We start from the raw sequence: 273,675 nt of genomic DNA, 5'->3' as shown, positions 1-273,675 counted from the left end.
CGTGCCATGAAGACCATAAAGACCATGTGTCTTTGAAGGAAGATGGGTTACAATGTATACAGCGGATGTCACAGTTCCTTATAAGCCAAGTAAAGACGCCATTAACCTTCTTCTATTCTTTACCCCTGTAGGGTGACAGCGGAGGGCCACTGATGTGCATGAACCCCAAGAGCTCCACGTACCATGTAATCGGAGTGACAAGCTGGGGCCAGGGCTGCGCCAAGTCAAAAAGGCCAGGGATATATTCAAACACACAGCATTACCTGGAGTGGATCCTGACTCACATTGGAACCTCGACTCCCATGCAGACCAAAGCAGCCGTCACCCCAAGCTTCGTCCGTGTTTCTGCACCTACACCACTGCCAGCCACCGCTGCCTCTTTATTGCCTCCACTGCCCCGCCAAACACCACAGCTGGAGAAGCCGACATCCAAGGGGCAGCCGCCAAAGAAGGGGAGTAAGCTCAAAAATGTCATCTTTAAGCTTAAGGGACTCTTTGCCAAGAAGACCTCCACCCAACAGCAGCCCACCAAAGCTCTCCGCAAGATATTTGGCAGCAAATGCCTTTCTTCTTAAGATGGAAGCGCATGTTGAACTGATTGTTCGACAGCCAATAAGTTAGAAGATAGTTGTTAGTTATAAGATAGTAGTTAGATAAGTTACCAGGGTGACGCATCTACCAAAACCGTAATCCATCTCGGTAAATCATTGCGGCTCCTGTTCAATTAAATGGAATTAAACATCTTTCCGTTCACATTTTGCGTGGTCGGTGTGATTTTTGTAAAAAAAAAAAAAAGAAGGCAAATGGCATCAAAAAGTTCTCCAGGGAGCATGGATATGTGTGTGAGTGTGAGTGTTAGTGGGAGAGCGAATGTGTAAGTGTGTGTGATAACATCAGTGTGTATGTGTGTGTATATGTGTAAGTGTGTGATAACATGCGTGTGTATGTGTAAGTGTTTGGGAGGGCAAGATGCCAGGGGGGGTGAAAAATGTCCTCCCCACCTTTCCGCTCTCCCTTTGTTGGCTCAGGAGAGGGGTTTCCTGGCAGTGGCGTCGGTCGGGGGGGGCAGAGGGGGCCCCCCTACATCATGCTGTGCCCCCAATTGAAAAGCCGTCTTTTCAGAAACCGTTGAGCACCTCTCACTCTTCTCGGTGAGGCCTCTGCCTTGGTCGCGGTCATATTCTGGCGCTCAGCAGTGAAGCCGCGCACACTGCGGCAGAACAGGGAGACAGAGGCCTCACGATACCACCACTGGACTTCTACAAGGTAAGTGAACTTCAAAGGGGGGAGAGGGTAGAAAGTGAGGAGGGTGTGCATAGGGAGGAAGAGGGGGTAGAGATAAGGAGGGAGAGGGGGTAGATAGGGTAGATAGGGAAGAAGAGGGGGTAGATAGGGTAGATAGGGTGGGAGAGGGGATAGATAGGGTAGAAGGGATGGAGAGGGGGGTAGATAAGGAGAAAGGAGGGTGGCAAGAATATTGAACTAAAGAGTCAGATTGAGAGAGAGAATGAATGGATTAATGTGTGGATGCATTATTGAATATGTGTAAATGATTTGTGTGAAAGAATAAATGATTGTGTGAATGAAAGTGAATTAGTGAGTGACTGTAAAAGTGTTTGTGAATCATAGGTGTATTTTTGTCAAAAAAGCAAAGATGGTATAAGCAGGGTGTTTAAGCAGTGGGGACAATGATGGCACAGGTAGCGTGTTTATGGGACAAAGATGGCGTATGCTTAGCTCTTTGGGGACAATGTTGACTCATGCTGGGCTGTTTGGCGACAAAGATGGCATGTCCTATGTATGGTGCTGGTCAGGTTCTATGTGTGCAATGTGGATGCCAGGGTTGGCTTTGGGGTATGTGACCTGTGATCTATTCCTGCAATTGGGGGGGTTATCTATACCTTTAATGGAGAGTTTATATGTAATTTCCAATTAATATATACATACAAAGCTGGGTTTTGTGTTATTCTGTTGATCTGTATCTGCTATGTTTCCATACATTATTTATGTTTACCTGCAAATATAGGATTTGTATGTCTTATTCAGTTGATCAATACCTGGAGTGCTTTTTTCATGTGTTGTTGATTTGATCTATACCTTCAGTGCTGAGTTTACATGTGATTTCCAGTTGATCTATACCTGCAATGCTGGGTTTGTGTGTTCTGTTGGTTTATACCTGCAATGCTATGTTTCCATACATTATTTATGTACACCTGCAAATACAAGGTTATTTTGTCTTATTCAGTTGCATGTGCTGTTTCCATGTGTTGTTTATTTGATCTATACCTGAACTACAGGGTGTAAGTAAGAGTGGTATGATTTAGTGAATGGGGGGACAAAGGGACTCTGGGGATGATTACAGGGGAGAGGACCTCTCAATGTCACGGTGCAGTCAGAAGGAGGGAAGACTGACTGTCTTCCCCTGATCTGCAATCAGTGTGGCAAATATATATTTTTTGGTGTGGTAGCGGAGGGAGTGATTCCATGCAAGGGAGCGTTGAGCGGGGCCCAAGGAAATGCTTGGATAGGGTCCAATTTTTTCACTATAAAATATATTGGCAGCAGGGTCTAATATTTATTTATATATTGACAGCAGGGTTTAATATTTATATATATTGGCAGCAGGGTCTAATATTTATATATATTGGCTGCAGGGGCTATTATCAATAAATATTGGCTGCAGGGGCTAATATTTATATATATTGGCTGCAGGGGCTACTAATATATATATCGGCAGTAGGCGCTAATATTAATATATATCCACAGCAGGGTCAAATATTAATATATATCCGCAGCAGGGTATAATTTTTTTGTATATCGGCAGCAGGGTATAATATAAGTATATATCCGCAGCAGGGACTAATATTAATATATTTTGGCTGCAGGGACTATTATCAATAAACATTGGCTGCAGGGGCTAATATTAATATATATCCGGAGCAGGGTCAAATATTAATATATATCCGCAGCAAGGTTTAATTTTTATGTATATCGGCAGCAGGGTATAGTATAAGTATATATCCGCAGCAGGGGCTAATATCAATATATATTGGCTGCAGGGGCTATTATCAATAAATATTGGCTGCGGGGCTAATATTTATATATATTGTCAGCAGGGGCTAATATTAAAGAATGAAAAATAACTGCCAGTTCAGCTGTTATTTTGAAATTATATATATAGTGTATATGTACAGTTTTATAATTGGCCCCCCTACTTTGGTCCCTGGCCCCCCATGTGCCCCTCCTAAATATGAAAGATGGAGACGCCACTGAGTAGATGAATCATACATATTGTGTTATATTGTATTTTATGCGTTATAGTGTAATGGTGTGTAGTTATTACATATTCACCCTATCAAAAATATATTTTTAGATTGCATCTGGAGAACTTTCTTTGTTACTTGGTTTAACCATTTGTGATTTGTATTAACACTTTTGTATTTGGTGGCGGTGTGTGCACTTTAGCCCTGTGTTTATATTGATATTTTTTTCATGTGTACATGTATGTTACAGTAAGTGTGTATGTTTGTGTATGTGTTAGCATGTGTAAGTTTGTGTTTGATGAAGTGCATGTGAGTGTGTCTGAAAGCATGAGTGTGTCTAAGTTCCCCTGAAGTTGTGAGCACATTACACTATGACTTCAGTAGGTTTTGATTGGTTGGTGTGATCAGACGTAATATAAAAAAAAATAAGAGTGCTCCCCCAGGTATTACAAATTGGGGATATCTTCTCCTGGAATCAAATAGCATAGACAGAGCCAAGGGTTGGTACACAGGAATCAAACTACCAGAAGCAGGACAAATGAAGGACATTTCCAGTTTAAAATATAATAAATGTACCTTATTTTATTCATGTAAATAGCGTCAAGCTCAAGTAATTATAAGTGTGTGTGTGTTATATTTCTTTACTATTATTATAAACACTGCACTCGAGGGTGGCTAGCGGTGATGCTGTGTGGCTATGAGCAGACGCATAACAATGTAACAGGTAATATGCTTGTCTTGACAGGTTACATCTATTGTACAGCTTCTGTTGAAGAATGTCTGCCAGACAGTTTGTGTGTTTGTTGCTGTCTAGAGACTCTGGCTAAGCTAATGAGTAAAAAAGGTCATTGAACTATTAAAATTGACTCAAACTTTCTTTTAGAATAATATAAAATATATTAAAGATGAAAAATGTCATTTTAGTGTGTTCACTTAACTGTCTCCAACTGTCTTACAATCAATAACGCGTATGGCCTACAGGGCCGGACTGGGACTGAAAAGCAGCCCTGGAAAAATTTGGAGACCAGCCCCATATAGTTTATCTCACGGTGAAGCTCTTATACCCACACGCACCCCTTATACACACCCGAGTCACACTATGTGCCATTCTTTTTATCTCATTATTTGTATTAAAATGTCAGAAAGCAAAAGTGTTAAAAGGCCCTAATAAATGAAATACATTACACAGAATGGGATCAAAACATTTACTACTGCGAACATTTTTAGATGAAAGAGTTCCATTTTATTCAGTGGAACAAAACACTGATCACATTATTCTTCACGATATTCTGGTAAGAAACTTTTATTTCTTTATTAATTCATGTAGACTATTTTTTTCCATATTTAATAAAAGCTATGATTGAGACATGTTTGGTTTTTATTTCCTTTTATTTGACAACCTACCCCCGAGTTATGCACCTCTGCCCCCAGGCTTGCCACTCTGCCCCCTGATATGCCTTCTAACCCCCTATATGCCACTCTGCCTCCAGAAATGCCTTATACCCCCTATATGCCACTCTGTCCCATGATATGCCTTCTAACCCCCTATATGCCACTCTGCCATATAGGGGGGTTAAAAGGCATATCATGGGACAGAGTGGCATATAGGGGGGTATAAGGCATTTCTGGAGGCAGAGTGGCATAAAGGGGGTTAAAAGGCATATCATGGGGCACTCTGCCTACAGAAAAGCCTTATGCCCCCTATATGCCACTCTGCCTCCCCAATATGCTTTATACCCTCCTATATGCCCCTCTGCCCCATGACATCCCTTTTAACTCCCTTTATGCCACTCTGCCTCCAGATATGCCGTTGACCCCCTATATGTCACTCTGCATCCAGAAATGCCTTATACCCCTATATGTCACTCTGGCATATAGGGGTTAAAAGGGATATCATGGGACAGAGTGGCATATAGGGGGGTATAAGGCATTTCTGGAGGCAGAGTGGCATAAAGGGGGTGAAAAGGCATATCATGGGGCACTCTGCCTCCAGAAAAGCCTTATACCCCCCTATATGCCACTCTGCCTCCCTGATATGCCTCAACTCTCCTATATGCCACTCTGCCCCATGATATGCCTTCTAACCCCCTATATGCCACTCTGCCATATAGGAGGTTAAAAGGCATATCATGGGACATTTTTGTTTACTTTATATGGCAAGCCGATCCATTTTGCCATATTAAATAAAAAATAATATATGCCACTCTGTCCCATGATATGCCTTCTAACCCCCTATATGCCACTCTGCCATATAGGGGGTTAAAAGGCATATCATGGGACAGAGTGGCATTTAGGGGGTATAAGGCATTTCTGGAGGCAGAGTGGCATGAAGGGGGTTAAAAGGCATATCATGGGGCACTCTGCCTCCAGAAAAGCCTTATGCCCCCTATGCTTTATACCCTCCTATATGCTCCTCTGCCCCATGATATAACTTTTAACCCCCTTTATGCCACTCTGCCTCCAGATATGCCTTTTGACCCCCTATATGACCACTCTGCATCCAGAAATGCCTTATACCCCTATATGCAACTCTGGCATATAGGGGGTTAAAAGGCATATCATGGGACAGAGTGGCATATAGGGGGGTATAAGGCATTTCTGGAGGCAGAGTGGCATATAGGGGGACACACTTACATACACACACATGCCGATTTTTTTGTTAACAAATACAAAAAACATACAGTACAAAAAATACATTATTTTACTCACCTTCTACTTCTCTTGACTTCCTGGTAGCTGCACACTGTTCTCCTCTATGCTGACAGCCAGGATGCCACTGACCTGACATCCGGTGCTGCAGCAGTGCGAGGGGGCGGAGCTTCCACCTCACGCTGCTCCCATCACTATGCAGCAATCAGACTGCCGAGAATGTAATCTAAACGGCCGGTGCGTGCTGATGCCGCCGGCCGGAGCTACTTTAACACTTTTTTTTATTATTTATATGGTAAGCTGGATCGGCTTGCCATATAAAGTAAAAAAAAAAGTATTAAAGCAGAGCCGGCCGGCGGCATCAGCACGCATCGGCCGTTCAGATTACATTCCCAGCAATCTGATGGCCGCATAGTGATGGGAGCAGCGTGAGGGGTGAAAGGTCAGTGCGAGGGGGCGGAGTTTTCACCCCTCACACTGCTCCCATCACTAGACGGCCATCGCACACGGCTGCTGGGTGGTGATGCCGGCCGGGCGGCCGGCCGCATTAGCACCCAGCGGCTGCTTTGATTAGTTTTCGGGCAGCCTGGGGGGCAGCTCAGCGGCTGTCTTCATGGCCGCCCAGCCCACGGACCTTCCGGCCCACCGGGAAATTTCCCGGTATCCCGGTGGGCCAGTCCGGCCCTGATGGCCTAATAGACCACAGCTCCATGGTGAAAGCTGGCCTACTGTAAAGGGAACTGTTTCCATCAACTCTTGTAGCATTACTAAATACTAAATATAATAATATAATTAATTGTGCGTCTTATCCAGTGGTGGTAGATTTTTTATTTTTTTTTAACTAAAAAGGGGACCTGCTGCTTACCTTGATCCGCCAGGGCTGCACAGAAACCTAGTGGAGTCACGTGAATGCACATCGCATCACATGACTACGCTCAGTTCCTGGTCCTGCTTGAGCAACGCAGGCGGAAACAGCGGCCCCCACGGAAATTGGCGAGCGGCAGCAGAAGATCTACAGTTCAGCTAAGGTGGGGGAGTAAATGTATGTATGTATGTATGTGTGTGTTAGTATGGATCAGTGTGTAGGGGGCACAGGGGGCGGGACAGGGAGGCTGAAAGTGATGTGGATGTACTGGCTGCCTGAGCATGATAGGAGTGCAATTGCTAACAGTTGCTAGCAGCCAACATCAATCACACTCATATCATGCCCAGGCAGCCAGTACAATAACTTTATGTAATTTTTTTTTATTTCGGCCCCCAAAAATATGGGTGCGTCTTATACAAGGAAGCGTCTTATATTTGGGGAAATACGGTATGTTTTTATATATTAAAAGTTCACTTTAAAACTGAGATCGGAAGCTATCAGATCTAATTAATTTCCTATTGTGAGATTGTCTCCCTTCTCCTCAACAAAGCCTGTCTGAACTAATCAACAGGAATCAACAGTATAGAATATTTGATACTGTCCTAACCTCAATGTGTGAGGAAAGGGATTTAGGGGTAATTACTTCAGAGGATTTAAAGGTAGGAAGACAATGCAGTAGAGCAGCAGGTAATGCTAGCAGAATGCTTGGTTGTATAGGGAGAGGTATTAGCAGTAGAAAGAGGGAAGAGCTCATGCCGTTGTACAGATCACTGGTGAGACCTCACTTGGAGTATTGTGTACAGTACTGCAGACCGTATCTCCAGAAGGATATAGATATGTTGGAGAAAGTTCAGAGATGGGCTACTAAAATAGTTCATGGATTACAGGCCAAAACTTATCAGGAAAAGTTAAAGGATCTTAGCATATATATAGCCTGGAAGAAAGATATGATTCGGGATATGATAGAAACATTTAATTACTTAGAGGGAATCAACATAATAACGGAAGAGAGTTTATTTAAAAGAAGGCATACTACCACAGCAAGACGACACAACCTTAAGCTAGAAGGGGCAGGTTTAAAAGTAGCATCAGAAAATTTTACTTTATTGAAAGGGTAGTGGATGCATGAAATAGCCTTCCTACAGTGAAGCCCGTAAGGCTAAGATAGTTATAGGATAAGGCCAGGGACTATCCTATATTCAGAAGTTGGGCAGACTGGATGGGCTGTCACTTTCCATGTTTCTCTGCATTCACTGAATACTGCCAATCACAGACTTGCAGGCTACTATAAATCTTGTTAACATTTGCTCACGATACATTGTTATTGTCTCTGTAATTACAGGTTAATAAGATACATCTTAAATCCTGAGGGACAGCTGTCTCCTAACATTGCATCCATTACTATGAGGTCTATTGCATTAAAGTAAAAGATAACCAGAAACAAAAATACACAAAAATAGGTATTGTACAGATGGCAGGAGTAATAACAAAAAAATATTTTTTGGTTTTTAAACCTTTGTCTTCAAAATCAGTATGATCTGGTGTAATAAACCAGTAAGAAAATAGATTCTTCAATTGCTCTAGAACCTGTCAGGCTTGTATGTCCATAAAAAACAGAAGCCACTTATTTTTCTCAGGGATTTAAATTTAGCTTTTTTAATCAAATTTAAAAAATCACCTCCGCCACATATCAAATAAAGAATCATTGTTTTACTATCTGTGCTGTTATTTTAAGATATATTATTTGGTGACTGCAATGTGTATTTTTACCGCTGGCCGGAGGATTAGTAAGAGGCGTCTATTACGTTAGAACTATAGCAAACTATTCTGAAAACAAGGGGCATTTTTTAATATCTGGGATTTGGCTGAAGTGCCGGATAGCCATGTACTATAATCTAATAGACCACAAGATGCGTTGTTTACATGTTTGTTGAATATTTTGCCGATTGAGTTTGGAGAGTAAACCCTGATATAAAGATTAAGATGTAAATGAAAAAAGAAAACAAATGAGATGATCATTTATTCTAAACACCCGGAATTGTGTTGTGAATAATGGTTTGCTTTTACTGTAAAACGTTGGTCACTAGACTTGCGCAAAATGACCAAAACGATTCACAGATATTTTTGCTTTTGGTCCATTCATTTACGGACAACACATTTTTCAATTCGGAAATAAAATTTGCCGTCGCTCGCGATCTTACACTCTTATTTACTCTCTCTCACGCTGTGTCGCAATGTCTCCTAACCTTCTCCGCCAACCGCTTCTGTGTCCCTGTCTCCTTTTCCACAGTTTCCGCTTCTTCTCTTAATTAACGGATGGGAGGCGGACTGTCGAGGTTTGTAATGTAAGGCACTGCGATTCCTTGGAAAAGATCCAGGATGAATGGGTCACCATGTAGACAGGGAAGGAAGGAAACCAGTTAGGATACACCTGGACGCTGTTTGTGTGCAAATAATATTTTTTTTTTAAATCTCCCAGACTTAGAAAAAAATAAATGTAATAGTTGTAGGAAGCCAGGCTTTACTTCTAATTTAACATTTCATACGTTTTCCATATCGAGCCAAATATTGTCACCGGTTACAAGGTAGATAAAACTTTTATAAATAAACAAGGCATAGAAAGCAATAGAATAATCAAATTATTTCTCATAACCCATTGGAAATGCAAGGAGGAACTGACTCGAAATACTAACAAACCTTTTTACATGCGAGATCTTGCATTTCTTATCAGTGGCAATTTTTAGTCTGCAGCCCTTAAAATTTAAGTCTACAAGGTTAGCATGTTTAGTAGGTGATTGTGGCAAATGGCAGTGGATAGAATGGCCAGTAGTGCAGCCAGGACCAGACTTTGGCTGCTTAAAAATTATATATATATAAACTATAAAAATTAATATATATAGATACACAAACTCTCTGCATTTACCTTCACTAACATGCTTATAAGTACACATACTGCTACACATGGCCAAATACACAGATTAACACGCATGTAATAACATAATCGCATGAATACATAACCACACACCGAGTGACCATCATACCTGGGAACTTTCTGGCTTCACCCACCTGGAGCCTCCCTTGCAGGATACAGGTAGACAGTCCTGATGTCAGTGGGTGGTCCTGCTGATGTCAGTGGGCGGTCCTGCTAATGTCAGTGGGTGGTCCTGATGATGTCGGTGGGCGGCCCTGCTGAGATCAGTGGGCAGTCCTACTGACATTGTTGACAGAGCTAGCCACACATGCCATTGTTGGGGGGGGTCTGGAGAGGTATTGCTCTATATGTATACATATACCTGTTGATACCTAATGCTGACTGCTGCAGTATCAAATAGGTGTTTGAAGAACACTTGTGGACGAGCTCATTTAACTGAGTCATGTCAGACATAACTACAGTATATTGTGGAAGGCCACACAATTAAAACATTTTGATGTGCTAAATCCATGTAATCGGACCATAGTACCATATAATCGTATAATCAGAATTCCAAATATTGGATTATATCACTTTACTGTATACAACATAAATTATAATGTAGAGTAAGTGGGATTGTAAAGGCAATCTATTCATTAAATATTTTAGCTTGGTTTAAGATCGCTCGGGTCATACACATCTGGCATTCTGCCAAGTATAATTTCTAATAAATTGCTTCCTGTGGTGTTTTTTTACTATTCTATAATGAGTTCATTCATTACGGCTTCCCTAGCTGGTATGTTGGAAACATTCCCACAATATATCCAGTTTTAATTGGGCTTATTAAAACCTTATTTAATAAAGTAAAGAGGAAATGAGACAAAAGAGGCAACAAAGTACTTGTGGTGCCCCTTACAGTGGATCAATCAGACTCAATGGGCCAGAATGAACCAGGGAGCAAATCTGTAGAAGAGATGGGAATTTATACCGATGAAGGAGCAGCAAAAGGTCACATTATCGAACATATATTGTGACCTCATCAAACATCACTGGTTCTGTATATAGTGTTGTCAAAAGTAGGTTTATTCAACATGACATCCGCAGGATGGTCTTGATGGTTCTTGTATTGGATCTGCCATTCAGGCCTGAATTGAATATTGGTCACAGAGGGCATATCTATATATATCAGACTTGTGCATTCAGATTCATACAAGTTGTAAATTTACAGAATTTTGGAGAATTTGACGATTCATACAAAGCCACGAAAACGAGGCTAGACCCCTCCACAAAGCAGATGAACAGTTGGATTTACGTTTATTAACCCATATTATTATTATGTTTTATTTGTTAAGCATCAACAAATTATGCAGCGCTGTACAAATTAAACGGAGTGGTTCACACGTACGTAACAAATATACATTAATACACAAAGAGAATGCATAAATGTTTTTAATATACACTATTCTGTCATTGTGTGCCCAGTGATGACGACATAACACACCCTTGATTTTAGGGTGGAGGCATCAGCACATATGTAAATAATTCAATAATGATCAAAGAAGTACACCTTACAGTTTAAATTGCATAATAACACAAGGTCCTTTGATTTATATAATGTTGCAAGGTTTGGTTTTATAATGATTTGAAATTGTTTACAGTACAGGACACCTATATTGTGAAGCGTATTGTTCATTTATCTGCCATTTACGCTAAACTTTGCCTGGCTGTCAAACTCTGACACCAGGAACTGCCTCGTCAGCCTGGTCTGTTTCCTCAACTTAGATCCTGTGATGAGTAGCTGTAGAAGAATAGTAGAAGAATAGTATACTTGGTAGATACTTGGTAACAGATTTTCAAATGGTCTCCCAACCTATATTGTTTTATTAACCAATCTGTGTGGAAAAGACCCTAATATACTTTATATTGCAGTGATTCTGTTTCTTCAGTCTTTAGAAGCATGGAATAATATAGAACCCTTTAATTTGCCTTTCTGATCGAGTAAAGGCCGCCATGTCCTCTTCCATACGCCAATTAATAGGGACACAGGAGTATTTATATACTTGACAGTAGTCACTGCATGGTGGTTACACACAACGTGTCTTTGCACCATGAGTCTTTGCACCTTGCACTCTTCTCTATGAGTCCGATATGCAGAACAAAACAATTACCAACATAGCCTGGGCAAATAGGAAGGTCTTCAAGAGATATGATATAAAATAAAAGATGATCTACATTTTTCTGTGTGTACAGATGTCTTTTAAAGCCATCAACAGTCATTTTTGTATGTGAAAGCTAGGAAAACAGCAAAAAAATACAGACCAATTAGCCAAAACCCAATTAGCTATGGTGTTGGCCTCCCGAAGATTCTATAAAATGATTTGTTGCTATATTTCTAGCTGAATGTTTTTTTTTTTTACTTAAATGCTCCAAACACTGTTTAACTGAGAGATATTTTTCTTATTTTTGGATCTCTCAAAAATGACAAAAGTTTATATGTCCTCTAAACATCTGAGGGCTAATGAGTTAATCTAATAGCTCGGTGCCAGTATACTTGAGATGGGTTTGTGTGACAGGATAGTGCGTACTATGTGACAATCTGGTTATGTTAAGGTCAACTGCTGGCTTCTAGATAGAAGGGAAAACGTGAGTCGTAATTTCCCTGGGGGGAGCCTATGGTTAGTGATTCCCCGGTGCAGTGCTAGCGTCATACACTAACACACACTCTTACATCATAAAGTAACACATACATACACATGCTAACATCATACACTTACATTAACACTCTACCGCCATACAGTAACACGCACTCACTTTAGCACTATATACTTACACATACATACATACACACACCCTAACACCATACAATTAGACATACACACATGATCTAACACAGTAAACTTACACATACATACACAGACTGTAATACAATACGCTTACACATAGATACACACACACTAACACTATATACTTACACATGGATACATACATGTATTTATACACAAACAAACACACAGCCACTCTCTTTCTGTCCTTACCTCCCCTCCCCCTTACCATGCTCTAAGCCCTGTCTCCACTACAAGCTGCCATCCAACTACCCTGGTGCCTGGGGCACATTTTCCCATATGTGGTATTTCCAGATTCTGTCAATATTAATGCAGTCCTCTCCAGGCACACACTGATTAGTCCTTCCATTGCAGTTATTATTATTGATAGATTACCAGCTGATTGCATAGTGCTAGTAAAAAGACGGGAGAATATTAAATTATTAACAATAAGCAAATTAACAATAACATAAAAATAACACATGCTAGTATAGAACGAGATAAGTGCCTCATATGAGCTTGCAGTCTGCTCTAAAGGGCTCCCCCGTAAATGATAGTAATTTCTATTTTTCCCAATCATGTTGTGTCACCGACACTTGTCCTCCACACATATAGATAGAGTTTCACCTAGAAACACCGAGGACCTTCTGACAGTAAATATCTGATATCAGATCGCTATTATCGCAGGTGTCTATGAATGCGTTCACTTCATCCTATCACTTTTATTCATAGCAAACAAACTGGTGGCTGCTTCTTGTGTTGACACCGTGCTGGCCTATTAGAAAAAAGAGATGCTTATCAGCTCTGATTATGGTAATATTCTGATTAACCCTTTCATACTCTAATTAACCCTTTTGTTTAAACTCCAGAGTTGACTCGATTCTCTGTGCATGACACAGCTGTTGGCCCCTGTTTCTCAAGCTGTTTGCCTCCAGGCAGTGGTTGAGGCATTTCCTTGAGATATTAGTGAATTAATTGAATTAAGAATTGAAAACAAGGAGTAAGCTAAGACATTCCATCAAAACCATAGGAAGACTACCAAAAGTTACCGTATGTCATTGCAAAATGACTAGTCCAGTGTCTTCTCCAACCCTTCCAGTAAGTGTTGGGGACTTTTTGCTATGGTGCATTTGTCTGCACATCAGCAGATATTCGGCGCGTGATTATAATGATGTTGCTAACGGAAACTGACTTAAATTGAACTGATTGCATCTGTAACCACTGAAAACTTACTTCTTCCCCTGTCCAAACCACTGATCCAAAACATAAAAAGAAAACAATGGTAAACATCATTTTCTAAGTTAGTTCGCTAACTAAACTTGTTAAGTAAAATTACGTACAGTTTGCACTGTTTTGTTTGTAATTGGGTGTGATTGTTTTGGAGACATCGGGTGTAAAAGTTACCCTTATGGAGGACGGTGACAGACTCTTGCATAGGCAGCATTGTCTAATGAATTTCCTGCCCTCTTCTTCACCCACCTTAACAAGTCTGCCTCGACCAATAAACAACAATCCGCAATGGCACAATAACATAATAAAATAAATAATCATATCTAGAAATATATCACCCTCCCTCCCAACATTCAAGAAACATCTCAAAACTCACTTCTTCAGACAAGCCGCACCATCTTAGCTGCTAGAACTTCCTTGTCATTGATACGACCATCACACTACCTCTCACCCTTTCACTGTGTCTTATACCCCCCACACTACCTCTCACCCATTCTCTGTGCCTTATACCCCCCACACTACCTCTCACCCTTTCTCTGTGCCTTATACCCCCCACACTACCTCTCACCCTTTCTCTGTGCCTTATACCCCACACTACAGGGCGCCGGAACACCTAAGGCCGGCTCTGTCTGTGCCTTATACCCCCCCCACACTACCTCTCACCCTTTCTCTGTGCCTAATACCCCCCACACTACCTCTCACCCTTTCTCTGTGCCTAATACCCCCCACACTACCTCTCACCCTTTCTCTGTGCCTTATACCCCCGCACACTACCTCTCACCCTTTCTCTGTGCCTTATACCCCCCACACTACCTCTCACCCTTTCTATGTGCCTTATACCCACCACACTGCCTCTCACCCTTTCTCTGTGCCTTATGTTTGTCACCCCATTCCCTCAAGATTGTAAGCTTGCGAGCAGGGCTCTCTCCACCGAATGTATCGGTTTGTCTTAGTCTGTCAATTCTCTGAATATATGTATTGTATTAAGTGCTGCATAAATTGTTGGCGTTATATAAATAAAATATAATAAAAAGGAAAATGCCTCAACCAGTGGTATGCACGTAAGGTGGCTTTAACCCATTGTACAGTGCTATGGAATGTGATGGCGCTATATAAAACAATAAATATAATAATAAAAGTAAAACTATTAAATATAATCATAAAAGTACAAATAATTTATTTTTAATCTGTAAACAGCAATTTAGCGAAATGAAGTATTTGAGAACCAACATGATCACTTGCTGGTTGTGCACCTCCTGCTATTAGACGGTGAGGAGCGCTGTTTATCTATGCATACCCCCGCAGGAGGGCATATTCACTAAAGAATAGACACACTCCTAGTCTCTCCCCTGTAACAATATGTCGGTACAGCAATGTGGTACAACTACCAGTGATGCAATAAGCATGGTGCACGCTAGTTGTCCTCATGGCCAACGGATACCCTTGTTCCTGCAATATAGTGCTCTTTAACCAGATCCAGATGTGCAAGAGACCCTTTGGCTGGATCTAGAGGTTTGCCAGTGTCATACCAGTAGGCCCTCTTCTAGGTTCATATGTAATCTGTTACCGTTAACTGAATGGACTAATGTAAGGACCTGAGAGAACACTGCTGTAGGGTTAGATTAGGATGAGTTAGGGAGATTGTGTGTGCGTACATGCAGAGACGTATCTAGGGTATGGCAGCTATGGCTCATGCCATAGGCGCCATTTGAAAGGGGGCGCCAGTGAGCGGCTTTTAAACGCTGTCTTTTTTTTTTTTTTGATGCGGAGGAGAGAGAGGGGCGCCTAGCAACGGCTCGGCACCCCTCATTCTCCTCCACAGGGCCTCTACCTCCGTCCCGGTGCCGACATTTCATGCTGAGCGCCGTAATATGACGTTATGTTTCGGCGCTCAGCAGTGAAGCAGCGGGCACCAGCGAGCGGCCTAGCAACGGCTCGGCGCCCCTCGTTCTCCACCGCATCCAAAAAAAGACAACGTTTAAAAGCCGCTGGCTTGTGCCCGCTGCTTCACTGCTGAGCGCCGAAATATGACATCATATTACGGCGCTCAGCAGTGAAGCAGCGGGCACCGCAGCAGTGCAGGAAGACAGAAGACTCCCGTCGCTGGACCTCAAGGTGAGAGAACTACAAAGGGGGAGAGGACGAGGGTAGTATGGAAAGGGGTTAGAAAGTGACAAGTGAGGGAGAGGGGGTAGTAAAGAGTGTGAATTAATGTGTGGAAGTTTAGACAGGGGCGCAATTTCAGTGCTTGCCATAGGCGCTATTTTCACTAAATACGCCTCTGCGTACATGTGTATGGTGTTAGAGTGTGCAGGTGTTGGAGTAAGCGCGTGTGTTAGAACAACTAAGGTCACAAAACCGTTGGGGCATATTTCCCAGAACACATCAAAGACACACCAACACCCGAGTACTCCTGCAGGCTGCCCGTGTGGCGCTGCTTACATACTAGGAGAGAATCCACAAGTATGTCGAAAAGCAGCTGGGGATAAAGATAAATCTTCTGCTTTTATTTTAGCAAACTTCATTTTACATGAAAAATACAATATGTATTAAATAATATATACCATAACATGTATGTGTGAGTATGATATATATATATAGATATATATATATATATATATATGTATAGATATATATATCTATATATATGTATAGATATATATCTATATATATATCTATATATATATATCTATATATAGGTATATATATAGAGATATATATATATAGATATATATATATATATATATAGATATATATATAGATATATATATATATATATATATATATATATATATATATATATATATATATATATATATATATATATTCATATTCACAAAGACCCACTCAGTCTATACAGTAATAGGGTTTGGAGGATAGAAAAACTTTCCTGAATTCCCCCAAACACACAAGCACAACACACCAAGGGGCGGAGTTACAACTTGTGGGCGTGTATAATTCGCTTGTATCATTGGAAAAGGCGGGCACTAACGTGATGAAAATCATTTTCTAGCGTGCTTGGGGGACGGTGCGGCGTCATTCCGGAGGTGTGGTCTGGTGAGCTGGTTGACTGATCACTGCGCATGCGCTGTGAGTTCCGTTGTGCTAGTCGGATAAAAGATGGCGGATGAGCTACGTTACCGATAGAAGGAAAAGAGAAAGGAAGGTAAGTTCTTTTAAAACCAGTGCAAAGAAAGGCACAGTGTGAAAGCTCTTGGTGGAATGAAGGCGTTTATCTAAGAATGGCGGAAACGGCGGAAGCACACTAAGACATAAGCAAAGCAACTTGTGGCTCCGCTGGTACACCGGAAAGGATGAACTTGCCATAGTCCACCTCAAACATGGGGTCTCAGGTTGGCAACCTGGTGCAGACCTCAGCCTGGCAGGCACATGGAGCTGTAAGCTGGCTGCCCAGGCAGGGACCTCGGGTTGCCAGGCTGGCTGCCCAGACAGGGACCTCGGGTTGCCAGGCTGGCTGCCCAGACAGGGACCTCGGGTTGCCAGGCTGGCTGCCCAGACAGGGACCTCGGGTTGCCAGGCTGGCTGCCCAGACAGGGACCTCGGGTTGCCAGGCTGGCTGCCCAGGCAGGGACCTCGGGTTGCCAGGCTGGCTGCCCAGGCAGGGACCTCGGGTTGCCAGGCTGGCTGCCCAGGCAGGGACCTCGGGTTGCCAGGCTGGCTGCCCAGGCAGGGACCTCGGGTTGCCAGGCTGGCTGCCCAGGCAGGGTTCTGTGGTTACTGTTGAGCAGTTGTTATACTTGTAACTACAAAAGATTGTAAGCTTGTGGGCAGGGCCCTCTCTACCTACTGTATTGCTGTGTGTCAGTCCTAGTCCCGTCATTCCCTTTGAATGTATGTATTGTAAGAAGCATTACGTAAATTGTTGGCGCTGTATAAATAAAAGTTGCTGCGGGACTCGCTGCCATGTAATATAACACATTACCTTTTGTGCTAAGGGGACGGCCCAAATCCATTATTGTTATTGTGTGTATGTGGGAATAGAGCACATCGGCTGCCAATTACACCTTTATACGACTAGGCCAGGGGTGTCCAACCTGCGCTGAAAGAGCATTATGGGAGATGTAGACCTGCAGCAGCTGGAGGGCCGCAGGTTGGACACCCCTGGACTAGGCAAAGGCTGACAGATGTTTGGAGGTCCATACGGTATTACGTGTGGAGAAGGGACCCTTTAGGTGTTGGGTATGGTAGTGACCACATGGCCCTTTTAACTGGGGGCACTAAATCAAACCATGGCTAAAGGAGCCATAAACCACTTAATGATATATATTCCCCAGCACCATTAATACAAATATGTTACTGATTAATTATGGATCATTATGATAATAAGTAATATTTAAGCCCATATAACACGTTGGGTACCTCTGTTTTTATTTTATTTTTTTGTGTAAAGTATTTGGATGTTATGTATCTGTAAGCCGGACATGGATTGTGAATAAATAGTTTGTCGGAATCACAGAATGTGATATACTGACGTTTAAATACAGCAGAGGGTTTGGTTACGGCGGATGGAGTAGTGTCTCTCGATAAAAGCAGCTCATTTGGCGGTTCCGGCTGCTCCGGTGATGGCGATTTGGGTGGCTGGTTTGCCGAGTACTATAAGTGATGTTTGCTTATAGCTAGTGCTGAATTTCCAGAATGATTTTATTTAGTGACGTGACTTTGTTCATCTGTTACTACGGGGTGTAGACATAGCGTTGGTCTAATGTAGGAAAGGCAGTGAATACTTGTGCTGTATGGAGAGACAGTTGTTTGTATGTCAATCACATTTTACAGCAATTAATTGGCTAAATTCAGCTGTCTTTGTGTAGGATGCGATGTAATTGCTGTACGTAATGAGGTTAAAGTGTACCAATTACACGCCCTTGGGTACACATTAACTACAATGTAAACTTTGGCCCCCTTTCCTTTTTCTTTTTTTTGTATCTTATAATGTTTTATTATATTCAATTACTTCAGCTGGGAACCTTTGTGCGTTTGAAAAACATAAATGTTTAGAGCAGGAATGTGTCAGACATTGTTATGATGTTGTATATTTTGTCGGTTTACTTTACACACACACACACTATTGAGATATGAACGAGCTGGCAAATGGCGCAGAGGAAACTTTGTGCTGTTTTTTAAAAAAAAAATGATATATATATTTTCATTGGGCTTCGCTGTTTTTATGTTGTATAAACTGGGAAGATGTTGTTGTGTAAACCTGCATCTGCAAACAATAAACATAATTTAATGTCCTTTCTGTGGATTTTAGACTACGGCTTCCATCTATTAAGTCTATAAATAGCTTAATATATACATTATGTATATGAACAGCAAAGTACAATATGGATTGATTGAATTAGTACTGTCCCATTAGGCTTTAGCCCTCCTCTTCATTCCTTGTTTCCTTTTCTATTCTTTTGTAAATGTGAACTTATTGACCCAAAAAGTCGAGAATGGAGGTAACTGCTTCAGCATCCAATGTGAAAAAATCTCAGAAGAAAAAAAAGAATGTCATAAGCGTTATTTTTTCACCCAAATTTTTATTTTGTTTGTATATATTTGTGTGTGTGTCCAAAAGTTTGGGGTAAATTAGAAAAGTCTTTGTTGTGGAAGAAAATAAAATGTTGTCTATGCAAATATGAAATAGATCAGAAATACAGTGTAGGGATTGTTAATGACTGTTGTAGCTGTAAATGCTGACTTTTAATGGAATATCTTCATAGGCGTACAGAGACCCTTTATCACTCCCATCGCTCCTGTGCTCCAGAAACCCCTTTTGCAAATTATGTTACCGCTTGAAATGTCCTTGTTGAAAACAGCTAAGTAATCTAAAATTTTGCGTGGTGTGTGTATAATAATCCATACATGCCCCCCCCATCATAGATATTGAAACTAATGATAGTTTCAATATCTATCTTCGGCCAGCATTTCTTTTCCCAGACATGTTACCCGGCGTAACCCCTGGCTCATCCTCCCATCATTTTCGCCAATAAATAACATGTCCCCTTCGGCACGTTTTATATGTAACTCTTTAAGCTTTCAATGTGAGAATCAAAGGGAATGGTGTAATTAAGCCTATTAGTTCTAATTTCCTACAATATATAGGTAGCCACTTTTACATTTCATTTTTATTAAAGTATGCCACTCGCTTTTATAAGAACCATTCGGCCCATTTTCCCCGATGTAAGGACCTAATCAGTCCCTGGTATCGTATTAGATTCCCGATGGCTTTCTGTCCATCCCATATTAAATTCCTTCTCTGTGTTCGCCTCTACCGCTTCCGCTGGGTACGTACCAATTGTTATCGTTTGATACGTTGAATAATATTTTAAGTGTTATCGTCTGTGTGTGATGTGTGGTGCATTTCTGCCACCCGGGAGCTGTAAGGCACGAGCTCGTTCCGTGCGGCGTGTTGGAATGTTTTATTACGCTTCAGCAATTTATCCTAACACGGTACAGAGTCCACTGCTTTGTCACAGTTATATTCTTATACACGCTTCTAGCTATAAACAATACTATTTTTTATTATTATTCCAAGTAACTGCCTGGGAAGATTTATAAAAGAACACAAAATAATTTGTTAACCAACCACTTCAACCCAAGAAATAAGCGAAGACGCGTTACACACACATTAGATCCAAGAGGGGTCGGGATCAGATGGGGTATCGTTAATATTTTAACAAATGTTTTTAAAGCTTCTTGTTGACTCTTCATTGTTACTTAGTCTGAACGCGTATATTTCATGAGCGTTATTTAACGTGACTGCGTTGTAAATATTAATTGCTGTATTCTCGGTGACCTAGATAGCCTCCAAGTCAAAGGGAGAAAAGCAAGAACAGCAACCATCTTCTAGAAAAGCCGGGAAGCGGTTGTTTTTCCAGACTGTAAATTCTGTATTAAAGGGGTGGGTCGTGTCCCGTCCAGCGCCACCAATGGAGAAAACTTTAGTCCTTTTGTAAGTGATATAAATTCATTATCTGTAAGAAAAAAAAAAAAAAAAATATATATATATATATACTGCATCTCCAGAGCAGCAGTCTACCAGCGCTCTGCGCTTCACTTGTACGTTTGAGGACTGGGGCGTTCCTTTTGAAATAGTTGCTTGGGACTCTTAGATACAGTCTAATAAACACATGGAGGATCATAAGCAAAACATTAAAGAAAGCAGCGTTTCACAATAACCTGCTCATTTTTCCAACATTTGTGTGCATGTATACATGCGAGCAGGGCTCTCTCCACCTAATGTATCGGTTTGTCTGTCTATTCTCGTCTTGTCATACCTCTTGAATATATGTATTGCATTAAGCGCTGCGTAAACTGTTGGCGCTATATAAATAAAAGAATAATAATATAGACTGCAATGTTATCCTGTAAATAATGGGTTTCTAGCGCATGCATTACAGAGGGTCATGTTGGAGGTCACAGTCCACCGAGTCACATGACACCCAAATAGCTACCTTTTATAGTTATCTAGCAGATCAATTGGATTATGGATGGCAGGTCCGCTCTAAATAGTTTTGTGTTTTTCTTAGCCTTGCACTTCCTGTTTATCTCATGCCCCGGCGGGACCTATGAGGTCATCTAACCATTCATCAGTTCGTAAACTTGGCAAAGCCTGTGCAAACTTCAAGGCTGCTAAAGATTGACAGATTTTTTTTCTTTTCTTGCGCATGTATTTATGATACTTACCGCGATATTTTTCCTCAGTATCATAGATAATGTAAGCATAGTATGACGGATCTGAGGTTTCATTTGTGACAATAGATATACTTGATTGGAAGACATTTTACATACATCATAAAATGGTTACTTATGAAATGTAATGAACCGTCTTCCGGGATAGATGGGTACTATGGTGGTATTGCTGAGACGTCGCTGAAGATAAATCTGGTACCTTTGTAGAGTCTTCTCTTCCCCTTGTAGCCGTCCCGTAAGCTTCTCTGGATTTGGATGGAAGAAGCTGCGGCAGGGGAAGCGTTAGAAGGTAGCTAAAGTGACAGCTTGCTAATTAAACGTCTAAAGTGCATTGTTGGGACCTTGAGAACTGGGCTGCGTTCGTAAGGCCTCCTTCCAAATACGTTGGAAGTGCCAGAAAGTGAAAAGGAGAAAGTGAAAGAGGAGAAAAGGCCTCTTGTGTTTCCCTTGAAGTAACCAGCTTGTGTTCTCTGTTATTTGCATGAAAAAAGTATTCCTGTACATGTCATTACACCGAGCCAAATCACTGTACAGCGTTACGAGATGTGTAGGCTTTTTATACTGTGTTGAATTGGGCCACGGATCTAAAGCATGAGAACCAATCTAGCGTGCCATCGTGACCTGATTTAAAATGTATTCGTATATAAATGCGGAGCTCCAGCTCGCTCTACTCTTAAGTCAGGCCTAGCTACAGACAAGCCTGCCTATCTATAATCCGACACTAAAAGGTAAAGAAATAAACACCAGATAGTGAACGTGAAAATGAAATAAAAAAAAAAAATGTACTTCCTCACAGTACTGCAGCAGCCCGGAACAACACTCCTCCCGGTGTTCAACAGAAAGCAACACAAGTATAGGGGCGCATGTACATGTGTGGGAAAGAAAAATAAAGAATAATAGTGCAATAATGTTGAAAATAAAAATTATAATATGTATGTGTAGTGGGTGCACTCACAAAAGTACAGATGGTAAAGGCTCTTCAGAATAAATTTTTTTCTTTATTTCTTATTTCTAAAAGATCAATATAAAAATTGAAAAGGCCAATGGTGCAGTATTTTCCTGTAGTTCTTATAGGAAAGTTAGATTGCACTTACAGGATGGTTGATTGTATCAGGCACTTCAACTCAAAGTCCGGGGTTAAAAGCAAAAATCCAAAGGGAAACTGCTAAGGTAAGTAGTCCTCAACGCGTTTCGCCTCTCGGCTTCCTCAGGAGAACAATAATCGTTTCAGCTTTTTGTCAGCACCCACTACACATGCATATTATAATTTTTATTTTCAACATTATTGCACTATTATTCTTTATTTTTCTTTCCCACACATGTACATGCGCCCCTATACTTGTGTTGCTATCTATAATCCGGACAGGAACCCGCTGCTTCAGCTGCCTTCGCTTCCAAATATTGGCATTACATAAAGTAGATCCTTGCTTTAAGCCTGATATTGGTGTTGAGTTTGTCAGGGATTTTATGTAGACTAAAATTTGCTTTAGATATCGATATTTTTTATATGCCTTTTTATTAATATAGATTGTAGTTTTACGAACACACGCGTTTAATCCTATATTATATATATTTTCCTATTTCCGTTTTTCAGTATATTGATTATGTAGTTAAAAATGTATTCAAATCATGAACATTCTAGAAATTTATTTTTTTTGCATCGCTTTTCAATGCACCATTACTGAGAAATGTGATTCTAGAGCTTAGAATTATGTCTCTGTTTTCCAGGTTCTGCCTAATAATTACTGAGCAGCACTTATGTCAGACGTTCCTTATTCTGGTAATTATAATAGTGACTTCTTCATTAATATGTTGGTATTGGAAATGTCCATTTGATTTTACCAGATATCCATTATTTGGGTGTAGTATAATTTTAAGATGCCAAATAGAGATACAATTTTTTTTTTTTATGAAAGAGCAGAGTAAGCGGAATAGAAAAGCTGAATCTCATAACTCTTGGGATATTCACATGATTTAATTTTCGCTGGCACTTGGCCTAATGCACCGTAACAGAAACTGTCTATTAAACTGACAATTTAAAAGAAAACTTTTCTAAAACGCTTCTGATTAATCCTTTACCTGATTATCCTACGACGAGTGCTGGGGATTGCCGTCCCTCCATAACAAGAAGGGAGCCGGACTGGCCGCAAAGCAGTTACTGATGAGGAACCTGTATATCGGAGTGATACGGTATCACCTCACCTTCCTTCAGAGTCTGTGATGAGTTGGCAGGGATTGCGAGAGAAGTAGTTTGTTGGCCTGCCGGGTCTGAATTTCCATCTCCTCTGATTCCACTAGCCGGCCCTTTGGGTTCTGCATCGAGCCGCAACGTGCTGCATCCTTGCTTACTTGTCAAGGATTGCGGTAAACTACATAACAATATTGGCCGTATTGTGCATTATTTATTTGGGTCCTAACTCAAGTAACCAAAGTCGTTATTCACTATAGATAAATGAACACATCATTAAAATGACATTGATATTTTATTGCTATATTTAAGTGTCCAGCGTGTGTATTATGTTTGTTGTTTTTGATATTGTTTTGCTTATCTAGATTTCAGCGTTCTGTGATTTGTGCTTTTGATAAGTTGCTTTCTTTCTGTAACAGTGAATTGTTCAGGGCTATACCTTTAAATCTATACATGTAAAATAATTTTGTTCATAATCAAAGGTTATACAGATTACCAAAACCCCACTAATTATAGGTACCGGTAGCTTTAATACATTTGCTTTTGTTAAATCTTTTACACTTCCCCTTAAAGATAAAAAGAAAACTCGTCAAATGTCCTAAATTCCGGTGTTCATGTGATGGTTTTTTTAACACATCTGCTTATGTTGGGGTTGAACAAGTAAGCGGCGCATGTCCAAAGACCATCCTGCCGTGCCGTTTTACAAGAGTGTTTAGAAATAAAGTGAAGTATATTGGCTTTGTGCCATTCCTGAATACCTCCCAACTACTCCCAGCAGTGAATTGCGGCTCCTGAGGAGAATGAAACCAGGACCCCTGGATTGCAGTCCTGAATCCCCCCGCTCCACCTCTGTCCCACATTTCAGGAAAGCGTGGCTAAATCCGGACTGTCCTGCACACAGCGGGACAGTTAGGAGGCTTTGATCTAGATAATATTAAACACTACCTGCGATGACTAGCGTTGCCCTCACATGATTATCATTTTAGATTTATGGCTATAATAGACCGTGATGCTGACCTGAACAGCACTGCATCATCTGCGTGTTTTCTGAACAATGAAGCATTGTGTTTGGAGAAGAAACTATTCTTTATTCCTGAGTGTATCGTTACTCAGAATTATTCCTTGTGTACGGCAGGGATTCCAGAGTGGAAAGCCCATCATGTGGCGTTGAGTCTGTGAAGCTCCATGTGAAGCTCCATGTGAAGCTCCATGTGAAGCTCCATGTGAAGCTCCATGTGAAGCTCCATGTGAAGCTCCATGTGAAGCGTGTTGTGTGTTCATACAGCAGATGGGGATGTGAGGTCACTTCCTTCCCGATGGCTTGAGGAAGCCAGCCGGTTTCCTGGGAGTTACCTATATTTCATCCTTATTTTTTTTGCTCTCTTTCATTGTAATCTTGCTGAATGTCTGAAAAAAAATTGTAGGCCTATATTTCTCTTTTATTGCTCCGTGCTTCAAAGGTTACTCCTGCAATCGTTTGTTAGGAGCGGCCCGATGAGCGCAGCCGTGCCTTTTTCATGCGGTATAACGACATTAAACACAGGAAGGAACCGCAGAGACATTATATTCGGGGTCAGATTCTTTGTTCTACGGCTCAAACGACAATTATATTTTTTGGTAAAGCTACGAGTGGTATCGGCGCTTATAAAATGTAGAAAGTAAATTGCGTATTCTACGGAAAAGTTTTTTATAAATGAATGTTGTGTGCTTCCCTTAAAGGGAAAGCCTGTGGGAGATATAGCTTTTACAGAAATATAATTTAATATTGACAAATACCTGCTTCATGTCTCTAATAAACCTCCTTTATCTGCAGATCTGGAGGCTGCCATTGCTATCTTTCATGTGATATTTTGGGTAACTACATATCCAAATATCTCGATTAAGTCTTCTATGAATCCGTCTTCCTGTAGATTCCAGAGAGATATTAATGAATCTGTTGTGCTGTGCGGGACGCTTACCTCTGTTTGTGTTCTCCGATCAGCTACTGTGTGTTTGTCCAGACGCTCAACATTTCAAATGGCCAACAAGGAACTCCTTGGGTTTAGCGGGCATGGTTGGAGCCGAGGCTAAGAAGCAGGGCGATAACGCGTCTTTTTATGTCACTGGGATAGATTGATGGCTATTAATGTAACTAAGATACTTTCGTCCATATAGTGTATTGGGGCACCTGACCATTACACCAACAGGGACTCTGACATTGCATTCTAGACATACATAGACACTAATATGATGTTGGTCCCTCCTTTGGAGCTATAACATTAATGTCTATGTATTTAGAATGCAATGTCATCAAAGTCCATGTTGGTGTAATGGTCAGGTGTCCCAATACTTTTGTCCGTATAGTGTATAATGTTATAGTTTAGTTTAGGAACGCACCTTTCCTGGTTTAGTACACATTATGGTGATTTATTAGGACAGTAGGATTCAGATATACAATGAAACACCTGAGCTGATGAGTAACACTTGGCAGATGCGATGTAGCAGTTTAGTTGCTGCGTGGCAGATATTGTAAACCAGTAGTAAGTGCATGGAGCGGCTTTAAATCTGCCGTGGGTGTTGTGAAATACCAGCTTTGTTTTAAATGTTGTATAGTATTTTTGGGGTATCTAGGGGTCCTGGATATACCTCTTGTAATTAATAAAGGAACATTCTGACTTTGCTTTTTACTGTTTTCTTTAGGCCGATGCTCAAACCATTAATATGGTGATTCCATCCTAACAGTTGAAAGCCGGCGGACTGCTTTGTCTGGAACAGAGCGCTTAGGGTGTGATGAACACCTTGCTTAGGATTTGCGTAGACAGAGACAAAGGGAGGCTGTTTCAGTAAGTATGATTTTATTTGTAACTGTTAAAAGGCAAAAGTATTTGAAATTTAAATTAAAATGAAGACTGCAAAAAAAAAAAAAGACAACCTCACTGAACCCAGGATCCATGTTTCCACTACAACTAGGAATTGCATCCTGGAATCTAGGGTTTCGCTTACTGATTACAAGCCGGCCCGGCACAGCGATTTCCTTCCTATGAATCTCTGAAGGGTCGTGTGACCCCCAAAGTAGTAGCAATGCCGTTCCTGGCTTCTGTGAGTTGTGTAAAATATATCCTAATGGCAAATGTGATCTGTGCACAAGAACCCCCACCCCGTCACCCTCCCTTGAAAAATGCTGTTGCCTTTTCTTTATTAGCTATATGTATGAGTCCCTCAACTCCTAGGTTTAATATCTATAAAAATAGGGAGATAAATCTTCTACTCACCACATCTACAAAACCTTTTTTGTGCTGTGTAAAGAATTGAGCCACTGTTCATAGACTGAGGAAATGGCTAAAGGGAAGCCAATGTCGTTAAATATTGAATCCCCATAGAACGGCAAACCAGCCAAGCATCTTGTTTTGAGTGCGTGTAGCCGCACCGCTAGGCATCCTTGGTCTTCTGATCCAGATGGGTCTTGGCATGGTTGGTTCTGTTAAGTCTCCTAGAATGTTACTGCTGCTGCTTCAATTCTTTTGAATGTTTAATATACCAGTCTACATGTCTCTTTTCTTGCTCCTAAAAATAACTTGTGTGTATCCGCATTATTCCTACGTTCTTTACAGATTTTTTGTTCTTATACTTCCTCCTTAGTGTGGTCAGTATAAGTGTGTGCCGGTAGGGCTTAGGCTAAGTAACGGATTTGCTCTGAAAAATACCCCTAATCTTATGTTCGAGGTCATCTTATATTCAGACATCAAATGGAGATCTGACTATGAGACTAAGATCCAGATCCCCCACAGCGCTGCAGGGGACCCAGATTCTCCTCTCTGGCAACCCCCGTTGCTGCCGGGGCTTCTATGACGGGGCACCAGCGTGACATGACCCTCGGTAGCAGCGGAGGTTGCCTACACACCGCGCAGACGTCCAACAGCTGCCCCGCTAAATACCAGGGAGTCTAAAGCACGGGGGACAAGTCTGGGGATGCATTGGTAAGTTGGGAGGGGGCAAATAAATGGAAATTAAAAACAAAAATGCATTTTTCTCAATCATAGTTTTTATTAAATATGAAAAATAGTTTACATGTGAATTATTTACTAGTAAAGCATTTTTCTTATAGGATAGTCTTATATTCAGGTATTTTTTCCCTCTAAATTAAAATTCTAATTTTGGGGGTCGTCTTACAATTGAACAGCAGTTGGTTTGACAGTTTTCGTGACTTTGGCTTGTGTGTTTGTGTATAATAGGTGTGCACAACTGCAGTCCTCGAGCCAAGACAGGCGACCTTTTTGTTTGTGGACCTCAAGAACTGAAATTGTACAGCTCTTGGCTCATAGTCATCCCCAATTGAACAGAAGGCTGCCAGATGATTGGTGAAATATGATCTTTTATGGACTATACCTCCCAGGTTCATTGGTCAAAAATAATGGTCATGGGAGTTGTAGTTCATACAAGCTGGGGCACAAATTATATTTATTGTTTTATATAGCGCCATCAAATTCCGTAGCGCTGTACAATGGGTGGACAGGAATAAACAAGTAGTATGTAACATACCAAATTGACTTGGAGACAACATCATACTTGTGTAAAAATTAATTTTAGCCCTTGATTGTGTTTATTAAGCAAATGTTGTTTTTGTCTACCCATCAATATGTTGTACTGTGTCGTATACTGGCTGTTCCCATTCCGGATGGGTAACTAGTAGGAGATCTCCTACTCCAGAGTGCGAGGGACTTATCTTCTGCCTGCTGGCAAGATGTCCAGGTGTTCTGACCAGACATCCCCTCTTGCGTTGGCGTTTGCTGCTACCGTTCATTTTTATTGAGAACGCTTTCCTGCCTAGTGCAACAAAACTGGTGGTTGTCGCTGAGCTTTTTAAACCCGGTACCAGGTGTCGGGAAGCTAGGAGGGCAGCGCCAACACTGGCTTCCTATCTCTGGCACTGGGTCCTCCAGACGGATTTACAACCGGCTCGCCTTATGCAGGCCCGGTGATCAGTGTCTGGGGTCTGGCTCTGCCTTTGTCACCATAAGGGTGCCCACAGTGTGTTTAGCTGTGGTATGATAAATGTTTTCTTTATATACATTGTAATGCTTATATCGCAGAGTACTAATTCAAGACTGAAGCCTCATGTTTTTTTCTTGTTAACCATCACATTGCTGTATACTATATTACAGGATAACCTGATTTTGTCAATTTTTGTTCAAATACACTTTATCTGCCATTATTTTGGGTGACTTTCCTGCTCGCGTTACCCTTCCCTAGACTTCCGTTAGACTGCGTACGTCCGGGTGGTTGAGGCTGGGCCATTGTATGGTAGGATTTACCGCGCTATTAGGTTGTGCGAGGAGCTAAAACACATACGGCTGATACGTGGCTGCCTGAAAACATTATCAAAATCCAGAAATGTTTTAAAAAAGAAGGCATAATATTGTTGGGGAGTTACGTTCCCCTATACCAAAATGTTCTCTGGCTACATGGCTGTGAATGGTCCGATAGTGTAATAGGCATTAATTATTACTCAGGTGTACTTTTTTGAGGCTTAGCTCCGATTAAGATGATTTTGTAATAAAATTGAACTCGGCTAACACGATGTCAAGCTAGAGGCTCCGGCATTCCGTTACTGCCGTGTCTCGGAAGTATTTCATAGAAACATAGAATTTGACGGCCGATAAGAACAATTTGGCCCGTCTAGTCTGCCCATTTTCACTGATGTGAGGGCTCAGACCCTAATCGGTCCTCTGCATTATTTTACATTACGGTAGCTTTATCCATTGCATGTTTGAATTCCATTACTGTATTAGACTCTACCACGTCTGATGGGAAGCTGTTCCATTTATCTACCACCCTCTATATAACATTATAATAATGTCACAAAATGTATACGTTTTCCAAAAAGCTTTAAGGCCCCTCATTTTATATAGTACTTAAATCACCTATGCGGCCTCCTCCGAGTAATTTAACTCCTGTATAACAGACGGAGGAAAATGCATTTAGGCGAGACAGGCAGGAACAATACAACAATAAATACGGCTTTATGGCTGGCTGTGTGTGTGTGTGTGTGTATATAATGTATTGCTATTGCATAAACGCAGACAATGCAGTCAATAGGTTATCCTGTGATTGATTCCTGGAAAACGTTTTTTTTTTTTCTACAATTTGTTTAAAAATCTAATATTACCGTACATTTAGTGCGAATGTTGGTGTGTGTTGTCGTTTAATTGTAATTGGCATAAAACCCTGCATGTATATAAATATATGTATAAGCCATCGGTGCTGGTTGTGGGAATGGAAAGGCTTGTGTGTGCCGCTGGGATCACAGGCCGTGTCGCCATTAATGTCACCTCTCCCGTGTCTTTTTGGGGGAGGTGATGGCGTTCGTGTGCCGGTCCTGCCCCCTTTGGAGCTGCCGTCATTGAGTTGCAGACAGCAGCCCCCCCGATCTGTGCAGCGGCAGCATACTGTATGTTGGAAGCCCGTGCGCGCCCCCGCGTCCGGCGCTCCAGTTCCGAAGCGGCTGGGTGTGATAGATCACGTGATCGCCTGGCGCTGGGAGCGCGCCTGCTGTGCAGCAGCCCGGGCAGGATGGAGAGCTCGGAAGTGATGGTCGTGAGGATGGGGTAGGTGCGCTATGGCCCTTGTAATGTAGCTCGTGCGCCCGGTGTGTGAACCGGAATACTAACCGTGAGGACATTGTAACGCGCATACGGGTGATCCGTGCACACACACACGAGCAGGTGCTCGCATCCAGCCTGTCGCATTCTGAGCATCTCTTGGTGCAAATAAGATGGGCGAGGCGTGCTCGGTGTGATCCGGTGTTCGCGGACCGTGCCGTTAATGCGGCGGATTGACATGTCGGGGGTCGCTTCATACAATGTTATATGTTCATGTACGTTCTGATCTGGACAACAAAGGGGATGCTGTATTGCATTGAATGCCGCTGTCAGAACAAAAGGGGCTGTCTCACGGTGTGTGGGAGATGCGGAGAGCTGTCACCGAGCGCACATTCCCTTCCTGCTCAAATGTTTGATGGAAAGACATTGAAGGGGCGGTTTGACCCATGTCACTGCTTGGGCTGTATAAGGGGGACGCCTTCTGCACTGCAGCCGTCTGACAGCTTTAATGCTCGCTAAATGCAGGCGACGGGAGAAGTGTCTGCGTTCGGCAGCAGGTCGCCGACCCTTCCCATGTATTTCTCAGCCTGGTCTGCAGCGCGTTCTGCCGCCATTCGGTAAAGCGGAGGTTTGCTGTAAATGGGTTTTTGTCTTCTATTTATTTTGCTCTGCTGGCGTAGCGTTGCATCTTACACAGCACGGTGAAGGTGACTGAATGCGAGACGTTTAGAATCGCTGAGCGGTGGGAACACCCATTGGAACATTGTGCCAGTGCTGTGTGTGTGTATGTATGTATGTAAGTAAGTTGCCGGGGGGGGGGGGTGTATATGTAAGTCGCCAGTGCTGGGTGTGTAAATATAAGTCGCCAGTGCTGTGTGTGTGTGTGTGTGTGTGTGTGTATGTATGTATGTATGTATGTAAGTAAGTTGCCGGGGGGGGGGTATATGTAAGTCGCCAGTGCTGTGTGTGTATGTAAGTCGCCAGTGCTGGGTGTGTGTGTGTTATAAGGGCCTTATTTATTAAGGTAATCCGGTGCAGAGACTATCAAACATAGTTAGAACGCTGCATGTTGGGCAAAGTAATCGTTTGGCCTTCCTTCAGTCCTATGTTCATTATTTCTTGGTTTATACAGTGCCATCATATTCCACAGCTAAACAAGAGCTTAATGTATGAAAGATAAATGTAGAATCATATATGTATCGTTGCACATGCTTTTCCCCACATATGCGTGCGCAGAAGCTGCTCCCATAGATTTCAGTGCTTTAATATGCTTTCTTTAAACCTTTTAAATAACACTTTAATATGCGTTTTGGGGAGGATTCCACAATGCTTTGTACATAACAAACATTTTCTAATTCATCTTTTTTTTTTTTACTTTTTGGTAAATCTTTAAAAAGAATGCAAGAAATTGTCAGGATCTCGCCTAGGATTCCACTAAAATTGTCTACAGACAGATTGAATCCACTCGACAGCGTCCTCATATTCGTTTGTAGTTTGAGGGAAATTAGTATACTTCCCAGATACCCAACAAAATAATTGGGCATGACTTCCCCATAACTCCTATGACACGCTTACGCTTATATCCCACCTCTTTCTAGTAATATGCCTGAAAAATTTTATTCATCATTGCAGCAAATAATAAATTCTGAAATTCTCAATCCACAAATATTACAAAAATGTGCTTTAAATACAGTTATGGTAGTAAAATGTCCTATTTACCCGTAGTAAAAAAAGTGGTGAATTTAATAAATAAAATATCGATCTGATTTAAAAGTACTCGTAAAGTACACGTGAGATCCTCCGTTTGACGCCGCCGTTACTTTCATGTAATCCATTCTCTGTTATAACACGCCCGGTTCTTTCAAGTTAAAATTCTGCCTGTAATTTTCTGCAAATGTCCCTTTTATCTTTCTCTATACTTTCCTAGTTGTTTTGTTAATGTCAACTTTTTGATGCTTTGCACGGAAAATGCTGTTGTGAGATCTCACCCGCTTGTTTTGAAGCAATACGGTATTCTTGGCCCTGGTCCTATGTGAAATGGAACGTCTAAGATGCAAAAAGCTTCTAATCATTGAAATAAAATGTGGTCGATCGCAAACTGAAATTGATGAATTGTCTAGAAAGAAAAGGAAATGATCTAAGGCTGGCCTTCTCAGCACTGCCTGCTCATAGAGGAGACTGGCGTTCTTATGCGCTTATCTGACCCTTGCCTTACTATCTAGTTTCTGTGACTCATTGTGTGGCCATTCTGGCCCTTAATGAGCTTCGTTTGAACTGGCTTTAGTGTATTGGTAATCGAGAATTGTTAACCTGTGACTGTATTTTCTTCTGAAGAAGGTTATTGGCGGTATGCACTTGGTCCTATGCTATCCTATTGTTAAATATTGACAATATCTTTTATCAATATTATTGAAGCATATTTTATAAGAACTCTTCACGCTTCCTGAAAATGATCTATATATAACGACAACAATTTATGCAGCGCTTCTTACAATACATATATTTGGGGTGTATGACACTACGACAAACATGCATTTGGTAGAGAGGACCCGGCCCGTAAGCGTACAATCGTGAGAATTGTGTTGATTGAATACTTCGTGGATGTTGGGAGCAGTGTCTTATCTAGTGCACCTTGCCTACCGAATCCTGCTGTGGAAGCTGCTATGAAGCTGGGGTTGTGGGATTCACCGTGCCCAATTGGCTTCACGTTCTTGGGTTTTTCGTTGTAACTGCATTATCCCAACTGACGTTGACTTGGGGAAACTGTGGGTTTAATGCCTCGACCCCTTTGTGTTATTTCTGTAGATAACACAATTGTTTCCCGAGGCGTTTAGGTTTTCCTGGCAGAATTTGGTGATCATATTGGCTGCATTGTACTTTTGTTCCCACTCAACACCAATGACCATATTTTAACTGTATAAAATGTAATATTTGCTTATTTTTTCTCGAGATTAAAATTAATTGCCCCATATGGGTGCAGTCAGTTCAATAGTAAAAAATGAATTAAATTTGAGGAAAAAAATCAGGGGGTGGTGTTGCTTACTCTTAACCCCCCCCTCCACCCCAGTTATGTGAGTTGAAATTCAACCGAGTGAGTGGAAGAGCACCGTTTTAATAGGAATGGTTCTAATCACGGCTTGAATCGGTTATTTTGGAAGGATCCCCGTTTGCAATCAGCAGCCGGTATGTTTGGAAGACTTGGTGACAAATCATTCGGTCCGCTGAGTCATGAATTGTACATCCTGTGCAAAAATAGAAACGTGCATTAGTGTACCTTTTATGTCCCGCACAATTTGTCATTACGGGATCAGTGACTCTAGGTGTATAAGAACTAAAAGTTAAAATAAATACATACAAATTTGTAGCATGAGTTTTGAGCAAAGCAAGGGGGTTAAGTGGTCAGGAGGAAAGGTTGGTTACTGTGTTGTGACCCCTGTGAGGTGGTATTTGAATCCAAAGCAAGATATTAATTGACCACGTGAGTTAGGTGCCAGTGGAGAGGAGCCAAGTCATGAAGAGCACCATGGGAGACGAATAAGGGCCATAGTAGAGATAGTCAGAGAGGTAAGATGAGCTGAGAAGGAGCTGTGCCACAACTAACATAGGAATGAAGGGTTTGCAGCACAATGGGCTTCGCCGCACTGGTGAAGGATGAGTAACGCAAAGTGATCTTTTAGTTTGCAGCGTGGAGATTGTTTGTAACTCCTGTAAGGGCTTCCTCGGTGGAGATAACAGCATTAAAATCGCCATTTACAGCATTCTTGCAGTTACCGGTTGTGTGCTGTGTGGCTACCTCTCTGTGCAGTAACCCTTGTGATAAGTTGTGCATGCTGATGTACTTAACATGTTCACCGTATCCTATAGAGGTGTCGATTCCATGACCTCATGATTTTTATTTGCCCACATGGGGTAATTCACCAACCTAGGCAGGTTTTTATGGGAAAACAAATTCAGAGCTGTGTGTGTATATGTATGTGTGTGTGTGTGTGTATGTATATATATTATAATATACTTTAGAAGGTTTGATGCCACAGATTATGAGACTCGTTTCCCTCCCCTTTTATGATTTGTAGGCGTCTTGAAACCCACACTGTGTAACTACTTCATATTGCCAGTGAGACAGGAGGGAAAATGATTAGAACACGTATGAGGAATTCTAGTATGAATGTGTTTGGGGGTGGTGGGAATACAGTGAGTAGAAGTAGGAAGTACTCTGTGGTAGGGAAATGGACATGATGTCAGAACAAGCCTCTGATGTTTATTATCCACTTCTTTGTGCCAAATCCAAGCACTTGTTGAATTTAAAATCTACCCTTCATGTTTCGGATCACAACTAAACCATATCATTTGCTCGATAATAGTCACAAAGACCTGTGTTATGTCCTTTATTTTTTGAGGTTAGGCTTCCTCTGGCACTCTTCAGCATGCTGGACTTTAAACCTAGGCTTTGGGGTTGTCACAGTAGGTCCAAAGCAGGGCAGCAAGCGGTGCTGCAGAGAGGACATGTTCCCTGGGGACAGAATGGGGATGCAAGTGGACGGTAATTTATTAAATAACACAAAAACTACACAGTAATCTCATCATGGTTTTGTCTGAATGTCTTTCATGCTCAAGTTTTAATCTATTGCTTTAATTTCCTCTGTTGTCTAGATGAAAAGACTCCACTTTCTCAACAGAGGAGACAGGAATTATAGCTTCACAGATATTGATAGCATCTCTGTCATGTGTTAAAACAATATAACACAATTTATAGGCTTCTTCACATGGTTTTGTTTAATATATGGTATTTTGTGTAAAACAGAGAGCCTTTTTTCTCTCCTATCTCTCCCCAGTGGAAGTTCCTTGTGGTTATTACTTGGCCCCAAGTAATATGAATTCCCTTTTTTAAGTTTATTAGTCACTTAGTTTCTTGTAACAAAAGGGTTTTCTCTTGAAATGTGTGTGTTAAAACACACAAAAGGATCTTGTCATGTTGAACACAGGAAGACTGTTCCCATCTCTATAAAATAGTGCTGCTGATTATTGAGGGTCACTGGTTTTGCTCTTCCAGCTAACTGGGCGGCAATATGTGGTTTGTTTTTAAGGGGGTTGAGTACTTGATACAGCCATGGCCATTTCATGGTAACCATTTTCAGGTCAACAATCCCATGACGCCACAAATAGAAATTTGACGTTTTATTGTTCTATGGGTAAGAGATTTTGTTGGTAGTGATGGTCACCACTTACTGATCTTTCAAGGCACCGTAATGTACAATGTTTGTTCCCTAAAATAATAGGAAAATATTGATATACAAAATTTGTGAGGTCACGCTTTAAATATAGACACGTTTACACCCTCCCCTCTTAGTAAATATGGGTGCATTTGACCCAAGCTGAAAATTCTGCTGCTCTAAGAAACATGCTATTATATATTACAGGCTTAGTTTTCTCTTTTTTAATATATAGAAAAATCTGTATATTTATATTAAACGACGATGAAGTGTGGGAGGTCCTGGCTCTATGTATTTATTGCCTGATATGGCGTCATCCTCCAATACTGGACAATGGGTCAGCGGGGAAAGTGCAGATGCTTGAGGTGGACCAATCACATACATGTATACTACTGTGAAGGTTAAATATTGCTTGACTGATAGGAGTCATGTGACAGCAAAAGTAAGGAATGGTGAAGTAGTGGGGGGAGCGCTGTCAAGGGTTGTGTTTTATAAGAACAGGTAGAGCATTCCAAAGGATGGGAAAGCCCTTGAGAAGACTTTGTAAATGAGCAATGGTGGTAGAGATTAGAGCAGAGGACGGGTAAAGGTCATCAGCTGAGCAGATAGATTAAGTTATTGTGTATAAGACGATAATTAAGAGTGCAGGTAGTGGAACGACTATGAAGAGCTTTGTACGCTTTAGGGTTCAATTAGAAAGACCAGTAAAGAGAGTGACAGAGGGGAGACGTGTTAGTAGAGTAGCGCAATGATTGAATTGCAGTAGTCCAGAAGGGTGGTAAGTGCATGAACATGAGCTTTAGCTGCATCTTGAAAAGGTGCCAATGTGAGGTCAGAGTCAGTGCTGACATACATGGGGCAGTGTGTTAGGAATAATGAGTACACCATAATTAATGCAAACGTGCCCTTACCTGCTCACCCCAGGTGTGTCTGTCTGTCTGTCTCTCTCGCGCTCTCTCTCCTGTGTTGACCTTTATGAATGGATTTAGTTTCACCTCTATATTAACAGCCCATTGTCATCTCTATACAGTTACTTATTTTACAGTGTTTGCTACCAAAATCCAAGGGTATGATTTGCCGTTACCATTATGGATTTTCTCTAAGCTGTTTACATCCTTTGTTCTTTTTTTATCACTTGTAATGTAGTTCAGAATTTGGTTACTTCATCTATGATATCTGTACTTCATTACTAGATGATGTGAGCTGCAAGACCTATCCTCGAGACTCGGTTAACATATGAGTTAAAACAAAATCCACTGGTATTAATCGTGGCATTTTGCTGAATGCGTTCCCCGTGCGGAATAAAGTGTTCGGCTAAGACGTAAATCAGGCAGAGGAAGCCTCGCACGCAGACGTGAGTAATGATTTCTGGCAGTGATGCGTTGGGCTGAGGCTGGGCTTTCTATTTTAGCCCCAGGCTCTCGGGAGCTCTGTCTAGCATTGCTCTGCTGGATCGGAGGAGGGGATCTCGTGATAAAATACAGAATTTGAGCGTCCTGCAGTATGCACAGCACTCCCTTGTGTCACAATCCTTTGCTTGTGGCGGGCTAACATTGTTGGAGAGCTTCAAATATACGAAGAGGACTGGTTAACATTTTTGGCGCATGTATGGATAATGTCTTGTTTGAAATACTTAAGATGTTTGAAAGGATATACATACATAGAGTGGAAAACATTTTATATAGTTCCATGTAATGGCTAAGGCATTTCAGATTAGATCACTTAATCATTTATGGAGGGTTGCCCATTAATACAATTTATGAAGTAAGAGGGTAAGGAGATGGTTATAGCCATATTGGTCCTAGAGAAGAGAAATCATTGGTTAAAAAAAAACAAACAAACCTTTTTATTGGATCAGCATAGGAAAGGATTCTGAAGAGGAGACATCCAGGGTCCTGAAAGCTTATGAGATGTTCCTTTTTTTTTTTTCTTCTTCTAACTTTGCTCAATTCATCACCTTCGACTAAAGGCATCGTCTTGTATTCTGCTATAAGAGACGAGAGCGGAAACGTTACCCAGACTACTAAACTATCCATAAAAGATGATACAGCTTTTATTTTTTTTACTACACATACATTGAGTAATTATTTAGGCTGCTTACTGTAGTTTGTGTAGCTTTCTCTGATCTCAGTATTATACATTGAATGCTCTCTGCCCTCGTCTTGACATCATGTGCTTTATTGATCATTTCTAGTATTTTGCCTCCAATGCTTATTTTGCTTCAGCCAGATCATGTCATGGGCATCTGCCAACATGACTTTACATGGGAAGAGCAGGGGCCTGTGAGCGTACCTGTGAAAATAAGCAGTCGATTACCCTCAATGCTTCCTAAATGATCTTTCATTGGATAAGTCTTTCTGTATAGGATTATGTGCAGATTATAGGTTCGCTTCGACGATCTCCTTACAATGGCGGCCGATGGAGATATTGTAGCGTATCCATTGTTCTGTTGACTCCATGTTTCCTTCAGCAGAGGCAATGTGGTTAATGTAAAGCTGCTCTGCTGTAATGCTCAATACATTTTGCTAAATCCCCCGAGATCCTGTACTTCACTCTGCCCTAATTTTTGAGAGGATTGTGAGATGCAGATAAAGCTAGGATTTAGGGATTATTTCTCACAGTGCCTCCAAATTACAATATTTAATACCGGACTTGAAGCAGGTAATTTTCAGTGACGTGCCGGTACTGCCTTAAAATAGGTCAGTGCCCTTCTTAGGGTGATTTAGCGTAAAACTACATGTTTGCCGACGACACTGCCACTCGGTACGCAACACGAAATTTATACTGAATTAGTGTTTGTTAATTTGTGTTCATATATAATCGGTGATCCAGCTGTGTGGGGTCACAAGTTCTGAAGACCTCAGGAGTCCCTTTGAGTGATAAGAAGGCACCTCCTAGGTCTTGAACAGTAGCTAATTTAAAATGTTTGAATTCAGGAATACCTTATTTACGGTTAGATATTTAAAGTAAGGCTTTAAATTATTAACTAAACCACTCAGTTCAGTATAGTGGAGCTGAAAAAATGTCTGGTTCAACAAAAATAGTCTTGGGTATGACTGATGCTCTAATAGGATTTTTGGTACCGAAGCATTTATTATAATGTTTTACTTCACTTAGACTAGAAAGCCGGTCGTAGTCTGCACCTTAACTAGATAATATATTCACTCTTACTTAGGTCTCCACCTGTGAGTAAGTACTATGATATTTCTGAGTGTATTTAATGTATCTGATTTGATTGCAGCGTAAGGAGTCACCCAGAATGTCTTCAGCTTCATACGACCAGCTGTTAGAGCAAGTGGAGGCGCTTAAAATGGAGAACACAAGCCTTCGGCAAGAACTCGAGGACAACTCAAATCATCTTACAAAACTGGAGTCTGAGGCATCAAGCATGAAAGTATGTTCTGGGTGTATACTTGCTACCGTTATGTTCCTGTGGCATTGCAACAGAGGTTGTTTATTTTTTGCCCGCTGATCAATATAAAAATGGCCACCCGTTGTAGCAGATTTCATTCCTTTACAGCCCACATTCATCGTCCATTCATTGAAGAATTATCCCAAAAGTCATATTTTGCCATAGCATCTATTTATACACGTGCTCATGGAGGGAAGGGAGGAGCGTAGTCTGTGTCCGCGATAGTGGGGTGTAGGGGGGCTTTGGATCGAGGAGATGCATTAAGCTGCATTAGCATATTTATGATATGTTGGGGCATGCAGAGCTGTAGTATTTGGATGGTTTAGCTGATATTGGAGCAGATTACGTGGGAGCAAGAGGTTTCTGGCATAAATTTACCTATATTTGTCTTTAATTTTATTGAAGTTCTTAGGAGAAATAATTAAAGTAATTTACCAAATTCCTCTGCATTCTAAAGAATGAGTTTCATTGAGGACCAATGCTTAAAATGTTTATGAAGGAGCTGGTGTGTTCGGTGGGGGCTGGTGTTTTTAATTCATTTCTCTTGATATCAGTACTTGGGTAAAATACCCCATGGCTTTGTACTAGTCCTCCACAGACAGTCCTGACCGCCGGATGTCCTCCCTTTGTCGTTGCATCTGTCGTTAAGAGCTGCTCGTAGCTTGGCTGATGCTGTATGTACGGTACAGGCGTTATTGGGGTGCTTATTGTGTTTATTCACTATTGCAGGAGGTACTCAAACAGTTGCAAGGAAGCATTGAGGATGAAACCATGTCTTCCTCCAGCCAGATTGACCTGCTGGAACGGCTTAAAGGTAACCTTAAACCATATAAAATGCTTCAAAAACATTAGCAACTAAATTTAGTTCATGCAAATGCATTACTTAATCCAGTGCGTCTCAGCGTACAGTGATCCTCTCATTCCATGAGAAAACCTAAAATATGCTCAGGTCATGATTCATTTTTTATGCATTTGAGACTTTTGATTACGCAGTTACTTCGGGAAACCCGTTTTATAAGGCTTTGGTATTTGCAGTATTAGAATTATGTATATATTAGATTGCTTGATGGCAGGGTTTCTTAACTTTTTATTATGAAGCACCCCTAACATCTTTTTCCTACCCATATAATGTGTCAGAAATCACAAACCATCTCTACGATCTTGTGTGATTCACATACTGCAGGTTAAGAGAGCCTGCTAAACACTGTGCATGGATTACACAATTCTGCCTATCCTTACCTGAAAGAAAAATTTGTTGAATCAATTTAAATCTATTAACTTTTCATTATCAATCTATGGTTAAAAAAGGTCTCTGTATATTATGCAGATTTATGAAAAAAAAAAAATATATATATATATATTCTGAAAAAATCTGTCTGGGATTAATTATAGCGGTTTCAAATATTTTGATCTGTATGTAAACCTTAATATTTTTCTTATGCTCTCCCTCTGGTTTTACAGAATTAAATTTAGATGGCGGCAATTCCTCTGGTGTTAAGATAAGGTCAAAGATGCCATCGCTGCGCTCGTATGGGAGTGGGGATGGCTCGCTCTCCGGAAATTCAGGAGAATGCAGCCCAGTCCCTATGGGTTCCTTTCCAAGAAGAGGCTTCATGAATGGGAACAAGGAAGGTGCTGGTTATATGGAAGAACTAGAGAAGGAAAGGTATATTACCGCACTGCAAAATATAAAGCATACCCTCTATAATACGCTGTATAACTTTAAAACCAGCGCTGGTGTTTTATATGGTCTTGTGTAAAAACTGGTGCAGAGGTGAATGTAAATCGGGGCGAGGGGGGGTTATTTAATAAAGATCAATATTCACTGGCCATAATTGTAAAGGTATTTTAAGTTTGTCATTACATATTTATGTACTCCTCTCGTTTTAGAGCATTACTTCTCGCTGAGCTGGAAAAGGAAGAGAAGGAGAAGGACTGGTACTATGCCCAGCTGCAGAACCTGACTAAGAGAATCGATAGCCTACCTCTTACGGAAAGTGTGAGTGTCAGCTGCTTTGCTTAACCCGAGGTGTGCGCACGAGAGTTCTCGCTTCTCTGATGCCGCCTGGGTCGGGGTAACCATTGTAACTGTTACCTTGAGATATGCTCTCATTCCATGTTCGGGCTAATCATTTTCACCATCCTGGCTTACTGTTTCCACTCTTCTGCACATGTGAATGTCCTGTAATTCTTTCATCCACTCTGTATTGTCATGAAATACTGAAGGCCATTACCTCGTTGTTCCTATGTGTCGTTCCTTGTTAAAGATATCATTGCCTAGGCCTGGCCTACGAGTCATTTCCCCCTTTTTATGTTTTAGTTTTCACTTCAGACTGACATGACTAGAAGACAGTTGGAGTTTGAGGCCAGGCAAATCAGAGCCGCGATGGATGAACAACTAGGGACCTGTCAGGACATGGAGAAGCGAGCACAGGTATAGAATAGTGCTTTGAAAATAACGGGGGTTGCGTTTTATCCCCTTTGGCGCGTTCACCCCTAACAGGCTCCAGGATTGCCTTTGGCAGACTGCAGGGGAGACATTTTCCGCCATGCGTTCGAGTTTCCAGCAGTAATGTACAGAGCAACTCAAATTTAAAGTTGTTAGCCATGTAGGCGTCCGTTTACCCAGCTTGCAGAGGTACTCTTGTTTGAAGCATTATTTGCTTTGTCTTTGATTTTACCTTTACCAACTTTTTTTTTCTTTTTTCAGGCACGAGTTGCTAAGATTCAGCAAATCGAAAAAGATATTGTTCGGATACGTCAGCTGCTGCAGTCTCCAGCTGTGGAAGTAGAGGCAAGTCTAGTGCGGTCGTGATTTTTTTTTTTTCTTTCTTCACTGATGAAGATCCTACTGCCATGGTGTCCGTCACACTGAATGGAGAATTAGCCTACTGCAAAAACTGCATTTCAGAATATTTGTGGTCATTTTCAAATGACCATAACATGATTTTTCTATGTTACCATGGGTTCAAGGAGAAAGTCTTGCTAATTACGAACCTGAAGGATAAGTGTATTTTGAGCAAAATGATATGCTACGATTAGCCAAATAGAAATAAAGGCTTGGAATGTCAGGATCAAGTGTTCAAAAATAACAAATCTACGTCATCCGTCTTCCTGCACACTACCATTTATGTTTTGGTTACATCCGCTTAATGCCGTCGACATTTCAAATGATGCTAATTGTGTTTCTAAATTAAGATCTCTAATGAATGCTTTATTAAAGCCTGTAACAAATCAAGCTGCCTGTGGGAAGACACATCCTACTCCCGAGATCTCAAACGGCAGAATGCTTTGCAGCGCCAAATGGCCAGTTTTTTTCTTCTTAGTATGAAATTTGGGGCTACTTTAGTTCTATTTCATTACTTAATCCTAATTAATCCTATAATATTTTTACAAATGCTCTTGTGAATATAGTACATGCGCCTGATTTGCTCGTAGTGGAATTATGTTGAGTAAAACAATAATTACACCTTTACAATATTATTCTGGACGTAATTTATTTCATTCATGTACTGATATCAATTGTGGGTTTTTCTGGTGATGGGGGGGTGTTTATGTTTTTGACTAAAGACAATGAAAGCATGGTCACTAATGATCCCTTACAGGATTACATAAGGCATGATGGTTAATTTCCAATGCCATTATTAATTATGTTAGGTCATTCAAGGATGTCATATGATGCTGCTAGCTCGATATCCCATTGCTTGTTTGTGGAGCCCAGCTGCTGGAGGATGGCTCGTGTCTCTTCAGCACAGCCTTTGTCTTCCAGGGCTTTAATCCCCAGCCGACACACGTTCTGCTTCTCACTCCTCCTGCTCCAGCCACACGGTCTGGGCTGCTCGTTTTGGCTATGCTTGTAGAATATTATACCGCTCACTCTGGGATTTCTAGAACAAGGTGAACTGAAGGATTCGCATCCTGCAATCTCATCTTTATGCTGACGCGTACTTTGTCTTGTTTTTCAATGTGACCCCTTTCTACTCGTAACAGAGGATTCCACAAAGCAAGCATGATGCTGGATGTGCGAGTGCCGAGAAGCACCTAGATGGACAGAGCGCTTCCGAGACTACCCCGAGTATCGCTGCTGGGAGCGCACAGGTAAAAGAAGATTGATGATGCTACTTTTTGTGTGTTTTTTTTTTTTGTTCTGAATGATCTCATTAGTTTGATTTGTAAAGGAAAATTCTGAAATTTTTATAAGGATATATAAACTATTTAGAATTATAACATAATTGTTTTAAAAGAAGAGCTAGAAATGAAGTATGGAACTTTATAGTACTTTTTGAGTGCCCTAAATGGAGCATTAAGGCAGAAGTGGAGCTACAGTTTTATGCTGGCGTAATACATTTTGACATACAAATTTGAAGGGAGGTAGAAAGGTTTGGCTACGCGCTATTGATTTTATAATTATCCTTAAAGCGTAGTTTATACAATGATTTCGCTTTTTACAGAGCTCTTTCGTAAAGTGAAAGTTTACTAGTTTAGGTCGTAGAAAAGCGTTCCCTTCAATGCGAGAATTTATTTCTGTTACCCTGGTTTGTCTTGTTTCTGGGGAGCAGATATTCGTGGCTTTTGTTTTTTATATTTTTGTAGCCAGATGGCCTTGGCAGGTCCCCTGCCTTTCATGGGACATCTGGGAGTATCTTGGTTTCTGACTACTGAGCGTTGAAGAAGGTTAATCAGAGGATGACTTAATGGCCCAGACTGTAATCCTTTGTCACCCATGAGACTGGACCCATATGTTTGTGTGTTCTCGAGCACTGAATATTTAATGTTGCCCGTTTGGTGTGTATATAGTATGCTTCCTTTACTGGAGTACCGCTGTGGACTGGACGAGTACCCAGCCTTAGTATGTTATGAAGTATTTATTGTAGCATATGGAAAGAAATGCTACCTACTATCTTGTAGTAGAGCAAATATTTTGATTTGTCAGCTAATGTAACAGCGTGTGTTTGAGAAGAAAGTTATAGTAGGTCCTTTGTTCTTTCTGCTCTCATTTTATTCATCTCCTTTAAATTTATTATGCTTGTTCTTTGTTTTAAATGCAGGGTTCAGCCACTAGAGTGGACCATGAAGCGGCTACTGTTATGAGCGCCAACAGTTCCTACTCTGTTCCACGAAAGCTGACAAGTCACCTGGGCACGAAGGTATGCTAAAAACGCAATACGTCTGCGGATAAGTTGCAATGTTATTGATGACGTGCACAAGTTGGTACTGTAAAGATTATAGATCACACAATTTCTCATATTTAGCTGAAGTAGTACATGTAAAGCTTTTAACCCCTTAATGACAATTGCCGGTCCTGGCACGGCACGGAAAAGCATGTGCTTTACGACAATTGACGTGCCAGGACCGGCACGTCTTTAAACGGGTGCAGAAAGCGATCTACTATCGCTTTCTGCACCCAAAAAGCGTTGCTGAATGCCTCGACCTCGAGGCATTCAGCAACGCCGCGATCGGCACGAAGGGGCCATCTCTGGCCCCTCCACGGGGCGTCAACATCCGCCATACTTTGTATGGCGGCGGACGCCCGTTTTAAAAGCGTTTAGGAGGCGATCGACGATCGCCTCCTAAACTTAAATGGTGTCGCTGGAATGCCTCGATCAGGAGGCATCCAGCGACACCAAACACTAACCTTTTGATGGGCTGTGACCGCTCCGGAGAGCGGTCACAGCCGCAGCTACCGGCAATCTTCGCCATCAAGGAAGATGGCCGCCGTCCTGTAACAGGAACCAACAAATTTTAAAATTTAGCTAGATGGTCCAGACCATCTAGAGAACTTTGGCTCCACTTGCAGGTTGAATACAGGTACTGCATTCACCATGCAAGTCAATGGAGCCCAGCTTTCTAATCACAGTGTGATTAGTAAAAATAAATTAAAAAATAAAATAAAATTAATAATAATTAGAAAAAAATAGTAAAAAAAACAGTAAAATGTAAAAATCATTTCCCACTGATGTCACTATCAGGGGAACCTCCAAGTTGAAAAAAAATGTTAAAATTTTTTTTTAAAAAAATAAAAATATATATATATAAAAAATATATTTTTGTGAGCAAGTCCTAAAGTTAGCATATTAGCTTAAAACAATTCTCGCATGGAAAGAGTTAAAATACTGGCATATTAAATGCCCGTGGGGTGTCTACTTTTAAAAAATGTATGATTTGATGGGGTAAATTGAATGGGCCAGGTTCAACAACGTCCCAATTAACACGGGGGGAAGGATGGCCACACATCTAATTTCCAATTAGAAAAATGCACACGTACCAAATGTGGCCTTTTAGTTCCCCCAAAAAATGACACACCCATGCATGTGGGGTATCACTGCACTCAGGAGATGTTGCTGAACACATTATGGGGTGTCGTGTGACAGCGGCATATACCAGGAGCTGTAAATTCATACATAAAGTAGGTGTGTGGGGGAAAAATACACACAAAAATACTACTGCAAACTTTGAAAAAATGCTGGTGGTAAAATGTGTGCATGCAAAGAGTTAAAATACCAGCATTTAAAATACCCTGTGGTGTCTAGTTTTGAAAAATATATGGTTTTGTTGGGCACACTGAAATGGCCTGGCTCAAAGATGTACCAAATAGGGCATGGGCAGTGGATCCAAATGCCAAAGTTCAACATTGAAAAAAGCGCATGCCCCAAATGTGGCCCTTTTGCCCCAAAACAGCCAGGCAAAATCATTCATGTGGGGTATCACTCCGCTCAGGAGATGTTGCTGAACACATATTGGGGTGTTTTGTGATAGTGACATAAACGAGAACATTTTAATTCATACCTGAATTAAAATGTGTGTGGAAAACCAAATGCAAACAAATGACTACCACAAAGTTTGACAAAGACTGGTGGTAGATATGGTGCATGGAAAGAGTTAAAATACTAGCATTTGAAATACCCTGGGGTGTCTAGTTTTCAAAAATATATGGGTTTATTGGGCACACTGAAATGGCCCGGCTCAAAGATGTACCAAATAGGGCATGGGCAGTGGATCCCCAAATGCCAAAGTTCAACATTGAAAAAAGCGCATGCCCCAAATGTGGCCCTTTTGCCCCCAAACAGCCAGGCAAAATCATTCATGTGGGGTATCGCTGTGCTCAGGAGATGTTGCTGAACACATATTGGGGTGTTTTGTGATAGTGACATAAACGAGAACATTTTAATTCATACCTGAAGTAAAATGTGTATGACAAAACAAATGCAAAAAAATGACTACCATAAAGTTTGACAAAGACTGGTGGTAGATATGGTGCATGGAAAGAGTTAAAATACTAGCATTTGGAATACCCTGGGCTGTCTAGTTTTCAAAAATATATGACTTGATGGGGTAAATTGCATTGGCCGGGTTCAAAGATACCCGAAATGGCACAAGGGGGGAAGAATTACCAGAATTGGAAAAAATGGCTTTGAAATAGCAAAACGCTACCTGTACTTATTGCCCCATAATGGGTAGAAAAAAGCAAAAAAACATAAAAACATTGGGTATTTCTAAACTCAGGACAAATAGTAGAATCTATTTAGCAGGTTTTTTCATTACCTTTTATAGATGAGTAAAAGATTTTTCAACTAAAAGTTAGAAACAGTCATTTTTTTTCTAAATTTTTCACCATATTTTATAATTTTTTAATAGTAAATAATATGATACAATCAAAACAATGTCATCTAAAGAAAGCCCTTCTTGTCCTGAAAAAAACAATATCTAATGTGTGTGGGTTCAGTAAACGGGAAAGAAGAAAATTACAGCTAAACACAAGCAGCGCAGAAATGTTAAAAAGGCCATTGTCACAAAGGGTACAAAAAGTAAAATCAGCCTTTGTCTCGAAGGGGTTAAAGGAGCGTGCGGCTATAATGCACCTATTTGGCATACGGAGTCTAATTTTTCATAGGCCTTGGGATTGAAACATGCCAGGATACTCCCGTGTTAGAGACGTGATATTCTGCTGATCAGCTAGCGTCCCATAAGCTAAGAGAAGGCAGAGCCATGGGTTTGTAAACATTGTTTTTGAGAAGAGAATTGATAAGGGGTATTTCAATACTTGGTGTAAAGGACCTATCAAAAACAAGAGACCAAACAAGGCCCCTCTTAGTTGCCTTGCTTGTCTTTAAACTAGAGAAATTGACAAAATATGGACTTGTGGCCTGTCATGTTTTTGGCTTATGGTTCTCTTTTGTATTTGTTTATTATAACAGGTGGAAATGGTATATTCACTCCTGTCCATGCTCGGTACACATGACAAGGATGATATGTCTCGTACCCTGCTAGCCATGTCTAGTTCCCAAGATAGTTGCATTGCCATGCGTCAGTCGGGGTGCTTGCCTCTTCTCATCCAGCTCCTGCATGGCAATGATAAAGACTCGGTGCTTCTGGGTAACTCCAGAGGTAGTAAGGAGGCCCGTGCGAGAGCTAGTGCCGCACTTCACAACATCATTCACTCCCAGCCTGATGATAAACGAGGGAGGAGGGAGATCCGTGTCTTACACCTTCTGGAACAGATCCGCGCCTACTGCGAAACGTGTTGGGAATGGCAGGAAGCGCATGAACAAGGAATGGACAGAGACAAAAATCCAAGTATGTAGAACTAAAAGTTTTGGTGCTTGTTGAACCCTATTGCAACCCAGAATTGTAATTGACATACCATTTAACATTATGCATCCTTATCATTGTTGTAAAAAGTCTCATTTTTATGTCCTGTGTTAGTGCCTTCACCTGTGGAACATCAGATCTGCCCTGCAGTGTGTGTTCTAATGAAGCTTTCTTTCGATGAAGAACATAGGCATGCGATGAATGAACTTGGTAAGAAATGTGAATAATAAAGTGCTCTGATTTTAGTTAAAAACAGTCAGTTTTTTAGGCTATGTTAATACATGAAACGATGAAAGCTTTCTGTGCATGCGCACAGGGGGTCTTTAGACCCCATGGAAGGGTTCTGCACGCTAGCATCACTGCAATGTAAATGACTGAGAGCGAATGCATAGAGGGGATTGTCATGAATTTTATTTGTGTCCAAAACATCTTAATCTAAAGTTTTAGATTTCTTAGTTTTGAATATTCCTTTCGTAGTTCTCGCAAATTTTGCTTCTTTTTCTTATCAACAGGTGGATTGCAGGCTATTGCTGAGATTTTACAAGTAGATTGTGAGATCTATGGACTGGTTAATGACCACTATAGCATTACTATACGACGTTATGCTGGAATGGCTTTGACAAACTTGACTTTCGGTGATGTGGCAAACAAGGTAGTCGTTGTTTACTTTTTAATAGCGTTAAAAGCCATATTAAGGGCTTTACCCGTTGTTTGGCTTGGGCAGGACTGCTCCTGATTTATAAGCATGTTGGTGTAAATTGTTACGCAGTCAGATGCCATCATTGGTCCTTTTTAGGGGGTTAATAAACCTGTAGCATCTCATGTGAATGCATCCTTAGTGTACTGATTTAGGATCATGGAATAATGTGCTATGTTCCATTAAACTAACATGATCTGGGGCATTTGTTTCTTGTTATGCAGGCCACATTATGTTCCATGAAAAGCTGCATGCGAGCCCTAGTAGCTCAGCTCAAATCTGAAAGCGAAGACTTGCAACAGGTAATGTGTTTGCCAAGATGGTATGTTCAATCTCTTTAAGGTACACATTATATGTAGTCCACTGTTATTAAAGCAGTAGGTTGAAAGAATTTAAAACACTGACTTCAATCACTTTGTACAGGGCTTTTTAGATGTTTGCTATTAATCCATCTCTGAAGCGGCTTGGGTACTGTGACTTCAAGCAGAACAGTATAGCATTATTACTCTCCTGTAAAGTTACATAGGATTATTACACTATTGCACTCTACCTTCTGAACCGTTTTGTTGTCTGACTGGTGCCAAACGAGATAAGTAAATCTTTTAATGTTAATATTCTCTGTACCCCAGTTATGAGAGTGTTATTGAATCTACCAGTCCTTCACAGGTCTTGATTTCTTTTTTTTATATTTATTGACTTGGCTAGAATTAGGTTTTTATTTTCAAAAAATGCTATTCTGTGTCCCTGTTAATTTTTCCCCCCTCAATGGCGCCATCTACTGTGCAACGCCAGTACTCCTGGGATACTTTTGAGGATCTTAACCATTCTCCATGGGACATTTCTCCTGGTTCTTGGCCCACTAGTAGAGCCTATTTTACATCGCAGCATGCTACAGTCCACACGATAAGGGGTCTGTACTGGAGACCTCGTCGGCTGTAGAGAAATTGCAGTTTTCACTGCTATAAGCCACTCTGAATTCTCTTCCCTGCAGAAATCTGCTATTATCTAGGCTGACACAGAGGGCCACAGCAGTTTCTGTAACAGCCTGATTTTCTCCCTGGTGAAACAGTTTTCAGCAGCCTCTTTTTTCAGCGATTTGATGTGTTTTTCCTTCTCTCTCCTTCCTGGTGTAGACTGTATTGTGTTTTGCTTTTCCTGATTGCCTCAAATTTTTTATAGGTTTTTCCCATCCTTCTGGTCTCTGATCCTACCAGTGTTTTAGGGGAGAGTATTACACAAGACCACCTTCTGTGTGATTTCACCCCCCCTGATGATTTAGCATCTTTTTTTAGATGATTTAGCAAAATAGTCTATGATTGTGTCTTTACATTAATTCGCCAATTGGATTTTTTATGCTTGTGGCCACTTAGCTTTCCCTGACATTCTGGCTTGCGCTAATGGTGATCATATAGGTCTACTGATTCCTCTGTGAAGTTTATCCATTAAATAATGTAACATGTAACAACGTTGCACTTTTTTTTTATTATTGCTCCGTAGGTAATTGCAAGTGTCCTTAGAAATTTATCCTGGCGAGCAGATGTGAATAGCAAAAAAACATTGCGTGAAGTTGGTAGTGTGAAGGCCCTAATGGAGTGTGCCCTGGAAGTCAAAAAGGCAAGTGTCCATTCATACACTGCCCCCGTATTTACATTTCATAGTTCACAGTACTTATGTCATTTTTACCTTCTACTCCTTCTTTTGGTGTAGCTAATTGTGGCAACCTGGATGGAGGCAATGTAAAACCACACCTAATGTTTAAACAGGAGTTTGAATGCATGGGCATTTTTTTGTAGATCAGAATATGGATTTATGTTGTCTTGAACATTGGGATTCAAGGCAAACTCTATCCAAGGGAGAGATCGTGCAGTTTTAACCCCTTCAATGGCGTCTGGCATTTTATGGGTTAATGTTTGTGCCTTCAGTCCCTAAAAGCTTGTGGGAACCAAATCACAGTCCATGCTGCATTCACATGGAGCACCAGCATTGGAAGAGTAAAGCAGGAATCACTTTGAAGCCAATGGTGCTTCCTGGCCGATTGCTGCTGTTAGACTCTGCAGTTTAGACTGCTGCAGATGATCAATAAAAGCGATCTCAACATTGACAGTCACTTGATGTCCCCCTCCCGTAAGTGGCAGCTTTCACAGAGCGAGGTCATCCACAGTAAAGAAAATACACACATTATGAATAGAAAAAACCCAAACCTTTTTATTTTTTAATACATAATAATTGCAACCTCATCAATTGTTAGTGGCATTTTAGGTCAATGTTTATTAAACGATCTTACCGATCAATGTCAGTGGCCTAAACAATCACAAGTGATTTTTCTTAATTTTACATTATCACAGAACAAACTTGGACACCCCTGGTGTAAAGGTTTTCCAAGTGAAATAACCGCCACTTAGGATGCAGGCATTTAATTTTGTCGGTTTTTGTGGTTCAAAACCCTACAGAAGTAGCATGCGGCCCACATGTTATGGTGAGAGCTAGAGCCATTGAGTTCACAGATCTTTGACAAATAACACACTGTTTTTATAGTCCGTTCTCATACATTTTGCTTCCCCTGTTTCTGCTCCTGCTGTATTTCATACATAACTCGCTACGTGACAAGTGCGTTTAATAGAAACGTCAAAACAATTGCTTGAAATCTTACATTCTGATTTATCGTATTGATAATTCCTTGTATTTTCTTCTCATCCTTCTAGGAGTCCACATTGAAGAGCGTGTTAAGTGCCTTGTGGAATTTATCTGCGCACTGCACAGAGAACAAAGCAGATATATGTTCTGTGGACGGGGCCTTGGCTTTCCTGGTCGCCACTTTAACCTATCGAAGTCAGACCAATACATTGGCAATCATAGAGAGCGGGGGTGGAATCCTGCGCAATGTGTCCAGTTTAATTGCAACTAATGAGGACCACAGGTTTGTTTATAACAATATGTGAGCAGTCATTTTTATTTTTTTTGTACAAGTTTCTTTTAAATACATAGTATATGACAATCTTTATGCTTTGTTTCATTACTTTGACTACGAAAAACTATTTTTTAGTGCAACATAAGAACTCCTAAGCACGCCTCTTACATTTCATGCTACTCTCAGCTTGTTTAAATATAATTGAAAAGACTTCTCCAAATTCATTGAAAGGATTGTTAGTAAAATGTCCTGTCATCTGAATTAGATTTATAATTTCACATTTTATAGTGCTATTTCCTTGCGAAAAATGAGTTTCATTTTAATCTAGCGATGTATTTATTTTATTCCGTTTCTCATTACAGGGAAATATTGAGAGAGAACAACTGCTTGCAGACCTTGTTACAGCACTTGAAATCACACAGCTTAACCATAGTTAGCAACGCCTGCGGGACCTTGTGGAATCTGTCGGCGCGGAACGCCAAAGACCAAGAGTCCCTGTGGGATATGGGTGCTGTCAGTATGCTCAAGAACCTCATCCATTCAAAACACAAAATGATCGCCATGGGAAGTGCTGCTGCTTTGAGGAATTTAATGGCTAACAGACCAGCCAAGTATAAAGATGCCAATATTATGTCCCCTGGCTCAAGTGTCCCATCGCTTCATGTTCGGAAGCAGAAAGCATTAGAAGCCGAGCTGGATGCACAACATTTGTCTGAGACTTTTGACAACATTGATAACTTAAGCCCCAAAACATCTCACCGCAGTAAACCAAGACATAAACAGAGTTTGTACAATGACTATGTTCTGGACTCCAGTAGGCATGATGAATCGGTTTGCCGTACAGACAATTACAGCCCCAGCAATTTAACCGTACTTTCCCCATACTTAAATGCTACCGTGTTACCAGGATCCTCGCCAAATAGATCAACTGCAGACGCCAACAGGGCTGATAAAGACAGAGAAAGGACAGCAGGGCTAAACAATTACCACTGTACGACTGACAATACTGGAAACTCCTCAAAACGTATTGGATTACAATTAACTACCACTGCCCAGATTGCTAAAGTTATGGATGAGGTTTCAAACATGCAGCTTTCCCAAGAAGACAAAAAATCTGGTTCAGTGCCGGATATGCACTGTATTTCAGATGAAAGAACTGCTCCGCAGATTAGTTCTGCAAACCACCCTCATTCATCTTATAGTTTCAGTAAAGGCGATAATTCCAGCAGAGGGTGTCCAGTATCCTATATGAAAATGGAATGCAAGATGGCTTCAAACGACAGTCTGAACAGCGTTAGTAGCACCGACGGCTATGGAAAACGCGGACAGGTAAAACCATCAGCGGAGGCCTATTCCGAAGAGGATGATGGTAAAGTGTGCCATTATGGACAGTATCCCGCAGGCCTAGCACACAAAATACACAGTGCTAATCACATGGACGACAATGATACTGAACTCGACACTCCAATAAATTATAGTCTAAAATATTCCGATGAACAGCTGAATTCAGGCAGGCAGAGCCCAACGCAGAATGAGAGATGGGCTAGACCTAAACATGTAATTGAGAGTGAGATAAAGCAAAATGAGCAGAGACAGTCTAGAAATCCTCAAACACAGTTTCCACGATTTAGTGAGAACAAGGAGGAGAAGCAAAAGAAATTCTCATCCCATTTCGCACCACCAGAAAACACATCACCATACAGATCAAGGAGGGCAAATAATCAAGGAGACCAGCCCAGAGCGAGCTCCAATCTTGGAATTAATCAGAAACCTAACAAACACCTTTGTCAGGTCGAGGACTACAATGATGATAAAACTACTAATTTTAGCGAGAGATACTCTGAGGAGGAACAACACGAAGAGGAAGACAAGAGACAAGCCGATTTCAACATTGCAGCCTACAACCAGGAGGAACACCATGTGGAGCAGCCAATAGATTACAGCCGAAAGTACCCTCCGGAGGTTGCACCAACCAAGCAGAAACCTTCATTTTCTTTTTCAAAATCTGCCTCCAAAACACGCCTTAAAAAAGACCATTCATCTTCTAGCAGCAATACCCCTACCCCTTCACCAAACACAAACAGACAGAATGAGCTTCATCCTAGCTCTGCTCAAAACAGGAGCGGGCAGACTAGACAAAAACAAACCTCAAGTAAGCCCCCTTCTATTAACCAAGAAACCATGCAGACATATTGTGTTGAAGATACCCCGATATGCTTTTCACGATGCAGCTCTTTGTCATCGTTGTCATCTGCTGAAGGTGAAATGGAAGGACGTGAAAGAGGTCAACAGGGTGCAGATTCTAACAACTCTCTTCAGATATCCGCAATAAAGGACAGCAGGGGCACTGCATCAAAAGAAAGTCTATCCAACGAAACAAGGCCAACTACGCATCCTGTACGAACCAAGACTAGTAGACAACATTCTTCTAATTTATCTCCTTCTGATTCATCCAAGCAAAAATCTGCTGAGCTTCCTTCAGGTGCTAAGTCGCCATCAAAAAGTGGGGCGCAAACCCCTAAGAGTCCTCCAGAGCATTACCTCCAGGAAACACCTCTAATGTTCAGCAGGTGCACATCTGTAAGCTCATTAGATAGTTTTGATAGTCATTCAATAGCCAGCTCTGTGCAGAGTGAGCCATGCAGTGGTATGGTTAGTGGTATTATCAGTCCGAGTGACCTTCCAGACAGTCCTGGACAAACAATGCCACCAAGCAGAAGTAAGACTCCACCACCAGCTCAACCAGTACAGCCCAAAAGAGAGATAAATAAACCTAAAGCAGCAGGTAATGATGACCGGGAAGCTGCCACAAAACAGACAGAAGTGCATGCGGCTGTTCAGAGAGTCCAGGTGCTTCAAGAAACTGATAGCTTTTTGCATTTTGCTACAGAGAGCACGCCAGACGGATTCTCGTGTGCTTCTAGTCTCAGCGCTCTAAGCTTGGATGAGCCGTACATTCAGAAAGATGTAGAACTGAAAATCATGCCTCCTGTATTTGAAAATGACCACGGAAATGAGGCAGAGTCTGAGAAGTCCAGGGACTCGGTGGACCCTCACGAGAATAAGGAGGCAAAAAACACAGAGCCAGAAAAGGATATGCTGGATGATACAGATGATGATATTGATATATTAGAAGAATGTATAATATCTGCAATGCCTACAAAATCGGCAAGGAAGAATAAGAAGCCTGCACAACCAAGTGCTCCCAAACCTGCTCCTCCGGTGGCAAGGAAGCCTAGTCAGCTGCCGGTTTATAAAATCCTTCACCCACAAAACAGACTACACCCTCAGAAACATGTAAGCTTCACACATTCAGACGACATGCCTAGAGTGTACTGTGTGGAGGGCACGCCAATAAATTTCTCTACAGCAACATCTTTAAGTGATCTTACAATTGAATCCCCCCCTAATGAGCTGGAGAATAACCAGCCAAATGCTGTTGCAGCATCAAGAGACTTGGAGAGGAGAGACACTATTCCCACAGAGGGTCGAAGCACGGATGATCCGGAGGCAGGTAAAATTCCAGATGCTTCGCAACATGGTTTGGCTAAAGATAACACGGACGAAGGTGATATTCTTGCCGAATGCATTAATTCAGCATTGCCTAAAGGGAAAAGTCACAAACCTTACAGAGTCAAAAAGATAATGGATCAGATTCATCACACAGCTACTGGTCCGTCTGCAAGCAACAAAAGCCAGCAAGAGAGTGAAAAGAAAACGCCGACCTCCCCCGTGAAACCTATGCTACAAGCAGCCGAGTATAAAACACGTTCAAAGAAAAACACAGACGCAAAGATGAGCCTCGGGAGCGAAAAGCCCTTTTGTGATCCAAGGAAGCAAAGCATTAAAAACCAACCAGGGCATGATAAAGTTCCTAACAACGAAGAACACGTAAAAGGAAGCTTCGCATTTGATTCCCCCCATCATTACACACCAATCGAAGGGACACCCTACTGTTTTTCACGAAATGATTCTCTCAGTTCTCTAGATTTCGATGAGGACGATACCGACCTTTCCAAAGAAAAAGCAGAATTACGAAAAGAAAAAGAAAACAAGAATATAGATACCAGGAACACGAATAACGAACGTTTAGTATCGAACCAGACCGATGCAACCGTACAGCCTGGCCAAAATACACTTCTGCAAAAGCAAGCTGCGTTTCCTCCTGCGTGTAAGGAGGCCCAAGACAGAGGGGGCGCTACAGATGAGAAGATGCAGAATTTTGCAATCGAAAACACGCCCGTTTGTTTCTCACGGAATTCTTCCCTGAGTTCAATAAGTGACATTGATCAAGAAAACAACAATAAAGACATTAAAAGTATAAAAGAAACCGAAGCTTCTGATGCACAGATGTTGCGTAGGCCTCAAACGTCCGGTTACGCGCCTAAGTCATTCCACGTCGAAGATACACCCGTTTGTTTTTCTCGAAACAGCTCTCTGAGTTCTTTGAGCATCGATTCTGAGGATGATCTGTTGCAGGAATGTATAAATGCTGCAATGCCAAAGACGAAAAAGCCTTCAAAAAGCAAGGGTGAAAGGGACAAGAGTCTTTCAAATAACACAGGTGGTATACTTGCCGAAGAGCCCGATCTGTCTTTAGACTTGAGAGATCTGCAAACCTCAGACTCTGAAAATGCCTTTTCTCCAGATTCTGAAAACTTTGACTGGAAAGCAATTCAAGAAGGTGCCAACTCGATTGTTAGTCGTCTGCATCAAGCAGCTGCTGGTGTTCCGTTATCCCGTCAAGGATCTTCTGACTCTGATTCGATACTTTCACTAAAATCAGGGATTTCTTTTGGATCTCCATTTCATCTTACACCAGACAATGAAGAAAAACCTGTAACCAGTAGCAAAGGTCCCAAAATATTAAAACCAGGGGAGAGAAGTGCATTGGAAAATAAGAAAAATGAGGAAGAAACAAGAGCAATTAAAGGTGGGAAAAAAGTATACAGAAGTATGATCACAGGAAAGTCTCGCTCAAGCTCAGATTTTTCAAGTCAGTGTAAGCAATCGTTACAAACAAGCATACCATCAATCTCTCGTGGTAGAACAATGATCCATATTCCTGGTGTCAGAGCCAGTTCCCCCAGCACAAGTCCAGTATCAAAAAGGGGGCCTGTTTTGAAAAACACACCTTCAAAAAGTCCCATTGAAAATCAGAATTCTGCTAGTTCACCTAGAGGGCCAAAACCTTTAAGGACCGAGCCATTCTACAATAACAGACCGACATCTACAACTGGAGGCTCCAAAGGGCCCTCTAGGTCTGTATCGAGAGAATCCACACCTTCAAGGCCATCACAACAACCATTAAGTAGACCGTTGCAATCTCCAGGTCGGAACTCTATTTCACCTGGAAGAAATGGAATGAGCACACCAAACAAACTTTCTCAGCTGCCAAGGACGTCATCCCCGAGCACAACATCTACAAAGTCATCTGGTTCAAGTAAAATGTCGTACACATCCCCAGGAAGGCAGGTAACCCAGCAGAATATGAACAAGCAAGCTGCTGTGCCCAAAACACCCAGTGGTATCCCAAGAAGCGAGTCGGCATCAAAGGGCTTAAATCAATATGGCTCCAACACAGGATCTAACAAAAAAGTAGAGCTCTCTAGAATGTCTTCAACAAAATCAAGTGGAAGCGAATCTGACAGATCAGAAAGACCTGCCTTAGTCCGCCAGTCTACTTTTATTAAGGAAGCACCTAGTCCAACCCTGAGGAGGAAATTAGAAGAGTCTGCATCATTCGAGTCCTTGTCTTCCTCCTCTAGAGCAGATTCCCCTACAAGGTCCCAGACGCAGACCCCAGTTTTAAGCCCTTCCCTCCCTGACATGTCTTTATCAACTCATTCGCTGCAAGCTGGAGGCTGGAGAAAAATGCCTCCCAGCTCGAATCCGCCCGCGGAACACGGTGATGTCAGGAAGCGTAATGACGTAACGCGGTCCCATTCAGAGTCACCGTCCCGGCTTCCTGTGACAAGGTCGGGTACCTGGAAACGTGAGCACAGTAAGCATTCGTCATCTCTCCCTCGCGTAAGTACTTGGAGGAGAACTGGTAGCTCCTCATCAATATTGTCTGCGTCTTCAGAATCCAGTGAGAAAGCAAAGAGTGAAGATGAAAAACAGCACTTTTGCTCTGTTTCAGGGCCCAAATCCAATACAGAATCTCAACCATCTTCAAAGGGAACCTGGAGAAAAATAAAGGAGAGTGAAATTTTGGAGACCGCTAGTAACGGATCCTCAAATACCATAGCTGAATCGAACAGTTCTGTGGAATCCAAAACATTACATCAAATGGCACCAGCTGTGTCCAAAACAGAAGATGTATGGGTAAGAATCGAAGACTGTCCTATTAACAACCCTAGGTCAGGAAGATCTCCTACTGGAAATTATCCCCCAGTCATTGACAATATCTTGGAAAAGGGGGAGAAGGATGAATCTGTAAAGGATTGCCAAGGAAGGCACAATTCCGGGAATGTGAAAACGCCTATCCTTGAAAATAGAAAAAAATCATTTATTAAATCAGAAGGCCAGGAAGCAAAGGGAAGCGACTCAAAGCCTGTAATAAATAAGCCTGCAGAGCTAGAGACGGCTGAAAGCTGTGTTCCAGAACGTACGCCTTTCAGCTCAAACAGCTCAAGCAAACACAGCTCGCCGAGTGGAACGGTGGCGGCGCGGGTCACCCCGTTTAATTATAACCCGAGCCCCAGAAAGAGCAATGCAGATAACGTCACGTCCCGGCCATCGCAGATACCCACGCCATCCAGTGCAGGTACTAAGAAAAAAGACTCAAAAGCTGAATCCCCAGATTCTAGTGGTTCTCAGAGCCCCAAAAGACATTCTGGCTCTTATCTAGTGACATCTGTTTAAAGACAGACAATGAATTTAAATGAACTTAAGATGTATTTTAACTGTCATGCGTGATGTTTGAACACACAAATCATATATATATATAAATATATTAAAGGCTGTAAATTTGATCCTGGTGAAGGTTTTTTGGAAAGCCATAATTCACAAAACATAGTTCACTGGTCATTTTCTGTAAGTCACTGGCACAATAGTTTGGATCATTCTGAAGAAGCAAAAATATTTGTAGAGGACTGCGTAACCTTCTGTTGCAAACAATACTGCTGTTTTTTTGGGGTTTTTTGTTAATTTTTTTTTATACAATGGACTTCCGGGGGTGGAGGGAGGGTTTGGGTAATAATCTGCTCCAACTAATTTTTTATATAATGTGATATGGGCAGTTTTGTTCTGCGTAAACAGACTGACCTAGACACATCAGGGAAACACTTTTTGTTCATGCGGAAAATGAATCGTTTCAGTCGAGTGTGAATGCATTTTAGCTATGTTGCCAATTGCACTGTTTGAACAGCAATGTGGCTCCTGCTTCACACTTATCCGCCTCTCTACGGAACGCGAAACAACTCATTTTCCTACTTAATATGGTCTTGTGATGTGTTTAGGCGCTAGAGCCGTTCTGTAACACTTTCCGCTACCTTGTGTTCTGCAACAAATTGAAAGTCCGTGTTAACAATCGTAGCCGGTGCAAGGTTTCCATACCTGGATTGGGTTCTGTCAGGATGTAGCTAGATTATTTTTGTTAGATATGCTGTATGTTGTATATTCTGGTATTTGAGGTGAGATGGCTGCTCTTTTATCAATGGGACATTGTCTCTACCCAACATAAATGAATATTTCTGAATAAATTATTACTGTATGTAAATTCATGTGTTATTGTGAACTGTAAAATTTTAAATATGGCATGCTTTTTATTTTTTTTTTTGTTTTTTGTGGGGTTGTTAGAGGGATAAACCTGGGGCTGGAGAGTCGGATTTTAATTTATTTATATTTTTTCTATTTGCAAAATTAAACTGATTATTTGCTGTCCACTTAAACAAAGTGTAGTGTTTAAAAATTGGGAAATATTTTCCTGTGACCTAGCTGGGAGAGCACTTTTAAAACAAAATATCCTTTGTACAATTATATAGCTTTCTTTGCTGTAGAAACCTTTGGTAATAACGATTTTTATTTGCTGGCTGGTTTAACACCCTAATTAAAGTTACTGAAAGCGTTAACAATAACATTTTGTCCGTTTAATTTAAGAGATGTTAGCAATCTGAGAGAGCCTACGTGTTTATTGTAATTTTTAATTCCAGCGATCCTGTAACACCGCAGTCGGAGAGCATCAAGAAGGTGCCTGGGTTACAGTTACTGCACACCATGACAAACTAAATTGGAACTAGAGGACAATTATCAATTCAGCTAGACGGTCTGGGACATTTAATAACAAACGTTTTTTTCTGTCAAGGCAGTTCATCTGTGCCTGGATAAAATGATTGAGTTTTACAATTAAAAAAAAAAAAAAAAAATACAATACCGTGTGTGGTGTGTTTTCTGTTTGCTGGTTGTTTACTCAAAATGCATGTAAAGGTGAGGGGATCCATATAATCTCAGCAGGTATTGTATTGCTTATACTCAAAGTATTTACGGTATTTCCCCATGTATAAGATGCACCTTTTTTCGAAAAATGTGTGGTCTGAAAACTGGGTGCGTCTTGTACGGTGGTTGTAGATTGCAGTTACTACGGTACTTCCCAGTACCGCCCTGCAGTCACACTGCCGATTGGCCCTGCCCCTTTCTTACTCACTGCTGATTGTCCCCGCCCCCTTCCTTAAAGCATTCACACTGCTCAGACAGCAACTCATCTAACAGGAAGTATAAAATTAATATTGGCTGCTGAAAGTTAGGGGAGGTGGGGGTTAATTTAGGGGCAGTTATGGTGGATGGGGTGTTTAGGGTTAATGGGGCCTTTAGGGTTAATTTAGGGGCAGTTAATGGATGGAAGTGATGAGGATGAGTACGAATTTTACAATACATATTTTTCAAATCTCGGGCCCCAAAATTAAGGTGCGTCTTACACATGGGGAAATACGGTAGTATCAAAATGTATGGTATATGGAGGCATTGCGATTTGCTTATAGATTGAGAACTAACAGTTTATCCATCCAAGTTCTAGACAAATGTGTTACCATTGCATCATTTCATGGCTGATAAACAAAGGTCAAATATCTGGGAATACATGATGTCGGGTACAAGAGCTATATTCAGTATATCCAGTTGGTAGGAGCAGAAGGCTACTTGGGCAGAACCAGAACAAGCAGAACACACGTTGGCAGTCTTTTAATGACAGTTACACACAAGTTTGGAAGATGAATAATATCCTGAACAGATGGAATATTAATAACACACCAGGTTTTCATCTCTGATTTTAATTTACGAATGGGTTTAATCTCACATGCGGCTTGTTTTGCAGCCACAGGACCTGGGAACCTTGATTTATGGCTTGTTTTATTAAATCATGACATGGTATAATATGTCATGGGTTGTTGTTCATCTGGGGGGTCTATTTTCCAGATTTTATACCTGCTAAGAAACAGATAATTATGTCCTGATACGTAAAACCGCATCATTCAAAGAGGATGTACTTTAATACAACTGTACATGACTGCTGGATAAGTCAAACCAATAGGAATATATTACTATTTTTAAAAAATGTGAATACACTTCTTTTGTACTTTAGTGTTTAAAATTTGAGAAATTGCTCGCCACATGCAAGGGTAGCTCAGCAGAAGGCTCATGTAGAACATGGGAGCATGATGTCTTTCAGAACCTCCTCCAACAAGGGTTTATTCACTAGAGAAAGGAGATTATCCAACAGGGAGGAATCTATAGTTAATATGGGCATTTCCTAAGTGTCAATTCACTGATTCAACTATACATTATGGAGGGCCAACTCAGGCTTTTTGAAGGAAGCCCTCATCTGGATTGAGCTTTCAAAATAAATAGTGACGACGGGAGGTTGAAACATTTGAACTTGACTGTAAAATCCAGGTTTAGTGAATAAAACCCAAATCTTAGGTCATCCTGTTCTTTGGCATGAAATGTAGCTTAACAAAAACTATAGTGTGATATATCTCTGGCAGTCCATAAAGGCTGTCTTTTATTGTACAGTTATGTATTGCTAATGCTCATGGGACACTGGGCAGACCTTCATTCCCTCTTACACGTTATTGAGGATTGTATAATAAATAAACCCAATTTAGAACACGTGCTGTTGTATTTACATAAGCCCCCCCTCCCCAAATTCTCCTCGTAAATGCAAAAATCTGCTTGACTACAGTTCCCTTTTGTGTTGTGATCCAGGTTAATTCCAGAGAGGAGAAATTTGGGTGCAGATGGAAGGCTCAGTAAAATGATTTAAATGAAGATCAGGTGCCTTGGATGTTGCTAGAGCAGTAGCTGTCTAAATCCACAGGCAATGGGACTACGATAGCCGGCTCGGATTGACCCGACACATTAAACTGCCCCGTTCACATCTCTTTCATGGGCAGCTTTAGTGAGATATCCTTTTGTGAATGGTATAAAAAAAAAAAACACACACAGCACTAAAGTCAGGTGTCAATGAGCTGGTACAACAATAGAACAATATTTAAAAATGGGACCAGTTTTCTTTAAACCGACTACTGACAAATGAAGAGATGAAGCAGTGAGACAGAGGTCTGTATGCACTCGCACCACAGATAAGTAAAGAGCTACTGAGGAGTATAGAGAAGGGGACAAAGAGGAGACATAGGGGGAAATAAAGATAAGAGATTGGGGAAAGGTGGGATGATGGATAAGAGGGTGAATAGAGAAAGGAAATAAAGGAGAGAAGGACGGGAGTATCGAAGAAAAGAGGATAAGAGAGGTAGGGAGAAAGGGGAGCAATAAAGAGCTAAAGAAAAGGACAGATATACAGAAAGGGGAGAGATCTGGGGAAAGAATGTGAGGAAAAGAGAGTTTGTATTTTGAAGGTATTTTTGAGCAAGGATGTCTAAGGGCAAGCGTGTGTGTGTGTGCGTGTGAGTGCGCAGGCATTTGTAAGGGAGTATTTTGACAGTCTATCCATTAATGTTACTGTTTGGGGCCTAAAAGCTTTAGAATGAATAAAGGGTACACATGAGCCAGAAGAGCACAGACGGAGAGGAGACCTGACTGCGGGTGCTGGGTACATTCTTTGTGTGTAATCTGGATGCTGGGGCAAGTCCTTATTTACATATAAAGTTGAAATGGGAAGTCTAAAGCAGATAGACGGTTGCATATTTCAAACAAAATGTTTTGCAAGCTTTGTGTAATATATATTATACACACATATGTTATATTCCACTTAAACAGAGTTATTTTCTTCAAAGCATCATTAAAGGGGCGTCCATGTCTATGCGTCGGCCAGAGACACGCACTGTCCATTTGCGGCATTAATGTTAGAAGCACCCCTTACCTGCTGCCAGGCTCCTCGTGACCTCGCTGCTTCAGTAAGGAGTGTGAATGTATTGCCTCACAAATAAATTACACGATTTAACCAAAAACCACAAAGCTCTGGAGACGTATAGACTGACTTCATTTTATTTAGGTCCACATACTGCAGGACAAGACAATGCATTTGGAAAGCCTTTTCCTCACAGAATAAAAAGTGATTTTTGAATACGTTTTGGACACTGCAGACTGCTTTTAAATAAAACGCTTACCCCAGCCCCTCACTACAGACAACAGCAAAAATAGTATAACTACTTCAACACGTTTGTTCTTCATATCAAAAAAACAGGTTTCCAAGGCAACAGTATCAACCCCCCATAATGCAAGCGAGGCTTGAAATACAGCACTCTGCAGTCAGTCAATGCTCTGTGTGTTTCAGGCCCCTCTGGCAGGGGGTCTGTCTCATATAGCCCCCTTATAACAGTAGCGTATAGGGGGTGTCTTCATGGCGGCCGCTTAGGAGCTTTTCTTCTCGTCACCCAGAAGGTTCACAGTAGCTTTTTTAGCTGAAACAAATAAATTTATTAATTAGTAACGCCATTAGACGTCAATGGAGTCTATTAACCAAGCAGAGTCTTTCCTCTCCCTCACTTCGCTATGATTTGTGAAGGGCCAACCCCAGCAAGCGTCTGTTGCCTGAAGAGTTTGGCTGGCCCTGTATACTGTGTAACTAAATCATCAGTCGCCTTACCTACTGAAGTATGTTCTATACAGGGATTGCCAGCAGTAGGTTATGTATAATATTCCTGCTTGAATACAGGGGACTCAATTAAGTGTACATTTAAACAATGAGTGAAGGTATCCTTTAGGACCGTTATTAGAGCCTTTTGGGCAACATATTTGGCGAGTCACTAAGTAGAATCTTCACAGTGGGCTATTAAAGGGTGACTATTTCAAGAGTCTCAGTGTCGGCTCATTCAGAAAGTTCCCAGGTAAGCGTATCTGTAAACCTACGCATCCAATTTAGTAACCTCTCCCAAATCTGGATCTCTTCTACAAGGCAGATAAGAGGATTGTAAATAGTGACTCTGGGACTAATTATTATATATAATATTATATATACACACACACAGCTCCAGAATATGATGCATCTCACCTTCTTTGCTGATAGTATCAGCAGTTTCAGAAGCTTTGTCTTTAATGTCCTTCACCAAGCGGTCCATCTCCCCCTCGTGTTTTAGGAAAAAGGGACGGATGATTTTTTTGTAGAGCAGAACAGAGCCGTTGGAAGGGCTGGGAGACATGCACCACAGCAGGAACCCGCACTACAAAACAAGACCGAACACCCAATAGGTAAGAAATAGTATACAGAAAGAAGTATATACGCTTATTTATCTATATGTTCACTAAAGGTTTTGTAAATCAGTTTCTAAACAGATCTTACCAGATACTCACCTTCGGATAAATAGGACACGGTTAATAAACTAAATAACAGCAAATATGAATTCAGAGAGGAATATTTATTTTTCTGATTTAAGCTTCTACAAAGGGTTAATAACTATATTAAAAATTAATTAGTCAGCAAAAAAAACACGTCAATGCTTCAATCAGCCAATCGGTGGTGAGAATCATCAGACTACAGGAGGAGGGGGCTGCAGCTTCTACCTAAGGCAAGAGCTTTATTTTTTTAATTTTTTATAGTTTTATGTGCATTCTTAAAAAAGTACTTTTAAGAAGCATTTTGTGAGGCTATCGGGAATGTTTTACAGTCTCTTAATAATGGATATGGCATCGCCCTTTTAGTTACATTTTCACACCCCTTCAGAAGTCACAACATCACATGCCTCCTGCAAATGCAAATTTGTAGAATTTAACCTAGTTTGTGGTTAATTTCAAGATTAAAACAAGAAGTGGATCTTGGCAACAATGTCACAGCTGCCAATGGTAAATAAATAAATAAATGAAAAATTCACAGTTACAGATTATGGTTTACTGACCCTTTTCGGCAAAAGCGATCATATTCGGAGTCCTACAAAATGTGCATTTAACAGCAAGCATTGGAAGAATAAAAAAAGATAAGACAAAAAACAGGTGAAGGAGAAACACTTTTTTCCCTGAAGACACACTGCATGGACTGACCATCTGGCAAACCAGGGAAATGCTGAGTGGGCCAGTTGCCATTGGCTCTGCACATTGACTCCCACTCCAGCAGCAGATCGCGTCCTTCAGTGGGCAGCCGCACTGGTGAATGAGTGGTCTTAAAGTGCCAGGGCCACCCTGGAAGACACCGTCTGAAGGAGAGGCCTCCGGGGTCCCAAAACCCAAAGAAACTAGTTTTCTTTTCTATTCTTCCACAATAAAAATGCATAATTTTTTTTTTATATAATATAAAGACAGATAGATATTTATATAAAATAAAATCCATACAGGCGGTCACATACTTGCGCTACACTCCTACCTCCTTTCATGGTTTATGTTATCAAGAGCCTGGATCCCTCGGCTGGATTATGCAAACAGAGGCTGTAACACAGCGCACACCCACCTGTTATCTCACCCTATTTTATTGTTACAGACATTTACCAAGGGATGTGTCCTCCAGTATAGAACTAGTACGCGGGTTCCCACACTGACACGCCAGTGGCCACGGGGATTGCGGCAACGTGCTTTTGGATGTACTGTACACCGTAAAAAGGCAATGTGTATATCATACGCTTCTAGTCCCTCGAGGGTTAATGTAAAGTGCACACGTTGGGCCACAATGCCTTTAGATCTGTTTGTAGGCCAGGAAACAATCCGACCTAATCATACAGATCCTGCATCCTGGCAGGTTTATAACAAGATAACTGAAAAGATACCCAGTTAATCTATTGGTGTAGATTGTGTGATATTTTCATCAATTCTTCCATAAAAAAACAAAAACAAAAACTTTTTGTTAGCACGCTAAAAGTTTCCTTGTGACAAGGTGGTCTATTTACTGTTTGTTACACTGTTGGCCTTTTGTAATGTACTTCCAACATATTTCCATTTTCAAGGAACGCAACACAAATGAGATAGAAAGGAAAAAAAAAAAAAAAAAAAAAAAAAAAAACTAGTGCCACGCATACTAACCTTGATCATGTAGTAGAAAGGAAACCAGGAAAGGAATATATCGGAGAAGAATTCAATGATGCTGAAGATTCCATACACCACCCAATAAGTGAGCCACTGCGTGTCATCATCTTTACTCGGACTCTCAATCGCCTTGATTCTAAAGAATGGAACAATTACATGTTATCCCAGAAACCCAAACGTGTGTGAGAAGTGTGCTCCTCCCTAGATGACAATAATATGGAACAAAGGAAAGAAAGATGGCGTTCCACCTACTTTACTGAGTTTATCAGGTGTAACATTTTGGCTCATTCATACATTTTGCCAGGAACACTTGTCATGTGACACAAAAGCAGGCACTGATAGGATGTTGCCATAGAAAGCGAAAAGGCTGGGATTGGACCTCTCTACCAACGTTGATGTTGTTCCCGTGCTGGAGAGAATCGATGTGGAGCAGCATGTTTTATCTGCAGTAGATAAACTGTAACTCCGGGTCTTCAGCATTTCCATGAGATTTCACAAGCAGGAGGCATTTACCGCAAGATTAAATAAAAGTAGGGAGTCGCCTTTTTATTAAACTAAAGCCCTATGTGCCATCATCAAGCTAGATTTTTCCGGTGTAGCCAAGAGGCGGCTTCCCAGCTAATGCCAAACCACAACTCCTGTAATCCTCACACAGCACGTGGCATTCCCAGCATCCAAAATGATAGACGTTTGTAATTTCTTGTGGAATTTTAATTAAAAAACACAAAACTATGTTTATATTCCATTCTTTTCCAAATAGCCTCTAGAAAGACCTTATATAAATAGAGCTGTATTTGTCTTTTTAAACAGGCATTGTGTATAACGCACGTGCCAGCACTCCGTAGCTCTGAGAAATCGCTGCAGGGACTGAAGGGGTTAAACACGCAAGCCAGACTTTAGGTGTGCAAATAGACAGATTATTTAAAAAAAAAAATAACAATGAAGACCTGCAGCTAGATTCTGAATGTTAACGTTTTGAACTTCACACAGCACAAAATCCTATAAAATTCCTGCTTCTTTAGGGTTACAGCAATGTCCGCTGTCCTCTCCTACATGGTAGCAGAGATGAATACTCCATGATAGATTGAGACTATGTGTAGCACACGGATACTCACACTCACTAGTGAATACAGATGTACACACTAACCCCTACCTCTAGTGTGAGGAATAACCCAGATCAGAAATACAGGTGACTCCTAGTAAGGAGGGCATAATAAATCTAGCATTAAATCAGTGCTGGAGCGAGTGCTCAGAGGTTTTTCCCTGGAGCTGAGCTACAATAATATATTACTCATAAAGCATGACTAACAGAACTAATAAAAAAAGGCATTAAACCAAAGCATATTAACTCACTCCATTTCAAATACGTGTGCAGCACTGTAATGCTCGCAGGCAGTAAATGCTCATGATGAACCAATAAACCCTCTGCATGGTTGGAAGTGTCTGCAAGCCATGCATTTATATACACCTATCCAGAAATGATGCGCGAAGGCAGAAGAGCAACTGTCTACTCCGTATCCACTTTACAGTTATATGGTCAAGGGGTGAGTAAATGTCGCTTCTTGCACCTGGGCTGGATTCACATATGGAGGTGAGCTCCGGGAACACGTCTCTGTAATATGTTCATGAGAAGGTAGTAGAGAGGTGCATGTAAACGTGCATTGCACACAGATGCCAGTAGGTGGCAGGCGGCAGCGAAGGCTGAGAAGACAGAGGCCTCCATTTAAGCAGCCTGCATGGGCGAGTCGTGTATGGGGGGGGGGGGTTATAATACACAGGTCTGTGCAAGCAAAAGGCACAGCACAGACCCCCCTGTAGACAAGCAGGGATTGTCAAGGGCCTCCTGTGAGGGAAGCGCATCGCAAACACAGGTTTCTAGTGTGACGGAGGTGCTCTAGAGATCACAAGCAATAAAGGATAGTGTATCTCACTGGGTTTCATGTTTTGCCCCCTACAAATTCCGACTCATGGGCTGGATGAACATGGAGTCGTATCAAATGCCAGAGCGGTTGGTAACCCATGCCACTTTGGACACAAAAGCTGTGGTTGCAGGGATAAGTAGAGTGTCCTCGCGAGGCCACAGGTGTCAGTGACATAGCATGAAGAAGCATACGGTGTCTGTTGAACGTTTACTCCAATGTCCTTCATAGAGGATAATAAGATGCCCGCCATGCGACATACCAGCGCCTATCCCTGCGGTCTACAACTATTATACACAGGCCGAGTTTATAGTTGCCCACTCACTTTAGTGGCAATAAAGCCTAGCTATGTTAACAGCTGTGACATAGAACATGTGGCTGAGCTTGATAAGGTTAGTACCTGCAGCAGAAAAACATTTCCATCATGCACAGCCATATGCCCATACAGTATGATGAACCTTCTGCCCCCCACTTTATACAATGCATGACAGAAACGCACCCAAGTGGAAGGAAATGCTTGCTGCCATGGCTATATATATAGGCACTTTTGTGGTCATTCTGATCAGATTCTATGACATCATATTCATCAATATACACACATACATACGTGCCCCACACATGTACCTCACTGTAAATTATAAAGGGCACTATTATTATTTTGTGGGTTTGTGCCACACTGCTAATTCTAGGAGCTCCATCGTTAAAGATAATAAAATACTTTTAGTCTAATTAATCCAGCCCAGTCTTGCACATGAATTATAACAAGTATTTTTGCAGTAAGCCAATTCATTACATTAAACGAGTTTATATTAGATGTGGAATTAACCCTTCAAGGACCAGTGCAAAGTATTTGCCATAATAAACTGGTCCTTAGACAAGACCCCGCTACCCCCTTCATTTTATTATACCTGGATGCAAAACTCCAGTCCTCGAGGGAAAGAATTCGGAGTATCCCTATAAACTATAAATGTAGTAAATAGTCACCTATACCTTACGCTAGACAATTGGAGAGGAAATGTATAAAGAAAATATGCTTAAATGTTTCCCAAACCGGTTAGCTCTATGCAGAGTAGCGATAAAGTTACATATAAAGCAGCATATAAAGTGTTACAATTCTGTAATGGACCCCATCATCCACATCTTTACGGGTGACAGGTCCACTTTAAGGGGTTAAACTCATTTTTAATCCAGTTTGTTCTATTTCCAGTATCAAGTACAGCATATTCTCTGTAATCAATCGTTTGCTGGGCTTTTGGAAGCAGATTCACTGCAGCCAGAAAAAAAGGTGCCCTATTTGTTTTCTAGGTCAGGAGACATCTATTATTTACAGAGTTTCATATTCCCGAGGCCTGTGTGCCTTAAAACATTGTTTCATCTATTTAATTAATAAAAACGTCAAACAGATGCTACTTTTTGTAGGCTTAATAAGATATGGTTGATACAGTATAAAACTAGTGTGTATAAAAGTATGTTCTGGCTTTGGGTAATGTGTGCAGAATAGTATATATCCAGGACACATGGATGTCGGAGGGGGGCAAGAGAGGACAAAATTCCGAATTACAAAATCAAGGTCTTACTATGGCCATCCCAGTCCCCAGACTTGAACGTCATAGAAAACCAGTGGGGTGAACTAAGACGAGAGTCCACCAGCGTCAACCTCGCAATGTGAAGGATCTGGAGAGATTCTGTATGGAGAGAATGGTCTCAGATCCTGTGCCATGTATTCTCCAACCTCATCCTGCATTATAGAAGAACATTCAGAGCTGTTATCCTGGCAGAGGGAGGTAGCACAAAGTATTCACTATACGGATACCAATCATTGGGCCACATTATATATATATATATATATATATATATATATACACATATACATCACACTTGTGTTGGGTTGGAAATTGTTTGATATCCATGAGAGCACAGCCTTCTTTGCTCATACTTAACCACAAAAGTTGCAGTGCCCTCCACTAATATTGGCACGTTTGGGGTATCTGCAGCTCCCATGATACACATTACTTGCTGAACGCCATAGGAATAGCAGACAGGGGTAGTTGTGGGTAATCTTTACCACCCCAGATATTGTAAAGAAAGTTCTCATGTTGTACGAATACATGCTGGTGTGTTATCTACCACGGTCAGTTATCAGATTAATGGGTAAATAAAATTTGCTCCCACCAGGAGTCAATAAAGGTACGGGCACAAGGAAAGGAAGTATTGGGGTGGGGCAGGGGAAAGGTGGGGAGGATATTTTGCCCCCTGGAAAAATCCCTGTGGACGCCCATGCCAGGTCAGAGACGGCAATCAGCCTAAAAGGAAACTCTTTAAAAAGTGCAATAATGTTTTTTTGTTTTTTCCTTCTCCTGTGGCAGAAACTATTGTTTCCCTAATAACACTTCATTCCCTTAAAGCGCTTCAATTTACTGCCGACATTTGGAGGAAATATAGATTATTTAAAGTTTTGAAACTAAACCTCTTCTCGTTTTCCTGAACTTATGTATATACGCGAGCTCAGGGTTTTATGATCCACTCTGTTAACTTGGACTTCAATGTCGATCGCCATAAGTAGTCATCCAGAATGCCCAATTCTGATCCTTATTGGTTCTTTGAGTAAGTGGCATTTTTGTTTATGTTTTTCCATGAAACCCTTGAAAGGGTTAATAAAATGTAAATCCCAGCATTAAGCATAGGTTTAGATTAATACATAAAAAATAAAATACTTTATATATGAACATATGTACAGCTGGAGAACAGTGATGCAACAAACATTATCTCCACCTATTTACCCGAAATATCATCCTTGCGCCCGGCGCTCCTGTAAACATATCATATGACGCTGGGCGTTTTTCTTTACATATGTCCCAGGATGACATTTGGGTTATATTTTTACACTGTCTGGTCCTTCCAAGGAAGGAAAACAAGTCACTCTATACGTGGTTTGCGCAAACAACTGCTATTTATTCAATGTTGAGGAAACATGGCATCTAAGGCCAGATAAGAAGTTACCCCATCTCGTCTGCCCATGCTGTACAAACCTTGATCGGTCCTTTGTCTTTTCTCAGGAGCAATATGCTTATCCCATACATGTTTAAATTCCATGTCTGTAATAACCTTTACCATTTCTGCTGGGAGGTTGTTCCCCTTATCTACCACCCTCTCAGTAAAGTGAAAAAAAAAAAATCTTACATTGAAGCTTGTGCCCCTCTAGTGTTAGATTGGGACCTCTTGTTCTAACATCTTCCCCCCATTTGAAATAAATGTCCATCCTGTTCTTTGTCACATCCCTTGTATTACAAATGTTTCTATCACATCTCCTCTGCAGTGAAAATGTTGAAATGCAGTGAAGTAATTTTTCTCAGCATTTCACAAGAGAATTATCACATTATGTTTGTGAAATCCGGAGAAACAGCTTAAACCCCCCCTCTATACAGTATACTTCCGTAATAATGGAGTATTCCCCCCAAACTCCGTTCAGGAGTTCAAATCAAGAGAAAGTAAGAGGTGCTCACTGTGGTTACCTTTCCAGACCGACGAGTTTACTGAAACCCATTCCTGTGTATTATTTGCCTCTCAACTCCATTTCCATGCGTTTTGCTCATCAGTTGTGACCCCTTGAAATCAGAGGACTCAACTGAGAAAAAGACCCAGGAACCTTGCAATGCTGGACTGAATTATTAATTCGCCGAGCACTCCGTCTATTCAGGTGACCGCCGGATGTAGGATTTATTCAGGACAGAATCGACTAGTCCCTATAATGTCTCTGCACTCAATTCCCACCTGATAGCGTATACATAGACAAGGACACCAAATACATTGATCTGCATTAAGTCACCAACACTACATAAACCTAATTAAAAACAATGAGTTTCAGTTTATATATAATGATGCGAGATGAAGGAAAAAAAAAAAAAAAAAAGTGGATGTGTAACTTAACCAGAAACGCACCCAAACATACATGTGTATACATGAAAAGACCCAGATCCCCTCCGTGCCACGGCACATATAACCCAACACATTTCTGTTGCTAAAAGCCACAAATAGGAAAAAGGAAACACTTACGAGATATAAGCAGGGTAAGCAAATCCAATTAAGTTGCAAAGCAGAGATGCCCCATAACCGATCACCAGGTAAATCGCAACAATGCCAATAATTGCTGTAGGAAGAGGGGGAAAAATATGTCTCGTTAGTAGCGTATAAATACTATGCAGCCTTTCTCAGACGGAGCAATGAAAGCATTAACAATACACAAAAAATAAATAAATCAGAAACCAGGAAGTTATTTGTTGAACGTTCAGGTCCGGCGGCTCCAGAATGATCGCAGCCACACGTTTAGACAACTCGGGAACTTCAGCCAATAAGGTGGTTAAACCTTTGAATTCCAAGAAACGCATTACTGACCCCTTTAGATATAAAATTTTAAGGAACATAAAGGTTTGGAGAGTCTCCCTGTAAGTCTGCATTTCCATCTGGAACAAGAGATGGCTGCCACGCAACCCCTCCGAAGTTCCTGCATTACAGCTGCTCTGCATGAATCGGGATCACCGTGCCAGGGTTTATTTGTCATCTCTGTAGAGTTCTTGCCAAGCGGACGCTCTTTACCTTACTCAATGTGTTACAACAGCCAAGGTTTGTTTCCATAGGTGTCGGGGATTAAGACCTCCTCACCGAGTTCCTTACCTGCTGCAAGGAACCGAAACATCTTGGAGGCTAATGGGCTGGATCTCTCCGTTGTTCACACCAGGAACTCCCAAAACCTCCTCCCCACCCTCCTCCTCCTCCTACACCAGGAGAATGACACGCAGTCCCAAACTCGCAGCTTTAGCTGTTCTGCGCGTCTGGTTGTGCTTTGGCCACCTGGATCCCAACGCAAGCCTGGGCTCGGTTTACAAAAAATAAAGAGCCCTCTGTGGGAATGAACAAGTTAAAAAAACCAATAAACTAAATGGTATACTGTTACACTTTGACTATCCAGCAAAACATCACGCAGTAGATGTAGCAATAAGCCACTGCCGAAAACCGAGTCAAACTGAATCCAAGGGGACATTAGGTGGACCGAATCCAGCAAGATGGGCCAAGAGTACGTTTGCTGAAGCAAAAGGTTTTTATAGGAAGCAGGCAGAGCTTTGGGGTATATTTACTAACCCATGTTTCAGAGGCATGATATAAAAAGTCCTGCAAGGGTTGGGCTCACCCTCCATAATTCATTATAGTACCAGAGTAGAAACCTTCAGCCCTACCGTAAGATGAATACTATACTTATACACCGTGTATATTTTAGCTTGTTCCTTTAGTATGACATCACGCATACACATGTGGGGGAAAAAAAATCAGATCAAAACATACATTGAGCTATTCATTTGCAGGTAATTTGCATACAATAATGTACAGGGTAACGCATCACTTCTGGATAACAGGTACATTTTTGTAAGTTTTTTTATAGGTTAATGAAGGCATAATAATTTAGGATTTGTACTGCAGCGTGAAGGCTTTTATAGTTTTCAATTAATGGTAGCGACAAGGCTGATAATACTAACTCCCATCACCCTTAGCCATCCACGCTTAAGAAAGCAAACAAAAAAAAAGACTAATGGCGGTGTGATCAGAGAGTGACATATAAAATGCGAAATCACCACATTCCAAAAGTATCCAATATCAATGAATAATTTATACAGCCACTCAAGAAGTACACCCAGGGAAGGAAAAAGCCCAGCCAGCCACTACGTTTATCGCAAGCTTGTAGGTAACCAGCTACTTTCCATGATACAAATTATTTCCATGATACAAATGCGTAGTAACGAAATGTTTCTTTGTTGTCTATTATTTTTAAGCGGGTTTGCATACACCCCATTTGCCTCATGTACTTAATCGCAGTCTCCAGCTGCTAGTAAAATATAACTCCCAGAACCCTGAATATGTAAAAAAAAATATAGGCCAGCGACCTCCTATCTAATCCGGTTAATATATACAAAGCATATTTTACATAAATATATAATTATTTAAAGAAACCTACACAAGAAGGACATTTCCAACGAGTGAGTCGGGCGATCCCATAAAATATCATTCCGGTTCAATCCATTCACATATTGCTAATTTCAATCTTTAAATTACTTTGTTTAGTTCAAAATGCAATATTTTGGGGAAAAAAAATCTCAAAAGCTGCTCCTTATTAAGTCACATGTTTACAAGCTAAGCCACGAGCTAGATTTTCCAATAGCAAACAAAAGGGTACGAGAAGTCATCCGTCCAGAACACAATTAATAATGGGCCTCCTGTATACGAGGAGGCATCTGTATTATAGATACAATATATATATATATATATAAAAGGTATGTAGCGCTAACGGCCATTTACATAATTTTTGTGGGAAAAACCAAGAATGCATACAGCGCATGCTTAGAGTTGCCAGTTTAAGTGACACGCTACTGCCCCCCCCCCGGCATCCCGATTCATCGCGGGTAGAGGTTGGGAGGTATGGATATGGGGCACTACATTTTACAGAGTGATTGCATTCACAAACACTTAATAAATGAAAACCATTTCTTCCATTTTTACACCTGCTAGTCCTTTATACATGACCCCGGTGTCTCTAGTGCCCCCACCTGCTAACAGGAGAAAACATCATGGAGGAATCCCCTACCAGCGCTACAGCAAAGCAGCCAATTCATTTTCCTCTATGTATCACCATGAAGCTTGGAACCCTTTACGAAAACACATTTTGGAGAAAAATGGCTTCTTTGTTAGTTCTTCTAATAACACTTCAGCTATTCCTGTTACTGTTTGTCATAAAGCAAAATGGCTGCTTCCACCAACCTCATTTTGTGTAAGTCATTCAGGGAAAGCACACATTAGTAAGGAGGGCCAGGTGTCACATTCAGGCCCGGACCGGCCATCTGGCCGACAGCACCCCGTAGAACTCTCCAGTGGCAGCTCGGAAGCTGCAGCACGGGGCTGCCAGATGGATATACCCAGTCGCATTACATCATTAGATGGCCTCCGGCCTTAAAGTGCCAGCGCCACCTCATCATACCAAGCCTGGCCACACTGAACAAAGGAAGTAATGCCACTGAAGATTTGGGAAGAATTCTAACTCTTAAATGGTCTGTGATACAAGTAAACAAGGTGCACATGTAAAGTACTGTTGGCTGGGACACTGCAAGGCGACCTAAGAGCCCTAGACACCCCGTCCACGCGAGACCAACAGCGCAGGGCTCCTGACTGAATAATTCATGAAACGGCAATAAGCAGAGGTCTGCGAGCGATGATAAAGGAAGTGCTTGCGCAAGAACAATAACATCAGCAGCCACAGCAACAGTCACGCCAGAGACCATTTAGGTGTGTCTTCAAGGGGTTAAACACAACCTGTCCTTTTCTGATGCTCTGACCCTCGCAGAAAAAGATGAAGAAGTTACTTCATCTCTCCGAATATCAAATGTCTCTTCTTTACATGGAAACCTCTAAGGCCCCCCGATTTATATAACATTATACATTTTCCATGTTGGCCCAGTAAGAGGTCTCGGCTTAGACTAGACATTCCCTTTTTTTGTTGGCCATTACGGCTATATCTAGGCATCATAATAGCCCATAACCCTGTTTACATCATAACATAGGAGAATTCTACCTCTGCGGGCGGTAATTATTACTACCTATTAAGGCCCTGCTGTCAAAACTCAAGATGGCCATCATTAAGTCGCAGTCGGGCTCCACACCTCTTCGAATATTAATACACGGTGCAGGTTGTAAAACAGAGCGATTCGGACCATTAAAGGCCTTACTATGGTAGCCCATCCGTAAGCAATCAGACGCACACACCCGGTGGCAATTAATTTCATTTAGAATCTGACAATTAAGCCTGTCGGTCAAAGAAAGCGATCCTAATGACATTTTGGCTTCAGGAAGCGAGTGGGGAGTTTGACTAAAAGCTGTCATGGTCGGTTCTTACACGCTTCTGCCATATGTGTCATGTGAGCATCGAGCCCGAATACCCATAATAGAGCCCTAATTACATACAAATTGCAACTGTATCAGCCCAGCTCGATACATAGATGGAACGGGATACATACTCTAGAACGGGGGATACACACTCTATAACGGGATATATGGCTAGTGCTCATTAACCGGTTCTGTACCTTTAGTATTTAGCCAATCTTACACCTTGATTAAAGTAATGCTATATAACCCGGGGGCATCCTCCCTAAAGCGCCAGCCACACCACCCTGCCTGATGTTTAAAGGTAAACATGTGCCAGTCCCAAGGGGCATCAGCTGATCTCCCAGACACCCTGCCAAGGGCTCGGGATCTCACCCAGTGCTATGTAGCGTCTGTTCACCCCGGTCTTAGCTTCGATCTTCTCCAAGATGTCAGTGCAGAAATTCTTCTGGTGTAAGAACTTCTCAAAGCTTTCCTTCAATGCCGCAGCCATCTCAGCTCACCCCCTTCTTCTCTGTGCAGAGTGGCAGCTGTTTAGGAGATCAGTCTGCTTGCTGCCTGTGATGGCTGATTTTGTCTGGAACACACAAGCAAGCAGACTGCTCTCCAGCTAGATGAGAGGGAGGGGAGAGAGAGGGAGGGGAGAGAGAGGGAGGGGAAGGAGGAGGAGGGGCCACTGCATATCTGAGCTGCTAGTCAGCATTACCGCCAAGGCTGGGGAAAGAGAGCTGGACCTGCCAGCTGCCACCCTTCCCTCCTCCTGTTTCCATTACCCTGAATTACTGCAACCACACCCGTACCACACTGCAGTGCGCGGCGGGGCCATTGTCACTGGGATACGCCGCTCACTGGAGGGGTGTATTCACTAAACAGTGAGTTGACAGGAGGGTTGTGTTTCAGCTCCTTGACTTCACTATACATTATGAAGACACAAACCTGGTGAACATCTGCTGCAGGAAGAGCTAGGCTGGCCCTGTACTATGCATACCTAAATCAGTGAGCGTCCAGCAGTCTCCTCAATATTAAATTATACACCGTGCAGGGCCCGCTCAGCCCTTCTAGTTGGAGTAGCTTGCTCGCAATGGTCTTTCTTGGTGAAGTGCGAGTTCTAATCACAAATCTCCTGCCAGTTCTCTCTTCAAAGAACATCCGCGAGTTACAGAACAAAACCAAACCGGAGCTAAACAGATGGCTGTGAGGCTCTCGCACCCTTGGTGAATCGAGGCATCGTGTGGGGCCCTCGTGTTATCTGCATGACTTATTTTTAGCACTAGTTATTCCTGAATGTTTAATGAAGGCTCAACCCCAATTACAATGTATTACAATAACCCCTATCACTGCCAGGACTTCATCGACATCAAAGAGTAGAAGGGACATGCTTCTCAGTGTACCCGGGGCATGTGATTAGCAGAACAGTTGGTCGTATTCCCTTTGTATTAATTAATAAGTGTTGTTGGCGCCGGTGGAAGGTTCGTTGTTTCCTTGTTTTGATCTCTTTATCCCCTGTGGATCTGTGGAGTAGACGAATTATGTCACAAAACAACAGGGACTTTATATGAATAAACAGCAATACGGGGGATCCTAGAAACCTCTTGCCTTATGGCCTCCCGTCTTTAGATCTGAGCTGGGCGATTCGGGGTAGAATATTGGTAGTGAGGCACAAATAAGTATTTGCAGCTCAATCCCGAAAACCCCCCAAAAATATTGGCCCTAAATTCGCTCTCTATTGTCCTGGCAAAGGAGTACACTGACTACCGTGCCTGAGAACTGTCAGCGTTGGACCCGGAGTCTCTGGGTTTTTGCCCCAACCCCAGGTTCACACGTCTAGAGCTGACTCCTTCCTATTCTACACTGCTGTGATCATACATAAGACTTCCAATTGGTGCTTTTGCTTCCAGTATGTTATGGTTCATATCCCTGCTTGAATACAGATGACAAGTCAAGGTTTCAACGAGGACAGTTATTCGAGCCATTTGGTTAACCTAGTTGGCGATACATAGGGTCTTCACGATGGACTATTAAAGGGTTAATATTTCAAGTGTGTCAGCTCATTCAGAAAGTTTGCAGGTATGCTGGCTACCAGCACACCTGGGGACTCTGTGAGTTTCGCTGCCTCTCCGCACCGCACCGGAAAACTGTGGCGCCCCACTCCCCTTAAACAGCGCCGTGTCCTGCGGCGTCAGTGGGACTTCCTGCCCGTTTTGCCGGGGCTCCGGGTAGCCGGGGGCCATAAAGTTCAGGGCTACCAGTGCGTCTTTGAGAATTGGTGGCCTCTGCTAAGAAGACGGCTCTTATTAGTAAATATGCCATTGCGTTTGGGGGCTGCTTTCTCCAAATCATCTGTTTTATTATTATTCCCTGTTACTGTCAGCTTTGCGATGTGACACTTCTAACCTGTTGTACTCGTTTATCCACCCGGCAGAGTTTTTGAGAGTCCTGAAATATGTATTGCAGCCCTTGAATTTCTTATGCCCGCGACGCAAAACGGAGCTTCACACGTAACGTGAAAGAAAGACTTCTGAGGTCTAGAAAGCTGACGAGAGTCTCTTATCTACTTTATTAATATTTTCCCACTACAAGGTATCCGCAATTTCCTACAACCTTATAGCGCCGTCATTACATTCCCTTCTAAAGCCCAGCATTCAGCCCGTCCCTGCAGAATAGGAGCCGAGTGGGGCAACCGCTCTTTGCCGCCCCAAGCCCTTTTTTTTTTTTTTAAAGCCGAGAAGAGAGAGGGAGAGGGCGCTGAGTGGTTTTATCTTACCAAGTTGTCAGTACCCGCTCGGCGCCCTCTCTCTCTCTCCTCTGCGAGCCCTCTACCTCGGTCTCGGTGCCGGCTTGTAATGTTGACCGCCGGAAGATGACGTCATTTCCTGCGCTCAGCATTACAAGCCGGCACCGAGACCGAGCAGGGAGACTCACCACAGGACTGCTGAAAGGTAAGTATGGGGGGGGGAGGAAGGGTAGATAATGGGGGGGCGGCAGGGAGAGGAAGGGTAGATAATGATGGGGGGGGCGGCATTTTAAACTTTGCCCCAGGCAGCATTTTGTCTTGGGCCGGCCCTGTCTATAGATTGTGTTAAGGGACGGTGGCTGATATCAGGGTTTACTCGGTCCTAGAAACAGCAGCATCATCCTCAACAACGTTCGCTCCCGGTGTCCCGGGATACAAAGGGGTGGAGCCTAAGAGTTATGTAGTGATGTGTGGCTGCACCTACTTTAGGCCACACCCATTTCGTCCCAGGGTCTCTGGAGCTCATTTAGAAGCATTTAAGCTGTGTGCATCTTAAACATACACGGCTGAAACACAATGCTGGCTGTGCACGGTGTAAGGCTTTGTGAGCAGGCAGTATTTTCAAGTTGAGACAGACCCGAATCTGGTGGGACAGGAACCACAGTCAAAAAAAGAGACTGTCCCCGCAAATTCAGGACTGTTGGCAGGTATGCCGTATGGTAATCTTATCTTTTGTATTATGGTGATAAAGCTTTGAGAGTGTTCTGTAACTTCCTGTTTCATGCAAGAATACAATCTGCATACATGTCTGCGGTTTGACTGCTGTATACACATTGCCATGGTTACGGTATTTACACCATATCTCTCCAGCCCACCACAAATCAGCTTTACTGTGGGGGAACAAAGGCGTACTGACCAGCGCCCATTACATGATACGACTGTGAATGCTCTGAACGTAAACCACGCATTTGCTTTGGAATAATGAGCCCGGGTGCCATCATTTCTCCTTCCCGAAGGTCGGAATTCCTGTTCAGACATAAACATGCGCAGAGACCAGGTAGTCCTACCTGTTAGTGGACACTCGGCAGTATCTTGCAGCGTGTTATATTGACACACCACTTGTTTGGTGCCATTTGTTGGACGCCTGTTTGTTTTGAGGATCCCGCAGAAGAATCTGGGTGTGAGTCCCTTTAACCTGTTTGTGCAGAACAACATTCTATACAATATGTAAAGAATGGTCCTTAAAGGGACAGTCCAGTTATCATACACTTCTTAGCCGACAGTGTCGGGCACATAAATATTTGGACAGTGACACGATTGTCATGATTTGGGCTCTGAACACCATCGCAATGGATTTGAAATCAAGCAACCGAGGTGCGACAGACTTTAATTCTGCGTGAGCCGTTGAGATTATTGAGATTTTCATACATAGCCCCACTGTGTTCAGGGGCTCCAAAGTAACTGGACAAGTGCTGTGCTAAACCTATCACCCAGTTTGGATGTGCAGATCCTCGAATGAAAGCTGAAAGTCTGCACTTGATCACACCTTGATTGCTTCATTTCAAATCGCTTGTGGTGGAGCTGAGCTAAAATAATGTCACTGTCCAAATATTTATGGACCTGACTGTACTTACCAACAGGCAGTCCCGGCGCTGGTTCGGTGGATGATGCGGGTGGGGTTCTGTTGAGACCCCCTGCACACGTGCGGTATGTTAATGCGATAAATAATGTGCTTCGAAGCATTGGCTTTGTTGCTTCTGAGTGGTTTTCTACCTTGCTGTGATTCCTGTGACCAAATGATTTCCCATCTACCTGAAGGAGCCTGACTATTTTATACACTATTTAGTATGACCTCTTCACCCGTTGTACTACACTGTGGAATATTATGGTGCTATATAAAACAATAAATAATAAATTATATTAATCCCCATTGTAAATTTCTAGCTTTGTTGTTCCTTTTTAAATATATGTATTGTACAAAACGCTGTGTGAATTGTTGGCGCTATATAAATAATAATATTATTAGTCGGTGCTTTTGTGCAGTACACATTAATGACAGTAGGGGGCTGCACTGCACGGTTGGCTGCTTATTGTGATGCCAGCCAATGGGGGTTTTTTCGTGACAAGGGTGTCACACGTACGGACCTATGCTATGCATTATTAGAATGTAAAAAGAAAAAATATTGATAATGTGGGGCTTTCCTTTGAAACTATATTCCTACATATCATAAAATACCCCAAATAAACCACTAATAAGAGGGCAAAAAGTGACATTTTCTTTGCAATTTTCTTAGAGTTTCTTCCACAGAATAGATGGCGCAACTGAACAATTAATGCTACAGTAATACCCCACGTAGCTTTGGGGGGCATTGGTGAACGATGAACAACTTGAGCATAGTATATATATATAAATAATATATATATATATATATATATATATATATATACAAATAAAATAAATATAAATAATAGAATATATGTTGTTCCAATAAAGTCCTGTTATCCGCATTTATATGAAGGTCACATTGTTGTCAGTCATGTGATGTTTCGGGTGATGTTTCCTGCACAAGCACTGCACTGAGGTTATTGATTATGGAAATGATACTGAAGTCCTTTTCTCCATAGACTTTTATTAGTCAGAGTGTCAGGCGGGTGATCAAAGCTAAGCCATTCTATAGTTTCCAACAAGCAGCAAGAACTTTGATAAATCAACTGTCTAATAGATTGGGTTCCGATAATGGAGCTAGAGCCAAACAGAGGGGTGACAGACAGCTGTGTGAAAACGTCTCCACCTAACGTATGGGTTTGCCTTAGTCTGTTAATTCTAGTCTTGTCATACACTCCGAATATATATCATGAGAAGCGCTGCGTAATTGTTGGCGCTATATAAATAAAATATAATAATTTTATATAATAAAATTGTAATATAGGGTAGCTGTATAGTTTAAATTTCCTCTCTATATTAGCCTATACCCATTCTGCTGGGGGGCTGCTCAATTTACCTATCACTCCCTCAGAAAAGTAAAACTTGTAAGAATAGCCGTTCTTTCTGACACCAACATCTGCTTCCCTGCATATTTTCGTTTATGAATTAGCGCAAGCGCACCCCAATGTCTCCGCCCCCTGCCGGTCATCGACCAGCAGCGAACTCTATTGTTTTCCTCCTTCCTCTCGATAGACCCCGGCTATAGCCGGATGTGACGCAGCGGGAGTGACGGCGAGGCTTGTTTTTGTTGTTGTTTCGCTTCCTCCTTTCGCTCCTCCCTGCCGTGTTGTGTCTCCCAGTCGCCAGGCACCCGGACCGCGCTGTCTCCGGGATGTGCCGGTCGCCAACATGGAAAGTAAACGCGTGGAGGTTCCTGACGGAGTGCTGGACGACCTGTGCAGGTGAGAGCGGCCGCTGCGCACCCCGCCCCATGTCCGTTATATAGCAGCGGAGGGGGAGGGGCGCTAATACAGGTGAACGGGCGCTCTGCGGGCATGTGGTTACATTGGTCGCTTCCGCGATGTGAGAATCAAGGTTAACGCTGTGTAGCACGGAGGGCGCGTTTACTGTAACCGCGACAGTAAGTTGCTTGTTTAGAGGTCTTTCCAGGGTACGAAGCGGCTCATCTTGGGCCTGTAGGTAAAACGAGTTTGGGGCAAGAGCAGCACACCCCAAAGGGACATTGTGGGTTATGTAAATGCGGTGCGTCAGGCACCCTGGGCCTTCTGTTACCGGTCAAGGGGTAAAGCTGGGATCGTCAGACCTAATGCTGTGCCGCTGATTACAAACCAGACCAAATACACCATATAAAAGAATATTTGTAATCGCTAAGATATAAGGAACGACCGGGCAATAAAATAACATTTCTGCAATTCTGCTCAGAATTTCTTCAAGACGGGAAACGAAAAAAATGTCAGCCTGTGAGATCGGCTGGGCGGGCGGCAAGAGAATAATCCCTGATCTGTGCCAGCATGCAGCTATCGGGAACTCTGATGCCGCTGTAAGCCCTCCATGAAAATTAAATGATGCAAACACGAGCATACGTATTAAATGTACTGATTTCTAACAAAGTGCGTTAACTGCAACTCCCATCACCGTCAGGCAGATTAATGATGGCCGTAATGGGATATGTAGCTTTATAAAGTATGATTTTTGTACCGATGTTGTGTTTTTGTTTTGCGTGATTCTTATGGTTGTGCATTACACAGCTTCGTGGGCAGTCTGCGTGTGCAACCGTTATTTCAATGTGACTATTCTATTGCAGAACATATATCCACACGGGCATTACCTTACAAATGCACAGGCATTTATTTATATATAATATATACACGCGCACACACACACACTACACAATGTGAACGGTATGTTAGCGTCATTTTAACGATCTGCGTTTATTTATTGTTGGTTGGATCAGGTGGGGTTTGTAAGGGCGATGCGTCAGGACAGTAGGCAGTATTGTGCGGATTGTGTTATGTTAACGTGTTGTTTGCAGCGCTGCGTGGATTGTTGGCGCTGTATAAATAAATAATTATAATGTTTGTTTGTTCTTGACAGCCGATTTATTCTACATATTCCCAGCGAAGAGAGAGACAACGCAATCAGGGTTTGCTTCCAGATTGAACTGGCCCATTGGTTTTACTTAGACTTCTGGATGCAGAACTTTCCAGGCCTGCCTGCCTGCGGGATAAGAGACTTCGCTAAAGCTGATATCCTTTCTCACACCTTCAGAAATACAGCTTACATGATGTTACCTATTGTACAGCACTTCGGAATATGATGGTGCTATATAAAACAATAGTAAATTAAAAAAAATATATATATAAAACTGATGGCGCTAAATAAAATAGTAAATAAAAAATATAAAACTGATGGCGCTATATAAAACAATAGTAAATAATATAAAACAATGATGGCGCTATATAGAACAATAGTAAATAAATAATATAAAAGAATGATGGTGCTATATAAAACAGTAAATAATAGTTTATTTGGCAAACAGCAGCAGTTTCTCTAGCAGTATTACAAAATGATCAATTACTAAAACCCGTTACAACGCTCTGGCATAGAAGGAGCCAATGCAGCTTACAATCTATTAGTAGGTTGATGGGGACGTTTGTTTTAATAAGCAGTGGAAGGGAGTAGGTTTTCTTAGTAGATTTAGGTAATTCTCTTCTGTATCTCCATTATTTACAGGGGAGAAACCCTTTTTCTTTTATAAAGCACGCTGTCTTTTGGCCTTCTTTCTAATGTTTGCTGCAGGAGGTCACAGTTGGGTATCTTACTAAAGGGCAAAATCGTACCTTTTTAATTTTTTTGCTTGTATATTTAGAAATGTTATGTTCAGTTTCCTTTACACAACGTGTACTTTTCCAGCATTGTCCCTTTTTACTTCCAAACGGCGAAGACGTGCAGAGAGTCCTGAATGAATGGAAGGAATATAAAATGGGGGTTCCCACCTATGGTGCCATTATTCTCGATGAGACCCTGGAAAACGTAAGCAACCTTATTCTGCAGGAGCTGACAGCCCTTACCAGACGTAGCCGGACACGTTACTTCTCTTCTCTCATCGGCTTGGTGAAAACCAATAAGAGTTGTTTCTAAATGTCACAGAATATTATATTATAAATGTGGTTTGATTGTTAACTAGCTACTGGGTAAATAGAACCTATTTACAGTAGAGTATTGTATTTATAAGCGTATTATAACCAAGGCTAAGAGCTTCTATGTCACATCAACATTACTTACAAAAGATACTCTTATTGTGTGCAGCATAAAGATAGCTGCTTAAGGGGCTAATTACAGTTTACTTAATACCCCTTTGTCTCTTAATGCTAGGAATAGAGCATCACATACGCTCTTATACCCTAGGTTTGAGGGCTAATGTTGAAGCCATTCATTGTTTCAATAAGAACAGAAGCCTTTGTTGTAAAAGTCATGCACGAACTTGGCTCCGAGTTTTAGCCAGCGATCGTGCCCTATATCCATGTTTTTATTCATATTTTTATTTCTTACCTCCAGGTGCTGCTTGTTCAAGGCTATCTAGCAAAGTCTGGATGGGGATTTCCGAAAGGCAAAGTTAATAAAGAAGAAGCTCCTCACGACTGCGCTGCCAGAGAGGTGTGCTAACGATCAGTCACATTGCACGACGTTTCCCCCACCGTGTGTTACTGTTTGGCTTGTGCTCCTATTTATTTCCATTTCTGATACCAACCAGGCTTTCGGCATTAGCGGGAGCTGATTTCACACATATCTGTAGTGCCTTTTAAGCTGGACAGTGCATATCTAACCCTTGCAGTTGTTTGTTTTCTGGATTTCGGTTTTTAGCGGTGTTAAAGTATTGGTGATGCATCGTCTCTGGAATCACACCGTCTCCCACAGAAGGCTGGAACTGGCCTTTAGAAGGGGATCGCTTCCACCGATACTCTTTCGTTAAGTGCCACGTTCAGTCTGACTGCCACTAATCCTGGAACCTGTTTGATATTTTCAGGTGTTTGAGGAGACGGGGTTTGATATAAAGGATCGAATGTGCGTTGATGACTACATTGAGCTGAGAATTAATGATCAGCTTGCACGCTTGTATATAATTCCCGGAGTTCCCAAAGACACCAAGTTTAACCCCAAAACAAGGAGAGAAATCAGAGTAAGTTAATATTAGCAGTCTGCAGTTCCATTGTCTTGTTTTCATTTTTCATATATCCCTGTAGTCACATCATTTCTTCTCATTACTCTACACACAGGATTTGCACATTTTATTCTTAGGGATTCATTGGCGATGGGCAACTTCACGTTCCCCGTTGTGTTTCAGTCCGTTGCCATTTATTGTAGTCTGTCTTAGTTATGGTGTTACACTCCCTCTTTAGAATAATCAGGGTCTCAGTGTAGGTCTGCTTTCACTCTCACTCTCTAAATATATATATACCTGTTTGGGATCAGACAAATCTCCATTCAAATAGTTTCTTTGCAAACCCAACTTCCATACATTTGAAGGACATGAACCGACAGGCAATGTTTAGAGGCAATTTCTGTTTATGTAGACTTGTCAGTAAATTTTGTTATGTATGAAAGAAATGACAATATATATATGTATTTTTTTTTTAGAATATTGAATGGTTTCCGATTGAGAAATTGCCCTGCCATAAAAATGACATGACTCCCAAGTCTAAGCTTGGTTTGGCTCCCAACAAGTTTTTTATGGTGATTCCCTTTATTAGGTAGGCGTATATTTCTCTTTCCTGCTATTTATTTTGAGAATAATAATTCTGTGCTATGTGGCATTGAGAAGACTGACATATCTCACACATTCTGAATCAATTCCTGTCCTCAGGCCGCTACGGGACTGGCTGCACAAAAAGCTTGGGGATTCATCTGATAGCGATAACGGATTCATGTCAACAGGGAGCACTCCATCCAAACCCAATGGGGAGAAGTCAAAGTAAGCCAGCACGCCTGGGCCAACCAGCAAAACCTAGTTTAAAACAGGCTAAAACAGTTTAGAATCATTTCTCCTTCACTTTGGTCAATTTCATATTTCCAAGGAAAATGGATATAGCTGTATTAGCCTAAGAGAAGATGAAGTCTTTCTCAGATGTCATGCTATCCATATGAGGATGGGATGCGTTTAGAATGGCACAATCAAATGTATCCACTCTGACAAATGACACCGTCTTTCCTGTTTTCGTGTCACCCAAGGGATGTCATTTTACATATTCATCCTTGTGCCATATTACTACAAGCTAATAAAATTGAAGTATATCCTGATTTATTTCCCTTTCCTTCCTAATCCAACACTATATATGTAGAATATATATGGTAAGAATATAACTTATTTCATCACCATTAAAATACCAAAATCTAATGCTGCCTAACTGTGATCCTTGGGCTCCACCATCATGCTTCATCGTAAGTCTAGATAAATGTACTATGTAGCTGATTGTTTAAATCGCATCTCTAGTATCTGTAATTTCTACACATGATTAGTAATTCTCAAGTCGGTTGTAGTGAAGTTAAAACGTTGTTAAAGTTTGTGCCTTTCATAGAATATGTTTCTTGCGATTATCTTTGACGGCCTCAGCCAGTAATACTGTGGCTGAAGCAAGCCCTGCTTTGCTTCCTTTCTGTCCGTCCAGCCAAAGATATTTAAACATAATGGCATAAATGGTGCTCCTTTTGTGTTTACAGGTCTAAGATGCGTTGTGTTCCACAGTTTTCTGAGCTTTCTCCAGCAGACCAATGGACAAAGGCCAAGCAACAACAAAACAACAAGCCTCACAGCAATTTTAATCCTGTAGAAATGTCAGAATTACTAAAGATTAAGGTAATACTTTATGATAAGAAAGCTCACTGTTTTCCAGTAATTAGGAAAATTGTTGTTCTGTTTTCCATTTTCAGTGGTACTCACATCCTTAGCGAGTGCTAATTGTGAACACTCACCTGTAATTGCACACAAACACCTGGCTACGTTATATTTCAAATAGCCGCTTTAGTCACCTCTATCGCTTGAGTCTATCAGGAGAGATGATGTGCCTCCATCAGCACAAACCTCTCTTCTCTCCACTTTCCCCTGATGCAGACATGAGGGGGTCAATAAAAGGGAGATGTTCCGGGTTCCCAGCAGCCCACCATGCGTTGGGACCTCGGCATGCTCCAACCCCTCAGGTGATTGTGAAGGGATGAGCAATGGCTTAAACAACTCGACACGTTCCGTATGGTGCCTCTACTTCTTCATTATGTTTTTGCATAATTATTTTTTTCTCGTCTTATTTCTTAGAACCTCAAGAGTAATGGCAAAAAGCTGCACCAGGATTCACCAAACCAGAAGAAGAAACCAAACGGAGTTCCCAGTCAGCACGGCAAACAGCCAAACAATAATGCAGTAAGCTTCGGGTTTTCTAAATTAAAAAGAAAATCCATGTTCACCTCCAGTGCCGAGATGTACTTTATGCTGTGTATATTCTGTACATCTCACATAACGAGTCTGTGGATCCGAGACCAAGTTACATAAATGAATGAATCCAGAGCTTGGTTCATTTAATGAAACTTACCGTGTTACATGTGTATGTGTTTAAAATTAAATGTTTTCTTTTGCCATTGTTATTATGGAACTCTTCATAGAGTTCACACACAGTATGTTAGTGACCTCCGGACATAGATTTTCCTTCCGTATGACTTGCTTGCCGTTCCTGCGTGCTCGCTGTAGAATTAAATCAGATTCCTTATTCCGCGCATGTTGCGTGGGTCGGTTCAGACCACTGAGAGTCGTGAACAGTATGTTGTTGTTATTGTCCTTCTCCAATGTGCCCAGAAGGAAGCAAAATGGAAGGCTGTGCGTTTTCTTCTTCAGTATTTAAATAATGTTTGGTTTTCTTGCCCCCTAGAAATTGGAGAAAAAACTTAACCCCAGAAGACTTAATGACACGTTTGATATCGGTAAGCATCTCTCTGGTATTGCTTCTTGGTTTTGTCTAAAGGTTCAAAGCTATGATAAGCCGCCAACGTTTTAGAGAGCTCTCGGAACACTAAATCTGTAGCTTAAATGATATGCGTCTTCAGCAGGCTCTGAAGTGTTGTTTGATTGTGTTTATTGCACTTTAACCCAGTGCTTCTTGACTTCTTCGGCCTGAAATTGTCCTTTATCCTGTGCTACAGACTCTGCGTTTGACAGCTTCTCCCCCGGTGAAGAACAGCAGAGCGATCCCTCGGAAGATGTTCTGGATATTTGCCAGTACCCGTTCTCCTCAAGAGCTTTCCTTGGCTTCAGGTTTGACCGGGATGCGATCATGAAATCGTGTGACCTCTGACATATTAGCAAGGCTCCCAGCTGCTATGAGCAGGTTCAGATCAAGCCTTACCCTCCTCAGGTTCTTGTTTATCTCTAAAGGACATGCCGGGATTCACTGGTGGTTTGGAAAAAGTTCTGTTCCGAGGGCAGCACTTACTACATGGTTCTAATCCATTTGTTGTCTCTCTCTTCTTGCACTGTATTTTGCAATATTATCTTTATTTTTATACACAAGTACCTTTTCAGTGTTTTGACTCTTCTAGATTTGAGAGTGAGAAGAGTTAAACAATATACATGTGCATAGATGTGTGTGTGTGTGTGTGTGACCTCTGACTCTCAAAGGGTTAAGTAGGTACTCAGTGGGCATTGTCTAGATGTATAGATATTTCTGTTCTTAAGAAACTGGCTCTTCTTTCTTCTACTCCCTGATGTAGATGTGACAGGCCTGTTTAATTGCGCCTTTATGCAACCTGAGGCTTTCTTTCGAACTGCTTGTTTCAAACACGTATGCACTTGCCTTCTCGGATACACGGTGCATGTGAATAGACAGACGTGTGCCGCAGGCTGTGATGGCTGCATGCAGTCACCGTGCTAATAGAACCTTCTCGGTCTTGTGTCTGTTTTTTTTATTTTTATTCAGTGATTTATTTTTTATAATCACGGCAATTGTGAAAGCTGTGAACGGAAACAAGCATATGGAAATGTTCGTGTTTTAAATCTGCCGCTAACAAAAAGGTGTTGGGGTCTAATGAAGTCTCAACATAAGGATTTTCTCTTGTGTGGCCCATCCTGCTTTGGCCTGATGGTGTAGATAGGGATAAGGGGAGCAACATAGACACGAGCTGATGCGGTCAGCCTGTGCAGCCTCTTACTAGGATCATGTAGCGGGAGAGTGCCTGTGTGTGACTGTATGCCTGTGTGTGTGTGTGTGTGAGACTGTATATCTGTATGCGTGACACTGAATGCCTGTGTGTATGGGTGCCCATCAGACTACGGCTGTGGCAACAGTGGCAGCCACAAAAAAACTAAATTATTGGAACCATACCTTCTCAGCTGGACTAGAACCCTTTATTCTTGCCGAAGAGTGTAAGAGTCATAACCGTAGTGTCTCCCCGCCACCCAGCTGCTTCCGAGAGTCCGTTGACAAGCTGGGGACATTGGCACGTGGGTCGTAAGACTTCTCCTTTACTTTATTGAAGACATTAGACTCCAGCTGATGTCACGGATTTCTCCTTTCCATGCGGTGTGACCGGTGCTGGGTTTTCTGTAGCGATATGAATGTCTTTCTTTGCACTTGTTGACCAATATGAATATATTAATATTAATTCCAGTCCTCGCCATGTGCCTCCGCTCCAGCACTGAGATACTCGGTCAGCAGGTTCACTTCCATTTCCTTCAGTACAATTCAGTTATCAGAAATCCATTTATATCCTTCGTACTCCAGGATTTTACATTTACAGAGCTGCGGGTCCGAGCCCTTTGCCTTTCACTATACGGTATAGTTTACAGCTATGGTTTCTGTTAGTATTACTGATGAGTTTTTATTTGCAATGCCTTTGCTGGGATGTCCTGTTTGCTGCCTTCTAGGACCGGAGTTGTGCCGCTCTGGTTTGGAAGCAGGAATGTGGCCTGAGGTTTTCCTTTATGTCGGTGATTCCAGATGCAGTCTTTCTCAACCTGTAGTACGTTTACCCCACGGGGCACATCTGGGAGAATCCAGTCCATGGATACTATTGTAATTTATTAAATGAATCCATTATGGATGATGTTACATTCTGAATATCTGATAAACACATTGGATTTGCAAATTCTGATACTTTATGTTATGAGCAAGAGGTCCTGAAACGTTGCAGTAAGCGTGACTTTGTGTGTCTGAGAAGGATCTGTGCAGACTATCGATGAGTCCTGTAGTTGGCAGCTTACCGTGTGAGGTACATGATTTGGTCGTCGGTGATTGACTCCGGATATCTTACTGACTGCTTCTTGCACAAAGTCTCCAAACATGTCTGATGCATTTGCTTTGTACACTGCTCTTCATGGTGGTGAGAACAAGTTTGCATATCATGCTAAGTAAGGTCGATGCAGCTGGGATTCTGGATGTCATGTGTAACTTGTGTCTTTATCGAGAATACTGTGAACGCCCCACGCATTACACTAATGTGCACATTTCAGACTCGATGAATGGAGTTTGTGTTGTTTAGCAAACTTTAAAGAAGAGACCTTCCGTGGTTACTTTGGATGGTGAACAGTTTGTATCCATCACAAGTAATGTCTTTAATGTGAATCTCTCCAGAGAAGCTTCTTTGTGAATGCATGTAGATAGGCCTTCAGCTTCCGCTTATTGTTTTGTTTTAGTTTTTTTTCCTTTTTTTAACCCCTTCTGTACCGGTGACGTACCTGGAACTTCCTGGTTGGGTCGCCCACAGACCGGGGCGTACCAGGCACGTCATCGATGATGCGCGATCCAGCGAATCACGAGCACGGAATTAAAATATTTAACTAAAACTGCGGTCTTCAAGGGATGACGCAGTACGAGAACGGCGGTCTTGAAGGGGTTAATATGCCAGAAACCTACCATTCGCTTTGCACTGGTTTATGAAGGTGGATGCTATGGTTGAGGTTGGGCCGAGCCAGTTCCAAAAGTAATCACCTTCATGTGCAGAAGGGGAGGAAGCACTTTAGCTCACGTTCTTCTCTTTCTGGCATTGGCCTTGACTCTACAAGGCTTACCCATCCCTCCTGGATCGGAATACGTGTAACGTGGATCCACTGGTTTTGGTACCACGTGTACTACACGTATCCATAATTCACCGCTAACGTTATCCATTGTGATACAACACACAGCCCTCCCTTTATTGTCTATAACTGAAACAATTATGACACTGGCTGCAAATCGATTGACTGGCTTTTCTTTTTGTTTGCATGTACATTATTACTTTTGGAACCCAAATGGGTCATTTTTATAGGTACTTTTTGATCTGTTCTTCAAGTGCCCCTTGCATGGAAAAAAACAAATCCGAGTATTACATGTACTGTACATGAGACTGTATTGTGTATATATCACTCGTGCCTACACTTTTACTGAGTGCGCTGTTTGTAGTCGTTTTATTTTTCCTTCACCCTGTATTTAACTTTTCATCTGTATCCATACCTGATGAAGTCTTCATTCCCTGAACTATTTGTTTTTGCTCATTCTTACCGATCCCTACAATAATAACCAAACTGCAATAAAAAAACTTTCCAAAAGCAGTTCAGTCTTGTATGTTTTTTTGGGTTTATAAAAGGGCACGAAGTGGTGATTGTAGAATTTGAATGAAACAAAATATACGTAACTCTATTCCCTCCTCGTTTATTTACGACCGCTGCGGAATCACAAACGGTTGTTTACACGTAAATGTTTTATATCTCCTGATGTTTTCATTCACAAATATCCCTTGTTTTAAAGGTGCTCTTAAACTTTAATTGCAGTCTCTATTAAGTTTCACAAATAAAACATAAAACAATCTTATGCTTTTTTTTCTGTCCGCTCCTGGAAGTGATCAGAGTCGTTCAGGCTGCTAATGTGATTGGTGTATTAGTTATGCATGATTTTCAGTTAAATTGTTTTTTTTTAGTCATATTTGCCATCTTATGTTTAATTAACAGGAACAGGCAATAAGGTGAGTAACCTGAATTGTTTTCTGCCATTGGACCAGCCTAGCCTTTTGACAATCATTATAATATATGGCTTTTTGAAGCCACTTGCCAGACGCTTATAACCAATTTCACGTTTAGGCAACCTGTGATTGTTTCTTAAAGTTAATAAGACTGTTTATTCTGATGTGATTAACCAGACTCTGGGAATCTGATAAATATGTCACAATACAAAAACATCTTCTCTTCTGAACACAGCTATTAAATTGGTATACTTTAAATTACACTTGAACAAAGGGGTTTGCATGGGTCTAGTAAATTGGACTAGAACAAATGCCCAGACTCCTTATGAGGCTCCTATGGTACAATAGAATGGCTATGTCTTAATCACCCACTCAGACACTCCGACTAATAGAAGCCTATGGAGGAACAGACTTCATTAGCATAAAGAATCAGCTCAATGCGGCTTTAGGTCGCCCAAAATATCACACGACTGATAGGTAGCCTCCAGGTCTGCTGATAAATGGTTTATTGGGACAAAGGGAGATACTATTTTCTCATAGAATTCCATCAAATTAAGTTCATTAAACATGTTTTTGGGTGTTTCTGTGAAGGTCGCAATCTCTGGGAAAAGGACGTAAAAGAAATCCTGGAAGCATTCAAAGCGGCATATTGGAGGTTTTGTTCATTTTTATATCCTCAGTAATTCTGATAATTTTTTTGTGGATCTTCCCAATGCCAGAAAGTCGTAGTAAAGTCACAGAATATTCCCGGATACAAACTATTTACACGTGTTTAGTATTTATTTGGAATATAAGAACATTTGTAAAATAATTATAAATTGCTCTGTATAAATAAATGCAGGGTTTTTTTTTTTACATTTTGTATCAAATTAACAAAGTTACCATTTTTGACAGAAGCAGGTAATTTTAAGGAAGGCATTGGAACATATAGACATATTACACAATTGTGTTAACAGGCTGTGTTCTGGGGAACAATTCTCCATTTCAATAGACAATACTGACAACACAAGGCATGTAAAGTCTGCCATTACATGTATACATTCAGACTAAGCATGACATGGGAAATGATATAAAAAAAATAGCAAATTAATAAAGACGCGCTTCCATGCAGTACCCCAAAATACAAAGAACCAAATCTGATAGGAACAAAGCTCATAATTGAGATGAAATACAAGATTCTCACGGAGAAAAAACATTGACTGAGGCACCAGTTTAATGAAAGCCCTTTCCTCCTAGAATACCAAAAGTTTGTGTACTAAAGTTACAACCAAAACCTTAACAAGATCAAGTCTTAATTCGCCTACGGTGTACAATTTATGTGGCTCGCATAGGGGCAGAATGAGTGGGGCCAACATCAAACAAGGCCTCCTTGTTTTTGAGTGGGACATCAGTGCCGTTCCCAATGCAATAGCCTGTGTTTAAACGCATAGTCCTTTACATCTGAAAGGGGCTTCGCTATAAACGTGGAGCTCTGGCATAGTTTAATGCTTTCATACTTACACTAGTTGTGTTTGTTTCAGGAAAGTATGTGTCTCGAGGCCGACGTGTTCTGCCCCTTGGTATGAAAACCAGTTGATTTGAAGATCTGACTATCTTTCTGAAGCAGTCTTTAAGATGCAATAATGAATTGGTACATATGGATCTCTGGTATGCACAGATCAGTATTTGGCCTTAAAACATAAAATGTTTTAAGCAAACCAAGTCTAAACCCATTAAGGAGACCTGTAAGACCTGCTTCATACAGGGACCAGCACCTGGAGCATCCTACGTGTTTATGGCTGCTGAGTTCTACAATTCATATCTACCAAAGAACTGATGGCACTGATGGCAGTGCACAGTGTGCATGAATGAACGGCTGAACACATGCAGTTCTACAGGAAATAATTAGCCCCACGCTCCAAAATTTCAAATAATAAACACCTAAAAGTATGTAACAAAATAGATAAAGGGAAAACAATGCATTCTCCTTTTAATTAAAGAAATGCCACAAATATAATGTTCATTAATGGCTAGAGTGATTTTACTTAGTGGTGTATTTAGTAGACCAAAAATATCGTCCGAAAAGGGCATTATCGGCAAAATGCCGAAACAAAAAAAAAAACGGCCGAAAGGGGATGGGCAGCTTACTTGTGCGTTGGCCACACAGCGCACGAGCAGGGTCTCTTGTACTGGCCAGGAAAAGCAGGAACTCAGCGGAGTCATGTGAATGCACATTACGTGACTCTGCAAGCGAGAGCTCTGCAGTTCAGGTTGGGGGTGTGTGTGTATGAGCAAGTGTCCGTGATTAAGGGAATGAGTGAGTATATGAATGTTTTTAAATGAGTGTGTGTGATAGCATGGATGTGTAAGTGTGGGGGGATAGCATCACATAGGGAGCCTGTAATCACACTGCTATCATGCCCAGATTCTGGGCATGATAGGAGTGTGATTGCTGTTAGCAACTATATATATGATTGTTTTGGTCCAATTTTGGTGTGTTAACCACACTTTTATTGAAAGTAAGTAACACACCAAAATTGGACAGAAAAAAACTATATATATATATATATATATATATATATATATATATATATATATATATATATATATATATATATATATATATATATATATATATATATATATATATATATATATATATATATATATATATATATATATATATATATATATATATATATATATATATATATATATATATATATATATATATATATATATATATATATATATATATATATATATATATATATATAAACAGCAACCACACTCCTATCATGCCAAGTCAGGCAGTAGGCATGATATGAGTGCAAATGCTGTTAATCATATATATATATATATATATATAATTATCAATGTTATTGATATTTTTTTGGTCTAATTTTGGTGTGTTACTTTTATTAAAAGTGCGGCTATTTTTTTTTTTTTTTAAAAAAGGTTTGTGGGTCATTTTCGGCCAAATTAATCCTGAAATTTTGGTCCCAAATTTTCATTTCTTGTTACTTGTTATATCCTGTCTACCCATTGTACAGCGCTACGGTATATGATGGCACTATATAAAACAATAATAACTCCCTCTTAAATGTACAGACCCCCTCGACATCCCATCTTCGATTTAATCCATCACCCTTAACATCCCAATTCAAGGGTGCTAATAACCAGTACGTTAAATTAATACAAACAGTAAAGAGATCAAATCACCAATGAATGCAATGACAGAAATGGGTGCAAAGGTTTAGATGTCTTATGGTGATTGGAGTTGTAGTCCTCAGCAGCCAGAGTCTCAGATGTTTCTGCCTTGGTAAGGGTTGTTAGCGGCATGGATGGAAAGGAGAACTCTTCATTTTAGCTATTACATTTCTTTTTCTCAAAAAAAAAAATTTAATTCCTGGAACAGAATCCCTGCATAAAATTAGAGGTTTTACAGGGAAGGGCAATCAACATTATGCCATGAAATTGCTACTCGTGGGATTATTACACATCTATGGAAATAGTAGGCTAATAAATGGAGCATATTTCTAGGAAGCTTCCGAGAAATCTTCTGGCGCACGTTATCTCATTTCTTAGAGACATTTATTAGTCTGGGGGAGATTAAAGATCCTACGCCCAGCAGCACAGTTCTAGATCATACCGTATATCGGAAGTGCACCTTTATCCAGGAAAATACGGACACCGGACGAGGTTTCTGAACATCGATATAGGAAAGCGCAGACACAGAGATATATACGGACCATCACATCGAGCAGCAAACAAGTCTGCAGAAGAACATCGGCTGCCTCCAAGGTCTCACCAGTTTATCGGTTATGGTCAGGGACAGAGGTCCTAGTGGTTGGCAGCATTAAATTACAATAGTTTTTTTTTTGTCTTGTATTTATTGGATTTAACTATAAATATATATACCTTATTTTGCTGTTGGAATGAAACATAAGCTGGAGAATTAATAAAGGGCTCTCAGGCACTCACATGGCAGAATAAATCAGTATTAAAAAGCAGATAATGAGTACTATTCTGCCACCAGGATGCCGTCCCGAATAGCTTGTTCTAAAGGTAAGAGAATCCAGTTTTATCCGGCACACCTAGCGGGGCTTTGCGTATCACATTATACAAGGATTATGCTTGTGAGCCAAGAATAGGGATGTGTTGCCACATACCCTGTAACATACCCACCGGAGATTCTGCATAGAATATTGTGTCGCGCTCCGGCCCGCCATGCCACGCTAGCAGAATATAACTGGTGATGAACGTCACCTCTGATGTCTGCTGGTCTCTGGGTTTATTCACTAAAGCGGGAGCTTGGTAGAAAGTTGTTAGTTTCTTAATATTGAGTTTAGTATGCATTACCGGCAAGCTTCTCCTGCAATAAGGGCCGAGTTGAGTGATGGATTACGAAGTAAGTGGGGCCAGCTCAGCTCCTCGTGCAGAAGGACTTAGGTCTTCATAATGCTTTTGCCTTACTAGAAGACTCCCCTGCAACCCCTCCGACCAGCCGAGGCAGAGCGTTATCAGGGTAAGATCTCTACATATTTCTTAAGAGACTTTGTATCTACTCAATGGTACCCACATATAAAGCTATAAGTATGGCACGGCCCACATCACCACCTAGGCTGGTTTGTATGTTTTCCCTTTTAGTAAAAAGCGGCAGGAAAGAACGTTCTGTGAGAGCAGAAGCCAAGGGTACATCGAGATGCTGTACAACGGTACACATTAGAAAAAGAAAACACATTAAAAAAATAGGCTATTTAGTTTGACAATCCCCATTAAAAATGGAAAATCCAAGCAATTTTACTCACAGTGTACTAAACAGAAACAGTTAACCCTTTCTGTGTCTTATTAAAGCTGAGCGGTGTGGGTTTTGTGAGCACCTATCTGGCGAGCAGAGAAGGCATTGCGATGTATTGGTACAGGTCGCTGGAGATTATTAACACCCCAGTTTGTGTTTTGCTGGTAGTCATTTTGGAACCGCACCTCAGAGTCTTTGAAAAGTTCTTACAAATGTGAAGCAAAAAGATGCATCTTCCCCCTGGAGCCACAAACATGTTTCCATGATGCCTCCGGCGCGAGGAGTTATCCAAGTGTTTTGGCACATACCAGTGTCTCGCGCATGTAAAGCGGATGCTGCCCTAGATGAAGTCCTCTGCTTAGAGAAGCCCGCATGTTAAATATTGCTTCCCTCTACAGTACTAAGAATAGAGAGAACCATCTAGCCATCTGACCACAAGTTAGAGCGAGCGGCCAGACGAGAGATGACGAGCCGCTGGTCTGTGTTACGGACATGTCTGTAGTGCAGACTTGGCTTCATAGGAATGCCTGCAATGGCACAAATAATATGTTTGCAGGGTTCACAGTGACGTCTCATTGGTGTGTGGCCTCGAGTTCTCTTCCTCTAGTAAAGCTATTCTCTGCTTCAGCATCCGTACTTGTGTCTCATGGCGCTCCACCATGGCCATCATCTGGGACTCTAGCTTCTTCAGCTTGTTCTGGTGCTTCTTCTTGGCTTTTTCATAAGCTGCAACAAGGTTACTGTCCACAGATAAAGTATAATCATTAGTACACCGCCAGCACTTTGCATATTTCCTAATACTGACTGGCATCAGCTGCCATGGACTGCTAAGTGTGATGGGAGCAGAACAAGATTTCAATCCCTTGACAGTAAGAGGAGGGCTGGTTATCAGAATGGTGAGCTGGTCCCCCAATGTGACTCACCGGCAGTGTAACGTGACTTATTTCATCAATACACAGGACCGATGTCAATAAGTATATATACGGTGACAGTGCCAGTAGAGGGTTAATATAATATAATAGAAATTCAGCATAGTCTCTCCTATGGCCCTGAATACCCATATGAGGTAGTGCTGAATGGGCTTAGCTGAAGCTGACAGTGCTCAGCCTGGGTTTAAGTGAAAAATCAATTTTTACAGTGAAAAATCCAGGCATAAATAAACCACTAAATGAATGCATGATGGACATAATATACAAAGCAAAGCAGTTCCACTACAGCACGATCCACAACATGGGAATAGAAAAGCAATGGTACGGACTACCCCTTTACCTGTTAGCTCGTTTTAAATCATTGACAAACTCTGCAGATTGCTGGTGCCGCACTTCACTGCTCTTGGTGAGTCTTTCTAAGGCGCTCACCAACTCCTGAGCACGAGACTTAAGCTTCTTCTCCCTGTAACAAGAGCAGATGGGGTCAGGGTACATCACGCACGTATACACGCACGTATACACGCACGTTGAGAAGTTTGGGGTCACATGGAAAACAAGGACTTTCTAACTGTGATAACGCAATTGGCTAAAGGTTTATTTGATGATCAATAAGCCTCTTAAACTTGGATTAGAGAACACAACATGCCATTGGAACACAGGAGTGATGGGAGTGATAAAATATGAAAATATTCCAGTAAAAATTGGTGGTTCAACCTCACTCATTGCTATCAGGTGTATAAACCAAGCACATAGGCAGCCATTCCTATAGCAAACATTGGCAGTAGAAGGGGTGATACTGCAGAGCTCGGTGACTTTACACTTGGCGGTGTCATTGGATGCCACCTTTACCACAAGTCAGTTCATGAACTTTCTGCCGTGCTCCATGTGAAGTGGAAGCATTTAGGAGTAACAGCTCAGGCATGAAGTGGTAGACCACCCACACTCGCAGTGGGGCTCCTGAGTGTATATAGAGTGTAAAGACCGCTCACTACAGAGTTCCAAACTGCCTCTGGAAGCAATATCAGCACAAGTGCTGTGCGTCCGGAGCTTCATGAAATGGGTTTCCATGGCTGAGCAGCTGAACGCATTTCGAAGAACACTAAGTGCAATGCCAAGCGTCGGCTGCAGTGGTGTAAAGCACATCGCAACTGGACTTGTGTTCTCTGGAGTGATTAATCATGCTTCAATACCTAAAAGTCTGATGGAACAATCCGGATTTCACAGATTCCAGAAGAATTCTGTCTACCGTACTGCATAGTGGCTACTGTAGAGTTTGATGGAGGGGGGATAACAGTCTGTGGCTGTTTTTATGGGTTTGGGCCCCTCAGTTCCAGTGAAGGGTAATGTTAATGCTTCAGCATACAAAGACATTTAAGACAACTTTATGCTTTCAGCTTTCCAGCACCAGTTTTGGGAAGGACCTTCGGGCCCTGTGCACAAAATAAGGTCCATAAAGACACGGTTTGATGAGTTTGGTGCGGAGGAACTCGAGTGGCCTGCAGAGCCCTGACCTCAACCCCACTGAGATGAATTAGAATGCAGAATGTGAGCCAGACCTACTTCTGCAACCGTCAGAGCCTGGCCTCACCAGTGACTGAATAGACACAAATTCCCACAAACACTGTCTCGACTCTCTCCTCTACAGTGTATCCTAAATGCCGCTGCTAGGCTCATCTTCCTTGCACGTCGCTCCTCTTCTGCTTCCCCCACTCTGTGAAACCCTCCACTGGCTCCCGATTACCTTTAGAATTAAATTTAAGATCCTGGTACTGACATATAAGGCCATCCACAATACTGCTCCTCCGTACATTTCTGACCTCATTAGCAAATACTCCCCTACTCAATCCCTACGTTCTTCCCATGGGCTAAGGCTCTCCTCCTTACTCATCACCTCTTCCTTTTCCCGTCTACAAGATTTCACTCGAGCTGCCCCATATCTCTGGAATCTACTGCCAAGGAACCTTCAGAATTCACCCTCCCTCCCGACATTCAAGAAACATCTAAAAACCCACTTCTTCAGAGAAGCATACCATCTTAGCTGCTAGAACATCCTTGTCATCGATACTCCCACCACACTACCTCTCACCCTTTCTCTATGTCTTATGTTTATCACCCCATTTTCCCTCTAGATTGTAAGCTTGCGAGCCGGGCTCTCTCCACCAAATGTATCGGTTTGTCTTAGTCTGTCAATTCTTGTCTTGTCATATCCCTTGAATTTATGTATTGTATTAAGCGCTGTGTAAACTTTTGGCGCTATATAAATAAAAGATAATAATAATAATAATAATAATAATAAAATACACTCTAAAATCTTGTGGAAAGCCTTCCCAGAGGAGTGGGGCCATCATAGGTCCAAGTAGGGGGGTTCATATTAATGCCCATGGTTTTGGAATGTGAACAGGTGTGATGGTCGGGTGTCCACATACTTTGGTCATATAGTGCATGTACTGTAAGAGGCGCTGTGTAGATTGTTGACGCTTTAGAAAAGATAATAACGTGGAAGGGTGTACTTCATATCTTTGGCCAGTAAGTGGCAGTATATCCTCGGTTAATAATGCACCAGCATTGCCTTTAAGCAGTTTGCAGGGGGGGGGGTTATTGCATATTACTTCTATTTATCAAAAGTAAATAAAAAAAAAAACACATGACGGAGGTGTAAGATAGCAGACCCGCTGATAATTAGGATTATTTTAGTTCTTTTTTCACATGTGATTGGTCTGGTATGTCATGCTATCTCAGGCTGCCCAGGAAGACAGTGTCTGGTTCCGCTAATAAACAACCAAGAATATTCAAGAAAAAAAAATACACAAAGCTCCATAGTAAACAATCCTAATGAATTTGTGGAAGGAAAGGAAAAAACATTCTGCTGTTGCAATAAATGAAGCAGTCCGACATAGGCCGCTGGAGGAATCAGGAGCGAGTCCTAAAAAATAACAAATCAAAATGCAGCCCAACGCCAACATATACAAAAGGTGCCAAAGGATTTATTGAAATCTGCATTCAAACACTAAAAATGGGGACTGACTCCAAAAACACGACACAACACGGTTTTAGGCACCTAGTGCTTTTGACTTTATCAGACTGTAGGTAGACTTTATCTACATATATTATAAATACAGCTCTCAGGGTGAAGAGAGAGGAGCATATACCGGGAATCTGTATATTGGACAAACCCACCCGACAGCGAGCAGGTACTAACACGTGTGACAGCCTGATCCATATAAAAATATTTATATACACACACACACACACACACAGTATATATTGCAAGCTTTCAGAAATATCAGATAGATTTTGAGAAGAGAAGCTTCCAGCCGTATCTACAGAAATGCTAAGAAGTAACCGAAGAACATATTGCGTTTGCAGAAAAGAAATTCCAAATCTTATTGGGCAGATTAATATTTTTTTCAGAATTCCTGGCTACTGTTGCATATTTCCGTAGTGACCTAATGCACCAAGGCAGTCATTTCCCTTATCTGTTGACAGATTCGGTGCTCTTGAATGCTGTCTTCTCAGAATAATGAATGGCGTCGTTATGCTCCTTGCCACCTGGACTTATGGAAACTAGCCAAGCATTCCAAGCCTGGCCACAGACTGGTGACATCTTACAGCTATTACATCATCAGCCTAAATTTAAATATCTGTTTGACTTCCTGCAGAGTAAAACCAATGGATCAGATGTCAGCATCTCACTTGAGACAGCCATTTTTTGCTGATTAGATGACCTCATGCACTTAATACACAGATAATACACAGATAATATCTCTGTGAAGATGGTTTCTGATTTCGGCCTGGTTCTCGTGGTGTCTAATTACACAGCTGCCTTCAGCACAGACATGAAGACGTGGAAGAAGGAAAGCTTTTAGCCCAAAACATTAAATAATTCCCCACCAAGTGCAATTAATACAAGCGTGCTCACCTTCTGAGTGCACCAGTGAGTTCCGAGGCGAGTTCACTGTCGTTGTAGGTTCTTAGGTCTGACAAAGACAAGGCCGATCCTTCAGTAGAATCCTACGATACAAGACAGGATCGATCAGCCCAACAAGTTTTAACATAAATATGTCGTAAGCACAAACATTTATTCTATTAATTCATCTGCCCTTTTCCCCTGCCGAACCCCCCCCCCCGGTATCCAGAAATGGCTGGGAGGAGGATCACCCGTGTGCATGCGCTGAAAGAACCACCATTAACTTAATAAAGTACTTTCCTTCTCCTTACTGGCTGGTGAAAAACAACAGAGCTCTGGAACTGCAGCTTCTCCTAAAAACTTTTTTTTCTCCAGCTTTACTGGAATCGGATGTTAAATTCCCTTTTAGCTCCATATTTTGACTGAATCGACACTGGATAGTAATAGTGCTAATGCCGTGATTTATGGCTAGCGACAGAAAAGACTGCTTTCATGAATCACATTACCATATCTATGACATTATATAGACCATAACAAAATGATGGGTCCGTCCTAACAAAGCAGACGTGGTAATACATTCAATATAAAATGCAAACAAATACAAAGAAAGCCTACATTAAAGGGGATTGATCATTCAGCTTATTATATCAAAGGGAATATATATAATGTAATACATTATAGAACACAAGAAAATAAAACATTTCAAAAGTCCTCTATTATCAATGTGGATAATTTGACTGAACAGAAAGGGCAGGCCGGCACATTGACTGCTTTTACATCAGTTATGGAAATGAATCCTCCTCTTGAAGTCGGATAACAATACTTACAAGCAATATTTTTTCATTAAACCTAAACATAATGCATTTCTTCAACTGTGATTAGTGTTCACAGCGTACAGTTGGAGCCAGAGAATTCACTGTTCATTATGAAATGTCACGTTTCAGTCTACCAGCAGTGTGGGGGGGGGGGACAAAACCCCCAAACAGACACCATTTCTCTAATGTCTACGGGCACGTTTTATTTATCTGCTTTAAGTCTATATGTGTGTCTATAATCCCTGGATGTAACCACTGTAGCATTACATGCTGTGGTTTCACTGAGATGTTTGCTACTACTGCAGACGTGAGACGAAACGTTGCGTGGTACCAGCTGCATGTTACTGAGCAGGCCTGTGCATCGGTAAATGCTGTAGAGCAGCCAAATAAAAAGCTGCTAACCTTTCCCAGCTTGTCTTTGCCGCTACTGCTGGTGGAGCTGATGGACCTCATGCGCTGCTCCTTCTGCTCTTCAACTTCGGACTTGAGGTGCTCAATGTGCACCAGATACGCCTGTTCCTGGGCATCTCGTGTGCTCAGCTTCAGCTCAAGGGCTTTCTTCTCCTTCTCCAGAAGGTACAGCTGGGCCTTGAGTTCAGCCATCTCCTCCTGAAACAGAAAGATTGTCGTGTTTATACATTAAGAAGGGAAAAAACCCATACTTAGGAGAAATTAAACCAAAAAGTGTCTCCAACAGTCACAATTGTAATGCTTCAGTCTTGATGACCTCCCCACTTGCAGGTATAAGGTCTCCTGTGTAGTAAGGTATGATTTTTGCTAAGGAGCCCAATAAAAATATACATGTGTGTTTGTATGGGAAGGACATTTTTCCTTTAAATTTAAGCTTTGCCAAAGGGATTGGGCTGGTAGCACCCTTCAGAAAAGCGGCCTTATTTTTATTCTTATACCGATGTTCCTGTGGTTGTGGATGCTAACAGTTAATGGTCGGTGTCCCTAACAATATGTTCTCTATTTACGTCGAGTGACACTGATGCTTCAGCATTAAATGGAAGCAGCACAAGTATTTTGTGCATCTGGATCACTCTCCGTGCAGCATCTGGATCCCCCTGCCCTGGACACGTCAGCATTTTCTGCGGTTTTGTATTATTTATTGTTTTTATCCGCTGAATTACTTGCCGTTCTCAGAAGATGAAGAGGAAGCATTTATTCAAAACCATTGAGCAAACATCACTGGCAGAATGTGCTTAAAACGTAGATATATTGGAAAAGGAAGACTCTCTAAACAAACAAGATAAAGAGCTGCTTTTAAGTGGATCACAAGCGCTGTGATTTATATCCGCCGCTAAAGAAAAGGATCAGCAACGTCCCGCTGTGCAAAGCCCTAGCAGAGTTCAACGCTATTATGTAAAGAGCGGACAGCGATTTGTAAGGATAAAGCCAAGTGTAATCATCTGTATATTTTTACATATATGAGGAGGATACACTCGTCCAGATGTCGGCGGCAACCACCACCAGCTGCAGGCTGTGAATACACTACCGTCGGCACTGGTGGCAGGCTGTGGCAAAGCCAGTGTAACCTAATCAACCTCCTATCCTGAAGTTTTCTTCTCCTCACCCACCGTTTTAAAGGTTGCTTGAACCAATCATCAGCAACGTAACAATAACGCTAAGTATATACGCTCTGTCCTTTTAGTAAGGGGTACTTGGATTTTGCAAATAGTGAGCATGGGCTCAGTGTTTAGGAGCTGCTGGTTCACATTAAACCAAGATTCACAGCGCTTTAACTTCTGACTCTGAAGATGGCCGAAAAGAGACCCCAACACCCGACAGGACATGGCTACCGCTCCAGACATGACATGGAGAATACTCTGAATTCCTCTGTCTTACTTTTTCTAAACGTCTAGGATGAAGCGCCATCGGTATGTATCTGCAGATGTATATGTATTAAACCCACTGAGTTCCCAGGTATGACAATTAGATGTTCTCAAAGTACCAAGATAGAAGAGCTGTCAGCACTCAGCATTCTGCGCCGTGACCCCACATGGGCAGAGGCAGCGCTATCACATACACAGATGAAGAAGCTGTGTGGGGCCCCTACTGGTATAAGGGACCCCCTTCAGATGATGTATGAGGAGCAAGAGATATTTATAAAACTATATTGTTTCCTTTTTTCTCTCAAACATTCTTGGGATCATAGGGATTGTGTTCCTAGATTTAAAAACCATTATCTTTGGTGGATAATGAAGATGGACCCACAAGTATGAATTATATGAAGCATGACATTAAGGACTTCTTATATGGAGTAAAAAAAAACAAAGAATTGAATCGTGTTACTGGATACTGCCTTATGGGCCTGACCAGCATATCTTCCTATGCAAGGCTTTTAAATCTACAAATGTATGTAAAATAGAGTATCTTTTTCAAATGCAACATTAAATACAATTATTTTCTTCTGCCTACACAGCACGGAGAGCAGCTGCAACACCTTTACCTGCATGTTTATAATGGAGCCCCTACTCTACAAGGTGCAGCCATATTCCTATGGAGGTCCGCCAGTGAAAGGGGCCCCTGGAAGCCATGCTTTAGTAATGCTGGCAACTAACAGGGACCCCTGCCAACCAACCGTGAAGACTTGGTTCTTAATACGAACATATAGAGGTGCTTCTAAAATGAAAAAAAGATGAACGGCCCATTTGCAGCACATGGGTTAAGAGTGCAGCATTAGGATGTATGCTAGGCTGCTGCATCACAAGCGGTTTCATGTCCTAACACGCGTGTAAAGTGACAGCACAGCAGCGACAGGGCTCCTACCTTCATTGCCATCAGCTCTTGCATTAGGACCGCATTCTCCAGGTCTAGCCTCTGGTTGTCCCCACGAGGTTTGACATCGTAGCTCAGAGGATCAATATGGATGCTCTCCAGCTCCAGCATGGTGAGTTTAACCGCTGCTCGGTCATTCTTCAGCTGCTGGATATAATCCTTCAACCTCTGCTCATCCTCTTTTGAAAACTCCGTGTCACAGCTGCTGGCCGTGGAACTTGTCGTACTGCACAAAAGAAAGAATCAGACATAAAAATGCAGAAGGATTTATTAACGCCAACATCAAGACAGATGTGTTATTATGTGGAAGATGATACAACCGTGAAGTGGCGTTATTGGAAACAGCAAAGGAAAGTTAATCCTGCAAGAAGTACGGTAAATAAAGCAGACTTTTCTGTGTCTTTATGTATATAAAGTGCTGCTCAGCACTCCAGGCGTAGCACTCACACTCGAGAGGCTCGGAGCGTGGCATTGCATGGCTTAATGCTGGAGAAGTGCTGAATGGGTTCACTACTCTGAATGCTAAATGAACTGTTTAAGTTTTTATGGCTGTGAATACCCGGCTGTACGGCAGAGAGCGTTCACCGCGCGTCAGCGTTCCTCTCTGGACCGGTCAGGCTGTGAAACTAGGTCAGCGTCAGATGCAATGGTGAAAAGAAATAACAACCATGCTTTTAAGTTGGTCAAGACAAAATAATAACATCTGCTACATGGGTTCTGCCACTGAAATAGTTAACACCTCCAACGGGTATCATGCAAAATGTAACATGTTCCCAATTACGAAGGCATGCAGAGTGACTCGGGCTTCCCCACAGATGCCGTTTAAGCCCTCCTGACATAATGCTGGGAAGAAGAAAGCCCTGCTCGGCTCCAAGCTAGGCCGACAGCTCTCAATCTGTCAGTAAGAACAGCCAGGAGAACAGACTTAATGAAAGCCCTGGCCGCAGAAGAGGACTTCATCACGCGGTCCCCTAACTGCTGCACCCTTTCACTGCTGGATGGAGCACTGCAGGCTAAGCAGCTCATTGCTAGGAATATCATCAGAGCGGTTAAAGTTCCTGCGGGATCAGGGTTGTGTCTGCCGACTTCTCGCTCAGTCTGTACTTAGTGTTGTCAAAAACCCGGCCAAAGCTGTAGGCTCAGCTCCAGATCTTAATCTTATAGCTGTGTCTGCCTGCTACAGAGCGATGCTAAAATATGACATTGGCATAAATAAGCCGGCTTCTCTCCTCTAGAAGCGTCGGCCAAGATGAACAGTGCTTGAGGTGAGGATTTACAATAATGCTCTGTACAATACGTGTTTTTGTTTTTTTAACTTAGTTTATTGTCCCATTTTTTTGCAATTGATCTGCAATTTTGTTCGTACGTCCAAGGTCTTCAAAGTACTGTAAATATTTTTCGACTTTGCATTGATTATGTTCTTTTTATTCTGAATTGCCCTTTTATCCCTCGTTATCAGCTAGGAAGTACCAATGGGTTTTTTTTCGGAGTGGCTATGGGCATTTTAGAGGAACCGCCATTACAAGGATTTTTTAGATGGCTTCTTGACCATTCAATAAAAATAATTATTATTTCTTTTAAATACTTTCAAATTATACTAGAATAAAATGAAAGAAACTGAAATCTTTTACTCGTCTATGGATCTGGCTTATGAAATATTTTCACTCTGAGCCAATGACTTCTGGACAGTTTGCATTACCCATAACAAGTATGGTCACCATACCGACTCCGACGTCCACGGTATTGTGTCTTCTATGTCCTTGTGCCATTTATGATGATCACCTTTCTTTATCTGTAACTGTTTAGAAATGTTTTCTAAAGCCATTTAATGGACTGAGTAAGATTTTGTCCAAGAGAATAGGATACAGTGCTCAGAGAATTCTTCTTTTTTAAGCTTCACCCCCTGGTTAAACCTGCACTAAAGAACTGTGCAGAAAACATCTACTCTCCAGTCATGGTGCCTCGTTGACAAAAGATTATTTTTGTTTGCTGAAACTCTCTAAAAGCTGTTTTTTTACGCATCATAGCAGGAGAAATTAAACAATCCCTTGGAATGTTTCCAGCGAAAAAGAGGGGCTATAGATGAAAATTGATGAAAAGAAATTTTCCATTTGTCCGTCTGGGACACTAACATAGTAAATGAAACCCGTGGCGCTAGCGATCTTAATCAGTTAACCGTTTTACTGCCAAGAAAGCCTATTAAACTCATTAATGCGATAAACGAGGGGCTCTGCCAGCAACAAATATGGTAATATGTACCCCCCATATGTGAACGCTAAAGAGATCAGCCGCTCACACAGTCTGTTAGCTGAACAGAAATGGCAGGGCTGGAAACCAGACGGGCAGCGCCATTTAGTTTAATTAGCAGCAGCCCAGGTAGGCTGCACGTTACATTCTGTAAACAAGGCTACTCGTTACGGCAAATTGTCCGTGACTGGATGCTCAGCAAACCAAAGCAGAGACATTTTTCCCGGCCTTGAGCTCGGATCGTTACGAAGCAATCAATTCCATAATTCAATTTCTAGAAGAAAAGCATGGAATATGTAGTTATATATGTATGTTTGTGATAGATCCTGATAAAAGGTCCAGAATTAGTCACTCCTATGGTGGCTCACCTGGGGCTTTATATTATGCTTGCCGCGTCCACCATATTTTTCCGGAACTGTACCTTTCACAGGCTGTTGCCCTATTGTATGTGGGGTGTATACATTTGAATTGGACTCCACTTTCTTACATTTATTTACATTCCGTAGCTCTATCACATTATGGGGTCAAAAAGGGTTCTAAGGAGAGTATTTGGAGTTAGGAGCAGAGATTATATGGGGTGCAGACTCGGAAGTTGAGCGACACCATGGCAGTAAACTTGGTCTGTTGGGTGAGTAAGGAATGCCACGCACCGTGAGGTAACACGTTAAAGTGTAACGGTTGTTAAAATGTTAAATACGGAGTCCGTTAAACTCGTCACAACTTCACATTTCTATCCACATACAGACAAGCAAATAGGTTTCATGCGAGTCTAGTCTGTAACGGACGATCTAGCAGCACGGTTTCCATAGAGAATTTTCACGACTGTTTAGTAACGGATTAAGAACTTTTCAGGTTAGATTTGCTAAATAAGTAATTAACTTAATGATGATGAATAATCATGCAAATCCCAGACAAGCTGTTAAAATGGCAGCTCTTATTGACATCCACACTCATTAACTCTATGTGGTTTATTTTAATGCGGGCTCACAGAATTTATGAAGTATAGCAACATATGAAATTTAGATGTGGGGAAAGTGACGACTTTGCAGACCCGGCGTAATTGCAGTTGGATAAGATGAATCTGGCGCGCACCTGTATGTCACGTAAGTGGAAGACATTATGTTTCTGTGCACACTGCCAATTACCATTGCAATTAGATGCGCATGTACCCAACCCGTCTCTCCATTAGCGCATGTAATATAAATGATGTTTGCGTTACCCTCTGAAACGGCAGGAGTCTGCCTGTCTTGCCAAGCTGCGTGTTACCGATTCATGCAGCTTCTCTCTTTGAAAATCCATTCTTAACAGTGTTTGGGTCATATATAACTCTCTATAAACCTTTCCAGTGTATAAACATCCAGGAGGGTTTTAAAGGCTATAATATTGGTTTATAAAGTCTGTTATAGCACCGCCAGTGAAAGAACTTTAACAAGGTGGAATCAGGACGTTAGCAGCAATCCGGCTGTGTTTTATCGTTTGTTTCCCAAGGGCAAACGGACACTTGGAAAGGTGTTAATAAAACCAAAAGACGTACAATTGTGCGGCTAAAACGCATCTTAAAACACATCTTACGGTAACCCAGAGATCAAGAGCAAGTGGGGAAATTTAGGGTTTTTACGTAGTGTCAAACACAAAAAATACATAAGGCTTACAATGCAGGTTAGCGCTAGCTAAAAAAACTAAACATTTACGTCAGAGTATTTTCAAAAGCATATATATGCAATGACTGAGACTTTATTCTTTAACAAAACTGCTAAAAAAAAACACAAAACGCTGGAAACGTGTGTGCGCCTGATGGTAAACACTCAAAGTCACTATTTGACTTATAGCACATCACACATCTACATCAATATAGATATCAGAACACAGTAAATGTCAGCTTCTTGAAAGCCTCGATTGCTTTCACATTTGTAAGAAAAGCCATTCAATTCGTATCTAACAGCAGTGGCAGTGATCTAAATCACCAGCCCTTGCTGAATGACACCCATTACTAGGGTTGCCTACAGGTCTCTGCCAACCAGTTTACAGGTTGGAACGTTATGACTAATCCTTTTATTTTTAATAATATTGAGCACAATTAGAGGGGCAATATGATCATATAATACCCGGCGCATGGAACACTGTTTATCTTGTGGATTACCTGGTATGGCTGTTGGAGGACAGGCTCTCCCAGGGCTGGACACTGCACCCCGTGACGGCAAAGGCTCCTCCACAGCTGCCCTCCAGTTTCATGAGCAAGGCCTTGGCCGCGTTTTCTGCCGTCTTCCGGCAGTCGTGTGCCCGCTTCAACATCTGAGTGATGTTTTCATCTCCTGATTGCTCGGCTAAATCCCAGAACCACAGAAGGAAACCAGGTAAACATATATAAGGTAGCACAACTTTACCATACCTACATGTAGGAGCATATACATACAGCTGGGAGGCCCCCCGTCTACGGACTGCATACGTTGCAATGCACAAAACACATCACAGTATATACCTGTATTCCATTGTACAGCGATGCGGAATATGATGGCGCTATATAAAACAATAACAACACTAACTGGAGCCACTTATACAGCTACAGAATGGCACATGCATTTATACCATTAAACCCTGTGTTTATAGCCAATGGAAAATCCAGTGAAATTTCTGTGTGGCAGGAATTGTGCCGAACTAGACATGTGCCACCTTTCAAGTACATCGCACTGTCCCACGCTACACAACGTACAGGATTATACCGAAATCTAGAAGGACACCTGGAGCTCAATGTATGCATTTTGTCTTTTCCAACAATGGTTCTTTTGTGTGTCTGTCAAGTTCTAATCAGCTTGTCTTTCTGGGAAAGGAGTCATTGGGTTCTCACCTACTGATCCAACTCCCGCAGCTCGGAACTGGCCAAGAATGAGGGACTGTTCGCTTTCCGCCAGAGCCAGCAGTAATTCGTATGCTTCTATACACTGCTCACTAAACCAGAGAAAAACAAAGGATAACAGGGAATCAATACCTTAAAGCAGTTACTGGATGGACGGAGTCTTGGCATCTCACAGTCTGCACTTACGCCGGTGACCTGAAGGTGACTTGAAATCTTTGCACAATAGAAAAGGTCGCTTGGTGTCAACATGCCATGTTTTATACTGTAGCCTTTACTACCGATTCCATTGTAAAAAGATTACAAATATTGAGTCTCCATCGCTGTGTTTTGATCTTGCAGATGAAGGGAAAACATGATAAACTCATAATAGAAAAAAACCAAAAACTGCATTTAGTAGTTTGATTCCTAGAGACAACTAGAAGTGCTGCGTACATTGGTGCTCCTATGTAAATAAAAGATAATAATAAATAATGTTTTTTTTTTTTTCAATTGGGCCCAGTATGGAAACGGCAGCAATGAGCAGACACGCAGCCGGCGTTGGTGCAGAGAGGATGCGGCTCGTACATATCGGAACCGCGGAATAGTGTTTTGTTCACAGTAATTAACACCTTTTAGCCCGAGGTACGGGGGCAACGTAGGCCGAGCGGAGTCAGATGGCTGGAGCCTAGGAAACTGCGTTTAAAGAAAAGTATCTTGAGGTCAATGGGAACCACAGGCAGGGGTCAAAGGTTAAGTGGCAAAGGTTAAAGTCTAAAACTTGTGCAACTGTAGGCGAAAACGAGACCCAACCCCTGATGTCTGTGAGCTTGCGGATTACCATTTACAATTGAACGCAACCGGTTTTTTTAATATGAAATAGTCTGTCTCGGGTGCTGTTATTTTTCACAGTAAACAGTGCAATTTCAGAGTCTGTGACTTTTATGGCACTTCGGGTAAGTGCCACGATTAGCCATTTGAGCGCGGCATAAATATTTTTTGTTAACCTCCGGATTTGTTCCACATCCCCTGGGCACGGCAATAAAAGTCACACTGAATAATCAGCCGCCTAATGATCCTGGCAGACTTTCTGTGTGTTAACCGGGGAGAGATATATTTTGGATCTCTCGAGCAGCCTTGGAATGACAAAATACCTAATAAGCCCAACGCCGTTCTCTACAGGGCTGACTGTTGCCCAACCAATGAAAAGCGGACAATTCTCATGCTCCAGGTGCACGACAACTCCCATGATCCCTCAGAGAACTTCCAAGGCTTGTTAAGGATTTTGGGAGTTGTATTCCAATAACAGATGGATGAATGTAGACAGATAAGCTAATCTGTTGTTGCTCAGTTTCAAATGAGGCAGATCTAATAAGTGCACACGCTGCAATCTCATGTCTGGGGGTTCTGAGGTTGTACTGTGGGTGCGACTCAAAGGGTTAACCCTTTCAATACAGAGCCCCCCGCAATGCATTGCAGACTTCTCTGAAGCAAGCTACGGCATTCAAAAATAATTCATGTCACAGAGATGATCAGTTCTAGCCGCAGGGAAATGCCATGGCGTTTACACGAGGAAATCACTGGAGCGTACCTCTCTGGCATGCCACCTTATGACTCCTGCCTCACCTGAAGCATGGAGCACCAGCCTCGGCAATACATATCATGTCATGTTGCATTAAGAAACCCATTCATGTCCCTGCCATCCTCTACTGTTCAGTAATAACAGCCACAGCAAACGGAGGAAAGAGCTGTCACTGCCGCTCAGTGAGAGATATGATGCTTTACAACTACGCAGCCATAAACACGGAGGTGCATTAACTCCATCTGGCCTGATATGGCACACCCCATTAATGGTTTCTTAAACAATTGATGGGGAAGAGTTTACACTGCTTGTGGGGTACAGTAACCCTGCGGTATATGGAGCTACACGCAGCGGTGTATTCTGGCTTAGGCCAACTATGTCAGAAGGTCCTAGGAAGATAGCCCCCCTGTGACTTACTGCCGGGCAGCCAGACCTATTACGCAAAAGGGGCTTCCCAGTTTGCCACTGCTCAATAGGCCGGTTAGGGAGATCACGTATTTCCCTCTTAACAGTCTCAGTTACACTATGGTGATCTTCCGCTCAACACATGTTTAGACAGGAGCCCATAATTGTACTCATCTCCTTGTGCTCAGAACAGTGTAAGGTAGAGGACATCTCGATTGGCAACTGGAGACATAACCATGGGTCATGCCTAGGCTGCTAGTTATGTGGTACCCTAACGTGCTTAGTGAAATCCTAAGCAAATTTCCATGAGTTTCACCTTTGAACCCTACTATGATACCCAGAATCAATCAATTCCAAACTCTTTAAGCCCACCCTAGCTAGAGTCAAAACACAATTCCCCTTTGAGTCCATCATCTCAGAAGAAGATGCCTTTTCTTCCCTACAGGAGCTCAAAAGAGTATGAGAGAGTTAAAATGTTCTTACACCGTGTATTTTCAAATGTCACCATGTGAAAAAGACAGCAGTGGGCTGCGTGCACAAGACTGATTAAGGGTCTTTACAGAAGGAAAAAAGGCTTTCATGTGTTTACCTGTACTGCAGGGCGAGTCTGAGGGCCGTAGCGTTGGATTCATATTTCCCCACCAGCAGGCTCATTCTCTCCGCGTTGCTCTTACACTCCTCCAGGGTTATCGTCAACAAATCATTCTGCGATTTTAAGTGCTCAATTCGACTGTGGAAAAAAGATGAATAGTTTGATCCCTCCTGTATATAAACGGCTTGCTTTTTTCTGCGGAGTGCGTAGAAATACAAATACTGGTTTAACTTCAGATCGATATAGCACTTGGGAACCGTTATTGAAGAGTACTGTCCCCAATAAATATGCATGTTTGTTAGAACTCCTTCATGTACTGCTTATATTGCGCACAGAAATAATAAAAGGTCTCTGACTTCTGTGTCCTATTGCTTCTTGAAGACATTGTGAATTATATGAACATCTTTACTGTCAACTCCAAGCACTTTAGCTACAGCTGCCTCATTCGCTTCTCATTCTCTATAAAAGACTGAGAACATAGAACACCTGCCTATTAAATGATGTTTCTTCTCTGGATACATATATGGTGCAAAAGCGGTTGTGCCCAGACGCTCCCTGTATTTATGAGCAAAATTCAAAAAAAACATAATTTCCACTTTACGTTATGGTTTAAGTCCTACTGGCGCTCTGATCATTTATCATATAATACATACATAAGGGCTTCTTATTGATAAGGGTGCAAAAAGTCTTGAGTGTGTGTGTTTAAAGTCCTTGTTGCCAGACACAGTGTTCGGTAAATACTAGAATTAGAACACGCTCTTGGTGGTAGATAAAAATATTCAAACCAGGGCACTCATAATACAAACATCAGATATTGTGAATATGTTTCACCATCAAACCAAACACAGCGGCTGTAAGTTCCCTCTTTAATACTCTTATTTCTCTGCAAACACCACTTTCCAAATGCTTCACAATGCATACTTCTTACATCACGAGTTCAGAAAACCTTCATATTTTACATATTTGGAATCAGGCCACTGCTAAGAGTAGTAAACATGTCTCCCACTTTTACTGTAACCAACAGGAGAAGCTTTATCTTCTCTCTAAACTTGATTTGTTTCTTTTGGAGTAAAATCCACTGGCAATAAACGGGTCAAATGCGCTGATCCTGCCTTTTCTTTACAACACAAAACATCCCCTACAGCAAAAATGTGACGTGCCAGAATTTGTCTTTAGTGTATAACTGCTATAAATCTCTTCTGTTGTGTGAACCTGTGATCCAGATGGTACAGGTGACACAGTGTCTTCTCTGAGATTAAGAGTTGATTTATTGCGACTCCGGAGACCTGTTCAGATGTTCTTTACCTGTATATTACCCATTGTCAGACATAATGGCTTGCTGCAGACTGCTACATCTGGAATGTGTGCGGTGGTTTCCAAAGAACAAGTGCTCTGGGAATACAGCTACATTGTCTAACACAAAACACTATGTCCAAGTAGAGAAGCCAGAAACATAGTATGAAATTACCTGGTGTCCCCAGATATCTGCAACAATGTGCATTGTATATTACTCCAGTATAAAAACACGCCAACAAATTTGTTGGCTAGACTAAGCCTGTTTCTCATTACATACAGTTGTTTTGGCCCAGACAACGGTAGCTTATTTCACGGACTACAGCATGCACAGCCATTAGGTAGTCCCTTAAAATATGGACATAATAAAGAGTTTGGGCAGCTGGGGCTTTGAGGTCAATAAAACATGGTCTGTACGCTCTGGCATTGACACACTTTTTCCAATGGCATTGTCTTCTTTGTTTCAGAAGGAGAACATTGTGTGGGCATCAGAAACAATACTAGTTAGAGACATTATCAACTGGGCAGCAATTAACTTAACATAACACTATTATGGTATAAGTCCATCACACCTGTTTTGAGATCTTTCTAATTAAGATGCAAATAATTAAAGCACGTTAAGGAGCCTGGCATTAAGCATCGTTCTGAAAACCTAATGGGATTGCTTTGAGATAATGTCAAGTCAAAGATGTCTAGTCTTCCACCAAACAACCAGTGCACATCCCTGCACCATAAAGGAAGCAGACTCCTAATGTACCGTTTCAGAATGGCGGCTGATGCTGTAGAAAATCACCACGTACCTGTTTAATCTCTCTGTCTCCACCTCAAATTCTCGGATCTTGCTCTCTGAGATGGCCGAGCCATGAGAGTACAAAGTTTGGAAAATCTCTTGAATGTTGGAGCAGTCTTGCAGGGAATGTGCCAAATGCTCGGCCACACTGCTGGACACCTGCAAGATACATACAAAGTTAAATGTTCTCTCGGTTTATTTCTGTCCTACAATACAATGGGCGTCACTGATAGAAGACCCTGCTGCTGGTTGGACCATTCCAGTGGTTGCTTTGCTATTAAAAATATGGACCAAAATAGTTCTAAGCATTTCAGCCTATGCCCAAAGCAAACTCACGATGGCATAAGAGTCAAAATTGACACTTAAAACAAAAGAGGTATAATAACAGACTTTTAATAGAGTCATTATCGATATAAAATACCACCCATAGTAAATTCTTCATGACATGCCCCTGGGATGTAAACAGTCAATTTCAGCTTTGTCTCTGTCATAAGCACTAGCACATCAATCACCCATCCACAATAAAAGAACAGACGCTTTGATAGCGGCTCCAATAACACGAGCTGAAAATGACCATTTATGCACTATTACAGTATTACTTATTTAAACAGGTTCTCCTTTTCTTTAAATGGTTAAAAGGGGCACGAGATTCCATATAAATGAGCTACATGCAGATATATTATATTACTTTTGATACTCACCCCAATGCTGCTTATTTCAGATCCTAGGATAGGCCTCTCCGACGAGGACGATTCAGACCTAGTCTTTGACAGTTTCACCCGTTCCGCAATCTACAGGACATTGAAACTAAGTCAATAAAACAGACTTTTCATCTTACACCTAATCCCCGTATATTAAAACCTATGTTTTAATAAGGTGTTGATGGCACGTTGAGATATGTTATTCTACATTCCGAAGGGAGCTGTCACCATCCCAACAACATTTATCAAAAACCACTATAGCCTGGGTTTTTGGAATCAATTTCCTTCCCAGAAGTTCTCTCTCTTCTGCTCTTCCCCACCCAAAGGCTGTCTGAACCGATGAAAAGAAATCAGCTGCTTGAAAAGAGAGCAGAGATAACAACGGGGAGAACTAATTATGCAGATCTAAAGGAAAGGGGGTTTAGCTTCTCCCATGGTGCACACGACTCTTTAATACATATATTGTTTAATTTAACGTGTAAACATCATTACATAGGTTCATTTAGTGCATGTGATTACATGTTACACTTTGTGTAACATGTATGTGTGTGGATATAAAACACTAGCTATACAAATAAAGCATTTGTCTTCACATTAGTACTGTTACATGAACGACACTCATACCCTACCTACTCTTGGGGTACATAAGGCCTGGGGAAGTGGGTTGTAGACCCCGTAGGTAAGGAAGGGCCGATATCCATACAGTAACCGGCCCATGGACCCCTTCATTACACAGGGTAACGTCTGCCCTTAGCACAGCTACTCACCTTAGCGATGGGAATGTCGTTGCTGCTGCTGCTGGTACTCAGCTCCCCTGTACTGGGGTTGACCGGCCGGCTGGCTGAAGTGAGCCGACCAGGACTAGAAGGACCCGTCGCTTGGACACTTTGCAGTCGTGTTTGCAATTCACGCACCTACAATAACAAGACATCTCTTAGCTTAGACTTTACACAGAGAATCTCCATTAAGTGAGATCTTTGCAAACGCAAGCAGTAAGTCACCTGTGATTTCGCATTCATGGAATTATAACTAAATTATGCAATCTCATTACTTTTACATTTATTAGCACAATAAAGAAAACTAGCAACAGGAGATTAAATAACTCACAGTAATCAAATAAGCATGAGAATAATTCACTTTAAAGCAGGCAACAGAAGAGGCCCACATGTTAATAGACTTGCAGATGGAACGAGACTTGTAGCATTCATACTTTTTATCTTCTTTCCACTTAAAATGCACCTCCAAAGAAAAAAAAAAGACCCTGTTCGCCCATTAAGAAGCTCCATATGCGATATCGTGCATACCCTGTTCATTTATTGCCAGCAAGCGTACTGCCCCCCCAAAAAAAAAAAAAAAAAAAAATATATATATATATATATATATATATACACACACACACAGATCATGCAGCCAGAGTGCAGCGAGGTATCATTCCTCCAATCACTGGAAGAAGCCTTGTTAAGGATATTAATAGACATTTACCCCCCATATTGGATTATCCCATCGGTCAGGGTGGCTGGCTGGTAATATAAAGCAGTCAACCAAGTATCAGTTCAGTTACTACCATAACTGGGAACTTCCCACGGTGAGCCACCCAGAGCTCTCCCTTTTCAGGAGGGGGGGTGGCTTTAAGTGGAGACAGTGCTATCTATATATATGGGCGGGGCTACACCTGGCTGCCTTAAGTGCAGTAAGAGTGGGCGTGGCTAAATGCCTAAATCCCTGCCCAGAGAAAGAGGAATGTGACCCGGAGACCCAGGGAAGCAGCACTTCACCCAAAGACTCTGTACGGCTACTACCCAAGTAGAGGCTATTATGCAGAAGTATAAATCTTCCTTCATTCGTGTTACACAGGGACAGGCAGCAAATGCCCATAGGTTCAACGACAAGCCCAGTTACACTGTCCAGGTACGGAGACTTTGCCTTTGGCTGTTGTTCCTTTGGTTTAATTAGTGGGAGTTATACAGCCAGGGTGGTATGTAACAGATAAAGATTGTTAACCATTTATCTGTACACTGTAACTGGATATTGCAGTACTGGTCCAAGAGTAAATGTGAATAACAAAAACTGGAGACGAGACCCATGAGGACTTGAGATTCTAAACACTAAACACCGGGACGCACACTCTCCTCCCAGTCTGGGCCGTTTCTACAGTAGCAACCATACAATCAATGGCTAGCGTCAGTCATCATCACACGTGATATACGGGAAGGGTACATTGCAGATTTTCCCTCTCCATGATGAGGTTTTAAATTTGAGTTTTCCTCTCGAGTCATCAAAACCTTTCCCAGAGGCATTTTGAAAAGCCGATCTACTTAATTTGTAACGAAAAGCAATAATTTTAACAATTTTGACATTTTTAGTGGCCACTGTTATCTGAAGATTTTGTTTTCCAAACACAGACATATTGGAGGTTTTTAAAGAGGAGCCAACTACTGATCAGATGTGTTCCAGGGAAAGCTGGCATGTGTCTAAGTGTGTAAATATACTTTATTGGAAACTGCTGTAAAAGGAAAAAAAACAAAATGATATGAACTTCCGAAATATTATATGTACATTATTGTATACCATATATGTGTATATATTAAACCGTGAGCTACATTCAGATGCAGAATTTCAGAATGCAAAAACTATTTTAATTTATGCAGGGCTAAGTCTTTTTACAGGAGATACCTACTGGGGATGGTCCTTCATGATATAAAATACTGTTGGTGCGTTTGGTGAATAAATCACAATAACCAAGTATTGGTTACAAGCACTATAGTTAATATAAATCACTATTCTGCATATACAGTGAGGTTTGAGAGGGGGCAGACTTAATACCCCAAAGCCAGACTACTGAATTAAACATATCACTGTATTTTCAAATCAAAAAGGATCCTTTACTGCTTGCATTGGATTTTTATTCTGCCACCTCTACGCACTCAGATGGTTAACTTTTATATTTCACTTTTGTAGCCCTCATTAAACTAATGTTCAATTCTTTCTATTCACCGTTTTATTGATATTAATAAATAGAATTAGGTAGGTCCAAATGCTTTTGCCAGGGTCAGTAAACACGGAAACACTTTGGAAACGGCTGGGTTACAGATACCCTCTGAAATAACAGAGATAAGGAGAGGACACATCTCGGAGCGATTGGAGAGCTCTTAATCCCTGGTTTGGTCCTGACTTTGCACTTGCGCGTATACCTCCATCTCTCATCAGTCACGTGAACCCTTGTGATAAGAGACTGGCAGGCATCCAGCAATCCGCCGAGTACTGTGACTGATGACAGGCTGAATTTACTCTAATCTCATAAGTAATGGATCACAGCCATAAAACGGGGAGGGGGGACCTCTGAAAACTAATGTTAATAGGTAGGTTCAATAAACCAAGCTCTCCTGCTATGTGGCATCACTTCATACCTTGACCAAACTAAAAAATAACACTACGACATTAACATGATGGCTGTGTTGGCTTCTGGCTGCCATAAAAGTATATTTCAGACAAACTGAAAATCACCTGTATAAGAAACAGGGGGCAAACTGAAAAGACCACAATAGCATGCGCACGGAAGCAGAGATGATGTCCTTCATTATTGTGATAGCAGATCTTGAATGAGACAAACAGCACTGGACGTGTCTGCTGCTTCTTGTAGGGTCATTCTAGATGTTGGCTAACAAGTCATGACCAGCGGAGAATGGTGCAATATGTAGTTTACCCATCCCCGGGTCAGGCCATTATATGCCTTTCTGTCATCTCGAACCAGTCTGTCCATTCTCCTCTGACCTCTGACATCAACATTTTCATCCACACAACTACCGCTCACTGGATATTTTCTCTTTTTCGGACCATTCTCTGTAAACCCTAGAGATGGTTGTACGTTTTATCACTCCCATCACTCCTGTGTTCCAATGGCACGTTGTGTAAGCGATTATGTGGACAATATTCCTCAAAAATACCCCCGAATCAGACACGGCTCGGTTAGCGGGACTATCTCTGGCTATTTTGTAAATATTGTTATGGTACAAGGAATTTGTAGCATGGGAGGTTTGGGGCAAATAGGTTTCTGGATCCAGAGCTTGAAGCGTGTGTTTCCTGAGCGGCCCGACGCTGCCGGTACCCCGCAGAAGCACGAGATTACCTCATTTACTAATGAGCCGTGAGAACGCGACAAAACTCGTACGCATGCTGCTTCCCAGAGACGGCTCCATAAAGCAGCACAATCTGTTAACAGAATGCATTAAACACCTAATTTAATTAAATCTGCCAGGACAGAAAAACCTATTGAGAGCACTTTGTTTGATTACAGACGTGAGCTGAAAAGAACAGACCTATTGATCAAACCGGCTCTGGTTTCTCCAGTACGCCATCAAGCCGCTTATTTCAGTATATGTGACTTTCTACGCAGAGAAAGGGGTAGTTTTTAGGAGCTTCCGCTGAGAAGGAGATGTAGACCTCTAGAGCTGTGCTTTTCCCGCTAACCTGGATTTGTGGCTATTTTAGGTTTTTTTAGTCTGGTTTTATTTTTTCAGTATTGGAGTCATGCCATTGAGGTCTGGCTAGCAAATCAAGCTGCGCCAGTCACGCATCGGGGGGTAATCAACTCTATCCATGTTACCCAGCAGGACGTGGTAATCAAAGCTACAGCGAGGAAGACTTTAATCAATGAAACCGTTGTAGAGCCACAACACAAAATAAATAATGCAACTCTGTAAAACATAATTAACTCATCCGATGCTCTGAACTCATCCAAAGCAAATAAAAATATGCAAGATTACATTAAATCCTTAACTGAACAGCATTATGTTTATAATATACAGGCTAATGGCAGCTGCCACCTGACATCTGGTATGATTGCCAGCGTGCTACTGCTGTGTGTGTCGGACCAGCTACTGGGAGACTGGTGCCACTGGTATGGATGGTAGACTGGTAGACATACTGGGGTATCAGAGTATTGGGAATGACACCTTCACATGCATGGCCATCTCCCAGATCATCCATCTCCTTTTATAATGAGCTGTATATTATTTAGAGGATCCATGCAATTTATATGTGTTTTCTAAATACCATGAGAGATTTTTATTTCTTCCCCCTTGGAAACACTTTCTGTATATAGAGGAAACCAAGCAAAACAATAAGAAATATATATGGATTCTAGCAGCTCAACAATAGGAAAGAACACTTGGCTTTAAAGGTCCCACACACTTAGCGGGTAACACAAGGAAGCAAACAAAGCAGACCTGTCAATAACAAAACTCAGAAATGCAATACAAGTACAATTATAATGTCATCCCCATTATTCTTCACTTAGTGCCCTCAGAGTAGACCAACAACAACAAGGTGGTAGGGTGTATGGAAATTAAAACATCGAAGTGGATGGGGCTGTTCCTGGCCATCATAGGGAATGAAGCGTGGAGAAGAGGAGGATACGGAGGGTCGGTTACAGATACGACCGGCTGTACTTCAGATAGTCACAAGTCTCTGTCTAACGGCACACATCGAAATTACTGGCCCATAATGTGATGAAACATTCAGGCAGCAAATTAACCGACGGCTGCAGAGGGGCAATCAATATCACGGGCAGAACGCTACATGTTAGAAGATACCGTAACTCCGCTTCTAGAATGGTTATGAGGCTTCAGGGAGTTTCTTTTTTCATCTATTAATTTTAATTAGCCTGAAGCAAAAACACATCACAAAAAACCCATGGTATCTCATTGACGGGAACAATTTACCGAAAAAACTTTGTTAGTACTTCACAATATATGCTGGAATATATCCCTGACGGGTCTAAATTACATGAAGTGAAAGAGAGAGAACAACTGAAAGTCTTTGAGCAGAAAAAGCCCCCCAATAATGGTAGGTTACAGTTTTAACAGAAAGATGGGGTCATGGATAAACTAGGATACACATTATTTTAGCTGCTCTTTTATCAATGACAACATTTTTACTTTTCCAGACAGTGTACTCAGGTCGTTGCCATGGATACTATGAATTTGCGTGACGATCCATCTGTTGAAATTCCTCTATCATCAAATTCATGCACACATTTTAACCGAATGACTCCAACGCAGAATGTATTTGATGTTTCAAACAAGAGCACGCATGTTATTATAAGTATGATAAATGCCAAACTGTAACCATTTCTAGAACCATCATTGCCATAGGTGATATAGATGATGATGATAAAATCAGGTGATGAAACTTCAAAGCAGTTAATGCTGTGGATGTGAGAGCAGAGCGCTTACTCCAAATCAAAGCTGCGACAAAGAAACGGTGATGATAATAATGATCGAATTTCTGCTGGTCTTTCGCCAGTCATTCTTCAATATTTCAGGGCAGGTGTTTCTATCAGCGAAACGCCCTCATCGCCCTGATTTACGCTCTCGCATTATAAACCTGTACACTGTTAAATTATCAGGGGTCTGCTAGTTCAATGACATAAATACGAAGCCACCACTAGGGAAAGCATGCATTGGGCTCTTTCACTTGAAACGTGAAATCAAACAGCAACACAAACCCGAATACCAAGTACAAATACCATGAAGTATTGTATTGTGTGGAGAAATGCAGGGATGAAAACTTTTAGTTTGTTTAAAATACATCGGTACATGGGAGCGGAGGGAGAACTAACCCCTTAGCTCACTGATTAGACTGCGGTTATCATTGCATACGGTAATAAACAGATACATTTAAAATGGCTTTTCTCATCTGTCAATATATGCCAACAAGTTACTGATGTATACTGTAAAATCATCAGGCAATAACTATACAGGTAGGAGGCTCTGTAAAGAGCTTTGTAAATGCCTTGGCCACCCACGGCACGTCTGTGTCCACGAGATCAGTGAATTCACTCCTCGTCTCATTTGTTTTATATCTCCTTTAAGGCAGGACCCAACAACCCATACTCTCCCTGCCCTTGTATCTCTTCCACCCTGGTAAACGGCTTACAGACAATGGTAAGCCACTAAAAGCTAAACAGAACCACTAACAGCTACATAGATAAGCTATGCAAGAAGGCTGTCTCCGTTACCCTTCGGCGTAGTCTATCCCTCTCTTCACGTATTGCGTTCATGGTGGACTTGGCCCGGTTAAGGTCTTCCTCCTTACTGCATAGCATGGCGGTGAGGCTCTCGTTCTCTTCCCGCAGACCCGCCAGTTCTTTTTCCCAGCGTGAACGCTCTTCTGCAAGGTTCGGGTAGAGTTCTCGACCCAAGACTCCTTCAATTTCTTCTACCGTCTGCAAAAGCAAGCAGTTGTCAAAACTAGCAACAAATAATTTGGAGCAACAACCACATAAACAATCCACTTTAAAGAAACTCTGTTGTCAGGGTACACGCATTGCCTGGTTTCCACATGCATACACTTAATCACATGCAGGTTTTTTTTACCTCTCAAAACGGTGTAAAATAAAGAAATCTTGCTTTACCCACTAAATGTACAGAATACAGAGAATGTGTATTTATATGGATGTCTAAACAAGACTATTCTATAGAAATGATTTTAACAAAACATGCTATAACCTCAAGGCCAATATTAGATCTGGGGTATTACAGAGTAGGTCCATCATGGAAATTAAGCAAAATACAGCGTGTAAAAAGGCATGAGAGGTGCGATGATGAATAATGATATGCACAGGCAGCTTTTATACAGATAATTCTGTTATGAATCTCATGTCCCGACTTTGAACCCAACAGTTAATTTCTCCGTTTCTTTTTAGTATAACAGATATTTATACGTAGGATGCACCATTCTATATATCTTGTGTTTGTACCTCTTTATTCGCAGATGCCCTACTGCCCTGACCATTGCATTCTGGAAAATTGTCATCCTTGTACTTACTGAATTCACTGTTAAGAAAATTAACCACTGAGTTTAAGGTTGACCATGTTGTGTAATGGTTTTGGAACATGGTCAATGAATATGACCGTGATTTAGGTAAAAGCCCCTGTACGTTCAGCCAGATACCTTAATGGCGAGGTCGCAGTGCTCACTGGCCGTGGTGAGCTGCTCGATGTGTCTGTCCACCTCGGCTACAGACAGACTGCAGCTGCTCTTCTTCCTCCCGCACACCACGTTCTCCAGGCCGGTGAGCACTCTCTGCAGCTCCGAGTTCAGGTCACTGCAGGTGTCTGTACCGAATTACACAAAAAGAGGGAGAGTACCCAGGTTACGATGAAATAACTATCACCAACGGAATGTTTGGAGCTCACATCAGTCCCAATCCAAAATATTTAAACAGACATGTCATAAAGATGAGAGTACAAATCATAAAAGGTTCAACCATTGTACTGCGCATGCATTATTTATATACTTTCTACTAACTAATCAGTGACACATAATGGCCCTAAGTAATTGAAACGTCAAGGTAATTGGCAGTTTTAATTAATTCTGCTCCAGTGTTTTCATTCAGTCTGGTTACAAAAAGGCAGCAAGGTGTATCTATGTGACTGTTGGAATTAGGAGACCGCTCACGGCCACGACCTTTTTTTTTTTTAATTTTATTTTTTTAATTAATCCGATTAGAATACCTGTCAAAATAAATAATAGATCTGCTCACCAAATCCTAGGCTCCTAGACACATGACTGCTGACCCCTAAATATTCTGCACAGAGCTGAATGAATGCACATTACAAAAAATAGCTGGCTTCTAAATGTGTCCGTCTGGCTCCTACAGACTTAAAATTATAATGGAGGTCCACCTTGAATACATAAACACTATAACGAAACATTAAAATACCAATTAAATAGAATAGCTGCTAACTGGCATTAAGTTGGCCATGATAATTACCGATCCTTAAACATATCGCTGTCTGCGGGGACTGTTGGGAGCGGTGAAGGCACTGGCCAAGCATCGGAGAGGGGACAACCCCAGCTCAGTTAATGGAAGGGACTGGGGAGGAAGGGGAACGATAATATTGTGCTGCGAGGTGAACAGTCCTGTGTTATATGGAATATATATATGGAACTCTGGCAGCAAAGACTTATGACACATAGCGGAAAGCAATGGGCTTCCCAGAACAACGATCCTAGCAAGAGATTTGGGGCTTTATTCACTAATGGAAGAGTTGGCAAGAGAGTTGCGGTTTTAACACTTCGCTATTCATTATGAAGGGCCAAAAGTTCCATGCTTCCCAAAGTGTGAAGGGCTGCGTATGATGCGTAATTCAATGTGTAAAGAGACTTAGGAGAACTCTCAATGCATTATACAGCGCAACTCTCGTCCTGCAGCAGAAGCTCACTGGGGATGGGCCTTCGAAACGTATGAGCTAAAACTCAACTCCCTCTTGAATAAACCACTTTCATTTAATTTAATCTAAACCTGCTAATTATTAAGGAATAGAATTGTACCGGTTTAGTGGTGGAAACAAAAAGAGCAAATTTATACTTTTATCAGCTAATAAAAAGTACAACAGATTGTGAGTTACCTAGCCCTCTTCTCAGGTATATAATCATTATACCCCTCAAGAAGATACTTAGGTAGTCTCGAAAGCTTGCAATCGATTACATGTTGGCTAGCCAATAAATGTATCAACTTGACCAAATTCGAAATAATATAAACCCTTTGAGAGCCACTATGAAAATCTACGAGCACAAACACTGTCACAGCCATGGAGCCGACCGAAGAATTATCCAATGTGGAGCAGAGGGGCTGTAGATTTGGCTCGGAAGGTCGGGTTCTTTAGCTAAAGGTTGCTAGTCATTGAATTTAACCATTTGTTCCACAGACATTGTATTATGAATTGTATATTTATTATATATTTGTATTCAACGCTTCGCATACACAGATATAGACACTGCTCTTTCCTTTTCAGCATTAACGCTTGCAGAGAGGATTCATACAGGATAACAGAGAGCTGGAAATCAAGAATAAACACCACAACACCGCCTCTCCTTCAGCATCACAGCAAGGTTACTCGGAGCTCGGGGCAACACACGTGGAGCCCGATTACTCCATCGACAACTGAACACACACCTGGGCACACAAAGGCAGAACGCACAACATTATAATAGATACACCAGAGGAGAACGCAAGGAAGAGAGACCCAGATGACAGGGATTATAATCTATGGAGTCCGATGCTTTACGTTAAAGGTGCTCTAGCTAATGAAAATGATCTGTATGCAATGACTTCCTTTAATGATTTACCCTCAACCTCCTCTATCCTGACAGCTTCATGTTTGCCTTTTTCAATACAATCAAGGAGGAGGAACATCCGTGCTACGCGATGTACCGTACAGTAGATCCAAGGCATCCACAGGAAAGCCAAAGCGCCCCTTTTGAAGCAGATAATAAAGAAGGCTAGGAAAACAAGTGATGTTGTCAAGTTATCCCCTGCAGCACTAACCGACAGATTATTCGTATGCACAGACACGGCTTCCCGGGGGGGGGAAACAGAGTTAATAAAGACACTGAAAGCAGACAATTACTTTTCAACGGTAGCCAAATACACCACGGTTCCCATTTTACACGTTCTGCTGAGGGGTATTATTAGAATCCTATAAAGTCCACATTATTTGAAGCAATATAGCAAAGTCCCGGGTCACCACATTCAATATACTAACCCCTATACACACCTGGCGCAGGTAATATAACCTCATGGTGGGCAACAACACAAACCGCAGCTCAGCAAACCATTTTCGAACTGCCTGTTCTATGGATATAATGCTAGTTCTTCGGGCTGAGGAAGGCATGGGCTTGGGAATGTCCTTGAATCTTATAAACAAGCGGGACGTAGAGTTGGCAATTATTAGCGTTTCATGATACTATATCATACCTGCACTAGTCGTTTTAATACAAAAAAAATCCACACTGTCACTTTCAAGCCCTTTCAGTGATTTATATTATTACCCAAAAAAGTGATTAGCTTAACTGCGTAACAGCAGCGGATCCACGCGTTATATATAATAGTCAGCGGTTATGAGCTGGAAAGAACAAAAGGCAATAAAGGTCTTTAAGATGATTCCCACTGCAGATATTCTATCCACCGGGGCAGGAAAAGTTGTTAAACTGACCTTGAAGAACACGCTGCATCCCACAGATCCTCCTCTACCGATCACATCTTACCGAGACAGCGTGTGATGTCTCAAGCTACGCTCTTTTTTTACTTTGTGGAAAAGCAATTTGTTCATATTTGATTTTACTTATGTTTTTTTTTTTTTTTAAATCCCCCAAAATATATACAATGTCATATACATTATTGCGGTATTATGAATGATCTAAACCAGCTCTTCCCATTCAACACATATTAGGGAGAGATCCACATGTCTCATTAACCTGTCATCACGGTATCCCCATAACGCACGTGTCTCCTCTTTAACCCACGGCAGGGCGGCCCCGCAAACATTACTGAACTTACTGGCCTGCAGAAACACAATGCCGCGGACACGATGGGGCTTGCGTTCTTATAAACACTACTTTACTTTACTTAAAGGCTAAGTAGAGATTAAAAGCAGGTCTTTTAACAAATGCCAAGTGAGGTGGGCATCAACCCTCAAACAAAATTACATTTTGAAAACCTCAGTGCAAGAAAGCCAATTTCATGGAGTGAAAGTCAGAGAATACCCCCCGCAACAGGCAAAAAATAAACAATTTAAAAAGGGGAGCCTTACAATGTTAAGTAAATGAATGAATAAGTAAAATAAAGGTTACATTATTAAAATATTTTTCTAATAAAATGAACAGTGCTAAGTATTTAAGGGCACACATGTTCATTTAAATATCAGTTTGGCTCTGCCTCTTCCAGCATGAGGTATGTTAGCCTGTATGTAAATTACACGGAGCGTTATACACTGCCTTTAAGATTGATATAAACAAGCTGTTACACATATACCAGCCATCTCCTCAGAGCTCTTCCTGCTCTTTGTGGGAGGCAGTGGGAGGTGGGGTTATCTTTGCGCATGGGTAGGGCTTGTGCCTAATTGGCAGGAAGGGGAAGCACAAAAGCCACCCCCTTCAAATATAAAAGTCTGCCCAGGAGGAACAGCATCTGTGATACCCAGATCCTCAGGAGGCATATATAAAGTTCTACTACTGTTCTAAACCACATGCTCCAAAAAATGACATAAAAAATGAGAGATGCACCTAATCTCATGATAAAACGGTTTGGTGGGACAGCACATCTGCAGACCAAGGGAGCTTATTTAATGTCCTTACAACCAAAGAGACCACCCAGAAGCTTTTAAAGGTCATTGTATATGTTGTTCTACGAATATTTGGATTTAATAAAAGATACCACAGCCCTGTCTTCTCTGGCCAATATGGCAATGAGGTATAGCCTGTTCCTATAACGCACTGTGCAGATTTATATAAAAAAAAAACCACGTAGCGCCGTTCACGTACAGCTACAGGTAGCATATATTTTCTTCCAGTCTGACTGACTACAGCCAAGAGTCTCCCAAGAGACCAGGGCTTTAATGTGAAAGATTTCCTGATGGTTTAAATAAATTGTAACGTATCAGGTTTTGCTTGATGGTCAAAAACCTAATGCACGTCGTAGACAGCTTTTCACCCTGAAGAAAGCGCTTATTTTCTATGGGCTTGTGGTTTTTGGAAGTACTCAATGCAGTTATAACCTGTATTTGGAGGGTAGTTTGGGGATTATAATGAATAAATACGAATGGATTTTGGATTGGCAGATCTGCTTATTCGGCAGCTGAGACATTAAGGCAGCGTCTAATTTACGGTGAGCTTGTGGTGTTGGCCTGAAAAGGCTTTGGTAAAAAAAAAAAAGCAAATATAATACTGCTGTTATTTTCCTTATGATTTCAAACCCATCAGGGAACGGTAGCTTATTACAAACGTATTCTGTGGAAAGCTAGAGATACAAAGCAGTATCAATGACATCGGGAACACGGCTCTTCAGTAGCGGCCAAAGAACCACGGCTTTAACTCACTCAGTGGAAGACAACTTATTATAAAAAGGAGTCGGTGCCTGAGAAAGCAATCTACGCAGAAAGGAGAAAAAAAGTAACTGACAATTCAAATAAAGGGTGATTTGTGTTTTTAACATATAGTTTGCTCCACATAGTGTAACATGCAAAAAGTAGTCGGGTAAATCATCACAACAATTCCAAACAAACAGAACCCAACTCAACAACGTTCTATGACGTCTCTCTAGTAGAATTTCAAATGTTCTACTTACCCATGTCAACCGTGACCATAGTGGACTGGTTCTCTTGGTCCTGGTCAATGCTACGGGTGTCATCGTTGGTTTCAAGCTGGCTGTGACTGTGCTCTGAGGGCAGCTCCGAGTATTCATCCTCCTCCCTGCAAACAGACACATATTAGAGAACAGCTTTCCCACCTGGATACTAGTTAATCATTGACACCAGTAGGACAGGGCACTTGGTAGTCACCAGTCTAAGACAAGACTGGGGAACATACGCTCCTACAGGTGCTGGCAAACCTCAACTCCTATTAGGCTTAGCCAATCAAATGTAACATACAACTGGAGTGCTAAAAAGGTATGAAATATATCATGGGGCCAGATTATTCAGAACCGATATTTAAACACATTTGAATATAATGCTATCATTGCATTTCGTGCTTCTGGGCATGCAAGCTTCCCCTCCATACAACACATCTCCTTGGCAGCAAACAGCAGGGCAGGGGGCAGATGGGGAAAGGGGAAAATGTTACGGTGGGATTCTGCCACAAATTAGCGTTCGAATATTAGCAGCGGAAAGCAACGTCAAACTTTCTCTATACAACAACATGCAATCATCCAAGAGCAATGGAAAGACATTTTTCAAGTTGGAGATTGTGACTGTAAATATTGTGGAGGAAATCTCGAATCTAGTGTGCGTTTCCACTGATTGTTTCAATGAATTATCATCCACATCGCAGGAATAATCGATCTGCCAAACTAGTCAACCAAGAGCACTAACCAAAGCATTAAAACACAATTTATTGTGCTTGGAAAGTCACTTTGTATTGTAATAACAATACTAATCATAATAATTTATGGCCCATTAAATTGAATCGGCATAGAAAGCACACAACAGAACGGTGATTCTACTAAACCCAATCAAGGCGATGCGCAAGGGCAAGGGAAGCCAAAGTGAAAAGCAGGAATTAGCAAAGACATTGGAGTCTTTAGTCACACGTTTTATTGAGCCATTTATTTAAACATTTAAGACCTCAGAGGTCTCTTTTTTATTTTTAGACAGAATGAAGAACATTGGCTAAACTTGTTACAGGCGTGGGTGGTGGTATACTAGACGAAGACCCAATCAGGCTAGTAACAAGGAAACAGAAAATAAAACTTAATTGGATTTATCCAAGTATAAAGTGCAGTTCTGGTGCAAAGTGGTAACATTCTATTGGTTGCTATGGTAACTGCATAATCTTTGCAATGCTGCACACCTCACTTTACTTAATCTCAAAAGTTATTTGCTATCGTTATAGTCAACTAGGTTTGTAAAGATGTCTTACTTCAAAATATTTCATTAAAAAAAAAAAAAAAAAAAGTATACCCAGGACCAGACTGGAAAAAATACATAAAAAAAAGACAATTTTTTGTATTGGTTTTATAACCACACATAATACCATGAAAATGAAGGAATAAATTCACTCTAAGGGCAGTGGTCTACGGTATATAGCACCTGGTCCTACGGGATCCGAAAGAATTTGTTGGATATGCTCATGTGGCCCCTGAGTTGCTGACACCATGTGCGTGCGCAGCAAACATCTGCAGACAACATACACGCATTCTGTTCTAAATAAAAGCCGCCGTCAAAACAATGAGGGTAACGGCAGCGATTTGTTTTAATCACACCATTGTTTACAACGATCATCATCATCATCATTTTTATCCAATTACCGGATCCTTTTACTTCAGCCACCAGTTCAGAACTGGAGAAATGGGACATTTTATTATGAATAATGCAATTTTGTGCCTGGACCTCTTACGTCCGATATAAAACCATAATGGAATCCAGCACTTAGAATAATCTATAACATGCATTCATTCTATTTTTGATTTACTTTTAAATGATAAATGTTGATATTTTCCAGTTGTGACATTTGCCGGATTACTGGAGCAATTCATATGAATTTTGATTCACCTTCTCTCATTAGTAAAGACTTCTTGGGAACCCTACGGTCAATCTACGCAGGAGGTTATAACAGCCTCCTAGACTCCTCTCCTAGAGGAGCAGCTTTAAAGGGGGGAGGGGCCAGCCCCAGATATCATCCAATTGTATGGGAGTAGGATGAGAATTGGGTGGAAGTGGGCGTGGCCAGGAGACTGTGGGTGAAAGTCGGAGAGTTCCCAGGCATGGCCAAACGACCCAATGGCTTCTGTCCTCCATTCCTGCTTTTTCCTAGGAGCCCAGAATAGTTGCTGGGTACTAGGCCATCACAGAGCTCTGTGACACAGCAGAACATGTCAAGAAATTAAATTGCGTTATATGCATTATTTTTCTAAATACCATATTCTTTAAAAAGAAAAATACTTTTGGTTTTGGAATTGCGTGCTTTTTACATTTTGAAATATTAATGACAAAATAATAAAAGAAACAGACTGATGACAAGAGTGATGCTGGAAATTATTACATGAGATTAAGCAGAAGGGCAAAATACAATCAAAACAGCAATCAAAACAGAGAAGCCACCATATTGGAGGAGGCAAAGAACATACAGGATCCCCAGGGGTCTGGTAATGGTCAGTAGCTAAATCCTAAAATATGACTATAAATGAAACACATTAAAAAGCTTTCTTAAACCTCCTTTTTCATGACTTTGTTGAAATATTAGCATGTAGTCTCTGCTGCTGTGCCCAACATGTTCCCGGCTGAACAATGGGCTGAAATTTGGGTTGGGATGGAACCAAATTCAGCAATGGCCGTGCAGGTTCACCAATCGCTGATCTTCTTACACAGCCCCTATGTTATTTTTACTTTCTAAATAAAAGGATATTGGGAAACTCACGACAGCAGACATGTTCACCAACGTAGCAGCATCTGGGATAGCTCCAGGGTGCCTCGTGACCCCAAGCAGTGCAGCAGAAGGGATGGATTGGCCAGGGGCGGATATTACACAATTACCCTGCTGAAAATTGGGCACAGGTGTGGACGTGGCTATGAACCAAGCCGCTGCCGTGGAGAAATTGGATAGTGACCCAGAGTCCCCAATTATATTCATAATGAATGGCAAAGTAACGCGGGTGAAACCACAACTCTTCCCTTAGTGAATAAGCCCCAACGTTAAAGAACATATAATGACTGGTTCCCGGTTTGTGAAGAAATTAGAAAACGTGGACAAGTTCCGAACAGTTCTGTTCCCATGGCATTAACCATTATTAACTGGGGTGTTGCCCCTTTTATAAACAAGGGTGTCTGTATTAACACACAGTAACCGGTTCACAGAGCCCCATACATTGTGGATTTGCATCTGTTTTACATTATTTAATCATACTCGGTTGTCAAAAGACTTAATAAGTGATGACATGGCTGGGCTCATTACAATAAACGCCTTGTACGCCACACTTCTTTTCCTAAATAGTATAAAGGCATAGTCCGGGTATTAAAAAAGCCGGATCTGCCTTACACGGAGACTCCTTTCTTAACACGTGGCCCCATATACTGAATTTCAGCCAATGATTACTTGTCGGGTCATTTGTGAACATTGTGTTTGTGATAGTAGCAGGTAAGTACGGAACGAATAGCACACAGAGAACATCAATATGCCTTCCAATACGTCTGCGATAAGCTCACTTCATTCAAACAGCTTTATTCTCTGCCCGGTAAACTCATTGCAAGGCGCTTGGATCGCAGCACGCTCACTCCAACTAGTTTGGATACTTCTGCCCAGGTAACAGATTAATCAATAAACGGTACCGTACAGCACCGCAAGATCTTAATACCCGGAATGTGCTTTATTACACGGAGTGCGCCCACCTTATAGCGCGCCCACCTTATAGCGCGCCCACCTTATAGCGCGCCCACCTTATAGCGCGCCCACCTTATAGTGCTCCCCTGCAGCCGGTCAATCTTCTTGTTTAATTCTGCGATGATGCTGTGTAGCTCTGTGATCCGCTCCTCGTAGCGGAGAGTCGTCCTTTCCTGAACATCCTCATGCTCTCTCATCAGGTGGGACTGTTCACACTATGGAAGGACAAATACAGGTTAAAGCGACCAAACTAGTCTACCCTACTGCCCCAGGCAATAGAAACAGTCCATCATACCGGGGTTCATTACTTTCGTGTTCACCCTCCTTCCAGTGCTGCAACATAATCCCCCTTAAACCAGCAAAATTACTTAAACACTTGATCTTGAAGCTAAAAATTACTGCAATTAAAAACACATTTACCTCCTTTCATGGCTTATTTGTATATAACCATAGTGCTCTACCACGGTAGCTTACTGTGCAACGTGTGACCTACAAGACATCAGATTTGAGCCAAAATCTGCTCCAGAAATATGGCAATAAAAGTGGTTGATTGCCAAATAATATACGCTGATATGGGAGAAACCCACCGCACAGCTTCCAGGGAGAATTATATAAATCTGGTGACGGATATAGCAAGCCTGCATTAAACACTAATAATGACATTGTTTCCATAATTATCATCAGACAGGTCAGTGTGCTATGTAGGGATGACTTATATCAGGCTTTCTAATCGACTTATAATAGATAAAACTTATATGTCTCCCGGATCTCTCCTAAGGGATCAGGTCCTTTACAAATGAAGTCAGTAGGATGAAACTGCAACTCTCCTGCCAACTCCCTTCTTTAGTGAATAAGCCCCAGTATGCAGAGCTGTGGAATATATTTGTTGATTATAAAAGTCTAATTAATTTCATTGATAATACTGGTGTTCTCGCAAAGTAGCAGCCACTTCGCCCTTCGAAAAAAGGAAACCAATAGGTCAAAATAAAGTGGCCAGCTATACTCTGGTGTATTTTACGTTCTAAGTACACAGCATTCAAGTGAAAATGAATACGATGACCTAGGGGGCTTCTGAGTGTATTCATCAGGAGCGGGCACAGAAGAAGAATATCGTTTTCTCATATTTTCGACTGGCTCAGTTTAGTCTGAAGAGGGACCGCAACAATAAAAAGCACAGAGGCAGTTTAATATCCGTTTATTATTGGGCATCCAGAAAAAAACGGAGAGAAGCGATTCAGGAATGCAATCATTTCTGCTGTAAGCAGCAGGATAAACGACACAAAGTGCCTTTTCATGAGTATACGTATTCAATCAGCAGCACCAGAACAACATCATAACTCAGCCTTCCAAGGCCAGCTGGCAGCAAGCACAGGAAAGTTCAGCCGTTCATCAGATGGAGCGAAGGAACGGCTACACCTGCCTCGCGGCTCTCATCCCCGGCCACACACTAAACTTTCACTGGAAAGAAATGATCGACTCTCCAGCCATCATACGGACCGAGCGTCCCTTTAAAACGAGCCGACATCCATACCTAAAGATCACACAGGGACATGATGACCTAGAGTAACCTCAAGAAGGTTTTTGGCAATTATTAAAAGCATTGTACGGTGGTAGATAAACAGAACAGCCTTCCATCAGAAGTGGTAGAGGCTAATATAGTGAGCGGATTTAAACATGGATGCAATAGACATAAAGCTATCCTGAACCTAATCCAAGACCAAGGACTGATAAAGGTCTGGGCGTCTACATCCGGGAAAACGCGCAGAACAGAAGGGCTGAATAACGCTTATCTGCTGTGATTCGGTTTGTTGTTAATGATTGAAACTGGAGAAGAAATTGAAGAAAAGCTTTGCAGATTTATAGTCCTCTATAGCCAAGAGTTTATAAATGATTACTATAATCCACCTTTATAACGAAAATGATGACAGTAATGCTTTATTTGTAGAACATCGTCTTCGGGTGTTTCCCGATTCTACGTATTGATAACAAAGATAAAGAAATATTACATTCACCAATATAGCTGCACCCCTGTAGGTATTAAAAATTCTCTACATTTTACACAATAAGATTATTTCTGGAAAGCACAGCAGGTGGAACGGCACTTTTAAACAAATGGTCCCAATAAAAGCTACTGCCTATGATGATACGCAATAAAAACATTCTTATATCCAACAGGTTCCGGCGGTATAAATTAAATAGGCTCGCGTGTCGTTACTACTCACTGCTACACTGCAAGGTGTAATCCTCAAATACAAGTAAAACCTGTCTAGGGAACCATAGGGGAATTTCGGAACTAGAACAGAACGGGCTTCATTACTCATCATACCCGGACCTGTTAGCAAAAGCAAACCAGAAGAAATAAAAAGCAACTAATCGTTAATACTAAATATAAAGCAAAAATAGAATCAACTAGAATCAACAATCGAAGATTGTTTCCAGGTTGACTGAGGCGGGAATGTCCCCCTCGTGTGATCATTTCTCCCACCTGTGACTTGGCAAGCTTCTTCTCCAGAACGTCCCGCTCCCGCTCTGTCAGTTGAAGACGTTTGTTTAGCTCCACTATATCTCCTTTTAAAGAAGCCAGGGCTGCTAAATGGAGCTGAAAGAAAGATGGACATCACATCAGGAACCAGAAACTTCAGAAACATATGAGCATCGTAATCATCAAGGATGCAAGCCAACATTAAATAAGAGACTAAAGGGAATCGAGAAAGCTAGCCTTTCGAAGCAGCATGAGTTCACAATAGCTATTGAAGATTTCATCGCAAACATTGATTTAATCTTAACCTACGATCTAATAAAAACAGACTGTCCCGCTGAAAGCAAGCCATGCTATCCAACACTTTCACTCCCAAAGTGAGGACATTCCAGAGGCATGTATTCAGAATAGGTGTGTCAGCTCAGAGCATGCGCGCCATCATCACAGCTTGGCCTCTAATTCGAGAACAATGCAAGTTCACCGAACTGTATAACCCATCCTCGTGTGCACAGCGCTCCAACCGTACCTTCCTTCTCAGAAGGACTTCAAGAAGTTCCACACCCAACAAGCAACATCAGAGCGAGCAGCTAATGTCCCAAACCAGAGGTCCACCAAGTGCTCTCCTGCTGTTTATACAATCATTCTAGAAGTGGTATTAAAAGGTCACCTTAACGGTTTAAGGTTTATGAAGCAATTCATAATTGCCGTCTATAGTCTGGGACTTTGGTTGCGAGTATGTACGGTAAGAAGGCCTGCGTATGCTGTTGGTATAAATAAGAGACCATAACATAGGTCGTTTCCACCGACAGGTCCACATTAGGGCATTCCGACCGCAATTCATTGATCATTTTTTCACGGTTACCATGGATAAATAATAGCACATTAGATGCTGTTAAGGATAAGATGTTTTAGTGCTGCTTTAACGTGTTGCTGAACCGCGAGACATAAATCGCCTGATCCTATGTGAGCCCATCAGCCCGTTTGCTGAAAAACAGCTCGTGAAAGCTTTGCTTGGGTAGCAGGATCATTTCTGACGGCCCGCTGGGGCCTGAGAACCATGGAATCGTTTTTTTCCTGGTCATATATCAAATTCAAGTATTGTTGCTGGAATGATCAGCTCGGGCACTTACTGTAGCCATTTGCAGCAATCAGATATTTATTATGAAGCTGCAGGTTATTAAGGTGCTTTAACCGCTAATGCAAATATGATTTATCCGTTATGCAGGAAAGAGAATCCCAGCCTAGTAAAACCGTTCTGCTGAAGATGTCGCATTAGTACGGCATGTCACTGCATCAACGCATTGTGGTCATACGTGAGAACTCCCCAGGGTACGCTATCCGAACCCCCACATTGGGGTGGGGGGGTTACACGAAGGGACAGGGACAACCATGCATGCGGGTGGGAAGTTCATTACTTGCTTCCGTGGAAAACAAATGTAGAATAGCCTTTTAAGCCGATCACTCTGTGTTTTGCGTGCCTGGACACCAAATATCTAGAGCTTTAGTAAAGTCTTATGTATGAAAAACACAGCAAAGGCCGTCATGCTGGGAGGTGTTATTTCTGGACTGGTATACACTGGTGTGCACTCAAGGTGACTCCGAGCAGTCCCAGACATCACATTTCCCGGTTCACAGGCCTGTGACATACCCAGTGTGCTTTTTCACGCATTCAAAACATTGGCAAGCATTTGAAATGCCTTTTTCATCCAGGTTTATTTCCAAAATCAAATGCTGATGGCCGGAGCCGCTCTGTTATAATCCATTACCAGCAGGGAGATGGCAGCGGAGGACGACGAGAGGGGGGAAAGAAAAAATAGCAAGAAGACAAAGTCATAAATGACACCAAAACACACCAAAAAAAGAATGTCTTCATTCGCAAGCTCATTATATATCACAGCCAATTATTCAGCAAGAATTCCCTACAGCCGAGGATGAATCGACAGAATGAGTTCATTTCCTTTTCTATTGTCAATTACTCAACAAAGCCACTAATTCAGTGATTTCAACAACTACGTTTCACGTCTGCATCATGTTGGGACAGTCTGCAACGCACCACAATGTTATATTATTACCAGCCTAACGGCCACAGGACATATTATATCCTAATGACAGCGTGCTGCGTAACCAAAAGTACATGATAGTACGTCTTATGATCTCTGATGTTCCTCCATCACTACATGGTAGATCTGTCTAAGTCGTATTAAGTACTTGGTGCGAGCACCAGTTACACTTAAGTAAAGCGATTCAACAATAGTCCCTTGTGGGACCTCTGATGACCCCCCACCGATGGTGGATTTCAGGTACAGCAACCAGCCAGCCCTTTATTAAACAACCCCCCCCCAAAAAAAAAATACCCGACATTTCTGGGTTTTTTAACTCTCATTAAAGAAATAAACAGTAACAGATTCAATCAGACGAACACAATAACCTAAATTATAGAATTTATATTAAAAAAAACCAACAAAGTATCTCATATCATTCTAATTACGTTTTTCAATTTTGTAAGAGAGTCTGTACAATACACCTTTCACTATAATTTTGGTTTTGTTTTCTATAAATTGCATTCACCTTTGGGTTAGCTCTTTGTTATTATATCATTAAGGTAGCATTGGGTAACATCAGTATGTAAATTCTAGGCAGCGCGCCGTCACCCGTTAGGGATGATTCCAGAGTTGAAATCTAAAGATTTATGGAGCAGCTGATGAATTGAAGAGGCACAGGGAATTTCACTGACAGTCGCTGAAATAAAATAACTCAAATATCGCAGTCATCTAGCAGATCAGAAGAATGAGAGTGAATTAGATGTTACAAAAGGTAGGATCGGTTCAATTTCAGGGACATGAAGAGTTTCAATTGCTTTTACATCACATCCAGAAATGCAATAGCTATTTTTTTTTATAAAGCAATAAGTGAAGAACAGAACTAAAGTAGGAGAAAATGCTCCCTAATATAAAAGGTTCAACACGAAATGAAATCTAACCATATTTACAGTTAAATAAAAGCAAAACCTGGTGAGATTTCCAGTATAGAACAGGTGTCAATAAGCACTGGATTATGGCCCTATCCGGGTCAAGTTATTGAGCTCACAGTCCTGATGTGGCATTCATCTGCAGAAATTACATTCAGGGTGGCCACAGAGGCATGTCGAAAGGATCCAACACTTGGGTAGCCAGCTCACTAACCTTTCAGCCAACACGTTACCTGCTTACTCATGCACATTGAGTTGACTAAATGCTAAACAGACAAGTTCTGAACCAGATATAGAGTAGGTTTTGTCTGGAGACAAGGCCGGCGCCACCTATAGGCAAAGTAGGAGCCCGGCAAGTAGGTATACAAGGGTAGGGGCTTGTGGGGGTGGAGCCAGGGGGCAGCAAAATTATGTTTTGCCTAGGGTGCACCAGCCCTGTCTGGAGATACCAGAGAAGTGCCACTCCACAGAGAAGAAGACATATCTTCACATGGAAAACATACATATATATGCCAAATCAGTCTACAAAAAGGTATTGATGTGGGGGGCTAGGTAGACATCTTAGCCCCCATAGTCAGTTGCAAGTTCATTACTTTTACCACATGGGACCATACATGGTCTTTATAAATAACTCCCATGGGCCCTTTGTCTACAGCACATCTCCCACATGCCCCATTGTAAGTGGGATCGTCCAGATTTTTGAGGCCAAATCCCAGCATTCAGCTTTAATACATCAACAAATGGCTGGACGCGTAAAGTTAGCTGATGTCCAAGACCCCTCCTCTAACCACATCCAACAAAGTTGGTCAAGCAACTTTAAAAGGCTTCAAGCATCTGAAATGTTGGGGGTTTGCTACTGTTACAGGAATAAAACTTAGAAAAAACAGTAAACACAGGACCAATAACAGTACTAGAAGAAGGGACATGTTTTACAACAGGACCAGACATATGGCACACTGGCAAAAGCCCGGTGGGCCACTGCCCCACATTGCTCCATGTGTACACCACCTGCTGAATTTGCCCGACCATAAGCATAAAACGCAACATACAGCCTGTTATATCCAACCACACTTGCTTCATTAGGCAGTGGCCAGCCTTACAAAGCCAAGGTCGTCTGTCTGGCCCTGTTTTAGATTAAATTCTAGGTTTTCACACTGAGAATAGTGAACACTGAACACAATATACAGCTTATGAATATTATAGCACGTTCAGTAATTTGCAACAGTAAATTCATCGTTAAACACCTAGAGACCATCCTCGGTATTCTGCCATAGAGGAGCCCTGTACCTTGCTGCCAAGCTCGCTATTGACTGGGATAACATGAGTTGACTCAACAGGACCACCTAGGTTGGTTTTTAGATGCAACTGGGATGAAACAGGCCATTGTGTATTGACTGTGTGATCATTTCACCAAACCTGCTTGACTCAACCTGAGAATTCAATAATAGCTGTATTTGGGCATATCTGTGGACGATAATCAGTAGGGCCACACGCCCTATCTCAGTTTGGCCACAATCACAAAACTAGAGAGCTTTCACAATTCATACGTTTTCGCAAAAGTAGCAAAATATATTTCGGACTGCATAAAACAGAGTACAAATCGCCGTCCATTTCTGTCGTGAAATCAATGTTCAGTCAATTCATTCCATTACATGTATAGCTATTGATCTGAAGTCTGCTGCTTATCCTTTAAATGTGGTTAATGGCTTCAAGAAAGAAAAAAAGCTTGTTGAAGAGGTTTATTTAATCAGACTTTAATTTGCATAGATCTACATCTTCATAATAGTGACATTCAATTACTTCAAGAGCTTCTGTGATCTCTTCCTTCTGTAAGGTTACTGGGCCTTGGTTGTTTGATGTAAAATATAAGAGTAGATTTCTACTGATATAAACATGCTAAGCTATTCTATATCAAGGGATTATTAACAACGTTTCTTTTTATCAAAATGTAAATATTCTACAGAACATGGAGGCGTTATAACCATTAGTAATTTGGGCAGACTGGATGGGCCAAATGGTTCTTATCTGTCATCACTTTCTTTATTTTAATGAAATATATATTCCTCCCAATACTAAGTATAGTATAGTGCATGTGTATTACACATGGGTGCATATTATAACTACAAATGACCAGCATTCTCCAACCCTAAGAGAAACTGATTGAGTTTATTCACTAAAAGAAGAATTGGGAGGAGAATTGTGGTTTCAAGGGTTGAACTCTCCTTGCATTATGTAAAATTCAATGCATATGGAGACGCTGAAGAAATCTTACCAATTTAACTATACATTATACAGGGCTGACCAAGGTCTTTGTGCAGCAGAGACTTACTGGGCTTGGACCTTCATAATATATGGTAAAGTTGAACAGCTTAAACACAACTCTCCCTTTAGTGAATAAACACTATTGTCTGCAGTTGAAACTAGTTGTCCGCTAGTGGAAGGCAAAGTACATTTAATAGGTAAAACCTGACCGGGTCACGCTAAATATGACACCCTAGCAGATGCATAAAATGAATAATCAACCATGTGTACACTAGTATTACCAAGGAGAAAAGGAAGATTTGGGGCATCTGTTCCTTCTGGCCACCTCTATAGAGGTGCTTTGCTCCTTCCCGTTCCACAATACCACAGTCTGTCCAGAAGGCAAACAGACCAGAGATACCCCTGCCATTATCCCCCAGCACAGCACCTGAGAATAAGGTCTGAGATACTTGTTACATTAGAGTGTGGTGGATTCTGCTGGTGTTTACTTCATACGATCCTTTCCTTTTGTATAAAAGTCTACAACGAGGATAATATTAAGACCACAGTCAGCTTTCATGCGCCTCTGTTAAGTAAAAGATATAGGACATGACTTATTGCGAGGTTCTTCACATAACCTTCAATCACGTTGCTTGTACGAGCAGAAAGCTTTACGGGCATTCAGTGCTTTGGATCACTCAGCACAATCTGACAAGGTCTTAAATCCATGTAATGTGTGTTTGACATAAATCTCAGGCCACTGCCACAGGATTATTAATCCTTATAAGAAAGGCACAATAACATCATTTTCTCTTTGTCCCTTTATCTACTCGGAGAACAAGTCTTTTATTCTTGTTAATTGCTCAGCCACAATGTGGGTCAATTCAGAACTGATCTATTGCTCCAGGACTTTACGTATCATCTGCCCATAAAGTCAAAGAACCTCGTGCAGAGTGAGCTTATACCGTTCCCGCTAATCTTATAGTTTCATATTAATATATATAATATATATATTACATATATTCTAATAGGGTGTATGTTACAGAAAGGCTACATTAGATATTTTTTGTATGTAAAATGAGGAGACAACTCCTATAAATTTTATCTTATATGATGGCTGTATTCCCTACGCTAATAGGTTTTGTCTTACAATGTAGATTTTGACCATCCCGATAAGGCTGTACCTTATAGCATGGCTCTGCCATCCGTTCTAATAATGTTGCACGTAACATCAAAGCTCTGTCACCCATTCTAACAGTGAAGTCCACATAGGTTTCACCCTACGGTTGGCTCTATTTTGCCTTATTGCAATGCCCTTTTTCATCATTCTTTCGAGTTTATCTTCATTTTGAGAGTTTTTTTTCCATACAGAACATAATAAATGTTTCCATGTGAACATAGTACACACTGTATTTTGTACTAGATTTTTACTTGCTGTGAGGACAGACCTATCTTACTGTTTATTGTCATGGCTGCAGGTACTCTGTGTAGGGACATGTTCAGGATCAGGGCTCTATGTGGGGCAGGCAGGTGTAGGTGCACCTGGATGCAGATGGCTGCCTGTGGCATCTTTAGGCTTCTACCTAGTCAATATCTACAGGCATGGAGCAGGGAACTGGCAGAGGATAGGACCGAGGAAACGTCTGGCCAACAGCAGCCAAGTAAGTCTGGGGAAACTGGGTCAGGCGAGCCAAGGTCATAGACGGTAAGGAACAGCAGCACAGTAGCGAAGGATAATCCAAAGAACAATCACAGTCCAAGCCAAAGGTCGAAATCCTAATGATCACAAACGTGCTAAGGTCAAAAGCAGGAATGTAGTCAGAGTCCAAGGTCAGGGGGTCAAAACCAGGAATACACAGCTCAAGCAATGGACTCTCATAACAACGGGGTCAGGAAGTACAATGCAAGGGAGCCTGGGAGCAACCGTGGTCATAAAGGCCATTAATTGCCTGACGGGCCTCAAGTGTGTCAAGAACCAGGGATAACTGGACAGGGACACAGGAGTGACAGGAATCACAGTAGGTGCACGGTCTGCCATGCTCAAGGTCACGGTTCAAGTCCCGTGGTTCCTGGCAGTTTACATTTACAAAAATGGGCATAAACACCACCATTATGTTTACTGACAATAAAGTTGTAACGTAAATATTAACAAGCCATGATAAATGTGATGGCGACAGCACTAATAGGGAAACAGGATCTCAACAAGTCGGCACAGAGGCTAATAGGTCTGGCAACGTGTCAAGTAGTATTTACTTTATCTTACTGAAGTTCTCGTGCCTTCATACATTACAAAGGAGGGGTAACTGAAGCTGAAGGTTTGGTTTGAACAGTGATATTCCGAAAACTACCTACTTCCATCACATGCTAAGGTTATTTAGGTGGATGGGGATGAAACATAAAAGTGAGTTAAACTAGCTCTGGGTTACAATGGCAGCTCGTTGAAAGACTCCAGTTCCCATCATTCTTTGCAGAGCTGTTTTAAGGGAAACACTACCCTTCCAAAGACTGTCAAATTCTGTGCTTAGACGACTGTTATTGAAGTCTTCCATGCTCTGTTGTGCAGACCTGGCTGCCCCCATCCCCCAAATCCCTGGTGGCCAGGTGGTTAGCTTAGCAAAGGTAGGGATTGGTCCTGAACTATGAGAATGCATTTTGAACGCTCGTGGAGAAGGTGAAACACACAGCTATGGGTAAAACAGCATCATACATATACAGACATACGAAGTTCCCAAGCTGCTGAGCTGAAACTTTGTCCAATCCTTCCCCTGAAACAAGTCACAAGTTCTTGTCTCCTTAAACAGAGGCACCTGCTTTGCTGATATGTGATGAGATAAATCATGCAGAAAGGAGACCTGTCTAAATATAGCAGTGCGCTGATCCACAATCAAAGTGGCCGCAATGAAAGCAACATATTGGCGCTAACCATCAGACTATGGGGGCATGTAATAAGGGCATGTATGTATTGAATACGGTACTAAACAATGTCTTCTTCACGGCCAGCATCAATTCTGTTGAGAAAAGAAAAGCTAAAAGTGTTCACTCTGGATGAGATTCAACTACAACTACATTTACATCAGTATATAAACTCTGCACCAAGCACGTTTGCTATAGGGAAGGATGAGGGCTAATTTTTTAGTTACTTTAGCAGATGAAAATAGAAGTAAAAAATATAAACACGAATGCTCCTATAAGTAATCATAATTTTACTTCTAAATATTTTTCTTCCTGTTGCCTCCAGCTCAAAACACGCTCAAGAGATTTTGTGCGCACGTAAAATCATTCCCCCATGCTTGCTAAGCTGTTGTAGGTAATGTACGTGTTCCTGTATTGGTAAGGCTTGAGTTTGCTTTTATAGATATAGCAGAACTGTTATGTTTTCTAAAACAGTTTTATTCATAGTATTAAAAAATATCTTCTAGGCTGCACATTTTGGAGGCACAGATGCATTTTAAGGTAATTGAACTACCGGTATGTGTTACTATGTCTGGGTAACTTGTAGCCTTTTAACCGTTGGAGGTTCCTGCTGGATGGGAGCAGGTTGTGTCATACAATGGCATATCCATTCAGTATGTGCTCTTATTTTTATGTCTGTACCCCGTTATGGCATTATAATTTGGGTTTTAGCCCTTTGAGTAGGTTAGCAGGCATACTGGTTGACAACCGATATGAATTGGTGTACTTTTGTTATTAGGAAGGTTGTTTGGGTTCAGTTTATCACATTTGCAGTTATGGTGTATACATCCGTTATACCTCTTCCCTTCGAGAAGCACCAGTTTTATAGGATTTGTTACTTTGTGTTGCTCCTTTGCTCCCTCTAGGTTTAATAGATTTGACATTTGCTGGATAAGCCTTTAACTGCCATTTGGTGTCATAACCCATGTCTGCTCCTTTCCCTTTTACTACCTTTCTATACAACTAGTGGAATCATTCGCCCAAGATTAGCATTCAGATTAGAAATTACAACAGTTTACCAGTACCGCTTCTCACCTTCGTATGAGGGATCTATATTATTCCAGATGCCGTGAGACCCTCTGATGTTATTATTACCAAAGTTCCACCTTCAAATTCAGGGAAAAGCCAGAATGTAGCCCACTACAGTGAATGGATAAGAATGCAAGGGGCTCAACAGATATTTCCCAGGATCCCATTCATTTTGTATCCTATTACATTCATCTAATATCTTGGTTTCAAAAACCCAACGTCTCCACCAACAAAGAACACGGGCAAAAGTGTAGATGACATTTTAGAAAGAGCGTCACGTGTGCTTTAAATGTCTTGGCTGGATGAATGAACCCTTGAGCTAGAACACGTACCGGGAGCATCGCAGTCCAGCACCATCTGGAACATGCCAGAAGTAGCCAAGTATCTGAGCTGCCGGTGGGGCACACAACTAAGAGAGTCTTTTTCTTTCGGCGCCAGCAGTGTATGGCTTTGGGGTTATCTGCTGCCGAGTGGCAGACAGGGGGAGGCACAAACCTAATTAGTCCTGCAGAAACGTGAAGATGGTTTCCAACGCTGTATTTATACAGTCACATATCTGTGCTTTCTTAAAGGGACCCTGTTACCTAACCAGTGCAGGCAAAACACAGCAATCTATAGAGAGAATTGTAACGAGTGTAATGAGGAATAATACTTTGCACACTGTGAGAAATGACCAATTAATGTCTGTCTTTTGATAATGTTCTGTCTACTTATTTGTTCACAGTTCAGATACAGCAACGTATAGATTGTGTGCAATTCTCCCAGTGTAAACTCGGTTAGGGGTCCCTTTAATCACTGAATTAAAGTAGGAACGGTCCTTTAACAAGGTTGCCTTCTTGGCTACGGAGTCAGGATACAGGACTGCACTTGAGCGTCTCTGCACCCAGCAAGCTCTCCAGGCTCCTTGTGTAGTAAAAAGGTAATAATGTTTCTTGTTTGCCTTAATAACTTACTTTTTACGACATTCCCTTTAAAAGAATAATACTATAAAGATTTGACATGTATCACTACCTATTCTATACTATAAAGATATATGATCCTGTAAGGGTCCAGAAAGCAACTAAATAAAATACAAGGTTTGAAATACAAGCATTTTAGAATCACTTCCACAGATCTCAGGATCTCTTCTTCCAAATTGGACATAGGTGGACAACGTATACAGTAAACTACTTGAATCATTGTAATAAGGGTCTCAGGGTACATCTGCTCTCCTTATATTTTAGTGCCAAGTAATCAAAAAGCAGTGTTTAGAGACGTTGAGAGTTAAATCTAAACATGGTCTTTGGTTATAGCCTACTGGGAGATACGGGGAACTAATCAGTCACAAAATGGCAAGCACCTCATCATTTTATACGCAGTCATGGTGTCGTTCCAAGCCGCACCGCACACTGTGCCACAAACCAATTATTTGCCGCACTGTACTGATTAAACCGCTACTTTGCTTTCAATGAACATCTGGGCTGCAAGTCAATACACACATACTACGTCTCCGCTCATCGGATCGGCTCATGCCTACGGGGCACTGATTACAAGCAGCAATCACGCCAATGTTACCAGCGCCGACATCGAGACGGCGGCACAACCGCCGGAACGGGAAACAATACAGAATCCAGCTGATGCACCTGGGCCCAGGAACAAAAAAAACATTATATTGTGGGTTAAAGGTGCTGTCCTACTTATTGGGTTGCATGTAAACTTTTTTTTATTATTATTATAAATAAGAACAATAAATTCCTCGTACTGCCATATCATTCCTAGAAAGAATCCTCTTAAGATTTCGTCTCAAATCTCAATCATAATTTAAGTAAAAAACATAAATTGTCATGTCACACGAAATGAGGCACTGATAGGCTGTTGCCATAGAAACAAAAACTTTTCCGAACTTTTTATGGGATTAACCCTTCAGAGGCAATAAAATGGCAGATCGTGTAACATTTATTTGCATTTATTTGGCATACTACAGAGTGATAATAGTGTTCGGCTAGGCGGGATAGCACCTTTAAACATTTATTTCTTATTTGTTCTTGTTAATATTTGGTTTTGGATCCAAGGTAATAAACAAGAAAGAAAAAAAAAAGCTTGCGATTAACAGAGATAAAAAGTTTAATGGCCAACGGGTCCCAGGGCCAGCGGGCTTTCAGGTGTATGAACTTCACGCAGTACAATGTACATGGGCAATTTCTAGCCTGCCTTTTATTAAATATGCCATAAGCAACATAGCGAAAATAAAGATATAAAACTCAACAAAGCAATGATTTAAATATCAACATGTAGCAAAACTGAAAATATGATTGCAACCAAATCCTGAGATGAGAAGATAAGAGGAATATCGGCTTCTGAATTCTAAAAAAAATAAAAAAAAAAAGCTAAAAAATGCTAAAAAAATTAAAAAATGTATACGATAGCAGCGTTGCCCCTTTAAATTTCCATGGTACCCCCCCCAGCCATTTCGATCCCTGTGTGCACGCATGGACAGCAGCCAATTATCTTCAAGAATAGTTGGACAATGGAGGAAGGCAGCTGCAGCTACAGAGCTGCACACTCTATGTGAGGTACGTTGTTTTTTGTAATATTAAAGTATTTTTACAGGGGTGTCGGGGAGAGTAAACTGTCCATTTACAACTTGCAAAAAAGACAGAGTTATTCGATATGGGTTCCATATTTCAATGATCCAAACAAATGTCTGATTTGATTAGCGTCTGAATCATGGACACTTCAGAAACCTAAAAGAGCAGGCAGATCACTTCCCTGCCGGCTTGAAGTCTCAATAAATCTTTTAATCACAACATGGATTATGTGAAATTGTGATCGTAAAGCCTCTCCCCATTAATAAATTCAGTGGCTAGAGACTCATGTAAGAATATCACTCACCGGCAGCAGCGGCCGTTCTCTCTCATCGTAGATGATGTCCCTGCGCAGTAACGTTTGCCCGGCTTTTCTGCTCCAGACTTCTAATATTCTACATTTCAAGGCTGCGATAATCTCTTACACGGTTCGCTGATCATTGGGATGAAAAAATGGAGTAATAGTTCTAAATCCAGCCTCTCTCTGAACCCCCCAAAACATGAATGAATGTAGTGTAAGCACCAGGGCTCATTAACCGTTTCAGTGCCACAGGGTAGGATATAGGGATGATTAATTCATGACCATTTGCTCCTACAAGCAAATAATAGTAATCCTTATGTCCTACGCCAACACGTGGTATATAGTGAAAGAACTACCATTTAATTTTCAATATTAAAAAAAAAAAAAAAAATGTTATTATATTTTTAGAACTTTTGTAACTTGTATAAGGTGTACCCAAGACAAAAAAAAAACCCCACAAAATAAACTAGCAGCTCTGCTGGGATTAGCAATAATTAGAGTGTCCACTGGCAGATAAAACCTCATTTTTATTTGTTCCCGACTGCAGACCAATATTTGATGAGACCTCACCGAGCAAACACACCTTGGATTCTTTTTTTCTCGTAGAAAAATACAGACCTTAAAGGAATGCTCCACTATTTTACGTTCTTTTTACTTAAAATACAGAAATCTGTGAGAGAGAAGTACTTATGGTATACATATATATATATATATATATATATACACACACACATATATACATACACACGCTCTTCATAGTGTTAAAAGAATTACCCACAAACGGGCTTTTATTTGGTGTTATTACTTTGGGCGATGAGTCTGGGGTCAGGAACCGTATAAACTCCCATAGGTAATAATAATGGTATAATGATTTGTCATTGTTGCCACAGACCGCAAATAATGGATTTACGCAAAGAAAGAAAGAAATGGCATGGTGCAAGCGGCTAACGCCGGCCCTGACAGGTTCCCGCCGAGCCCAAGGCCACGGAGACTCGAAAAGCCGCGTACTAAACTCTGCGACAACACCGCATCTCTGTGAACTAGGGGCAAACAGAACGAGCCGGTAATTACGTGTGAATTCCACAAACACCTGGCGTCGGCTCGTACGAGACCATATTATTTTGTAGTGAGATTTTTCTTTGTAAATCTAAGGTTATAGAAACACTAAGGAATAAATGTAATAAGCACCATACTGTGTGCGCTGCGCGACATCAGCAAACAGGTTTGTCGGAGATACAAATGTGTCATATAACATTGTAAAAAAACAAAACTAAACAAAAATAACAAGCACATACCTTAGGGAGAAGCTGCAGTTAAAGCTTCGCTTTTCATCACTCGCCACTGATTGGCTGTTAATCAATGGGAGTGTGTTCCAGGCACGCGCAGAGGGTGGTCTCATTAGACCCCCTCTGCGGCACTTGCCGATTGGTGGTAAGCATATCACAGGGTGTAATGCAGAATCCCAGCACACATTTGTAAGGAACACCGTGATAATGTCAGCGATCATATGATTTATAAAAGGCAGCGCAGGGGGCAGAACATAATCCATTAATCAGTTCCTTAAAATGGTATTTAAATAAGGCTAATAAAATAAACATAGCCTTCGCTCGCCCTATCCAAACGCTCTATAATCCCCCGCCTGCCCCATGGGCCTTGGATTAATATTAATCCCTGTATTTAGGGCAATAAATTCTGTGATGAAAACAGAACAAGAAGTTCATTGTACAAAACAGGAGCCATAACACCGAGGGCAGTGCAGACAGCTCCTGAACGCGCCTTACGGGGGGGGGCTAATCTGGGACTTTCAAAAAATAGTGCGTTAACACTCCCTTCCTTCTGTAAGAATACATAATAACGCGGATTTCACCCCGAGTCTCAGGGTCACGGCAGGCTTTTAAAGTGTTAATATTTCAAGGCCTTTCCTCTCCCGGAAGAAACCACGCGGTGATACGACCGAGTCTAGATGGCTTGGACTGATCGGGGTTATATTTGGGTTTACTATGTAACGCCTACTAGCTCTCATTATTAGGACCCCCTCCATAAGCACCATTATAGCGCAATAGGGGCCCTTATCTTTGACTTGATTCTGGGACATAGCTATGGATTTTGAATTTGAATTAATATTTGATTTGTAGATGTAAGCGGGAATGCTTCTTTTTTGTTTTCTTCAGGAAACATTAATATTTCAAAAGTCTCAGGGTCAGCTTAATCAGAAAGTTCTCAGGTACCAGAGTTGTACCAAATATTGATTTGATTCAGATTTTTCTTCTTTAAATATATTTTGTGTTATTTTTGTCTATTTTGGAAATATTTTCGTACTCACCTCACCTATTTGCAATGCAGAGTACAGCGTAATTACTTAATAATTTCAAATAATGGTCATTGACTATAAAAATAGGTGAGAAAAAAAATGACAGCACAGACGTGCCTTATAAACGTCCAACTTCCCCAGACTACATCCGAGAAAAACAGACACTTTCTAAATGGACTCTTTAAGGAGCTATTTTTGGATATAGAAAGGACCCCACACACACACTACGCAAATCAAAGTCCGGGAAATCAGGTACAATTTAGAAAAAGAAAAGGGCCATTAAATAAAATTATATATATATATATATATATATATATATATATAGCCACTGATGCAGTCATATGAAAATCCTGAATCTGTTTCCTTACCGATCTTCTTCGCAAGACATTATCGTACTTAAGCACGTCGTATAAATAAACTCTTGAAATATTAAGCTTTTTAAACCTCATCACTACATTTCTTGAAGTGACTCATTTATAGAGCCAACAAAATCCTTCTAAAAACAGTCCTATAGTGTCTTGTCGAAAGCTCATTAAGAATTCAAGCCACCTGTGTACAAGCAGGGATCTCAACAGCCATTGAGAAAAAAATAATAATTGGGATGCAGAGTGTTAAGGAGTCACCTCCAGACATTGTGTCCATCAACCAAAAGTCCCTAAAATTTGTGTAAAATCCTGGATAGTTTGCAAATACTGGCATTATCATGCGCGACTGGATACAGAAATGGAAAAATGAAACTATTTCTCTAAATACTTTCTGCGTCACATCGCTCGTGGCTTTCACTAGTCGTTATACAGTCCGTGCCACCCCTTATGCTCGTTCTTATCTTTAAAAAGAAATTTTGAACATCCCCTCCAACTGACCCATAATACAAAATACACGTTAATGTATAATATGTATGCATAGGCAGCAAAACTTTACATACATGTTGTGTCATTTAGTACATGTGTATACATGTATATAATTATATATGAGATTTTACTTTTACACTGCAACTACAGACAGTGGCGCATTTTGCCATAAGCCAAGTAGGTTGAGTCTCAGCTAGGAGGTCCAGCCCTACTGGATGACTGAACTGCCTCGTTCACCCCAGTTTTTAATAGGCTCTTGAAACCAACCCATTTATCCCGTAGAGGTGTATGCGACCTCCATGGTATATTTTTTGTGTGACATAAGGCAGAGTGCTGGGATATGACATCATATTGCAGCGCTCTACACAGAGAAGAGCCACAGCAGATAAGGAGGAGAACCACTTAGGGTAGTAGGCCTGAGTGACAGCCATCACCGTAAGAAACTCGCATAATGCATTACTTATCAATAATGAAGTTATTTACTTTGTTGGTTAATGCACAGAATTATCAAAGGACTGAATCTGTGATAGACAAGCGAGTCTGGCTTTGGGGAGCACTAATCATAAAAAAGGGAAAAAATAGGAATACACTTGAGAAAACAGACCAAGTGATGCCGATTATTCCCCTGTGTAATTATCAGGCTGAAGAACCCTATCACGGGAACAAACCAATTGAGGTGCGATAGCGCTTTAGCACAGTGCAGCATGTGAAGGACGTATTATTTACAGCCGAATTTCCTGTCTGATCCTAATAAGACACTACGTGACACGATTAGCTCATGAAATATGAATACAAGCTGATCTATTTAATTGTTACAGGCTTATCTAACTGGGCAGAGCTCATGGAAAAGAACAGATTAGCTAATTAGAAGTGCATGTTTTTCGCATGCGTATCTAACTCTTGTAACCAGTAATCCATTTCAGTACATCTAAAATGACAAGTTACATAGTTAATTAGGTAAAAAAAAAAAAAAGTCCATCAAGGTCAACTATTTCACAAACCAATATTAGTTGATCCAGAAGAAGGCAAAAAGACCCAATGAGACAGTAACGTCATCTCAAATGGAAAAAGAAATCCCCAAATTTCTGTGATGGTTTGTTAGAGCCCTTTCATTTAGATAAAGAAATATGGGCCGATCATCTCAGTGGTGTCCTAGGAGCTGAAGGGTTCTGTCGCGTTCCACCAGCGGTTACTAGGTCTTACATACACTATATGGACAAAAGTATGTCCCTCCCCTTCAGCATACCAAAACATTTTGGACGATGCTATGCTTCCAACTTTGTGGGAACAGTTTGGGGGAGGCCTTTTCTATTCCAGCATGACTGCGCCCCAGTGCACAAAGCAAGGTCCATACAGACATGGTTGGATGAGTTTAGTGTGGAAGAATTTAACTGTCCACACAGAGCCCTGACCTCAACCCCATCCAACACTGTAAACTGGAACGGAGATTGCGAGCCAGGCCTTCTTGTCCAACATCAGTGCCTGACCTCACAAATGCTCTACTGGATGAATGGGCAAAAATCCCCACAGAATCTTATGAAAAATCCTTCCCAGGACTACTAATGTCTATGTATTTAGAATGCAATGTCCTAAAAATCCCTATTGGTGTAATGGTCAGGTGTCCCAATACTTTTGTCCATGTAGTGCTCCCATTCTGTCATTATGCACAAGTATCTGTCTCTCCAGAGGGAGCGTCAGCTCTACTAGTGGCCCGCCATGACAGGAATGCCCATCTGTGGTTCAGTAAACAGACCCCAATGCAGATACGATGTCCATTTTCCACGAAGATGGTGTAAAATCCATTCTACAATCTACCTACAGTATAACATTTGGTCATTAGACACTTTAAGATTATGATATGCTCCTTCAAAACAATTTCCAAAAGTCGATGTCATACAGCTGAGAAGTAAAACAAGAGTCACACGGTATTGTTATTTTTTTTAAGTTAATGGGGAACAAAACTACATAATTATTAAAAACACAAAACAAGCTTTGTCACACACCTACTGAACTTCCAAATGTCAAATTAAACGGGGTTTGCCCATTTCCTGTTCCCACCTTATAAAATCATTACGTCTCCTAATTCTGTTGTTATTTAAAAGGGCTTGGTATGCTCAATGATTCGCTCTAACATGGGAAACAAACCGTGTCATTCAGGTTTGCTATACACGTTTGGTAACAGGAGTATTTTCTTTTCGATTGCATTAATGCGCTCTCTATTAAGGGATTTTCACACGCACACTAGTTGTGTCCCACCCTATAATTGAGCTAAAATACTGAATTATTGTCCTGAGAGCAATTCAATGATAATAGTACAAACCGATAGCGCAGTCAAAGCAAAACAAAAAACCCCTTCCACACTAAAGCCTAACTATTAAAGGGACAGTCTACTGCTAACAACAAATAATTAATATTAAACTACTCGTTCCTATTACAGTATGTATTTCAATAACGTAACACCCCTTCAATCTATAATTAAGACAGTTTTGGGGGGGTCTTGTTCGACCCCCTGGAAATCTCATGTTAACCATCGCTGGAGCTGCACTTGCGCACTTCGGAGCAGGACATGTATTCGGCCAATGTTCTTGCAAGGGACTGGAAAAATATACCGTATTTGCTCCATTATAAGAATCCCCCGATTATAAGACGATCCCCAAAATTTGTATATTAATCTAGAAAAAAAGAAAAAGCTTTCGGAGCCATTATAAGAAGACCCTGATTATAAGACGATCCCCCAAAATTTGAATATTAATCTAGAAAAAAAGAAAAAGCCTGAATATAAGACTACCCTATAGGAAAAAAGTTTTATTAGTAAATATTAATTCACATGTAAACTATTTTTTCATTTTTAATAAAAACTATGATTGAGAACAATGCATTTTTTGTTTTTATTTCCTTTTATTTGGCAGCCTGCCCCCAGTTTTGCACATCTGCCTCCCAGATATGCCTTAAACCCCCCTATATGCCACTCTGCCTCCCTGATATGCCTTATACTCTCCTATATGCAGCTCCTATATGTCAAGTTGGGGCAGCTGGTGGATGTCTGCGCGATGCACGTAGACAACCTCTGCTGCTACTCGAAACCTCCGCCTGGGCTTCTATGACTGAGCACCGGAAGCTCACTTCATGCAGTTGCTCCGTCATAACAGCCCTGGTGGAAGTGTCGGCAGCAGTGCAGGTTGTCTGCACGCATCGGGCAGACGTCCACTGGCTGCCAGAGATGAGAATCTATATAAAACATGTCTGAAAACAGAAGATAAATAGGAAAAACACTCCGGATCCATCCTGCGAGTTTCAAGATGCAGTCACTTTGTGGGGGGCAGAGCGAGCTTAAGTGTTTCTTTCTTGGCTGTTATCTGGTTAACGTGGAGATTTAGCCATTTTAGGTTTTAAAATTTGCATCTCTTTAGACATCATACTTTTTGTTTTCAGTAGAATCCTGCATTCAGAGACAGACGGTCCTGCGTCATCAAGCTCACCTCTCTGCCATCCAGGTCAAACAATGGCATATTGTCAACGCATTACCACGGCAAGCACACGCGCTCCAACGATAATGGCGAGCCGTAAAAAGGCTGTTGTTACACTTAAGCATCTTGCATGGCCATCTTCTAAGAGGCCTATAAACAAGGACCACGCATTTAATATCACCACGGCTATAGTTAGAGTAAAGACACCCAGTGGCTTCCTAATAAACAGGCTTTCAGAGAAATGTAATATGACCCAACAAAAGCTTAATACGGTAACGTTAATGCGCGCATCCACTTATATAAATACATTGTAACCGCTTCTGTAATGTAACTAAACATATTGTTTGCCATTCTCACTGAAGTGAAAGTTATTACATTACAAAATATATATATATAGGTTTTTTTTGTTTCGTTGCAAAAGAGATTTGATTTGAAAAAAAATGTCCTGCGCCTGCAGAAAGACGGCTTCTTGGGGAAACACAGACATTATTCTTTATTGATTTATATCCCGTTATCGTATCCGAATAACGCTGATGCAGGTCCGAACTGGCCATCGGGCACACCGGGCATTTGCCTGGTGGGCCGGGCCGCGACAGGGCCGGATTGACTTAGGGGCTGATGGAGCTGCAGGGAGGGGGGTGCAGTGAGAAGGGGCAGAGGGGGGTTAGATAGTGAGAAATGGGGAGAGGGGATAGATAGTGACAGGGAGTACATATTGAGAAGTGGGGAAGGGGGTACATAGTGAGAAGGGGCAGATAAGATGGGGAGAGGGGGTAGTGTAAATGCGTATGAGAATGAATGAATAAATGTGTGGATGAATTGTGTGAATGCGTATGACAATTAATGAATTCATGTGTGGATGAATTGCTTGAATGATTTGTGAGACTGCATTAATGAATGTGTTAATGATTTGTGTGAATGAGTGAGTAAATGCAAAGATGGCACATGAATGGTGGGCTTTAACAATAAATAAATAATTAAATAAAAATGGGCTGCTCTGGCTTAAATGCCCGGGCCTATTTTTTGTCCCAGTCCGGGCCTGGTTATATGTCATTCCAGGCTGGATTTGGGTACCTGAATGAATCTTAAAGCACAGGAGAACGAAGCATCATATCCGTTCTCAGGTGCTTCACTGCTTCATATACACAGGGATGCCTCGGATAGAAGCAATTCACTGCATTGACGGCGTCTGATGATTGAATCAAACGCTTTGTTAGAACCATCAGGTCACGTCTGTCTCCTTCTCTGAACGGCTCATTAGTGATGCAATAGCTGCTCTTCAGCTCAAGATAAAGATTCTCCTTCACCATTCAGCACTTTCCTTAAGTTATCTCCACTACATTAAGATTAAAGATAACAAGAGCCTTTCAGCAATCAGCACAATCATCTAACAGCGTCCAGATCCATATCAAAGCAGAAAAGGTGTAAATCTCATTTAATTAGACCCAGGAGGGGCTCCCAACAGTCATAGTTCTATCAGAACGTGTGCTGAGAACTTTCAGATTGTTATTGACCAAATAAAAAGTTTGAGTTTTTTTCTCAAAATATTAATTTTAACAGTTCAGAGCATTTTTTTTCCCATGGAAAGATTCCAATAAAACAAGGTTTGAAAATTATTCTATTAATTTTGTAAGTTTTTACATGTAACAGGCAGTTTTTTTTCACATGTTTCAAATAAATGATCATAATGAATACAAAAATCCAGACATGGATTAAATTCATTAAATGAGCCATTGTGTGGAATCAGTTATGAACCTTCATAAAGGTTAACTTCATTTAGATTATTAACAGGACTGACAGTTCTATTTCGTCATTTAACCATTCGGGCCCCTGCAAGTTACATACCAGCTACGAGTACAATACGAGAAAGACCCCAAATAATTCCCAGACACACAACCTTTAAGTAAATCCATCCTGTTTTCAGATATTAGATACATTTCATGTATAATACCATTAATCCGCACATCTGCTAATAAAATGTAGCAATGTGAATTGGTGCAACACCAGATCTTAAAGGGACAGCTTATTGCCCCTGGCAGCCCCGCTAAACAAGCAGGCTTTTTTAAAGTGCATTGAAAGTACCCAGTGATGCAGTCTTCCATGGGTAGAAGCTGCAGCTCTGCAACTGCCCTCCTTCTCTGTGGTGCGATGATACCTATTTCCAGCAACCAATCAGTGGCAGGAAAATATTCATTTTTAAGTCAATGGGAGCACTTTCCATCCATGAGCATGGTTGTCTGAACAGACCCCCCCATCCACACCAGTCACCAAGATGCTGAAGATGGGGGTCCGGGGAAAGGGGCAAATGCAGAATCCCCCCCCATTTGCAGGGAATCCCCCAAAACTTTAAAAGGACCACACAGCTATTACATCCATTTCAGGTCATATGATGGCTGGAGTGTCCCTTTTGTGAGATAAGTCTCAATATTGCAGCATTTTCATGAAATAACAGCATAACATGGATAATGTAATATCCAAAGATGTAGTAATACTTCTACCAGCACAACAAGCCAAATAAATGATTGCTACATATTCCTATATTCCTCATTCTTGCGCTATACATTTAAAGAACACGCAGAATGGCAGGCCTGATGCCAACAAGAGAAACAAGGGAAACAAGGGGTCACGGCTTTATTTTAACTATTCTATAACCTGGATACACCGAGCACACTATATTTAGGTCTTAACCCCCGGCGAGCTGAGAACCAAAAAGCTGCTCTGCTTTCACGAACATCAAGATGGCAAAGTATTTCCAAAATTACAATAGGATTTCCGGCAAAACATGTTTTAAGCAGCACTTCCCTAAATATGTCAATCAAAGGACTTCACAGTCAGCTGCTGTATGTGATCAGAATGGGAACGGCAAAGGGATGACTGCTTTAATAAGCCTCAGAGAGTATCATTTCTAACCCGTATACTCTATACACACACACATCGGGTAAATCCAATACCATTATATTTACAGGACAATAAACCGGCCAGGAATATACAAGGCAGTTACGTTTACGGGGACTGTAAATTGCACCAATATATATAATTGCATAGACTGCTGCAAAATAAATTGCTTGGTGATTGCAGTGTGGAGCATTGATAGCCAGTTAAATCAGAATCGTCACACGGTGTAATGAGCGCTCCAATGTAACGACCTTAAAAAAAAAAGCACGTATTATCCATTTTAAAGGGAAACACCCCAATTTCCCTGTAACCGGCCCGTGGAGCAGCTGCATGTTGGGGGGCCTGAAAACCCCCCAGATGACTTGTCGCACTAGACCAGCATATGTTACTAAAGTGGCAACCTTTGATGGGTACAGGAACCTGACATTTATGACACTTTATAACGTGTGACTGGCTACTAATCATAAGACCATTTAAATACAGCAGAGATACAAAACATAATGAGAGGCTTCCGCTTACATACAAACGTCAAGGGTTAAACTACTGAAAATTGTTGGCTGTTTGGAGTATTGGGGATTTCACGTTCGCTTTTTCTCCATGGAAAATAAATGAATGGATGCATAAATAAACAACCAGAAACACTGGAAATGATGAATGGTGTTTCTGCAGAACAATACTCCAATTAATTGCATCAAGTGCAGTAACTTGAAAGCTGATCAATAACGTCTGCAGTTCAGGCAGAAGAAATGATGGATGGAGACTAATAGAGTCCTCGATCCACGAAAATAAGGGGAAACCTCAATGTAATGAACTCTACAATAATGATTGCAAGCCCCTAGCCAACGAACGGCACGGGGGCCAGTTGGCCCCAAAACGGCACGAGAAGCGTTTAATAACAGAGCCCCATATCATAACACAATAAGTATGACAGTGCTATTTGTCTAAAGGCTCCACCGATGCTGAGGCAGACAAAACATTAATAGATTTCACTAATAATTACAACAATCGAGCTCAAATTCTTCCCGGCCATATAACAAAGTGACCGGGACTCCACGGATGACAGTAAAATTGCTCTGGACGGTAGTGAGAACGGAACAGATACACAATTCATGTGAAATGTGGTGTTCCATCTGAAGGCAGAAGGGGAAGATGAATCGCAACCAGCCTGCTTTATGACAGAGGAGTAAAAATAGCTTTGTAAAGGAGCCAACTGAGGCACACAGAGTGCCCCCGCCAGCCCCCTGATCACTTTGCAGCAGACACACGACTGCACAATGCGGTTCACCAGCAAGAGAACATCAGATTATAGATTTAACCTCTATCCATCGAGAGACAGACAATAGATAACAGCAGATACAATTTAATGTGCTGAAGTGATAGAAGTACAAGGCGTCCGAGTAAAGGCTGCCAGGGACCACAATCTTTACAATTACATTCCAAAGATGACAGAGCAGCTTCACAAATATCCCCCTTTGTTACCTTGGGCTTCATGTAGGTCAGCTGTGGTCTTGGATCAGGACGTGGTCTTCAGACTGTGCCAAACAAGCTACAGGGTTTTAAGTCACAGCTTAGAAGCTATAGAACGTCTGGTATTTAACGTAAGAAGTCATAGTGTGAGGCTGTACTCCGCCAGCTCCCCGCTCTGTAAGCCAGATAAAGCCAGAGGAAGCCCTGAGATTTCAGAATCCAGCCACCCTACAGCCAACTTCCTAAAAGGAAACCCGAGACGCTCCCACCCAGCACTTCACTAACTACAGAGTATTCTTCAGCCTGGCAGATGGGTCAGCAGCTAGAGCTCCCTCTCTAACACACAGCGTCATCCAGTCTCAAATTATACACGTCAAGCCAAACTGAGCCATCCCCGCTTGTAGTAGTGAGAAAATAGTGATGACATGGCCAGGGAGCAAGAACCTTCCAGGCCCCGCATTCCTTGAACCTAATTCAGCACTTAAGCAAAATGGGTAAATATTGATGTACACTAATCAAGCGTAATATAATGTTTCCTTGCGTTTGGGATCTCTGAAGGGTGGGTGCTTATTTTACGTACTAATGGACATGACATCAGATTCTTTTTTCCTAAGACACTGTGTGGGTCGTGTTACACTCTAGGTTCTCAATTACCCCTTAACTGAACGGGAATGAATGGATGAACAAGTCAACTAGTCTCATTGATCCCAATCACTGAATTATACTTATTAGCATTCTGGGGCATCACGATGGGCTTCTATGGGCTTGGGTTTCTTGATGCCACAGAACAGGGGTCTCAGGCGATCATGTAAAACTCTGGACTGACTGTAAAACAGCTACACATTCTTTTAGGTGGGGTTCAGGGATAAACTGCTCTTTGGATTCAACAGTTAAAAAAAAAATTGGCCACAAATCAAAAAAATCCTTTACAATTTTGAGTCAGGATGAAGCAGTATTCTTGGAATTTCCCGGCTTATTTTCCTCTTCCTTAGCAGCCCTGGAGTCCAAAGAATGCAGAGGAATAATACTAAGGCATCACCTATTATACCGAAGCATCTGCCTTTTAAGCATAAGAGCAGTCAGGAACGCGCATTAGCTTTACTCTTATGTCATTACACATCTTTTCTGTCACATTTCGTACATTTTAAAGTTCCATCCTCTGAATAAAACCAAATAATGGTATTTGGAGATTAAAATAATCAAGGTATATGTATTAGAAAGCCACCTAATGTGTACCCAGCGATCAGTCTTATCGGTTATTAGAGGAATTATCATTCACCGCACTCTTGAATCCCCAGACCATTCCAGAAATAACTCTTTAATCAAATAAAAGATTTCTCTAAATGGAACAAGCTTTGGCTTCTTTTGAATAGACAACAGAATTAAATAAACTACATGGGGAGGACTTAAATATTAGAAAGAACAGTGTTGGGAAAAAAAGATGATTATGCTTTCATATTTTTATTAAATTATAATATATTAAAGGATTGCACACAAATGTCAGTATCATATCCAATTTAAGCCATTCATCACGGACAGTTGTGCGGGATCCGTAAACACGCCAGTCAAATTCTCGGTGGAACCGCTTCAAGGGTCCCGAGCCGGGATGCATACATTATGGGTTATTATTAGTATTATTTATTGATTTATACAGTTCCATTATATCCCACAGCGCTGTACAATGACTATCAGGTTTCAGACGCAAAACACATTAAGTACATTTAGTATATGCTCCTTAAACACAGATTCCAGTTTCCATACATCAGCAGAACATCACAATTACTACACACACAGCAGTGGGAGAACTCGGGTTAATATAAGATCCAACGATAGGTATCATTAAATTCATCTATTTAATGAAACATCCAGAGATGTCAGGATCTGGAACCTTTGGTTTCTTATTATGAAGATGTGTCTAGCTTTGAGTACAGAGGCATTAGGAGATTATGTAGAACTAGTTAGAAGCGCTAAACACTTAAAAGGTTTTTTTCCACCTAAACTGTACATACTCTGCTTTCGATCAGACAACGGCACACAATAATAAATGCTTTCCAAAAGGTATTTGGCCGACGTGTAGTTGTGCAGCCATCATCCATTATGATGCCGTGAGCGTGAGGGGCTCTGATCATTTCAACATCACATGGGAAATGCATTATCGGAATCGCAAGTCATACACCCCACTTCGTTCCAGACGGTGAAAGTATCTCAATATCTTGGCAGCATAATCACAAGCAAAACAAAGCTAATTTCCAACTAAATGCAGGACCCACTTTTAACCCTTTGAGTGCATGGGGGGTTAGCCTTATTCTCCAATGTGTTTCTTCTTACTCTGACACCAAAATAGGTTGAAGCATTACGCCGACACTCCAGCATCCAAGCGTTTCTGAAAGGTGTGACTGTATCTTTAAGGTTTACACCATTTCTAGAATATACAGCACATATAACCAGAGAATTATATAATAGATTATTATATAATATTGGATCAAACACAGATAGGGTCAGTACCCGTGCATAGTTAAGTTAAGGCCATTTCAGTGGAACTTAGAATGGCTAAAGGTGCCAAATTACTGGAGAAGACAGAAAAATTTAATGTTTAATATATAGAACACTAACGATGTACACTAACGATGATTTTCCCGTGTGTTCCAGATATTCAGCTGAGCTCTTAAAATTAATCTGTCTGGCTCCAAAATTCTTCAAACACTCGTCAACCCCAGACTTAAGACAATGAATGTTACCCAGGCTGCTTCCATGTCTCCAAGGAGTCATTTGCTATACGGTATAAATCTTGTTCCATGGCGTGACGTCTTCATTTTTAAGCAAAGGGGAAATAACTTCAGTAGTACACACCTCTAGCATTCCAGAAACAGGCAAAAAGCTTACTTTTTAAAAGTTCACTAGTGAAATCCTCTTTGGTTTGGAAGGTTCCACACTTAATCTGCAGCATCTTCTAGTTTCAAATGTGTTTCTTTTTTTTTTTTTTTTTTTTTTTTTTATTAATTTTAGGGTTCTCCAAAGATCCAAACTTCTCATAAAACCCATCAACGCTGATTGCTGCACAGTGGAAACTGTTACTATTACCAAATTACGTGAATATGAATAAGAGATAAATAAAACAAAACATTTCTGATTGAACACTAGGGGAAATGCATGATTGTTCAATATACCACATCGCATCTAGAACGCAATAATTCCCAAGTCATGTTCCCATGAACATTGTGAAACCGAAGCTTAGAAAACCAATCAAAGAAAAAACACACATGTTTTCGGTATGGAAAATATGGGTTCACTTACCAACAAGAGAGAAAAAAAAAAAAGTTTAATGAATACATTACGAAATGGTGATGACAAAGACAAAGTGATGGATTTAACACCGCATGTTTGATCGTTTGTTCTAACACAAACTTTGATGACTTTAGAAAATCCCATTCTGTTTTAATCACAAGGAATATTCTAAATGATTTGCTGGTGCAACTTAAAAGTGCATTTTAAGGAGTAGATTTAAAAAGAAATAAATTATATTTATTATAAATAAACTTGAATCCACAAGACGACTTTGATATTTATTGAAGCGATTACTTTTGCTATTCGATTCACTGCCCCTCGGGCATTTAAGGGTTAATAATGCTTTGCCAATCCAGACTGAACATTAATGTCAAGGTCCCTGGTGCGATGGCAATTTTTGTTGTTTTATGAATAAAAACTAATCTATACTTTAATAGACTAGCAAATCTGCAAAGGAAGCCAAAACCATTCAATCTAGCGTGACTGCTTCCAGGAAAATGAAATCCTTCTTCTGCCGGGCAGCCCCACAGGAGCTGAATGGCTCCCTTGTATGGATTCAGTCCAAGTACCTTCTCCCTCCTGCATGTACAATCCGGCAGGAATCTTGAATGCAGATTATACTGACCATGAAATGATAATGAAACTTTAGCGGTTCATAAAATCCAAAGAGTCCACCAGTGGATCTTTAACAACGAAAGCTTTCGTTGAAATACCCATTTGAAGACAATAGGCTATCCTGAATCCCTGGGGAGCTGCCAATCTAGCAAACTTTGTTATAAGGCCTTTCATCTTCACATCGAAAAGGATGGCCATGCGTATTCTACACTACAGTTCAAAATGAATGAGAAGAGGCCCTTGTCGCCAGTTGGTGAGCATCATAAGCCATCATAAATAATTTCCTTGCCAATTACTTCTGGCGACAGGTATCAACGAGTCCTGTCTCAACTTAGAATGCCACAGCTCTTAACAGACCTTCACTTTTCTAAATGGTAATCACCTTGGACCACTATAATGTGCTTCTGGTCCAAACCCATTAAAGATGCGTGCTTCTGGTGTGGAAATGCCAGACTAAACTATTCACACAAATTGTGCAAAAGAAACTATCCATCTTGAACAACATTGTAATGCAACAGGGGTTGCCTGGTCCTCATAAACCAGTTGGCGCAGTACCAGTACGTAATGTCTGTTCTCTTCTAGCGTGGAGAACTGTACAATGTCTTTCAGAACCACATTAGATCCATGCAGGATAAAAATCAATAAAACCGTTCTCTTTGTAACAACTCTTACCTGTTCTCACATAAAAGATCTTTTCTCACAAGTGTTCTAGATGAGTCCATAGCCCTTACAGCCAAACCTACTGGGTCAACGGAAGGATCTAAGAAACATTCAGCTGAACGCAGACTGGATAAAGAACCAAAATTGCTATAAAACACAGCATTGTTTTAATTAAATTTTCCACTGTAGAAAGAGGAGGGTTGCTTGTAGTTGGGAATGATTTGCTGTGGGCTGCATCTACACAGATTGTGATTTTTATGGTTATTTGATGTATATTTTAGCAGTTATTCACTTCTTTTTCCTTATGCCCCCTTCAGTATCTGATAGGAAAACAAAATTGAAAAGACCGCAGTTTTTTTGTTTTTTTTTTAGAAATACGAAAAAAAAGAAAAACGAAACGGCCTTCAGAGGTGAATGGTGCCCTTCACTACAGGACCTTATCCATTACATGTATCAGTAGCCCGATGTGGTTTAACATGTGATGGTGCCCTAAGCAAAAACGTTACAAATAGTTTACTGCTTCCACAAAACATATTTCCAAAACTCCCAATTTCAGGGCAGGTATACGAGGGATAGCTGTCAACAGGTCACATATATGTATAAGACATACGGTCTTTGGAACGCAATACCTAAAACGGGGAATGTACCTGAATCCCAACTCATCTGCCTTGCGACGCTCCGAGCTCGGTTCCCCCAAGCCACCCGCTGCCCAGTAGTTCAGGGAAAAAATGCTCAGAGACGGTTCTTTGTACAAAATCGAAAACCCACAGGGTACGTAACTCTTAATCCATAACTAAACATTCACGAATTGCCACACTACATGATCTTGCCATCACTTAACACGTTCGTCCACTAGGACGGAATTACTTACAGCTTGATACAATCTTTGGAACAAAATAAAATACGGATCCACCTCTGGTTCACAAGGTGGGATGACATTACATTTTGGCCATTAATGGTGTTTCGCTTAGTAACATTATGTGTTATTTTTACCCGACAGCATTGTGGCATTGAACGGATTCATCTGTGAGCGATCTATGTAAGTATACTACTGACTGACTTGGATAATCAGCCCCAGGACACCGGCGTAAGGGTATTTACACGCCTCACTTAGGAGATCAATACAATTCCTAATATCTGCCTCTCGCCCAACCAAACCTGCTTATCTCCTTTAACGTAACACTTTCTCACGGTCTAAATCCACAATTACAAGGTCATTTCTTTTCTCGACCGATAATTCTTAACAGATAAGGAAGATCATTTCTCAATAGGCAAGTTTAAAAATGAAAACCAAATCCTGCGCGATAAAACAGCGTGGGATATTTGCATGCTAATAACTTTACATTCCGCTTCCATTCCCACAACATAAGCACAAAGTATACGTTGTTCCACTTTATAAAACGTAAAAACTCTATTCATTGAAAAGAAAAATGTAGCAAAGGCCCGGTGTGCCCACAGGGTGAAGAAAAGATTGTCTAACGCACCCTTCTCACAATCAGACGGGGAGGAAATATTATGCAAGGTTAGGACTTACGTTAAAGGGACAGCAGCATGTGAAATGTCTGAATTATTACAGACCTTTGGTTGGGTATATTTAGGAGCGCCAGGTCACAAAGAAAATTCTAGCCATAAGGTTTATAGCAGGTAGCTGTAGTCTTTTTTTTATTATTATTTGTTTTATTATTTTTTATACCCATTCGTGGGAAAACCGCTTCCATGACTCACAACTACGATTGCTAAACATTCGTCTCTTTCAGTGATTTCCAATTAGCTCGTTTACTAGTTGGGCTGCACCCTGCTGCCAAGTGATGAGGACGGGACAGGCTGGCACACGGATGTTACATTGGTAAATGCAGATAAACACGCACTGAATATTAAATAATTTATATGTATGTACTAGAAACCGGCCAGTAAAATAGTAACGTCTTGCCCGTAATAGTAAAGTCTGGCCCATAAGGCCGCCACTACAGAGAGAATATACTCACTGAGGTTTCTTACTGGCCTCTTCATTTTACTTTACTTGGTAGGTAAGTGGAGCAGTCTCCCAGCAGAAGTGGTAGAAGCCAATACAGCGAGGGAATTTAAGGCTATGTCATGACATGAATCCGATGAGAACAAGGACTAAGACCAATTCTGTGGTTATAAAGTCAGTCGTACGGCAAAGCCAACAACCCCAGGGCATCATGAGCCACAAAACAGGAGTATGGAGGCCATGAGCATCATGGGAGTTGTAGTTGCTCACCAGCTTGGCAGCCCACTGTTGGAAAAACCTGTTAACAAGTGACTGCGCCCCGTTATAATGTGACACATGCTGCACGCGAGACATTGCTTGTTTGATCATTGACCATCCATTACCTTTCCAGCACTGCTTGGTCCGATCGCATGGCTTGTGCTTCAACTACGCTTTCTTTACACAGAAGAAACAACAAACATAAAGAGTCCATTGAAAGGACGAGCGATCCCTCACTTCTACCGGCCAGAGAGGCCCTGAACTAATTCTTCATAACATACAGACGCTGTTTCACAGTTCCTAACATCCTGGGCCGGCATACAGATCCAACAGATAACAAAAGAACAGTTCAGTTCAAGGTCACTTTAACTTAAACAGAATATACGGTAAATTCAAACATAAAGCAACGTGAGAAAACGAAAAAACATATAATAAAAGAAAACCGTCGAGCCCGGGACCCAGTTTCTGGTAAGGTCACTTGGAGCTGGCAGATGCCACGGCACAGAATACAACAGGAAACTAGTTTAATCATCAATGACATAGAAATAGAATTCGCCGGCAGATAAGAACTGTTCGGCCACATAGTCTGCCCATTTTTCCTGATGTAGAGGCTCAGATCCTGTTCGATTCAGGATAGATTTAGGTCTATCCCATGACTGTCATCAGGTTTCATAGATAAAAGTAACATGCAATAAGCCATTGTGCCCTCGGCCATGGGGTTAAGACATCCATCAAATTTCTGCTAAAGTAGCCAACCCAACAGAAGTCCAACCAACTCAGTAGCATTATTTGTATTGTGTTTATTATAACTTTAGCACACTGGAGTACCATATTTGTTAATTATTTGCATTGGATGACTCTTAATGGAGGGTACAAATAAAATAGCTATTTTTATTATAATAATAAAGTTAAGGTGCAAAGTGATGAAGGTGGAAGAAAGAAGAAGCACCATAGCAGACTAATGTCCCCCTTTACAATATGCGTTTAGGACTGTACTTTATACACAATCCCTGTGGAACCTTTGCTTCTTCTGAAATTCTTACCCACCTTTAGAAATGGTTTAGGGTGGTATTAGCTTGACTAAGGAACCCTTAATGTTTTAACCAGGGATTTTGTGAGCATTTTGGGCTAAGACTCCTTAAGAGTATAGTATGAAAATTATTTGGGAGGCATCAATGTCAGCGCTAGCAGAGATGTTTATCAAGCACCTTTTCCAGCAAATCACTGACTATCGGGACAGTTGCTCTATTTACTTATATTTAGGTCATCTGGCACGTTAAATGAACTATTTGGAAATGAAGATGTTCCTTCACCTAATGAATTAGCCCAGACCTGGACCAATTCAATAAATGACACTAGTCCGAGATTACTGTCTCCATGCATCGCTCATGCAGTGATCCATACAGGACCGACTTCTAAAAAAGGCATAAAACAGAAAACAACAATATAAGCATTCTTGGAAACCTACTTTCTTAACCTGCTATACCATGCAGCGAGTGATTTTCCTTACTATCGCTCGTAATGATAAAACATAATTGCATACATTGACTCACACATAGATAACGAAACATTACATCCATGCTTATTGCAAACCCTTAAATACAACGCTGCTGTTCCCATGCCACCTCCACAATTAACAAATTGACGAGAGGAAAAACGAAAAAAATATCTAATCATATTAAAGTAATTAAGATATGAGCTTGAACATGTCCCACAGGTGTGGTCCTTCTTGTCTTTTAGAACCCGGGACAGTGGATTTGCTAATTCGTCAAGGCAGGGCTCAGCTCTTACATGAAGGTCTGTTGCGAAATGGTGACACAACAAGAAAGTTAGGGAATTTCTTAATCCTCTGCAGGCATCGCTTTGATATCTGCTTTCTGTAACCCTATAAACTTCCAGATAAAGGCCACATGCTATTAGATATACAATGGCAGTTAAAATGATAACCTTGTGCAGATAGAAGCCAAACCACATCGCCATACAAAAGCTCTCACACAATGCATTCTGTGTTATCACACACAACATACCGGTACATTCCAAGGTTTACGTCCGGTCTCCCTTCTTATTATTCGATGACTTAGATGTACCCAAAGAAATCAATGCCAACACGATGATAATAAAGACTGCCCATAGCAAAATGTTTGATATCACATTAAATCTTAATATTATTATTCTTTAGAAATGGTTTGTAATTGTGAGTATTATGAAGAATTGTCAGCTTCCAAAAGAATATCAAATGTGGTCACAGGTTACACATTTGAAATCTGGAGAAATGTTAAGATGTCTAAAATTAGAGGGTCAGGAGCAGAGTATTTCCTCAGCGAGAGGGTGGCAGACAGGTACGAAAGTCTTCCATCCGAACTGGTTTCATACAGCGAGGAGAATTAAGTACGCATGTTTTAAGAACTTGTGGACCCTACACCACCCGTGACAAACAATAAGTGTATAGGTGAAAGGTGAGAGAACCAGGTAGAACATTTATCCACCACGTGGTGAGAGAGATCCAAAGGCTTCCAACCAACAACCTCAAGAGGTAAACCACAGTAAGTGAGGGTAGCGTTGACCTGTGTAAAGAAAGTACAATCAGAACATTATTTTTGTTTATCTCATACAGAGTTTTTGGAGGACGTCGCCCAAGAATTCAAATGGTCACAGAGACAGACATTTCAAGGAGTGATTTCAGCCATCGCCAGATAAAATGTCCCTAACGTTCAAATATCTGAATTTAGTTATTCTGAAATCTGTCTTTTAAAACATATCAAATCTAATTTCGCAGGCAACCGTTTCTGTAAGAGAAAAACATTCTTACACATGGTGAATTAACATTTTTGGGGAAAAAAAGGATCTTCCCATTGGAAGCAGTCTAGTGAATCAGGGACCATGGTAACCATGCATTTCAATTTTGCCAAAGCAGATAATGATCTTGAGCAGATTAAAGACGAGTTCTGTATTTTGAAAACAAGAAAATGTGATTCCTACACATAGAACTACAACATGAGCTGGAGATTTCAGCTCATAAACAGCTGCTAAGCTGGCAGCAAATAGCACATTAGTCTCCTGATAATCATCTCACCATGCAACTATGCAGGTTCGGATGGGATTGACCAATTCCAATTCCATAGTGCAGCTGACAGGTATTTCAACTCACCTACAAATTCTAATTTGTACAAACCCTAAAACACAAGACCAAACAAAACAGAAAACAGTTAATTATCCCAGAAGAGGCGTCGAAACAATATACCATTAAAAGGAAAAATCATAAGCCCTCTTTATGATACTACTGTACAAGATGCACACCAACACCCGGCAACCCCTCTACCCTGCTGCATACACCACTACGCGGCAACAACTCCACCGTCCAGCACACAACACTACGTGGCAACACCTCCACCGTCCAGCACACAACACTACGCGGCAACACCTCCACCGTCCAGCACACAACACTACGCGGCAACACCTCCACCGTCCAGCACACAACACTACGCGGCAACACCTCCACCGTCCAGCACACAACACTACCCGGCAGCCTCTCCGACCGGTCACACAACACTACGCGGCAGCCCCTCCGTCGACACGCAAACGCTATGTGGCAGCACCCCCTCTCACCCGTTCATACCATCTTTGAGCAGTCCCCCCCCATCGGTACACAGCGGGAACAGGCAGCGCCTAATTCCCCCCACAGACTACAGTATGCGACAGCGCCTTTGTTATCTACTCTTGGCCATGCTGGGCGTCCTATATGGCGAAGGTCCAATCAATTACCAAAACGACAAAAGATGTATAGAGATATAGACATTTCATTTATAATAGCAATAAATATTAAAAACCTGCAAAAGGCTATTTATATAATTTCTACTATCAAAACTAATAAAAGGTTATTTTAAAATTATCATCAGTAACCCTTACCATTTAATTAAGGGAGGATCATGTGAAAAGAACATGCTACCAGTGTTTATAGAAATCATAGCTGGTTACGCTATAACCTATGATTAGAGGCACAGGACAGCAGGAAAATAAAGAGCTCATTTAAAGAAGTTCAAAACTACCTTGCATGAGCGGCTATATTTAAGTGTGTATTTACCCTGAAGCTCCAAGGTTAGTGAATAAACTCCACAGACTGTAAAGGTTCACATCAAAGGGGTGACTGGTCGGGACACTGCGTGCTTTCTACAGTTAATGACTGCATTTTGGGGCTATAATTTCCTCTTGATGTTTTTTTTAATCTATATATAGGCTGTTAACCAATATGACTGTTATTTATACGATGTGACCAGTTCTCTGACATCTCAGGAGTTTAATGGCTTGTGGCTACATTCCAACATCTTGCCCACGGCACAGTGCGTGTCGGCTTTGTGGACCCTGTGTAATTTTAAATGTAAATTAACACAAAAGAAATAACCACGGTGACATAATTACCAATGATCCTTCACATCAAGAATGCTTTGAGGCCCAATAGTCATCTACATTAATGGTCGTTGTTGCTGTCATTATTATATCCAAGGAAGTATTTGCAGAAGGAGGGTTCACAAACACCGGAGAAACCCTAACACATTTACACGGGAGCCCTAACACCTAGGAACTCATACAAGCGTTCTGATATCATGTAACAACACGGGGTCCATTTGTACAACTTAAAGCTAAAAAGAAACTTGTTTTAACCTAATGTTCTCTCTAAATGACCTCATCCCAAAGAAATGCAAACCCAAAGAACACAATTCCTTCAGCTTGACTGAAAAGCGAAAAAAGAGAATTCACAAGAAAATGGAAAGCATGACAGCAATTCTATCTAATGTGGAGATAACCGCTAGTCGATGCTGGGTGGTGCATCGACAACTCCGTCCTACCACCGCTCTGTGTGTGTAAGACAATGTAGATTGCCGATACAGGATGCTGGAGCAAACCTACCTAACTTGAAGGCAGAGATTTAATCCTTTTGGTGCCTGTGATGAGCAATCCATTGCTGCTTCATGCCATCATAGTAGAGAGAAAGACAACCAGAAGCCCAGGTGAAGTACATGGATGAGATCAGGTTGAACTCATTGTTATCGGCCATGTAAATGGTAACATAGGCGAGAAAAATAAAATCCCCGACTACGAGTACAATTGAATTCTCCGACAGGTACAGAACATTGTCCTTGTCAAGTGGAGAACTCCAGCACAGGCTCCCATTGCGGACTCTTAAAGAGTCATGCCATGTTTTATATGACTGCCCGCCCAAAGATTTCTGTGCCGTTGGCCCCTGCTTTTGTCTTGGTGTCTAGTCTGTTGAACAGCATAGCGTGCCACCGTCACAAACGAGGAAGAGCAATGCTCCATCCTGAACACTGGCGGCCGTGGAGACATTTTTATATAACAGTGGTCATAACGGTTACCGAATATATTAGTCGAAACGAACCCATCTTAACTGCTGGGCTACACCTCTTAAGAGGAAACACTGGGACTTAACGTGTTAAAGGACATTTGCAGCATAAGCACCAGTTTGACCGGTGGAACGAATAAATCCCATTGTAGTCCTAGATTTCAGGCAGTGACAACGTTCTCACGGAACTTATCCACGTTTCATCTAATTCTGATGCAATCGATCTCGCCGTGAAGAATTCTTTATGCAGAAATATTCCGCCGCGCCGCTGAAGAGAATTTTAAATGCAGATCACAATCAGAACTCCACTGGCAGGTGGATAAGGAGCTATCCCTGAGAGATTGCCAAATATCTATATCCACATTTTCCTCTTACATAATGAAAACTCATTGTTGGATTCATTAGTTGCAGCGTGGGTAGCAGGAGGCCATTTCTGTGTCCCCTATATAACTGCACGGCAGAGATTTCACATATAATCATCTTAGTAAATCCGGATGGGTGTTTGCTGAATGTACACATTTAAATACCCGGCTCTTAGTGGGGAAACAAACATTCATTGTCCTCTCTACTATGTTACGCAGAAGACCCCTAGAAGATCCATATTTTGTATTCTTTCCTCTGAAAGCACCTGCTTTTGTGTCACATGACAATTACGTGTTCCCAGAAAAAGTATGAATGCGGCAAAAAGTTACACGATGAAGTTATTAGTTAATGAATGCGCTTGGGGAATTTAGCAGCACTGAGAGAACGGCTGTATTCAGTAAAACTTCTTAAATGGAGATCTTCAACACTGGGACTTATGAATGAAAAGTGATCGCGCTACAAAGTTTGGAACGTGGTCTTAGCGGTCAACAGGTGAGTCGACACAAGGCTTGTGTTTCAGTTCCTTCACTTCTTTATGCATGACAAGCCAGCCATTAGAGCTCTGCTGGCCCTGTACAATGTATGGTTAAATCAGCTGCTTACTTCAGTTCCAAGAAGGAATTCCAAAATAAATATCAGCCACAGTATCCGGTAGGACGGCGACAGAGCTGCCCTAAGCAGGAGTCCACGCTATACAACCCCCCAATAACCCGCCTGCTCCTATGCCCCCCACAGCCAGAGAGATCACCAGCAACCAGTCTCCGGGATAAAGGAATACATGGAAAGCCTGGTTAAAGAAGTAGAAGGAGAGTTTTAACCCCTTGTGTCAAACCGTATCACTCAGCGCGGCTGAACACAGCTTCATATGGGTTAATGTATGTTTCCTGCGGGTCGCATGATGTCAGATCTCTCCAGTGTTTGTAAATAACAGACCGCCGCAAACACTCGGTCAGACCGCGAGCATCTGATTGTTATGCGAGCCTCAGCAGGTTTCTGCACCATTAATCATCCTTTCGCTGGGGAAAAAAACAAAACCAACAAAAAAGGAAACTCTCAGGGAAACAGGGCTTTCCAGCGCTCATAGAGTTAAAGAAATTCTGAATTATTTGAACCCAGAAACAAACAAAAATAAACGGCAGAAACATTAGCGACAGCCAGAATTCCACATCTTTCACGGAGACCAGAATTAAAGCAGGTGCAGCCTGCCAGCTCTGGATGGACTCCCACTCCCACTACGCTTAGCCACAGCTTTCCTCTCGGCTCTAGCCTCTCTATTTCGACCACAGCTTTCCTCTCTAGCCGCTCTATTTTGGCTGGCAGGCTGCTGAATACAGAAACAAGGCAAAGGATAAATTTCAATACTGGCCAACATGCCTTGGAATAACAGGACTGCACTCCTCGTGTGACTTTGGACGTAGGAGCTAACAGGACTGCACACCTCGTGTGACTTTGGACGTAGGAGCTGTAAAATAAAATCCTTCCCTTGCCCACCGGCGACATTAGCCGGGATCACCCTGCGTGCGTACAGGTGGTGCCGGCACATTCCCGATCTAACCTCTCCCAAAAACTTCAATGAAAACAAGCAGGGAGCCAAATGGACTCCGGCAGACGGCACCAACGTCAAAGCAGGGGCCAGCCGGGGCATACCCGCATCTGGGGTTTGTTTAGATGTATGGTTTTTACACTATCCCTCCTCCTGCTTATGTTTTAGTTCATTACTGTAATTCCACATCAGCTATGAGAAAGGGGCCGATTATACAAACAGGTAGGAACCTAAACCGGCCCTCAAGCACCGCTGACAGGTCCAAAAAAAGTGATACTGCTGCTTCAGCACAGGTGAATTCGAGTCTGCCATGTGAAACTCCAGGAGCTTCCTATAGATTTATATAGGGGGCAGTTTATCCCGCAGTGAGACTGGGCTGGAGCCAGCGCTTCCAATACGAGGGCCGGACCCCTTACACATACGATAACGCGCAAGCCACCATTAAAATATTACATGCCCAGGCCCTCAGCAAGTGCCTACGCTGCCCTGCGCATGAGAGAGAAGGTTTGGGACCATTTAGCGCCCCTCAGCGTGGCTTCTTTATACTCAATGCTCTGCGATTCACCCCCCTGGGCCCACTAAACGGCCACAAAGAAAATGACAATAAGTGAATGTATGCCTATACATCATGATAGCGAATGTATAGGTGAAGAGCTATTATATATATATCCATATGACAGGGCGAGGTTTAAATGCATGAAACACACATCCCTATGCAGTATAATATAATAACACACGCCGGTGCGGGGTGATTTACAGAAAACCGCGCATGGCTTTACGTCGAGAGAACTCAACAAGAAACAGGAAATGCTACGATTCTTATTTATCGGGGAAAGAGGAGATTCGCTCTTGAAAATAACGCTGCGTGATTTTAATCAGCGCTCGCTTCCTGTGACAGGAAACACGGCCAATTCAAGAATACTTCAAAATACACAAGCAGGTAATCGGGGATCGGTACGATACAGCTGTGCATGGAATTAATTAGCCCCGCAAAAATGACACAGATTTATGGGAGTGATCCAATGCCTTCTGTTTGTCACACACAACTCTGTCATCCCAACCCAATGAGAGGGTGGCACACTGGGATAGGTGTGATGGGAGTGCACGTTACGGATGAATATTTATTTCTCAGCCTCTAAGATTTGGGGGCCGAAATTGATTAGACAGGCAAGTTGTGACACACAGACTCCCAGTTTCCCCGAGGGTAATCCAAATATCTCTAATCTAATTACTCCAACTGACAAAAAGCACCGGCTATGGGGAGTTTTAATATTTATATGCAATAAACATAAAATTAAAAATAATGATAATACAAAAGCTGTGACAGTTCCCCTCGAACGCTCTTAACGGTGAACAGCACACTGTGCAACCCTACAGCGCCCAGAGGGCTAAATATTTATTTGGGTTTTTTTTAATTGATTTTTTTACCGATCCTGAACAAATTTTGGCAACACAAAAATGCAACAGACCCATCTAATTGCCCTATTCTACTTAATATAGATATATTATTGGGGTAATAAAACACACCTGAAACATCTGTTACTAGAACTGTAGTTAACTCCCATCACACCCAGCCAGTGTAATGAAAGTCAGAGGATCCCTGTCTGTGAATCATAGATCAGATTGCCCTAGAGTACCCCAAGAAAAGAGGGCAAGAGAGCCCTCCTTCCCCTGCCCATGGATGGCTGAGCATCTTGAGAGCTTGAGTGGCACTCTTGCCCTACACTAGCATCACGAAGCAATAGCGGGCAGTCCAGGGCTTTTCTTTAGTAAATAAATACAAAGGTTCCCGTCTAAAAACAAAAAGAGCTGAGGATGGAGAAGCTGCCGAGGTGTAGTTTACTCACACACAGCCAACGTACAGCTCTCATCATCCTCAGCCAGTCAGCAGACTAGTGCAAGAAGCCCCTATTTTAAGTATAACTACAATTTTATGTATTGAAAAAGACTCGCCCCCGAGATGCGCAGCGTGTAATTAAGGCTCCAGCCTGGAATAAAGAGTATGTTGGGGGCCGGAAGCTGGTCCCGGTGGACTAGTCCGCGGTGCCGGGCTGCTAGACCAAGGCCATGCCAGCTGAGGCAGCTTTACTAGCCAAACGTGTGCGATGCGGGGATTATCTGCGCACTTCCTTAAGCCAGGATACTGATATAATAAAAGCCAGCCGGCCGCCACATACGCGATCACGTTTCCAGCTCTGCAACCAAGCCATTGTTTATTAGCACAGGGTCCCCGTCCAGCGAGTGCCGGATTGCTCCCAGCAGCTGTGGGGTAAACGGGGGTCACATTCAAGAAACATCTCAGCCTCTGTGCGTACGGGACATTCACTAAACACGCATGTTACTGAGCATGTTACCGTGACCTTGGCGTGCACCAACTATTCCCCGTGAGCCAAAATAGATCTCGCACCGCGACCACATTTCATATCAATGTGGCTACTGTGTCATTATTTACTGGCCAGGCTCAAACGCAGAAGATGGGCTAATCAATGCTGAGCCGCAGCTCACCTCGGAGCACACGCCTTTAGGCTTATCACTATGTCAATGTGCACTACCTTCAAGGTTACACACCAGTCCTACAACACTCCCCGGGTGAGCCACAGACATTATCTTACAGCCGACGTTTAAAAATAAACAATCCCAACACAGAGCAGATCACGCCGGGGGCCACAGACACACACGCCGGGGGCCACAGACACCTCTCACACCGAAGTGCTCAGCAGCCTTTCCATCGGAAACATTTACATTCATTTTATGAAAGGGACGATCAAACATAAAGAGAGGCGATCAAAGGGTTAAAGCTGCAATGTGTTTCGGGGTTACCGTGGATGTGGCAGAGGACCATTCAGAGGCTGCTCTACGGGACGTATGTATTAAGGGCTGGGGTAACACGGAGACAACACGCCATGATCGTGTTATTAACACCGCGATGTTAACCTGTTGAAAGCGCTTCCATGCACACTTACACAGGGCGTTATTATTGTTTTCTATAGCGCCATCACATACCGCAGCGCAGCATTTTACAGCTTGTGCATTTACAATGTAGCATTGTTTGTAAAGGGGCCCAGAACGTCATGTTTATGTTAAGAAGCCAGCTGTCTTTGTTCATCGGCAAAGCATTAAAAGCTGAAATGGAGTTTGATATTTCATTGCATCTCATTTAGTGAATAATCCCCCCTAACAGGCTGGGGCTGATTCTAAGAGTCCTGACATCAGTGGGGTGTGTATATATATATATATATATATATATATATATATATATATATATATATATATATAATATATACACACACACGGTATATATAGTGGTTGTAGTCAGGTTTCAAAAAGGCAAAGAGGGCAGAGAAAAGAAGAAAGAAGTTCCCCGGGGTTTTGGCTTCCTCTGCCCTTCCCCCATGAAGTTATCACTGAGAAGGAATCCACTCCACTGGCGGATCGAGTGACACGGACCGGGAGATCGTGGGGCAGATAGCTGCGGTGTCAATCTGCGCCTTAAACTGCGGTGTAAATGCACTAAGTGCCCCCATCAACAACTTATTGACAGCACATGGCCCGGGGCTGTAATCATACAGGGAGCATACCAGTGACAGCACTATGCACCGGATCCGTGGACCCACGAGCTTGCAATCTAATACAAGTCTCAGAAGCCTTCCTAAGCTAGTGTTGGTTAAGCCGCCGAGGGCCAGCGATCAGCGGCCGTCCTATTATCTCCCGGCACTCACTGACATGTGCGGACAGAACACCTACACCGGGCAGCCGCTCCTCCCGCCGAGCCTCTAACTCATCGCACGGCGGCATGTGGATGGGAAGCATGCTGGCACCCGTGCCTTATACTTAATGCGAGGTGACGGGCTGGGACAGGGTAAGAGGCGCTCACCTCGCCGAGCTCCACGCTGGATTCCTCCCCGTACTTGATCCCGACCCCGGCGTTCATGATCGCAGCCTGCAGGCTCTCCGCGCGGTTCTCCAGCCTGCCCGCATATATCACGACTCCCGGTAAGCCTCGGTACCCCTGGCCGCTCTGCACACATCTCCCACGCCGGCCATCTGCAGCCACAACTTTCCCAAGTGTGTCACGGGAGATCCTGGCAGGCACGGGGCTGCACGATGCTTTACGGACCCGAGAAACCCACGCAAAGCCCGGGGCTGCAGCCGTGTCCCGGCCTCTCCGGTGCTCGCACTGAGGACACCTCCCCTAAAGGCTCAGCCCGGAGCTCCGGCACACACCTCGGGCATAGAAGCGGCGCTTCACCTCCAACTTCCACGGGGCTGTGATCAGAAACAGCTGTCTGTGCAGAGAGGGCGGTCCCGGAGCCGTGACACGCACACCAGTGGGGGAGAAGGGGGATGCATCACTTGGCCATGGAAGCATCTCGCTCCAGACCGGTCATGAGTGGGGTAGTGAAGGCAGGGGGGCCGCCCCCACGCGTGAGCAGACGATCCACACAACCTGTTGAGTTATACAGCCATACATTATACAGGGAAGTGTTACCGGTGAACTGCAACTCCCAACATCCTCAGCTGAGCATGATGAGAGTTGTGGTGTAAAAGTAAGGATGCTCACAGGGCTATACCCAGCACAGCAGCAGCTGTCAATCCTCAGCCCCATCATGCAGCAGGGATGTCAGAGGCTCCTATCCAAAGCAGAAGTGCCCTGGCTGAGGATGATGGTAGCTGCAGTTCCAAAACTGCTGCCATCGCATCATTCAGACAGGAGATGCTTTCCTAACTAAGCTGTGACCGTCTTAAGTATGGCGCTCCAGTAAAAGCTTTTCATTCAGAGCTGTGATATACATATAATGTATACATATGCAGGAGAAGTTTCTAGACCGGCGGACCCAGGTTCCTCTGCCCTGTTACTATTCCAGTAGCTGCAAAGAGATTCACCAACTTTGGGGACCAAATGGTTACAATGGCGGACCACTCCAGCTAGAGAAAAATATTTCTTGCACAGTATCGCTTTAGGGGCCACCACCCTATAGCCACTGGCCCATCATGATACCCCCCCACCAAAGTTCCTTACATTTTAACACACTGGGGCCACAGGACTTCTCCAGAGACCATACCCCAGACGGCGGCCCTGTTCACCTACGACATGCTGTATTAGTATAAATAACTGTGTGGCCCCAAGAATCTGGTTGCACATTAACTCGTCTGCTTACCGATCTAATGCTGCAGAGTTTGCAAACATTTGATGAGCACTGAGGCCTCTATATGACAGGAAGTGACTGGTGTAACACTCAAAACTCTCCCCACTAAAAAACAGTCAGTGCGATACCAAATGCAAAAAGGTTCCATTTACGTTTGTTACAAACTGAGAGGAAACACTGAAGCAAATTTTGCAAACCATTGGATGTCCCGGCACCTAAAAACCAGTAACGAGTTCTGTAATGCAACACCAACTAAGTACCTGCCTCACCTAGATGTTTCAGTGCTGCTGCCCTCCTCCATGGTCTGGCACTGCTTGCCAGTGACCTGAAATTTAATTCAGTGGCAGCACTTTCCACACATACATACATACATACAGGGTCCGAACAGACACCCCGGCTTGCTGCGTTCACTGAGCGAGTCTGGAGGCGAATATATCATGCGCATGGAGAAGCCCCCATTTACAAAACAGACAACACTCAAATATAAAGGGCCCGAGCAGCTACCATATGCGTTAAAGTATATAGGATGGCTGGAGTGGCCCCTTTAACCGTAATCAAGTCCATTTACAGTAAAACTGTAGGAATGCTGCTCAAAAAACCTTCCGAGTGGGGATATTAGTAAAGTATGATTTATGGACACACCAATGTCTATTCCAAAGTCCAACGCGCTACAGAGTAACCTCTGTAACATAGTAAATGAGTACTGGGGTATTGTATGCAGTCTCAAACAGTTCTCAGCTTGGCGTATCAGTGACTCGAGTACTCTGCCAGCACATATCCACTGAAATCACAGAGCTACACGGCAATAGAGCGGCGAGGATTGCTTAGATTTTGGTTTCCTACGTTCCTCCCTGGTGTAGAAATGCATGCCTGTCAAGGGCAAGTCACAGTGCAAGCAGACAGGGAATGATCATCTTCTTGTACCTCCACGCATGGCCTCTAGGGGCAGCACTGAGCAAATGGCAAACTATTGTCACCACACTGTATACATAATATGCGCTGTTCCTTCACAGTCCAAGACACCTAATATTTATCAGAAGTTTATCAGAATCGATGTTATAACACAAGCTTCACAGCCACCAACACTCTCTGAGGACATATTCTTTATTTCCTTATCACAAATCAGCCTCGGTGCCGCAAATGGCTACTGCTAGTGTCCTACTTCATTTTCAGTACTTAGCGATAAAGGCTAGAGAACTCTTTTATACCCGACAGCACCACTATCGAACTGCATTATACATATTTATACATAGATAAATATACATACGTACATAATATTTCTCACAGAGTAATGCTGGAAAGCATAAATAAACGCTTGAATGCAGCAGAGATAGAGAGGGCAGGGAGAAGGGAGATAGACAGGGCAGGGAGAAGGGATATATACAGGCCCGGACTGGCCATCGGGCCCAGGGCCGGATTGACATAGGGGCTGATGGAGCTGCAGCTCCAGGCCCCTACCTTAAAATAGGCCCAGTCAGGACCGGACTGACTGGGCCTATGCGGCCGCATTAACACAGGGCATAAGGGGCAACTAAGGCTGGCCCTGGTGGGTGCTGCCCCGCCCCCTAGAATGGGCGGACCCGGTCGCAGTTGCTGCTTACTCCGGCAACAAGGCAAGTAGGGTGAGGAAAGGGGGTGCAGTGAGAAGGGGCAGAGGGGTTAGATCAGGGGTCCTCAAACTGCGGCCCTCCAGCTGCTGCAGGACTACATCGCCCATACTCCTCAGCCAGCCCCTTAGCTGAAGGAGCATTATGGGAGATGTAGTCCTGCAGCAGCTGGAGGGCCGCAGTTTGAGGACCCCTGGGTTAGATTGTGAGAAAGGGGGTACATAGTGATAAGGGGGTACATAGTTAGAAGGGCAGATAAGAAGGGAGGGGGTAGTGTGAATGCGTATGAGAATGAATGAATAAATGTGTGGATGAAATGTGTGAATGCGTATGAGAATTAATGAATTCGTGTGTGGATGAATTGCTTGAATGATTTGTGAGACTGCATTAATGAATATGTGTTAATGATTTGTGTGAATGAGTGAGTAAATGCAAAAAAGGGCTTTAACAATAAATAAAATAAATAAATAAAAATGGGCTGCTCAGTCTTAAATGCCCAGGCCTATTTTTTGTCCCAGTCCAGGGTGGATATATATATATATATATATATATATATATATATATATATATATATATATATATATATATATACATACATACATACATACACACACACGTGCTATTGACCTTAGCTCCCATCAGTCTCAGCCAATCATGCTACCCCCCCCAACACACTCAAAACCCAAACCTTGATTTGTCAGGGATGGGATGAATGCTTGGACGCCTAGGCTCCTCCACCTAATTGCCCACTTGCCCTTGTGGGACACAAAGGGGATGACATCTAGTAGACTGTGACTCACAGAACCCAAGAGGGGATCAGATAGCGCAGTAAAGAGCCATATATATTTCAATCAGCGTGCTGTGATGGCAACAACATTTTTCAACTCGCCGTCTTTTCTCAACTGGGAATTGAAAACAAATATAATATTCTATTCTTAGAAAGTATCTTTTTATTACATACCATGAGTGCAGCATCATATTCCTTGGAATATTACACACCTAATAGTATTCTATGAGCGCACGGTGTAAGAAGAATACCCGTTTGACAAACATTCTGAAATCTTAGAAAGGAGGGGCATCGGTGGAGGAAAGGTGGACACAGGGTTTTAGGTCCCAATAGGACAATCTGCCCCTAATGAAGTGGCCCATTGACATGCAGAACATCCTGCTTACAAAGTTTTAAATCATAATGAATGTATGTGCATTCTCAACTCTTTGTACATCAGTTTTTATTTTAATAATCATAATTAGGGCAAAATTCCGGTTTGTCAGATCCCATTCAGTAAGATGAAACACTCCGTGAACTATGTGACTGGGTTACCCGAATAATTACTCATGGGGAAATGAATGGGTAAAAGTTTCCTAGAACCCTGTATGGTCAGTAGGATAAATTGGTGATATTTGATTAGATTGAGAAATAAATAAAAAGGTCATCTCACTCATCATCTTTATGTCACCCCATACCCCATGTCTACAAAGCCTGCACAGCTCTGCGCCTTGTCACTTAAACACACATTACTGTGTTCATCGGGATGTGGTTCCACTGTGATAGATGGATCAATCTGGAACCCTGCGGCAAGGGGATAAAACACTAGATTGTGAGCTAGCATTTGTCTTGTGACTTTTACCTTTGCCATATCCTTTCAATGTATGTACTGTAAGAAGAGCTGCGGAAGTCGTTCACGCTATAAAAAGATAATAACATGGAAATCTGCTCATTTACCCCAATACACGTCACCAGTCAGTGCCATCAGTCACCCAGCTGAGACTGAACTCTGTTTACGGGCACAGATACTCAGACTCGGGACTCATTCCCAACCTCAGGTGGTGCCATGGGTATACCAGCCTGCTAGAAAAGGGACTAACATTCCAGATTACAGAAAGGACATTGGCCAATGTAATAGAAGGGACTTTCGCAATGCAAAAAATCCAGCACAACTGTTCCTTTAAGTACAAAATTTAATTAGTTTTGCAGCACTATAGAACATCTTTTAATTATTCAGAGGAGGCCGCTGCCTCGACTTTCATACATTTCTTGGTAATAAACCAGGCATACTTTTAGGAGGAGGACAGTACAAGCCGCTAAAAACGTCATTGCAACAGCTGTGCCCCATCTAATCAAGTGTTGGCAAAGTTCTGCAATTGTTAGTTGTAGTGATCACTTTGTGTCTCTTAAAATATAGAAAGGAAAGCTCTCTGTCTGGGTAGAAATATCTTCCCTCTGAAGTTAGTGAATCAAAATGAGATATTTATGACTAACGTAGGCACTAACATATGGAAGTGTTCCCGAGTCAGAAAACGCAGTGCCCTACATAGAGGAAGAGTCACGGCGGCATGATGTATGGACAGTGCAGCAGGACAATCCATCAAAAGAACAACATTTACTTGCCATCTTTTCCACACAATGGCCAGGGGGCAGAAACTGAAATGCAATAACATCCATACATAAACTGTTCAAAGAAGGGAGCCGTTATCTAAGTGCATGGCAAGTTCACTGGGAACAGAAGACCAGCTTGATTTTAAAAGAGCACAAACAATGCTGAGCAGCAATCTAGGCATTTGTTGCAATTAGTGGAACAGCTAAACAGCGCACTACACTGGCCATTTTCTACTTCATACTTACAAAATGTGTGAGTCCCCCGATTTTGTGTATGTATGTTTATTGTTATACTGGTACTTCTATAGCCAAGAAGAAGAAAACACACAAGTGTGTATCCTTAAAACCATTAACGTGTTGGCGTTCCCATTCTATGCAGCAAGTGTTATTAATGCATCCTATGAAATGTGGAATGCCCTGTTTACTGAACCATTTCAATGTTTAGGTTTGCAGAGAGGTTAGGGTCAGGTTACTGAGTTCTATCATTTTCATCTGGTGTGTGTACCTCTGGAAATGTTATCTGCGTCGACCGCCACAGCACCTGCGCAAACCCGTCCCTCACCTCTGCAGATAAAAAATGATGAACGGCTCCTACCGAGAGCCACGGTCCATCCACTGGTTGCATTTACTCCAAAGAAACAGCCACAAACAATCTAAGGATAGAATGATAGGAAGGACCACTGAGAAAATAGAGTTCTTCAAGGCCAATACATTTAATGGGAACCATACACCTATATGTCTCATCAAACGTGAACACCAATTACTCTAGCAGATATTAGACATGTAAAATAGCACCGATTAATGAAGCACAGATTCTGCCAGCTCTCTCTTACTTAAAGGCTTGCAGCCCAGTCCTCTCCCAATCTCGCACAGCCTGACCTTTCACATGTTTTATATTTATATTCAGGATAATAGTTTATTTTCAGATTTACACAATCTGTCCAGTGTGTAGCAGTGACTTGGTGTATATACAACAGATGGTCTCAAACAGGATTTGTGACTTTTTCAGCAAGCTCTCCGCCTTTCCTGCAAACTCAAATCAGTGATTTATGGAAGAAGACCGTATTTAACATTTGAAGAAGGAACATTACATTTATTTTAAAATTACATAAATTCCAAAGGGAAAAAAATCTTGTAATGGCAATTAAGAAATTCCTCCACAGAAAAAGTAATCTTCTCCAAGAAATGAATGAACTAATAGTCCACTTAGTCTACTGGCTGGAGGTCACCTTCAAAGACAAACTGAAACATTAATAAGGAGCACACACATTCAGGGTTGGTCCTCACCCAAATGGCCCCTTTGTCTTCCCTACATAAACACCCCATGTTTTAAATGCATTTAGAATCCCAATGTAGGCATGGATCCTTTGCGCATGTCACCCATGCATTGAGGAGGCTTGCATTGAGGAGGCTTGCATTTCTCCAAACCTCTACTAGAAAACCTACACATTTTCTATAGTGACTGCCAAGTTCCATCATGTCCAGGTAAAAACCAGATGCCCGACTCGTCTGGCAATAAGCCTGGGCCTGCATACATTATGTCTTACTTTGGGCTCCTCAGGACTTCAGGGGCCACAGTAGCCAGCTAATGCAACCATCTGCAGTGCAATGCCCTGAATCCCTGATGATGAAAAAACAATAATTCATATGATTCTCCTTTTTTCCATTTTCGCTGCACATAACATCCACTACAACCTACTTAACCAGCTTGCCGAGGTTTACATTCATATGTTTTTTTTCTTTTATTATTATTTATTTCTACTATGTGCCTCTTCCTCACCTATTTTATTTTAGCCTTGTACACTTTCAAGTATACTTGTCAAAACTTATTTACAAAAAAACAAACCAAAAACACTACTGAAAGACCACCTAGATTTTGAATAGAATTAAAATTGTGAAGGGGAAATAGCTGGACCAGCAGGGAATGTTCATTAAGACTGCTGTAAATCTTCAAACAGACCTGTGCAAAGTTTATCTACGTGGCAGAATGACTTAATGACTCAAATCTGTTCACAATTTTATTTAGTGGGCTGATATACTTTGATAGTCCTCCATGAAGTAAACTTTCAGTGTTTATGTAATAAGTGATGGATCACCGCTATATGGGAACTCATCTGGTGTAGTTAAAATCTGCAGCTCCAGGCACACGGTCGTAAAGTCGTGACGGATATTCACGTAAACAAAGGGAAAAGGTATACGAGGCACAGCAAAAAACACAGAGCGAAATCTATCGAGTAAATTACGGAAAGCAACCAGTGCCGTTTAGAAATCGCATCACCTATTGTTCTCTCACAGCCACGGAACGCTTAGTATAAAGTTAACGTGAAGCAGGAGGAGTGAAAACTGGGACAGAAAAACAAACCATGACTAGGAAATACCCAACACACACCAGACACAGATACACATAGTGCCAGACTAAGCCAATACCTGATGCCAAGCAGGTAAGATGCCAGCGTGATACCACGCCATGAAGCGTGTACCTTCAGATATAAATTGCACATTAGACTTGTGCGGATTCTTCCGAATTTTAATAATAAAAAAATTGCCAATTTCAGCAATTCATTTGACTTCCTGCAAATGAGGAGGGACCCCCAGCAAAACAAATGAAAACAAAGCAAATGGCTCCAAATTTTTGTTTAAATTTCGTAGGTGCCTTCACTCTCACACTCATTCACGCTCTCTCGCACTCTCATACGCTCTCTCGCACTCTCATACGCTCTCTGGGAATGTCTCCCTACATTCTCCGCGGACAGCTTTCACTTTCCTGTCTCTGTGTCTTGCAGCTCTGCTCCTTATCTCGTAGAGTTTAGGAAGCTTTTACATACATCATGTAATTTCTGTTGTATTATATGCACCCCGATTTCCAAATGACCTAAAGGATGGGGGGGGTTTGATGGAGTTTCGCATCTCCTCACTATGGACACCCCATTTCCAGCATGCATGCAGACACAAGGCCAACAAATTACATTAAAGAAAGCCATCTATATCTGTCTTTTTTAGTTCCTTATCCACACAGACAAATCCACTTGAATCCTAGAAGGAAACCGCCACCATTAACTAAACACTTTGCCAGATCAGGGTGCTTTGACAAAATTTACGGTAAATGGTTCACACAGTGCTTAGATTAAATTGCACAGAGTTCAAGCAGCTTCCCCCACTTACATAAAAGGGTAAAGCTATTTGAGTGTGATTCCCAAGGACACTGATCAATCGCAGCTTTTAAAAGCTTTAAAAATGATTAGGTGACTATAAAAAATGGATCATTAAAATGATTGGCAATGTGTCATGGTGGACAGACAGACTCAGAGACACACAATGATCCTCCTCCAGGCTGTGGTTAATTCACTGTCCTGGGAACATTTCAAGTCCCACATATCATTGTGCATTATGAACTCCAGCAAGCTTCTCCTGCGACAAGACAATCTAACCCTGCATAATGCATAGTTAAATTACTGATCTGACATGTTATTTCATTAAATTAAAAGGGTTAGTTAACAGCCTCTCAGGAAAGAATGTATATTTAAGTATATCTATGGCCTAATTAGACCCATTTTAAATTGGGACTCTCCGAGACAGGGCTTACCCTCCTGGAAGAAGGATCTCCCTAACATAGAGTTGGAGAAACTACTGCTTAAGTTCCAAACATCTATCCTCTAATCATATAGTGAGATGTTTCTTAAGGTTCTACATTAAACAGAACGCTACTTCAGAAAATCCAAATGCAGCAAAGACTTTACTCACTACAAATTCATGCTTCGCACCTACGACTCCCCTGCCAAACAGCTCTACTTCTCTACTCTCATATGCTCCCCTTCTTCCAACCCGCGACGCCTTTTGTTCTACCTTCAACTCCCTTCTCTGTCCCTACATACCCAACACCACAAACCTCTCTCACTGCCCAAGATCTTGCTACAAAGACAAGATCGAAACTATTAGACAAAACCTCTCTTCTTTGCAACCCCCTCCTACACTACCCACCATCACTCTCTCCACTCATCCCATACTAACTGCCTTTTCCCCTACAACTGAAGAAGAGATAGCCACTCTTCTTTCTTCTTCTCACCCAACAACCAGTTCCCTTGAGCCCATCCCATCACACCTCACAAAATATCTATATGTCCATCCCTTGGTCCATCACTTACCCACCTAGTAGCATGCTCTATCACACCCATTCTAAAAAAATCCTTCCTTAGATCCCACTTGTCTGTCTGACTACCACCCTATCTCTCTGCTTCCTTTTACCTCCAAGATTGTAAGCTTGCGAGCAGGGCTCTCTCCACCTAATGTATGGGGGTTGTCTTAGTCTGTTAATTCTCATCTTGTCATACCCCTTGAATATGTATTGTATTAAGCACTGTGTAAATAGTTGGTGCTATATAAATAAAAGGTTGATTGAACGGATTGTGTATAATAGCCTTACCAACTTCCTCCGCTCTAATTCCCTCCTTGGACCTCTCCAGTCTGGTTTCAAACCCCTTCACTCTACCGAAACGGCTCTAAAAAAATTTAAAAAAAAAGTCTCCAATGACTTGCTCTCTGCCAAAACCAAAGGTCACTTCTCCTTTCTAATACTATTGGATCTCTCTGATTCTTTTTATACTGTTGATCACCACCTTCTTCTTGACTCACTTGCTTCTACAGGCATTCAAGATACAGATCTCTCCAGGATTTCCTCATATCTGTCTAACCATTCCTTATCTATCAGCTTCTCTGGCAAGACATCATCACCCCTTCCACTTTTGGTTGGCGTCCCCCAAGGTTCAGTCCTTGGCCCTCTGCTGTTCTCTCTTTATACTTCATCTCTTGGCAAACTAATCAACTCATTTGGCCTCCAGTATCATCTATATGCAGATAATACCCAAATCTACCGGTCTTCTCATGATCTCTCTCCATCTCTCATGTTCCATATTACCAACTACTTGTCTGCTATTTCTTCATGGATGTCACAACGCTACCTGAAACTTAATCTTTCTAAAACTGAACTCATTATCTTCCCTCCTTCCATCTACACTCTACTACCTGAATTCTCTATCACCATTAACTACACGACTATCTCTCCTACTAACCAGGCCAGATGGCTTGGGGTCATCTTTGACTCGACTTTCCTTCATCCCTTGTTATACCCATTGAATATATGTGTATTAAGCGCTGTGTAAATTGTTGGTGCTATATAAATAAAAGATAATAATAATAACGTGTAACTCCAAAATTATATGCAGCCATGGGTTGGGGACACAGCTCAAAGTGTCTCAAATCTTGACCTGTTTCATGGCCTTACCCGAGTATTGGTTTTTTTGAAGGGAAGTCCAGCTATATACCTCCAGGATGTTAAGTCTCCAATTCCAATTATCATCAGAGTTTACCCTCTTTGGAATCCTTCCGGATCGAGCACCTGGATGCATGCTGCCAGGGAGAAAGCGCTCTTATTCACCATATCAGTGCTTAGCATCCAGCCCAGCCCACCAATTCTTTATATTGTACTGACTCGGCTGAAGTTCATCTTCTGTATGGACTGGCTTGAGGCAGCGCCGCAGAGAGGAAGCAAACCCAAGCCCTTTTTTTCACAAATGGTCCCATTACATAGCCACCTAGGATAAACCGATTAAATCCTCCCTCTACATTCCTTTTCTATGCACAGAGTGGTTTTGCCTTCGGGCCTTGAGAGCTACACATCCCATAAAGGGTTTCCAACAACCTTAGCTCGGTCTTTGAGGGTATGACTTGGGTGAAGGTCTGGGGGTCCCACCAGTAAACTCCTTCTTGTCAGAAGCTGAGCAATGATTCTTTTTGTCAATGGTTTCTTTTTTCTTTCTTGGGTATTCCTTTTCTTGTGTTTGTTGGAATACTCTTTCCAATCCCAATCTTTGAGAACATGTATAGTGCTCCTGTTTGAGTGTGATACTGTTCAGTACCAGCATTTAGATCATATGCATATCATATGCATTAAGGTGCATAGATGGTATAATATATACATTATACAGGCAAGCAGCAAGTCTTGTAGGACAGGCTCCCTGAGGTTTGTCCTCATAATTCAACATCAAATCCCGTATTAACTATGCCCATTTACACCAATTAAAAAAACAAAAACAAACAAAAAAACCCCGTTACGGCTGCTCTTTCATTTCAGTTTACTGAATACTGTGTGAGACTTTCATTCTATATTCTATGCAAAGAATATTAAAGCAGGTAGTAAAGCAGCACAGTTTATTAATGGTGAATGGCCATAACAACATGCAAACTATTACCCGTAATATTGAATATGTGACTTAATTTGAGCTTTGGAGCTGGTCTGTGTAGCCCACTGGGCCGGGAATTATTTACATTTTTATGCTAGGTGACACGGACTAAATGACACCCTGGTGACTCTGTAATGCATTTCAATCTCACAAGTAATCATGCAGGAATAAAATGTTTCATTGCTTTTGGATAGCAATGTGTCACAATGTACAAAGACCTCCCGGGGGAAAAGGCAGGAAAAATAGAATAACAAAATGAAAGAAACAAATGTTTTCATACCAGCCCATTAGGTGAACTCTATTTGCAGGATATTATATAGTTACGATGCTACGGAGTCAGCGGTTCCCTTGCGTTATTACCATTGCCTGAACCAGGTGCCTTTTTCCACGGTTTTAATGAAAAATTGTTGTTTTTTTTTTTTAAAAAAACACCACTTTCTTGCTCAGTTCTATGGAATGTTATCTCTAGAATTAAGTAGTTTCTTATGAATATATATTACTTCTAAGCAAATATCCAATTTGATGAATACATTTTGTCATTCTATAAAATTTGATATGAATCATATGACTCTTCTTGACGGGAAGGTTTATAGAGTGCCTGTCATAATTTCAAGTTAAAAAAGAGCTTAAAAATGAGAAACTGCTTGCTTTTTTCCATGAAAGTAGAACACAATGGATTAAAGCATATATCACCCACTGATTTTATGCTCTTGACTAGAGTATATCCCAGAAGCCACAAGTTAAGGCTTTAATAGGTTATGCCCAATTTCTTTTTCTGGTTGATGTCGGGTGTGATATGGATTAACATATATACCAAAGCTCTACACAATCAGAACACAGACACTCAGAGGTATATAAACCAAAGAGAGAGGCGGCAGGACTATTCATTAGAAAAGTGCCAACGCTGGCGAGCTGCTCCAACTAGAAGGGTTGAGCTGGCCCTGCATAATGCATAACTCAATGGCCGAGGAGACTTCAAAGCAATCTTCCTCAATTAACTATACATTTTGCAGACCAGCCAAGCTCACTGTGGTTGGACCCTTGTAATGTATGATGATGTGAAGGTGTTAAAAACCACAGCTCTCCCTATAGTGAATAGACCCATCAGTGTTCTGAATGACGTTGATGCATGCAGAACCCACACAACCCTTCCGTAGCTATATCTCCCAACACATCCCGCTAGTATGTGATATTAACAAACAGATGTGTATACCAAAAGTCAATGTCTATTTAAAGCTTTATAAAAATACAGTTCCTCATTTCTACCCCTTTTATAATTAAAGGTGTTGTCCCACTTAGACAAAACTTTATTTGAGCTCTGCAGCATTTTAAGCACATAAACCGATTTCATTCTTCCCTCTAAAGGCTTAATCACATACAGCAGCACAAACCTTTTCCAGCTTATGTAGCAACACCATATCGGTGACTACTGTTTGTGTTCCTGGAAAATTATTAACAAGGCAAAATAATATGAGAAATATAATCATAAAAGCCCAAACCCTGTAATAAATCTAACAAGAGTACGTTTTAAGTGACTACTAATCTGTCACCTTAAACACCTTTTTTAAACAAGAATGACTGAAGTACAATTAGCATGACACATATGTTTCATTTTCTTTGCTAAATGTGTGCCCTCTGTTTTATAGCTGGCTGATATACCCAAGTACCTATGTTGAAAGCCAACCTTAACCACAAATTAGAGGAAGACACATGATAGACCACCGTCTATCCCTCCATATGTGTAAGCCATATAGAACAAGAAATGAATGTTCTAATAATGAGGTAAGTTATCCCTATTCAAAAATTTTAAATCTCTGTTAAAAGGGTGTGTGGGTAAATAGTTAAAAAACATCCATATGTGTCTTGTCCGGTCCCACAATACAGTGGGTGAAGTCCCAAAGTCAGTCTTTTAGAGAGTCCTTAGTAAACCGGTACAGTGTGACCCCTGGATGTTCTTGTGATCCAGTCCTCTGCTGGATCCATCTCGAGACAGTACCAAATTGGTATAGAAAATAGCCTTGGCCACTTGTAGTCCCCTTTATGCAAGTCATAAAGAAAACAAACAGAGGCTTACATCTCCTTCATATCTCCGTCACCTCAGACCTTACCTTTAAGTCCTGTACCGAGAAGTTCACCTGTTTCTTCTACAGTCATCTGAGCTTATTTAGAAAAGGTTTCATCACAACAATTCTCTCAATTTGATAATAACTTGGATAATATTTTTAATATATCTCTGTTAATTCCAAGCCCATCTATCCATGTAGTATCGGACCACTATTGCAACCACTAACACCCTCTTACTTTTACCGGAAGGGTAATAAAGTATCCAGAATTCTAGAGGTTCTTGCAAACATTAAACCAAGCAAACAATGTCATTTATAACTTTCTTGGCACCAAACTATATAACAGTACCAGGGAATTCTCTTACCAGGTCATATAAACAAAATAAATCTGAAATCTAGATAACGGTACATAGTGCAGACTATTCCCGTAACGCCTACACTTAAGGTATATATATATATATAAAAAATACAATAGGGGCGATGATAAGGTAAAATGACTTCACCACAAACGTAATCTGAATTCACAACAGATTTTGAGGATGTCAGGGGAGATAGATTAACCCAGCGGTATTTGATTCATCAGAAAAGTAGTAGAGTAAGAAAGCCATGGGTCTTATGAAGTACAGTCTACCTCCTGCAGAGCCGGAGCTCGTTTCTGAGTAGGTCCCCACGGTCACTAAATGGCAAGTGTGTCAGTATAAACTGTGCAAAACCTTGAGAAAAACAACAAACTTACAGCTTCGGATGGATGTGACACAACGCAGTGTTACTGTTTTGTGTTTAGCAATGATATAATCATTCATCTAACAGGTAAAAACGTAAGTGGGGAAGTCCCAAAATTCCTTTTAACGCATCTACGTAAATGCCCTGTAACAGCGTACACCTTTTCCATTTAAAACCAATTATTGAATGTATGCTTTATTTATTTTAAAACTTAGAGGGTCAAAAAGAGGAGGATTTCATTTAGCAAGGAATGCCACAAGCTGAATGAAAGGGTCAGTTTAATGTCCTAGGCAGCCTCACCAAAAAGAATGAACATTAAACTAGTCTGTTGTAAGTTCTTTAACACACACTACATAAAAAAAAACAGCTGCACCAGAACACCAACTTGCGGTCTAATACAGACCACCGATTGGCCGCTTGAGGCCATATCATAAATAGTTCTGCTGTAGATGGACTGTTGGCAACCAGATCAATTCAGTTGGCAAGATTTTTATTTTTAAAGGTTAGATGCACTTTAAAAAAAAATCTGCATTTTAATGCATACAATAGCTGAGAGATCCCTTTAGCTTTCCATGGTGTTCCCCTTCCATATGTATTGGCCACCTACCCTTCCACAGGGTATATGTAAAGGTGTGTGTATGTAAAGCCGCATGTGAAGCTGGAGTCATGGTTGCATGTTATACACAGGTATGTATTATACCCAAGATTTTACGGTATACGTGGGGAATTGATAATGGCACAGACAGATTTACCGCAGGTCAGTTTCACCATTCTGTATGATTTTATCATGTTGGACTCCAGTTAAAAAAAAATTAAAAAAAAATCTGGGCTTCAATCCCAACATTAACGTAAGAAAAGCGAGAAGCCAAGAATCTAGACAACATGAGCAAAATCAATACACGTGGCAGCGGGATTATATTAGATTCAATTCCATCAGGTTAGAACCAAAAACACCGTACACTTTCTCACATAAAGAGACTCAAACGCATGTGCAGCTAGAAAAGTGACTAATCTGTGCAATCGGTTACTTCAATAATGCTAACAGAACATTGAACATTACATGTAACAGTGAAACACGGCTAATGCGACAACTGGCTGAAAGGGTAATGTGCCTGTCTTCCGTATATTAAGCTCAGTCGCCATGCTTCTATTCTAAGTGCTCGGGAATATGATGGCACTATATAAATCAATAATAATAATAAATAATGCAAAGCGGGCGGTATACACAAAGATGGCAGTTGAATACTTTTCATTTGCACATATGCAGTTACCGTTCCTGATTCAGTGTGACATATTCCACATCGGTAATTAAGTACACACGCAGTGATCACAGTTTTAATGCATTAGATATTATCCACGTACCAAAGTAACTGCGGCTGATTAGTCCGTGCCAAATAAAAGCTATACGACTATACTATACCAGCCTAGACTGTGCCGCACTTCTAAAGTATTTTCAGTATAGAGTAATAACCATACCTGGGAGCTCAGGGTTTGCCCCAATCTCAGAGCGAAGGGGCAGATTCTTAGGGTCTGGAGATGGCCCACGGACTGCTGTGACCATATATTAAAGACAAGTCAAGGTTATTAGAGACATTTGGGTAAGACAATTGACAAGTTACCATTAAGAATCTGCATGGCCAGCTATCGAAGGGTTCATGTGTCAAGAGCGTCAGGGGCAGCTCATTTAGAAGAAGTTCGCTGGTATGGTACTAAAACGCCCCGATAAAAATGCAAAATATTAAAGAGATGCAGTAAGGTTACTGATGAGACGCTGCACATGCGGCGACTTGCACGACTACTGTATTTTATATTGTATTGTATAGAAAAATGGTATAAAAATCACCAACTACGGTAAATTGTTTTATACATAAAAATAAGACCCAAATTAGAAGAAAAAAAAAAATAAACCGTTCTTTTAATAAAGCAGTTTACACGTTCTTTTCCTCTGGAATTCTCATGGACAGTTGTTCTGCGGTCGCCGGGTTTAAATATTTATAAAGGGCTGACTGTATTCATGGATGAGATCTGATGATAAAGCACCCATGGGCCGGTGTTATGCGAGCACTAAAATGCCGCGGCTCATGCATTTACTTAAAAACAAGTGTTTACGGCAAGCATGTTACAAACCGTGTCTTTTTCTGTAAATGGATGTGAGTTAGTCCAAGGCTTATTTGGTAAAATAAAACAGATTCACCCAAAACAATGTATCATTCCAGCCATTTCTCATTTACTTTGCGAATTACCGTAGAATGGCTGTCAAATTAAAGCCACTGCTAAAAAAGCATTAAAACCTTTAAAAAAGGGATTATATACTAAATAATAATTTAGTAGATCACAAAGCTGTGTTTGACAGAATACACACAAAACGATTGCAACAATAATGATGGCGTGAGTGAGAAATTCAATCTCAACCAGATTTTATCAGAAGCTCATTGGCTCGCAGGAAATTTGGCTGACCACAGCGCACACGTTACCGCTAGCCGTGCTGACATGAGCGAGATTCCCTGTGTGTCCAACAAGTAGCCCCGTGGACATGCGCAGAAAACGCACCCACTGATCCCAAACGGAGCGCTTTACTGCCAGTGATTTACTTGAATGGCAAGTACTTTAATATGGTTTCTATGTTGGCGGGGCTATACGTGACATGCAGCATTCATGTAAGCCTGAGGGTAAATAATACTTCAAAAGTAACATGGAAATTTCCTTTAAATTGCTTCTATTCTAAAACATTTATCATCAACGCAAGGCCTTTGTAATAATTCCATTACTTAATTGAGTCAGGTTATATTGCATATTATTAATATGAAACATAAGATATGTACAGTATGTATGTAGAGCGGACACAGAAGCATCTACATTACATCCCGCGTTTGACTTAAAACTCTGATCACAATATAAAAATAAATGATATAACACAGCCTCGTAACCACGTTTACGGGCCGATTATCTACGAAGCCCCCTCAGAGTGTATGGAAGGGTAACATATAGATTCCTCATAGTAATACCACTATGATGTATTAGAAACATAATGAATTGTCCCATAGGAGGTGCTTTAACAGTGTGCCAAATCCATTTAACCTGACAGAGAACCGTGCTTACTATACAGCTTTCAGTATATTATACTCTCTGGGGGGTCAGTGGGATATTCATAATATACCAAAATGTGTAAACGTTATTAACGGGTATACTTTGCATCATAATGTCATTATTTTCGGATTAAGAAGGTTTTTTTTATTGATGGGTACCGGTTAGTCTGGCAGCACAGGGGGTCTATACTGCAACCGGCATTTTTTACACTCCTGGAATTATTCTGCAGCATACTAAATATACAACTGCAGATATATCAGACTACTAGGATTTCAAGGTTCCTGACAGTCTGTGACATCAGCACGTGACATCATATCAAATGAACTACTATACACTGATGAAATATTTGCATACAGGTTGTGATGCCATCGCCACACGGTCTCACATTGAAATGATCTACTAGGTTAAGGAATTATTTGTGTACAAGATGCCACGTGTGTGTGCCTGTGTGTCTGGAAGGACAGCCTTCAGCTTTGAATTTTAATAAAAAGGTTATGCATGATAGACACTTGTATTTTGTAACACATGTAAATAGAATCCACACACACAATTTTCATGAATACATCTGGAAGAAAATGAAAGGGACACTGTATTTTAAATCAAATATTCTTAAATGAGCTGCTTCAGCTTAGAAATTCCTAAATACAATTCTTCATTAACAAAATACCTTAGTGTGTAAAAATAATTTATGCCTGATATTTTACTACCCCAGTAATACCTGACAGCAGAGGGTGCCATAATACAGCAAGGGTGTCTTTAGGGACTTAGCTACATGTCCTCTGATAGCCAGGGGAACAAATGTTAAAGCACTCTAATGACATTCTAATCTAACTGAGAACTCCCCCTAATGGCCAGTAGAGGAATGACAGCAGAAAAGGAATACGTACAAGCAAGCGAGGAACATCACTTGAGGTTAATGAGATTCACTCCTTTCATTATCAAAGACTGTTCCCAACAAATTTCTACTACTTCTACTACTACTACTACTACTACTACTACTACTACTACTACTACTACTACTACTACAGAGTGAGCTGGCCCCGAATAAGTTTACACAAAAATAACACAAAGGGGAAGCTCTCTTGGTATGGCTCTTCTTAATGTTAATCCACCAATGGTGACCTTAAGATAATATATTGTGTTTATATATTTAAAAAGGGTTTGGAGATGGACATTGGAAAGGCAAATAACATGCCGAACGTGGCTTTATGTTATATAAAAGTGTCAGTAAAACAAAATCCATTTGCACTGGGATGTAAAATCTCCATCGGCGCATCCCGACTAGGCCCAGGCACAAAACTGAGGAACATATTGGTGATCTAGCCCCCCAAGGTCCTGCCGAACAATGGTCCAGTTGCAAAGGAGATGTTTCATCTTCCCAACTGACCAATTTTCCTTAGAGTAGCCCCTAGGCCCGTGCCTAGTGTTCCCAATGGATCATCTGTTACTGATCCTTCTGCCTTTGTTTAGCACTGGGGCTCAATTATAGAACCTCATCATAATCATGTATAATGTTGCAAGTTAGTAACTTTTTAAACGGGTTTTATAAATTTGCAACAAAAAAGTAAGCATAAATTTCCTTTTTTCAAACAATAAGACAGCGGTAATGTTGTATACATAAGATGCAGACCCCCACTTTCATACATATTCGCCGTTTCTTAAACCTCATGACAAACAACAATTATCCTGCACTTAGGAACCAACGTTTACTCATTGTGGTGATATTCCTCTTAATAATGGGTTAATAGCTGAACGGCAAAAATTAATTAGGTCAGGGGCACACAAGTCTTATCCTTGCAGGACCCCATCAAAGTCTTTTCCCTTACGAGGCATGGAAACACACCGTTTAATTAAAGTATCAAACTAGTTGGCGAGCATCGCGTACTAAGCTCTGTACCCTTGCATTAGGGCAATTAATCTAGAACATGCATGATAAGGACAGCTCTGCAATTCCTGGAAATCCCACTAAGTAGCCAGGAAACCAGTTTCACTTATCATTAAAACTGATGGCTAAAAGGGTATCTAAAGGGTAATTGCTTACTTAGGAAACAATAATTACATACACCCATATAAATATTTCTGCGTGTATACCTATAATATACATACATACACACACACACAAATTATATAGGTACAATAGGTACATGAATGGGTAAATATATATACACATTATATATATAATGTGTGTGTGTGTGTATATATATATATCACAAGTATCTAGTATTTAAAAGGGACAGCTAACTGCCCAGCAGCCCCACTTTAAAAAAATGTATACTAAAGTATGGGTATTTTAACCAGAAATAAGTCACTGGGGTCTGTCCATGAAAAATAGCTGGGGAGGGCAAAGGGGAAAATGCATTGGGCAGAGGGGGGGATTCTGCAGGGGAAAGCATTATGAAAATTTAAGGGGACCTTTCAGCTATCATATGCATTTAAAGTGTCCATTCAACTTTCACCGAATTAAAATTGCACAACTGGCAACTGCGTCCCCTTTAAATTCTCCTCTCTTTGATGTATGGAGGGAGTCAGCAGAACCCCCTCCCCCATCAATTTGCATATTTTTGCTGCCCCCTAGCTCCTTGGCTTGCCAGGGGTGCTCTTGGCTGAACACATCTCCTACTTGCCAAGTTGCCATTGCACACGCTTGTTACACTCGCCCACAACCTGCTCCAGGTCTAACGAGACCCCCATGCGCTGAAAGTGCTTCCTGCCAGTGATCGGCTGCTTCAAGCTCCCAAAACTAGCATTAAAAATCAGACAACTGAGGAGTCTGCACTGCAGCCCTGGAGATCCACCTGCCCCAAAGTGTACCTGCGCCAGAATTCCAAAAAAAAAAAAAAAAATCGAAACTTTCAAAAACAATGGCAATTTTTAAGTGACAAAATAATTTGATACTTCACAACCGAGAACTGCAGCTGATTCAACTATAAAATCATATCCAAAAGGTAGTATTTAAGTAAATATACAATGAAAAAATAGCGACAATTTGTAGTATAAAGGCTTCAAACAAGAGGCAAAGGCACATGTTCGGTGGGCTAAAGAGAAATATCATAGCGTACCGCGTAAGAGTCCATTTGGAGTCCTTTCGGAATACAGCGTTGCTTTAGAAGAACACAAGATTTCAACCATTTCCTATATTATTATTTTTATTGAATTTTAATTCTTTTGGCTGCACTCTACTTTAAACTTTTTATAAGGAACAAAAATCACCTTCCAATGTTTTATAGATTTTTCAGAGTGCATATGTGCGAATTACACAGAAGTTGCAAGGGTTTGATAGAATATTTTCACGTGACACAAATGTTTAAAAAGCTTTTTTTTTTATTTTTTTACCCCCGGGCCATTCATGGCTTCATGCTTCTGCAAAAAAGGAAATTGGATATTGGATAATACTTTATATGTCTTATTAGTATTACTACTAGGCAAGGATCCAAAATCAGCTGCATTGCAGTAGGATATAAATTTTACCCTCAGCAGCAATCCCAAAACTGGAAGTGAGCACACAAGGTGCTCTGTGCCACCCGATGCAATATTAATCAGCCTGGTAATTAAAGGAGAGATTTTTATGATTTCCAGATCCATAGTGAGCGTTACCAGCCATAAAAAAATGAATTAAAAAAACGAAGCGGCTCAAGTTATTTCTTGCTAACAAGAACGAGGCAGGACAGCACGTTCGGCTAATTAAAGCTGTAATTTCTTCAACGCTTTAATAACAAACAGGTGGTGAGAAAACCGACTAGAAGGGCGACAAAGCCTTTTCAAGGTATTGCGTGTTTAAGTGTTATAGGCACATACAAAAGCCCACGGTTTTAACCCTCTGACCTCCAAGATGTCTTTGCACTGACATGGTAGGTCACTGTCTCTCTAGCTGCAGTGACCTCTTACCGACATCTAAGAGAGGGGCATCTGGCACAATTGCCACCATTAAACGGGCCCTAATGGCTTTTTTAATAGATGTTTTCTGATTAGGGTTTCCTAATATCCATATTTTCTGACTGCCTATAGTGGTACCTGCAATACGTGAGACGTATAAACTCACAGAAGGAAATCAATCACTTAAAATGTCCCAGATACTACTGCAGGGAAGCACGTAATAGATTGTAGTCGAGTAGATGCGTCCTGGGGGGGGGGAAATATCTATGTCAACTTTACTCCTGATGTCATGATCCTTGCGCATGCACACTGGGAAGCCATATTCAGACTGTTGCAGTGTTTTCTACCCTGCTGGCTAGGCTCTGATTTGAAGCCTCTGGCACCCCTTTCTGCCGCTGGCACCTGGCATGCAGGACAGGTTATGGTGCCAATGTATGAAAAGAAGAGCTTACGATCGGCATAGACAGTTTGAAGTAATTGTTAGGCAGACTCTGTTCTGTCAGCGACAACAGAAAAGAGGGATTTAGGGGGAAAATATTTCTGAGGAGTTAAAGGCAAGCAGGCAATAAAAACAAGGAAGCAGGGTGCTGGGATGTATGGCGAGAGGCATTAGTAGCAGGATGAGGGTTCTGCCACGTTACAGATCTCTGGCCAGATCTCATCCAGAGTATGGTGCACAGTTCTGGAGAAGGATATCGACACATTGGAGAGAGTTCAGAGTAGGACTACACAAATGGTAAGTGGTTTGCAGGATAGAAATGATCAGGAAAGACTGAGGGATCTTAATATGCGTAGCTTGGAGGAAAGAAGAGAGAGTGGAGGTTCTGACAGAAAGGGTTAAATACTTAATGGGGTTTTACAATGCACAGGAGGGAAGTTTATTTCAGAGAAATGTTAGAATAAGAGATCTATCTAAAACTAGAGGGTCAGAGCTTTAGATGTAACACAACAACACTTACCTACAGGGGTTTACTCATTGGAGTTTCCACTCACCGACTGTACTGTGCTTTATGAAGGGCCAACCTCAATGAGCTTCTCCTGCAACAAGAACTTGGTTGGCCTCATATAATGCCTTGTTTAATGATTGATGCTGCTTGTAGGCATTATGCAGGGTCAGCTCATCCCTTCATCCAGCATGGCACAGTTGGTGACCCAAAACCATAATACTGCTAAGACTCCCACAAATCTCACTATGCCGGACGACTATGGTTTATTACTCAGACCCAGCTTGCCGACACATCTGAACCACGAAAGCTTTATTTTAATTATCATACTATCCACTGTTCATTTTCTGGAACATGTCATATGTATTAGCAAGAAAGCTGACCAAACCCCACTGTGGGCCCATGGAAAAAAAATTAAAAATTTTGAGGGTTGAATACAGTATTGTATGGAGTAATGTAATTTAGCATTCAAGAAAAACCAGTTTTATCTAATTTTGTTCTAATAAACTTCCTTTACGTGCAGACTTAGAGGCTGATATTGTTGTCATTCATGAGATATTTGGGGTGATTTTCCTGCCGACTCCACACTGAGCGGATTCTTTATGGCAATGCTAATGAAGTCTGTTCCTCCACAGACTTGCGTTTCATGGTGTAGTAAGGAATCGGGGTGTAGGCTACAATAACAGAGCTAGAACACATACAAATAGCTAATACGCACCTGTCTGAAAACCTTGCGTAACAAAAACATTATAAAAAAAAAAAAAAACAATTACACATATTTTCGGAAACTACCGTATTTGCTCGATTATAAGACGAGGTTTTTTCCAGAGCAAATTCTCTGAAAAATACCCCTCGTCTTATAATCAGGGTCGTCTTATAATCAGACCTCAAATAGGTCTGATTATGAGACTAAGATCCAGATCCCCCGCAGCGATGCAGAGGACCTGGATCCTCTCGGTTAACCCCCGACCCAACTTACCGGTGCATCTGAGTCCCCGGTGCTTAGTCCGGGCTGCGTGTAGAGCTCTACGCGATATAATCGCGTAGAGCTCTACACGATACAGTCGCGTAGAGCTCTACACGCTTCCCGGACTAAGCACTGAGGACCCAGATGCAGGGGACCTGCATCCTCCTGTGTTATGCCCCCTCCAGCTTACCGGTGCTTCTGAGTCCCCGGTGCTTAGTCCGGGCAGCGTGTAGAGCTCTACGCGACTGTATCGTGTAGAGCTCTACGCGACTGTATCGTGTAGAGCTCTACGCGATTATATCGCGTAGAGCTCTACACGCAGTCCGGACTAAGCACCGGGGACTCAGATGCACCGGTAAGTTGGGTAAGATTTGGGGGGTCGTCTTATAATCAGGGTCGTCTTATAATCGAGCAAATACGGTATTATTAATGCAATACTAGCAATAAAAAATTAGCAGGAGTTCACCTTCAAAATGTTTTTACATTCCTTACACATATAATAAATCACACAGGTCACCAAATCACAGCTTTAACACTTCAAGTGCCAGATGGACTCTGAATATTAAACACTGTCTAAAAAAAAGTGATGTTATTAACCAAGCAGTGCTCGATTCATTCATTAAATTTGCCAACAGGGCGCATTTCAAAGAGAATCACAAGTTCAAAGCAGTCCGAGATGCACAGAAATAAAACAGCTGACATAACAGGAACACACTGAAAGTGAAGTGATGACACATGAAAGAGGAAGCTAAACCATCCAGGTGTTATTATTTAGTGATTTATATAGCGCCATCATATTCTGCAGCGCTGTACAATGGGAGAACAGCCAATAACAGGTAGTGCATCACACTCTAATTTGGACTTACAGAAACAAAAGCTAACGAGGACCCTGGTCAAAGAGCTTAAAAACGCACAACTCTATTATTTTACAATAACACACTTTCGTTTATTTCCTTAATAAACTTCCTTAAACTACAAGCTTTCTACTGACACAATGACAATGCTAAATCTTAATTAATTTCTCTTAATTTATTGTTAGATGTAACAAATTATTAAAGAGGTCAACAAAAACCATTCGTGTTTCACGCACGGGGCACTTTGTCGTGGTCATGACTAGGCGCAACAAACAGACCAAGCATTGTTTTTGATTATACAAAAATATTCAGATTTTAATAGCCAGCACAAAATAATAACGGCCGATACATAGATTTTTTTTCCAATCTCACAAGTGCCAATTACCAACAGTTTTTTTTTCATAATTATACTTCTGCCACGTTGAGGCTGAAATCCCTAGTGATTTAAACAGAGGTTTTTCTGAAAGCCCGAAAATTAAAAGGCATTTCTTGAGCTGAGTGTTCATTAGATCACGTTTAAAGTACAATAGACCAAAAATTAACTTCCGAAAATCCATTACAATGGAAAAACCCTACAATGTGTGTTAGATTCCCAGTACCGGGGCACAGATGGAAAGCTTCCGGGTATTACTAAAATGAGAATCATCATTCATTCTAAATCAAGGAGCCACATCAAAGTTAACAATGAGGCACATATTGATGCACTCTGTGCTCAGATGAAGGACCAGACTTGGTTGTTATGCACATAGGGTAATAAGAGCTGGAATAACTGGGAATGCATTAAACCACCATGAAAATAATTTGGTTTTGGAAGTAATACCAGAGCATATCTCAGTATACCCAGGAACTCTCCAGGTTTTGCCTGGAGACTCCAGGAGAAGACCCAGAAGACTTGCAGGGTCCTGACTTGCCCCACTCCCAGCCCATTTCACCCTTACATGGGAGTGTGTTCCGTGATGTCAGCAGGAACGCCCACTGACATCAATCGGTACACCTGGCCCGGCAAGGGTAGGCTCCGGGTAGCCGCAGCCCAAAAGTTTCCAGGTATGTATATATCAGAGCCATTCAAGTGAGAATACAAAGCAAAGAAGTTAAATCATTTAAAGTTTACTCAGAACGCAGGCTTCAGATGCAAAGGGGAAAGACCCAAAGAAAATTAAAACCAAACTTACTGTATTTGCCAGTTCTAGGTAGCTTCCCCCGACATTGTTGGTAAGACATGAGGTTTGAGAAAGGAGCCTTTGAAGTGCTGCTTGACTGCTAGATTTGCCTCCGAATTCCAGAAATTTCTGCATGATTGAATGATTGGGTGGCTCAGGGCTCTGGAGGTCTCGTGCTCCCGAGTCATACTCCCAACTCTCTCTAGCTGTAGATAAGGCACCTGTGTCAAAAACAAAAGAAACTATTTGCTTCCATAACCACAGGGAATCATCTTGGATTCTTCACAACACCCCATGATACCAGTGGATAAATGTATGTATTTATGTATGTATGTATGTATGTAAAATATATATGCATTACACACTCTATAACATTTTTATAGGGTACACTTTTTAATGTTGGAAGGTTTTAGGACAGGGGTGTCCAACCTGCGACCCTCCAGCTGCTGCAGGACTACATCTCCCATAATGCTCATTCAGCTAAGGGGCTGGCTGAGGAGTATGGGAGATGTAGTCCTGCAGCAGCTGGAGGGCCGCAGGTTGGACGCCCCTGTTTTAGGAGGTGGAGGCAACCATGGAAGTGGAGGCGGCTGGGGATACTGCCCTTGGCCAAGACTAGGGCGGCACTAAAATTAAATACAACACTGGGTATACGATGATCTGATAGCTGGAGTGTATTGAATGCCAATAATTAAGAGTCATAAACAAAGTCTATGGTCTGTTATGGTCTCCACCTAACAGGAGCCCAGGAGCACACAGACCACCACTCCTTTAGAGTATAGCCCTGTTTGCCAAACCTTGCCCATAACAGGAGGACGTTACTAACACACGTTAACACCCACCTAGGCCGTTTTCACTTCCAGCCGGCCAGGACAGGATTCGGTCTGCAAACTTTTTGTTTTTGCACGAATCGGCGCACAACTCCACTTCCTCTTTTCGAATTTCACGCACAAGCTGCATTCGACACCTAGTGAAGTCTTGGAAGGAGATCTTGCCGCTCTCATCTGATCCGAGCTGATGCATAATCTCAGCCACAGACTCCTCCATGTTCAGCTGGCGACAAACCATCAATAAATCATTCCTAGAAAGAGATTAAATGAACCATTGTTACTGACCCTCTAATGCACACTTATACTTTAGAAGTCTGTAATTTAATGCAATTAATCATGTCTGGAATCATAGGACAGGAATTACATAAATATACAAATGCTCTTTAGCATATAACCCAAACATAAGTTCCGCTACAATAATTCTGTTGACAGATGTATAGAACAGTTTATACATTTAGATCAGTTACACATATAGAATGTCTTTTTTTTTGGCAATTACCCAACAGAGCCGTCACCTAGAAGGAGAACCCGAATGTGCGTCCTAGTCAGGATAATTATATTTGGTCTTCCCCATCAGCTAAAGACTTGCACATTTACAGGAGCACATGATCCAAGAACAGACCCTGTATGGATTTACTTGTCCTTGGAAAGAAGGTAACAGAAGCTGGAAAACATTTTGATTGCTTTTAAATTAGAATAATCCCGAATGTGATTAAATTCTGAGACTCGCCAGTTATCACAAGGTCCCCACCTCATCAGATAAAGCATCTAGCTCCATGTGGACATAAAACCAAATGGAGGAGTTTCCAAAAGCAAATAATCCTTCACCAATTAACAATTTAGGACCAAATGCCTTATACCTTGACATTAAATACAAAAACCTCATCCAGCAGGTACCCAATAAGCATATGTTCATACATACAAGACAGAAAACCAGGGACTGATTAAGACCCGACTCTTACATCAGGAAAAATGGACAAATGGTTTGTATCTGATGTCAAATTCTGTTTCTATAAAATATATCTATCATGCAACATGTCTTATCCCCAAGATTGCATTTCTATTCTTATTTTTCATGAGTTTCAAAGTATTTTCATGCTTGCAAAGTAGAGCATGGAGTTAGAAGATCAGACTTCTGTCTAATTTCCCTCCTCTTTCTCTATTAAAAACAGAAAAACTTCCAAGTGGCTTTAAATATTCACACAGAATCAAATGAGATAGAGGCCCTGTAAACACATACCCAAATAGGGGGAGTAACGCATAATTTTATTATATATATTTTATCATATACACTTAATTACGACTCATTATTTGACCAGAAATAACGCACTTAGATCACTCTGGCTTTCAAGTACACCCAGAAGAGCTTTTACGATTAATGTAATAGAGTTACAAAATTTCATATTTACAGCAAATAGAAAAAGTGATATAGAAATAAAACTGAACATTAGGAATAATTGCAGCGGCGATTCATTTATGGGATATTAAACAAGGTTAGTCTACATTGGGGAAGCTCTGATGGAGAAGAAGGCTTGACTTGCTTGTAATGTGGAAGCATGAGTAAGTTGTCGGTACTACAGAGAAGATAAGAGGAAAGTCATAAAACAGATAATGAATTCTCTCATGCAGCCTTTAACCCAGGAAGCTATTTGTGAAACTCTTGTAAGTAGTAATTTTAGCAAGTGTGTGACAACCAACTACAGCTTTTATCTTTAACGGCCACTTCAAATACATCTGGCAGACTAAGCAGAGCCCACTGATTAGGGTTCTACAGCGCTGGGAACCTGTGTTAACACTTCCGCGCCGATTACCTGAATGAAGGTACTTAGATAATGCAGCCCCACCGGGAAGCCCAACCACTAAATCCTTGGAACCATTGAACATTACAACATGTTTAATACCTATGAGAGCAGGTGGGCCATCCGAGAAAAAAATGGAAATAGACTGCAACGGTTGTAATCTGTAAAGTATATGTTCTTTACCGCATCCCAAACAAATTATTCAAACATCGTAAAGAAAATATATGTCCATACAGCCATGTCCCACCATTTCAGAACACCATTCGCCAGTACGAGGCATCATACCTCTCCTCCAGTGACGCCCAGCACACGTAATGTGTTCCTTTAATTTAATACAAACGCTCCCAAACGGTAACAAATATGAATAATGGAGGTTAGTCTGAAACCCCTATAGTGGCTAACTAACAATTTCCCCATTTAAGTATAAAAATGGATGGTACGTACAGTTGAGCAGGATATCAACTTGGTATGAAATATTACTATAATTTAATATACATCTGGTTAAAGACGTCTGCAATATATCTTGAAACAGTTTTTACAAATTTTGCACAACTTTTGGATATGACATGATGTGATATACCAATAGGATGCACTGCTATAGTTAAATCGGAATAGAAGAAGGAAGACTGAGCACTCCTAATTGTGTGACCCCGGGTATTTACCAATTAACCTTGAGATAAAAAAAGCCTAAATCAGTTTCAAATCCTGAGCGTTCACACATATGGGTGTCAGATTAACGACCAGGCAGCCCCACTGATCATCTCCGTGTGCTCTCATCTGCCAGGAGGTGTTTGGGGTTATAGGACACTATCTAATAGGGAATTGCTGTATATATTAGCTTAAGGTCCACACAATCCGGGACAAAGTATTTGCAAGTAATTATTATTATTCATAGCTCATGACCAACTATTCTTTACTGTTTTGATCCAAGCAGGGAAAAAGGATATAGCAATATTAGCTAGGATGGAGTCTTTAGTTAAAGTTGATACTTTTTTAGGGACATCATAGAAAAAAAATGATATGAAGTCACAAAGCTTTAGGGACCTCAGTGGTCCATCATTTAAATCATTTAATTTCACGCCGTGGCCTCTTAAGTTCAGAAAGCCTATGTAACTGTGCATCTTGATGTGAACAAAAACATTCAAAACAACTGCACACAAAGCTCAATACTTCCCATACTCTGTGTACATTCCTAACGTATGGATTATTGTATTACTTCAGACATCAACATGCTCTTGTTAAATCAAAATTGAACACATACATAGTATTACAGGTTTATGATGGGGGGGCCCGTACAATTTCTTAAATCAGTCTTAGCATTAGTTCCTGCTGCTAAATGATACTTGATATATACATTTAGACTAAAATATTCCAGACATATGAAACATTTGTATCTATCACATTCTTCTAGACACATATTAAAAAAGCAAGAAATACTGTTGTAGTAAATGTTACATTATAACAAACTTGCTATTAACCAAAGAAATATGGCAGATAGTTACTAGGATGCCCGCTTGGTGCATCACACCTGACAGATGGCCTCTCTCATGCCCCTACTTGAGAAATGATTAGTACCCAGTTAAGATTGCATTTATTTTCACTGAAAAGACCGGGAGCTAATGAATTGTTAGTCCTGCGTTGGACAGGACTGTCTCAGGCCTTCAGCTCCATGGTTGGTAAAGAGATGTGCGGACCTCACCAAAGCAATGACCATGAAGCATAGTCACCTGATCCACAAGAGCACGAAAGTCATGCTATGTTCCTCCGCATAACCCTTACTGCATAATTACCTATATATTCATGTTTACACTCTTGTACCGGCATTGAAACAGCCTTACAGTTGACACGTGCAGAATTGTAGTGATTTAAAGCTGCCTGTTATGAGCTACTTTGAAACATAATAATTTGATTCATTTTTCAATCATATCGAAGGTTCTACCTAACAAACTGTTATACTTTCACCTACAGCCACTGAAATCCACAATAGGTCACTATTTAAATGGAAGATAATTTGTTAGATACCTGTGAGTCTGACCTGTGAGTTATTTGCTTAAATAACCAGTTTAGTGTCCAAGACAGCCTCGCCAATGAAGAATGCATATTAAAGTACCTACAAATTATACTATAAAAGGAGAAGCTCCAACCAGAAACAATAGTGTATAAGTGAAAACAATCACCGACCAATATTAATACCGATTAATACCAATAATGGCACAGATACAACCCACGATGACCCTCTCCAATGCCCAATTCAAGATCCAATAGTAAACGCAGTGGGGCATTTATGCAAACAGAATAAGACACAAAAAAAACAACACCTTATAGTATAGTAAATAGAGACCAGGTGGATGTATATAGTATTAGATTGCACTGGAGAAATGTTCATAGGACAGACTCATCTCAGTAAAAACAGGTTCTTCACTTCCAAATTGTCTAAAAATCAAACATAGGAGATTCCAGTGGTGCAGTATGACAGCAAACAGAAGCAGAGGAATACAAATAGCACTTACAGAAAGAAATGGCACACTGGATTTACGGTATGTGCAAATAGCGCTTTGTACGAGGTCCCAACGAGGTAGATTCCAGATGGATAGAAGATGCTGGCGTTTGCACGTTTAACGTGGTCAGTTGATGTAAAGTGCAATAGTATAGAAGATATGGCACTGAACCATGCTCTGCACGTACTTTACTCTGGCAGAACCGCGGAGCATGGTTCAGCGCAATATCATCTATACGACCGCGCTTTACATAGGAAAATGTTCATATTGAGATCAATAAGAGCTTTCTGCACGTGTCGGGGAGCTGATGGGAGCACATGCCACAAGATCTGTATAGCTGAACAGAAAATAGCTGGAGGGTGGGAAAGGGTCATAAGCTTATGCAAGAGGGACACTACGGAAACTAAGGGACCACGCATACATACATGTGATGGCAGGAGTATCCTTAAATATTCTTTAACATATACCCAATGAGCAGGCGCTTAAGTATAGGACATCTATGACATAGTATGCTTACTGCAGCTGGGTACACGTATCACAAATGTATCCCACTTTGCCGTCTCCAGTGGAGTAAAACCGAGCTACAAATAGAGAATTTTACTTATACGTCATATGAAACACTATTCCAGGATAAACATCTACAGATGCACTCAACATGCCATATGGAGAATGTTTATTAGCAATGCCCCCAAGATAATGGTCATCCAAGAGAATAGTCCGTGTTTAGCTTTTTACCAGTTAAACATTTGGCTTTGATTTTAGCTAAACATGCAATCTACATTATGTCCTTCCTTTCATTGCTAAAAAAAAATAATTTTATTTTTTTTAAATGAAATTAAGTTGCCTAGCTGCTTTTCAATGAGGGTCCGACATCTCAAAACCAGTACAGACACGTCTTTTTCACAAATAATTATATTACATAGGCTTTAAAAACACAGCTCTCCTACATTACTTTTTTTTTTAACCCCTTAACGACAATCCCCGTACATGTACGGGGTTGCCGTGCAACGGGTTAACGACAATGCCCGTACATGTACGGGCTGCCGTTAAATAGCTGCATTGCCGCGATCGCGGCGTTTTCGCCGCGATCGGCGGCTTTGCAGCATCCACGGAAGCCTCACAAGTGAGGCTGACCGTGGATCCGGGGAGGGCAGCCCTCGGCAGCCCTCCCCGGAAGAAAAATGGCCGCCGCCGCACCGATCATCAAAGATCGCGGCGGCGCCCGGCTAAAACTGCTTAGGAAGCGATCAGAATCGCTTCCTAAGCATAAACTGTGTTGCTGACATGCCTCAGTATCGAGGCATGTAGCAACACTACCCCCCTACCCCCGATCGCCTTGTGATTGCTCCGAGGAGCAACCACAAGTGCCATCCTGTGAATGACGTTGCCGTCATTCACAGGATGGCATTAACGATAGATCTTAGTTCACAGAGGGTCTATCCAGACCCTCTTGAGAACTCTCGAGCTCCTCCTGCAGGTTGAATGCAGGTACTGCATCCAACCATGCAAGGTCAATGGAGCCCAGCTCACTATTGAGAGTGATTAGTAATAAAAAAAAAAAAAAAAAAAAAATTGGTCAAAAATGTTTAAAAAAAAATTAAAAAAAATATGGTAACATGTAAAAATCCCCACTGTCACCAAAAAAAAAAAAAAAAAAAAAAAAAGTTTTTAATAACCAAGTCCTAAAATTCTTTATCTTTACAAAAATTCCAGCATGGAAAGAGTTAAAATATTGGCATTACAAATGCCCATAGGGTGTCTAGTATTAAAAAATATATGAGTTGATGGGGTAAATTGAATTGGCCGGGTTCAAAGATGTCCCAAATATGGGACATGGGGCAGATGTCTAAATGGCAAAAAATACCCACCTCACAAAGGCGGCATTTTACTTCCCAAATAACCCTACAAACCCATGCATGTGGGGTATCACTGCGCTCAGGAGATGTTACTGAACACATATTGGGGTGTTGTTTGACACGGACATACACCAGGAGCGATAGATTTATACCTGAAGTCCAACACGTGTGAAAAAAATACAAAAAAAAATTACTACCATAAAGTTTCACTAAGGGTGGTGGTAAAATTAGTGCATGCAAAGGGTTAAAATACCAGCATTTCAGATGCCTTGGGGTGTCTAGTTTTTAAAAATATATGACTTGATGGGGTAAATTGCATTATCCGGCTTCAAAGATACCCGAAATGGCACATGGGGGGAAGAATTACCAGATTTGGAAAAAATGGTTTTGAAATGGCAAAACGCTACCTGTACTTATTGCCCCATAACGTGCAGAAAAAAGCAAAAAAAACATAAAAACATTGGGTATTTCTAAACTCAGGACAAATAGTAGAATCTATTTAGCAGGTTTTTTCATTCGTTTTTGCAGATAAGTAAAAGTTTTCTGTTTAAAAAGTGAGAAAAAGTAATTTTTTAACAAAAAATCCCCATATTTTATCATTTTTTTTATACTAAATTAGATGATATGATAAAATGAATGGTATCTAAAGAAAGCCCTGTTTGTCCTGGAAAAAACAATATATAATATGTGTGGGAGCACGAAATGAGAGAGAAGAAAATCACAGCTAAACAGTAACACTGAAAAACGTTAAAAGAGCCATTGTCCCACAATATACTACGAGTAAAAACCCCTATTGTCCTTAAGGGGTTAATTAGCCAACTATTTATTAGTTTTGAGAGAACATAACATGTCGTAGCAAAGAACCGAGGACTGGTTCAACACAAGTTCATCCACCAAGTTCAACTTGTTTATTAAAAACATATTTACATTTTTAAAAGAACCAATACAATATCCAACTACACAAATACATATGTCTAGATCAGGCTAAAATTAAGCACGGTCCTTAAAGAGGGATACAAGGTAAAAAGAGGCTGTTCTTTTATTCTTAAAAAAGCGCAATTTATGACCCGTATTACTGTTCTAAATGTAAGAGGAGCTCCTCAATGAGTCTCTAATGGTTTGCATATAATAGCAGCTTAACCTGAAGGGTAGAGAGATCTAATACACTACTGCGTGCCTAAAGAATGGAATTGGATACGCTCTTCTTTTCCAGCTGTGGTCAATCTGTTTGTATCATTATTCTCACACATTAAAGTTATATCCCCTATACTGTGAACTACCGTGCCGTTATTGGTCTGGGCATTAATGTGAGGTTTGGGTGACAAAATGAGGAGAAGTTTACAAAATATGCTATCTTCGCCACATTGCTCAGCTTTCGTTATGTAAAATAAAACGTGTATTTGGACTAAATATTTCCAAAACAATTACGCTGATTACAAAACAAATAGTAGCGGTTACAGGAAGTTTTAAGAAGCAAATTTAGTAGCGCTAAAAGCTAATACAGTTCTCCCTTTAACCAAAAACAGCAGATGTGCTAATACTGCTCTAGAGTAAGCCGCTTGCTTGTTTAGATAGCTTTTTATATTTTTTTCCTTAGAAAGGGTTAGTTCCCTGTACATACAAGCTAAATATAACTATTGATGAGGTCAGTGCCAAAAAAGTTATTAGAAATAGTATGGATTTGTCGCATTTATATTATCTCCTATCCCAGATGCCCTGTACCTGCAAAGAGGTTCTGGGGAGAAAAGATAAAATATAGTTCCCCATTAAACATAATCTACCATGACAAACTAGGTCATCTTACTTGGAAACCATCTTAGTGCCTTGCCACAAGCCTCTTTAAAGCTGCATTCCAATTCCAGCGTAAGTACGTTTCACCTCTTTAGTAACAGTTGATGCCGGGAGCTGTGTATTCTCCGTCTTTTTTTTATGGGAAAGTCTTCGTTCAATCTACATTATTCCATGCACAGCCAGTCAACATTGGAAACAACCTCTTGGGTAGCAGATGACCGTACAGGGGCAAATCTAAAGCAAGACACCAGTAAAGCATAATCCACATGCGAGGGCAAACACAGTCCGAAGGTCAGGACTGCCAGCAAAGGTTTGGGGCTGATGAAAAAAGGCAAAAGGTCAATAATCTGGTTGAAGCCACCAAGAGGAACAGCAGAAGGTACGGTAGGTCCAAAACCCTGGGAAATGCCGAATTGCAAGCATTGGAGGAGAAGAACAACTAAGCAAAATACAGGCATTATGATGCGAGCTGTTGTCGGTGATACATCCTGATTGCACAGGTGTGGCGTTGAGCTCTTTGAATTGGGCTTGACATTAACACATTTGTTCGTGGACATTACACCTTGGGATTGTACAGGACAGATCCAGCATTGGTGGAGGTTGAGACCCATGGTCCTGACATTTTAAAGTTGCTAGGATTGGTGGAAGAACAAACTCAAGGTAACGGTTTCCACGAGAGGCCACATGCAGTTAACTTAATGGAAGGGCATATACCAAATCCTGTGTATAACTGCAGTGTGTATGATGGTACAATTTAGTACACGGAAGAACAGGCAGCATTTACTTGTAGTAATACATAAAAAATACAAGGTTCATCAACAGTAAATCAGCTTAGAAAGACATGGCTTGATGTGGGTTGTAAAGTTTATGCTCAAGTGCAAATGCCTGAATACACAGCCTTAACAGGGAAGACAAGGATCACAGAGGTTCCAGGCCGGCTACAATCATTAATGTCATGAAAAGGGTGCTGTACAGCCAAAAAACACTAAGAAGGAGATGCATAAAATGCAGTCACTCCCACAATGCTGACCATTAGCAATACTGGCGAGTTTGCAATATCACCAATATGTTGTTGTTGAATCTGCACAAATGTCCTACAGGTTTAGTAGGTTGTAGGGGTAGGCACCAACATTGTTCATGGTGGACAATTTACTGATGTTCTATGGACCTTTACAAACCTTGCCATGGACACTGGTGTCCCTGGACAGATACTTTGTCTATCCCTGTTGTGTAAATGAAAATTTCTGTCTCTTTGCACTTAAGGCGTGATTTATGATGGAGTTGCAAGCCCAAATGTCACCCACCAGCACAACATGTACTGCAAATAATAGATAACTACCACTAATGGATCAATCATCAATCAGGACATCATCTCCTCTTGTGAGAGAAAAGTGAAAAACACTTTCTCACTGATCTCTAAAATAATAAAACAAAGCTAAATAGCCGCTATGAAGCTGTAGATTAAATGCAGCTCTCACTAGCTACCCGTGTTTTATACACCAAAACATACAACCAGGGTACAGCAGAATACTCCACCCGGGCCCATCACATACACACAGTAAAACATATTCCATCACTTTATCAATCACACACATACTTTGCTTGGAGCTCTTTCTTATGGCTGCTTGTACAAGCGACCATGCTTTTACCACGGGGTTTTGTAAGCTCATGTTACGCGACCCCATTATGCTCTTACCTCCGCAAGTGGGTCGGTCCAAGTTGGCCCTGTTTGAAGAATTTTGGAAGAGCATGGGGGCAATTGCTCCCAGAGCCAGGCTGTCCCTGCATACAGTCCTAGTTGTGAAGGCCATCAAAGACACTTAGTAAGGCAGTATGAGAACTCCTGAGTTAGAGACTGGTGCCAACTCAATGTGGTGTACCTACAGGGAAGACTTACACGTTATCCGATAAGGCATGTCCCAGTACCAGAGTTACAGGAAACAAGCAGGAAAGTTTAATCTCACCTGACACATGGGAACCTTCAGGGCCGTGAAGGTAAACAATAATTATTAAAGAAAGTAGAATTAAAGAAAAAAAAACTTGGCAAACAATATCACAATATAATGTGTACATTTGGGTTTTATCAGAATGAACTGATATGTTCCTCACCATCACCCTCCCATCCCCTAAAGGGAGGAGGAAAGGAAAAGCTCTGGGGGCCATCATTCCCAGGTATACTGATGGTTAAACAAAAATCAGAAACTGTCTGCGCTTCTCACCCTAATAAAGTTGGCAACAAATATATAAACATAATATAAATGAGAGGTTTTGGTTATATGAAGTGGCCAAAGCATAATTAAGCTCACCCGCCACGTCAAGGCACACTCTCAATAGGGTGAGAAAATACTCTCACCTACTACATAGTGGACACACAAAGCAGTTTATACTGCTACCAAAACCTTTGTTTTTTGTATACATAGTACAGCCGATACACTGTATTTGCAGCATGCTCCCACCAGTTTGGTAGGCCTCATTTTACACTTTTGTATTATTTGAGCCTGAGACTAGCTTAGCGCTCCAACTTTTTTTCTTTTCCCTGTTTAAACATACCGATGGTTAAACCCTGTCCCGTAGAACGTGTGTAGTGCTTCACGTTCCGTCAAAATAACTCCCTGGGGCCGACCCATGAAGACCCCAATTTTCTAACAATTCCACGATATGTGACAAGGGTTAAATATTCCCAACTGCTAGGCCTGGCTTCACTTCTACTGCAGCAGCACGTCCTGTTATTTTCAAGATGCTCTGCTCCACCCAACGAGCCTATGTTTGTGGCTCACTAGTATGTACGATCTTTGATATTAGTTATTTACAACATTTACAAGCAAGATTTTTTAATTTTTTTTTATAATTTCAGTATCATCGAAGGATTAACGAATCACATTGTGTTTCTTTAAAATTCAAAAAGATTATTCAGATGTATAAAATATTCAATAACATTATGCAATAATGTATAGCCATAGATTTATTGGGCACTTAAAAGGTGAAGTCTTTCTTCTGGCACTCAAAAGAGTAAATGGCTAAAATATAAGAAAAACTATAAATGAAAAAAATAAAATCTGGACGTAACAAAATAAAATAACATTCCAGAAGAACAGAAATCCACGTTACAAAGATAATTTTTTTGTCTTTCTTGCTCTATTGTACCCTTGACTGCACACCTATATACATGCAATAGTAACCAGCCTTAACTCTCGAAAATCCATCCAAACCCAAACAAACAGAGCGCCATGAGGGTAGCACATGAAAGCCTTTTCTATCACACTTCATCAAACAGGATGAAAAGAACACAAGGGCAGGCACAAAACACAGCGGTGTTACACTGCTTTTGGGGAAAAGGAGCACTGAATAGCATGAAAAGATTTACTTCGATAAAACATGAATTATGAATAGCAGTCTGGCTTTAGAGTAGAGCTGTCATGTGTAAAGGACAGGTCACGTAGCATTTGTATGGAAATGTATAGATCAAAATCATAGGCTGAACCTTGTTTTACTTATTGGTGAAGACAGAACCTTTAGTGCACCCTAGATGGAGGTTAGAACTTAAATAGTGGGCTTTTACCTCTGCTAAAATGTTGACATTTTGTGAAAGTTCAGAAATACAAGTGGTATGATAAAGGAAATATTGTTTATTAAGAAGCATTGATCGAATCACAGAACTTTTAATTTAAAAGGAAATGTCTGAAATATCCCAATATACTATAATTGCGATAAAAATATGAGTGTGAAACTCCCACTGACTTCAAAGGCATGCAAAAAGGATACTTAGGTACATTGCCTTCCGCAGAAGAAGGCAGAGGAGGAGGGAACTAGTGTAATTGGCGATGTCACGAATTGGTGGTATTGCGCAAGAAACAAATCTAAAACCAATAGGCACATCTAGTCTTAGTTTTATCCATATCATAAGCATTCTTGAATTCCTTTTGATACAGAGCTCTAACTGCATTTTAATGAAGTTAGAAAGCACTCTTTGATGTGGCACACATTCCAAAAGGAATTTCATCAAAATGTACACAGGGATATCTTGGTGCATAACAAAAAAATGGAATATCCTTGGGCATTCACTTCTGCTAAATAGCAGATTAAGACTTCACAGATCAAAAAATGATTCTATTAAACTTGACCCAGATGCTTTTTCCCATCAGGTATCTCCGTTTCTATTCCGCAGGGGAATACTGAATATGCACAAGCTGGTTTAAAATTGATGGGCACGTGTTCTTGGTTTTAATATACTTTTAATGTTTTTAATTTGAAATTATTAAGGAATATCAAGCAAGCTTTTGGAAAATATACATCTGCACCAATATGGAAGCTTTAATTTTGGAACTGAAAAGGTCATTGTTTTAGGCTGTGAAAAATGCAAACACAACACCGTCTTGCAGCCTCACCTGTCCGCAATGACTTAGCCTTTTGCATAGCAAAGCATAGTGTGAAAAATAATATGCAGTTATGACCCCTTTTTCAAAGCGCTGGCAGCCTAGATTGTCTTAAAAAACAGACACTAATAGGTTGTTGCCATAGAACCTTAAGAACTTTGTGTTTCTATATTAAACCTTCAGAGAAATTCAAAAATGACAGACCCACTAAGTGTTGCTTGCGTCACACACTAGAGATGTTAATCGAGCAGCACCCTTAACAAACATTGAAGGCACTAAGTTTGAGAGGCCATAAAGTAAAACGGATGATGTTTTCTCGGTGATTTTCCTGGAATGTATGTTCGAATTTGTGTACATCACGTATGAGGAGGAGGAGTTTTTCATAGTTTTAAAGGAAATACAAACTTCTTAATTCTTTCACAAGATCTTGCTGGCTTTTTTTTTTTTTTGGTACCAAATAATGTTCGTCCTGTGATGATTGCTATCACCGGTGCCAAATGCTAAATACATACCACGTAATCTGGCACCACAGATGTATAAATATCAGGGAGTGAAAACACTAACTTCATGCTCTTGTAAATGGACATCTTTAAACAACGTCTAGAGGACACTGGATGATTATGGATTGAAATAGAAACTCGTTTTACATGCTCTAAGCTTATTTATTTAATGTGTCACCAATGAGAGCTTCACTTGAAGAGGCTGAAGAACCGTGCATGTGTTCAGAAGTAAGGCACCTTGCCAGTGACTCAATATTCCAATAGTCAACTGCACAGCTGTTACAGTAACTAGCGATATTTGTGCAGGAAACACATACTACAGCCCGGATTTATCTAATACGTGAAAGAAACAGATTCAACCGGTGCGGAATACACGTTTCTCAAAAAGTTCTCAAAGGAGTCTGTTACTTTGTAACTGGAAAATAAAGATTTTCAATTGAGGCAGCTTCAGCCAATGAAAACCTGCAACATCATCTACAGACAGCAACCATAAGCAGGGACGGGAAAAGTGTCTCTACGTGGTCATCAGTAGGCAAATTTAGTATATAATTCAAAAAACATTGAGACGCGTAACTGGAAACAGTCTGAAAACCATTGGAATTTTCAAGGTGTGTTGGTTAATGGAAGATGTGAGCATGGCGAAGCCAACGACAATGGACTGCAACCAGGGGACTAGAGAACATCAGTAGTCAGGAACAGGGTGGGTCAGATCAGGGGATCAGACGACTGATAAACTGAATCAAGAACCAAACGGGGTACTTAGGAACAAGCAAGACATCAAACGGCAAAAAATCAGAAACAGGCTGAGGGCAAATCAGATAATCTGTAGTAGCCTACTAGCCTTACAATGCCAACTTTAAAGGACAACCGGTTACCAGCCCAAGATAGAGGAGGTCAGATCAACGGATCAGGAACAAGCAGAATCAATGAGCAACCTACTGAGGCCACTGGGAGAGATTTTATACCTGAGCCAGGTAAGCAACACCCATGGAGAACGGCCACCTGGCTCTTACCAGCCACAGACTCCCAATGCTGCACCTCAGACGCGCACCACAGACCTTCACACATTGTCAAAAAAGAATGAACAGTTCTGGATGAGATAATAGGACATTTTGCTGTTGTAAATACAACCATGCAAGAAATGTATTCTCTTAAAATTGTAGGTATATCAAATTATCAAGAGAAATACACAGAGGGAGTGTAACAGAAAAAGACTTTTATGCTAAAGCCTTTAACTTACTCTCGGATAGCTGTAGTACACTGGAGCAAAATTTCTAGGGGGGTCAAAGACGATCCCTGCGCACTGAAATCAACTAGAGGACTTTCCTTAACAGTTGGCTGCACGGAGCAGCATTCATGTTTGGTAAGGCTGTTTGTGGCAGAGACTGTCCCTTTAACATAGCGAGCTTTCAAGAGTAGTTCAGCTCTTGTTGTAGAATAAGATCCGCATAATACTAAGGAAACCTGGTAAGTGAAAGTGCATAACGCCAGTTTAAAGCATACACATACTGATAAACAACATAATCTTTGGAATATTTGGATATATATTTTTCAGTAAAGTGTCTTCAAAAAAAAAGTCCGCAGCATACAAAAGCATAAATATATTAAGAAAACTCCATGAGATGAATTCACTTATCAGCTCGCGAAGGCCAAGGACATTACATCAGATGGACATTCCTAGTACTGGATAACATAAAACAGAGCTTTGGACGATGATCATACAGCTCAAGTGGTTTGCAAAAATGTAACAAAGCAGACCTTTGGCTATTTCACTTATTACTTCACATCTTGAATGCTATATAAATCTATCAAGCGATTACAAAAAAAGACATGCAATTTCAAGACGCACAAATGCTTGACAGCTTCCTTATCTACATAAAAATTCAGACAAAGAAAAGCAAACTGTGTGTGGTAAGACAACATATAATCAAAGCTCGATAGCTTTTCCATTTTCTTTATAAAAGAAATAAAAAAAAATCCAAAACACAACACAATGGTCTGAATTGTTAAGGAATTTTATGATGTAAATCTTCAATAGGCTGGAAAAAAGTAACAAAAGTAAAGACTAGTATTTTTCTACACCTAATAATTTGCATTTAACTGAAAAAAGAAGAAAGTTACCGTGTTTCACTATTCCCCCAAGTGAAAAAAACATTTTATTGATGCAGGCATGTTTCTACTGTCCTCCTTAAATCTTCACGTTAAAGCGGCTCTGTCCCCCTTACCACTTTCATAATCCCTAATATGATTTATAAGTAGTGAGCGGTGATGCCGATTTTTTCAGATAAAATAGAATTGTCTACAGCGTGTTCTTCCTGCTTTAAGCAGTTAAATAGTTTCCCCTGGTATAGGGTGTTAGGCTGCCAATTCCAACGTGAAGATGCTAAAAAGATTACTCATTTTCTAATATATATTTCCTATTTTGGCATCTTATGATTATAAATGTGGGATGTAGAGGTGAGAGGAATAGTCATCTGACGTGGTCAGCAAGGCAAAACAAATAACCCAAGGTAATTATTATTCCACAACACAGTTACAGGTGTTTTCTGCAGAATAGGTGACACGCCTTATTAACTGAACACCCTATAAACACGCCAAGAAAATATATAATGATGTAAATAGAAGACATCAAGGGACTTCACACACGTGTGACACTACAAAACCTCTTCTGGCATTGTAGCTATGTTTAAAGCAAACACGACCAAAAATTGAGGGTCAAATCAATTATGGCCGATGTGCCTCTTACCCTTACGACCCTTCGGTGGCAAGTACCAAATGTAATGTATCTTTAGCCAAACTATTTCACCATGTGGGACAGAAGCCTAGATTGTGGCAGTCACAAACAAAAGGAACGATGCAATTATATTTCTAAAGGAACGATGCTCTACTGCACCAGAAGACCTTATCCAGCGTATGGTGCAGACTGGAAAGCTATAAATCATAAATTCTCTCTCTCGAGTGATGGATCCAACTATCACGCTCCAAGTACTGGTGGTACCCTACGACCAACATCAAGAAAAGTTCTTTTTTTATCATTCTCATAATTTAAATCTAAAATGTTTACCTTGCAAATTATAGTTGCGGGGAAAAAGTATGTGAACCCTTTCCTATAGTTATGGATCAGAACCGCACAACGGTCAGACTGTGCCTCCTCCCCACGCATAGTTAGGTTTTATCTGTCCACAGAATATTATGCCAGTAGGGTTGTAGAACATCCAGCAATGGGCTTCCTCCATGGTGTCCTCCCATGAACATCATTCTTGTTCGTTAGTGTATGTATGGTCGACCAGTCACCAGTGATGTCTTTAGCTGACACTTTAGGATCCTTCTTAACAGAGCATTCTGTGCCATGCTCTTGCAGGTCACCCTAAAGAGAGTAGCAACGGTGCTGAACAGTCTCAACAATTTGGTAACTTATGTCTTCAGAGATCTCTTTTGTCCGTGGCATGGTTCATCAGACAATGCTTCTTGTGAATAGCAAACCTAAACTTTTTTTTTTTTTATAGGGCAGCTCTGACCAATGTCTCTCCAATCTCATCTCATTGACTGGACTCCACGTTAGCCAACTCCTGACTCCAATCAGCCTTTGAAGAAGTCATTAGCCTGCAGGTTCACGTGGTTTTTTCCACCCTACACAGTTTACATGGTGCAGAAATCCAGGCATTTCCAAAAGGTTTACATACAACTGTACATATACAATATATAGCATGTATTAATTACATCGGAAGGAACTCACTGAGAAATAGATTAAGACATAACAGACCAAAGTGAAGAGATTCAATGGAATTTATCGAATACAAAGTTTGGTTTCAGATCACGCAGAATCTTTCATTAAACGGAATACTAAAAATATAAATTCACAGCTTGACGCAACCGATGAAAGGTGACTTTCAGGTTTTGTTTTTTTAAGTCCCAAAGCCGCTATACAAATGAAACAGACTTTCAATAAGGGACTTTTTTATGCTTCCGGCTATGTACGGAAAATTATAAATAAACAAATCAGAATAAATAAACTTTCAGGCAAAACCCTCCAAATTACAGCCGTAGGAGTGCGATGACTGTGCGGCACATAGACCGCAACCTATCAACATTAAAAATAATACTCTTTGTGCACAGACGGAACACTTTATAAAATGCAATATATGGTATTTTATTGTCATTTTTTGGTTTATCGTTTATTTTCGCTGTCCCCTAATGTAACAGCGCTACGGAATCTGCTGGCGCTATATAAATAAATGTAACGTGCTTTCTCCGCAGAAGTGCACATCCCATAGGGTTACCTCTTGGCGAGGGTGTCCTCGCTGTTACCCCATCTCTACTGGGGGATAACAGCGGAAGGAGGCAGTAACAGAGAGGTTATGCCCTGCCACCTGGGGCCAGTAGCCCTGCCACAATGCGTTATAGGCCCCTTTTGGGGACTTGCCACCGGGGACACTGAATGGGGATGCGGCTTCCAAGCTGTCACAGGAGCCCAACTCTCATCACACATATCTCGAGTGACTGCAGGTCAGTGGAGTCGCTGGGGCAGACTGGATGCCACTCTGTGGGGTAACCAAGCAGCGGGTGACACACGGCGCTCACCGCACGCCCTCGGCCCCTACTCCGCAGCCGGTCACTGGAGGTGCCGTGAAGGGGGCTGTGAGGAGGGTGGACCCCCAGGGCTGGCCCGCCTCACCCCCCCGCAGCAAACTATTTATCCGGGACTTGGGAAGTTCTGCAGCCCATCCCCGCACCCAGGGGCTCCGCCGCTTACCTGCTGATATAACCGTCCCCGTCCCCGTCACAGGTCTGAAAAAGGCGCCTCATCCTCTCCTCCTCCCCGGTGCTCGAGGTGTCGCTGCTCCCGCTGCAACTAGTGCTCCCGTTCACTTCCACGGCAGCCGCCATGGTGAACGGCTGGGCGGCCAGAGACTGCCCACTGTGGGGAGCAGGAGCAGCCCGGAGCCAGCGGCGGACACGACCACCGACCCCCGCCCAGCAGCACTCCTCTTTCTCGGGGTGCCCCTCCCTCTGCGAGGCGCTCACTCCCAGCACTCCTCCCCTGTGCAAGTCTACGACTCCCAGCACTCCTCCCCTGTGCAAACTCCGACTCCCAGCCCTCCTTTCCCGTGTAACTCAGACTCCCAGCACTCCTTTCCCGTGTAACTCAGACTCCCAGCACTGCTTTCCCGTGTAACTCAGACTCCCAGCACTCCTTTCCCGTGTAACTCAGACTCCCAGCACTCCTTTCCCGTGTAAACTCCGACTCCCAGCTCTCCTATGTAAAGCTTTGACTCCCAGCACTCCTCCCTACCTACCCCTTGCTCCTGTGAGTTTTTTATGTGTCAGTCCTGGAGAGGGACGAGCTCTGTACACATCGCGAATGCCCCACTGCCCCTCCGCTCGTGTCCAGCGTTGTTACGGGGACAAAGCTTTTTGGAAACTTTGTATAAATACAGGGACATAATAACGGTTTCATAGACATGTGCGCTGTCTATAAAATAGCTACGCAAATGTCAACAAAACACATGTGCTCCACAGCAGCATCCGCTCCACCGCAGCATCCGCTCCACCGCAGCATGTGCTCCACCTCAGCATCCATTCCACCGCAACATCCGCTCAACCGCAGCATCCGCTCCACCGCAGCATCCGCTCCACCGCAGCATGTGCTCCACAGCAGCATCCATTCCACCGCAACATCCGCTCCACCGCAGCATCCATTCCACCGCAGCATCCGTTCTGCCGCATTATACATTCCATGCGTTTAGATTGCCGGGTATGAGTGTATGACAGTACCATAAAAGTCATAATAATGTGCATGGAAACAACATGCGTATGAACCAAATGGTATAAAAAACATTATTTTTCTTTGCAATGCTTTACTCAGATAAATAAACAACTTTACACAGGTCGCAAATTCACCTAAAAAAATACCTCTGCTCTAAGCACACATTCTAATTCAAAAAAAGCCCCGCGTCGCCAATCCAGCGATCGGCCCCGGCGACGGCCCTGATGGTACGGTCTGTATTAGTGGTAGCTCTGCTTCCGTGGCTCATAGCTTGTGAGTGCGGCTTGACACGAATGTCCAGGCCCACCATTGCTCGCGCTAGTTTACAGGCTGCATTTTGCATTTTGGTGTGTGTGTTATAGTGTGGGTGTAAGTATCTGTGTGCTAATGTGTATGTAACTGAGGGAGGGCAAGGTATGAACAATGGCCTCAAAATTTCTTGGGACCCCTGGTACCCAAGTGAGTTTAAATATATTTATTACACAACTTTTTAAGTTTACATAACTAATAGAAAGCTTAGCTTTATTGGTGGCTGGTCCAATGCACATCCCCCAGCATTTCAGAGCTTGGAAATTAGGACTGTCCTGCTAAAAGAGGACAGTTGGATGGTATGCAGGTGTCATGAGAATTTATGAGAAGTTCCTCATGTCATGTGATTTGTTAACAGGATCAGAGGGTAACAGGAGAGTTGTGTGACCAATAGTGATGCCTTACCTGATATGGAAAAAGAACCAATTGTGCCAACAACCACACACTCATGCTGACACACACGCTAACACCATACAGTAACACGCACACATGCTACATCACCCTCTCACATACAACTATACAGTAACCCACTGGCTCCAACACCATACACTAACACATTCTCACAGTAGCGCCGTACACCTGAACATGCGCACACTCTCACTCTGACATCATCCATGCAGCTCACACGGATCTCCCTGTCCTTCCATCACCACACTTGGAGCCCTGTCTTCACTGCAGCTTGCACTCTCAGTGTGAGCTGCCGCTCTGCTGCTGCAATACTGCAGGGTCATGTAAAGCACATTATGTATGCACTTCAGTGTACCCCTGCTGCTGAGCCACACTGCCAGCCCATTTAATGCTATTAAGGACACATAGGTAGCCGTGCCCCAACATTCCCTAAGCCCTGGGAAGTGTACTGAGTAGCGGTTATAGCATTCCATATGTCAGGTTGGTTAAAAGACACCAGTTTTTTTTTTTGTTTTTTTTTTGCGAATACAATTTTAAGTACAAATCCACATGAAACTAGTAAAAGTCTTGAAGTCACAGGCTTGTTTGTGCCAGTGCTGTATCCGGGTCCACGTTTACCTTCAGTAAAAACCTTGGTCTGCTTCTGTTTTTGAGTCTGGCGTATTCCCGGTGAATGTAACTAACTCCTTAATGAAAGAAGAGCTAATGCATGAAGGAGGCTGCCAAAATAACTTGGCACCGATACAAATATATTACGCAGAGTTTGAAGTATACAGGTTATAGAAGGGGCAGGAACTGCTTGGTAAAATAATGGGCAATTATCTTTCCCCTAGGCTACTAACCTTGGGAAAGGCACTGAGTGGGGAACGTGCATAAGCACGCAATTATAACTACGCTCTCTTGGAGGTATGCTTTCACCATATGTTGCGTTCATTGACTTAGTGACCTTTCTCCACAAACCCTTCACCGATTGGTCAGTTTTACCGTTTGCTTTTTTTTTATTAAAAAGAAGAATCATTCTGTTTTTGTAGAATCATTCTGGGTTTTTTTTTCCTCCCCTACATTCTTCTTTATCCCTCCTGCCAACTCTTGTTACCGTAAAAGATTAAGCTTTAATAACAACCTTAAATTGCCTCAGATATAACCAATCACCTTCAAAATCACACTGCGAAGTGGCTTCAATCTGTTAAATTACAGCGCTTCTCACTTTTTTTTAGTGTGATAACAAAACCTGTAGGTTTCCTTCGCTTTCCAAAAAAGAAAAGACAAGGCCATGAATCTCAAGGGGATTTAAATATAAAGCAAGAACAAAGGGTACATGTGGAGGACTGACCAGGGACCTCAGGTTGTCCCTCTCCAGTGGCCCCAGTGATGGAGGGTTCCGTCACAGTACATATCAAGTGTGCTATATGAACAACAAATCCCTTGGATAGTGGAATAGGCCATTAGGATACAGTTGGGGAAAAATGACTGACATATTCACCCTTCTTTAGGATGAAGATAGCCTTGTCCAAGTCAATGAAATGTGTATGTAAAGGCAATTCACGTTTGTAGTAAATTAGTCCATTCTCCCAGGGTCTTTATCTTCGAATAGGCAGCGTCACAATTTCTTTTTCCCAAAGAAGTTCTCCCCTTCATAATAAGTCAATGAATTGCAGACTTCTGTAACAACAGCTGGAGTGCAACAGGTTCCCAATCCTTTCACTGTATATTTTCTTATGAATAAGGCACTTTCCATTGAGAGTGTGCCACGCTAAACATACCAGACTGGATGGAATTGGTTTAGAGTCTCTTGTGGGTGATTATCAGTATCTTGCACTTCCACGGAACACGACAATGATGGGTATGTCAGTCTCATAGACAGGACATGAATCTTGAACTCAGCAGGGAACCTAGCAGTAGGCTAGCGTGCAAAGGACAATGGCACAAAGCAAATCTGTATGAAGCCTGGTAGCAGCAGAGAGGAGTCATCTGTGCAGGGAACATTGGCACTAAATGAACACATTTTTACAAGTAGATGAACCATAGTCAGGCTCTGAGCTGATGGAGAACAGTCTGGTGTTGGCAACAGAGAGCCAGTTGAGATTTGGGGATTAAGCATGATAAAACATCGGGTCAGGAGCATATGGAACTCATGGTCAGACTTGCGGAGGGTAGACAACAACTTGGATCATCAAGACTTAGCCGAGGTTGGTACCAAGAGGTCAGATGTTCGGACCAGAACATGTAGCACTTGAAAGCACTTGCCAAAGGGTCAGATCAGCAGGAGACAGAACAAGGAGTAGGGTATGGAGCTTGGAAGCACTAATCCAAGATATCTCAAGATCATACCAGTTCAAACTTGCATCCTGATGATTCTACTTATATTTTATACGCTATGTCTATTAGCATTTCACCATGAATGCTCAGAGAGTTCAATGATGATTTAAATATGACGTCTAAAATGAGAGCTTAGTAGCGTAGGCACCAATTAACAACAGCTATATTTTCTTACTCGGCTAGTTGCCTGGGCTTACTCCTGTTCCAATCACCACTTGTGAAAATTTAGGAAGACGACAATCCTGCTTCAGCAAATGGGGAATATAATTATTAGTAATTCAATTGTCTCAAGTGTTTAAAGAGTCTACAGCGGTAATTCCAAGTGTGGCAACCTGCTCCTCTCAGACTATTGAGAAATCACAACTCCCATGATCCTCCAGCACCAATAACCTTAGCTTGGAGTTTGTATAAAAGCATGAGATAGATAAGTTGCCTACATTCACTACTTATTTTATCTTCCTATTTATTACCAATAGTTCTTTCATCAGTTAATTTTCGCATGGATCCTTAATTGTCCTCTGCTGGACAATAAATTCATAAATATTCAATATATACCGATGTCCACCTGTTTCGAGGTTCTTCCATTACAGTATTTGTCCAGACATTCCATATTAGATAACTAGAGCTGATTTGTAAAACGTATTGAATTTTCTGACGTCCTTTTGCGATTCATATTTTGAAGTGTTTTGCCAGAGTATTCGGTATTTCTGCCCATATATTCCCCATCAATAATTCACCGTGTGAGTCATTTAGTACACCTTTCTATAAACATTTCAGACAAATGTTCTCACAGATTAGGTCTAGTGAAAACCAACCACAATTCATTTTCCGTAAAACTGCTTCCCACCGTATAATGGAGGCTTTTGATACCCAGCTCAGAGCTCAATGAAATAGTTTACTGACCATGACAAAGCCTGATGGCTAGAAGTCTTGCTGAATTATCATTGTGGCAGATCTCAAACTTGCACCCCAGCCTTGTTTCAAAGCAGTGCTTCATTATGTTATAATTACAATTTATTTTTATTGACCCCCACACCATTATATCAGTGGAGGATTTCGAGAGTGTAAAATATTTTACTGTTTCTGATCTTACCAATTTTTTTAATAAAATCACTGAAGATTTAAATGAATATTGATATTGATTGATATTGATGCTTTTGAAGGGACCTGGTCATGATATACCAGGTAATTGTTTTATTAAGCCCCAGTGGCTACACGTGGAACTGCAATTAAAGCACAATAAAAAAAGAATTCAGGTAGCTCCCCAAAAAATTTGGGGAGCTACCTGTTGCTATAGTATTGTTGTTTTCTATCCATCCTTTTAAGTTCAGTTTCTAGCATTTCCATGAAACCTGGAGCTGTAATACCCCTTGATACTGACTTGGCAAAAGAGTCAATTCAGGTGGCACCCTGCATATGCTGATGGTATAGGAGCCTATATACTAGCCTGGAATGCCAACATCAAAGCATTGCCTATGGCATTTATTCTGGCACTTCAAAAACAATAAGAAAACAACTGATGTTTTTAAATTATTTTTATAATAAGAATCACACACAGAAAGCATCAGAAAGAGCATTACAGTGATAAATCGCAAAAGGTACACTCGATATACTTATAAAGCTTTAGTATACTGGAGTGCTGATCTTAGACAACAGCTTTTCTATTTGAATTAATAACTGCATATATGAATTCAAACTGTTTAATGTAGTCAAATTCATAATTTGCCATTCATTTTTTTTATATTCGATATGTACATTAAACTAAGATCCACCAATGCGGTCCATAGAACACACCAAAACAATATTAGACAAGTATTTGAATTCTTCAACACCTTGGTCTCTGAATAAATTTAATTCTGTAAAAATAAAACAAGGGTATTTAATGAATCCCCGTCTTAGCCCTGTCTGTGCGATTTTAAGAAAATATATTAGTAGGAGCACTGAAGTTGAAGGGAGCAGACAAATACCACCATTGAGACCCCAAACTGTAACTAGATATGTTATAATAATATAAAAGTGGTGCCAAGAAACACATTGAGAGAAAGAGAAGAAGGAAAATAATATGAACAAATCTGTACAATTCAATAAATATAATGTATATCAAATTTACAACGATTCCTACATGGGGGCTCTCTTGATCATTTTTCCTGTGTGCCCTGCCTTCTTATTTATTTTTCACAATTATGTCTTCTGTAAGAACCCCAGCCTACAGACATTCATGTCTGGGAACTCTTCAGATTTGCCCTGAGGGTACAGAAATCACAGCTGATCACCTACCTGTAGGTAATTAGCTGTGATCTTCAGGTAAGGGAGGGTGGTGTTTGGCCCCACTCCTTCTCACCTACTCCCTTACCCTTTCCAGCATTTAAGAACGGGTTCCAACTCTATGCTTAGCTATAGAGCAACTGGCTCCACCATCCCTTAAGAAGCAATCATGAGGAGCCCACCAAGGAACCGATAAATATATAAATGGCATAATGGATCAATAAAGTGTAAATGAAAGGAGATAACGCTTCTTTGCCTGAGATATATACATTGAGCATCAAACCCACCACCCTTTAGATTGTGAGGTCTAATGATGAGGGCCCACCACAACTTCTACTTCCACTTACATGTATTTGGTATTTTCTGTATAACCTAACCCACTGTGTAATCCATTGGAGTCACCTATTAAAAGCTGATAATAATAATAATAATAAAACAACTGAAGCACATAATTATTCTAAAATTCAACATACATTCCAAGTGTCCTGTTTCCAGTATGACATTCCCTATGAGAGCTAACCTTTTTTCAACACAAGCACAAAGCTTGAAAATCAGAATCTTTGTTGTAGACGTTTTAAGATGCCAATAAGATCTTATCTTGTTTGGATTTCTTTTCATACATTTAAAAGTACCGTGCTATAGACATGTTTGGAAGGCCTTCAAAGAATTACTTTTCTCAATTTAACAACAATAACATTTTTTTTGCAGAAACACTGGAGACTTAACTGATGCAGCTCAAATTATCCAGAAAGAAAACTATTAAAAAAGGAAGAAACTGTGTTATTATATTAGCATGTTAAGTTTGTATTATATGTAAGTAAGTGTTTGATGCATACTTGCTGCCCTTTTTAACAGAACGTTAATATTTGACTCTTTGGGGTGACAGATCTGCTTTAAAAGTAACAGCACCATCTGTCCATCCTTGAAGTTGCAGAGTTCATCTGTGTCTAAAGTACCAGATCAAATAACAAATGAATAATTGTTACTAAAACCTCTTTTTCTTCCAGGGGATATTTTTCTTCTAAATAGTATTTCTAAAATCAGCCCAAATTTGTCCTAAACTCAGAAAATGAAGCCAACCTCCTTTTGTAATCTGAGCTTTGTCGCAGTTGGACTCGTGTTGCTCATATTCTGTGCCAAAGTCTTTTTAGAGCGTTATTACTCATGATCTGGATGCTCTGCTCAGTAACACAATAGCTGGGAGACTGAGATAAATGAGAGAAACTGTTTTTTGACATAGCCATTCTATCTACTTTTTCTTGGGGAACATCTGTCTAACTGTTTCCAAGCTTGTACGTTGAGTAAGCGCCATGCAATGTTTGAAACAATAGCAATAAACACAACCTTCTGCCGAGGCAATTATTTCACAGCAAACCTGCTGGGTTTAGATTCACTTTGCCTCACAAACAGAACAAAAAAACCCCAAAAACCAAACAAAATACACAAACAAAAACCCACAGAAACAACAAGAAAGAAATCATCTCTACCACTGCTTACAGCCCATGAAAAGTGTCCTGAAACAAACACCTTCTATGAGTGATTTGTGATTTACTCATTTGGTACTTAATAGGTTAAATATGTCTAGTTATGAGGTCAATGGCCATATTAAATGTTTAAAATGAAGTCACTGCATCCTGATCAGCTTTACATTCTATGTATATTGTTGATTTGGTGATCACGGTGGTCGGTGGAGGCCACACACACGTTGCACGTGGCGTTGAGATGACACTTTGTTGATCTGTGGGTTCGGTGGAATGTTCTGGTAGTTGTCCTTACTTGTCAGCCGGAGGATTCTCACCACATCAGTCTGTTCCCCCAGGTGTCAATTTGATTAATTACATGTTGTAAAATTACTTTTTTTTTTTACCCCTTGGCCAGATGCCACTTGAGAACCATATGTGTATTGTTTTAGATATGCATTAGGTGTGTGTATATATATATATATATATATAATGTCACTTATTTAGATTAATTATTAAAATAATAAGGAAGTCATAAACTGCCCCAAAGTTTGCTATGTTTTTTTGCTAACTGTGTCTGTATTTTCAAGGTGCTCTGAATGCTTGCCGGGTGTGAATGTATAACAGCAATTTACTATCTCACTTCAGCTGATACTTTTAGTTTTATGCAGTTATGTAGTCTTGGTCAAGCTCCTTCTTTCAAGGCTTTGGCAGTTGGGCCACTTACTGCACTTGTAATGGAATTACCTTAGGCAGAGATGGTGAATGTTTTTGGGCCTGAGCGCCCAATTTTCCGCATGAAGCCAAGTTGCAAATTTCAAATGCTGCATGTTGGTGCCTACCCCTGGTCTAGTGCACACAGAACCATATACTTACACTTTCATGCATACATATCACACACAAATGCACACAGACATACATGCAGGCTGGGCCCCTTTGCTTGACCACAGGGTTGCACTGTAACTGAAGCAGCCCTCACCAGTAGAGACACTGGTATAATAGAGGCTCCCAGGGGCCCCAATACCAGCTCCACCAAATCCCCTCCCCCACCCGGGCATACTGCTTTGTGTGTGTTAACGTAAATAAGTATTGTTAGTTTATGTTTATATTAGTATGTGTGTGTAAATAAGGATACAGTATTAGTCTGTGTATTAGTATTAGTCTATTAGTCTATTGTATTTTTATATATGTTAGTAAGTGTGTATAAGTATGTTACTGTGGGTGTGTGAGTATTATACTGTGTGTGGGTATGTTACTATATGCATGTATGTCAGTATGTGTTTATAAAGATGTTAGTCTGTGTAAGTATGTTTCTGTATGTGCTTAGTATATTTATTGTTTAAGATAGCGCCATCATATTGTGTAGTGCTGAACAATGGGTAGACAGGACATAACAAGTAGTATATAACATAACAATTTGACTTACAGAAACAACATGTAAGGAGGGCCCTGCACAAACAAGCTTATAATCTATATGTGTGTAAGCATGCAACTGTGTGTGTTTGTTTGAATGTGTGTAAGTATGACCACCTGCCTAATATTGTGTAGGCCCCTCTTTTGCAACCAAAACAGCCCTGACCTGTCAATGCATAGACTCCACTAGACCTCTGAAGGTGTGCTGTGGTATGTGGCACAAAGACGTTAGCAGCAGACCCTTTAAGTCCTGTAAGCTGCAAGATATGGGCAAGATATGGGCTCCATGGATGCATCCTGGTGCCGTGTGTTCTCCAGGTAAACGATGCACACACCCGGCCATCCACGTGATGTAAAAGAAAATGTGATTCATTAGACCTGGCCACCTTCTTCCACTTCTTCGTGGTCCAGTTCTTATGCTCACGTGCCTATTGTAGGAGCTTTTAACAGTGGACAGGGGTCAGCATGGGCACCCTGACTGGTCTGTGCCTACTCATTCATCAATCATCCTTGGCCTCCCATGACCCTGTCGCTGGTTCACCGCTGTTCCTTCCTCGGTTTTGATAGCTACTGACCACTGCAGACCGGAGTGCCTGTTATCGCATGAGTACCATAGAACCATCACGGGCCTAAAGGTTTGATTGCTCATCTATACAATTTATTGATCCTTTATTTATTGACCTTGGAGTCCTTAGATTTTCGCTCATACTTCCCCAAATGGGAGGCTGATACCAGGACAATAAGAGAAGAAGGGGCCACAGAAAAAGCATCTATCTGTGTACCACATAAAGAGCAGGTGGTTATATTTTTGAGGTGGTATACTACACCTTTTATTTACCAAATTTCTTGCAAAGAAAGTGCAGGCAATAGGTTGCTTTAACAAATGATGTGTGCACGCCACTAACTCAGCAGAATAGTAGTTAACACTTATTGCTTCTGGCCCACAGGTATACACCTACTCTTCGATTGATTCATTTGCTAGTAATTGGGTAGACACGATGTAAAACTACCTGCTCTTCAAGGTGTGGCCCTGACATTTTCACCACTGGTGCACTTTAAGTGAATCACTGCGATGTATTTCAGAACAGATCATTTGAGAATCTAGTTTGTCTAGCTAATTCAGCTTACGTTGCCAGAGGCAGAGTTTTGATATTTGTTTGCCTTTACCCAAATTTACTAACAGATGTTTTTTTGTGGTTAAAGCATCTGCATTGGAAAATACAGGACATCTGATTTTTGCCAACATCTGCTGCAAAACCACATATGACATGGCATAGTCAGGCTATAAAACGTGTAGCACGGAAAATACTTATTCGCACATATTCACATGAATAATGGAAACCCAAATGTCTTACATTAAATAAAGACTGACGCTCATCTAATAATACATTTTATGCATTTCAGTGCTAGTGGTTCTGACATAATCCTGTAGATTGCCTTTGCCTCTTGTTCATATGCTCATGACTGTACATCTGTGTACAGGGACATTCTTTTTCAATGAGGTGAGTCCTGGGGTAACACGAATTATGGTTTTTGCCATGACAATTTTTTCTCCACCTCTAAGACATAACTGGGATCGTCCCTGGGCAGGTTATCCACAGATCTCCATCTTTTGAGTGGTTCACCAAACTGGGTATGTAGGGCTAGTTCTGCATGGAGCTGGATTAGCTGTGCATAGTGGTAGGGCTAACCTCGAACAGTATTGAGCAGGTGGAAAAGTAGACAGGCAGTAGGCATGGTTAAACACCTCTTCATTGCCCGGAGAAACAAAGATGTGACTTGGAGAAGCAAAATTTCCTCCTGGAGAGTTCCCAGGAACCATCATCATGTGTCCCCACTGAACTGAGGTGTTGTAGCGTGTAGTCAATGTCTGTGAAACTGACGGCTGCCACATAGATTTCTTTCTGACACTTTAAATATTTTTAAATTAGCACAACAGATCAGGTTCACTTTCAGTCTTTACTGAAGATTCATATTGAGTTTAAAATTTGAAACCTTGTGGGACCTGTCTCTGACCTCCAAGCAAAAATGATCATGCCTGTTGTCACACCTTCTACTTCAAAAGTCTGAAGACCTCTTGATCGGGGGCCATCTCATCCTTCACTTCCATGTTACATTTGTTAAATTTCTCTAAATGGTAATTTTACAGTGGTACAAGAAACATCTGTAGTCCGTTCTCCTTTTTTTTTTTTTTTTACTAAAGGTACACTAGCTTGTCTTAATGAGAAAGCCTGCTCATTTTCCAATATGTAATCTAATCTAGTATGTTTTTTAACCTTAATTTTACAGAGAACAGAGCATTTTAAAGGCTATGTTTATATTGACTATAGTGTTCTCCATACCACTCAGAAGGAGGCTTTTCTCACAAGTTTGGATCATAAATCTCAGCCGTAAGTTCAAAGCAGGAGTAGGAAGATGTCAGATGTCTGCTTGCCCTCAACAAAGCAATTACTATTGCAAGTGTAACAAACATTATGGCTCCTTGCATCCAAATGGGATCTATCCATAACAAAATAATAAAAGATATAAATTTGCCATGTTTAATGTTTTTCGGAGTTGTATCAGAGATAATATCCCCATCTAGTGGTAAGTCTGGGGTGGTGCACACACACACTTAAATAAAACTTTGTTTTTACCTGCCCCCAGTCCTACAAGACCCTGCAATGCATTACCTCTCGATGCAGCCATTTCCTCCCATTAAAAGAAAAAAATACTTTAATATTCGTACTTTGTTGTGGGGCTGTATGGGAGAATAAACAGCTCCTTTAAAATGCATATGCGAGCTTTAGTGTACCATTTATTCTGGATACAAGACTATGGCCAGATGGCTTTAAAATCCAGAACCTGCATGTGAAGCTTTCACACCTTAAGAGTTTAGCGGTGTTGCACATACATATTGTATAACAACCGGTAGCTCTGGGCTGCCACATGAGCCATTTTTCCCCATAAATGTAAGATTCTTATAAGATAACCCCTCTGTAATTAATTGATTCATTTCCACATCTCCCTAGTGTATCTCCTTAGGAGGAACTGCCCCCTTTCCACCATTTCATATCAGATGATTGATGTATTAGTGTTCTGTCAAAGTAATATGTACACATCAGCAAAAATATTTATAAATGTATAACTAAAACATATTCTGCCTTAGTCAATTATCTCCAATTCTGAAATCCAGTACTTAAATTCAAATTTGTATATATACATATACTTAAAAAGAAATGATAGTTAACTTTTGTTTCAATTGCCCATACATTTGATGCATTCATTAATCTTGTTTTAAATTGCAGTTTATACTTGCAAATATATACATCTAAACCATATGAATAAATGCTGAAATGTTTTCAAAACCATGTTTATTAAAATAAGCAAACAAAAAAAGAATCCTAAATATTATACTATGTTAATACTTATGTGGATCTATTTATTTTGAAAAGTAGGAGGCTTCTGTCCCACACCGTTTTCCCAAAACGGTGAACAAGTTCAGCATTTCCCTCCCTGGTGAGTATACAAGTTATTTTCTTTGCCATGTTCCCCCGGATAGAAAGAGTATGAAAGTGGTCGAAGTCCTGTCTTCCAAGCTTGCGCAAACGGCGGGCAGCTGACCGATAACATTTCCACGGCTGAGGTTCAATCAAAAGGTAGTCACAAAGGGTTGTAAGCCGTCTAAGAAACTCCACCAGCCCCTCGTCGCCATGATTTAAATGGATCCACATGGTCACCGACATGCAAAATCCTATATTGAAAGTCGATTGACCCAAACCATCAAGGAAGCGGTGTATTGGGCCTTCTACCATTGAAGAATCCATAATGTCTAAAGTCATGTATGTGATGGAGTCTGGGAAGGGATTGGAAGCTTGAGCTTTGCTGATAAGGTCTGCATCAATATCACAGCATAAGAAGTGAACATCAGACGGACCATCAGAAGGCTTGGATGACTCCATTAGATGATCATATAATGCTACACTTAGTTGGCCTGAGTTGCAGCCAACGTCAAAAGCCAGTATGGGATGACTATGGTCTTTCTGGTTCTTGGCTTCGCTTGATGCATGGAGAAACTTTCGAAGCAGTCCTGGGGTTAAGAGGCTAATGCGGTTTTCTGGTGGATTAAAGCTATAATAATTTGGAAAGTTGCCATATGGCACAGCACCAGGGTCTTCGTATGGTACCGGCTCTTGATCCATCGCTTGTGACATGTGATCAGGCTAAATTCTCAGGCACGACCTGGGATTACAGGGAAACAGTATATGCGGGTCAGCATTATATGACATTTATGTATGACCCTGCAATTCTTTAACAAAAGGGAAGCTAATCACCCTATATTAAAGGGCTGTCATTTTAAGACCCTCAAGAGTTGAGGTTGAACATGTGTCCAAGATTGCCAAGAGCAGTCCTGGATTGGAAGGACATGTCCCTTATCACAGGCAATACTATCCTGTTACAAAGTACTATCTCGGAACGAGAATATTCAACACAACCTGCAAGAGGCGCGCTGGTGTTACATGTGCATGTGTTACGTGTTATATGTGCACGTGTATCATCAGCATGTCAGGCCTTATGAAAATAACACATGGTCTCTACGGAGAGGATGGGGACACTAAGTGGGGGACACTAAGTGGGGGACACAGCAAATCACTATAAAGGGGCAGAAACAGAGGTAGGGCAAAAATAAGTGAAAGGTTGTTTGTTTTTTAAATGGACAGAAACAATTATACCTTGAGATAATATACAGTGTGCTTATGTTAATGCATACAACTAAACGTGTGACTCCGTGAGCTAACCCCAACCGAAACACTGGTCTCCCTGATTATCATTCCATTTGGAAAGTTAGGAACACCAATAATACTAATGTAACATTTTACACCCAGCCCCTCACAGCTCGCTAAACATAAACACCACTTTCTCAATTATGATCCAGTCTCACTACTGCCAACTAATATTCGTTTTATCCCCCCCCATTATCAACTTACACAGCATGAGCGAAGAAGAAAGCACATTCATTCTCGCGTGTTTAGAACTCTTTAGCTTTCTCTTCGCTACGTGACCTCTGTCATGTGACCAAACCTAACCCCGCCCTCTGGTTGGACCGGGGAGCACCGGCTCTGGGCCTGGAGTACGGAGAGCGGCTGAGGACAGAAGGCAACACAGAGCGCAGGGACTAGCGGTGAGAGAAATACAAAGACGTGGTAATTGTAAGCATTAATGTATGAATGCAGGCGAATGAGAGAATATCCTTGAAGCTCCGTAAGGCACGTATTATATTGAGTTGGTGAATGAAACGGGTGCCTGTAGAAGCCAATCTTATAGCTAGTACACGCAATGGGGCTTGGGTAGCGCAAGTAAATATTCCTGTGCCGGGAAGACACTTATTCGGTTCGCTGTTTACTGCGACACTTGTGCTTGACAGCTGAGTACCGCTGTCCCTTACATTCAGACAATATACAGTAACCCTTACGTGCACCTATTTAAACATTACTTACTTTAGGAAGTTTGTGTGTGTATATATATATATATATATATATATATATATATATATATAAAGATAGATAGGTAGATAGATAATATAGATGGATGACTGTGAATAATCAAGGCCCCTACGAAGCTTACTGTAGTGTGAAAATCAGATATTATGTATATATCAGCTTGCGCTATAGGATAAAGAAATCATAGAATAATGTGCAAAATGTAGACAATAATCTAAAACAACTGGTATTCCCCTGAAATAGGGATAGCTGGCAGGCATGAGCGCCCCTGTGTTGCTTGGAAATCAGGTCTTGATGGGCCTTTTTTTTAGCTGAGATCACTAGTTGATCTTAGGTGATTTTAGTGAATACTGATAATGGCCAAAATATTGACTACATTTCCTTTATTGTTTGACCTTTTCGCATTCAGTTCTTTAATTTTGCCAATTGTGCATTTAAAGTTTCACTTTCATTTCCCTACAGTTCTCACTATTTCCTCCCCAACACTTTCCTTCTGTAGGGCACTATTAACAGCTTCTTCGAGCCCGATGCGCCCTTATTTACTATTTTTATTTACTTATTTTTAAAAAAAAATATTGAACAACTTAAATCACCAATGATTTCATATAAACGCATAGAAATCTTTTCAGTAGATCATTGCTTGAACATTGACCATTATTGCAGCGCATGTATACATTCCACATGTTGCTGACCAGCATATTTAAATTAAATGGGCATATCATATTTAATGAGCTGCTGCCGAGACTCTTGAAATATTAACCCTTTAATGAAGACAACCATGTTCATAAAGTGGCTCTTGTATATAATGGAAACCCTGACTTCTTCATTGTAAGTAAATTGTTGGCTCTATATAAATAAAAGATAAGATACACTTAATTGCATTCAAGCAGGGATATCAACCATGACATATTGATAGCAAAAGCACCAATTGGGAGCCTTCTACATGATCACGGCGGTGTAGAATAGGAAGGAGTCCGCTCCAGATTATCTGATCCTGAGAATTTGCTCGTTCACCGTGAGACTCCGGGTAAAACACTGAGAGCTCCCAGGTATGTTAATGGATGGTATAGACCCACGGAAAGCAATGATAAATCCCACATGCTGTGTGACTGCACTTTTAAATCTACACTTGCTATATATTCTGCGTATAGTGAGACAAATAAGGTTTAAAAATAATATAGCAAATTCAATCCAGCTTGAAAAGCAATGCTGTGCCCCCCTCAAGTATTTGAAGGGTTAAAGTAGAGAAAATTATAATAAATTACACATGGAAAGATTCCTAAATGTCTTTTTTACTGTATTATAAACTTACTGTATAAACACTTCTTCAATCAATTCGTTAAAATTATTATTTTTTCTTTTTAGCTAAGATGTCCCAGCCTAAAATCATGTCCGGGCGTCCCACTGCCGCATCAGGCCCATCAAAGTCTGCCCGTGCCAAGGGATTTAAAGACATCCGTATAGATGAAGAAGTGAAAATAGCTGTGAATATGGCACTGGAGAGGTTTCGCTATAGTGATCAGAAAGGTAAGTTCCGGGCCCTTTCTGGAAGTGGACAGCGATGAATATCTGGCATTGCTTTAAACTGGTGTATATTTTATTATCTTATTGAAGAAATGGAGTTTCCTTCGTCGTTGACCAGCACTGAGAGAGCATTTATTCACCGCCTAGCCCAGTCACTTGGACTCGTATCAAAAAGTAAAGGGTAAGATACAAATCTTACATTCTCTATAACAGTCAGGTAGAACTTATATAATGTACCGATCACCATAAGATGTCAGTTTGAGTTCTGCTTAGCTACTATTCTGTACTTGTGAAGCTTCAGTATTTGCTTTATATTATATAGATATAACATACAAATGCCCTGTAATAAGAGCACATTGATTATTATATATTTAACTTACATCATGCAACAGTGGCCCAAATTGTTGCCTACACTTGTTGGTCTGGTAGGGAACCTCATCGTGGGTCCATCACTTTTCCTAAATCTTAGCGTTTTCACAATAAATAAATACATGAAATTGTCTTTACAGAGTAAGCTTAACAATATTCATTAGTTTTTTCTGGATCACTGTGATTATTTCTCCCCATTAACTTTTTTTAAGTTATATGTTGGTTGCTTAAAATCCTTTGTAATGGGGAGGTGAGGGTTTGGGAAAAAAATTATTAGAAAATGCCAGTTCTGCGTCTACCTACTTCTACCACGCACCTTAACTCTCCTAAAGTACTTTTAAACTTAAACAATGAAACGGTTACTCATATAACCCTTATAAATTATAATCCTACCAAGATTTATGGTCAGCAACAATTGCTTCTCTAAGATCTTTGCCGATGTCCTTCCTCCTTGGCATTATGTCAACACACACCTGAATGTTCAAGACCAGTAAACTGCTAAAACTTTGCTTTTATAGAGGTGGCCACACTTGCTGATGATCAATTAATCAGACATTTGATAAGCAGCACCTGTCTGCTACTTAGCACCTTAATTCCTTTAGAAGCAGTAAGGGTGTGCTTAGTTTTTCACACATGGTTTCTCCATTTTGGCTTTATTTTTGTTGAGTAAATTATGACACGGCGTAGTATGTCACATGTTGTTGTTCATCTGAGGTTGTAGTTACCCAATCTTTAGACTCACTAAGGAACAGATGATTGTTATTATGTCCTGATATGCAAAACTATAGACTTCAATTGTTGTTGATACTGTTGTATTTTTTTGATTCTCTCCAGAAAAGGTACAAATAGGTATTTGACATTAAAGAAAAAGGATGGCTCTGAAGGGGCTAGGGTGATGATGTCATGTAGTCTTACACACAGCACAAAGCTTGCTGTAAGGACCCTCATGCAGAGGTTTCCCGTCACTAACAAGGAAAGGACAGAGCTGCTTCCTAAGACAGAACGCGGCGATGTGTCTGCTGTAGAAGCTGGTGAGTCCCACTAGCAAATATATTGTTTGGGGGTTTATGGGCAATAGAGAAAAATTATATCATATCTTCAAATCTATAATTAGAATGATTCGGTGACGGGTACATATAATCTTTTTGCAAAATATGTATCACACCCACCGCTTTTGAGCAACAGATATTTACTCACCCAGGACTCCACTATATACCGTACTTAGTCATGTCAATAATTTACTTTAATATGGAAAGCCTTCATACAAAATCTAATATCTTTATCTTGTCTTATCCAAAGAAAACCGTGAAATGAGCAAAGCCAGCGGGCGCCTGAACAACGGCATTCCACAGGTTCCTGTAAAACGTGGAGAGTCGGAGTTTGATTCCTTCCGAAATTCTCTGCCAGTTTTTGAAAAGCAGGAGGAGATTGTCAGGATCATCAAGGAAAATAAAGTGGTTTTGATTGTAGGAGAAACGGGATCAGGAAAGACCACACAGGTACACTTTCTGACTGTTACTGCCAGAGCTCTTTAGTAACATCTGGCAGCAGATTGTTAATGTTTTGATCCAGAGAGGAGCTTTGTAAATGGAATGAACTGCGACCTTTACTTAAAAAGGAAAATGTCTGTCTTTATTTTAGTAGCTAATTGGATTAGTTTTGTATTTAGTGTCTGACCATTGTAACCCATACACGTCTCTCTCTTCTCCATAGATACCACAGTTCCTTCTTGATGATTGCTACAAAAATTGCATCCCATGCCGCATATTCTGCACCCAGCCGAGACGGTTGGCTGCTATTGCAGTAGCTGAAAGGGTAGCAGCTGAAAGAGGAGAGAAGATTGGTCAGACTATTGGCTACCAGATCCGACTAGAGAGCCGGTATTTTCAATATTTATGTTCTATTATAATATATATGGCATTATTATTTTTGTCAGTTGCACATTTAAAATGATCAAAATACTAATTTGTGGATAAACTTTTCATAAGGGTTTGCTTTTATAAGTTTGAAAATAACTTTGTATTCCTCTTAAGAAGCCAAAGTTACTTTTACAACGTCCCCAGCTTTTTGAAGAAGTTACAAGCTGCTTTATCAGGAAGACTCACAATGTCTGATTGTAAACCGTGATTACTGATATCCGCTACATGACTTACTTTTAACCAAGATCATTAAAGGGGATCTTAACTAGATTTCCTCTCCCCTTTCTGATCTGAATCATGCTTTCCCTACTGGGGGAAAAAAAACAATTTACGATCTTGCATTAAATCCTGTGTATTTCTTGCTTTTGTTTATTAGTGTTTCTCCCAAGACGCTCCTTACCTTTTGCACTAATGGGGTCCTCCTTCGCACTTTGATGGCTGGTGACAGCACACTATCTACTGTGACTCACGTTATTGTGGTATGTGTGAATGTGTAGTCATTTTCGTTTCTCATAATCGTTTTCTCATGTCTTGTGATAAAAATTGGTTGCTGGTAAATTTACATTTTTTTTTAAAACTTATAACTTATAAATTTGATTATTCATTCTGTACTTTCAGGTCTGCCACAGCAACAGTAATGTTTGCATATGCGTTTTTTTCTGTCACTCTTGTGGGTACTAGTTCCAGGACACTAGTACCGTATATTCCGGCGTATAAGACGACTTTTTAACCCCAAAAAATCTTCTTAAAAGTGGGGGGTCGTCTTATACGCCGGGTACTTACCAAGCCGGAGGTTCCCACGAAGCCACCAATCTCTCTAATCACTACGCGCCGGCTATTGATGCCGAGCGCAGGGATGCCGTCATGTCCCGGCGCCCGGCATCAATTGCCGGCGCGTAGTGATGAGGGAGCAGGGAAGCCCGAGGTCTGGCACTTCAGACCTCGGCTTCCCTGCTCTCTAATCACTAGGCGCCGGCTATTGATGCCGAGCGCAGGGATGCCGTCATGTCCCGGCGCCCGGCATCAATTGCCGGCGCGTAGTGATGAGGGAGCAGGGAAGCCCGAGGTCTGGCACTTCAGACCTCGGCTTCCCTGCTCTCTAATCACTAGGCGCCGGCTATTGATGCCAAGCGCAGGGATGATGTCATGTCCCGGCGCTCGGCATCAATAGCCGGCGCGTAGTGATTAGAGAGCAGGGAAGCCGAGGTCTGAAGTGCCAGACCTCGGGCTCCCACAACTGGATGGAAGAAAGAAGACAGAAGATAAGGTAAGAGATGGGGAGAAAGGGAGAAAGGGGGGAGAAATATATATACACATATATATATATACACATATACACATATATATATACACACACACACACACACTGGTGTGTGTATATATATATATATATATATATATATATATATACACACGTGTGTGTGTGTGTGTGTATATATATATATATATATATGTATATATATATATATATATATATATATATATATATATATATATATACATATACATGTGTGTGTAAAGGCAGGGGTGTGTGGTGAGGGCAGTGTATAAATGTGTATGTATGGACAGGCATATGTGTAGATATATATATAGATATATATATTATATATGTGTGTGTGTGTGTGTGTAAGGGCAGTGCATGTATGTATATGTCAGCAAATCAACCAGCAAATCACCGGTAAGGTACATCGCTTGCCGTGATTGGCTGGTTGTTGTACCGTGGTAGAGGGGTAGTCTTATACGGCGAGTATACTCCAAACTCTATATTTGGACTGTAAAAGTTGGGGGTCGTCTTATACGCCCAGTCGTCTTATACGCCGGAATATACGGTACATGTAAAACGTGCAGAAAAGTAACTGGTCCTTCAGAGGTAGCATTAGCCATAAATGAATGTATAGCACTTGTGGAAGATGGGTTACTACAAAGTGCCAAGTAATAATATGCGTATGTCAACAAGGACAAAGAACAAATCCAAGGTCCTTTTGAAACAATGATGTCTGTATCTCTAAACAGAAAAAGCTCATATTTGAATCCATCATTCTCCTCTCAGTGATCAGGTCGTTACAGAGCCCATAAAGCTCCCGCACAGTCTTTATTTCTTTGTTCTAATATTCCCACTGTCCCATAAAGGGAATCCCCAAACTTCTATTCAGGCATTCAGACACTGTTGGTGTAATTGTGCTTGCACTGTCTGTGTCGGTGAAATCTTTCTTGGTGGTTTGAAAAATGCAGCTTGTACTATTCTGTCCTAATGGTCATGAAGACTTCTCTCCTCATGTACCCATAGGGTCATCAAGCACTTAGTGCAGCTCTTCCTAAATGCATAGATTGCCTAAATAGTATCCCCAGAGGGCATGTTGTAACAAATGATATGTAAAGTGGGATTGAATGGTGAGCCAGCATAGCTCGGAGCATGTATTCTAAGTGAAAGGAAAGGGCACCTTCGGAATTTTATTTATTTGTGGTTCATGGTGTGGTGATTTTTCCTGCCACGGTTTAATCGATTGCCATCTATCTAATAATTAAAATGTCACTTTCTCATGTCACATGGCTGACTCCTTATCAGTGTAGTTTATTGCTCTCATTTTTATATCGTATACGCAAATAGCAGCAATCTGTTTGAAATTTGCTATGGGGAGTGTCAGGAAGCAAAGAACAAATCTGCCATGCATGGTGACACACCAATTAATTCTGTCTCTCGGGACCTGCCAGGGAGTTCTATTAAATTCAGTTTTACCAGACCTTCTAGAAAATAGACAAATTATTCCTGCCTGCGTCTACACTGGGCCATTGAACAATGCAGCGAGCTCCCAATTATAAATCGGTGCTCCATCATTGGTGATGTTGAAGTAGAACATAGACTGTAAAGCGCTCTTGTAAGTTGTCTGAAAAACTTTTTAAGCTTTGTTGTTCCTCATTAAATTAATAGTGGCCACAATTAGCTGTCTATTAAGTTCATTTACTAAAGAGGGAGGTGGCAGGAGAGTTGCAGCTTTGTCTCGCTGACTTCGCCTTACAATATGAAGGGCCAGCCGTAGTGAGCTGTGTGACGATTGCACGTGGATGTTTATATGTTTTATAAATAACAGGATGAAGTTCACGAGAGAGATCGGTTTAGTGACTTCCTCCTGACCAAACTGAGAGATGTGATGCAGAAGCAGCCTTCTATAAACCTGATTCTTTCCAGTGCCGCATTAGATGTTAACTTGTTCCTCAGGTACTTTGGAGGATGCCCTGTTATATACAGTAAGTGCATTTTGTAATTTTGATAAGTGGCCAGTATTATTGACCTTAAGTGTATACTCACTTTAATGCATACGAGTTTAGAAGTGCGCATGTGCGAGGTACTCACCTTCAGCATGAGGAGGGGATTTAATAAGATTTTTTTTTTTGCTTTAAATTACGGCATTTAGTAGGTTTTTACATTTAATCATTTGATTGTCTTACAAACTGTAATAAAAGGTACGACAAAAACACATCTCACATTTCCAATACCATTTTTGATAACTATTGTTTTTGATTACGATTCCAGTTCAAGGAAGACCCTTTGAAGTAAAAGAAATGTTTTTAGAAGATATTTTACGCTCTACTGGTTACACCAATAAAGAAATGGGCAAATACAAAAAAGAACAGCAGTGCGGTAAGTTCAATCTGCAGTTTCTTTTACTGATCCCTGGAAATGACTTCATGTTTAGGAAGAAATGAAGGGTACGTGAGCATTCATACTTTGGGCTATTCCAGACAGTACATTTGTAAAATTGCTGCCACTTCTTGGTGAGTTAAGTGCTGAGTTAAGTTATCTGCAGGTATTGATCCCTTTTATTTGCAATTATAAACAAATTGAAAATGTTTTGCAGTTCTTCCGAGAGGGTTGATCAAGACCCCAAGGCTCACAGTGGTTTTGATTGGTATAAGGAACTATTTTTCAGTATTCCTACGCATGACTTGGACTTTATCCTTAAGACAGACTGCAGTATGTTTTGTTCCAACCACTTTGAAATCCGCTCTGTGTTTCATTCCAGGTATTGTTCTAAGATTCTAAATGTGTTTGACCTTTTTGTTTATCTAATTATCAGAGGAGAAGCAGAAGACGACCCTGACGGAGTGGTACGCTGCGAAGGAGAATAGCGCAAAGTCAGAAATTCACAGGCAAAGAAGTATTCCTGACTTTGCTCAGGAGAATGACTTGCTGGATGATGGGGGAGACACTGTATTCAGTCAGCTGGTATGGTCTTTATGTACACTTAAATGTACTTCTATACTTCATTTCATTATGATTATAAATATGGATGTGTAGCCAACATAACAATATGGATAGGTAAAGCCAGAAGTTACAGCAACAAAATAACAAGGAAACTGACCATTGCTGCAGAGTATGTTATGAATGACACAGTTTCCATGTTGGCTATTACACAGCTAGCTCTGGAAACACTTAGTGAATAGCAGTATATGAGCCCGAATGCCCATGATTTGCAATAGCATTGCGCATAGTGATCTTCAGGTTGTGTGCCGCTGCTCGGCCGCAGAAACAGTTTTCATGAAGCTCTCCCCGCACAGCGCTTGTGCTGATGCTGCTTCCAAAGCCGGTTTGGAACTGTAGCGAGTGATGCTATAGAGGACAAGCGATTTTTAGGAACTACAAGCTTTAGTACTCAGCGGCCCGGCTCTGTTTTAACGTTTAATAACTTTCATAAAACTGGTCGCAGAGGAAGTAGTTTCACGGTGAAAAAAACGTATATATATCATCCATACCAATAGCATAGTTTCCCTTTGTCTGTCTGTTTAGTTCTAGAGTTCTATAGCAATTCTGTGTGTCTTACACCCTAAAGTTTATGTTTTATTATTTCTTACACGAAGGCTGAAAAGGATGTGAATTGCCTGGAGCCCTGGCTGATAAAAGAAATGGATGCATGTCTGTCTGACATCTGGCTGTGCCAAGATATAGATGCTTTTGCTCAGCTCTTTCATCTTATATTGACTGAAAATGTCAGTGGTAAGTTTTCTGACTTTTAGCTTTGGTTATTTTATGTTTATTTGTATTGCAGGAATATTTTGAGAAAAACAAATGACTATGTCTGTCACTTTGTGATCATTACTGCAGCAGTTTATTTATCAATTCCAATCTTTGAGCCCCCAGAACAAATATATATTAAGTTAGGGGAGAGGAGGCATGTATCTCACTTAATTAGTTGGAGGAAACAGGAACAATTATTATTATATACATGAAACAAAATGACTTATTTTGCAACACTAACGACAGAGCATTAACAGCCGCAAATATTTGGCTTTATGCTAGGCTTTAATGGCTAGAGCAAAATAAAAAAAACCATGAAAGAACATTGATGAATAGAACTATTCGGCCAAACTAGTCTGTCCCATTTTCGTGATGTAAAGACTCAGACCTTAATCAGTCCTTGTTCTTGTCTCAGATTTAGGATAGCCTTATGCTTATCAGATACGTTTTAAAATTCTCTTAGTGTATTTGTATCTATCGCTTACCCCAGTCAAGTAAAACTTCCTTACATGACATCTAAATCTTTGACCCTCTATTTTAGATCATGAGCTCTTGTTCTGACATTTCTCCATCTTTGAAATGAACTTTCCTCCTGGACTTTGTTAAATCCCTTTTAAATATTTCAGTGTTTCTATCACATCTCCCCTCTCTATTCTTCCTCGAGATACACATATTATGATCTCTCAATCTTTCCTGATAATTTCAATCCTGCAAATTTACCATTTTACTAGCCCTCTTCTGAACTTCTCCAAAATGTCAATATAATTCTAGAGGTGGGGCCCTCCAGAACGGTTCACAATACACTAGGTGAGGTCTGAGGTCATTGATTTTATTTTGACTTGCCAACGTTTAAGGGCATTGGATATTTCCTTATTGATCCTAGAGAAGATGTCTTTAGTACATAGTCCAAATAGAGAAAAATATGTAATGCCACGTACTCTTTCAGGACAACAAAAGTTTCTTCTTCAGCTGAAAAAGTCTTATGTTACTCTTCACCAGCTTCTATGCTGACCCAATAAAATGCATCACCATCTATGAAAGGGTCTTCTATTTAAATGGGATGTATTCCCTGAATCTAAATCATAGGAGATTTGGGGTCTATTGATGAAATAATGCTATATGATAACATGTCTGTTCGAGTGGCCAGTTCCCCCTTCACAGACCTTAGTTGGCTGCAGGATCCTAAGTCACGTGTTCAGTAAATGAACCCTTTTCGTTAGGAAGCAGCCAGACCATGCATTGGAACTGGGACTGCATTTCTTTGGAACTGGGTTCAGTAGTTGACATGGTGCCCAGGTTGGGGATGGGGACAGGTATAACCACTGGCATAACTCTTCCTTTAAAATGAATAGGCGCCTATGTATTAGGAGTTCATCTTTTCTGTGTGCCACTGAAAACAAATATTACTAGTTTGTATGCTGTATTGTGATTATTCATTCTCTTCATAATATTATTCTCTTTGTTGGAGGATGTGGAGGAATGAGGAGTGGGGTGTAATTAGATAGCAGGTTTTGCCACCAGCTGCCGCTGAAGTGAATGACACTGACCAATAGCTGCAAGATGCTTATTTAAATGTATATAACTACGCTAAACGCTGCGTATGAGAGTTTGTATGCAAAGACATACACTAGAATAGGCATACAGAGAAAATACCATAAAGATGGTGCAATGTTTTAGTAAATGCACAAATGCGTCTTGCGTTAAACACTGAAATGGTCTTTGTTTCCTTGAAAATCAAATGTCGAATCAGCGAGTCAATTTGTACAGAACAATTACAGCAAGTAGAAGTAGGTGTAAGCATGAATGGGTGAGGAATCATTACAAGAACCACCCCATATTGTTGTTAAACTCTATGTCAACATAAGTAAGTAAGTAAGTGCTAAGGGTCATGGTAAAGAAGGGTTGATGCCTGGGCAACCCTAGGGGGTAAGGTGTGTGTATGCGTGTGTATATATACATATATATATATATATATCATTATTTTTCTTTTTTTCACATATAACACTAATCTTTAATTAATGTGTCATTTATTTCAGTTGACTACAGACACAGTGAAACAAGTGCATCACCTTTAATGGTGGCGGCGGGTAGAGGATTTTTAAGTCAGGTAGAACAGCTGATTAGCATGGGGGCCAATGTCCTCAGCAAGTCCTCCAACGGATGGTAATCCTCACTGCTTTATTCCTGAATTTTTATGTTGCATCAGTAATTAAATAACATCTTTCACTTTGCCTTTTAATGTTACTTTAAAAGAAAACAAATACACACAATAATGAATTTGTTGGTTCCTATGTGTTGCCTATTTTGTTATGATGTGCTCGGTGGATATGCTTTATTGATCGTGCATCATTTAATGTAAAATAACAAAAATAACAGGATGCTTTTGTTACTATGAATTAAAAATCACTTTCTTACCTATCCAACCATTTATTGTATTTTAAACCAAGGGAACATATTGTACATTTTAGCAGCCTTGTTTTAATTATCTGTGTAGATTGCCTTAAATGTCACAGTTCATGATTGCTATTTAGTAATACATTGGGCTTAGTAATAATCATAAGCGAAATGTCTCTACAAAAAACTGTAGCCAAACTTTTATAAATCCTACAGATTCTACGCTACTTCTCACTGAGCTTCTTCAGGAGGAGGGTAATTTATACTGTAGATTAATAAAAAAAAAAAAAAAGAAGAAACCAGAAGGTTTTCTTTTGCTTTACCGAGCTTGTTTGTACTTTTAAGTTCTAGTATACATCAATTACATTGCCCCTTGCCTAAAAGGGTTAACAAACTGATAACATTTTGTGATTTAAAAATATATTTGCCACAAAAGTATAGATATTTTTTCAGGCCATATGAACATTGTGTAATTGTGCACTGTTTCCTTAAATTTGTACTATTAAATATTTAAGGACAAACAGGAGCAAATCTGCTGCAAAGTTCTATATATAGGTCAGCAAACAGAAACACGGAATTGGTTTCAGTGGCGAAGACATGTAGTACCGTATTTGCTCGATTATAAGACAAGGTTTTTTCCAGAGCAAATGCTCTGAAAAATACCCCTCGTCTTATAATCAGGGTCGTCTTATAATCAGACCTCAAATAGGTCTGATTATGAGACTAAGATCCAGATCCCCCGCAGCGATGCAGAGGACCTGGATCCTCCTGTGTTAACCCCCCCCAACTTACCGGTGCTTCTGAGTCCCCGGTGCTTAGTCCGGGCTGCGTGTAGAGCTCTACGCGATATAATCCTCCTGGATCCTCCTGTGTTATGCCCCCTCCAACTTACCGGTGCTTCTGAGTCCCCGGTGCTTAGTCCGGGCAGCGTGTAGAGCTCTTCGCGATTCGCGTGGAGCTCTACATGCTGTCCGGACTAAGCACCTGGGGCTCAGATGCAGGGGACCTGGACCCTCCTGTGTCATGCGCCCCCCCCAACTCAGAAGCACCGGTAAGTTTGGAGGAGGGAGGGGGAGTGTTAAATGGGGGGTGTAAGGCATTTCTGGAGGCAGAGTGCTCTGTGAAATGCCTTTTAACCCCTTTAATGCCACTCTGCCTCCTGAAATGCCTTAAACCTCCCTATATGCCACTCTTCCCCATAATATGCCTTTTAACCCTCTAAGTGCCAGAGTGGCATATAGGGTTAAAAGGCATATCATGGGGCACAGTGGCATATAGGGTTAAAAGGCATATCATGGGGCACTGTGGCATTTAGAGGGTTAAAAGGCATATCATGGGGCACAGTGGCATATAGGGGGTATAAGGCACTTCTGGGGCAGATGTGCATAACTGGGGGGCAGGTTGGAAAATAGAAGGAAATAAAACCAAAATATTTTTCTCAAGCATAGCTTTTATTAAAAAAAGTGTTTAAATGAATTAACATTTACTGGTAAAACTTTTTTCCTATAGGGTCGTCTTATATTCAGGCTTTTTCTTTTTTTCCTAAATTAATATTAAGATTTGGGGGGTCGTCTTATAATCAGGGTCGTCTTATAATCGAGCAAATACGGTATTATTGCAGATGGATAGAGCTATGGATAACAATGTCAAAGCATGTTTTAGAAATACAGTAAAATGTATTAATATTTCTGCTGAAATACACATTTTGCTTATCCCTTCTGCTTTACAGGACGGCTTTAGATTGGGCTAAACGCTTTGGACAGAATGAAGTTGTTGATCTGTTGGAGTCTTACAGGTAGTTGATCAGTCTGTTCCAGTATTAATTCCCAATTATAGGGTTTCCTTATGCATGATCCAGGGCACTTAATAATGTTACTCATGTGTTGAAATAACTATGCACAGTTATCTGTGGTGGTGGTAGTAGATATTGTAGCCCTGGCAGCTCTAGTACAATAACGTTTCATCCTCACTAGACAACTTGTGTTATGAACCCTTTGGGTGTTCTGTATGTTGCTCATGTGCACGGGCTCTCTCTTGGTGTTTCAGCGCTTCCCTGGATATTGGAAATCTGGATGAAAGCTCTTTGGTGCAGACTGACAGCAATAACCTCAGTGCGGAGGACAGGGAGCTCTTAAAGGCTTACCACCACAGCTTTGATGATGAAAAAGTGGATCTTGATCTAGTAACGCATATTCTTTTCAACATCTGCCAGAGCAGTGACTCAGGTATACAGTTCTCCTTCCTCTCCTTTCATGCACGGCAGAATAAGAATACTCTTATTATAAATCTTTTTTCAGCAGTGGGTCTTCTTATTTCGTGGAAACATAGAATTTAGGGCTGAAACAACTAATCGATAAAATCGATAATAATCGATAATGAAAATCGTTGTCAACGAATTTCATCATCGATTAATCGGATCGATTTTTATCGATTATAAAAAGAGGTTTTTTTCAGAGCAAATGCTCTGAAAAACTCCTCTCCTTATATAATCCGACCTCAAACAGAGATCGGATTATAACACCGGAATCCAGATCCCCCGCAACGCTGCAGGGGACCTGGATTCCCCTCACTGTCGGCCGGTCTCTCACTTCCCTCTCTCTCCCCCTCCCATCTGCCTCCTCCCCCCTCCCATACATCACTCTGCCTCTCTACCCGGCACCGTTACTGACAGGGGTTTTCCCTGCAGCTTCATAGAAGCCTCAGTGTAAGTGAAGGTGAGTAACGGAGTCTGTCTGTGCGATGCAGACCCCCACCGGCTGACAGAGAATCATCCTCTCTGATAGCCGGTGAGGGTCTGCATCGCACAGACAGACTCCGTTACTGCCCTTCACTTACACTGTGGCTTCTATGAAGCTGCAGTGAAAGTGCCTTCAGTAACGGAGCCGGGTAGAGAGGCAGAGCGGTGTATGGGGGGGGAGGAGTCAGAGGGGTGTATGGGAGCCACCCTCCAATACACCACTCTGGCTCCTCCCCCTCTCATACGCCACTCTGCCTCTCTACCCGGCTTCCTGGTGTCTTGTCAGAAACGGAGGTTCACAGGAGGCAGAGTGGAGTATGGGAGGGGGGAGGAGGCAAAGTGATGTATGGGAGGGGGAGGAGCCAACGTGATGTATGGGAGGAGGCAGAGTGGAGTATGGGAGGAGCCAGAGTGGAGTATGGGAGGGTGAGGAGCCAGAGTGGTGTATGGGAGGAGGCAGAGTGGAGTATGGGAGGGGGAGGAGGCAAAGTGATGTATGGAAGGGGAGGAGCCAAAGTGATGTATGGGCGGGGGAGGAGGCAGAGTGGTGTATGGGAGGGGGGAGGAGGCAGAGTGGAGTATAAGAGGGGGGAGGAGCCAGAGTGGTGTTTGGGAGGGGGAGGAGCCAGAGTGGTGTATCGGAGGGGAGGAGCCAGAGTGGTGTATGGGAGGGGAGGAGCCAGAGTGGTGTATGGGAGGGGGAGGAGCCAGAGTGGTGTATGGGTGAGTTATAGTGGTGTATGGGGGGTATTATGAATTTTTAGGGCATATAGGGGGTATAAGGCATATGAATATTAGGCATATCAGGGGTGCATAAACATATCTGGGGGTAAAAGGTATATCCGGGGGTCAGTGGCATATAGGGGGTATAAGACATCGATATTAGGCATATCAGGGGGGCATAAAACAAATCTGGGGGTAAAAGGTATATCAGGGGGCTCAGTTGCATATCACTGGCATTTAAGGAGTATAAGGCATATCAGGGGCACAGTGGCATATCAGGGGGCACAGTGGAATCTGGAGCCAGAGTGGTGTATCGGAGGGGAGGAGCCAGAGTGGTGTATGGGAGGGGAGGAGCCAGAGTGGTGTATGGGAGGGGGAGGAGCCAGAGTGGTGTATGGGTGAGTTATAGTGGTGTATGGGGGGTATTATGAATTTTTAGGGCATATAGGGGGTATAAGGCATATGAATATTAGGCATATCAGGGGTGCATAAACATATCTGGGGGTAAAAGGTATATCCGGGGGTCAGTGGCATATAGGGGGTATAAGACATCGATATTAGGCATATCAGGGGGGCATAAAACAAATCTGGGGGTAAAAGGTATATCAGGGGGCTCAGTTGCATATCACTGGCATTTAAGGAGTATAAGGCATATCAGGGGCACAGTGGCATATCAGGGGGCACAGTGGAATCTGGCATATAAGAGGTATAAGGCATATATGGGGGCAGAGTGGCAAGCTGGGGGTCAGATATGCATAACTGGGGGCAGTTTGGTAAATACAAAAATTTAAACAAGGCTTTTTTCTCAGTTTTTATTAAATATGAAAAATAGTTAACATATGAATTAATATTTACTAATAACTTTGTATTAAAACCTAGTTTGAGAAGCACTGTGTTTGGGTTCTTGTAGCTTTTATTATTATGTCAGTAAAATAAGAAGGTGAATAGAGAGAGGCCATTGCAATAAAGAGATGAAAGTGTAAATTGTACGTTTTTTATTGCAATTTTTCTTCAATTTAAAATAATGTATTTTTTTATCCGATTAATCGATTAATCGGCCAACTAATCGATTATTAAAATAATCGTTAGTTGCAGCCCTAATAGAATTGGAGAGCAGATAAGAACCTGTTGGCCCGTTTTCTTTCCTGCCAGTCTCTTAGCAGATGGACTGGTAAAAAAAAAATGTCTCCAGCCTCGTAATGAAAGATTAGGTGCCTTTGTGTTTAGGGTACCTGTTTGTAAGTCACATGTGTTACATTTTTTCTTTTACTTTCTTTAGGGGCTATATTAATATTTCTTCCGGGGTATGATGAAATTGTTGGACTGAGGGATCGTATCTTGTTTGATGACAAGAGATTTGCTGATAATACTCACAGGTAGTAATAGTACATTTAACATTAATGTATACATTTTATGTACACACGTTTATCTAAGCATAAAAAAGTCACATCTAGCATTTTGGAGAAGTTTATAAGAGAACAAAGGAATTGAAACATTTTCTTCTCAGTGCTGCAGTCCTACATATAGATGCAGATAATGAGTTTTTATTTAATTGTTTTTATACTTTTCGGAATTGCTAACATTTTTTTTCTCATTAAAGAGCAACTCCAGCCATCATATAGACATTAATGCATAGGATAACTGTGTGGTCCCTTTAAATTTCCATAGTGTCCCTATTACAAATGCATGGTGTATTCGGCATAGTCCCCCTCTAGCGCTGGCTCGGCAAACTCTGCGCACGTGTGGAAATGATTCCATTGATTCTAAAAGGAGCGAGTACCTGCCACTGATTGCCAGCTCTGGAGCCCACTGGTGATTATACCATGTACAGACCGAACACATGAGCATATGGGGCATTCTGCAGATAAAAGGGACACCACAAAAATGTAAAGGGACCATAAAGCTATCATATACCTTAAAGTGCATATGATGGCTGGAGTGTACCTTTAAGTGCTTAAGTCATTTTTATTACTAATACTCTTGCAATTAAACCTCCATAAAATGTTTTAATTACATCTACTATTTACATAAAAACAATTAAATCTGCCAAAACTATTTTATGAGTGAATTCACAATTCTTAAGGATGTGGTCCAATTTAGACAATACATTATCAAAGAGTTTGAAGCGCTCTAGTATTTTTTTTCTGCTGGTATGTGGTCGGACCCTTTTAACGCTGCATAATCGCCCTAGTTCCGACTAGATTGTAAGCTCACAAGAGCAGGGCCGTGTGTGATTTTAAAGTATTCCACTGATTGTAACAGCGCTACAGAATCTGCTGCCGCTATATAGATGTACTGTAATGCGATACTATATGCATTAGGAAAAAAACCCTATTAGGCAGAATAAGTGGAACATAAGTTTTAAATATACCAATGTTATCTGATAATAATCAATTTTTGTGTTCAAAGATCCAAAACTATTTTATGAATCTTTGCAATATGCAATATAATTTCACAGTAATATTATTGTTATGGTGGCTTATTATATTTAAAGGAGAACAGGTAACTCTTTAGCTTTTTAAACTATTATTTGGTTAAACAGTGTACAGAGAATTGTTCTTTAATGCATTATTCACCCCCCCACAGCATTTAATATGTAGTTTAATGTTGTTTTTCCCATCAGATATCAAGTCTTTACATTGCATTCAAACATGCAGACTTCAGACCAGAAGAAAGTTTTAAAGACGCCTCCAGCAGGCATACGGAAAATAGTTAGTATATTACGTGGTGAAGTCCAGATTTCAGATTGTAAATGGAAATTTTGCATCAATAATCCATGTTTATTTTTGCAGATTCTTTCAACAAACATTGCAGAGACGAGTATCACTATCAACGATGTGGTCTTTGTAATCGACTCTGGAAAAGTGAAGGAGGTGAGACTTGTTTCTGTAAATTTCTGTGTTTATTGAAAGCGGCCACAGATGTATGTATGGCAAAATCCAGCTCTTTGGCCATAGATGTCTTATAGCTCTGATGGTCCTCCACTAACCGTAGATGAGGTTCAGTCATCGCTAATTTTGAGTACTCAAGCTGTTGATAACTAGTTGCATGATGCCGTAGGAACCTTATTCGACTCAATGGGGGCCTGTCCTGTTTACTGCTTATAGAAAGAAGGGGCACAGAATTGGGACTGACACAGCCAAGCATTTTGTAGCTTGTTCTTGTGCTCTGTAGATGTGATAAGCATTCTTCCCGTGATCTTTCACAAAGCATTCATACTACTTCAATCACCAAGCACCAGTTTCTGCGTTAAAACAACGCAATATGTTGGAAAAAGTCCATTGTGAATGCAGTTTTTTTGTAAAGGATGATTAAATGATCATTAATGCCTTTTTTATTTATGCTTTAGAAATCCTTTGATGCCTTAAATCATGTTTCCATGCTTAAAATGGTGTGGATATCAAAAGCCAGTGCTATTCAAAGGAAAGGAAGGTAATTTTAGATCATCCACGTGGTTTTCATGCCAAAAAACATGAAGAGCACATCTTCTGTCTCATCCCATCAACCCCTAATAGATTGCAAACTCACAAGGTGGCCCTTTTCACACCCTTATAACAGTATGTCTTATATACATTCATGTCAATGTTAATATTAATGTTATTTTTAGTTTGTGATTTCCCAGAAGCTACTGGTGTGCTAAACTCCTCTGCAGCACTACCTGTGTGTTTCAATGCAGATGAAAATAATTGAATTGTTTCTTGCAGTCTCCTGCTTAGAACATTTTGTGGTTAAGGGGAAAATTGTTTTGTGGCACATCCTAAAAAGCAGCTTTTAAAAACGATCAAAGAATGAAAAACTCCTATATTGGTAAATGGCCAAGAAAACATTTTTGTTTGCAAGATGGACACGCATGTTCTTTAAAGGAACATCTTTTAATGTAGAAACTTTTTAATTGCCGTCTGTAATTCCGATGCATCTAGTGATTCTTCTGTTTTGTGGTTCTCAGGGCAGGACGCTGCAGACCCGGAGTCTGTTACCGCTTGTTCAGCAGGCTTCGCTTTCAGAATATGTTAGAGTTCCAGACCCCTGAGTTGCTGCGGATGCCTCTTCATGTAAGTATTAGCATCTTTTACACTGATGTAGACTCTCTTACTGAACCATAATTGACACATTAAAATGTAATTGATTAATGCTGGGAATTTAAATATGCATGGGATAGCCGTAAAGCTACCCTGAATCCATGACAAGACCAAGGACTGATTAAGGGATGAATCTTTAAAAATGGACAGAACAGTTCTTTTCTGCCTTCAAACTATTTGTTTCCTTGTTTTACTTGTTTCATTCCTATACCATTATCTTTTCTGGAGCTTAAACTGGTGCTGGGACAAGCACAATATATTACTTTCTCCTTTAATGTGATGAGTTAGGAAAAAGTACAATACTGTTGTTTATTATATAGTGTGAATTGAGTGGGAAATCTCTTTATAATGTTTGATGAATGAAAATGCTTGCTTTTACTATTCACAGGAGCTTTGCTTACACACAAAACTGCTGGCGCCAATTAACTGTCCCATTGCGGATTTTCTGATGAAGGCCCCAGAACCGCCACCAGCCTTAATTGTACGAAATGCTGTTCAGATGTTGAAGGTGAGCAAATAAAAATTCAAGTTCAAGCTGTTCTGGTTGTATTTTAAAAGGTGTTTATTATATAAAGGGCTAAAAATCATTGCAACCATTGTATTACCTTGAAAGAGTTCTAAAATCTAAAGGTCATATTTATTAATTAATTAGTTTGTTAATAAACACAACCTTTTAATCAGGAACAATATAGCCAGTGCGTAATAAATTGGCTATATAAATCCATTAAAACCTTAAATTGTCTCTGTTTTTTGTTAATGTGGTAGACTCAGTTGTACAAGTGCAGTGTTATCGTTTTAGTATTTATTTTGTCTTTTTTTCACTGTGCATGTAAAAATGTAATACTGCTGATATTTTTTTTAAAGGAACAGTGTAGTCCTATTTTTTCTAACATTTATTCAAAACATACTGGAACCCTTCTTCCATGGATTCCAATGTATTTTGGTGCATAACAATAGGAAATGAGACTCCTCCCAGCCGCCTCCACTGAAACTAGGAAGTCCAAGCAGGAAGCATACTTCAGTAGCACTCCCATTTATGTCAGTGGGAGTTTAGCCTAGCCCTCATTGAATGGGAGTTCTACTGAGCATGTGCAGGAAATGTGCACATGAATTCTTCTTCCTTCCAGTTGAGGTGGCTTCCCCCTGCTCTAATATTCTTATCTTAATTTCATTGTAAATGTTCTAAACTTCTGTCTATCTTTCTAAGCCTGTACATCCATGTAATACTCATAATAGCATTGTATGCACTGTAATGTCAGAGCACTGTTATTTGAATTCATTTTCCCATGCTTTGGGTTTAGACTATAGATGCCATGGACACTTGGGAGGATCTGACTGAGCTCGGTTATCATTTGGCTGATTTGCCGGTTGAACCCCACCTTGGCAAGATGGTCCTATGTGCCGTAGTTTTGAAATGCCTGGATCCAATTCTCACCATAGCATGTACGCTGGCACATCGCGATCCTTTTGTCCTACCTACTCAGGCATCAGAGAAACGTGCAGCCATGCTCTGCAGAAAGCGCTTCACTGCCGGGACATTCAGTGATCATATGGCTCTTCTCAGGGCATTCCAGGTAATGACTCCACAGTGTTACGTTCTCACACACTCTTAATGGGGAAACTGGGGAGAATTGGGGCGATGAAGTCCCAGAGGACAAATTATTGTAAGTGTCCTGGTAACATCATGTCCCAAAACACACTGTGCTGCATAGACATTGCAGGAGATGAAGCACGAGTATTAAAGTAACCCCTTTGTGACACCTCCCTTCCTTTACATAGAAATGTTTACATGTAGCAGTTCCTGTTTGCCCCTTTGTCAAGCTTCCCCACTAAGTCTCAGTATCTGTCCAGATTCATGTAGTTGTTATTATAACTTTACATATTATTACATATATTTATATAGCGCCAATCGGTTCCATAGCGCTGTTACAATCAGTGGAAATATTTAAAGTCGCACACCATAACAAACTCCTACAAAAGGAGAAGAGGGCCCAGCTCTTGGGAGCTTACAATCTTCTCTTCTTCTTCATAGAATAATGGTTGCTTTAGGTTTAAACATTTTGGGTTTAACGTTTTTGTTAGTTTAGTATGATACTAATAAATATTAATATATTAATTATGGTAGTGCACACGCAATTTAGGCTTTCTATCATGTTACAGGGTGCCAAACCTTTACACTATATATACCTTTTATAGTTACTCTGTGGGATACTACGTATAATGGATGGCTGCTAGCACAATATCAAAAAACTGAATGTTCGTTGTCAAAATAGAAGCATTTGCGTCATGTTCAGTCTGTAAAAACCCCAACTGCAAATATTCATATGAACGTTTATCTAATTCATATATTTTTCTCCTAATTATAAATTTTTCACCCTCTAATACAAAGCAAAAAAAAGCGGCTTTTGATGTCTATAAGCATTCACTTGTGCGTTCATTCCTTCAATCCTTCTAGAGCAGTTGTAAAATAGTTGGTCATTTAGCACAGAAAAACTGCACATATAGAGGTTCTCTCAGTTTATTTTAATGTGGTATCTTTGATGAGCCTGTTTTACCTTTTCATATAATTTGGGTTAAAACTTGAGATTTTTGAGAAGTAGAGAAGTCTGTGATGCTTTTTAGATTTGTAGTGTTTTTAAAAAGTTCTTGTCTTCTGCAGGCTTGGCAGAAGGCTCGGAGTGATGGATGGGAAAGAGCATTTTGCGAGAAGAATTTCCTTTCTCAGGCTACAATGGAAACTATCATTGGAATGAGAGCGCAGCTGCTTGGCCAACTCAGGGCTTCAGGTAGACATTGGCGTGTGTATATAAGATTATATATATATATATATATATATATATATATATATATATATAATTATAGCAGGATCACACTCGGTTCTGCAAAGTCCTTTACGTGAATTCGCTGATCTAAATGTTTCTACATCTTCTTTTTCTAGGTTTTGTTAGAGCTCGTGGTGGTGGAGATATCCGTGATGTGAACACTAACTCAGAAAACTGGGCAGTGGTTAAAGCCGCCTTGGTGGCTGGCATGTATCCCAACCTGATACATGTGGATAGGGAAAATATAGTGCTGACTGGGCCGAAAGAGAAGCGCGTCCGGTTCCACCCTACTTCTGTTTTAAGCCAGCCGCAGTACAAGAAGGTAAATCTGACCTTACATAGTGAAATACGTCTATTCTCATTCCTTCCATAGAACCCTCAACACTGAGAGCTTCGGCACGCATAGGATATCTGCAGTGTCTTCTGCACACCAACATATACAAGGCCAATTTCTTTATTCACAAATAAAAGTTGGAAAAAGTAAAACACTAATTTATATCTGTGGTTCCATAAACTCTTTTAAAAAGTGCAATATGCGCTGTTCCCTAAACTTGTTGGGGACCTATTCGGTGATCAGTTACCATTGCGTGCATGTGTATAATGTATGGAGACAGCAAAGCTCATATATGAATCTTTTGTAACTTATAATATGTAATTGATTTTCCATGTGGATCTTGACCGAATATACCAACAACAGATAATTAGACTATTTTTGAAGAATGCCATGCATAATGTATTTATTCTCCTACAGATTCCCCCTGCCAATGGCCAGGCTGCAGCTGTTCAGGCGCTGCCCACCGATTGGCTGATATATGACGAGATGACCCGCGCTCACCGAATTGCCAATATCAGGTGCTGCTCAGTGGTTTCTTCTGTCACAGCAGTCATATTCGCGGGACCTGCGCGACTGCCAAGCAGTGCCTTGCACGAGCCGACTGCCTTCCGAGGTGAAAGATCCAAAGTTATTTTCACTAATCCGCTAGATCAACCTAGGTATTATGGGTTAATATATTCACGCAACACGGAAAGTCCTAGTCAAAAGAAAGCCGTGGAAGACAGGAATGTGTTACTAATATGTGTAACTTTTTTATTAAGCAAATCGAGGCCGGTAGTCCACAAATTCAAATTTAAATCCCAAAGGCATATTTGTAGAAATGATGAAAATCATGCCTCTAGTGCAAGTGTGAATTCACATAATACCAAGGCGAAATAGAAAGATGGCAGATTCACATATAACCTTCTATTAGACTAGAAGGCACATGTTTAAACTGGATGAAACAGCTGGTATAAATGAACCCATATTATACCAAAAAAAGAAATATATTCTAAACATACATAATATGCAAAACATTCAGTCTGTTGGATTATTATTTCTAGAGTAAAGCTATATGTTTCTGCTAAAGAATGTGTATAAATGGTTTGATCAGCACAAATATACAAATGGCTCATTAAACAAGAACATTTAAAGATACTGTAAGTAAATATAAATAGACCTGTAGACTGCGGCTGTTTACCGAGTACAGCCCTATAGACAATACCCAATGGCTCCTTTTTTGTAGCCCTGTGGTAGTCACAAGCCATTGATCCAGTACTCTGATTACATGGCGTTCTCATCTATGGGGGCAGCCATGCCATGTGCAGCTATGCATCCTCATCCATCAATGGCTGAGGCAGGCTTCTGTGAGCCTTTTCTATCTCTGCGTTCCCAATATTGAGTTGCCATGGAATTTTTATAATACAATTTTCAATTACCATATAGATAAAAAGATCTGACTTATGGTTAATAGCATATATTCTTTTAATAGCTCATCTGTATTGTTACCCACATGTCTGGGTATTTTTGCAGACAGGGACGCGATTTCCCTAGTTTATTGCATTTGATATCAATAATAAGAAAGGCTGTTAAGAATATGAGAAATGATGCTTGCGAGGAACTGCCTATCAATTATACTAGAATGACACTACACAAAATGAATTCTAGTTCTGGGGGTTTTATTGATTGCTGCCTTAGACGCAGGTCTGTGATGTGATTTATGTGCTGTGTATGGAGAATCTATTTGCTGTGCTCTTTGGGCATAACAAAGTAACATATATTATCCATCCAGCGAATTTGGGTGGCAGTTGCAGAGTAAACTGTCGCAGACGCTCCCACTTCCGAGCATTATGATTTCATATTTCACTTTTTACTTGCTTGTTACTTTGTAAAAATGGCCTATTACATCTTCGGGCTGCCACTTGCCATGGCTGGCACTTTGGCAACCCGGCACTAGTAGTGTTGGGTAGCACTTTTTTAGTTAGAACAGAAACCAATCAACAAGATGGGCAGGCAAGTAACATATGTTATAGGAACAAAATACACGGTACGGGGATATGTTAACAAAACATACCGTACACATGATATAAGTGATTGGTAAGCGTGAGTTTCTGTAGTGTTATTGGGGAGCTGATCAGCTTAGCTGCAATCAGCTGCTTCCTCCTACCTTCTCCCGGCAGAAGCGTGTCGAGGTGTCCATGTGATACGTCTATTAAATACACCTGAATGGAGCCTCTGTCTGGGAAACAGAGAATGCAGCTGTGAACGCTCAATTTTCTCAATGTAAACAAAAATAAAATTTTGTTGTATTTCTCTAGAGTCTATAGATTTATGATAGTACTGTTTGCCTGTTTTAAATACTCATGAACTATGTTGCTTTCTGAACAGCAGTGGATAGTGCCCCCAATGACAGTAGCGATAGTGAAACCGAGGACAAGACTGCAACCACTCTGGCGACACTCAAGTTAGATGAGTGGCTAAACTTCAAGCTGGACCCAGAGGTAATCGTGCTTTAACTGGCCACTTATGATTTATGTTATGAGGGTACCAGAGAAACTGTGTGACTATGTCCATGTGGAGGTCCTCATGTTGCCGACATCACTCAGCGTGGGGGAACATGGTTGATCCTGCAGCTGCGCAATTAGTCATTTTTAAGAGCGTTTTAAATGATTTGAAAATAATCCTGTCTTGGAAACAAATAAATGCAAAAGAAAAAATCTTGATTTTAACGTTAAAAAGTTGTTAAAGTATCTCATACACAAGTGTTTACTTTGTCTGCCAAGTTAATCTGAATCTGGACACAAAAAATATTGATCATACAATGCAGGTCAATATACAGTAATGCAAGTTAGAAATAGCAATAAACTTCCTTTATCTGTAAACCTGGAGGCTGCCATGTTGTCAGTCATGTGTTATTTTGGGTGATTTTCTCTACTCAAACACTTATTTATAGCAATGCTTATGGAGTCCATTCTTCAACAGATGAATATCTACTCACTTAAGGGAGAGTTTGCAGGGGAGTTGTGTTTCAGCTCCTTGACATACATTATGAAGGTCCTTACATAGTGAACGTCTGTATGAAGAGCTTGACTATAATGTACATAGTGCCTTATATAATGTATTGTCAAATCAGTGAGGTTCTTCAAAGTCTCCTTAAACATTAAGCTGTAAATTATGCTGAGACAGCACAGCTCTTCACGCTGGAGTAACCAGCAACTGTTGATCCTTCATAATGTATCAAATTAGTTAAAACCACAACTCTCCTGCAAGCTCTCCTGACAACTCTCCCTTTTGTGAATAAACCTGTCTGGCTTGATGAGTAACAATGAGCCATTTTGTGTTTTGGGCACTGATAACACATCTAGAATACATAACAAGTTTCTTAAATGCAGTTGACTTTATATTGTGCAACATCTAGAGCTCTTTAAAAAAAATATATTGTTGTAAATATATCTTGGTCTGATACTATTAATAAAAATGGCAGGAGATCCCCTTTAAGAATGATGCTTATCAAATACTCCAGAACATAATTTTTTTTCCCTGTTCATTTTTAGGCAGCTGGACTTTTACTTCAGCTTAGACAGAAATGGCACAGTTTATTTTTGAGACGAATGCGTGCTCCAACCAAAACATGGTCTCAAGTAGATGAGGCTACCATCAGGGCCATCATAGCTGTGCTGAGTACAGAAGAGCAATCTGCAGGGTTACAACAACCTTCTGGAATCGGCCAGAGACCAAGGCCAATGTCTTCTGAGGAGCTTCCTCTAGCCTCCTCATGGAGGACAAACAATAGCCGGAAGACTTCTGCAGAAACAGAGGTGTCAGAAGAGCCTTTTGGCTCAGAAAGGTACTGGTCCATGTTTGTCATTCCATATACTGTGACTTTGTCATGGGCGTAGGAACCGGGGGGGACAGATCCCCCCCAGTAACTCATGCGGGGGGGGGCGATAATGAAGAAATCCCCTCCAGGGCCTTAGGAACCCCCCCCCAATAGAAGCGCCGTAAATGTGGCCTGCGAGACTTCGAGGTGCGGCCCGCGTAAGATCAGCAGCCAGGGCAACCGATCTTACGCGGTCTGCACCTCGAGCCCTGCTACAACAAGAGCCTTGCTACTTACCTGTGGGAGGGTCTTCTGTACTGCACAGAGGAAGCGGAACCCAGCAGAGTTCACGTGACATCACATCACATCCTGCTTCCTCTGTGCAGTACCAGAGAACGCAGAGGGAGGCCGCGCCCCCTGCCGAAGTCTGTGAGCGGCATCGAGGAGCTGCAGTGCAGGTAAGGGGGGTGGGGAGGGTGTTTGAATCAGTATGCGTGATTGAGGGAATGAATCTGTGAATGAATGAGTATATGAATGAATGAGTGTGTGTGATAGCATGGATGTGTAAGTGCTGGAACCTAGGCATGATGGGACAGTGATTGCTGTTAGCAATCACACTCCTATCATGCCAAGTCAGCCAGTACATGCTGAAACCTAGCTAGCTGCCCCCTTGTGTATTGATGCTGCCAGCAATATGGGGTCTGCGCATCACTTACAGCCACCCTGTACCAGCATGTACTGGCTGCCTGGGTATGATAGGAGTGTGATTGCTAGTGACTGATAGTGTGAGAAGGGAGGGTAGGGAGGGGGTAGATAGTGTGAGAAGGGAGGGTAGGGAGGGGGTGTAAGAAAGTGTGAGAGGGGGGAGAGGTGGTAGATAGTGTGAGAAGGGGTAGATAGTGGAGAGATGGGGAGAAAGTGGGGATCTGATGGGGGAAAATGCTGTCCCCCCCCCAGATTTTTACGGGTTCCTACGCCCATGGACTTTGTTCCCCTACTCACTTATGTCGACTGAGCTTGTGTGCATTGCAAAAATATAGTACTGAAGTCTAATGGTTATTTAATGTATGTATTTGCAGGCTTGGATCATTTGTAATCCGTTCTTCTTTGTTAAACATGGCTACATCTGATGTGATTGCTGCCATCCAATAAATTGGGATTGAGCAAATAGACATATAAAATTGTCCATTGTAATTGTCTGGGAATGAGACCGATGCACTTCATCAGAATAAAGTGATTCTTTTCATTGCAGAACAACATTGAAAACTCCATCCTCAGCTTTCCATCAGCAGGTAAAATGCAAAGACAGAGGGATTTTACATGCAAAGCACTCAGATGACAAAACAGACAAGTCCCCTGTGAAATCATCAGAAAACAGTGCGCATCTCAGCCTCTGCGAGAGTCCATCTCCCCCGTCTGCTAAGGTACCTTCAATACAATGAAGATGTTTCCCTGTTACAAGTGAACATTTGTGCACTTGGCGCATGCACAGTTAATACCTATTTTGGCATGATGAGTGCCTTTATCTGTACACACGTACCGTTATGTTTTGATGAATATGACAAGAATTTAAAGCTTTACGAGAAATGTATTTTTATAAACTTGTTGTCTTCTCTGCAAGGAGTCATAAGACATTTGGCTCTGCATATACCAGCCTGTTAGAAAAAGCACGACTTCCATTCCTGACTTTAACCCGTGGGCGCATATATTGAAATGGCTGTAAAAATATCTGTCATTTGTTATTGTAAATTACATTACATTTTATTTGTAGAGCTATTACAATAGGGAGAGTGGACAACTAACAATACCATTCGAATTGACAATACTACCCGTAAGACATATAGGTATAGGAGAAGATGATCCTGATCTCGCATGTGTACAGTCCTATTAAACTCTTCATCTTTTGTACTGATAAAGCTCAAAGAAAATTGTAATTGTAATTAACCAGACTTCCTCATCATCTTCATGGAGCTCCTACCCTCCTTTCGGGAGATACTGAAAACCTGCACTATAGTATTTGCCTGGAGACTGATGTTCATTCCCTCAATGCTTTTCTTTTTACAGAGCTCCAAATCTCCATCGCCACGTCCGAGTATGTCAGTGCGTTATTTTATAATGAAGAGCAGCAACTTGCGAAACCTCGAGATATCCCAACAGAAAGGAATATGGTCCACAACCCCAAGTAACGAGCGCAAGCTGAACCGAGCCTTTTGGGAGAGCAATATAGTATATCTGGTGTTTTCCGTTCAAGGATCAGGTCACTTTCAGGTGAAATCTTTTTAACCCCCTTCAAAGTAATGTGAAACATTAGGAGAAAGGAGAACTCTGCACACTTTAGCACTGCAGAACCTCCCCATAGGCCATGGGTCACTGTATGTGGGAGAGCAGATAATCACTGATATAACTGTTCCTTTTCATTAACCCAAAGGATAAGGTTCTGGGGTTTTGGCACCTGGACGGTTAAATCCTTGACAGATCAGGCTGTCAAAATTACAGTTTAGCCTCCCCTTTAAAAGTTGGAGCCACAATTTGAGGCCATTAGCTATCAGATCGACTGTGACAGCACTCTAATTGAGTGCTGTTACATTTTACGGTTTTTAAATGCTTCTGTTCTCTGTGATGAAGCAGGGACTTGCTGGGTCTGTAGAGACCTCAACCCCATTGAACACCTATGGGATGAACTGGAAAAGAGATTGCGAGACAGGCCTTCTCATCCAACATAAGTGCCTGACCTCACAAATGCTCTACTTGATGAATGGGCACAAAATGGACAGAAAAACTGCAATATCCTGTGGAAGCTGTTATAGCTGCAAAGGAGGACTAACTACATATTAATGTCTATGTATGTCTAAAATGCAATGTCATGTTGGTGTAATGGTCAGGTGTCCCAATACTTTTGTCCATATAGTATATAATTAATGTGAGTATTAATTGAGAAGGAGGGACCTTACGGGTGGACAGTAACATAGTTATTATCACCGATTATTAATTCATATTGCGTGCTTAGCTTGTGGTATTGGTACAGAGCACTGAAACCAAGTATAGTCTACTAATACGTGTTTGTGATACTTTTGCTACTTGCCAAAAATAATATAAGTTTACTTTTCTTTGTAACTGTATGATTATTATGCCTGCAATAATGCTAATATAGAAGCTAATACTGTTACAGGGCTTTGCAAGAATGTATTCTGAGATTGGCCGTGAGAAAAGCCAAGAGTGGGGCTCGACCAGCCTCGGGGGAGTGTTTCGAGTGGAATGGATAAGAAAAGACAGTCTTCCATTTCAGTATGCACATCACTTGCTCAACCCATGGAACGACAATAAAAAAGTACAGATTAGCCGTGATGGCCAGGTACTCATCTCAACTACTACATTATGCAGCGAGTCGGTCTTTAGCAGATAGAGGCTTGACGATACAGAGTGCCACACAAGTAAACTGCGATAGCAAAGCAGTTCTATTTGCAGCGTAACTTATTGGAAATCATTTTATTTATGCATAGATGTTACTATAAGATAGAATTTGGATGACCATAATCTACCATGGATGAAGATGGAAAACGACTGTGCAACCTCCATTATCTTATTTTTACAATCTATTCTGATTCAGGTCACATCTTTTTTTTTGAGTACAGAAACAATAGTATAATGGTTAGAAGGGTTTCAGAATTTATTAATTATTTGTAAGTTTTTAAATTTTTTTGAATCCATTTTTGTGCAGGACTTCTTTTGGCATTTTGCTCTATTTTTTACTGTCTAATGTCTCAGGACTAGATGCTTTGTTGTGTATGTAAATTATTTTTTTTTTTTTTTTTTTTTTTTAGGAGTTGGAACCTCAGGTCGGAGAACAGTTGCTTCTACTTTGGGACAGAGTTCCTTTGGCAGACAAAAGTATCACTTATTGACAAAGCTTGAAGATTAGCACTACATATGACTTCATTTACCTTGTAAGTAAATTTATCTGGTTGAGAAGATCTTGTAAAAAGTAGGTGTCTTAATCAGGACACAAAGAGAATCAAAACGCACCATGCTCTGTTAATGAAGTTAGTTAAGAAGCGTCATTCATCTTATCACACATTTTTTAATAATTAGAAAGTTTCACAAACGTAAAATGTAAAACTTGACAGTAAACTAGCCCTTTGACCAATCTAGTCTTACATTTTTTTTAACCTACTGTATTCCTATGCATACTTAAATTCCCTTACGGTATAACCTCTGCCACTTCTGCTGGAAGACTGTTCCACAGTCACACCATCTTCTCAATGAAGACATATGTTCTAGCATCCTAATGCCATGTTACTTAAAATGATCAGTAATAATTAGTCTATTATTAATAATTACTTAAATTATTAATTTCTTTCTTATCTTTCTTGCGACAAAATATGATCCAAAACTATCTTACTCTGGCTTTTAGGTCCCTTGTATTACCAACTTCCAGTGCTCATTATACTAAAATGGGTGTCAGTCTATTTGTCTTGCACATTGTGATTGAGTCCAATGGGAAAAATAGGGGAAATCTCAAAGCCTGTTGAGAGTGGCAGTGTTAAACCAGCCATCATCCATAAAAAAACGAATCCACTTTAACTGGGTGCATCTTGGAAATTGCCTCTGCCTGTCCATATGTTAGATTTGTTAGCCTGACTTTTAAATGCTATCGCTTGTTAAAAATCACTTAAAAACTAAAGGAAGCATCACTTCCCCTGGTGCTTTTAGTCTTACAGGACTGTATTGGCACCCTGTTTATAGGCCTTCTTCTGGTGATTAATCCTGGAACAGGAGTTCATTTATTAACATTGATGTTTCTGTCGAGAACACAGGCTGTTATTCAGACTTATTTCTGCATTGAATGTGGGAAGAATGAACAAGATCATTCCCTGACAATTGGAAGTATCATGAACAAAACCCTTTCACTTCTAGACTGCTCACTAAGGTGAAGGGAAGGTTAGATACCAGGTTAGATATCTAACTTGGTTTGGCCAAGAGATTGCTGTAATGCTTCTCAGAGGTATACCTAGGGCGGATCCTATATTTGGCACCAACCCATCTGCCCTTTGCCCCCCCCCCGGTACCTCACATTTTGACTCATGTCAACACACATGTACGCACACACATACTTGAAACAAATAACTAGAATGACCATCCTAAAGGCAAGCTTTAAAGTACAATAAAACATATTTAAATAAGATTCAATGCAATATTCAAATAAAAGTCCTCCAATGTGATATACCTTCTTCATCAACCAGCATCACATAAGAAGTAGTTTCAAGCCTCAAATTAAATACTACAAGGGAACACAAGTGCAAGACACAAACAAAAAGGTCCTATGTAGTCAGACTGATCCACCAATGAGTTGAGGACTCAAACGTAACGGACACCTGTTGTACGAAGCGAGGAAGGAGCTGCCGTTTTTATTATTGCTGATGTGCCATTTTACATTGGAAGCCCAGTAATTGCCATATTTGGTAACGGGGACATCTCATTTAATAAATGTAATACACTATATAGGCCTTTTTTGTGTGTGTGTTTTGTGATTGTGTTACCTTCAAGTGCACATACAAACTCACACTTACACTCTAATGCTAACATGCACTACACAAATCCATGCTCACGTACATTTACACATACACATTCATGCTCATGCACATTTACACACATATATATATATATTCATGCTCACGCCCACTTAATCATACACAATGATGCTTACACACAAACACTTGCACGTGCATGCTCATATAAAAACTAGACTTGGGTGCCAGCCAACTCTTCGTGTTCGTCTTCGTGGGGGGAAAAATCTTCGTATTCCACAAATGTTCGCCCATTCGTGTTCATTTTCATGTTCGCCCGAATACGAATGCACAAGTCTAATATAAACACTTACACAATCATACTTACACACGCATATGTGTTGAATATGTTTACTCATATTTATGAGCACGCTTACACATACACATCCATGCTCACAGACAAGCACTTACACACCGACACTAGCACATGCACATCCATGCTAACACACACACAAACATAAATGCTTACACAAACACATGCATGCTCACAGTGTATACATAGATGTTACATTAGAAACATAATTCCTAGTACTGCAGCATGAGAAAACCTTTCCTAGATAAAATGTAATAAGTGATACAATTTTTCAGAGAATGCTTAATTGTAATGTGACACAAAACAGGCACATATATGTTGTTTCATTATTTCTACATGAACAAGATACTAATGCATCCTTCTTATGTCTTATTCTTACATCTATCTCACCAAGTAACCTGCTCTGTACGTTATTGCAAAGCAAATTCATACAATGCCTAATGCACGTTAAATATATTTTCTCTTTTTTTCCTGTGTAACAGCTTGTGTGTCTTTTAATGGAGACTCCGGACTTGCGGCTACGCAAAAACTCCTCTGATTGGGACTTCCATTTAAACACCTGTTTTTTGTCATTTTAGAATGCACTATTTTGTTTACGAGCAAAACAAATTGTTATAATTGCATGTTAACTCTTTGAACAGATGATATTACTTTTTTAAAATGGTTGTTACTTTTTCTGTATAACATGTCACGGCTTTGAACGTTTTAACATTCGTTAGATTTGTTGATGTCGGTAATACAATGGATTGACATCACAGTAACACAAAGGCTTTGTATTATGAAACCCTCTTGAGCATTCATGACATATATAAAAAGAATAGTTATAAAACGATGAGACCAGGTTACATATAAAATTGAAAAATGTGTGTCCTAAGGCTTCATGAAATAAGCTGAATTCTAGATTCCACGAATGAAGAGGCTATACATGTCTGCTAAATGTTTGATATTTCACTTGGTTTGGTCAAGAGATTGCAATAACGCTTCTCCATATAAATAGTTGTAAAACAAAAAGGTCAGTTCATATATAAAATCGAAAAATGCATCTCCCACGACTTTATGAAATATTTAAACTAGTCAGTTCTAGGTTCCATAAGTGAAGGTTCGTAAGTAGCGAAGGAGTGAACAAGTCAATTGGAGCCATGGTAACTGGTTTAATAAAGTAATCTGTTTTGTGTTTCTAATCTTTAGGCAAATATTGAAGTTTCGTTACAGTTTTTTTTTTAGAGATGTATCATAATAGACACCCCGAGAGACCTATCGGAAGCTTGCCGAGTGGAACGCACAGTCTCCTGTTACCTCGAAAAAGGATGCAAGGATGTGTGCATTTATATAGTTAATGTTAGACTGGACCTCTTAATATAAAGCAATAGAGTATGAAGCCATTAAAAAGGCCAAAAAAACATTAGGTTAATCTTTCAGCTAGAGGGTAATGAGAATGCTCAAATTCGGTAAAGGGTTACTGTTTATGGATCGGAAGTTTCTATCAGGCAAGATATTCAACCACATTTACCTAATACTGCTGTTTCAAAGCTATAAACGTTGGAAAGTTCATGATTGCAATTGTGTATGCCTAATCTTTTTAATTCAGGGGTGGAATTATTTTGTTGTGACCTGATGTCTTCATTTACGATCACTTTTAGTAATTTGTAAGTAAGAGCACTTTACAACGTTTTCAGGTTGTTTGAATGTTTAGGGTTTCTTTTTGACGCTGCAATGTTTTAATTTAAAACATTTGTAAATATTGTATTTAACCTGGTAACACAATGGTTACCAATCCTCTTCAATGTTAAAAGGTAAACGTTTATGAAATAATTAAAAAAGTTCTGATTACAAGGCTCTTCTTTTATTTACTAGCACAAAGCCTGCATAACAACAATATGGAACACAACATTATTATCAAGGATTTGGCAGTAAGATAAAATTACCTACATTAACGGGTTCCTTTTTTATTAACCGATTGTTGCTAGGAAGGTAGATTTATTAGTAAGAAAAAAAAAATTGCATAGAAGGAAACAAAAATGATTCTGTATAAAAAGTAACATATGGCAAAATTACCTTTCATTTTTAAAACTGTCTTAGGCATAAACGCCAATATTAGAGACATGAGTATTTTTTAAACCCCTATGATAGTATTAAATCTTGAGGCGCATGTGCTTCAAGCTGTTATGAGAATCACAATAATTAACCTTCTTGTAGCTGCCATGAGAAAAATACAAAAAAGCTACGGAAATAATTACTGTAACCTGGAATGACTGTAGGGGCTTTTCGCTTGGCAGAAATGATAGATCAATGAAACTTGCAACAATACTGAAATTATAGTATATTGTATCTTGTGCCTGCAAGACTAGTTAATCATGGTGGTACTGTGTCGTGACCCTCTCGTGGAAAAGTACTTGGTCTAAATATTCTCATTTGACGAGCTTAAGATAATCAACTTGTTTGAACAAATTGAACAACTTTGATCTTACGAAGACTTTAAAGGAACACTACTGTTTGGATTGTGGATTTTTTTAAAGAGACAGTTTATTCCCCTGACACCCCTTCTAAAGAAGAGTGTGTACTAAAGTACTGTGTGTGCTTTAATATGCATGGTTCCAAAACAGAAAGAAAATACAAAAGCACTGACCTAATATAGAATCAGCAGCCCTGCAGCAGCCCACCTACATGGCCCGACAGTTCTTGTTGTTGATTGGTTCCTTGAAGCAGCCAATGCCGATCAGTGGGAGGAAAGCACTACCATTCTTCACATGTGCACAGGTGTCTGAAAAGCATTCTCCAGGCCAAAGCTGGAGCTGACTAGAGATGATCACATGACGTGTAGGGAGATGTGTTTGGCCAAACACATCTTCTGTATAGCAGCTCGCAGAGGGAGTGGGAAAATGAGCATGCTGAATCCCCCACTGCATCTGCAACATGAAAAATTAAAGGAATCACACAGCTATAGTATGCATTTAAGATCATTTGATGGTTGGAGTGCCCCTTTAATCAATAGAATGTAGCTGGCAACCTTTCGCTTTTGTAGGCTTAGAAATGGTTTATTTGTTTTTTTTTTTATTAGGCAACGAAAACGTGTAAATGTTATCCAGCTCTGTGGGGATGTTGTGGGGGCAAGGTATGTGGTACCAAGGGAGAATCTAAAAACCATAGTCTGACAGGCAAGAGGTCAGGGATGGCAGCAAGGTTCATGAGCGTGAAGACAAGCAAGATCAAAATCCAGAAGATCAGTACTAGAACATATTCTGGTAAAATGTATCGCTACAACTGGGCAAAGAGGAGATGTGCTGTGTGCTGACAGTGTGCCTTTCAGAATGACATCAAACATGGCAGGAGGGAATTTAACAGGGACTGGGAAATAAGATCAGGTTACCTACTGTAGCTATCAAGTAGGGTGTTTGGTACCTGTACACTTCTAATAACATGGTGGGTACGATTACCCCAGAGTTATTAACATATATGGTGCCATAACAGCAAAATATGAGAGATGAAAATATCGGGCAGGAGTTTGCTGCCAGGTTTAAGACCCAGGTGGTAAAGTGCCTAGCTATACACTTCCTTTCCCCATGTGACACCAAATGGGCAGACTCAGAGAACAAGGGTTCTATAAGAATAGGAACCTGAGACTAAAACTTAGAATTTCTTTATATTTTGAGAAGGGACTGTAACATTACAAAATTCCCACTGATTATTTTACTTTTGTTTTATGGAAGTCTTCTGTGGTTTATCCATGTTTATTTTTATACTGTTTTGTATGTATTTCTGTATGTCTCTTTTACCATTATTTTTGTAAAGCACTGTGGCTATTTTTGTCATACTAAATATAAATGAACCAGTTCTGTCTATGTGCTCTAAATTTGAACTCCTAACTTCCGGGGATAGCTGGAGTTATCGCGTTACCATTTCTAATAATTTGGAAGTGCTAAGTTGGGTTTTCCCTTTAGTTTGAGCAGTTCAGGGGGTTACTGAAGCCTCCTAAGGTATTTTTAAAACCTTAAATAGAACTTGGTGGTAGCAGCGAATAAAGTTTGGGGGTCATGGGGTGAACAGGTTTGGGGTTAAGGTGTAGTTGCTCTGGGCCTTATGGGGAGAGCGGCGAGTGGGCCTGCAGGCAGTTTTTTTTGCCATTAAGCCTTTTCACGCCCACGTTCCCCTTAGCATCACTGTTAGAGCCTCTTTCTTGTGTTGTGTTAGTTTTGGTGCGTCTGTGACACTATGCATGTAGAAAGAACTTTACTAGAGTTTTTACAGCAGTAGCCAAGCTATTTATGTTTTTGCCAGTGATAGCCAGTACCAGATTCACCAGCAGTGTCTATAGACTACAAAGTTCATTCTCCTTGAGACAGCACCTGTCATAGAGGTATGTTTTCTACATCTCTGAAGTACACTTAGCTGACAATTTATTCATCCAGTAGTCATCTTTACTTCCAAAGAAGTAACATGACACAAGCACAATAACATTTCCATAGACATGGTGAGACCGCTGTAAATTTTCCACCCAAAACTTTAATTGTCCTTGCAACCTGCACCTAACACTCCCACCAAAACATCTCAAGACATCCGTGGCATCGGGGACTATTCTGCCCATGTCTTCAATCCCTGTAACCTAAAACATACATGACTTCTCCTAGGGGACTTTGGAGATGGCTGCTTAGCAGCTGAGGTGCAGCCCTACCACACAACATGAAAGTCTGCAGTGATTGCTGAGAGTTGCAGAGTGCCACTAGCCATACCCCTGAAGCGGAATATGTGCCCTGACCCCCAGAACGCAAAGGGCCAAACCAAATATCTCTAAAATTGTTTCACCAATTGAAAAACAAAAGGTAAAAGCTATGGACAGTTTTCATAAATGCATTTAGTTATGCTTAAAGCTGTTATGGCCATAGATCGCCCCCCTTTCAGACATCTTCTACCTATCAAGGAAAAATATGTCCTGACCTCTACCACTCACAAAATCAAGTACACATTTTAAATACTATACCTTTCTCATTTAACATGACTGTGAAAACAGGCCCCTCTACAGTACAAGGGTTAAAAAAAAAATCAGATGCTGAAGCCATTCTCTTGTAATTCACCTCTGAGATCTCAATTAGTGGCCATAGGATTACTTCCTCATTATCAACATGAAAAGTATTCCATAGCTACAGCCATTACTATTACACACATGCAATTTCTTATTACCTTTGTTTCGAAAGGTGATTCCCCGATATTACCCTCAGGTATCAATGCTAATCTTGATTATAACCTCAGCATTGCATCGCATCCCATACCCTCTCTGATCATTTAACCCTCAAAGTTTTCTTTGGACTGGACCAATTCTTTTTTTATTCCGGACAAATGAAGCTATTAGTAGATATCTTGTTTAAGGCAAACTATGCACCCAGTTATATGATAAAATTATTTCCATACATTCCAAAAACAAAATGAAAACTAAATATGTTTCTACAAAGCTTCCATCCTCTTAGTAGCTAATGTAGATGATAGTCCACAACATATCTCAAGATAGAGAAACATTATAAAGGGTTAAATTACAAACTTATACTACAGACTCAAAACATACAGTAGGTAGAAAATATATTAGTCTTGATTTTTTTTATGTTTGGGGGAAGGGGTTAACACCCAATGGTATGCAATTGGAAAGACACAGTCACAACTGTTAAGAGAGTGGCGTGTGGCTGCGTATATCCAGAATACAACCACATTTATTGTGTGTTGGTCTTAAAGTGCCAGAGCCACTTTTATCCCCAGTCTGGCTCTGTTTGGTTGAATGGTGGTCACTTAAGATACTTACACACAGTGTCAATTACCAGTTCTCTTTAACGGAAAGAAAAAAGGCTCAGTGGACTGCTTTCAAAGTACATTCAAAAGAGTTAAACATTTTCTGTTGACTGGTTTTTAGATCAATATAAATAGAACTAAGAAGGACACGTTTCTGTCAATACAAATGTTAAAATGTATACAACTAATGCTCTTCTGTATTAGATTATTAATGTGTTTTTAACACCAGCTACATCTCAGATTGGACTTCAATGCGCCGGAAGGTAAATCAACCACAATGGCTAGCAGCAAGAGATGGAGAGAACGGAAACAGAAACCATTAAATTCTGTAGCATAGTAAAAACGATTATGCAGTAATTTACGCTGTGATTAAAGTTATATTGCATAACAAAAACATTTCATAGTAGAGCCATTTTCAAGCCTCCTCTCACGACAGCTGTACTTACTATGATTCATAAACCAAAATTGTATAGCAATTCACATCAAAGTTTGACAGCAGTGCAATCAAGTATTTCAATCATATTTTCAATTTGACTCTTGTTGTGTGACTGTTGCCTTACAAAAAATGTTAAATATTGTTACTGTGCGACAGTATTATTTTTTTTTCCAATATATAAACTAACCAAGCCTCATAATATATTCCTGAAAAAAATGAGGTTTCATTATTTATAACATTGTCTTGGCTTCCCTGAGATGCATTTATTTAACAAAAACACGTCCTGCCAACATTTCTTTTGAAAGAAATGATTATGGAAAATAATATCAAATGAAGCAAATGTTGATCTTTTCAACTAGACCTCTTGAAGGGACTCAGATACTGACATGTACATTACCTAATGGTTCCTTTAGTACAGAAATGTTTTTTTGGTAATCTGCAAGGTACTTCTAAATAGAAACATAGAATTCGAGAGCAGATAAGAATCAGTCAGTCCATCTAGTCTGCCAACTCAGTCCTTGGTCCTGTCTTTGATTCAGGATATATTCATGTCTATATCATGCATGTTCAAATTAGCTTCTGATAAAAGGCTGTTCCATTGATCTACTATACTAATGTTAATCCTTTAAGGACCAATGACTTGCCAGGCACGTCACGCAAAAACAGGTCAGTTAACGAGGCATTTAGCAATACCAAGATCGGGCATCGACATCCGCCATATACTAAGCCTCCTAAGATTCAATGGTGTTGCTGAAATGCCTCAATAGCAAGGCATTCAGAGACACTGAAAACCCACCACAGGGTGCACTATGAACACTTTATTTAAATGAACATTTAAATTACTTTATTTCAATTAGCGCTGTGTCTCCCCAGGAATGGTAAGCGTTAAAATACTAGCATCTCAACTACCCAAGGGGTGTCTACTTTAAAAAGAATTACCGGGTTCAATGATGTCCCAAAGTGGGCATAGGTGCAGATTGACCAGATGTCAAAGTGAGAAAAAAGCGCACCTCCCAAATGTGGCCTTTTGACAGTAACATATACCAGGAGCTATAAAGTCATAACTGAAGTACAATTTGTGTGAAAAAAGACAAAAAAATTACTACCACAAACTACCACAAGATTAGTAGTAGAATTAGTGAATGTAAAGAATTAAAATATCACAATTTCAAACACCCTGGGGTTATTTTGTTTGATGGGGTAAATCGAATTGGCTGGCTTCAGAGATGGCCCATTTGGGACATAGGGGCAGAAGTACCAGATGTCAAAATTCCAAGTTCAAAAGCTGAATTGCGCATGTCCCAAATGTGGCCTTTTAGCCTCCAAATAACCTGACAAACCCACTCATGGGTAGTATCACTGTACTAGGAGATGTTGCTGAACATGTTGTTTGGCAGTGACCATTAGCAGTAAATTTATACCAGAATTACAATTTGTGTGATAAAAAAAACAAAATAATTTACTAAAACCAATTTTGAAAAGGTTGATAGTAGAATTAGTTCCTGGAAAGGGTTAAAATACCAGCATTTGAAAAACTATGGGGGTGTCTAGTTTTAAAAATATATGGCTTGATGGGGTAAATTCCACTGGCTGGCTTCAAATATGTCCCAAATAGCACATGGAGGGTAGAATAACCATATTTGAAAAAAATGGGTATTTCTAAACTCAGGACAAATTTTATTATTTTTGTTATGGGAAATTAGATAATAGGATCAATAAAAATGGTAATCGAAGAAAGCCCTTCTTGTTCTGAAAAGAACACTAAATGGTACAGGAGAAAATTACAGCTAAACACGAGCACCGCAAAAGTGTTTGCAACAACTAATCAATAATGAAAATCATTGCCAACGAATTTCATTAATTGAATCAATGTTATCGAATATAAGATGAGGGTTTTTTCAGAGCAAAACCAGAGGTTGGATAATAACACTAAAATCCAGATCCCCCGCAGCGCTGCAGGAGACCTGGATCCTCCTCTCTGGCAGCCGGTCGTGTCTGTGCAATGAGCGTGACATGACTTTTCGGTGCTCCACCAGAGAAGCCCCGGCGGAAGTACCGGCCAGAAGCAGCAAAGGTTGTTTGCGTGCATTGCGCAACGTCCGCCAACTGCAGGGGACCTGGATGCTCTTCTCTGGCAGCCGGTGGGCGTCTGTGCAATGTGTGCAGACAACTTCCGCTACTGCTGGCACTTCCACTGGGGCTTCTATGATGGAGCACTGGCGTCACATGACCTTCCGGTGCTCG

The 273,675-nt window shown here is 41.1% G+C and overlaps 6 protein-coding genes and 1 long non-coding RNA gene across 10 annotated transcripts; 4 read left to right on the top strand and 3 right to left on the bottom strand.

Moving 5' to 3' along the window:
- Positions 1-16,758: 16,758 nt before the first annotated feature.
- APC (APC regulator of WNT signaling pathway) lies at positions 16,759-58,104 on the top strand. The gene is made up of 17 exons (XM_053474299.1): positions 16,759-16,906; positions 26,306-26,448; positions 38,656-38,808; positions 39,556-39,640; positions 40,288-40,492; positions 40,717-40,825; positions 41,147-41,260; positions 41,537-41,629; positions 42,817-42,924; positions 43,875-43,973; positions 47,022-47,400; positions 47,530-47,625; positions 47,928-48,067; positions 48,337-48,414; positions 49,610-49,726; positions 50,815-51,029; positions 51,383-58,104. Exons 3-17 carry the CDS (start codon positions 38,674-38,676, stop codon positions 57,885-57,887), a joined length of 8,478 nt encoding a protein of 2,825 aa, XP_053330274.1. The 5' UTR covers positions 16,759-16,906; positions 26,306-26,448; positions 38,656-38,673; the 3' UTR covers positions 57,888-58,104.
- Positions 58,105-62,443: 4,339 nt separating this feature from the next.
- Positions 62,444-75,884, bottom strand: REEP5 (receptor accessory protein 5). The gene is made up of 5 exons (XM_053474295.1): positions 75,638-75,884; positions 71,396-71,489; positions 65,421-65,559; positions 63,469-63,637; positions 62,444-62,878 (listed from the first exon to the last, which is right to left on the bottom strand). The coding sequence occupies exons 1-5, from the start codon at positions 75,753-75,755 to the stop codon at positions 62,829-62,831; spliced, it is 570 nt and encodes a 189-aa protein (XP_053330270.1). The 5' UTR covers positions 75,756-75,884; the 3' UTR covers positions 62,444-62,828.
- A 5,340-nt stretch (positions 75,885-81,224) lies between these two features.
- On the top strand, positions 81,225-91,009 carry DCP2 (decapping mRNA 2). The gene is made up of 11 exons (XM_053474293.1): positions 81,225-81,383; positions 82,537-82,688; positions 83,348-83,475; positions 84,001-84,099; positions 84,470-84,622; positions 85,081-85,193; positions 85,307-85,414; positions 86,161-86,296; positions 86,750-86,854; positions 87,357-87,408; positions 87,628-91,009. Exons 1-11 carry the CDS (start codon positions 81,331-81,333, stop codon positions 87,777-87,779), a joined length of 1,251 nt encoding a protein of 416 aa, XP_053330268.1. The 5' UTR covers positions 81,225-81,330; the 3' UTR covers positions 87,780-91,009.
- Positions 91,010-91,892: 883 nt separating this feature from the next.
- Positions 91,893-92,481, top strand: LOC128475211 (uncharacterized). The gene is made up of 2 exons (XR_008346473.1): positions 91,893-91,972; positions 92,028-92,481. It is a non-coding gene; the product is annotated as an uncharacterized LOC128475211 (long non-coding RNA).
- Positions 92,482-95,958: 3,477 nt separating this feature from the next.
- On the bottom strand, positions 95,959-219,122 carry MCC (MCC regulator of WNT signaling pathway). 3 transcript variants are annotated; one of them, XM_053474289.1, is made up of 19 exons: positions 218,965-219,122; positions 201,407-201,645; positions 200,577-200,785; positions 134,432-134,545; positions 132,019-132,161; positions 128,198-128,322; positions 123,022-123,185; positions 122,087-122,293; positions 115,836-115,982; positions 115,069-115,158; positions 114,378-114,526; positions 112,282-112,422; positions 109,721-109,821; positions 109,016-109,199; positions 104,620-104,854; positions 102,250-102,456; positions 101,045-101,136; positions 97,466-97,588; positions 95,959-96,936 (listed from the first exon to the last, which is right to left on the bottom strand). In XM_053474289.1, the coding sequence occupies exons 1-19, from the start codon at positions 219,096-219,098 to the stop codon at positions 96,756-96,758; spliced, it is 2,985 nt and encodes a 994-aa protein (XP_053330264.1). In that variant the 5' UTR covers positions 219,099-219,122; the 3' UTR covers positions 95,959-96,755. The 3 variants fall into 3 exon arrangements, with proteins under 3 accessions (XP_053330264.1, XP_053330266.1, XP_053330267.1); XM_053474291.1 differs by lacking the exons at positions 200,577-200,785; positions 201,407-201,645; positions 218,965-219,122 and adding an exon at positions 175,401-175,789; XM_053474292.1 differs by lacking the exons at positions 200,577-200,785; positions 201,407-201,645; positions 218,965-219,122 and adding an exon at positions 157,484-157,618.
- Positions 219,123-231,552: 12,430 nt separating this feature from the next.
- BCDIN3D (BCDIN3 domain containing RNA methyltransferase) lies at positions 231,553-233,174 on the bottom strand. Its single transcript, XM_053457673.1, has 2 exons — positions 233,120-233,174; positions 231,553-232,373 (listed from the first exon to the last, which is right to left on the bottom strand). The coding sequence occupies exon 2, from the start codon at positions 232,343-232,345 to the stop codon at positions 231,560-231,562; it is 786 nt and encodes a 261-aa protein (XP_053313648.1). The 5' UTR covers positions 232,346-232,373; positions 233,120-233,174; the 3' UTR covers positions 231,553-231,559.
- A 33-nt stretch (positions 233,175-233,207) lies between these two features.
- On the top strand, positions 233,208-265,832 carry YTHDC2 (YTH N6-methyladenosine RNA binding protein C2). Of its 2 annotated transcripts, none has more exons than XM_053474288.1 (31): positions 233,208-233,313; positions 234,998-235,159; positions 235,247-235,337; positions 236,360-236,556; positions 236,825-237,024; positions 237,239-237,405; positions 237,821-237,923; positions 240,534-240,690; positions 240,977-241,084; positions 241,521-241,669; positions 242,302-242,437; positions 244,495-244,621; positions 246,582-246,647; positions 246,899-247,077; positions 249,592-249,688; positions 250,936-251,023; positions 251,105-251,185; positions 251,662-251,744; positions 252,259-252,364; positions 252,780-252,899; positions 253,693-253,965; positions 255,051-255,177; positions 255,330-255,535; positions 255,965-256,160; positions 257,915-258,027; positions 259,081-259,373; positions 260,599-260,770; positions 261,411-261,614; positions 262,516-262,698; positions 263,168-263,290; positions 265,706-265,832. In XM_053474288.1, the coding sequence occupies exons 2-30, from the start codon at positions 235,003-235,005 to the stop codon at positions 263,246-263,248; spliced, it is 4,260 nt and encodes a 1,419-aa protein (XP_053330263.1). In that variant the 5' UTR covers positions 233,208-233,313; positions 234,998-235,002; the 3' UTR covers positions 263,249-263,290; positions 265,706-265,832. The 2 variants fall into 2 exon arrangements, with proteins under 2 accessions (XP_053330263.1, XP_053330262.1); XM_053474287.1 differs by having other exon boundaries at positions 233,224-233,341.
- The last annotated feature ends 7,843 nt before the right edge of the window (positions 265,833-273,675 follow it).

This window comes from Spea bombifrons, chromosome 1, assembly GCF_027358695.1.
Source record: "Spea bombifrons isolate aSpeBom1 chromosome 1, aSpeBom1.2.pri, whole genome shotgun sequence".
Taxonomy (NCBI): Eukaryota; Metazoa; Chordata; class Amphibia; order Anura; family Pelobatidae; genus Spea; species Spea bombifrons.
The sequence above is the reverse complement of the archived record's forward strand: the minus strand, read 5'-3'. Positions and strand labels throughout refer to the sequence as shown.

Coding starts and splice junctions, on each gene's coding strand:
- DCP2 (XM_053474293.1), top strand. CDS start 81,331: ATGGAAAGTAAACGCGTGGAGGTTCCTGACGGAGTGCTGGACGACCTG. Junction 84,623..85,080: donor AAACAAGGAGAGAAATCAGA/GTAAGTTAATAT, acceptor TTTTTTTTTTAG/AATATTGAATGGTTTCCGAT. Junction 85,194..85,306: donor ATGGTGATTCCCTTTATTAG/GTAGGCGTATAT, acceptor TCCTGTCCTCAG/GCCGCTACGGGACTGGCTGC.
- YTHDC2 (XM_053474288.1), top strand. CDS start 235,003: ATGTCCCAGCCTAAAATCATGTCCGGGCGTCCCACTGCCGCATCAGGC. Junction 237,406..237,820: donor CAGATCCGACTAGAGAGCCG/GTATTTTCAATA, acceptor TTTGTTTATTAG/TGTTTCTCCCAAGACGCTCC. Junction 241,670..242,301: donor ACACTGTATTCAGTCAGCTG/GTATGGTCTTTA, acceptor TCTTACACGAAG/GCTGAAAAGGATGTGAATTG.
- MCC (XM_053474289.1), bottom strand. CDS start 219,098: ATGGCGGCTGCCGTGGAAGTGAACGGGAGCACTAGTTGCAGCGGGAGC. Junction 122,294..123,021: donor ACTGCGACCTCGCCATTAAG/GTATCTGGCTGA, acceptor TTGCTTTTGCAG/ACGGTAGAAGAAATTGAAGG. Junction 114,527..115,068: donor CTGAAATAAGCAGCATTGGG/GTGAGTATCAAA, acceptor TGTATCTTGCAG/GTGTCCAGCAGTGTGGCCGA.
- APC (XM_053474299.1), top strand. CDS start 38,674: ATGTCTTCAGCTTCATACGACCAGCTGTTAGAGCAAGTGGAGGCGCTT. Junction 39,641..40,287: donor CCTGCTGGAACGGCTTAAAG/GTAACCTTAAAC, acceptor CTGGTTTTACAG/AATTAAATTTAGATGGCGGC. Junction 42,925..43,874: donor TCGCTGCTGGGAGCGCACAG/GTAAAAGAAGAT, acceptor TTTTAAATGCAG/GGTTCAGCCACTAGAGTGGA.
- BCDIN3D (XM_053457673.1), bottom strand. CDS start 232,345: ATGTCACAAGCGATGGATCAAGAGCCGGTACCATACGAAGACCCTGGT.
- REEP5 (XM_053474295.1), bottom strand. CDS start 75,755: ATGGCTGCGGCATTGAAGGAAAGCTTTGAGAAGTTCTTACACCAGAAG. Junction 65,560..71,395: donor GCTTACCCTGCTTATATCTC/GTAAGTGTTTCC, acceptor TCCATTCTTTAG/AATCAAGGCGATTGAGAGTC. Junction 63,638..65,420: donor CTTTCTACTACATGATCAAG/GTTAGTATGCGT, acceptor CTTGTTTTGTAG/TGCGGGTTCCTGCTGTGGTG.